This window comes from Prionailurus bengalensis, chromosome B3 (assembly GCF_016509475.1).
Source record: "Prionailurus bengalensis isolate Pbe53 chromosome B3, Fcat_Pben_1.1_paternal_pri, whole genome shotgun sequence".
NCBI classification, from domain to species: domain Eukaryota; kingdom Metazoa; phylum Chordata; class Mammalia; order Carnivora; family Felidae; genus Prionailurus; species Prionailurus bengalensis.
The window spans coordinates 36934835-37220489 of record NC_057355.1 but is presented as its reverse complement, the minus strand read 5'-3'; the positions used below and the strand labels follow the sequence as shown (position 1 = coordinate 37220489).

General features: G+C 50.1%; 1 protein-coding gene and 2 long non-coding RNA genes across 7 annotated transcripts; 1 reads left to right on the top strand and 2 right to left on the bottom strand.

Moving 5' to 3' along the window:
* Positions 1-111755: 111755 nt before the first annotated feature.
* On the bottom strand, positions 111756-124989 carry LOC122467616. Of its 2 annotated transcripts, XR_006293027.1 has the most exons (5): positions 124340-124989; positions 116011-116100; positions 115404-115551; positions 114853-115109; positions 111756-112252 (listed from the first exon to the last, which is right to left on the bottom strand). It is a non-coding gene; the product is annotated as an uncharacterized LOC122467616 (long non-coding RNA). The 2 variants fall into 2 exon arrangements; XR_006293026.1 differs by lacking the exon at positions 111756-112252 and having other exon boundaries at positions 114853-115551.
* Positions 124990-125268: 279 nt separating this feature from the next.
* CORO2B (coronin 2B) lies at positions 125269-258037 on the top strand. 4 transcript variants are annotated; one of them, XR_006293025.1, is made up of 13 exons: positions 125290-125404; positions 194447-194647; positions 234514-234630; positions 244162-244311; positions 244914-245078; positions 247068-247184; positions 247310-247414; positions 247940-248036; positions 251676-251788; positions 252128-252218; positions 252421-252560; positions 253443-253596; positions 256070-256180. XR_006293025.1 is itself a non-coding variant. In XM_043554055.1 (13 exons), exons 3-13 carry the CDS (start codon positions 194447-194449, stop codon positions 256199-256201), a joined length of 1428 nt encoding a protein of 475 aa, XP_043409990.1. In that variant the 5' UTR covers positions 125331-125404; positions 126885-126978; the 3' UTR covers positions 256202-258037. The 4 variants fall into 4 exon arrangements, 3 of the variants coding, with proteins under 3 accessions (XP_043409989.1, XP_043409990.1, XP_043409991.1); XM_043554055.1 differs by lacking the exon at positions 253443-253596 and adding an exon at positions 126885-126978 and having other exon boundaries at positions 125331-125404; positions 256070-258037; XM_043554054.1 differs by lacking the exon at positions 253443-253596 and having other exon boundaries at positions 125269-125404; positions 256070-258037.
* Positions 233046-237593, bottom strand: LOC122467617. Its single transcript, XR_006293028.1, has 3 exons — positions 237492-237593; positions 235907-236062; positions 233046-233537 (listed from the first exon to the last, which is right to left on the bottom strand). It is a non-coding gene; the product is annotated as an uncharacterized LOC122467617 (long non-coding RNA).
* Positions 258038-285655: the final 27618 nt, after the last annotated feature.

The following is a 285655-nucleotide window of genomic DNA, read 5'->3' as shown; positions in this document are numbered from 1 at the left end:
CGCCCCTCCTACCTGAGGCACCCCAACGCAGCCAGGAGGATCCTGTGCCCACTTTCACAGCAGTGAAGCTGTTCTTTGGAACGCAGCCACCTTCCTTCCCAGCAGTTCAAAACCCCTGACAATTAAATTCAACGCACATTTGTTGCACAAACTTTAAATCAGGCCCTGGACCAGAACCAGGGAGTGTAGAGGCTGGCCTGCCCAGCAGGGGAGAATTGAGGCAGAGGGTGAGATGGCACAGGTGGTGAAAGTGAGAGCAGGGACCCCACATCGCTTTCTCAGGAAAGCCTTCCTTCACCCCCACCCCAATCCCCGTCCTCACCAGGTAGGCTCCTCAGGTACATGGTCTCTCTCCCTCTCTTTTCTTCATTATACTTAGGTAAGTTAGTGTAATCATTTGATTAACTTTTCTGCCCTTGTCCAGACTGAAAACCCCATTCAGGTAGAAATCTCTGGTTCACAACTGAGCACTCAGCCCTCAGCACCCAGTACCAGTAACACAGTAAGTGGGTGGGTGGACGGATGAGTAGTTGAATGAGCACAGGTGATGTGTGGGTGCCCAGAGGAATTTTCTCTCTGGGAGGGATTGGAAGGGCTTCCCATTGGAGCTGGCATTCAGGCTGGATCCTGGAGGATTGAAGTGGGTTTTGAGAAGGCCCAGGTTCACGTGAGTTTAGTAATAGGTGTTGTGCCTGCCTCCCCAACACTGCTCTCTTCTTGCTAGATACCCTGGTTTTATTTCAGTAACCTCACCTCCCTCACTTAGCCACAGACATTGGGGAAAGCTCATTCCATCCCCACAGGGTGTATGTGTGTGTGTGTGTGGGGGGGGAGGTATGTGGTTTAGGCTGAAATGAATCAGTGTATTGCCACCCCCTGACCATAGTTTAAGAAAGGGAAACATGACCAAGGAAGGCTTTCTGGGAAACAAGCTTTCTTACTCTTCTAAAATGGCCCGTAGAAGGGAGGAAGGAAGGAAGGAACTCTTTTCTCCCTCTCCTACTCCTACATCCCCTCCCAGGCTGAAACAAAGAATCATGTAGGCCCAGAAGTGGAAGGGGTTGGGGTGGAGAAAGGAGATCTGTCTTGGGATGGCAGAATGGAGAACGCAAGTCCACGAGGGTCTTATTGAGCTTCTAGATCAAACCACCTCCTCAGCCTGTTCCCCTGAGGACTTTCCAGTTATATGACCAATGAGTCCGCTTTATTGTTCAAGTGGGTTTGAGTGAGGCTGCTTTGAACCTAGAGCACCCTAACCGGTAACAGTTATCCAATGAGCTGCAAACCACCTCTTCTTGCCTCACCCAATTTCAGGCTTTCTCTGGTGGTTCTCAAACTCCAGGTATTTGGGGGTTGCTTGAAGCACTTGTGAAGACCAGACACTCTTTGCTGAAGGAGATCCCTTTGGTGGGCGTGCTGCTGAGGGTCTTCGTGTAACAATTCTTCTATTTTTCCCCTTCATTAGCTCCCATTGTCCTCATCAGGGGCATTGGAGTCCTGAATACGATATGTGTGCCTTTTCAGAATCTGGCAGCGTGAGGAGGGGAAGAGATGTGCCCTCCCTCTTCAACATGCAGAACACAGAAGAGAAGCCCACGCTGGAGGCCCCAGGGGTGGAGCTGACAAGACACGATTGGGGCGCCTGGGTGGCGCAGTCGGTTGAGCGTCCGACTTCAGCCAGGTCACGATCTCGCGGTCCGTGAGTTCGAGCCCCGCGTCCGGCTCTGGGCTGATGGCTCGGAGCCTGGAGGCTGCTTCCGATTCTGTGTCTCCCTCTCTCTCTGCCCCTCCCCCGTGCATGCTCTGTCTCTCTCTGTCCCAAAAATAAATAAACATTGAAAAAAAATTAAAAAAAAAAAAGACACGACCTGGTATTTATTGATGTAATCATAGTTTATTATTTAATCATTTATTTAAATAATTTATTATTTGATGAGTATTAAACATTTTATCTAAACCTTACAAGGGAGCAGCGTATGGGTGACAAATGCACAATGCAGATTCAATCTGGAAAAACTCAGAGACTCGGATAAAGGGCTTCATGGAAGCTGGGATTTGAGTTGAGCAATGGTAATGATACTACTAACCCTTTACATGTATGTAGCATATTTATTTTTCTTGAGATAATTCACATGCCATAAAGTTCACCAGCAACTTTTAGTTTCTCCACAAGGTTGTCATGACCTCCCAAAGAAACTCTGTAATCATTAGCAGCTACTACTACCCATTCCCTCACCCAAGTCCCCTGGAAACCACGGATCTACTTTCGGTCTGTACGGATTTGTCTATTCTGAACATTGGAATCAGACAAGAGGTGGCCTTTTGAGTCTGGCTTCTATCACCTTGTATCCAAGGTTCATCCATATTGTAGCAAGGATCAGTATTTCATTCCTTTTTATTGCTAAATAACATTTCGCTGCATGGATATACCGCGTTTTGTTTATCTACTCATCAGGTGAGATATATTTGCTTGTTTCTACTTTTTGACTATTATGAATGATGCTGCTATGAACATTTGCATACAACTTTTTGTGTGAACGTATGTTTTCAATTCTCCTGCGTATATACCTAGGAGTGGAATTCTGAGTTGTATGATAACTCTGTGGTTAATCATTTGAGAAACTAATAAACTGTTTCCACTATGGCGTTTATATTCCCACGAGCGACGTCTGAGGGGTGTCCATGGTGTTTTACCAATTTTCAAATCCCTTTCACAACTTCGATCTAATTTAATGTTCACAAGACTCCTGCAAGGACCTATAGTCATTTTTTTATAGATAAAAAGACTGTCCTGGTGAGGATTCTTTCACAAGTAACAGAAACTACACAAAGCGACTCACGCAGAAAAGGCAGTGTATGAGCTTATGTAGACAGGAAGTGCACAGATGATTGCTGCAGGTATGGCTGGATCAAGCGTCTCAAGTGAAACTCTTGTCTGTTTTCTGTCTTCTCTTAGTTTTACTTCACTCTGCAGTCCTTTCCTGAAGCAGACAAGATTTCTCTGCCTGCTAGGAAGATGTAGCCAGCAGACCCAAACTTACACTTTATGGATTCTAAACAGAAAGAGACAGCCTTCCCTACTCAATCTAGCAGAAAAGCCTAGGGCTTTGGTTCATGCCCACTCCAGAACCAATCAGCACCTGGAGAATATGGTACTACAATTGGCCCAGTCTGTGGCACACGCCCAGTCCTGAGGAGTTGGGAAGAGAAGGGTGTTACGACTGACAGCCGCAGCAAGATGGCATATCATAGGAGAAGAGTTCCCTAAAGGAAACAGATAAAGGGGGATGACAAAGTATGCCAGGCAGAAAAATCCACAGTTGCCAAGTCCACTTGAGAAATCTAAACTCAAAGTAGCAAAGGATGCACCCGAGATCCCACAGCACCTGCGTGGCAGAACTGGGATTCGAATCCCAATGGACTCACAACTCATCACCACATCACAGCTGGATGGGGGAAGCAGGTGTTTTAGGTCAGGACTGCATGAACATGGTTAGCCCAGAGACGTCCTGTGGGTGGGATCTGCTGAGCCTTGATCTTGGTCCCAATGCCGAGGGTCATTGACTGGGATTCCTACCGGGATCAAGCCCTGTACACAGCCTATACCAAATCCAGGAAGTTATCTTCTGATTTCCATTTCTCAAGCCACAAGTATGTACAGTATTTCGCAGTAAAGATATCAAAGGGAAGGAGTATGGCCATAATACAAACAGACACGCAGGATGGATGAGGAAACATCCTCTTGAAGAAAAACATCTCATTTGGAGACTACAAGTTGCCTTAAAAGTCTGGAGGTAGCAGTCAACATCCTAGCTGAAAGGCCATTTCTGATGAGTGAAAACCTTGACCATGGACCAGACAGGAAGAGTGACATCAGGAACAAACGTCACAGTGACAACAGTATGAAGAACAACTTGCCTTCAACTGAGTACTCAGTATGGACGAACTATAACTCCTGCATCATTTCCTTTAGCCTCCTGCGTGGCCCAGGGCATCGTCCAGGAACTTCTCCCCGGCCCTGGCTGGGCTGGGACGTCAGAGAGAAGTCATGAAGGTTAGGGTCTGCATGGAATGCACCAGGGTAAAGATGGGCTTACGGAGGGCTCTCTGGAGAGTCTCAAACAAAGACAAGGAGCAGAGAAAGGGATTCCCAACAGTGCACAGGGACCAGATGCGAGGGTGCCTTTGGGCCAAGGGACAGGAACTGAGCCATTTGATAAGCATATTCCTGTGAGTGTGTTTGGGCCGAACACAGGTACACACGCCCATGCAAACAGTCACATGTGTGCATGCTTGTCCGTGCCAACAATAAACATACTCTTCCCCTCCAGCACAATCCAAACCCATGTTGAGGAAGAGAAACATTTCTCCAAGCATGCTTCAAATGTACCGATTACCCTATGCCTTTTGGGGATAGCATTTCCCATGATTTTTTAGAATACTGTTGGTTCCTCATCGTTCTTTCTCCCACTTTCAGATGAAACCTAAGCATCCATGTCTCAGATGCCAGGGACAGAGCTCCCAAAGGACACCCTTTGGTTCGGAAAAAAAGCCATAAAAAGCTTTGTTATTTGTATCGTTTTCTTTACTTTGGGGGCAGATCGAATTCCAGCAGGTAAATCCTAGGGATTTTGCAGGGGGGTGAGGTTGGTTAAAAAAAGATAAGGGTGGAAATAATTTTGGCCCCATTGTGAGATATTTTTAATCAGCCTTCATTTGATAGGTAATGAGCTGTTTTTGAGTGAGATGGGGGAAGGACAGGGAGGGCTGTATCCATATAAGTCAGGAGGACAGAAACCTGTGGCCTTTGACCAATTCAGGAAGGTTCTATGGAGGAGGGGTCAACACCTCCCAGATCATCTTTCAGACACCTCCACCTGCTCCCCCCAAGATATTGTGTGCTTTCATGTGCGTTGCTTGAGTTTCCGTAAAGATGCTTCCTTTTGCCAGCCTTAGCCTTGGTGGATTCTGTTCACTGTGCTCACCGCGGAACCTTCTGCTCCCCCCAGCCCCGCCTACTGGGTCAAACCTGTGCTGTGCCTGTCCTTCAAAGCCTGTGCAATGGGATTTACTCCTGCCTTCCTAATTGTGTTTCCTACCTCTCTCCAAAACAATCCATGTGGCCAAGACTAGAACACAACTAACAGGACCAACAACCATCACTGAACGTCACTGACCATGGGCGAGGTACTTTGCTGAGTGCCCTACACCATCTCATCTGATCCCTTGGCCTTTGGTGGGTCTTCTGTTCCCTTGGAATGGCTAGCATTGCAGTCACTGTCAATACTCTAATAGATTCCCTTGGCCCTGGCCATTGCTGTGAACGCCATATTCTGAGGCTTCCAACTATGAGCTGGAAGGTGTTCTCTGGACCCTGGAGCTCTGTCAGCAGGCTGGGAGTGTTGGGGAATTAGTGGGCGCAGTCCCCAACCAATGACTGATGGGAGCTGGTGGACGAGTACAGCTCAGCTCCCATAGTCCTTACTATGGACTGAATCTTTGGTCCCCCTCCCCAAACTCACATGTTGAATCCTAATCCCTGAGGTGATAGTGTTAGGATGGGAGTGGGGGGGCTTTGGAAGATGATTAGGTCATGAGCGTGGAGCCCTCATGAATGGAGTTACTGTGCTACAGCTAGGAGGTGCTGTCTATGGACCAGAAAGCAAGGCTCGTGAGACACCGAGTCTGTTGGCATCTTGATCTTGGAGTTCTCAGCCTCCAGAACTCTCAGAAATACATTTTTCTTGTTTATTGGCCACCCAGTCTATGCTATTTTTGTTACAGCAGGCCAAACAGACTAAGATATCCCTCCTGAGGGACCACTCTGAGGCTTATTCTATAGTGTCCCAGGGAGCCCTATTTGCCCACAATGGCCACCTGCTCGCTACTGTGTCCTATATTGGCTTCCTTCCCTTCTCTGTCTTATTCCCTTGACAGTGCTTCCTGGGATCACCTCCCCACTGCCCTCAATCCTGAATACTTGCACTTAAATTCTTGTATCAGGGTCTACATCCAGGGGAGCCCAACACAAAGCAGATGGTTTAGAGGAGTCAAGCACCTGGACCCAAGTTTTGTAGCTAGAAAGTGGCATAGTCAGCACTTGAACCCAGGGGATACAGGTGGGACACTGAAAGAGGCTCCAAATTCTCCTGCCTCCAGACTTTCTCACATCTGTCCAAGCACCTGGGATGTCTGGGACTGCCAGAAACTCTGCTGTTTGAGTTTCTGGCTCCAGGTACATGCTTTGAAAAAAGAAAATCCATATGGGAAGTAGATCAACCTATTAAACGATTATCGGCCATTCACTCACAGCACGAACGTATTTACCATGTCATGTTCTTCGCAAGATCCCTGAACAGAGTAGGAGCTTTAACAGGGATGAGAAAGGGATATGATTTTGCAGGGAACGTGGGTCAGGGGCACCAAGCCCTCAGGCAGCTGGAGGCCCTGGAAGGAGAAAGCAGACCCTCAGAAAGGCAGCTGAGAGGGTGGTAAAAAGCAGCGTGTCCTGTTTTCCCACATAGCTGAGAGCCAGTCCTAGCCCTTGGCTGATATCCTCAGCCTGAAAGGGCATGCAGAGATTTCTGAACATAAGTTGCATAACTGATCTTGAAAGCCCAAGAGAAGAGAGGAGAGCATGGCCCAAGACAAACCCTAAGAAAAATATTCATGACAACATGACCAGTGATGAAAGCCACTATCTAATCTCTGCCTCCAGCCAGCCTTGACGAACCCAGGGACTAGAATTTTAAAAGGATGCCACTTTGCTCTACCTCCCCTTCTGCCGCAGGCTCGAGGGCCTGGCCTCGTCCCTGTGATCACACACCAGCCAGGCTGGGGGAGCCACCCGTGGGTGCCTGCTTCGAGACTGCTTGTCTACGTGCATTTCTGGAAAGAGGACCAACCTCCTCTTCTGATGGGGGAGCTTGTCCCCCCACTGCCCCAGCTGCTGCTGCTCATCCTAAAGTATGCGCCAGAAATAAACATCTCCCAAGCAATTTGCAGCTGGGGGCAGAGGCCAAGTGGTGGTGGTTGCGGATGGGGGGAGAGGTATGATGAGTGTAGATGTTTTAGTTGATATTTGGGTAGCAAATGCTTCTGTGAGGCTTTTTTTTTTCTCTGCTGAGCATTCGTGAGAAAAATGTGGGTTCAAAAGCTGGGCTTAAGGCCTCTCAAAAACTCCTCCGCAGTGCAGGCCAAAAGTTAAGCATGGTGTGGAGGATTATTGCAAGGGAAAGGGGCTGGCAGCTACCTTTTGTGTTTGCAGGGCTTCAAACAGACTCCGTGAATGGCTGGGGACTCTAACCTTGCTCATGCGACTGTCGGAGGTAGGGAGCATAGTGGTTATACACGTGGGCTCTGGGTCCAGAAGAGAGCTGGGTGAGAATCCCAGCCTGGCCCTGCATCAGCTGGGTGACCTACCACTTGACAACCATTTCACTGCTTATAAAGTGGAAACGATAAAACGAGTTTCGATGGGCCACTTACCAAGTGCCAGACCCACAGGTCCCAGCACGTGACGTACATTAACTCGTGAAATAATCACAACGGCTCTGTGAAGTTAGTGCTATCGTTATTCCCATTTTACAGATGAGAAAACTGAGGCACGAAAGGGGCCATAACCTCAGCTGGTAAGTGGTGCGAGCCTGCAAATGGCCTTAGGCAATCCGGCTGCAGCGCCCTGGACCACTCTGCCTCTCGGGTTGCTGGGATGCATTGATGAAATGCGGCCTGTAAAGGGCTTGGCATAGCACCCACCACACGGCAAGCTCTCAATAAATGTTAGCTTTTATTACTAACAACACATGAAACAGCATAAAGCAGATTCGTCAAGCGATCCGCACCGTTTGAGATTCTTAACAATGCCTGACATTTGTTTAGCCCCATACGCAATTCAGAGGACTTTCCCAATTAGATCTCTGAGATCCCTCCTTGAAGTCCTATGAGGGCAGTGAGGCAGTTTAGAGTGGGTGTGATTATTGGATGAACGAGGACACGGAGGCCCAGGGTCAGTGACTTGCATAAGGTCCCAGGCCAGCTCTTCAGTCATACCGTCCTCCAGCAAGCCTGGGTTGGTATCCCAGAGCCTGACTTACACACCAGTGGACTGAAAAAACAGACAAACAAAAAAACGAGAACTCACCAAAGAATCATCAGCATGTGGTCTTATAGTATGTTTCACTCAGATTCTATGCACACATTTTCATACCCAACTGTATGTTGTGTGTTACAACAGTAACAATTTATCAGTTGGTTATACTCTACAATTAGGATCTGAAGGGATTGCATTTAAAGCAGATATTGCAAATCCACAAAATCTGCCCCCCAAACTCCCCCGAACAACAGAAGACCAAGAGTCAAACAATGGAACCGATATTTGTATAGCGTTTTCCATGTTATAAACATGTGTGATCTCATGTCAGCCTCCTGACAATCCACTGTTGGACATGATTGTGCCATAGAACTTGGACTGAATGGAGCTGCTGTAACAGAGAGTTCCATGGCCGCCGTCAAACCTTCTACTCTGTGGAGTTTTTGCCTGCATGTTTGGTCAGTTACCAAGAGGGTAGTTAGTGTCAACATCCCCCACTATGTTTCAGTAAGACTCTGGAGCTAGAACGCTTGGTTTTAAATCTCAGCCCCAACACTTCTTAATTCTGTGACATTGGGCGAGTTCCTTAATATCTTGATTTTTCAGAATTCTAACCTAGGAAGTAAGAACACCTGCCTCATGTGATTCTGACCTGTCACATAGGAAGTGCTGTTTGCTTACACAAATTAAAACCAAAACTTACGTCCCACAAAGACTGTAGAAACACGTGTCTCTCCTTTATAGGTCTGTCAATTTTTACCTTACAGATTTTGAGGCTAAGTCATCAGGTGCATGCAAAGGCAGAATTGTCGTAACTTCTCAGTGACTTGAACCTTCCGTTTTTACAAAACGTCTGTCTTTAGCCATACGTTTCGGCACCATCTACTTTCTGGTATTAAAACAGTCACACTGGCTTTCTTTTGATGAGTGTTTGCATGGAAGATCATTTTCCATGTCTTTGCTTTCAACTTTCATCTTTGTACTTTAGACCTGTCTCGTGTAAGGAGCATTCAATTGTTTAAAAATTTAATCTTTAATCAAATTTTCAACTTTAATTGGAGCACATAGTCCCATTTACATATAATTGTCTCTATATTTGAGTTTAAATCTACAACCTTTGTACTTTCTATTTGTCCTGCCTGGGATGTGCATCTTTCTCTCTCTCTCTCTCTCTCTCTCTCTCTCTCGCTCTCTCTCTCTTTTGCTTTCTTTTGGGTAGATTATTTGTCATTATTCTTTTCCCCACTCTGTTAGGTGGGAAGTAATAAAGACATTTGCTGTGCGTTCATGACTCCCTAGAGATTCCAGCGTGCATCTTTAATTTATGAAAGTCCAATATGAATAAGTGGATTTATCTTCTCCCAGACAATGCAAGAACCTCAGAACATTTGCACTGTAGTTGCTGCTCTCCTGGTTTATAGACTGTTGCTTTTGTTTATTTTAATTCTCCCCTGTATTTCAAAAACTGTGAGGCTCTTATTATTTTCGTCCAGCCAGTCAGTATTTGGATTTGTCCACGTATTTACCATTTTTGTGGCTTTCCCTCCATCTTTGACTTTCCACATGTGATCATTTTCCTTCTGCCAGAAGAATACCATTTAGCATTTCCTTTAGGAATGGACTTTTTGGTGTCAAATTCTCTCTGTACTTGCTTGTATGAAGATGATATTATTTCCTTTTTATTCCTGAAGGATGTTTTCTCTGGGTATTATATATTTTTTTCTTTCATCCCATTGAAATGAGCATCCCATTGTCCTCTGATTCTTATTATTTCTTTTCTTAAATTTCTTTTTATTTTTTGATGTTTATTTATTTGTTTTGTGTGTAAGAGAGAGAAAGAGAGAGAGAGAATCCCAAGCAGGCTACACACTGTCAGTGCTAGTCCGATGCGGGGCTTGAAATCATGACCTGAGCCGAAATCAAGAGTCGAATGCTTAACCAGCTGAGCCACCCAGACGCTCTTGATTCTTGTTATTACTGATGAGAAGGGTCAACTGTCAGTTTAATCCTGTTCCTTTTAAGGCAAAATGTCTAATTTTCCTGTAGCTGCCTCAAAGATCTTTCTTTTTTCTTTTGGTTTTAAGAAATTTTGCTATGATGTAGATTTCTTTTTCTATATCCTACTGAGATTAATTTGATGTCATTTACCTCTGAATTTAAACCTTTCATCAGTTTGGGGGAAACATTAGCTCTTACCTCTTCAAATATTGGACCTGTCCCATTTTATCTCTCCTCCACCATTGGGACTCCACTAAACATTTATCAGAATTTATCACTGTATCTGTTATAGACTGAAAGTTTGAATCCCCTCAAAATTCATATGCTGAGATCCTAACCCCCAATATGTTGGTAGTAGGAGGTGGGGACTTTGGGAGGTGACTGGGTAGATCGTGACCATGGTGACCTCATGAATAGGATTTGTTTCCTGGTAAAAGAGACTTCAGAAACCTCTCTCCCTGTTTCTGCTACGTGATGCCATGGTGAGAGATGGCCAGGAAGCAGGCCCTCACCAGACTCCAATCTGGTGACACCTTAATCTTGGACTTCCCAGCTGTGAGAAATAAATGTTGTTTAAGCCACCCAGTCTATGGTATTGTTGTAGTGGTCTGAATGGACTAAGACAATATCTTTTATGCCTCTTATCTTTGCATTTTTCAATTATTTTTTCTTCCTAATGTTCATCCTAGATATTTTTTCTGTTTTGCCTTCCAGTTTATTAGGTCTTTCCCCAGCTGACTCAAACCTATTCTTGAAATTATTAATTTTGATTATTTAATTTTTTATTTTAAGAATTTCTATTTGGTTCTTTAGAAGATTTAAATTTTAAATCTTATCTTTTATCTCCCCAAACACAGAAAACATCATTATTTTAAAGTCTGGGTCTGATCAACTGGATTCATTATGGTCTGTTTCTATTGTATGTTATTTCTCCTGATCCTCAAATATGATGCATTATCTTCTCATGGGACTATCTTTGATTGTACATAGGTCATTGTACTTGAAAATTATAAAAATAAATTGAGAGCTTGAATTTGATCTTCCAGAAAGGATTTTTTGCTTCTGCTAGGCTCCCAAGCCAGCTCAGATCACGCAAATACTGTTAATCATTTCATAATATTTTGGGATTGAGACTTTCTTGGGTACTCAAATGTCTACAAGCTGGATTTCAGTCTATGTGAGTGCTGGATTACTAACAGTTCACCTTTACTTTTAGGGTATGCCCTTCAGGATTAAAAAAATTTAGAGGTTTACCATGATCCCCACTTTCACAGATCCTGAACTACAATTATTTTCCCTACCCACAAATGTTGTCAAAAATATTTCCCAGTGTCTCAGCTGCATCTTCTGGATTTGCAAATGCCTCCAGGACAAGGCAGCCCAAATGCCAAGCTCCTCTCTGGGCTTCCTTCCTCTTACAGATCTCAGTCCAGTAATTTTTTACTACCTCAATAGCTTTCCCATACTTTCAAGCTGATTTTTGGAAAATATTTTGTCCAGTTTGGGAGTTTTCCTCAGAGGGAAACTTGTCTACACTACTCAATCTGCCAAAATTGCAAGTGTAATCCAAAATATGCCAATGTCATTTCCTCAAGATGACCTTTAATATCTCATAAAACCCAGCAAGAATTTTCTAGTAAGTCTTCTAGAATTTTCTATTCAGAATCAAGTACTGGGACAGTGATTTTATCTAGCCTTATCTAATAACAATTCAAGGACTAAGAAATGCATTCACTTATTCAACAAATATTTATTAAGCGTCTGCTACGTTCCAGGCCCTGATCTAGGCTCTAGAGATATAATGGCAAGCAGAGCAGACACCTTCCCTCCTGTCCCTAAGTTTAAAGTCTAGGGAGAGAGTGTGTGTGCAGGAGGAACATATAAAACAATTAGTTGCCCTGCAATGTGATGAGAGATTGAGAGAAAAATTGATTGAAAACAATCGATTGCAATAGGAGGAGGATGAGGGTGCCAAGTTCAAGAAGAATTACATCAGTTGTGATGCTGTGTCTGCAAGCATCAGAAAATTGGACCCAAATGGGCTTCAATAATGACTGAAGGTATTATCCCTCACAAAATAATAAGCCTAGTGGTAGAGGAACCTCAGACAGAGGTCATCAGAACTCTAGCTGCTCCTCTGCCTCTTCCTTATCATTGTCCTCAGGCTGGCACAAGATGGCAGCTCAGGTTCCATTGGTCCCATCCAGCCATGGAAACATCCAGGGGAAAAACAGGAAAACCCTAGCACATCATCCCTCATCTCTCCTCATCTTTCATTGCCCTCTCCTATACCAATCACAGGCAAAGGAAATAAAATTATCACAATGGAATAGACTAGCCCTGATCTGTTTCTAGCTGGGAATGGGGCCATCTTCCCTCAAGTCATGAGTGGGAAAGGCCAATTCCTCAATTGGGGTTCTATTAGGAAGGAAGAAGCAGAATGGTTGCTGGGTAGTGTTCACCACAGGGGATTGGGACATCACCAAAGACAAACCACCCATTCCACAGTTCTCCTTGAGTCTTTACATGCACATCCTAACATGTCCTTCATAATATCCCCATAAATTAATAGTAATAGCTAACATTATTGAGTGCTCACATACGCAAACTCATTTAGACCTTATGAGAACTCAGTGAGGTAGGTTCTGTTATTATCCTCATCTGATAACAGCAAAACTGAATCGCAGAGTGTTTAGAAGCTCGTCCAAGGTTACATGATTGGGGGAACCTGGATTTAAACCCAAGTCATATGATTACAGACCTATAGATTTTACCCTCTATGACAAACTCTCTCTAGCGAGGTAAATGGAGATGATTATTCTAATATTTTAGATGAGGAAACTGACATTCAGAAGGGTGAGGTTTGTTCATCCACTTATTCATTTATAAAACTTTATTGAACTATCCCTTAATACTCCTGGTGCCATGCTAGACGCTGGGGATGCAGTTCTGAACAGACACTGCCCTTGACCTTATGATGCTTACAGACTAATGAGATAGCAATTATTGAATGCTTACTGTGAGCAATTTAGCACAAAGGTAAAGGTTGTCGGCTCTGGAATCAGATGCTAAGGTTCAAGTCCCAACTTCATAGCACACTAGCTGTGTGACATTGGGCAAGTGTCTGTTTTGATGACCTCTTCGCCCCATTGGTGATGGGGAGATTACCACCCTAGGGTTATGGGGATGGCTGAACACACGCTAGACAGATGAGACCAACAGTAGCTTATTTGTTATCTATCCTCACAGCCTAGGGAAGAGGACACCACCACCATGCAGGACCACACAGAGTCTCACTTAGTAACAGAGTGAACAACTGGGGGTTGAGGGAGTCAGGCTTTGTAACATCAAGAGGGAATGGCACCTCCTGGTTCCTGCAGGAGGTTGTGACTGGCTTGTTTATATAATTCTGTGGTCTGGCGAGGAGCTAAAACATGCTATTCAGGGATAAGCAAGAATTGCACCTGGCCCATCGAATAAGAGGAGTTGGCTAGAGAAGTTTATCTATAAGAGCAGAGGGAAGAGGGGAGCTGACCATTAGGCCACTGGTACCCCCCTTGATTTCACCGCACATCAAGCAGCACACAACATTGGACCTTAATTTCAAGCTTTATAAAGGTCCCTGTTTCTTAACCTGATTGCACCTTTGTTTCTTCGTCTGTAAAATAGGAATAACAATGCTTAATTCATTGGTTATTTGTGAGTTTTGTAGGAGGCAATGTGAGGTGAGCATTTAAAACAGGGACTGGCACTTGGTGAGTCCAGTTGTTGCCAAGCGCCAAGCATGGGTTGAGCGACTCACAGGAGGTCATATGGCTGGTAAGCAGCGAACACAGACTTAACCACCCACCTCTTGTTTCTAGATGCTGGGAACTTTCTACAACGCTGAACTGAAATCTTGTTCATTGGGAAAATACCAGTTGGTGTATTCCCTTATCTATCTAAATACGCATGCATCCATCCACTTATTTGTTCATTCATTCAACAAACATTTATGGAGCGCCTGCCGTGTGTGTGGTCCCGGCACTATGAAGATGGCTTTTATAAGCTCGCAGGAGGCAGACATGAGATAGGGGCTTTACAATGTGATAGATGCTGTGCCACAAGTGGTCAGTGCCAAGGACAAACGAAGGGAAGGACCGCTGGAGGTGGGCTGTGGGTTGTAAAGGCTCTGCAGCCCATCTAAGTATCTCCTGCTCCCTCCCCGATGACAGTTGCGGCTGATGACCCCTGAGTTCCACACTGGAGAGGAGTTCTCCACTGGGGTTCCTGGCTCACAAGTGACGAACTTCAAAGAAACCACGATTTTCCCTTTCTGGCTCCTAAACTGTGGCTGCCACTCACTGGTGGTAGATTCCCAGGCTCGTCCCTTTCCCACAGTGAGCCCCGGTTTCTTCATTTGTAGAACAAAGGTGTTGGGCTAAGTGGTCTGGGGAGGGTACCTCCAGCTCTACCCAAAAATATTGTTTTAAGCACTGTGTCTCATGAGACCCCCTACCCCACGGAATCACCACTGTACCCGCTGGCCCCCCCTTGCCCTCCCCCACCCCCTATACACACTACACCCATCATTCTCATCTACACCACACACCCCTCTAGGTGGGGACTGGCTTCTTCAGATATTTTCTTCCACAAAGGAAGTAGTATGAAACAACAGCAATACTAACAACAAAGCCCTAGCCCCTTTGTCTGTCTTTGGAGGTTGGCATACTTTGTGCATTTGGGCAGCTTGACTTTTCCTCCACCGGGGCTCTCATTTTCAATGAGACTGTGCCATAGCTTGGCGGCTCTGTTTTTTATTCCAGGCTCGGTGTTCCACAGGATGTCAGAAAGGAGAGCCAACTTTTCAGTTTTCCCCAAATCTGCAAAGATCTGGGAGGGGGGTTTCCAAGGCTGGACGGGAAGATGGAAATCTAGCAGCATCCAATACGTCCCAGGCTGCCCTGACCACAGCCCTGTGGGTAGGCGGCAGGCAGGCAGCGGAGGGAGTACCCAGAGAAGGAGGCAGGGAATTTGCCTCCTCCTCCAACTTGGTGCGTAGGAGATGTGAAGGAGGGATCCCAGTGCCAGGCTCTCTTGCTTCCACGTCTGGAGTCTGGCTGGGGTCAGAGTTTCACAGGGGGCAATGCTGTGGGACTCTCCCCTGGCCCGTGTGCTCCCTTTGCCCTAGAGGAACATGAAATTCTTTTTACCAGTGAAAAGCACCCATGTTCTGCTTTCACTTATTGGAGGAATACCTCATCCAGAGGAAAATCTGCATGCGCTTAGGCCAATTGCTTTCCTTCCGGGAGTCTCAGTTTCCTCTTCTGCAAAATGGAAGGGTTGCATCAGATTATCCAAAAGGTCGCTTCAGGTTATAAATTGTGGGGGGTCGGGATCATGATGTCTGGAATCAGACAGTTTGACCCGGTTTGCATCCCAGCACCATTTACCAAGAGGGGACCTTGGGCAAGAGGGTTGACCTCCTTTAACTCCAGGGTTGCTTGAAAATTAGATGAGTTAGTGCAGGCAAGAGTGTATGGGCCTAATGTAAAGGGAGCATTCAGTAAATAAGTTATGAGCTCTCAAGAAGATGAAGGTAATGAGCCCACATGCCCGCCTTTCTTCTGCTTGCTCTTTCTGGAGCAGAGACCAGAACGCAGATGCAGTGGAGTGTTCAGCAGCCAAAGGTGGCACTTCACTCCCCAAGGCTGGTATTTCCTTCCTGGGCACCCAGGCCAGTATCTGGCTGGCTATCAGAGGACCACAGGCTAGACATTAGGTGGTTGCTGCTGAATGTGAGGCAGGGAGGCAAGAGAGACCAGCTGAAACCTGGCAAGTGCCAGTGGTTGGTGGTAGATAGAAGGCACAAAGAGCATTTTCTAGAGGGGACCATGATTGGGAAAAAGCGTATTATTCTACCTCCAGCTAGACTGGCCTTAGCCTGCTGTCATGTTCCACATCATCCTCTTATGAAGTGGATGGTGATGGTGTGCACGGTGGGACACAAGTACGGTAGGGGAAGGTGGAGGATAGAAGAGAAGGCTAGGAGGGCGCTGGGGACACTTGATCGCCTTAACCATAAATCAGAGACTTCTCTCAGCCACACCTCCCACAGTGGCCCTGGCAGAGCAATCCGCCAGGTCAGCCCTGGCCCCAGGGATCCTTCTATGAGCACTACTCTCAGCGGACTCGTTTACCTGCCCTGACAATGCCAGCATCTGCGTGGCAGGGAGCTGACTTCTTCTCTCGAGGCATTAGGCTCCTTTTTGTGAAGTGACAGAGACTTCTTTTTCCTCCATGATGGCGGACCATGAACAACTCTACCAAATGAAAGGATGCACAGTGCTGTGAAAGGAGAAAATATTTTCAACTGCACACTGCCAAGCTGGCATAAAGGTAAGGAATCACAAATGAGGCGAAACCCAAAATCGTTGAGTGTAAATTGGGAGAGCCAAAGCTCTCTTTGGAATTGGGGATATCTGTCAAAATTGGGAGCTCTTGGGGGCACCTGGATGGCTCAGTCAGTTAAGCATCCAACTTCGGCTCAGGTCATTCTCTCGAGGTTTGTGAGTTCAAGCCCCGCATCATGTTTTCTGCTGTCAGCACAGAGCCCACTTCAGATCCTCTGTACCCTTCTCTCTCTGCCCCGCATCCACCCTCTCTGCCCCTCCCTCCACTCTCTCTCTCTCTTGCTCTCGCTCTCCCTCTCTCAAAAATAAATGAACGTTTTTTAAAAATTGGGGTATCTTGAGCTTCTATTTTATGGTTTTACAGAAGCAGGGAACAGGACAGGAGGCTTAGGGGTCCCCCAAGGTAGAAAATCTAATAGAAGAGCTCTTTGCAGAAAGCTAAGACATCCCTAAAAAGCTTGGTCTTCAGTGGAAATGAATAAGAAATGGACTCTTCAAAGAGGGTAAAGCATTGAAACTAGTCTTTATAAAATCTAAAAATAACTCTGAAAATTCAAAACTATAAGGTGACCTTTGTGTGAGTTTCCAGTTCAGGTTCATACTCAGTGTGGCCCAAAAACCTCGAACGGAGATTGTAATTTTAAGTGGTCCTACGTTGAAAGAAACAAATATAAATAATTTCTGAAGGGACTAAACTTAAATCCAACCCTCAAAGAATTCCACAAATAAATCTCCAAGGAAAAGGAGAAACTTGCAGTAAAAGCAAAATGAAATAAAATACACAAGGAAATAAGATATCAAAAGGAAGGATCACTGGAAACCACAAACAAAAGAGCCACAAGGACTTCATATTCTGGAGTTAGGAGATGGAAAAGCTAGATTTCACACATGGAAAGAAATAAAAAATGTTATTATAAATATGAACAAGGAATGAGCAGGTTTGAAATAGAACCAAGTAGACTGAGAATTGAAAAAAATACAAGAGCTAAAACTTAAAACCCAAATGAACTGGTTAATGAACAGATTGGACACTGGGTGGAAAATTTGTAAATTGGAAAATATTTTCAAAAGACAGCCAAATGTGGACACAAAGAGCTAGAAAATATGAAAGAGAGGGAGGTGTTAGGAGACATGGAAGATATTGTGAAATTTTAAAATATATTTTGAATTCATTTCCAGGAATAGGTAAAGAGAAAATGGAGAAGAGATGTTTTGAGAAATAAATGCTAATAATTTCCAGGGGGCTCACGGGTGGCTCAGTTGGTTGAGGGTCCAATTCTCAATTTCAACTCAGGTCATGATCCCAGGGTCATGGGATTGAGCCCAACATTGGGCTCTGGGCTGAACATGGAGCCTGTTTGAGATTCTCTCTCTCTGTTTACCCCTCTCCCCGCTTTGTGCTCACTCTCCTTCTCTAAAATAAAAATTAGAAAAATAATAATTTCCCCAAATTATTGAAAGCTTGTAATCCATATATCCAGAAAACCTAATAAATTCCAAGAGTAAACACACACACACACACACACACACACCTAGACATGAAGTAAATATTTTCAAAGCAGCTAGAGACAAAAGACAATTCGACTGGTAACTGATCTTTTAACAGAAAAGTAATGAGTTGAGAGAAAATAACCACCAGTATAGAATTCTATACCTAGCGAAATCATCCTTCAAGAATTAGGATAAAATAAAACATTTTCTGATAAACAAACGCTGAGTTTATCCCCAAAATCTTCACTCAAGGAAATTATTAAGTATGTGCTTCACGCAGGAAGGAAAATAGTCCCAGGCAGAAGATTTAAGATGCAAGAGGTCACGATGGCAAAGGTATTTGTAAAGATGCAGACAAATAGAAAATAATTGCATAAAATACCAATACTATTGACTAACTTACGTAGTGGAAGAAACAAGGTAAAACTAGAATACTGGACAATGATAGCAAATGAATCACAAGAGATTGTTGGAATTATAGGAATCTAAGATCTTCATATTACCCAGTAGAAAGGTAGATAATATCTTCAGCATGTGTTAAAATCTCAATCCGCATTTCAAGATAAATAGGACAGTCACTACACAAACAGACAAAGAACATATAACTTCCAGGTTGCCTGGGTGGCTCAGTTGGTTAAGCGTCCGACTTAGGCTCAGGTCATGATCTCATAGTTCATGAGTTCGAGCCCCACATTGGGCTCTGTGCTGACAGCTTGGAGCCTGGAGCCTGCTTCAGATTCTGTGTCTCCCTCTCTCTCTGCCCCTCCCCCACTCATGTTCTGTCTCTCTCTCTCTCTCAAAAATAAATAAACGTTAAAAAAATTTTTTAAACATACAACTTCTAATAAAGTAAAGGGAAAGAGGAAAAACCCAATACATGAGAAAGAAGGCCAAAAGAAATTGGTGGAAAAGGAGACAAAAAAAGCCAGAAAAGGAAATAGTGCATAATGAGATATTAGGAGTAAACTCAAATACATCACACAATAAGGGTAAATAGACAAAACTCAAGTTAAAAGAGAAAAGTTGTCAGATTGGGTTAAAAAGGAAAATGCCAATGATAATCTGTTTGCTACAGCCGTGTTTAAAACAAAGAACAACAGGGGCATCTGGGTGGCTCAGTGGTTAAGCAACCAACCTTGCCTCAGGTCATGACCTTGCGGTTCATGAGTTCGAGCCCCGTGTCGGGCTCTGTGCTGACCGCTCAGAGCCTGGAGGCTGCTTGAGATTCTGTGTCTCCCTCTCTCTCTGCCCCTCCCCTGCTTATGCTCTGTCTCTCTCTTTCTCAAAAGTAAAATAAACGTTAAAAAAAATTTTAAACAAAGAACAACAGAAGATCGAAAGTCTCATCATGGAAAAAGATGTGCTGGGCAAATACTAACAAAATAAATCTGGACTTTTATATCAATAAAAAACAAAAAAGAACTTTATGACCCAAAGTATTTTACAATTAAAGAGGGACAGTATATAACGGTAAATAGAAAAATTTACCAATATGAACTTCTAAATTTGTATGCATGTAATAACATATCCTCACAAGATGAAAGCAAAAATTCATATCTACAGTGAAAAAATAGACAAATAGACCTTATAGTGAAAGATTTTTAACACACTTTTTCTAGTATCTGTGGAGTAATAAAATGTTTAAAAAATCTGTAATAGCACAATATGCAAATTTTGATCCAATGGGCATGTATAGAATATTATACCCAACAATTAAAGAATATAGGAACTGTCAGACACACATAGGAAACATTCATGATAACTTATTTTTAATATTTATTTTTGGGGGGGAGGGACAAAGAGAGAGGGAGAGAGAGAATCCCAAGCAGGCTCTGCACACAGCAGAGAGCCCCATAAGGAGCTCAAACTCAACAAATTGTGAGATCATGACCTGAGCCGAAATCAAGAGTCAGACACTTAACCGACTGAATCACCCAGGCGCCCCTGTGATGACTTTATAGCAAGTTGCAAAATTCATCTCAAAAAATTCCAAAGAATTGGTATCACACAGGTCATATTCTCTAAATATAATGCAATGGAGTTGAAAACAAATAACCAAAAGATCATTAGAAAAAAACCTCACACATTGAGTTTAAAAAAATTTTTTTTAATGTTTATTCATTTTTAAGAGACAGAGTGTGAACGGGGGAGAGGCAGAAGGAGAGGGGCACACAGAATCCAAAGCAAGCGCTAGGCTCTGAGCCATCAGCACAGAGACCAATGTAGGGCTCAAACCCATCAACCGTAAGATCATGACCTGAGCCGAAGTTGGACGCTCAACCGACTGAACCACCCAGGTGCCTCCTTTTTTTTTTTTTAAGTTTTTTTTTTTTTTTTTTAGAATTTTAATTTAAGGATACCATTCTATTCAATAATTCATAGGTCAATGAAGCACTCACAGCAGAAATGAAAATACTTATAACTGAACAATAATGAAACTATTATACGTACAAAAGCTTGTAGGACGTTTTACCTACACTGTTGATTTATAATTTCTAGCTCTGTTTCCTTAGAAAAGGAAAAAAAAGGCTCAAATATACTGTGTCTAACAGACACAAAGAAGTTCAGAAGGATAATCTTAAATAAAGCAGATGGAAAGAACAAAGGTAGAGGCAGAGGTTAATAAAATAGAAAGTAACTGGGCAATGGGAAAAAACAACAAACCCCCAATTTTGGTTTTTTTTAAAGATTAATACATTGATAACTGCTTAGCAAGTCTGATCAAGAAAAAAAGAGAGAATATATAATTTCCAATATCAGAAATGAAAATATAGACACCTTCATGAATCTTATAGATGTCAAAAAATAATATATTATGAACAATTTTATTTGAATAAATTAGAAAATTTAGAAGACAAAATTTTAGAAGACAAAAAAGACAATTTATCAACATTGGCAGAAGAAATGGAAACTTTGAATAGTCTATTATCTATTAAAGGAATTTGATTTTTTAAACATCTCCCTAGAACGAAGACTTTAGGAATAAATGGATTTACAAATGAATTCTTCTAAGCACTTAAGGAAAAAAGAATACTAATTTCACAAATCTTCCAGAAAACATCAAAATAAGGAACACTTCCTAACACTTTTTGTAAGGCCAGCATTACTTTGATATTGCACCCTAGCAAAAATCACAAAAAATGAAAAGTCAAAATCATCATTTCCCATGAATATAGCTGCAAAAATCCTTGTCAAAGTGCTAGTCAAAAAAATCTGGCAACATATTAAAAAGGATAACATGTTATGATATTTGGGATTTATTCTAGGAATGCAAGTTTGGGTTAACATTAGGAAATCAATTAATATAATTCACAATATTAACAAAAGAAAGAAAAAAATAATATGATCATCTTGATAGATTCAGAAAACATATTTGACCAAAGTTAACATATTTATGATAAAAACTCATATCAAACTATAAATATAAGGGAACATTATTAAACTTTAAGAGGTATCTAGAAAAAAACTACAAGAAACATCATGCCTAATATTGCTATTGTATAATTGCTTAATACAATTTTAAAAAATTTTTTTAATGTTTTTATTTATTTTTGAGACAAGAAGAGACAGAGCATGAGCAGGGGAGGGGCAGAGAGAGAGGGAGACACAGAATCCAAAGCAGGCTCCAGGCTCTGAGCTGTCAGCACAGCGCTCGAGGTGGGGCTCGAACCCATGAACCGTGAGATCATGACCAGAGCTGAGGTTGGATGCTCAACCGACTGAGCCACCCAGGTGCCCCAATACAATTTCTATTATTGCTATTATAATATCAACATAAAATAATGAAAACTTTCTGTCTGAGATTAGGAACAGATTAGATGCCTTCCACGTTGTACTAGAGGTCCTGCCAAGTGCAATGAGGCAGGAAAAGAAATAAAAGACATACAGATTGGAAAGGAAGAAACAAAACATTTTTTATTCACAAATAACATTAATTTGTGCCTAGAAAATCCAAAAACAATCTACAGTCAAACTACTAGAATTAATAAGTGAATTTCACTAGGTCATTGCATACAAAGTTAATACTAAAAATTTATGTTATTTTTGTATACCAGAAATAAGTAGGATTTAAAAGACAACTTATAATAGTACCAAGAAACATTGAGTACCTAGGAATAAACCTCACAAAATATGTGCAAGTTTCCTATGGTGAAAACTACAAAATATTACTGAGGAAAGATGTTTAAAGAGGACACATTCCTGGGGTGTCTGGCTGGCTCAGTTGCAGAGTGCGTGTCTCTTGACATCAGGGTTGTAAGTTCGAGCCCCACGATGGGTGTAGAGATTACTTAAAGCATCTTTTGAAAAATGGATATATTCCTCCTTAAAAGGGGGAGGAATATACCATGTTTACGGATTGAAAGATTTAATATTGTGAAAATGTCGGTTTTCTCAAATTAGTCTATAAGTACAATCTAATTCCAATCAAAACCTCTGTGTGTGTGTATTCAGTGAGCATAGACAAGTTAATTCTAAAATCCACATAAAAAGGCTAAAAGATGTAAAATATTTTTAAAAATCTTCAGGAAAACCAAGCTGGAAGATTTTCACCACCAGGTAACAAAACCTGTCATAACGCTGTCGTGGTTAAAACAACATGTTTCATATACAAACAGAATAATGAAACAGATAGGAATCTATTAAGTGATCCACACATATTGTCACCTGATTTATGATAAAGGAGACCATCTAATGTAGTATTAAGAATGGATTGTTTTCTCATAAATGGTAGTAGGTTGATTGGCTATTCACATGTAAAAAAAAAAAATCTATTTGGCCTACTAGCTGAAATACAAAAAACAAAAAAAAACAAAAAAAACCCAAAACAAATCCAGAATTAGATGGCAGACCTAAATGTGAAGAGCAAAAAAGTTTAAAAATAATGACAAAATAATAGAAGAAAACACTAGAGAATATTTTCATGACCTCAAAACAGGCAATAGTTTCTTTTTTTTTTTAATTTTCTTTTTTCTTTTTAAAAATTTATATCCAAATTAGTTAGCATATAGTGCAACAATGATTTCAGGAGTAGATTCCTTAGTGCCCTTACGCATTTAGCCCATCCCCCCCTCCCACAACCCCTCCAGCAACCCTCAGTTTGTTCTCCATATTTATGAGTCTCTTTTGTTTTGTTCCCCTCCTTGTTATTTTTGTTTCCCTTCCCTTATGTTCATCTGTTTTGTCTCTTAAAGTCCTCATATGAGTGAAGTCATATGATATTTATCTTTCTCTGACTAATTTTACTTAGCATAATACCCTCCAGTTCCATCCATGTAGTTGCAATTGGCAAGATTTCATTCTTTTTGATTGCCAAGTAATACTCCATTATATGTATGTGTGTATATATATATATATGTATATATATATATGTATATATATATATATATATATATATACCACATCTTCTTTATCCGTTCGTCCATCGATGGACATTTGGGCTCTTTCCATACTTTGGCTATTGTTGATAGTGCTGCTATAAACATGGGGGTGCATGTGCCCCTTCAAAACAGCACACCTGTATCCCGTGGATAAATGCCTAGTAGTGCAATTGCTGGGTCGTAGGGTAGTTCTATTTTTAGTTTTTTGAGGAACCTCCATACTGTTTTCCAGAGTGGCTGCACCAGCTTGCGTTCCCAGAAACAGGCAACGGTTTCTTAAACAGGACACAAACAGCATTTGCTACAAAAGAAACAGTAATAAATCATGATTTCATGGTGTCAGGTCTTTAAAGTTGGTATGTAAATTCAATATAATTCCAATTCAAATCCCAAAAGTATTTCTTTTTTTTTTAGAATTTAACAAGCCGAGTCTCAAATTTATGGAAAGAGCAAAAGAGTCAAGACTAGCCAAGACACTCTGATTTTGAAATCCCCAACAAACCAGATGGTGGACTCACCTTGCCAGATATCAGGATTTATCATAACAATACGATGATTAAGACAATGTGATATTAGCATAGGGACGAAACAGAATAGGGTGCCCAAAAACAAGCCCTCCCATATGCAAGAACTTGATTTACGACAGACCAGACATTGCAGATCTGTGGTATTAGGACGATTGGTTATCCATATGGAAAAAAGTGAAATTAGATCTCCCAACTTACACAATACACAAAAATCAACTCCAGATGGAATAAAGGCTTAAACGTAAAATGAAAAGCCATAAAAGTATTGGAAGATAATATAAGAGACTATCTTTACGACCTCCAAGTAGGGCAAGATTTCTTAAGACACAATGAGTACAAGCCATAAAGACAAAGTCTGATAAATCTAACTACATTAAAATTAAGAATTTTTGTTCATGGAAAGATACCGTAAAGGGAGTAAAAAGACAAACCACAAACTAGCAGAAGGTAATGGCAACAAATAAAACTAACAAGGTATTGAATCGCTTCCAGAATTTATAAACATGAATCAAGAAGAAAATGACAAATGATTGAAAAATGGGCAAAAAAAAAAAAAAAAAAGAACAGGGATGTCATAGACAGAGAAACATAGATAGTATACAACTGTATTAACTATAGGAAAAGAGGCTCAACCCCAACAGTCATCAGGAAACTGCAAGTTAAAATGAGATACAATTATACATTCATGAGATAGGCAAAACCTAAAATGTCTGACAACACCAAGTGTTGGTAAGGTTATAAAGCCATGAAACCCTCTCCCACTGCTGGTGGGCTTTTAGGTTGATGAAACTATTTGGAAAATGTTTACCCTTATCTAGGGTTGAACATGTGGAAATCCTGTAATTCGAATTCCACTGTGAAATAAAGACATTTCTGCACCTGTTCACCAGGAAACACTTTGAAGAATGTTCTAGGCAGTGGGGGCGCCTGGGTGGCTCAGTCAGTTGAATATCGGACTCTTCATTTCAGCTCACGTAACAATCCCAGAATGGGACCAAGTGTGGGTGTGAAGCCTGCTTAAGATTCTCTGTCTCTCCCTCTGCCCCGTCACCCTCTTGTGCTCTCTCTCTTGACAGTGGCTTTGGAAGCACAAAAAGTTTTAATCTTGATGATGTTCAGTTTCTCGATTCTTCCTTTTGTTGCCTTTACTTTTAGTGTCATGTCTAGGAAATCATTTTCTAAGGTCATTGCCGAAGTCAGAAAGATCTACACAGGTTTCCCTCCAAGAGTTTTGTTGTTTTAGCTCTTATTTTAGGTGTTTGATCCATTTTGAGTTCATTGCTATAGATGGTCTTGGACAGGAGCACAAGTTCATTCTTTTGTAGGTGGAAATTCATTCTTTAAAAACACATATCACCCGATTAAAAAATGAGCACGCGATTCAAGTAGACATCTCTCCAAAGAAGAGACACACATGGCCAACAAGTCCGTGAGAAGGTGCTCAACGTCATTAGTTACTAAGGGCATGCACATCAAAGTCATAATGAGATACTGTTTCATACCCACCAGGATGGCTGTAATGAAAAAGACAGACAATACCAAGTGCGAGGAGATGTAGAGAGAACGACGCACAGCCATTGTTGGTGGTACAATGCCGCAGACCCTTTGGAAGGCAGATTGGCAGTTCCTCAAATGCTTAAACATAGGGTTACCATGTGACCCAGAAATCCCACTCCTATCAAAGAGAATTGAAAACATACGTTCACATGAAAACGTGTGCACACGTGTTCGCAAGAGCGTTACTCGCAAGAGCCATAAAGAAGAAACGACACACATATTCATCACCACCTGATGGACGGATAAACAAAATGTGATATATCCGTACAATGGAATAGTATTTGCCCACAAAAGAAGTGAACTGATACATGCCACAACGTGGATAAGCCTTGAAAACATTATGCGGAGTGAGAAAAGCCAGGCATAAGACGTCACTTAATTGTACGATTCCATTTATGTAAGATACCCAGAATAGAAAAATCTATAGAGACAGGAAGTGGATTAGTGGTTTCTAGGGGATATGGGGAGGGAGGAATGGGGGGGGGGGGTGACTGCTAACTGGCACATTGTTAACTTTCAAGTAGAACTAAGTACTCATGTCACTGGCACAGGGTTTCTTTGGGGGGTGATAAAAATGTTCTGCCATTAGACAGTGGTGACCTTTGCACAGCCATGCAAATATACTAAATTGGCTGTATTGGTAACTCTAAATGGGGAAGCTTTATGGTATGTGAATTGTAACTCAATCATGAAAATATGTATTAGGTGGTAAAACCATTTTCCAAAGTAAAGACTGGTTAACCCCAAATCGAGATGTGATTGCCTCTAGTGTGTATGCCGAGGGGGGGCAGTTATTGCAGGAAATGGGGGTGGGCAGTTCTGAAGCATCGGTAATGTTTCCTTTCTTAATTTGGATGATGTGCACACGGTGTTCATTTTTCTGATTGTATAAACTAAACACATATCTCTTGTGCACTCCTATATGTATGGAATATGCCATAATAAATAAAAATAAACTGAGGGAGTTGGATTAGGGAATCCCCCAGAGACCTCCTTGCCCACGTGGTCTCCAGCTCTGTGGAAGTGGACAGAGGATGGGAAGGAGCCCTTAGGCACCGATTCAATGATGCTCCAGAACTGGGGCACCTTGATAGGGACTTTCAAGTGGAAAGGAGGTCTCCCAGGCTGACCCTGAGGGTGGCCTCTGGGGATCCCAGGCTGACCATCTCCTCAAGGCCTCAAGGGGGCGCTCATCTCATTCACTCTTGGCCAGGCACACCAGACACCAGCCGTTATTGGCTCCATCTGGCCTCCCACCCAGAGACCTCACCTTAGTGGGGAGGGACAGGTTCCCATGAATAAAACATACACATTTCATGGATACACCTAAATACCGCATTGTTAACTTTCAAGCGGAACTAAGTACTCATGTCAGTGTGCCCACATTCTCTTCCCGAAGGGGGACTCTCATCTCTGCAGGAAGTGGCTCAAGGGCACTCCCGAGTGAGGACAGGGGGACCATCCCTCTCACACCTAGATGGCCTTGCCAGTGAGGCTGGAGTCCTCACTGGGTGTTGACACCATTTCCTGCGTGTCTCGTCTCCTCGGGGATAACGTGTCTCGCATTCAACCAACACACATTTATCAAGTGCCATGGGGATCACCGGGGTGACAGCATCGAACAGAACAGCTTACAGTCTAACTGTGGAGGTGGGACATAAAGAGCCAAACACAGTTAAAAATAAAGTTATACATTTTGATAAATGGAACTCATGTTCCATTGGCCAATGAATCCCAGACCCTAGGGGAATATCTGGCACAGGTGTATCTGATGAAAGTATGAATGACTGGAGCCTGAATGAATGAATTTGTCCTGCACGTGAAAGTGCCACTGGTCCAAAGACCAGGGTATCTCCAGGCAGTCCCTGTATTTCCAGGCACTGCCAGGATTGGTCTGGACATATCACCTTTCTCCACTCTTCTGTCATTGGCCAGCCCCTCCTCCATCTGACCTACACAGTCTTTGTTTAGACTTTGCCATCAGGATGTGGCTCAGTCTTGCTGACATGGGAGCCATTCTGTCTCTGAGGGTAACTGTGCTTATTGCCTCCCTGATCTAAGCTCTCCGGGAGCACTTCTTTGAGGCCTCCAGCACCCTCAACACTTACGTGGCTGGCTCAGAGCAGCCCGGGGTGGTCAGTAGGGAAGTATGATGGTGAGGCGCTGATCTCATCCCATCCGAGGAAATGCTCAGGGATCTGGGAGAGGCCCCTTCCTTGATGTAGCAGACATGAGCCTGTTCCAGACTTACAGACAGAAGTGGGGAACCTGGGCCACAGGCATGAGCCGGCGAGGTTCTTGGAAATGCTCGGAGGTGACCAGAGAGCGGGAAGGTAAGAAGGGAGGAAAAGCAGGGAGGAGATTCTGCAGGCAACTGACCACAGACACTTTTACCACGATGGATGGAAAGAGCCCACTCACTTTGCTGCTACAAAAAGAGATCCTGTGTTCCAGGAATGCAGGAAACCATCTAGTGGGGAGTGGGGAGGACTGGCTGACTTAAGTCTGCCTGTTTCACAGCAGCACAGAGTCCTTCTCTGGAAGGTGAGGCAGGTAAGGATGGTCTTTTCTGAGAGCCAACTCTGCCTGTTTCTCTCAGAACCAGGGAGAGTGAAATGAGCAGGCATTTCCCTGTTCTTCCCTTGAGAGTAGCCCAATGGCGAGAGTGGGGCCCTGGGCTTGTGGCCCGGCTCTATCACTGACAAGCCGTGCAACCTTGAACAAGTTCTTCAGCTCTCCAGATGCCTATGTCCTCTTTCCCTTCAAAATGGGGATAAAAATGAGCCACAATGCACCGAGGGCTTATCTGAAGCGATCTCTTAACCTAGCACTCAGCATGTACTAAACCTCATAATCGTTGCGTATTATAGTACTGATTATTATCCTGGTTCAGAGAAGGGAGGGAGGGCTGGAGAACCTGAGGTACACTTCATGGAGCAGGCAGAGTGAGTCTCTTAAGAGTGAAAATTGGATACATGGAAAAGGTGGCAGCAGTGGGGGAGACTGAGGTAGGATATCGAGAGGGGTGGATGGATGTGGCCACTGGTGGTGAGGAGACCTCCAGGCTAGAGCACAAAGGTGGAGCCCTAGAGATGAAGTATCATCAAAGAGGAGCTTGAGGGATAAGGATGGCTAGTTGATGGACCCCCTAGAGGTAAGCCTGGGCCTTGAACCTCCACCTATGCAGCCCTTAGCGCCTCAGCAGGGGCGAGGTCCCCTGCGACTTGGTGAAGGGCTCTTTGAAACTGTCACCTGTCACTTCCTGAGATCTCCCGGTCACTTGCGATGAATACACAGGCAGCTGCTGTTTTGGAAAGATCATCGTGTGGAGAGTAAGTAAGGGAGACTCAAGTTCTCGTCCTATCTCTTCTTCTAACCAGACGAGTGAGACACCGTAGTGGTCCCTCCCTTCTCGAGACCCACAATCCTTATCTGTGAGATGAGGGAAGGGGAAATACCTCATCTTTAAAGTTCCTGCTACTTGGTGAGCTCTGAAAGAAAAAAAAAACCCACCCAGCTCTAACTTTGCTGCTGCCGTTTCAAGGATTTGGGGGGACAAACCTCCAGATACTTTGAGTTCGCGGAGAGGTTTCTGTGAGCTGATCCTTGCAATCCTGCTTATTTCTAAATTTGAAAATTACCAAAGCCACTGTTGTCTCTGGTTCTGAATTTCAAGGCTAATATTTAAAAAACATTTTTTTAATGTTTATATTTGAGAGAGAGAGAGAGAGAGCCAGAGTGCGAGTGGGGAGGGGCAGAGAGAGACGGAGACACAGAATCTGAAGCAGGCTCCAGGCTCTGAGACGTCAGCACAGAGCCCGATGCGGGGCTCGAACACACAAGCGTTGAGATCATGACGTGAGTCGCTCAACTGACTGAGCCACCCAGGCGCCCCTTAAGGTTGGTTTTCTTGTTTTTTGTTTAAAAAAAAAAACTCTTTAAATGTAAATGCTATGAGGAACCCACAGGCAACTGTGGTAGGTGGACTGAAGGCAACTGAAGGTAGGTGGACACAGCCAGAATGCTAATTCAGCCACCCACCATCCAACCTGATCTCAGTTGGATGCTTAGCCTCCCTACGCCTCCACTTCCTCATCTCTGAAATGGGTTGCAGTTCCTTTTCTCACGAGGGGAAGGCGGACGGGATGTCATCACCATCATGAAATTCATTCTCATCTCATTTTTCTTCCAAGTGTTGAACTTCGGCCATCGCCACAGTCTCATCAGCCAGGGCAGGTGCCATTGTCTCTATGTCCAGGTTGGGAAACCGAGGCTCAGAAAGGGGGCGTGAATTTTCCCAAGCCACACCGCAACAGCAAAGCTAGGATACGGAAGCCACTGGTGGTCTTTGTACTAGGTTGGCGCCTGCACAAACCTGCCTCCTCACGGCCAGAGTAAATGGAGACGGAATTCACCGTCCTCATCTGGAAGGCCCAGTGGCCTTCAGTGGCCTTCACAGTGGGCTCTTCTCTGACATCTGTGCTTCGGGTGACCCTGGCAGGGCCCTGCTGGTGGCAGCTCTCCAGCCTGGGCCAGGAGCAAGAGCCCCTCCCTCAGTCAATGACCATGGCCCAGGAAGGCGAGGCAAGGCCCTGCGGCTGTCGACCACAGTCACCAGCAGGCCCCTGATTCCAGTAGCTGTCCCGGAAGCTGCAAGCCACAGCTGTAATTTCCAGGCTGGGCCTGGACCAAGAGCAACCCCACTGCTGAATCAGTCACTCAATCGGTCCTATCCTATTTCTTGGCTTTCTGGCCAAAGCAGCTTGGCCTCCCGGAAGTGGTGCACGGGAGCCTGCCTTCTACCTGGGACATTGGCTGGCTTCGATCTGAAGTCCTCACTGTCTTTGTCCTCTTTGAATCCATGCCCCTCAGTCCTCCCCCCCACTCACCCCCAGACTCCCTCATCAATTGCAAACCTTTCTGGCTCCACCCCACGGGCTGAATCATGCATTTCTTCTCCCCAAAGGGCCCCAGCTGGGGTTTCTGCCAGACAATCTGACAATCTGTGCAGATAAGTGCAGGGGACTTTTCCCACAAAAAAAAAAAAAAAAAAAAAAAAAAAAAAAAAAAATGGGAAAATGGCCCAGAAATTAAAGAACTTGCCTCCCTTCCTCACTCTCCTCCACCCCCTCCCCATTCTGAAAAATGCCTAAGTGAAGCCAAAGAGGAGATGGCTTTTAGGAGGACAGAGCAGGGACGTCTTGCAACGTCCAGTGCCTGTTTTGTTCTCAGCTGGGCCAACAGCTCAGTGTCCTTTCCTGAACCCCCATGCCCTGCAGCACAGCCCGAGGACTCTGGGTGAAGGTATTCATTCATTCATTCATTCATAAAAAACCTTAGCGTTTGTCACCATTATCTCTGATGGCGAAGGCTCTGGACCATGCAGTCACCTCCCAGCAGGACTATCTGTATCCCTGCTAGTCTCCTTAGGTCTCTTTCCCACAGGAAGCCAGGGTCCCCTTTCTGAAATGTGAATGGGTTACAACTCCTCTGTGTCCCCCTCTTTAAAACCATTCAACAGCTCCTTATTGCTTTTAAGGGAATTGTCACTTTCACACCTCCAAAGCCCTGCCTGGTCTTCCCACTTACCCTCCAGTTTCTCATGGGCCTCCTTCCACCTCTATCACTGCCCAGGCCACACCAGCCTGCCTATAGTTCCCCGTGGCCACACATACCCCCCCCCCCCACCACAGGACATTTGTATATGCTGTTCCTTCTTCCTGGAGTGTTATTCTTTGTTACCTAACAATGCTTGCTTATCCTTAGACTTCAGTCCCTGTGCCATTAAGCCCAGCTTAATCCCAATCATTCAGGGTACTCCCTCATGGCACTATGGACCTCCCCATCACAACAGACTCATGGTGCATCGTACATTTGTTTTTGTGGTTATTTGGTTGATCATGTCTGTCTCCTCCATGAGATCAGGCAGCGTGTCTGATTCACTCACTCCTGTATCTTCCAGTGCCTAGTAGTTTTCTTGGCACAGGCAAGTGCCCCCCCATCAATATTTGTAGAGTGGGGAGAAGCAAATGCTGAATCCACCTCGTGCCAAACTCCTATGACCCAGGAGCTCTGGTTGGAGGTCTCACAAGATTCAGAGAAAAAGACAACCCAATCTGAGGGCTATGGATGGTTCAGTCCATTTGTAAACATGGGAAAGACACGTAGGTGCATCCTCAGAAAGTGTGTGTGTGTGTGTGTGTGTGTGTGTGTGTGTGTGTTCAAACCCAGTGTAGTTATGTGCAGCTATAATCCCATGGCCCAAACTGTTGCCAGTGCAGAAGTCCCTCTACCTCTGAAGCCCATACCCTCCTTCCCAGGACAAGTCTTCAAATACTGACATCAATTTCCTTTAAAAATCATTCCTTAGTTTATTCTGGTCTTCGGCCTTGACAAGAATCCCGTATCATTCCTTCGCATGTGTTCCTGGCTGTGTGCCTGTCTGTCCTTTCGGATTGTATATACGTCCTTTCCCAGATGTGGCTCGCAGGCTGCCTGATGCTGCTGTGTTGGGTTTATCAACCAACTCCACTTAGCGTCCTGTGTGTCAGGCCCTATCTGACTGCACTCAGCTGAGCTGTCATTTGCTACAATAAACTCTATGCTATAGTCTCTCACAAGGACTTGTGAGAGCCACTTGCCTCTGAGTTGTCCCAGGAGATTATTAAAAATGCAGATTCTGGGCTTCATCCCAGACCTGCTAAAACCAAGCCTCTGAGAAAAAGGTCCAGGAATAACATTTTAAGCCAACTTCTCAGGAATTATCATGCACAGTTGGAATTACAAACCACAGCTCTGAGGAAACTGGAGATAAACCTAGTAAGAGTGGGGACCCCTTGCACATTTTATTGCTTTTACCACCCCCCCCCAGGTGCACTTGTCTAAAAAAGGATGGAATTCTCGACAGGGTTGGCGGGGGGGAGGACAGATGTGGTGTGTTTCTTTTCTTTGATGAGAAGAAGCTGTTTACTAGGTAATAGAATGTTCCTTCCCTGGGGCTTCAGTAATATCATTTCTAGAGCTACTAAGGTTTCTGAAAATGCCTCAGAAGCTGATGAACTGGGCGGGCTCCAAATTCACTGGCCCGTTGCTCACACATACTGTGCATTTATTTGTGTTCAATACTATCTATTGAGTGTCTGCCTTGTGCCTGACACTGGGGATACTTTGCTGAAGAAAACAGACAAACATCCTGTCCTCATAGAGCTTACTTTCTAGTGGAAAAGGAATAAGCCCACATGGATACAGAAGAAGAGAGGAGATTACAGCAGCAGGTGAGTGATGTTAGCTCTCCTTTGGAGGGATAACATGCAGTGAGATGTGGGGTTGAGACATAACAGATAAAGGTGACCCATGAGGAGGTCATAAGGAATGTCCAAGGGTAGAGGCAGGGTGGGGGGTAGGAAGGATTTGGAAGATGATTAGGGACCATGTCAAGATGAGATCAGATCTTATGTCAAACTAGAGGGGGCCAAGACTTATGCAGTAGACTGACAGCTTATTGACAGATAGTAGCTGTACATCGGGTATGTGGGAAGGAGAGGGAAGAAAAATGTCAAGGTGAGGAAGTGTGAGCCTGACATTTTGGAAAGAGCTATAAAGCTGGTTATACAGAGAGATGAGGTTTCAATGTGGGTCCAGGCAACCTGGACAGGGCTGAGAAGGCACCAAGCCGAAAATTTGCCAGTGTGGCTCATCCTTATGTAATTCCACTTCCGCTGAATGTAGGGCACTGGTCCTTCTCCTGATAAATGGGGCATGACAGAGTGGAGGGCGTGGCTCCAGGGCTCCCCAGAGACACAAGCGAAACATGTGTTCTGAGCACCTGACAGGAGAGAGGGATGTCACATCCAGACTCACATACATACATGCACACACAGATATTCACTTCCACACTCACACACGCGTACACACAGTCACCCTCCTTCCTTTGTTATACCAAGACTGTCGCGAATGGGGTGGGGATGAGGTCGGTGCTACCACGGCTGCTGGGGGCGTTGGTCAGGACACCCCAAGTATAGAGGTTAAAAGAGAGAAGAGTATGTGGCTGCTTGCTGACATCTGAGCAGAAGACCCGCGACAATCTCGTTCCGGTTCAGCTCTCCTCTTCTCCCAGTCTGCAACTGAACTTTTCACAGCGACTTAGTAATAATAGTAACGACGAAGGCGAGAGCTCTTCAAATAGCACCCAGCTGGCGTTCATCCTCCCGGAGACTGGAAAACACATTTTTGAGGTCAGATTTTTTTATGGTTGGGAAGTCATTTTGACCAAAGCAACTAGCCTCGTGCTGTGTCATTTTGACAATATGATTTTATGCTCGTTATATTTTTAGTGTACTCTTTCCCCCCATCCTTCGATGGATATTTTCTCTCGTACCACTGTGTGCCGGGGAACTGTCCGAGATGCTCAGTGGGAATGAGGGGACCAGCCCTGGCTCTCTGGGAGCTTACACCCTAATGCAAGATCAGGCCTGGGGAGCCAAGAGGTTTTGTGGTGACCAAAAGGGCTGGGAGTCCTCACTGAGCCCACTGTGGACCTGCTGGGATGTGCAGCCTTCCCTCCACTCACCCAGAAGACGCACTGGCACCGGCACCACCATCATTCACAGAATGCAGTCACGAGTGTGCAGCGCTCAGGGAGGCCCTGGGGCTGCTGAGAGAGGAGCCATGTAGCAGAGATCGGAGTCCAACGCTGCCTGCTCCCAAAGACCAGACCATGCTGCTTCCTTCTCCCGCTCCCTCTCCTCGGGAGACTTCTCCCTGCTTCCCGCACGGAACTCCCTATAGTCCTGGGGGTGGTGGGGAGGGAGATTCACTTTGGGTGTGGCCAACTTCCTGGGGAGACAGCGACGAAACCCCACAGGTCTGGGCGTGAGTCTAAGGCAATGCTAATGTTCCGGTTCTGCTCCTTCGGAACGTGCCCTCCAGTCTGCCCACCGTGGGAGCCCTGGCCACCCAGCTCCATTCAGCGCTCTGTGCTGAACAGCGCGTTGGGCCCTGGGGACGCACAAACAGAGGAACCAACGTGCCCGTTGTGCCTGGAACAGACACATGGTAGTTTGATGAAGTAAGAGCAGGGGCCCGAGAAGGTCAAAGTTGGGGACACTTAACCCTGAGGGAGATGTGTCCAGACTTAAACAGATGCCGTCTTCTCTGTAGGGGAGCTCCCCAGCACAGATCCACCATGGCACCCCAGAGCCTAGCACAAAGCCTGGCATGTAGTAGCTGCTCACTAAATTTTCGCTGAGTAAATGACTACAGCCAGGTAGTGAACATGGGTGAGGCTACTGGTCTTGCCTCTCACGTGTCCTGGGTTGTGTGGCCAAGCCGTGGTTTCTCTTCCAGAGGAGCTCTGGAGGAACAGCAACCACCAGTGCCTCAGGGCTGGAGGATCACATTATTAGTGAGCCCCGAGGAGCAGAGTGGATTACTCACAAGCCTTGGTTCCAGACAGGGTGGACCATGGAGCTAATGAGAGAGAAGCTTCAGGGCCCCCTCTTGCCTGGGCCCATCCAAGGCTAAGCATTCTTTACTCAGTGCAGGATATCTGTGAGCCTGCGCCCTGGTGATGTCAGCACCACTCCCCCATCCATACAGCTTCCCTGAGGACTGTCACTGAGTGTGCAGGTCCTGTTTTGAAAGCCCACGGAGAAGAATCTGAAGGAGACAGCACTAAGATGCAGGCCTTACCATCACCCTGCTCCATGGGTACCTGTCTGGCAGGTGGGGGTACAGTGATGACTGGGCAGAGCTGGGCCAGGTGCCCAGGCACGACTCCCTAGGCATAAAGCACCAGATAAGCAAGAAACTTGACAGAAAGTTTTATGTGACATTACCAGCAACAAGCTATGAAGCTGACTTTTCCAAACTATCAATAGCACAAAATACATTCCGATAACCCATGCCAGAGGGAAGACTGAATTATCTTTCTTTCTTCTCTTTAGAAAAGGATTTTATAAAATCCTTATTGCATAAGGAGGTAATCAAAGAGGATGCAGTCAGCAATGTTAAAATATAGGAGGGGGAGGGGCGCCTGGGTGGCTCAGTCAGTTGAGCGTCCAACTTTGGCTCAGGTCATGATCTTGGGGTTCGTGAGTTCGAGCCCCGCATCAGACTGGCTGCTGTCAGCCTGTCAGCACAAAGCCCGCTTCAGATCTTCTGTCCCCCTCTCTCTGTGCTCTCCCAAAACTAAATAAATATTTTTAAAAATATATTATGGTATTCTTCTGGATTTTGTGATGTTTGTGTTATTTGCCATATTTTTAAACTTTTCATTTACGATTTCTAATTCTTTAAAAAATTCACTTTTATACCTGATTCTATATATGTATTCTGTGTATTTTTTCTTCCCTTGGAAGGTCTCCCCTCCCCCAAACTGTGGAAGCTTCAGGATCCATATAAAGTGGATACATCTGTATAGTTCATGACATATGCTCATCCTTGCTGTGGTCATTGCCTATTTTTTTAATGTACGTATTTAATAAACACCCTTGAACCTACTACCCAATACCAAAACATAGACGACTGGTGACTTATTTCTCCCAACCGATTTTCCTGCCTCCTTCTGCTGAGATAATCAGAATTCTGAAACTCGTATTCATGGTTCCCTTGCTTTATTATATTTTTTAATGTTTATTTTGAGAGAGAGAGAGACTGCATGAGCAGGGGAGGGGCAGAGAGACAGAGGGAGAGAGAGAATCACAAGGAGGCTCCACACGGTCAGCACAGAGCCAGATGCAGGGCTGGAACCCAGGAACTGTGGGATCATGACCTGAGCCAAAATCAAGAATCGGGCACTTAACCGACTGAACCACCCACCCAAGCACACCAAGGTTCCCTGACTTTAAAACTATACAGTAAAACCTTGGATTGCAAGTAACTTTTTCTGAGAGTGTTCTGCAAGACAAGCAAACGTTTTGAATAAAGTTTAACTTGGTAAAAGAGCAGTGTCTTATAATACGAGTAGAACGTGAGGCAGGACGTCACATGATCATAGCTGAGCCAATGGTTCTTGGAATTCGCTTTGCTATACAAGTGCTTTGGATTGCAAGCACGTTGCTGGAACAAGTTATGGTCACAGACCAAGGCTTTACTGTATTTACCAAATACGTGTGTTTAGCTTTAGTGTGGCTTCGTTTTTAATCTTTACAAAGGCGCTGTTGATGTGTTTGTGTTTGTGTTCGTGGCTGGAAGACTCAATATAGTAAAGATGTCAATTCTCCCCAAATTAACATATAGGTTCAATGCAATTCCTACCGAAATCTTGGGCGGGTACTTTGCAGTTATAGACAAGATTATTCCAAAATTTGTATAGAAAAACAAAAGAACCAGAAAAGCAAAAATCATTTAAAAAAAAAAAGCAGGGGCGCCTGGGTGGCGCAGTCGGTTAAGCGTCCGACTTCAGCCAGGTCACGATCTCGCGGTCCGGGAGTTCGAGCCCCGCGTCAGGCTCTGGGCTGATGGCTCAGAGCCTGGAGCCTGTTTCCGATTCTGTGTGTCCCTCTCTCTCTGCCCCTCCCCCGTTCATGCTCTGTCTCTCTCTGTCCCAAAAATAAAAAAAAATAAAAAAAAGCAAAAGAAATTGGGAGAAATCAGTCTACACAATTTAAAGACTTAGTAAACAGCAACAGCAATCAAGATTGTGTGGTATTGGTGGAGGGACAGACACATGGGTCAATAGAACAGAACAGAAAAGTCAGAATTAGACCCACACAAATATATCTAACTTAGTTTTGACAAAAATGCAAAAGAAATTCAACAGAGAAATGGTGGCTTTTCCAACAAACGGTGTTGGTGTAAAACCACTGGCAGAAAAATGAACCTTGATCCAAACCTCAACCCTTGTACAAAAATTAATCCAAAATGAATTATGGACTTAAATGTAAAGCATGAAACTCTAAAACTTTCAGAAGAAAAAAAACAGGAAAATCTTTGCGCTCTAGGGCTAGACAGAATTCTTAGACTTGACAGCAAAAACATGATCCATAAAAGGAAAAACTTGTAAGTTCGACCTCATCAAAATTAAAAAATTTGATTCTGAAAAACACCTCGTTACACCCTGTGGATAAAAAACAAGCTACAGACTGAGGGAAAATATTTGAGCAAACCACATAACTGACAAAGGACTAGTATTTAGAATATCTGAAAAGGTCCCAAAACTCAACAGTAGAAAACCCAAACAATCCAATTAGGAAAAGAGCAAAAGACACGCCTAGACATTTCACCCGGGAGGATACGCAGATGATACATAAACACACAAAGAGATGTTCACCATTAGCCATGAAGGTAATGCAAATTTGACATTTACCATGGGATGTCGCTATGCTCAGGATGGCTAAATTAAAAAAGATAGTGACAGTGCGGAGAGACTGGGTCACTCAGTCATCGCTGGTGGGAATGTAAAAGGGCACAGCTACCCTGGAAAACAGTTGGACAGTTTCTTAAAAAAACTACACATACAACTACCATATGACCCAGCAATTGCACTCCTGGGCATTTACCCCAGAAAAATGAAGACTTTTATGTTCACCTAAAAACCTGCCCCCATGGGGCGCCTGGGTGGCGCAGCCGGTTAAGCGTCCGACTTCAGCCAGGTCACGATCTCGCGGTCCGGGAGTTCGAGCCCCGAGTCAGGCTCTGGGCTGATGGCTCAGAGCCTGGAGCCTGTTTCCGATTCTGTATCTCCCTCTCTCTCTGCCCCTCCCCCGTTCATGCTCTGTCTCTCTCTGTCCCAAAAAATAAATAAATGTTGAAAAAAAAATTAAAAAAAAAAACAACCTGCCCCCGAGTGTTAAGAAGAGTTTTATTTGTGATAGCCAAAACCTGGGACGAACTCGGACATCCTTTGACATGGGTTGCTAAATGGATGTGGTATGTCCACACCATGGAATGTTACTCAGCTATAAAAGAAAATAAGTACTGATACTGAATCACCTGTGCCGAATCTCCAGAAATCATGCTGAGTGAAAGTTATACACTGTGTGACTGCATTGATATGATATTCTTTAAATGACAAACTTATAGGAAGAACGTGCAGCTCAGCGGTTGCCAGGGTTAAGGATGGACGCAGGAAAGAAGTGTATGTGGCTGTAAAGGTCCTTGTGGAAATGATCTGTCTTTTCAAACGTGTCAATGCCAATATCTTGGTTGTGATACTGTGCTATGGTTTTACAAGACATTACATGGGGAAAACTGGATGTAGTGGTTCTCACAGCTGCATATGAATCTGCAGTGAATCTACATGTCTTGCAGTTTTCTGGGGATGGGGGGAAAAGAGTATCGGTCAAAGTAATTTGAAAACTTAAAGGTGCCCTATGGATTGAACAGCGGCCATGGCTGCTGATGTTGGCCATGACAGTGCCTCTGGTACTGGCTAAGTACTATGGATCACAAATGCTGTGGTGTAAAGGAACCAAACCTTGTCTTGAACCCAAGACAAAAGACCTGGGTTGAAATCTCAGCTTTACCCCTTCCTAAGCCCTTGACCTTTGGCAGGTCATTTGGGGCTCAGTCTGCCCTGATCTTCCCCTCACTCCCTGTGGTTCAGACAGGGCCAGCCTGTCCTTACTGGCCAGGGGTGGGCACAGGGCTGAGGTCCAGCCATTCAAAGACTCATCAACTGAGCCAAAATTATTGGTTCTGGTGTTAGGCTGTGACCAAGGCAGGACCAATTAGAGTCTTCCTTAAGCCTTCTTTTTCTTTCTTTCTTTTTTTTTTTTTTCACCAAAGCTATCATTAAAGTCACTTTCTCTTCCTCTGGGACCATAACTCTAAGAATGACATGGTAACGGGTTGGGATCTTCTTCCCTAGACACATGGGAGAAGCAGTGACTTGATATTGTTAGAGTTCCTAGATGGAGCCAGACCTGAAGCTATTACTGCAATAAATATCTTTTTTAACTTATGCTCCTTTCAGTGAGGTCTCTATCACTGGCACCTAAAAAATGTACCATGATTGGGGCACCTGAGTGGCTCAGTCGGTTGGAGCGTCTGACTTGACTTTGGCTCAGGTCAAGATCTCACAGTTCATGAGACCGGGTCCCGTGTCGGGCTCTGCGCTGACGGTGTGGAGCCTGCTTGGGATTCTCTCTCTCCCTCACTCTCTGCCCCTCCCCTGCTCGAGTGCACGCGCGCTCTCTCTCTCTCAAAATAAATAAATAAACTTAAAAAAAAAAGTACAATGAATATCATTTCATTTAACTACTTTGAGCCTGTTTTATTATCTATTTATAGATAAATATATTTATCCATTGTACAAGTCGATGTAATAATAATAGTAATAATCTCATGGATGTACTTAAAGAGATCATGTGCATAAATCTTTTTCCCCTCCTCCATCCTTGACCTGTTGATTAACTTCTTGGTTGGACTCACAGACAAATTTAAAACAGATGAGACTGTAGTTAGAGGGGACTTACAGGCATCCAGAGCAACCATTCAATACTTAAATCTTTTCTCTCCTTCCCATTTAATTTCCTGAGTCTATTTATTTATTTATTTATTTATTTATTTATTTTACAATGGGAATGACATAACCACTTTTTAAAAAAAAATTTTTTTAATGTTTATTATTTTTGAGACAGAGAGAGACAGAGCATGAATGGGGAAGGGGCAGAGAGGGAGGGAGACACAGAATCAGAAGCAGGCTCCAGGCTCTGGGCCATCAGCCCAGAGCCTGACACGGGGCTCGAACTCACGGACCGCGAGATCATGACCTGAGTTGAAGTCGGATGCTTAACCAACTGAGCCACCCAGGCGCCCCACCACTTTTTTTTTTAAAGCATATGTTGTTGGGGGTATAAAATGGCTTGATGCACATCAACGCATTTTGCGTAAAATGGAAGACAATAGTTATTATCTTACAAGGAGCTTGTGGTCCGGCTACAGAGATAGGGAATCCTCCCAGAATCTTCTTGGCAGAGGTTCTGAAGGTGCACCTGTTCCAGGTCCCGGGAAGGGGGGTTCTGAAATGTGAATTACACCTCCGTACCCCCACATGGCCAGTCATCAGCCATGGGGCAGGTGGGTGGGGATTGACTCCTACCTCGTCCAGCTGTCCCTGTGGGGACAATGTCCCAGCATCCAAGCACAAGGCTCTGAGGGTCAAGGGTGCCAGCCAATAGCAGCGAAAAGCTGGAGAATGGGAGCTGGGAGAATGTGGATGGGGCATTGGCATCATCCATTCCCCGGGCCTGGGACAGCACCTTAAGCCTGGATCCAGGAAGGAGGAGGAGGAGGGTGTTTCAGAATCCTGGACTGAAAGCACCACAGGATGGATTCAACGTGGCCAGAGTTGCCACTTTGCTCTTATTTCTTGTATTCCCAGCAAAGCGCAGATAAGAATCCAGAGCATTTGAGAATGTGATCCACCCACCCCCGACCCCTCCTTCTTAGCCCCCCACCACACACTTCGAAATGAAATATTTTTAGCTGGGCTCACTTGCTGTCTGTCTCTCCAGACAGGGTTGCATAAGAAGGAGCTGTTTTCCTCCCTGTGGGAAGCTGTGCACGGATGGGAAAGCCATTGACATGTGGAGAAGCAGCCAGTGTGGCTTAGGGGGTTGGCAGGTCCCAAGCCTCTCGGCACATAAAGGGAAACCTGACGAATGCCAGGGAGGCGCGATGACTTCACACAGACGTTGATTTACTGCAAAGAATAATGCACAAGCCCTCCCCCTGCCCCTGCCTTTTGGACTTTGGGAATCAGAAAATGTTACAACTGGGAGCCTTTGCAAGCAGATCATCTGGCCTGAACTGGTCATCATAAAGACGAGAAAACTGAGGCCCCGAAGTGGGGAAGGGAAGGGGGCTAATACCTGTAAAACAGAACCACTACTAGGCCCGGGCCCGGTGTTGGACACTTTTCCAGACTGTTCCATTTTAGCTCCACAATGGCATTGTGGGGTAAGATTATGAACACCATTCTTATAAACAGGGATACAAGCTCAGGGAGGTGACACAGCTTTCCCCAAGTCTCACAGCCAAGCAGGAGCTGAGATTCAAACCCAGGTGCCCTGGATGTCCAGACAGAGAGCCCTTGTTTGTTTGTCTTAATCTTCAGGGTAATTTGGGGAATGATTTTCCAGCCAGCCCCAAAAGAGTCTGTGCCTATAGCTTCTCACTCAAGCGTCAGTGCCACAGGGCAGGGCACTGTCCCTTTTGTTTCCTTCTACATCCCACTGCCTAGAACAGGGCCCATAGGTGCTCCGGAAACATCCATTGGATGAGTTACGTGAGGTGAGCAAGCATTTATTGCACACACCCTTCATGCAGCTACCTGTTCCCCTAAAGGAAATAGCACTGTCCCTTGGGGTGCTCATGCTAGAGTTGATAGGATAAGATGTATACATGGAAAATGCCAGAAAAGGGTCCTAGGTGATGTAGACACATACGAGCTACGGTTGTCCACATGGGTCTGGGTTCAGGGCAGCTTTGGGGGTGCGTGTATGTCACCACTGCTCTACCCACTTCTGCCCCACCTACGCTCCGGCCGAAAGGAACTAGTCCTCACGTTTTCCCAGCCAGAGCCTTGGTCTGAAATAGGCTCCTTCGGATTCCCCATGACCCACCAGCTTTCAGGGATCAGTTTAGATACCATCTCCTAGAGGAGGCCTTTTCTGATCCCTTCAGCTGGAGGGGATTTCTCCCATCCCTGAGTTCCTGTAACACTTGCTCAGCACCTCTCTGGTAGCATGTGACTCATCTCCTTTGCTGACCCCCCAAGACAGGTATCAGCCGCACCCCTGGAGCTCCAAACACTTGATAAAGAAACTGCGCCCGCTGGTGTTCCCTAAGTGTATAAGGATGAAATGGAGGAATAGTTGGGGACAAGGGTACTGGGCAGACAGGAGTGCCTGGTGGTTTTTGGAGTTGGTGGCTATCTCCATGCTATGATTCAAGGAGCACAAGATTCAGCTCCTTTGAATTGAACTTTCCTCAGCATGGTGCTGCCCCTCACATCTACTGGTTCACCACACACTGCCGTGAATTAAGGTAGGGGTAGGAAGTCCTCTGTCCCCTTGGCTAAATGAAGCCCTTGGCTTAATTTCAACTCCCGTATGGAGAAAGCAGCAACAAGTGATGTATGTCCCCATTTGGCACGTATAGTTGCAAAAAGGCATACGGCTCTAAATGCCGTTGGTATAATAGCCTAGAGAGAGGTGGTTTTCAAACTGCTCTGAGCCACTCTCAGGGTTCCATAAACAACTTGCTTCTATCTCTCATTGCTTTTATGTTTCTCTCATTCCATTTATTTGAATGAATCTTACACGAGGAAGTTTGTGGGGTGCCTGGGACGCTGCTCAGTTGGTTGAGTGTCTGACTTCGGTTTCGGCTCAGGTCATGATCCCGGGGCCATGGGATCCAGCCCCATGCTGGGCTCCGTGCTAAGTGTGGAGCCTACTTCGGATTCTCTCTCCCTTTTTCTCCCTCTCCCCCTCTCCCCTGTTCATGCATGATCTCTCTCAAAATAAAAAAAAATTTTAAAAAAGCAAGAAAACAAAAACAAAAACACACCAAAACACCAAAACAACAACAAACAGAAGCTTACGGACCTGGGAGATGGAAACATCACATCCTGGGTCCCACTTGCCTGTCTTTCTCTGGTGATCTGGGTCCTTCCAGTCAGCACGGGTGCCTGGACATGCACAGCATTCAGAAATCTGCCTCAAAGCCCATATTTCCTCCTCGTAGATCACAAGCTCTTGGAGAACACTGAAACTTGCTCATCCCCGGGACCCAGGACGTATCCTGCACCCAGTAGGTGATGAGTGCTTCTTCTTTAGTTTCTTCACTCAAGAGGGGGAAAATAGAGTGGGTGGATTAGATGATTGGAAGTATTAGGGTATTTGGTAAAATTATTGATGAACATTTGAAGGTAATTTTGGAACACTAGGACGAAATGACTATGGGAATATAGAAAAACCAAGTAAATAGAGGTGGGGGAGGGACAGGAAGAAGGCCATTATTAAATCTAATCCTGCCCCAGGCTGAAGTCTGGGCCCACATCCTGCCACATGAGGGCTCTGTGCATGTGTGGGTGGACATTCATGCTTCGTGTCCATGTTCCATCTGCAACCCTCCAGAAAAGCATCCACCTCTTGGCCACCCCCAGGACCTAGGGGTGTGCGCCCAGCAATGTGGACCCTCTTTGGGAGAGAGATTTCTTGAGAAGACCCCCCACAAGGGGGCTATAAGGGGGCTTGGGGCCATTTAACCAGGAAATTCTGCACGCGTCCCAGGTAAAAGTGTTAAATCCCCTAACTACCGCCCCAGGAAGCGAAGAGATTCTGCTGAAAACAAACAATTCAAGAAATTTCAGGATAAACGCGCATCCTTTCCTTTTTAAAAATCTGATGAAAAGCCGGGGCCATTAGGAAGAGTAACCAAGGGTGGGGGGCAGAGGGCTACAGGTTTTTGTTTTGTTGTGGGTTTTTGGGGGGGTTTTTTGGTTTGTTTTTTTGTGTGTGTGTTTTAGCAGTATCTTCTAAAAGAATGTGTGTGTGGTACCTGAAATACACAAATATTAAAAAATTAAAGAGGTCTTTGGTAGTCCTGTGGAGGGTGGACACAGATGATGAGACTAGAGGCAGGGAGGCCAGGGGAGGCCGGGACGAGGGGCAGCAGGACAAGGCCTGTGGAGGAAGTTTTCTGGGGGAGGGGTGCCGAGGCAGGGCCCGGTGAGGAGCTGCAGGTCTGGGTCCCGAGAAGACTCAGTGTTGGGGACCGAGGGGTCAGTTGAGGACAGGAACACCATGGGGCAGGCGAGGCCGGCGTCCCAGGCTAGCCTGGGAGTGAGGCGTGGGGTGTGGAAGCCCCGTGTTGCCCTGACTGCGGCAGCCCTGGCGGCCTGCGAGCCCCTCCATCGTCTCCCTGACCGTCCAGCAGGCATCTTCATGACAGCTTGGGAGGGGGCCCGGGCTTCCTCTGGCTGGGGGGGGGGGGGGGGGGGGGGGCAAAGAATCCCAGGAAAAGAGAGAGAAAATGATGAAATTGAATCCGGCCCTGAAATAAATATAGCCAATAGTTGAGATTTTTAAGAAAAAGGGAAAACAAAAACAGCATTTGGTACGTGAGTCACCCCAACTTCTCCCAATTACCAGCTTTTAGGTTCCAAAGAAAGCTTCCGACAGAGGAGCCTTGGAATGTCGGTGGTGGTGAGGCCGCCAGGCTCCGACCCCTCCTGCCAACCTCACGTTTGGCTCTTTCCAGTGGAAATCGTCAGCCTGCCTGCCCAGAGCTGCATGCCTCCTCCGGCAGCTGGATGCCAGAGAGAGGCCAGTGGACTGGGAGCCAGGAGAACTGGTGCAAGTCATGTCCCTTTCAAGGCCTCAGTTTCCCCCTGCAGGTGAGGAGGCTGGACTGAAGGGTGTGAAGGCCCGTCTGGCCGCCATGTGGTCTGCTGTGCTTCGGGTGTGGCAGGAGCAGCAGATGTCGGGGCGCCCCTCCGGCCCCCGGGGCGCTTAGACCATTTTGGTATGTTTCAGGGGCATGTTGACTTGTCAGGGGCTCCCATTCAGAAGACTGGGTGGAACTTTGGGGGGGAAATCTCTCCACCTTCTGCGTCTGGACGAGGAAGGGGGTCTATCTGTGGGCTCACCTTGTCTGGCCGGGGAGGCTTCTTGAGGTGTTTTCAAGCTTGGAGAGTCAGATGGATGACCGCCCTCTTTGGCCGGTTCAGGAGAGGGTGCCGGTTGCAGGGGGATGGACCAGATGACGTCTACAGAGCTCTCTGCCCCATTCCCGACTTCGAGGCAAGCTTAGTAGTAACTTTTCCTCTCCCCTCCGTCTGCACCACCCTGCTGTATCCGCACATTCCGCTTCCTTATGAAGCAGGGGCTTCACCATTTCCAAGGATTGAAGTGTGCATGGTCAGGCGGTGAGAGAGAAGTTAAGCGGTGTGGGGCGGGGATGGCTGTCATTTCGGTCAGTCAGGACTGAGCGCTGGAGGCGTGGCAGTCATGTTCTGGACCCTCAGCCAGTCCCGCGGCCACGAGCCACACTTGGTGAGAGCTTCCCGCTGAGCCTAGTGCACCCGACGTGCCACGTTCTCCTAGTCAAGGACCACAGGGCCCGGGCCTGCAGGATTCCATGCAACAGACCCTTATGCGCTGCTGGCCTTGGTTGACAAGAGGCTCCTGGTAGCCCGCAGCCCCTGCTTCTTGCTAGATGAGTGATCTTTTTTTTAAATATTATTTATTTTCGAGAAAGAGAGTAAGTGCGAGCAGGGGAGGGGCAGATAGAGAGAGGGACAGGGGGTCTGAAACGGCCTCTGCTGACAGCGGAGAGACTGATGCAGGGCTTGAGATCATGACCTGAGCCAAAGTTTGATGCTCAACCGACTGAGCCACCCAGGCGCCCCCTAGATGAGTGATCTTGAGCCACAGGAAGCAGACAGCACCTCACAGGGTCTGACTGAGCAGATCTTCTGGAAGGGGCAATTTACAGAGGTGTGCACAGGGGTCAGGGAACCCACAGAGGATGGGGCGGCCCCAGGGGCTCCCGCACAGGATGTGTTCCACTGTAGATGAACCTCTCAGGGCCCAGAGCAGCGGAGAGAACGTGGAGGGTGGCTCTGGAGGGCAAAGGCCAGCACACGGGAGCTTTCTGGGCCTCAGTTCCCTCATTTGTAAAATGGTGGTGATAACCATCCCTGCGCCATGGGGCTATTGTCCGAATTAAATGAATCAATCTGTGTCTATTGCTTAGAACAGTGCCTGGCACAGCATACTGGAGGTGAAGTGCTTGCTAACAGCCATATTATTACCACGCTCCCACACAAATGTGTTCCCATCCTCTAGACCCCCAAACTTCCTTCTTCCCTCTTATCCAGATCTCTCCCCTGCCAGCTAGCTCTTGAGAAGGGCCTACTCACCTGTTCATACTAAGTTGTACAGAACTAATAGGCTTCAGGAGTTACGTCTGCCTGGGGGCAGTTGCATTTGCTGGGAAGCACAGCATCCTCCTGAATCTAAGGCTGTAACTCAGCTGATGTGATTCCAGGTGAGCGGCCTCCTCTCCAGCCGGGAGGTTTTGGGGTGAATGCAAGCTTCCTGCGGCCCCTGCCCAGGGACTGAGCTGTGAGCATCTGACAGGAGGAGGTGGTCGAGCTCCACCAGTTGGACGCTTGCCAGCTCCCGAGAAGCCAGCCTTGACCCTGAGCTGGAGGGGCCCTCCCTTGCCTTCAAGGCTGGGGACAGCACAGCCAGCGCCCAGACAGCGAGGCGCCTACAGAGGGGTGGAAGTTGAGGCTGATGGTGAGCCCGGGATTTGAACCAAGAGTCTTGATCCCCAGGCCGAGGTCCTTCCTTCACCCCGCCCGCCCCCCACCACTGCCCACTGTCAAGTGCACACCCTTGAGCGGTCAGAGACATCCCTGGGCAGCCGTCTGAACTCATTAGTTGGCCCTGGAGCTTGGATTTCCAGCCAGGGGGGAATGTGTGACCCAGGAGAGGCTCCAAATGTGACTCAGGCTGATAGTGCGGACGCTTCAGGGTGCCGAAGCCTCTCCTGGCCCCAGTGCCATCGGTGAGTGGGACCCTCTGTCCAGGGCATGTGGCCACAGAAACGACTCCCCGCTCCCACCTGTGGAGGTGCCCCCCAAATGAGGCTTCCATGGACCTCAGAGTGCCCCCCTCCCCCCACCTCCCGGCCATTGGTCACATGCTCTGGGACAGTGTGAGCTGATTGTTTATGCAATGTTTGCTCACAATAGCAACAAGCGCCCCTTTTTCCTTCCACAGACCTTTGATCATAACATGCCGTCACACTAGGAGGGGCTGTAAAGTAGCTGGCAGCAGGAAGCATCCAAACAGCAAGTTGGGGCTCCAGAGAGCCTTGGAAAACAAGCTCCAACTCAAGAAAGCATCCAAACAGCACGCTTGGGCTCAGGCACTCTCCCCAGCTCCTGACTCATGCGCACGGCCCCAGGCCTTGCTCCTTGGTGACAGTCCTTCCTCTTCTGCCACACTGCAGTCCCCAACCCAGCATGACCCACACCCAGGTGGCCCCACTTCCAAGGCTGAGAAGAGGAAGCCGTGGGGCAGCGAGGATCTTCGAGATACAGTGAAATCTTATGACATTAAAATCGGAAGTTTCTTGACTTTGCATGAATGGGCAGTGTTATTTTTTTGTGGTCCCAGCTTTCATCGGATTCCCAAAGGGACCCTGTGTTGGTCGGGATAGACGAGGTGATGCTGAAGTAACTGATGGCAACAGTGAATTTTCCGAGATCCTTGTTAGGGTCTGTCTCCTGTCCGTATTCTCCTTCCCTGACATCCAGCTGCCCACCGACGTAAGGACAAACTGTTTCATTAAGTTACCCTTCGTGTAGCAGGCTCACAAGGAACCGGGTGTTTTATGAAGTGCTGTGTTGTTTGATCTTGTGGGGCAAAGGAGGAAACTGAGGGCTCACAGAGGGGAGGTGGCTTGTCCAACGTCACCCAGGTAGTTGTGTAGCCAGAAGCTGGGCTGGCGTTTAAAGCCGAGCTGAGCCGACCCCAGTAACTATAGCGACTCAACCGCATGCAACCCTCCCAACCACAGTGCGGCTGGTCCCGGGGTCTGTGTTGGGCCCACAAGTTTCCATAGCATTTTCACTTATTTGGGAATATTTGTCAGCACCTCCCACGTGCTGGGAACTGTTCTAGGTGCAACGGTTCAAGTGGTGAATAAAATGGACCCAGGGCGCAGGCAAGGGGAGGGAATGGGCTGGGAGTAGTAAAGAGAGAATAACTGGGTCTGAGGCTGGTTTGGAGATTAAACTTGATCTGGAAGGAACGGTACCTGGTGGGAGATTCGGGATCCGTACAGATTAGCCAGAGTTAATCACGAGCTTTCCATGGTAAACCAAGTCACCGTGTCTCCAGGATGGGCAACACAGCCGCCTAGAAGGAATTCTAGGAACTACCCCTGTACCACTGAGCCTCGGATGACTTTTTTTTTTTTTCAACAGTGGAATCGCATTCATCATTTTGTCTCCAACAGCGTAGGGTCTGGTTTAGGGAAAATGTTCCCCAAATGCTTATTGAATGCATGAATGAACAAGTGGATGAATGAATGAATGAATGAATGCTGGCCAACAGGGGGCAAGCCCTTTCCATTCTCTGGGCCTCAGTTTCCTCATCTGTCCACTGAGATGTTGTCTCAGGGTCCCGTGACTGCTGGCATCTGATGACTGATGTGGCAGCAGTGTGGCTAGGTGGTGGGAAACCCCACTGGCCCAAATGGGACCTGTGTGTCAGAGCAGGCCACTGGGGGATTTTGCCCCAGAGACAATTGCTCGCACAGCTAGCAGGGAAATCAGCCCCTGCCGCATTATTGTGGAGTCAGTGAGGAAGGCTAGGGTGGCTGGACTCGAGGGCTCCGTGGCCAGGATTCACAGTCAGACGGGTGTGACTCCAGAAGTACAGACAGGAAATGTCTTTCCCCAAATACTTCTTCTGCCGGTGCCTGAAATTTCACCGTTTGTGATTTATTCCACTGGGTTCAGCATCGGTTTTGTTTTCTCTTGTTTTGTTTTGGCGAGTGCTGTTTATAAATGCTAAAAACTTTGGCAGAGCGATAGGGCTTTGGCATAAAATTCCATTCTCCATTTCCTTTTATGTACCAGCTTCTGTAGTGGGGGAGGGGGGCAGTGGAGGTAGATGCAAAGGTAATAATAAAGACGTTAACATAATTACCATTTACTGAGCATTTACTATGTGATGTGTTCTGTGTATATTGCTTACGTAAGGCCTTACCACTATCCTGTGAGTACAAATTCTGGGCTTCATTTTAAAGATAAGGGAATTGTGTCACAGACAAGCTAAGATACTTGTCTGATGTAACATAGCTGGGTCAGTCCTTTGCTGTTTAACCGCTACACTACAAACCCCCTGGTTGTGGGGGATTATATATAACCGGAGAAAGATACCAAAGTTGAACAGAATCAATGCTAAGTAGAGGCATACACAGTGAGTCATGGGGAGGAGCCATGCGTGGTCAGAAAGGTGAGGAGATTTTATTCCAGCCTGTTCCTGAAGGAGAAGAAGGGTTTTCATAGACGGAAGTCCTGAAGAGTGGTCAAGCCACTCTGCCGTACTGTTGTGCTAGGATTGTCCGTAGTCTCCTGCCCTCGGGCTGGGATTTACACCATGGGCTCTCCTGGTCCTCAGGCCTTGGGATTCTGACTGCTAAGCCACATCCAGATCTGTCTGCTGGTTGGCATTGGGATGGTTAGAGAATACAACCAATGGATGGAAGAAGAGGAGGAGTAGGATGGGCCAGGCCTTGAGAGGCCATGGAGTTTGGCAATGGGGAGCCATTGAAGGTTTTTGCACAGTGAGATCTTAGATAAAAAGGCCTATTTAAATAAATTGAAAACAACGCCCTCTGCAGGCAGCACGAAGGATGGACGGAGTTGAGTGGGTAGGGCCACGGTATCCTCATGGTAGTGAAGGCCTGTGGGCAGCAGAGGGTGGGAGGGAAGAGACTCAGGCAGCAGGCGAGGGGGGTGGTACAGGGCTTACCAGCTGGCTGGAGGAGGTGAGAGCTTGAATTGGAGGCACAGGTCAGAGGTGATGAGCCAGCCAGAGCCCAGTGCCGGGCCTGAGAAAAGAGGGTAGGTTGCACTTGACCAACCCGGGCAGCTGGGGGGCAGAGGAAGTCCCCCCAAGGCCAGTAGACTCTGAGTATCGCCCTGCTCTGATCATAATGGTGTGCCCTGGGCGGCCAGATTCTTCGCAACAGTGCTTCCCAAACTACGGGTGGTAAAGGACCAGGTTTTTGTTTTTTGTTCTAAAACCGTGTGTCCAGCCCAGCGAAGATCAATATTTTGATCTACACCCTTCAGTGAGGCAAGTCCACTGATCATGTGCTTGGAGGTCAGGCAATTTCAAGGCTCTATACACATTTCTGAATGCTTCCCCTCCACCGTTATTTTGACCTCGCTGCAGACTAGTAAAAACACAGTTTATGGACCCTACTGTCCACTTCCACCCTCACAACCACCCAAGAGTTAGGAACTACGGTTCTCATTGTACAGATGAGAAAACTGGGACCCGGACAGGTTTCTAACCGATCCAAGGTCACACAAAACTAGAAAGTTGCAGCGAGCAGCGATTTACTCTGTCCCCACTCGAGTCATATGACCCCGTCAGGCAGCCCTGTCACTTGACCTCTTTTCCTGGGGTTCTTCAGGTTGTTTTCAGTGCTCTTCACTCCTTTTCTCTGGAGGCCGAATCATGCAGTGGCTTTGAGTCAAGAAAAGGAGGCCGTAGAGGGGAGAGCCTTTGCCAGAGGTGACCTCACAGCCCATGTCCCCAGGGCACAGTGGCTGGAGCATGCGGAGAGCTCAGAGCCGGTGGGGACCTTGCCAGAGTGGCCGGGAGCACCGACCCTGAGCCGGGCATCATTCCTAGGGCTCTGCTACCAACGTGGGCTGAGAAGGGGAGGAGGAAGTGTCCCATGGCGTCCTGCCCAAGGACAGTCCCTTTAGTGACCCCAGGGGGTATTTAGCAGCGGCTACGAGCAACAACAGAACATCGGAGCACCCATCACCTGCCAGGCACGGGGCGAAGTGCGGAGACATTCTGTGTTTGCTCTTGCTCTGTGGAAGGATCTAGAGGATGAAATCTTGGGTTTTTTTCTTTTCTGCATCGAGTTCTTTCCCGCTCTGAGACTGAGGCCAGGCTTTCGGGTTCCCTCGCCTCAGGGATATTTGCAAAGACACAAGAGAATGGATTTGGAACAGTCTCCTTTTCAGGCTTCCGGGAAAGCCTACGCTCAGGAGGAGATTGTGTCAGAAAAGGGGACAGACAGGCAGTGCCTCTGGGGCAAGCGAGGTGGCAACCAACAGTGAGAGATCCCAAGTTCTCAGGGGAGGAGCTGGAAGCCACTGGGTTTGTGGGTAGGGGAGGCTGAGGTCCATTTCCTGGGGCCATGGGTGAACTGTGGGCCTAGAGAGATTCATTCATTCATTCATTCATTCATCAAATGTTCACCAAAAATCCATCTGTGGATGCATCCGTCTAGGTCCTCAGACTTAAAACAAGTTGGACTTTAGGAAAACAACACACTCATTTCATAGAGTAGGAGTCTCTCCTCCAGCCCCAGGCTGTGATCATCCCTCCAGCCTCTGCTTGCTCGTCCTGCCCTCCCCCCCCCCCCCCCCCCGCCAGCAGGACACTCTTGCTCCGAACTTTGATATTCAGTGGCTCCATCTCAACAAAGGATAGGGTGCATATTCCTTGCTGGAACACGCCAAGCCATTAGAACGGAATCAACTAGGCCTGCGCATCATCACCGCTGCACACACTCCTTGACACCCACGTGTGCACACTTGCCCCTCACCCTCCACCTCCAGGCTGGCTCTTCCCCTTCCTGCCTCATCCCCAGCACATCCTTTCCACATGTTTCGTGCTCTGGCAAGGCACGGCCGCTCCGTACAATACGCTCTCAGCTCTCTGCTCCCATCCTTACGCTGTTTCCTCTGCCCCAGATGATGTTTGGATTTTCCATTCCTCATCACACCGAAATCTTACGAACTGCCCGAGGCCCAGCTCCCGTCACCTCCACCGGGAAGCCTTCTCTGATTTCCATGGTCAGAATGCATGCTTACCACTCCCTGCCTCCAGCCAGCCTGGCTCACAGGACTCACTATACCCTCCTCGCTTTCCAGCCGTCACCTTCCGGTTCCTCTGCACAGCACGCTGCTGCTGGCTACCCTCCAGGTGGCCCACACGCTCCCTTTCCACCAGGCTAGAGTCTCCTGCCCCACTTGTTCCTGTTATTGCCCGGATGACAGATGCACACAGGCTCAGCGAGCGCCCAGCTTGGACAGGAACAGGTACACACAGGCTCCCGAAAGGGACAGCCCAGGAAGAGCCTCGGCATATGAGGTGGGTTGAACCTGCTGGAAGAATGTTCTCCTTTTGAAGGTTGGGGGCTGCATTAACCCGGGGTTTATTGAGAAGCAAACCAATAAATAGAGGAAAAACGATGATGAACTCCTGAAAACGATCAAAGCTGTTCAAAAGAAAATGTAATCGTGGCACACCATGTGTATTATACTTTTTAAGTTTATTTCTTTCTTTATTGAGAGAGAGCCAGAGAGAGAGAGAAAGAGAGAACAAGCGGGGATGGGGCAGAGAGAGAGGGAGGGAGAGAGTCCCAAGAAGGCTCTGCGCTGAGAGCCACCCAGGTGCCCCACAACATGTGTTCTTATTTTCATATAATCCTAGTCATGTCAATACTGAGCAGAGATTTAAGTGAAAACTGTGATACACTCTGGGAAGTGCTAAGATGGTTGCCTCACTTCCGAAATCGGGATGCTGCATGTTTTCTGTTTTGTCATTTGACGGTACTCATCAACTTCTTAAAACCGAGCACGTATGCGGGGCGCCTGGGTGGCCCCGTAGGTGGAGCACACAACTCTTGGTTTCAGCTCAGGTTCACGGGATCGAGCCCCGCGTCAGGCTCTGGGCTGACTGCAAGGAGCCTGCTTGGGATTTTCTCTCTCTCCCTCTCTTCTCTGCCCCTCCTTTGCTCACGTGCTCTCTCTCTCTCTCTCTCTCTCTCAAAACAAATAAATAGATATTAAAAAAAAAAAAAAAAAACCTGAGCACAGACATTGCTTCGAAGACAGGTTGACTGCGACTACTCCCCTGTAGCAGACCCTGACATCCATGCCTCCCTCCGTGGTGGAGCCGGGCTGCAGAAAGGGAGCCCCGGCCCTTCAGCTCTCAGGGCAGCTCCCTCGGGAGGGGTGTGGGGAGTCTGCTGGGACACAGCTGATGCATCTGGTTGGGTTTTATTGTCATGCCTCGGAATTGTGGGGCAAACTACTCCTCCTTAACTGGCACGTCCCCTGGTAGGTGGAGGCGAGGCGGAAGACGTTAGGGAGAAGGGTGTTTGGGAACGATGGGCAGGCCAGGGATGGGTGTTTGTTTTCCCTCGGAGGCCCAGACACTTCTGGTAACCATTGTTCCCCAGCGTGGTTTTCTGAAAACTCATTCTTTGCGAATTCCACGGGCCGCCCAGACGGATTCGTCCGTCTAGGAATTTGAGGAGCCAAGAGCAGAAATAACATTTTATGAGAGAAGGGGGGGATCAAAGCCAGCAGGCTTTCTGCAGAACCCGCTCAGGTCTTGCACTTTGGGGATCGCACCTCGTTACTGGCCCCCCAGCCTCACCAGGTTGGTTTTTAACAAGCTGCCCTCCTGCGTGCTCTGGCTTTTTGTCAGCATTTTCCAGGCAAACTGCTGTTTCTCCTGGTGCTGGGACAAGTCCCCCGTGACCCCAAAGCAGGACCCAGACCCCGCCATCCAAGGGGTCTTGTGCTTTGTCTGCCAACATACCCGGGTCTTCTTTTATGATGTTCTTTTCACCCATAAAGCAATGGCTTCGATTTCTCTACATGCTTTATGGTTCATAAAAAACACCTCGTTGATCTATGTTATATCAACATGGGATGGGCAAGGATTATCGTTTCCATTTTACAGGCGGGGAAACTGAGGCTCAGAGAGGTAAAGGGACTTGCCCTGACCACACAGCTAGAAAAGGCAGAGTTGGGAATTGAACCCAGGTCTCCTGAGGCCTCCTCCCGAGCTCTGCCCAACATCAGGCACTCTGAAGGTGTGCCAACTCCAAGCAGTTGCCTGTGCACCCTCACCACGGCATGGCACCTGGGCTAGCTTGCCTGCCCACCCGCCTGCCTTACGAGGAACCGGGTCTCCAGGCCTCTCAAGTTCCTGTCCCCTCCCCAACCACAGCCTCCTTTCTAGGTTTCACCTATGAATGCCAGTTGGACAGATAAGGCTCACTCACTCTAAAGGGTGAATGAATGCCACTCAACCCCTCCCAGGTCAGAGTAGCCAGAGCCAGGATTTGATGATAGTTGGAAAGCCAGCTCTGTCACTAGACAGCTGTGGCATTGGGCAAACCTTAAGGCATTCTGGGCCTCAGTGTCCTCTCCTTTAAAATGGAGGCAGTAACGCCTATCACAATAAGGTTTTACAGATGCGACAATCAAAATAACTTATCAACCATACAAAGGAAAAGGATTACTAACATCAGCTATAATTACAGCTGCCACGGGCCCCACCCCTTTTCTATGAAGGATCCATCATTCTCCCCATTTCACAGATGGGACTACTCACACTCACAGCTAAAATTCGACTTGTCCTGGGTCACACAGTGAGTCGGTAGACGTTTCGGGTCTAGACCTTAGCTCTGCTCCCTCCGAGTTCTATGTTCTTCCACTTTCCGGAAGTCAAACATTGTCCTCCCCCATGTAAGTACCCACCTTGTGCCTGGGTCAGTCCACGTGGTTCAGCTTTCAGAGAGTAGCTAGCTCATCAATTCTTTCTCTAGGAACTCGTATGTGTGTTAGGATTCCTTGGGCTGCAAGTAACAGTCCATACCTAAAACACGAGGAAAATATATGACGTCATACAACCAGCAATCTAGTGACCCCAGAGCTGGTGAGTTTGGGCTCAGTGACATTGCCAGAGAGTGGCAGTGTCGATGCAGCATTTCTAGGAATTCACATAGGCAGGATGGAGCTCATGGAAGAAGGGAGGCTGTTTCCTGCCTAGTATCTTTGCTTGTTAGTGAGGAAGATTTTCCAGAAGCTACCCCTCCTTCCCAAGCAGAATTTCCCTTATATCTCACTGGCCAAGGCTGCATCACAGGCCCGGACTAAACCCATCACTGGCGAGGAATAGAGAATTGCCAAGATCAGCTCAGGCTAATCAACGCCCACCCCTGGGTGTCGCCTCCCGGAACACATGGGAAGGTGAGTGCCTAAGAAAATCAGGGTTCTGGCAAGAACCTAGAGCAGTGCTGTGCAGTAGAACTTTCTGCCGTGATGGAAACGCTCTGTGTCTGTGTTGTGCAATATGGAATAGTATATCTACCATTTCAGGCTTGGCGGGTCTAGAGGGGCTACGTGCGTGTGCATGCGTGCACGTGTGTGTGTGTGTCTGTCTGTCAGATAGGTAGCCAAGGGTCTGCTGCACAGTTAATGAGCTTTCCTGGGGATACTTATATTCTCTTTCCCCAAAAATGGAAAGAGAGGCTAATTGCAGGTCATAAACTGGTGGGTACAGATGGAAGATGAAAAGCCCCCAGTGGTCCCAGGTTAAATAGAAGGTGAGGACCCCAGAACCTTGGAGGAGAGGCCCCCACTGAGCAGCCCTGGCCGAAGCAGACACCAGGACCTCCTGGACAGAGCGAGGGCAGAGACCCTGAGACCTGCCCTCCCCATGTGCTTTTTGTCTCCCCTCCCTTGCCTGCCTGTTCCCTCCATCCTTCTCCCTACTCTCCTCCCTTTCTCCCCTCTCTGTCTCTTCTTTCCTCCCCCTCCTTTCCTGTTCCCTCTCTTACCTCCCCCTTCTTTTGTGTCTCATCATCCCACCAGATTTTAAACTGTTGTCAAAGACTTTCTCCAAACCCCTTCTCTTTCCTGGGTTTGCCAAATCCTGCTTCCCCCTGTCTCCTTTGCCCAGCTCCCTGCCTCTAATTTATCACTGTCTTTTCTAGCATGTGACCCTCACTTGGAAGAGGAACCTTCTGGAGACACAGTCCCTGGACCCCAAGTGATGAGTCTGACCTTGGAAACGCCTGGCCCCCAGAGCAGGACCATGGCAGGAGCTGGGAGAACGGTTTGGGAAAGGAAAGGGGCTTCTCGGAGCCCCTCAACTCACATAGCGCAGTAGGAGGTGGGGACAGCTTGGGCAGCTGTGGTGAGGACTCAGGTGCTTAGAGATCATCCCTCTCTCTGCATGGCCTGGGATTCTTGGGCAGACCGTGGGGGTGTGAGATGAGGCAGGGTCTTAAATCTAGGCAAGGGAGTCAAAGGGCCAGCCACAACTCTTCATAAGGAGGGTAGAAGCAGCTTGAAACTCTCCTCCGGGCTCCCCACCCCTCGCTGACTGAAGTGGTTTCAGCAGATGCGGGCACAATACCAGCACAGGGCCTTGGAGCTGAGCTGGCCCATCGGTCCCCTCTCCTTCCGCAGCTGGAGGACCCGGGCCAGACGAGAGAGACGGGAGGTCCTGCCTATGTGGGCCGGGACCCAGAGACCCTCTCCCTGTTCCCAGCAGGCTGTGCCACGGGTCCCCCTTGTCCCGGAAAGCTGCTGTACCTGACTGAAAGTGCCACTCTCTGAGGGCTCCCCAAATTTCTAAAACCTGGGAGTCCTGTCTGGGCCTTTGCAGCTCTCTGGAAGGAGGGATGACTTCATCAGGATGCTTTCCAGGTTTCTGGTCTTTGCCGTATGTTTAAGGGCAAGACGCCATCACCCAGACCCTTTCAAAGAGCCCAAATGGCTTTCAAATGGGACAGAAAGGGGCTTCTGCTCTCCAGGAAAATCCCCCACCCCAAGTCATAAACAGCCTGGGTAACCCTACCTCAGAGCGTCCACGCCATAAATGCTGGCTCTGTTCGGGGAAGGGGCCTGGGAGAGGGATCAAGTCTGAGCGTCGTGATTGCTTTCCCTCCTGGGGTCTGTGTGGGTGGGAGATGTCCGCGTCCCCGTGCCGAGAAACACGGCCCACCCAGGTGGTGATGGACAGAGCTGGGACCGGCCTGGACCCTGAACACAGAGATGGGGGTTGGGCGATATGGCCCGGCTGGAGGGCTTTCTCATAAACACGCCTGTTCTGCTACCAGGCAGACCGCCTCTCTAAGCAAACAAGTCCCTGGGTCCGGCCTCACTCCTAACATCCTCCCTCCATCCATCCCTCCTGCCCTCCTGTTGCGCCGGCACTGACCCTCTAGCGGGGTGCCAGGGCCCCTCGCCCTCTTTATCTCCTTGCCTCTGTTTAACATGTCTCTTCCTCATCTGCTTATCCCGTCCTGGGCTTCTGTCAAGGTCTAAGTCAAAAGCTGCCACTTCCTTGAAGCCCTTCCAGATTTCCAGCCAGAGTTGAACAATTTCCCCTCTAAGTTTGTCGATGACCAACTCTTTTTCAAGACTGCATCCTTGTAATACTAATAGCTAGTATTTACTGAGCACTTACTATGCACCTGTCCAAAGTCCAAGTCTTCTATGATCACTAACTCATGTACCCTTATAACAGTCCTATGAAGTAGGTACTGAAATGATTTCCTTTTACAAATGAGGAAGCTGAGGCACAGAGACATTGAGCAGACTGCTCAGAGCCACACAGCCAGTAAGTGGCACAGCCTGGATTTAGTTCTGGACAGTCTGGGTCCAGAACCTGGGCTCTTTGACCTCCTGCCTCCTCTCTCAAAGTGGTTTGTGAACACGGGGCTGACTTGTGGCTTTTTTTTTTTTTTTAATTTTTTTAACGTTTATTTATTATTGAGAGACAGAGAGAGACAGAGCATAAGCAAGGGAGGGGAAGAGAGAGAGAGGGAGACACAGAATCTGAAGCAGGCTCCAGGCTCTGAACTGTCAGCACAGAGCCTGAGGTGGGGCTGGAACTCACAAACTGCGAGGTCATGACCTGAGCCGAAGTTGGACACTTAACCGACTGAGCCACCCAGGCGCCCCTGACTGGTGGCTTTGAATCAGGGCTGCACCTTCCCTAACAGGGTGACCTTGGTGAGGTCACTCGTGTAACCTCATGTGGGAAATAGGGACAACAATAGTTCCTATGTTGCAGTATTGTTACCAGAGTTCAGTGAAATAACATGTGCAAAAAAGCTTTGCACAGAACTCGGCATATAGAGAGCATGCTCAGAAAAGTGCACTGTGCTTACTGTCCCTACCGTGACCCCTCAGCTTAAAGAACGATCCTGCCCAGGGCGCCCGGGGTGGCTCAGTCGGTCGAGCGCCCGACTTCGGCTCAGGTTGTGATCTCGTGGTTGGTGAGTTCAAGCCCCGCATCGGCCTTGCTGCTGTCGGTGTGGAACCCTCTTCCTCTCTCTTCCCCTCCCTCCCTTGCTTATGCGTGCACTCTCTCTCTTTCAAAAATAAATAAACATTAAAAAAAAAATTTAAAAAGAACAATCCTGGCTTGTAGGCCCAAGCATGGAGGGCCTTCCCAGGGAGGCACTTGGCAAAGGACTCACACGGGATGAGCCCAAGTGTAAGGACCACCCCTGCCCAGGACCCTGGCGAGGCCTGCCCATGTGGCACGGGGAGGGGGGTGGTCCAGGCCAGTGCTGCCACCTGGCACTTCCCCGTCTTACCCCCCCCAGAAACATGGCACCCTCATTTTCACAGAGCCATTAAGGGCAAAATTCCAACATCAGAAAACTAGCCAGCCAACCAAGAAACCAACCAAAGACACTCTGGAAATAATAGGATTGAGGTCAGAGGCCCAGAGTGATAAGATTCCTTTGTGTCTTTTGTGAGAGGAATCAGTCACATTGTCTCCAGGCTCAGGTCTTGACCTCGCGGTTTGTGAGTTTGTGAGTTCCAGCCCCCTGTCGGGCTCTGTGCTGACAGCTCCGAGCCTGGAGCCTGTTTCGGATGCTGTGCCTCCCCCTCTCTCTGCCCCTCCCCTACTCATGCTCTGTCTCTCTCTGTCTGTCAATAATAAATAAAAGTTAGAAACAAACTAACTATTGTCTTCCTTGCAGACAGGGGAATCGTTCTATCTCAAAAGATGTATGTGTGTGGACAATAAGCCCTGGAGGTAATGAGCAAGAGTAAAAGGAGTTGTGATGTTAAGTGTGGCATGGAGGGGGATGTGTTTCCAGAACATTCTTTAAGGGTGTTGTTATAGCCCCTCACCCTATTAAAAAACATTGCAAGCAAACAATGTTGTTTCAGACACATTTGTTGTGCTGTACCTGTTCCCCCTGTCTTCTGGGCAAATGTCCTCTCCCCCCAACTCCCAGGTCACGGGGTCCTGGGGTTCTGATTCCACACCTGGCTCCCAGGTTGGACTTGTGACCCAATTCTGGCTTTTTAGAGCCTCAGATGGCTTGGGCCATGGAGGGTGGCTCAGAAGTGAACGTATGAGACTCATTTCAAGGACTTTGGTTAGAACAGTTGGGGGAGTGTGGGCCTTGGCTGCTGGTGGCCACATGAAGAGGCCTCACCTCCACACAGGACCATCCCTGGCTCACCGCCTCCGTTCCCCCTTCCTCCCCATTTCCCCCCACCGAATTTTAGGTTCCTGTAGCTTGCCAGCGGGGCTCTTACTGATCTTTTCCCTACATGTTAATGTCTGCTCTGAGAACCCTGGAGCCCATCCACAGCTCAGAGGGTTCGCCCCAGCACCATCTAGCCCACTGACCTTGAACTACCCTCTCACTGCCCACAGGCTCATCTCCAGCTGTCCACATCTGGCCCAGTTCTGCTAGCAATTCTGTCCCCATGGGAGAAGGGGGACTGCTCTGGGCTGCTCCAGAGTCAGCTAGCAAATTCCCGAAGCCTTAACAGGTTGGTTTTCATTAAAGGCTTGAAAATTCTGGACAGCCAAACACGTCTCTTTGGGGTAATGATATTTGCAGGCCCCGAGGCCTGACTTCCAGCTCCTGGGAATGGCTGCTGTCTGCCTCCCAACAGCCATCACTTTGGGTCCTGGACTACCTGAAGCCTCTTCCACCCTCCTGGAACACTCCAGAGGCTGGGATCTTACTGGATGGAACAGAACCCAACTATTACAAACTAGACATCCAGACAGGAGGGACCAGAGGGCCATAGGCACAGGCCCCAGAAAGCACAGCCCAGCCTCAAGCCTGAGTCTCCAGCACAGCCAGCATCTCCCTCTTCCTTCTGCCCTTGGGGACCCCCCGGGGTACAGTTCCTGCCCTCCCGTCTCACAGGCTGCCAAGCAAACAAAATAATGCGATTATGTAACTGTAAAGTGTCAGACGCTGTTTCCCCAGTTCTTTGCAGGAATTTGTGCCTCTTTGGTTTGAGGGGTTTTTTTGTTTTTTGTTTTCCTTTGTACAGAATTCAGTTCAGGCCACCCCCTCAGCACCTCCCACCAAGTAATTTAAAGGGAGTGATGCTCCTAGAGCTGGAGGAATAATCATGATTATCTGCACGGACATTTGTGGTGCCAGGGAAGAGACCCGGATCCCCTCATGTGAACCCATGTAGCAAGTGAACAGTTAACGTGGGGCGCACGCCGGCTTCTCCCTGTTCTGAATGCCCCGTTCATGCCCCATAGGTGCTATCGACGGGAGTGACTCACATTTCTAAAGGAGAACCAGGTCAAAGGGATTTGCTTTTGTCCCACCAGCTCGTGCCCATCCCACCTCTGACGTTGGTGAGGAAGCTCTCAGATAAGGAATCGGAGGACTGTTTCGGGAAAGGTGATGTGGCTTTTCCCCTCCCCTCTGAACCGTGAGTCTGTGCAGTGGGGACATTGGAGCTGGCCCGCAGCACCGGCTGCAGCCTACTTGGGGACGAGCGTGCGACCTTCATCTTTGTATCCTCTGCTCCGGGCTTGTGGCCGGGGCAGGACTGAAGTCACAGGAATGGCTCTGTGAACGCTACTGGCCACTCCTTTCAGACGAAGACTCCTCCGTGGTGCTAACTGTGTGTGGTCTGGCAGCTACAATCAAATCCAGACAGGCCACTAGGGCAGGAAGGAGCCAGCAGATTCAGTGGGCGCAGGAATCCATTCACTCATTGGATCAGCATTCATTCATTCAAAAATTATTTGATGCGCTATGTGCCAGGCCTTGGGGATGGAATGGTGAGGCTGACAGTTGGGGGCCCCTCTCCCACTCTGGTCAGGGAGTAGGCAGTGGTATTGCAGTGTGACAATCACCGCTGTGCCACGGGAGCCCACGACAGGGGCACTGCTATGGGTCCACTTGTGCCCCCCCACGCCCCCCAAAAAAGCTATGTCGAAGTCTTAACACCTGGGACCTATGCAGGTGCCTTTATTTGGGAACAGGGTCTTTGCAGTTGTGATCAAGTGGAAGTCATTAGGGTGAGCCCTAGTCCGCCATGACCAGTGCCCTTCTCAGAAGGGGAGAAGAGACAGACACAGAGATACTCAGAGAAGACGCCATAAGGGAGGCAGACACCAGAGCGATGTTTCTACACACTAAGAATTCCTGGCAACACCAGAAGCTTAGAGAAAGGCATGGGACACAGTCTCTCCAGAGCCTTCAGAGACAGCATGACTCTGTTGACACCTTGATTTGGGACTTCAAGCCTCCAAATCAGTGAGAGGATATGTTGCTGTTCTTTAAAGTTACTTGGTTTGTGGTATTTGGTTACAACAGCTCTAGGAGACTATACAGGCACGTCACCTGTCTGGAGGTACCAACTTGGAAGCCTTGGAGGAGGAGAAGGAAGACATGGAGGAGGAGGAGGGGGAGGAGAGGAAGGAAGGGGAGGAGGGGGAGGAAGGGGAGGAGGAGGAGGGGGAAGAGGAGGAGGAGGGGGAGGAAGAGGTGGGGGAGGAGGAGAAGAAGGAGGAGGGGGAGGAGGAGGGGAATGAGGAAGGGGAGGAGGAGGGGGACTAAGGGGAGGAGGATGAGGGGGAGGAGGAGAGGGAGGAGGAGGGGTAGGAGGAGGAAGAGGTGGGGGAGGAGGGGGAGGAGGAGGGGGAGGAGGGGGAGGAGGGGGAGGAGGAGGAGGAGGAGGGGGAGGAAGAGGTGGAGGAGGGGGAGGAGGAGGAGGAAGAAGTGGGGGAGGAGGGGGAGGAGGAGGGGAATGAGGAGGAAGAGGTGGAGGAGGAGGGGGAGGAAGCGCACGCCCCGTGGCATAGCAGTGACTGTGACACTGTAACACTATTGCTGGTCCACCTGCCTACTCCCTGACCAGAATGGAAGAGGGGCCCCCAACTGTCAGCCTCACCATTCCATCCCCAAGGCCATGCAAAGTCCCTTTGGCAGGCAGAATAATGGTCCCCCAGAGATGTCCATGCCCTAGTCCCTGGAACGTGTGAACATGTCACCTGTCATGGTGGAGCAGTCTTTGCAGATGTGACTAAGATAAGAAACTTGAGGTGGAGAGATTGTCCTTGACCATCTGAGCAGACTCAGTGTAATCCCCAGGGTCCATGTTAGAAGGAGGCAGGAGGGTCAGAGTCAGAGAAGCTGCGTGACAATGGAAGCAGAGTAAGGGAGGGAAATAGAAAGATGTCACATTGCTGGCCTCTAAGAGGACACAGCCATGAGCCGGGAAATGCAGGCAGCCTCTAGAAGGAAAGGCAGAGGCAAGGGAACAGGTTCTTCCCCTAGAGCTTCCATAAGGAACCTGCCCTGCTGACACCTGGACTTCTGCCCTGCGAGACCGATTTTGGACTTCTGACCTCCAGAACTGAAAAATAATAGATGCGTGTTGCTTTAAGCCACTAGGTTTGTAGAATGTGTTACCAGCAGTAGGTGATGAATACAACCCCTATCTGTTTTGTTTCAGTGTTAGTTTTCACCCCCCAAAATGAGTCCAGTTCTCTGCGCTGACATTGGCCTCTGCTCTAGCGTAGGTGTTAAATGTCATGTGTGTGTGTCTTGGGGAAATGTACAGTGCTCCTTCATGTGTATATGGTTTTTTTAAGTTTGTTTACTTTGAGACAAAGAGAGAGGGAGAGAGAGAGAGAGAGAGAGAGAGAGAGAGAGAGAATCCCAAGCAGGCTTCATACTGTCAGCACAGAGCCTGACGCAGGGCTTAAACTCACGAACCTTGAGATCACGACCTGAGCCGGAATCAAGAGTCAGACGCTTAACAGGCTGAGCCACCCAGGCGCCCCGATATTCTCTTCCTTTCTAATTTTTGCCAGGATTATTGGTGTCATAGTTGTCTGAGGGCCATGAGCTCGCATATGCCTTCATATAGTTTGCAGCCACTTGGCATTTTCCTTCTGTGGACTGCTAATTTGTTGGTTCGTGGGAGTTTCTTTTGTGCCTTTCCATATCCATATACCATTTTAGTCGGTGAAAATATTTCCTCCCAGGTTATCATTGTTCAACTTGTACATTAGGTTCTTTATTGAACAAAAATTGTTAATTTTGATGTAGACAAATCATCACTTCTCTTTGTAAGGTTTTGTATATTTGGTGCTTTCTGTAAGAAATCATTCCCCACCCCCAGTGAAAGCCCTCTAGCATGTCTAAAAAAATTTAAGTTTTGGGGCGCCTGGGTGGCGCAGTCGGTTAAGCGTCCGACTTCAGCCAGGTCACGATCTCGCGGTCTGTGAGTTCGAGCCCTGCGTCAGGCTCTGGGCTGATGGCTCGGAGCCTGGAGCCTGTTTCCGATTCTGTGTCTCCCTCTCTCTCTGCCCCTCCCCTGTTCATGCTCTGTCTCTCTCTGTCCCAAAAAAATAAATAAACGTTGAAAAAAAAATTTAAAAAAAAATTTAAGTTTTTATTTTATTTTATTTTATTTTATTTTATTTTATTTTATTTTATTTATTTAAGACGTTTATTTTTAAGTAATCTCCACACACAACTTGGGGCTCAAACTCACGATTCCAAGATCAAGAGTGGCTCACTCTACTGACTGAGTGAGCCAGGAACCCCTAGAAGTTTTTAGCTTTACCTTTTGCATCCAGATGGTATTTACCTTTCTTATAAAGCTTTACAATTTGATCTTGCTGAGTTTTCACTCGGTTCATCCCTAGAGGATTTACAAATGTGTTGCTCTTGTAAGGAGGTATTTATTTTCTACTTATTTCTGATTGATTATTGGTATTTTAAAGCAAGGCTAATGAATTTTGTGCGTTGATCTTGTATCCAGCCATCTTGAAGAACTATTTTAGTTCTATTAGCTTGCCTGCTGACAAGCTAATAGTTTTTATAGTTAATATAGTTTTTATTTGAAGAATCATAGTTATTTCCATTACAATGGTTATATTACAATTTTTATTTTGAGAAAGAGAGAGAGAGAGCCAGAGCAAGTGGGGCAGGGGGGCAGAGAGAGTGAGAAGCAGGCTCCAAGCAGGCTCCAAGCAGGCTCTGTGCTCAGTGGGAGCCCCACTCAGGGCTCAATCCCACAACTCTGGGATCACAACCCTAGCCACTCAACTGACTGCGGCCACCTAAGCGCCCCATACAAGTTTTTATTTCTTTTTCTCTTTGATTGCATTGGCCAGGCCCTCCAGCCTTACACTGAATCATAGGATCGTGGTGGGCATCCTCGTCTCGTACCTTAATGTATCCGAGCTCAAATGTACTTGAACTCAAAAAAAAAAAAAAAATCTTATTGAGTATATTTGCTATAGGACTTAAGTTAAGAAACTTTCTAAAGTTAGATAAGTTCCTTTCAGGGGTGCCTGGGTAGCTCAGTCGGTTAAGCGTCCAACTTTGTCTCAGGTCATGATCTTATGGTTCGCGGGTTCGAGCCCTGTGTCGGGCTCTGTGTTGACAGCTCAGAGCCTGCTTCAGATCTTCTGTCTCCCTCTCCCTCTTCCCCTCCCTCACTAGTGCTCACTCTCTCTCTCTCCTCTCTCTCTCTCAAAAATAAATACTTTTAAAAAGTTCCCTTTTACTTTTGGCCTCTAAGAATTTTTATCATAAAGAGACGATGAACTTTTCAAATACTTTGTATGCATCTGTTGAGACATCATGTGATTTTTCTCCCTTAGTTTATTAATGTGGTCAAATACATGCATAGATTTCCTGGTCCCGGAGCTTCCTTACATTCCTGAGATAAAACATTCTCAGTCATGATGTGCTGTTTTTAAAATAATTTGCCAATGTTTTATGAAGCATTACAACTATGGCAGGAAGTGAAATTGCCTACAATTTTCTTTTCTTCCTGTCCTTATAGCTTTGAGAGCAATGTGAATAGGGACCCCTTTCTTCCTGTTAGGACTCCTTTGGGGCTAGGCTCTCGTGCTGCAGGGGCCCGGAGAGGTGGCTGAGTCAATCTCGCCATGTGTTTTCCTCAAATCAAGGTTTTCCTCGGAGAATACAGGTTACTTATGTGTTTATAGAGAGTGACCCTGACCTCCTTTCCCCCAGCCTACTGGGGGTCTAAGTATTCTACGGTGAAGATGTGCTGCGTGGACCCACCTGTCCCTCTTACTTGTGTGGCCGATGACATGGGCTCTGCGTCAGGCTGTGCTAAGGTCAGGCTTGCCAGGCCACGAGAGGTCAGTCTGGAATTGCGGTTTGAGGCCAGTCTGTGGTCAATGAGTATTCGCTCTCTGCAGTTAGGGGCAGCCCTCGACGATTGGGGCCAACGCGCAAGGATGGTTCGTGTTCACGGTCAGTCTCTAGGTGGGGTGACTGTGACGGGGCTCATGGTCAGCCTGTGCCTGAGTTTAGAGCCAGTTTGTGCCTGGTTTTAAGGGTATTTGTGTGGCCAGAGTTGAGGTCAGTCCTGCTAGGGCTAGGAGTCAGTGTATAGCTGGAGTCATGGACCAGAGAGTGGCCACCACGGGGCCTGAGGCTGGCCTTGGCTCCATGGGCAGTTCTCACTCCCCTAGGCACTGCAGGGAGCCCCTGGCTTTACCACTTTGGCCGAACAGCCTCTGCGCTGGGCATCCGGAGAGCGTGTGGTCTGGCCAGATCCTCCTTAGCACCCTGGGCCATGGCAAACCTTGGCCTTGCCCTCTCACAGGGGCTCCACTCAGCCCTGGAGATGGCCTGTCACTCTGCTTCCAACACAGCCAGGTGGGACAGCTGTGAGACGGCATCGTCCTGGTCCCCCAGGGTCAGCAACCCCCGGGCCACCCTTCCCCAGAGAAGCTAGAAGCTAACCTAGAAAGAGAGGAACAGGCCAAGGAGAAAAATGTGGCTGGTTAAGGCAGGCCTGAAGGTGCCCTCGTGTACTACCCAGTGACACTGCTGTGTGGAGGAAGGGCTCCTGGGTTCAAATCCTACCTTGCCCACTCTAAAGTGAGCCATTGTGGGTAAGTTATCACTCTCTCCAAACTTCAGGGGGTTTTGGTTTTGCAAAGGGGGAATCAGAATTTCTGATGTCACCAGACGGAATGTAGAAATTGATAGTTAAAACTGTAAAGTGCTATTCCAAAGTAGGGGGTGATGGCAGTGATGGTGACCATGATACCAGAGGCTGGTAACGGTTTCTTCTCCTGGAGCCTCCTGGTGGGGCACAGAGTTTCTGCCGCAGGTACAGGGAGGTGAGGGCCAGCTGTGGAGTCACACAGCCTTCACTTCCAGGCTCAGCCTCTTCCTAGATGTATGTCCACGGACAAAGCATGTTACCTCTCTGAACCGCCTCATCTGTAAAGGGAAACACTCAGGAGAGCCAACATTTTGGAGGTACTTATTACACGTAAGCGCTTTTTGTGAAGTATCTCATTTAAATCCTCATGACATTGTGCAGGTGAGGCTACCGAGGCACAGAGAGGTTAAGTAAACTGTCCAAAGTCACACAGTAAGGGCACAGTCAGGAGTCGCACCGCGGTCAGCTGGCCCAGGTCGTCGCTCATGGCTGCCACACTCCGCTGATGCTCTTGGTACACACTACTCCCTCCATCCCCGAGTTACCCTGTGGATACTGAAGGAGCACGAGGCAGGTGCAGCAGGGACCGCGCCTGGCCCAGGAGATGAGGAGGAGGGGGGCCCTCCCGGCGTTCTCTGATCTGGCTGCCGGGATGCCGGAACCCAGGAAGAAGAAACAGTATGCTGAACACATAGCACCGTCTCAGCCACCCAGCGTGTTATTATCCCCCGTTTTACAGATGCGGATATTGAGACTTGAAGATCATGTGGTTATCCCAAGGTCACATGCCGCAGAGGACCTTTGACTCCTATTCTAGGACTCGTGCCGTGACAGAGGCAGCCTCAAGTGTGGAATGTTCCTGATGGCTGCTTTGTTCTTGCCTCTCCAGCAACATGGTCCCGGTGTCCCTGTCACAGCACAGTGATAAAGATGAGAGCAGGGGTTCACTGAGTGGCCCCTATTTTCCAGGCCCTGTGCTAGGATTTTAGACACCTCCTTTCTTTTCATTCTCATGAGGACATTTAAAAGTGAGGTCTACCGTCCAGATGGCCAACCGACACATGAAAAAATGCCCAACATCACTCATCATCCAGGAAATACAAATCAAAACCACAATGAGATACCACTTCACAACTGTCAGAATGGCTAACATTAACAACCCAGGTAACAACAGATGTTGGCGAGGATGCGGAGAAAGAGGATCTCTTTTGCACTGTTGGTGGGAATGCAAGCTGGTGCAGCCACTCTGGAAGACAGGATGGAGGTTCCTCAAAAAACTAAAAATAGAACTACCCTACGACCCAGCAATTGCACTACTAGACATTTATCCACGGGGTACAGGTGTGCTGTTTCGAAGGGACACATGCACCCCCATGTTTATAGCAGCACTATCAACAATAGCCAAAGTATGGAAAGAGCCCAAATGTCCATCGATGGATGAATGGAGAAAGAAGATGTGGTATATATAAACGATGGAGTATTACTCGGCAATCAAAAAGAATGAAATCTTGCCATTTGCAACTACGTGGATGGAACTGGAGGGTATTATGCTAAGTGAAATTAGAGAAAGACAAATATCATATGACTTCACTCCTATGAAGATTTTAAGAAACAAAACAGATGAACATAAGGGAAGGGAAACAAAAATAGTATAAAAACAGGGAGGGGGACAAAACAGAAGAGACTCGTAAATATGGAGAACAAACTGAGGGTTGCTGGAGGGGTTGAGGGAGGGGAGATGGGCTAAATGGGTAAGGGGTACTAAGGAATCTACTCCTGAAATTATTGTTTCACTGTATGCTAACTAATTTGGATGTACATTTTAAAAAGTAAAAAATAAAATCAAAAATAATAAGGGGTGCCTGGGTGGCTCAGTCAGTTGAGCGTCCGACTTCGGCTCAGGTCATGATCTCACAGTTCGTGAGTTCAAGCCCCACGTCGGGCTCTGTGCTGACCGCTCAGAGCCTGGAGCCTGTGTCAGATTCTGTGTCTCCCTCTCTCTCTGACCCTCCCCCATTCACGATCTCTCTGTCTCAGAAATAAATAAATGTTAAAAAAAATAACAATAATAATAATAATAATAATAATAAAAGTGAAGTCTATGGAAACCAATTTGACAATGGTGCCTAAGTGGCTGTCAGTTAAGCGTCCTACTTCGGCTCAGGTCATGATCCCCTGGTCTGTGAGTTCGAGACCTGTGTCAGGCTCTGTGCTGACAGCTCAGAGCCTGGAGCCTGCTTTCAGATTGTGTCTCGCCCTTTCTCTGCCCCTCCCCCATTCATCCTCACTCTCTCTCTGGCTCTCAAAAATAAGTGAGGTCTGCTTAGGCCTGAAGACCCCGGGAGGAAATGTTGTAGATGGGTAAACCGAGGCTCAGAGTGGACTCCCATTGTCCCACGTGCCAGCAAGTGGCTGAGCTGAGACTTCTCCTGGGCCTCTCTGGCTCCAAAGCCTGCTCTCATCCCCTCTGTGTTGTCTGAAACCAGGCTGAGACTCTGACCTCTGACCTCTGGGCCTTCTCTGGTCCGCCAGGCACACCTTCATGTTACTTCGAACTTGTCCCGCATTCTGATTTGGAGAAAATGAAAACTCCCACCAGGCCTACGTCCCAGGGGGTAGCTGAGGATAGATTCAAAAGGTCAACATGTTGCAGGAGTGGAAAGAGCTTTTTAATACCCTCCAAACTCTGCCTCCGCTCTTCCTTCCTGACTTTTCCTTTCTCCTCCGCAGTAACAGAGTTAGGACAAAAGTCATGATTATTTGAGGGGGATAATCGGGGTCTGTCCCTTGGAAATGCCTCTCCTCCCAGCCTCCTGGGGGTTTTCCAGTTTGGGGGCTGTTCCCAGGGACCCCAAGAAGACTGCCACCATTTCCCTCCACTGCGATGGAAATAATCAGCCCCTTTCTTGCTATTTGGATGGCCATGCTTGGTTGGGCTCTTAAATATGATCTTTGTTTGCAGTGCATTTTCAACCCCTGACAGGTTCTATTTTTACTTCTCCAGCCAGAGGAGCTCTGGGAAGGCGATTCCAGCACAAAGGGCCCTAATTAATTTCCCCTGCCTTTAAATATTTTTTCAAAGTATGTGTTTGAAAAGGACATTAGGAAAAAAAAAAAATTTCCATGATTTTGGAGGCGGATTCCAACATACTTCTCACCACTTTCCACTTGGAAAGCAGCCTCCCCCTGCCAGCAGTGACTGGCTCATGCCCTCTGTTTTGCAGCCGTTATTTCTTGTCCCTCCTCCCCACCGACAAGAGGGACCGCCTTCTCCATCCACCGCTCAGGCCACAGGCCGCCTTCGGTTCCAGAGTCTGGGGGCCCAGGGAGCAGATGGTCCTGTCTAAGTGCGGGGCAGAGGTAAAGGGGGGCCTCCGAGGGCCAGAATCATGGAAGCACAGGACTGCGCCTTTGGAAAAACCATCAGGGAGATTCCTTTGCCCTGAATCCCCTCTCCCAGAAGGGCCACTGAGCCAAACCATACATGTGGGACGGTGATTTATGATCGATCTGGCCACCCCAGCTTTGAAATGACATTCCTCACACCGGCCGTGTGCTCGTGAGGCCACAGAAAGCGTGAGCGCGCCATCCCAGGGTGACAGAGAAGCTTCTGTGGTCTAGAACATGGGCTTGGAGGGAGGCCCTGTTCTGCTTCGGGAGTGATTCTGGGTTTCAAGCCTCTCGCTGAAAAGTTGTTTTGAAAGAGCAGAGGCTTTTGAAAACACTCAAGAAAGGCCTTCTCTCTTTTCCAGCTCTGGATTGCCAGGGTTCGGTTCCAGATTCCCGGGGTGAATCCTAAATCCAGGCAGGGAAGTCAAGAGCCTCGCAGCCCGAGGGGCATCTCAGGCACTTGAGAGCGCTGTGCCTGAAATCCCACGTGAGCGCTTCTCGCTCTAAGAGTTGAGGCACCATCTCTGGCAAAATGCGAGTCCTCTTTCAACCAGCATGTGAAAAGTGCAGGTGGCCATGACCTAGGGACAAGATCCTCTCCTCCGCTGTCCCTCTGCTTTCGGTCCCCTTCTGTTACCCCTCTGCTTCTCCCCTCCCCCATGTCCCCCCACCCTCTCCTGCTCCCTCCCAATTTCCTCCTCTCTTCTCTCCTGCCTCAGGGCTCTCCTCCCCTGGCATCTAGATGCTTTCTTCCAGGCAGTCTTTGCTGCTACAGTTGCACTTGAGCTGCAGCTGAAGAAACACGCTGGGACTGGTCTCCACCCTAGGGCTTCCCAGGGGCTCCCTGGTAACCCCATGATGACGTCTCTTGCTCCTTTCAGATGGAGCCAGGGGAGGCGGGAGTTGAAGGCTGGCGGCAGGAAAAAACAGGTCTTCTCTTTATAACTGTAAACATGGAGAGGTCAAGGGGCCTTAAAAGACATGCAGCAAGCCAGATGGGCTTGGTCCCTCAGACCCTGGGCCTCCAGACCCTTAATTCAGTGCCCTGGAATGACCTCCAGTCCAGGAAGAGAAGCTCAGGCTGGGCTTTCTGGTCACTTATTCTAGACGGCACGCCCTAGCTGTCCAGCTCCAGGCCCAAACCTGCCTATACAGGGGCAAAGGCAGAGCATGCAGGGTCTTGGGGAGCCCCTCACACTTGGGGAGCCCCTGATCCAGCTGGGCATCACGCATGTGTGGTTGGTCGTGCCCCCACGGCCCCCACCCCAGGACAGAAGTACTCTCCAGATGACTCCTCGGGAGAAACAGGGTCCGAGTAGCCTGCGGAGCATGTGGCCAGGGCAGACAAGGGCCGAGGAGATCTGACTTCAGAAAGTTGTGCAAACACAGGAGCAACATCCATAAGCTTGTGTGACTGGAGTCTTAGAAGGAGAACAATGAAGAAATGGGGGAAAAGCCGTACTTGAAAAGACCGTGGCCGAGAAGTTTCCAAAACTGTCGGGCAGGTTAATTCTACACCGTTAACTCTACATTGATATTTCTGTTCTATTTCACTTTTGTCCAGATTCATTGAGATATAATTGACATATAACATTGCTCAAGTTTAAGGTGTACCTGTTGGTTTGATACACTTAACGCATTGAAAAATGGCTACCGCAGCGGCCTTAGCTAACGCCAACATTATGTCACATAATTATCATTTCTTTTCTGTCATGAGAACATTTAAGATCTACTCTCTCAGCAACTTCCAAGTATATAATACAGCATTATTACCTATAATCACCATGCTCTATGTCAGATCCCCAGAACGTATTCATCTTATAACTGGAAGTCTGTACCAACTTCTCCCCTTTGTCCCCACCCCCAACCCCTGGCATCCGCCATTCTACTCTGTTCCTATGAGTTTGGCTTTTTTACTTTCCACAAATAAGTGATATCACACAGTATTTGTCTTTCTCTGTCCTACTTATCGAACCTAGCGTAATGCCCTCAAGTTTCATCCATGTTGTTGCAAACACTAAGATGTCCTTTCTCATGGCTGGAGACTATTCCAATGTGTGAGTGTGTGTGTGTGTGCGTGTGTGTGTGTGTGTGTGTGTTGTGTGTGTGTGTGTGTGTGTGTGAGTGTATACCATGTCTTTATCCATCCATCCATTGATGGACACTTAGGTCATTTCCTTATCTTGGCTGTCATGAATAATATTAATTCTATTTTAAACCCTAAAGACCTAGGCATGCTGGCTTTAGAAACTCTGCTCTTAACTACGCTGCTATGGCCTGTATAAATTCATAGTGAATATTTCTTTTTTCATCACTGATATTGGGAATCTGTACCCTCTCCCTTTGTTCTTAATTAGTCTTTCTAGAGGCCTATCAATTTCATTAATCTTTCAAACAACCAACTTTTGGTTTTGTTGATTTTCTTTTATTATTTATGTCCTATTTCATTAATATCTGCCCTTATATCTACTATTTCCTCCCTACTATCTTCTTTGGATGTAATTGGCTATTCTTTTTCTAATTTCTTGAGATGGAGATTTACACAACCGATTTTCAGCCTTCTTTTCACACAGGAATTTAAGGCTATACCTCTCTCTCTCAGCATAGCTTCTGCTGTATCTTTTTTAAATGTTTATTTATTTATTTTGAAAGGGGAGAAGGGCAGAGAGAGAGGGAGAGAGAGAATTGTAAGCAGGTTCCACACTATCAGCGTGGAGAAATCTCACGAACTGTGAGACCATGAACTGAGCTGAAATCAGGAGTTGGACTTTTTTTAAAAAAATTTTAAGTTTAGGGGCGCCTGGGTGGCTCAGTCAGTTAAGCGGCCGACTTCGGCCCAGCTCATGATCTCACGGTCAGTGAGTTCGAGCCCCGCGTCGGGCTCTGTGCTGACAGCTCAGAGCCTGGAGTCTGTTTCAGATTCTGTGTCTCCCTCTCTCTGACCCTCCCCCATTCATGGTTTGTCTCTCTCTGTCTCAAAAATAAATAAACATTAAACAAAAAAATTAAAAAAAATTTTTTTTAAGTTTATTTATTTATTTTTTGAGAGAGAGAGAGAGGGAGGGAGAGAGAGAGAGAGAGAGAGAGAGACAAGAGGAGGGACAGAGACAGAGGGAGAGAGAGAGAATCCCAAGCAGGTTCCACATTGTCAGCACAAAGCCAGATCTGGGGCTCAAACTCACAAACCGTCAGATCATGACCTGTGCCAAAATCAAGAGTCAGATGCTTAACTGACTGAGCCACCCCTGGTTGCCCCAAGGGTCTGACTTTTAATCGACTAAGCCACCTAGGTATCCCCTACTGTATAGTTAGGTGAATATTAGATATATTGATTTGAGCCTTTCTTCTTTTCTAATGGAATCATTTAAGGTTATAAATTTTCCTCTAAGCACAGCTTTAGCTGCACAAGTTTTGCTATGTCATATTTGTCATATCATTCAGTTCTAATTCTATTGTGCTTTTTTTGATCCAGGTGAAGCATGATTAATTTTCCAACATCTGGGAGTTTTTTCATTATCTTTGTCCTACTGATTTTTAGACTTAGTACACTAGAGTCAAAGAACATACTTTGAATCATCCTATTATTTGAAATTTGTTAAGATTTGCTTTATGGGTTAGCATGTGGTCAATGCTGATAAATGTTTCATGTGCACTTAAAATGAATCTGTTTTCCACTGATGTTAGGTGCAGCTTTTGTGTGTGCCAGCTACGTGAATTTTGTCAAGCCTGTCACCCTGATTTCTAACCTTATAGATTTTTGTTGCTTGTTTCATCAGTTTCTAAAAAAGATGTATTAGAGTCTCCCCCTTGTATTTGTAATTTTGCCTGTTTCTCCTGTTAGCCCTGTTTGCTTTTCCTTTATACAGGTTTAAACCTATAAACAAGGTTTATACAGTAAAACCTTGGATTGCGAGTAGCTTGTTCTACGAGTGCTCTGCAGGATGAGCAGACATTTTTAATAAATTTGAACCTGATAAATGAGTGATATCTTGCAATACGAGTAGTATGTGTCACCGAATGTCACATGATCACAACTGAGCCAGTGGTTCTTGAAATTCGCTTTGATATACAAGTGCTTTGCATTACAAGCATGTCTCTGGAACAAATTAAGCTCATAAACCAAGGTTTTGCTGTATGTGTTTTTATGAACATTGTTCAGTTATTTCAAAGTTAGTGACTGACAGCCCTAACGTCTAGGTACTCGTGGGTTTGTTTTCCCTGTCTGTTCTTCTTGTCTGATTTTTCCTCTTGGCCTGAACTTGGTACATCTAGTTTTTTTGATTGGATACTGGAGGGCTTATACAAAAATGTGTGGAGGCTTTGGATGTTCTCATCGTCTTCTGTAGGGGATTCACCCTATCCTCCGGCAAGCAGCTGGAGTAGGGGCCGTCTGCCTGCCTCAGTTCAGTCAAGGACTTAACTGACTGAGGCCTAATTTCGGGCTTTGTAAGACTTGGTCTTCCTCTGGTTGATCTTTCACCCCCACCCATAGCCCTCCAGCAGTCCCAGCTTTGAACCTAGTGCCCTTCCTGTGTCCTTTATCCTTGGCAAATCATGAATTTAAATTTCACTTGATGTCTTACCCTGCATAACTAAGAATTGGCAGATTGTCTCTTGAATCTTGACTCTTCGAGTCCTGGCTGGTTTGGCAGTCAGGAACTGTGCTTTTGCTTCCTTGCTCTGTGAGACGGCCTAAAGTTCTGCTGGCTTCTCTGCCTCCTTGTGGGTAACCTTGGCCAGGCCCTCCACCTCTCCCCCTACACCAAGTGTCCCAATGGGAAGAAAGATGAGCAAACATTGAAATCTTTCGAAGAGATTTCTTTATTTCTCCAAAATCCTGGCCCCTTGAACAGTGACTACCTTGGGAGTCCTACAACTCTACCAAGAAATTTAAATAAATATTTTATCCAGCTTTTTTAGTCAGCCTCAATGAAAACTTGCCTTTGACACAAGCTTCTCCATCATAGTCCAAAGTGGAATTATACCTTGTTATCCTTTAAAATATTGCTTTAATGGGGTGCCTCAGTCAGTTGAGCCTGAGACTCTTGATTTAGGCCCAGGTCATGATCTCACAGTTTGTGGGTTTGAGCCCTACAATGGGCTCTGTGCTGACAGCGTGGAGCCTGCTTGAGATTCTCTCTTTCTCTCTTCGCCCACTCACTCACATGCGTACACACTCTCTCTCCCTCAAAATAAATAAGCATTTTTAAAAATAAAATAATAATGTAAAAAATAAAATCAAATAAAATCTTGATGTAATGATTTTCAAGTCAATCAGAAGTATTCTCCCCCCCCCATCCATTTTTGCTGTTCTATGAAGGCACACACAAATAAAGCATATATATTTTCATACACTTTTCAACCCGTTGTCTTAGGCTTATCTCCCTCAATCATATTCTAATAAATGAACTTTACAACTGTATTGCATGTATATTTTATAAACTGACATCCTAAGCATTATCCTCTTTGACCTTTGCCTTAATCCGGTAGAGTACATAGGGATAAAATTTTCTAATTTGAAAATCATGGCACTGCAGTTCATAAAATTCATTTAGCAAAGAAGTTAAGAAGTATTCTCTTTTTTTTTTAATGTTTATTTATTTTTGAGAGTGAAACATAGAGCTTGAGCAGGGGAGAAGCAGAGAGAGAGGGAGACACAGAATCTGAAGCAGGCTCCAGGCTCCGAACTGTCAGCACAGAGCCTTATGCGGGGCTCCAACTCATGAACCGTGAGATCATGACCTGAGCCGAAGTTGGTTGCTTAACCAACTGAGCCACCCAGGCACCCCCAAGTTAAGTAGCATTCTTGAATGAATGCTTCTAATTACATGGAGGAATTCTAACTAAAATTTAGTTGTTTTAGCTCCAAGTCCAGCCACTTTTTTTTTTTTTTTTTTTTACTGTGGGCTCCTTGAAGCCAGAACCTTCTTCTGAAGGTTCACCAAGGGCTCACCAAGGGTCTGAGTACAAAACAAATGCTCTCGGGATGCTTGCTGAATTGATTTATATTGTGTTGCAGCAGCTGATTAGAAGGGGAGGTTCCCAGCCTGACACTGGCCCTAACTATTGCATCAGATTTTTATTTGAAAGGAATGGAGAATAATAAATTAAATTCTGGTGCCAAAAGAAACCCACAGGAATTTATGAGAAATACAACAAAATTCCTACTCAGTATTTGCTCTTCTCTGTCTTATATTTAGGCACATCTTGGTATAACTAAATCAGATAAATCTGCCCCTCTCAGTCAGGCAGCTTAACCCAGCAAAAACCCCCCACTAAAACCCCAAAATAAAGCAAACTAACATCATTTAACCATTAATGGGGCCTATTATGGCCTAAAATGACAGGCATATAAATTGAAGCCTTTTCTGAAATAAGTCATTCAGAATTCCAGGGGTGGAGAGAATACCTTTATTTTCCAAGTACATTGTCAAAAAGGTCAGGAAAGACTACAGATGCCTTGAAGTGAATTACTGGTTAGCTTGTCATAATTTAGAAGAAGAGAGTGTCCCTCAGTCTGGGTCATGAGATTCAACCAGGCTTTATGAGTTACTGAGTTGAGGCTAACCCAACTCTTGACAGAGGCTTTTACAGGGTTTGGGGAAAATATTCTTCATTCATTAAAAAGTAGAAATGCAATTTCTGCTATTTGCTTACTCAGTGAAAATCCCTAGACTCGTGTCTCAAATTCAACCTAATTCACATCTGTCCCCAGCACAGAAACCACAATCCACGGAGGAGGTCAAAATTGTCAGCATTGTTTATGGAACAGGCTGCTGGGCAGAGAGTGAAGCTTGGCTTGCTGAGTGTTTCTAATTGTTTTAATCAGCTTTATTGAGTTATGATTTTTACGTATGTGATACATGCACACATATGCGTATATGCTTATACACAGTAAAATGAATCTATTTAATTTCTTTTTGAATGGTTATTAATTTTTGAGAGAGAGAGAGAGAGAGGGAGCATGAGCAGGGGAGGGGCAAAGAGAGAGGGAGACACAGAATCTGAAGCAGGCTCCAGGCTCCGAGCCGTCAGCACAGAGCCCAATGTGGGGCCCGAACTCACGAACTGTGAGATCATGACCTGAGCTGAAGTCGGACACTCAACCGACTGAGCCACCCAGGCGCCCCTGAAATGAATCTATTTAAAGGGTACAGTATGAAGAGTTCTAACACATGGATGCATTCGTATAAATAACATCAAAAGCAAGGTAAAGAAGTCTCCTCACCCCCCACAAATGTGCTTGTGCCCTGTCCCAGTCCATCAGAGTGGTCCTCAACCAGCCCGAGGCAACCACTAATCAGCTTTTTGTCACTCTAGCAAAGATTTGTTGTCTCTAGGGTTTCCAGCATTTCAAATGCACGGAATTCTAAGTATGTGTTCTTTTACAACTGGCTTCTTTCACACAGCACAATTATTTTGAGATCCATCCACATGGCCGTATGTATCAATAGTCATTCCTTTTTATTGCTGATTAATAGTCCATTATATGCATGAACCACAATTTATTTATCCACTCACTAGTTTTTGGACACTTTGGTTATTTTTAGTTTGGGGCTTTTATGAAGCTGCTAATAAACATTTATGTGTGAGCCTTTCATGGACGCATGTTTTCATACCTCCTGGGAAATGCCCAGAGGTACGATTACTGGATCGTAGGCTGAATGCATGCTTCACTTTATAAAAACCACCCAAACCTTCTGAAAAGGCAATACCGTTTTACAATATCACCACTATTCCCCGTCTCCACATCCTTCCAATTCCTGAAATGTTCCAGGTTTTAGTACCAACCGCTCTCATGGCTGTGTAGTTACAGGTCATGGCGGTGTTTAATTTTCCTTTCCCTGATGACAATAACGTCAGGCACCTTTTCACCTGCTTCTGGCCACTCCTACATTTTCTTTTGTGACCTGTCTCTTCCAATCCATTGGACATTTTCAGGGCTGTTATTGATTTCAGGATATAAGTCCTTTGTCAGATATATGACACGTACAGTGAATATTTTCCCCTGGCCTATGGCTTGTCTTGTCATTTCTTAAAGGTGTTTTCCAAAGAGCAACAATTTTTAGTTTCGATAAAGACTGTTATGAATTGAGTTGTGTTTCCCCTAAAATTCATAGGCTGAAGCCCTGACCCGCAAGTGAAGCCCATGCTCCTGAATTTGGAGGGAGACAAAGAATCCTAAGCAGGCTCCATGTTGTCAGCACAGAGCCCAACTCGGTGTTTGAACTCACCAACCATGAGATCATAACCTGAGCCGAAGTCAGATGCTTAACCAACCAAGCCACCTGGGTGCCCCTATGTTGAGTTTTCGTAATCACCTAGTTAAGGTATCTTTGTAAATATCTTTTGTGATTTCCTTTTTTTAGAGAGAGAGAGAGCATGAGAGAGAGTGGTAGAGGAAGAGAGAGAGAGAGAGAGAGAGAGAGAGAGAATCTTAAGCAGGCTCTACGCCCAGCACAGTGCCCAACATGGGACTCGATCTCACAACCCTGAGATCATGACCTGAGTCAAAATCAAGAGTCAGATGCTTAACTGACTGACCCACCCAGATGCCCCTGTGATTTACTTTTTGAATCAAGAAATGTGTTGTTTAATTTCTACATATTTGGAAGTTCTGTTTAATTCCATTTTGTTGGAATTAAACGGACTTTTTTTTTCAGTCCTTCAATATGCTGAGATTTGTGTTCATGGCATCTTGATACATGTTCCACGTGCACTTTTAAAAATATGTATGCTGTTGGTAAGTGGATGCTCAATAAATGTCAGGTCCAATTTGCTCAAAGTGTTCAGGTGTTTTTTACCTTTACTGATTTTTTTTGTAATTTTTGCTCTATCAGTAATTGAGAAAAAGTGTTGAAATCTTCAACAATAATTGTGAATCTGTCTATTTATCTTTGCAGTTCTATAAATTTTGCTTCATGCACTTCAAAATTATCTTAGTAAAACTATACACGTTTAGGATTTGGGATCTCCTGACGAACTGTATTTTATTATAACTAAATATTCATTTTTTTTGTCTCTGATCATATTTTTTCCCCAATACCACTTTTTCTTTTCTTTCTAAGTTTCAGATGTTATTTTTTTAAATTTTTTTAATGTTTACTTTTTATATTTGAGACAGAGACACACAGCGCGAGCAGGAGAGTGGCAGAGAGAGACGGAGACAGAATCGGAAGCAGACTCCAGACTCTGAGCTGTCAGCACAGAGCCCAATGCAGAGCTCAAACCCACAAGACACTGATAGGCAACTTCACGGGCAGATTCTGGCGGCTACACCTTAGAACAGAAGTTAACAAACGGTAGCCTCCAGGCGAAGCTAGCACATTGTATGTTTTTTGTAAATAAAGTTTTATTGGAACAGCTGTGTTTACTTTTGTCCACGGTTGCTTTCATGCTACAACAGCATAGCTGAGTCTTTGCTGCAGGGACCATGGATGGCCTAGAAAGCCTTAAATACTTACTATCTGGCCCAGCACAGGAGAAGTTTGCCAGTTCCTCCTGCAGAGTAAATGGTCAGGGTGCTGTAACTTCAATTTAATAAGTATGTATCGAGTATCAGATGGCTGGCATGGGGGAAGGGGAGAGTCTTGTTCATAACATGGGTACCATTTAGAGGGGCAAGATAAAGTATATCCAGGTAGCAGGTCTCCCACTTACTTGTGTCTCCTTCAGACGTTCAAAGAAATATACGCTTTTACTTGTCTTTCCCAGTAATTGATCTGAGCTCCATCAAGTCACTATCCGTTGGGTAACACAGGCAAGAAACACTATATTTTAATCTACCCCAATAATTCTAAACTGCATAAAATAATTTGTTGGGTGTTTTTTTAAGCAATGCTTGGTTTCATTAGGTAAAAACGTACAGGGTGTGGCAGCTGGGGGAGAGATGGGTCTTTGGATTTTTACGGTGTCCCCCTAAATTGCCGACTCCAGATGCAGAGGGTTAGTTTTCAGTGCTCTTTGGGCTGGTAACTGTGAGGGGGTCCTGGGTGTGACCCTGACCCTGGAGTCTGTGGTTGCTCTAACTCATGGATTGCACTCCCTTCTCCTCTGCACGGTCAGAGCCTCCATCGCCCCAACTGATTTGGCCCCACTTTGGCTCTGACTGTTATTTTGATTAAAGCCTGGTCTTCAAGTTCACTCTAAGTCAATAGGTATTTCCCTGGAAACTCACAAGTTTGCGAAAACACCAAAAGTCAACTTTATTGTCATTTTCTAACCTCCTTAGACCCAGTAGGAGAAAAAAGAGAATTTCTGGATCCATTAGCCCTTCTTGCACTCTAGGCAGGGCACTGGGACCCCTAAGGAGGGGACCGGGTGTCATTATAACAGCCTTCAGGTTCTCACAGACCTGGGTCTCACTTTGGCTCATCAGAGAAGGACAGATAGCTGGGGGTCCTCATTTCTGTTACACGAGTTATTACAGTTCTGAGGGGTTGATGGTTTGGAAAACTATTCGTTTTTTAAATTATTATATCACAGAATGGCAATCACACGCTTCTGTTTCAGTTTTTGTGCCTAAATTCAAGCATTTGCATTACAGTAGAATTTCAAGAACTGAGAGTCAATAAATTGATAACTGGCACAGATGGGCAGTGCCTATCCATAATTCCCTTCTAGAAAAAGGGAGACATTTTTGCAATATTAATTTATTTTTTTAATTTTTTTAATGTTTATTTATTTTTGAGAGAGAGAGAGAGAGACAGAGCATGAGTGGGGGAAGGCAGAGAGAGAGAGAGAGAGAGAGAGAGAGGGAGACACAGAATCCGAAGCAGGCTCCAGGCTCCGAGCTGTCATCACAGAGCCCAACGCGGGGCTCGAACTCACAGACCGTGAGATCATGACCTGAGCCGAAGTTGGACGCTCCACCGACTGAGCCACCCAGGCGCCCCAATATTAATTTATTTTAAAATAACAACAATAATGGGACACCTGGGTGGCTCAGTTCGGCGTCCGACTCTTGATTTTGGCTCAGGGTTCATGAGTTTGAGCTCCGCGTTGGGCACGGGCTCTGTGCTGACAGCGTGGAGCCTGTTTGGGATTCTCCCTCTCCCTCTCTCCCTGCCTCTACCCTGCTTGCTGGTGCTTGCTCTCTCTCTCTCTCAAAATAAATAAAATAAAATAAAGTAAAATAAAATAAAATAAAATAATAATCAATATGATGCATGTTATGAAAATAACTGTATTTTCAAAAATAAATAAAATCAGTGAAAAGAGTGGCATTATTTTACATTTTTAGAAATCCCACTGATGTTTGACTTAATGAAAAACAGCTGGATTCTTGTATCTGCCTTTGCAGTCAATTTGCTTTGATATGTTGTTTTGGTTAAAGTATCTGAAGAAATTCTGCTTCTCAACACACACACACACACACTATGGTAACTATGTGAAGTGATGGATATGTTAGATTGTGGTGATCTTTTCATGATGAATATGTAGATCAAAACATCAAATTGTGTACCCTAAGTATATACAATTTTTTTTTATTTGAGAGAGAAAGAGAGAGCACGAGTGGGAGAGGGACCGTGGGAGAGGGAGAGAGAATCCCAAGCTGGTTCACCCTGTCAGCCAGGGTTCAATCCCAGGACCGTGAGATTATGACTTGAGGCGAAATCAAGAGTCCAACACTTAACTGACTGAGCCACCCAGGCACCCCAAGTATTTCAATTTTTATATGTCAATGATATCTCAATAAAGCTGTTTTTAAAAGCTTTTTTTAAAAAAAAAAAAAAAGAAAATCTGGCTCCACACAAATATGTAGTTAGAAAAAGGAGGAGTATTTTAAGATTATAAGATGATGGTGAATATTCTGCTTTAATGGTGCACCAAAGTTCAGAAGGTGGTCGTTTCTTAAAGGGTAGTTACAGTGAGGGGTGCCTAGTTGGCTCAGTTGGTAGAACATGCAACTCTCAAACTCAGGGTCGTGAGTTCAAGTCCCACATTGGACCCAGAGCTTACTTAAAAAACAAACAAAAAAACCCCAGCTTAGTTGTAATGAGGAACCTGAAATCCTATCAGCGAACTTTTCATACTCTGTTATATTAAAATCCATTTGTCAGTGCGCCTGGGTGGCTCAGTCTGTTGAGTGTCAGACTTGATTTTGGCTCAGGTCATGATCTCACGGTTGTGAGATCGAACCCCGAGTTGGGCTCCATGCTGGGCATGTAGCCTCTTTAAGATTCTCTCTCTCTCTCTTTCCCTCTCTCTCTCTCTTTCTCTTTCCTCTGCCTCCCTTACTCATGCACTCACTCTTTCTCTCTCTTAAGAAAAATAAATAAATAAAATCCATAGTCAACTTTGCACTTCAAGTGCATCTTCTTCCTATGCACAGTCTTCAAACATCACACACTGAGCATGTGGAAAGTATTGGTTCACTGAGTTATTTAGATCTTCCAAATGTTGATACATCTCAATATACAATATAAAAAACAACATTCCTTAATGTCATGACCAACCACAATGTATTGGAAAGCTGGGCAAATACAAATTTTCCAAAATTCTGATTTGCACTTGAAAGCTTGAATTTTATATTTGGCGACAATTATTGTCAATTCTTTTCCTTTAAGTGGCAGGCTTAGTTCATTCATTCTCAAGATTGTGTCTGCCAACTACCCGAGTCTGGGTAACTATACTTTATCTGTCTTTCAAGTAAAAATGGTGTTCCATGAAAAAGTGTCTAAGTTTAGCTCACGATTCAATCAATCACACAAGTCCTTGTCCTCTAAATAACCCTCATACTTTTGTAGGCAGCTGAAGGGCTTTGTGCGTTTTTCCCATTTTGTCACACAGAATCAGAATATTAAAAAGGCATGTACTCAAGGTTCAATATTTAGTAAAATGAATAGTTTTTACTGCTTCATCAAGTATATGCTTAAACCGAACATGACTTTTTTTTTTTTCCCCACTGCAAGTATGTAGTGGTGAAAAACAAAATCAACGAGGAGCATCTGGGTAGCTCAGTCGGTTAAGCGTCTGACTTCGGCTCAGGTCATGATCTTGTAGTTTGTGGGTTCGAGCCCCACGTCGGGCTCTGTGCTGACAGCTCCGAGCCTGGATCCTGCTTCAGATTCTGTCTCCTTCTCTCTCTGCCTCTCTCTCTCTCTCTCTCTGTCTCTCTCTTTCAAATATAAATAAACATTGAAAAATAAAAATAAATAAACATTTGATAACTAAATATATTATCATGTGATTTTAGGGCCCAAATGGTCATTTGAGTTGAGGGTCCTGTTGGCACCAAGGAATACTATTTTATTTTACTTTTATTTTTAAAAATTTTTAATGTTTATTTATTATTGAGAGACAGAGCATGAGCAGGGGAGGGGCAGAGAAAGGAGGAGACGCAGAATCCGAAGCAGGCTCCAGGCTCCGAGCTGTCAGCACAGAGCAGGATGCGGGGCTTGAACCCACAAACTGAGAGATCATGACCTGAGCCGAAGTCGGACGCTCAACCGACGGAACCACCCAGGCGCCCCTACTATTTTATCTTCAAGGGCTCATGGAAGAGTTGGGTCATGACACAAGATCATAACAGGCCAAACCCAAAGGAATCCATATCTCTGCAGTCGGTACCATAGTAAAGGTGCCAGTGGTGACTTCGTTTCATCAAAACAACACCTTTGAGAGCTAACTATCCCCGACTACTGAAGCAAGAGCCTTCTGAGTGCTTTGCCCAATGCCCTATGAATTACGAGGCTGTTCCATCTGGCTGGAGGACAAGCGTTCTTCCCGGCCCCGGAGTGGGCTGTGCTACTGATCCCTCTCACTCTTCCAGGTGGTTCCTCCCCTGGTCGCCATGTCATTCCCTCCATGCACGGGCTTCTCGGTGCTCTGTGAGGACTTGAGGGGAGCCCTCTGGGGATCTCTCAAGTTCCTTCTCTCTGTGGCTTTATCTCTCCTCTGTGCCCTATGAATTCTACCTGCCTTGGTCTCCCTAAGTTTAGTCCTATCTTCTCTACTGAGAGGGTCCCCTGGGATCTGTCCGTGTTTCCTTCTGCCCGTTCTGTGGCCTGGAAATTCTCTCAGGACAGCGGGATGGGGCAATCCCAGGACTCACCTCCTTTGTTTCTTGGCTCTTAGGGATCATTGTTCTTTATTGCTTGAGGTCCGGCGTCTTGAAGCCATTATTTCCTTTTTTTTTTTTTTTTTTTTAGTTATTTCAGGTAGGCCAGTAAGTCCAGCCCCTTCCTTCTTCTCGCCTGGAATTGGAAGACCCAAAATGTTCCAGATCTCATCCTACCACGGGCACCCATGTACTAGGCTGACCCTGCCTGCCACTGAACCTCTAAAAGAATGCCACACCTTCTGGTTTTTTGTTTGTTTCAGCAACCCTTCACTTCCAAATACAAACGTCTGTGGCAGTAGGAATGGGCGAAGCTAAACTATGCTAGCAACAACCCCCAAACGAACCGGTTTATTTCTGGCTCACCCTGCACGTCCAGTGTGGGCCCGAAGGAGGCGGCCTTACTCGCGGTAAGTCACTCAGCAACCAGGCCATCTGAGGCTCTGTCTCCACACCTGCCTTCATACCTGCTGAGCCGGGAGAAGACGTGGCCGAAATTGTGTACTGGCTCCCAAAGCCCCGCATAAGGGTCACCTATCACTCTGTTCACATCTCAGAGGACGGGGTAACTTATATGGTTTCACTTAACTTCCAACGAAAGCGGAGACGTGCAGTCCTACCTGCCATATGCCAACAAGCGGGGAACTAGGAACACTTTTGACCAATCCTAATGCCTACTTATACGTTGCATATGCTCCTTTGATAATCAGTGGATCCATATGGGATTTATTAAGTAACGCTTCACCACCTGGCATGTTTAACAAGAAATACCTTGCTGCAGACTTCTGGGTTGTCAGAATTTATCGTAGAACAAAGGACTTCCAAGGCAGTGCGAATCCAGGAAGCATCTGGTTGGACGAGTGGAGATAACTCACGAAGGTGTCCGTCCAGCAGGGGGAAGCGTTGCGAGCCGGAAGTGGCCACAACGACAGTGTCCCAGGCTCAGGTCCTGTGGAGGCTTCTCCAACACTGGCTCTGCTGCTTATTGGCTGGGTGACCTTGGACAAGTCGTGTCCCTTCTGCAGCCCTCAGCTTTCTCTCCTCTTAAAGGGGAATAATGTGAGTGGAAATTTCCAGAACAGTGGCTGGCTTGTTCCCTTCCTGCTGGCTGGGAAATGTCTCTCTCCTGGACGGGAGCCCAGGGCTGATTCACAGTCACTATCAGCATCATTTTTAGGCCTGGGCCAGGTCACTAAGCTGTTTATCTTGGTGTCTGAGTCCATTCCTGACATGCAGAAACACAGAGACTGAAATCATCTGAGGGCCAGGGGGGATCGCCACCCCCACCTTTCTACCCTCTTCCCCCCACCAACACCCATCACCCCAGGGGCTTGTGGGAGTGACTAAAAATGCAACTCTGAGTCCAGTGAGGCCAATTTCCCAGGGGTGGAGTCAATGGTTCCCATGGAGACTTTCCCCTCTGCTTCCAAGGAACCTTCCCTTGTGGTGACTCTTGAACTTATGCCTTCTTTCCAGCCCCCGTGCCTGTGTCTGAGCTCAGGACTTCCACTCCTCCTCCCTGGGACAACTGTAGAAATCTCCCCTCAATCCTGCCCTGGTCTCTCCCCAACCCTCCTCATCCAACCTGCCGGTGATTCCCAACCCAGGCTTCCCAGCTTCGCCTTTGCCCCAACAGCCTTCAGTGGCTGTCCAGGTGAGGGGACAGAGCCCTACTCCAGCTCTGGACTCTTTCCCTTACCTCTCCCCAACCCTCTATCTGAACAGTCAGTCTGCTGGACAAGTCACATGCTTGCCTCCGGAATATCCCCTCACCGTCCTTCTCTCTGACTGTCTGCGGACTATTCAGACCCCACCCTGGTGACCACACCAGCCAAGTCCAAGCACTTAACGGCCCCCACTGTAGACAACCAACGGTGTAGGGTAGTGGTTAAGAGCAAAAACAAGGTCCACACCCTGGCTCTACCCCTCCTGAGCAAGTGGCTGTATCTCTTGGTGGCTCGGTTTCCCCATCTGTGGAAGGTAGATAATGATGGTGTCTTCCTCAGAGGATTTTTGCAAAGAGCAATTGAGAGATAACATGTAATAATGTTCAGTGTGTGTGTGTGTGTGTGTGTGTATGTGTGTCGCTGGTGAGCTGTGGCATTAGTCATCATTTAATCCATTGATTGACCCACCCACTGGCACAAATGCACTGTACCCCTCATTTTTGCCAGGCTCTGAACTAGCTGCTGGGGACACAGAGATGCCCAGGACTCAGGCCATGCCCCTCTTACAACCAGACAAGAGAACCAGGTCAAGAAATAACTGGACACTGTGTGACATGCGTGTGCAGATCTGTGTCCAGGCAGTGGGGACAGAGAACAGGCGTGGTCCTTCCCCCTGGGGGGAGAGCACCTGCTCCGGGCTCCCCAGGTGGACAAGGCTGACGGCACCACACCCTAACTTGACCCCGGACACTTAAAGGATGGGGGCGACAGCACAGACCTCCCCGTGCTCCCTCTGGTGCCTGGCACAGGGCCCCAGCCCTGCAGAAATCCAGCAGTATTCATTAAGGTGATGAAGCACAGACAGGTTGAATCATCTGTTGGTTCTGTAACTTTTCTGTGCCACGTTTCCTGCCTCTGTGAAATGCTGGCAACAAAACGGTCCTGCCTTCGTGGGGTTGTGTGGCTTGAAGGGGTAATGATAAATCAGAGTTATGATGCCTGGCACATATGGGGTGTTTCATCAATGAGAAAGGCACAAATAAAAGAAAACCTTGCCTCTGAGCTTTCCTGGGTTTCCCCCTAACTTTTCAATCGGAGGGGGGGGGTCAATTCATTTATTTCCATTTTCTCGTTGTTTTGATATGGAAAAGCGATTGCTCCTATAAATGTTAGGTCTCAGGTTTAAGTGACTCCCAAGTGTGTGGCCTTCCTACCAGACCTACGTGTGCCCCTGGCATGCATCAGGTGGTAAGTTCAACCCTTTGAATTGAATTGTGAATATAATTAGAATAGAAGAGAATTGCATGCTGTGTAGGAATGGATGCTCCGTGCATTTTAAAGTTCTTGACATAAAGAATGGGGGTTCCACACTGGCGTTTCCCACCATCCCTGAAGCTCCCAGAGGTGAAGGCTTTATGCCCTCCTCCCGCTGGAACTGGGGGCAAGGAGGTGGTGAAGGGGGGAGGAGAGGGGAACAGAGAGGCAGCCAGGGCTGCATCTGAAGGAGCCAGAGAGGCTTCCCCTTCCTTACGTCCTGGCCACTGAAATGTTCCTTTCTCAGAAGAGAAAACTCCCTTTCTCTGGTTCAGTAGAGTAAAAATCCAGGGTAACTGAGGCCGGCATGCACCCCATGGGGGCGGCAGGAGCCAAGGTCACCTCCTGAGCTCAGGCCCAGACATCCCCAGCCTCCAGCCCCAAGGTTGTGTTTTGGAAAATGGCACAAGGTTGTGCCAGGGCCCAGAAAGGCTGCCAGGGTCGGTGGCCACCCAGAGACTTGACATTTCCCCAAAAAAAGGTCTCCTAAACCCCCGACTTCACCCGACTCACTCTCCCTTTTTTGCCAACTCTTGTCACTTATTTTCCAGTGCGAAATACCAACAGTGAACTGTCCTCTCTGCTCTCCATTTCCTGGGCAGAAAAAGGACTTGAGGCTTTTTTCTGAACACAGAGCCATTCTCTCGTTAATTGTCCATTATTTTCCAGTCCTCTCCCCCTTCGCATTTCCTGCCAGGAGGCTTGCCAGACAAGGGACGGTAGTGTTCATCTTGCAGATGAAGAAACCCATCTCAGAGACATGGAGTCATTTGCTCCCAAGACCTTCCAGGACTTGGCTTAGAGATTCTGCCGTCCGGTTGCGGGCTTTCCCCCTTTCCTCACTTTTCCAATACTGTGCACCGATTCGGGTTGTATGTGGAACAAGTTTCTGTAGATCGAATCCCGGCTCAGCTCCCCCAAAGACTTCCCAGGTTTCCAGGGACCTGGGGGAGTCTTGTCAAGATGGGAACAATGGGCCATCCCCAGCGCAGATCCTCTGGCTTCTCCATGCTCGTTTCCCAAGCTGGGTTTTTTGGTAATTCTAGAGCCTGGGATATCCAGATGAGGCACCAGGAGTTGACCTGTCTTCACTGCCCTGTGGAGCACTTTTTCTTCCTCCCCTGCAGACTGCCTGCTTCTGATACACCGTCTGGTGCTTAATAGTTATCGGACGAAAGAACAAATGAATGTTGCCTTGTTATGTCCTTGATCGACCCTTATTCCTGTCCCTCTCTGATATTACACTCACCTTTTCCTCCACTGACCTTGCCCTTGACCTTAGCTGGTGTTTGCCTTCTGTCCACTCTATCACCTGGTCCTTGGAGCCAGGACAAAAAAAAAACCCAAAACCTACAAATACGAACTAATATTTTTGGCAACCACTCAGGATATTTTCTTCTTCTCTTGTTAGATCACATTTGTTTCTATTTGATGGATCGGAAAAATAAATTAACTTATAACCTGTCTCATTCCAAAAAAGATCCCGTTTTGGTCTATAAGGTTTTTTTTTTTTTTAAGTTTATTTATTTTGAGAGAGACAGAGACAGCACGAGTGGGAGAGGAGCCGAGAGAGGGGGAGACAGAAAATCCCAAGCAGGCTCCACGCTGCCAGTGCAGAACCCGACGCAGGGCTCAACCTCACCAAACTGTGAGATCGTGACGTGAGCCAAAACCAAGAGCCAGATGCTCAACCAACTGAGCCATGCAGGCACCCTTGGTTTATAAGTTTAAATACAATACAAAATGAAGCAAATTATAAAACAAATGCCAGAAGTACAGCCAAGTGAAATGATGGTAAAAAAAAAAAATGTAAAATAAAAAATGAGATATGGTTGAACTGGGTTTTTTGTTTCTCTCTCTTTCTTTTAGATTAAGTAAATTGAATTTTAAAAAATATCAAATTGTTTCCAGGTAATTTAATTCCCTATAACAAAGTTTAAAAACACACATTTACAGTACTACAAAAATATCCATCACCCAACTAGGTAAAATGCACAACACCTTGGCATCCAATAAGAAACTAACAGGCATGCAAAGAAGCAGGAAAATATGACCCACTAATGATAAGAAAAATTAGTTAATAAAAACAGATCCAGAAATGATATGGGTGATACATGTAGCAGACAAGGACAATAAAACAGTTATAACTGTATGTTCAAGGCGGTAAAGAAAAAATCGAGTATGTTGAGTAGAGACATGGAAGGGACAAACCAAACTTCTAGAGATGAACAACAGAATATCTAAGATGAAAAATACACTTGATGGGACAAACAGCAGACTAGAAACTGCAGAAGAAAAGGATCTGTGAATTTAAAGGCATGATCATAGAAACTGAATGAAACATGGAGAATAAAAGGGAAAAAAAATGAACAGACCCTCAGTGAGCTGTGGGGAGGCTCCCAGTAGCCTTCTGTACATCTAACAGGAGTCCCTGAAGGACTTCTCCCGGCCTATTTAAGATAGACACGTTCCGGGCACCTGGGTGGCTCCGTCGGTTAAGCGTTTGACTTTGACTCAGGTCACGATCTCACGGTTCATGGGTTCCAGTCCCGTGCCAGGGTTTGTGCCTGGAGCCCGCTTTGGAGTCTGTGTCTCCCTCTCTCTCTGCCCCTCCCCAGCTGACACTCTGTTTCTCTCTTTCTCAAAAATAAATAAACATTAAGAAAAATAAAAATAAAATAAACATATGCATGCATAATGTTGACTATTGTTTTTAATCTGCACAGTCGTATCCTACTGAACATTTCATTCAGCCACTTGTTTTTTTAGCTTAACTGCATGCTTTTTAGATCAGTCCATGTTGATATATGAATCTGATTCTTTTAACTTCTGCGCCCTATTCCATCAGATAAGTATACCACATTTTATTTCCCTAGTCTTCTGTTAATGGGCATATAAATTAGCCAGCGTTCTTCCTATCGAACTCAAAGCTGCAAAGAACATCTTTGTGATGGTGTGCTGGTAAATGTTCAACCATCAGCTCTCCAAAAAAAAAAAAAAAAAAGAATAGAAGAAGAAGAAAGAAAAAAGAAAGAAAGAAGAAAGAAAAGAGCCTTGCTTTGTAGTGTTTGTTAATTTCCACATTGTAAATATTCCCATCACAACTGATGCCACCAAATGCAGAGTTGGGGAGAATCGGACATGATAAGGTCCTGCGGGTTGGAGCCACCAGGTCCACACCTCCCTGTGCGTGTACGTGACCGTTTCTCTAGCAATAGATCTCCAAATGAAGCTGCTTGGGCATTCTCGGATTTACCTAAGCTTACTGCCAAATTGCCCTCCAAAGTGGCCTTACTCATTCACACTCCTTCTAGTAGCCAATGAGAGTATGCCCGTCTCCCCGTCTTTACCAGTACTCAGTACCTTCAGACTTCCATTTCTGTCACTGTGATGGATGAGAAACGGGCCAGCCGGTGAGGCCGAACCCCTTCTCATGTGTTTATTGATGACCCAACTGCCCTTCACATCCTTAGCTCACTTTTGTCTTGGATTACTTACCTTTTTCTCAGTGATCGCTAGAAGTTCTTCCTCCATCATAGCCTGATCCCTTGCTTGGTATACAAATGGCAGATATTTTTAGTCTGACTTCCTAATCTTTCCTTTGTTGGTTTATGCTTTTTGTAGTTTAAGAAATTCTTCCTCTCCTTCCTCAACTCATAAAGATATTCTCCTCCATGCTTCCTTTTTACAAATCACTTTTTTGTCTTATTACATGAGCAATACCAAGACTTTGCAGAAAAAATTGGAAAACATATATAATCAAGGAGAAGAAAAATCACTTACAATCCTCCTACCCATAACCATGTTTGGTATGTTGGTCTGATGTGTGTGTGTGTGTGTGTGTGTGTACCTGTGCCTTGAAGTGGGCTTGTGATGTCTTCCTGCTGAGGGCACCTAGCTGTACAGTGTGTAGTTCCCTAGAGTTTGGTTGCACTTTTTAACCTGTCAATCTTCCTTTCTAGCATTTTTTATCTGGACCTCCCAAGCTTGGTTTTTGGTCTATTTAATTGGCTTGTTGATAGTTTCATGTGTCTGCTCTTGTGGCACCAAAATCTCCTGCTGTCTTGGGTAAGGACTTCCGGCTCCTTCCCTCCTGTTCCCATTCTGGCCCTTGGCTAGCCTCCAGCTGAACTGGCTTATGGGGGTCAGGGGGAAGGGGCCACGGGGAAGACAGAACGGGAAAAGCTCTGAGCTGGCAAATTGAATCACTACCATCGAACTTCTGGTGACAGTCGCGGGCAAGTCACTTGGTCTCCCAATCTTGGTAAACTCCTTGCTTCCTGCTTCCTGGAGGGTGCAAACTAGACATGGGGGGGTTTCCACGCCCAGGAGCAAGTGACGTCAGCCAGGAGGCCAAGAGAAGGATGCCAGACCCCAGGTGTGCTTGAAGCTGGGTGTTCGCCATGAGGGATGCTGCTTGCCTGAAGCAGATTTGAAGCTCCTTCTTTCCTGCCAACAGGAAGATACAGCGCTCCCCAGACAAGCCCCAAACAAGCTTGGAGGAGCCCCCTGGGATGGATTGTTTCTTCTAGCTGATTGAGGTTCCGGCAGCATTGAATTTCACCCCTGCCCCTGATCAACTTAGGCAACTTATTTAACCTCTCTGAAGCTCGGTTTCATAAGCTATAAAATTGGAACATGATAGCACCTATCTTGAATAATTTATTGATCCGGGCAAAATGAGGCTCAACAGGCACACTTTAGTATAATGGCTGAGTTCGGGGGATTCTGGGGTCCCCTGAGAAGGGACGGGCGTCATACCCAGAAGGGCCAGCAGGTGGTGCTGTCTCAGAGCAAATCTCCCAGCCGCTCCTGGGAAGGTTTTCTCCAGCAGGCGGGGAGGTCCCTTTGGGGCCCTAGAACACTGAGATTGGAAGGGCTCTGGAGTCCACCTCCCTCACTTTCCAGAGGCGGGCTCTGAGACTAAACGGGGCATGCTGCTGTAGTCATGACAACCCGAGCTCAACCCCAGGCCACTTGCATCCCAGAGGGAGCTGCTGAGCCCCCCTTGCTCATACTCATCCCACACCTCCAGCCTCCCCACCGCCCACAGGCCACCCCTTCCCCCGTGGGCGTGGGCTGTTTGGTGGGCAGAGCCTGATCGAGAGGTTGAGATGATAGGCTCCCTGAAGCTTTGCTGGATGTGTGTCTGGGTGGGGAAATGGTGCCTGGCCCTCCAGGGGAAGAGGACCCAGACTGCCCACCCCTTGGATGACCCTGGACAGGGTTCCCCTACTCAGCCTTTCCTAAGGGTCACTGGCCCAGCTGGCTGGAAAGGGGTGCGGTTAGGAGAAACTAAGGCATGACCCAAAAGAGGCAGATTAGAGGGCACACAGCCGGGATGCTCTGTGCTCTCCAGGGACTCATTCTGTGTGAGTGACTGGCCCCCAGCCCAAGCACCCAGGTATCTCACTCTCTGGGTCTGGGAATTGGGACACCCAACAAGTGACCCCCAGGGGCTCTCCCTGTGGGCCTAAGACACAGCCTGGCGTTAGAGGTGGCTCATCTCCCCCTGGAGATCCTTAGCCCCAGGTCCCTACACAGGCTATGCACAAGGCTGTGCTGTCTCTTGCTCTTGTTTCCATCTCCAGGAGCAGAGAGAATAGAGACGGACCGTCCGCCAGCTCTGCCTCTGCACCCTCTTCTTCTTCTCAACATCAGCCCCCTCCTGCATCCCCAACAGACCTGGGCCTTGACCAGACACCTCACTCCCTCTGAAGGTCCTGCATTGTCTCCAGGCAGCTCAGACCCCCAGAGCCCCTGGGAGGGACACTGAGCGGCTGAGACCCTGGGGCCAGGGAGCCACAGGGCCCTGACAGGTAAGTGGGGGCCTGGGCTGCTTCCATTTCTTCAGGCCACGGCCTGTTTGAAAGATGAAAAGGGACGACTAGAGTTACAAAGACTGCAGCTTCTTTTAAATACTTCTGGTTCCAGATTAAAAGTTGCCACATCCAAAACACGACAGTGACAATAAGTCCCTGAGTATGACTTCTAAAGTTGAGATTTGGGGCCCTTCGTGAATGTAAGGCCCTCCTTACATTCTCCTTCCCTCTCCGTCCTATAGACCAAGATTAGCTACTGCGAGCGTGGGTGGGTTAGGGGAGGGGATAGCGGTACAGAGACTTGGCCCGAAGCGCGGAGCCTGGAGTCTGCTCCGTCTCTGCCCCCCGAGGTCCTGGAATCACAGAATGTCAGGCCCAGAAAGGGCCTTGGTGATCCGCTGGCTTAGATCCTCCCATTACAGGTGGAGAAACTAAGAACCAAGGAGGCGAAGTCCCTTGCTCAAAACACCCAGCAAGTGAGAGTCAGACCCAGGCCAGGATACCAGGTCTCCTGACTCCCAGGCTTTGCTGCAGTAAAAATGGGAAAGGAAAAATACCCAGGAAAGATTGAGGCTGAAACACCCCCTTGTTCCTCTGTCTTCACTTAGGCCAACTCAGCCCGCCTCTCTCCTGATGCCAAATCCATGACCCTGGCCACAGCGGTCACAAAAGCCGTCCCTTTCATCTGCTATCCTTGGTATTTGGACACAGAGGGAATCCGGTTCCATCTAAACACGAGAGCAATCTAGAAAGGGCACAAAGCTCCCAAGGGGCAGAAACGGCCATGAGAGGGATGGAGGGGGTGGGCCTCGTTGCTGGGCAACCAGCTTCATCTGTTGCCTCGGTGACAGTCCCATCAGAGGGAGGCTGTGTGCGAGTGTGTGCCTGCGAGTCTCCAGTCTTCTCAACACCAGCTGGCTGCAACCATCTTCTCCCCGATTGCAAACTGCCTCCTGGACACGATGGAGGTCCCCCCAAGCATGATCAGGACCCTCTCCTGCCTCATTCCCTGCCTTCTCCCCCATTCTCATCACAGAATCTCCTGTGATGAGCATCTCAGCCTCCCCAGGTCGTCAGCCTTTCCAATGACAACAGCATCCTTGATCTTGCCTCCAGACCTTCGATCTAGCGGTTTTCCCAACCTAGTGGCTTGCTGGGTTGGTGCCTCCTAGGAGCAGAGGGGGTGGGGAAGAGGGAGGCTCACTGCTTGATCAGGATGCTTGCTTGGCTGGGGCAGAGGCTGCCTATGAGCGAGGCCCCCTGCCGTCGGCCTTCGGGTGCCTGAAGAAGCCAGACAGGTAGCCATTCATACACTTCAGTGAGCACCGCTGGCATGCCAGGCAACGTGCCAGGCCCTGGGAACATGGGAGCTCATAGGACGGTCCAGTCCCTGCGGCGTGGCCAAATGGGGGAGTCAGACAAGGAAACTGAGGGTAATACAGGTGGGTGTGGTCCGATAAAGAGGAAATCTCGGGAAGTTGCGGAGAGGTAGCTCATCCTTAGCTGAGGAAGAGAGGGGTGTGCTAGGCTGAATAATGGCCCCCCCCAAAGATGTCCATGCCCTAAATCCCAGAACCTGCGAGGGTTACCTTATGTGGCAAACGTTTGCAGGTGTGATTCAGTTAAGATTCATGAGATGGGAAGATGACCCTGGATGATCTGGGCGGGCCCAATGCAATCTCAAGAGTCATAAAAAGGAGGCAGGGGCACCAGGTTGGGCATCTGACTTTGGCTCAGGTCATGATCCCGTGGTTCGTGAGTTTGAGCCCCGAGTCAGGCTCTGTGCTGACAGCTCAGGGCCTGGAGCCTGCTTTGGATTCTGGATTCTCTCAAAAATAAATAAACATTTAAAAAATTAAGACAAAAAAAGGAGGAGGAGGAGGCAGGAGCATCAGAGAGGACCCAGGATGATGTAAGCCAGAGGCTGGAGTGACTTGAGGAAGGGGTCATGAAGCAAGGAATACGGATGGCCTCAAAAGCCAAAAAAGGCAAAGATTGGATTTACCGCCTGAGCCCTCTGGGAGGAACAGAGCCCTGCCGACAGCTTGATTTCAGTCCTGTAAGACTCATTTTCGACTTCTGGCCTCCAGAACTATAAAAGAGTGAATTTTTTGTTGCTTTGAAGTTTATTTATTTGGAGAGAGAGAGAACATGCACAAGCAGGAGAGGGGTGGAAACAGAGGGAGACGGAGAATCCCAAGCAGGCTCCACACTGTCAGCACAGAGCCCGATGCAGGGCTCGAACTCACAAACGATGAGATCGTGACCTGAGCCAAAATCAAGAGTTGAACACTTCACCAACTGAGCCACCCAGGTGCCTAAATGTTTGTTGTTTTAAACCACGGAGTTTGCGGTGGTTTGTTACAGAAGCCACAGGAAACTGACGTGAGGGGGAAGGCTTCTTGGAGGAGGTGATGTCCAGCAGAGTTTTGAAGAGTTAATAGGAGAGAATCCAGCAAAGGGGCAGAGGAATCAGCTTGGGGAAAGGCCCGAAAGCAGAAAGGCTCTTGGCACTCTCATGCCCCATGTGTGATACAGTGAGGATTTGGGGATGGGGTGCAGGGGGTGGGGAAGTGCTATCGGCGATGAGAAGGGAAACAAAGGCAGGGGCCAGACCACGCAGGGCCTTACCAGCCATGAAAAGGAAGTGTGGATGTCTCCCTGAGAGAAATGGGGAGCCATTGAGGGTTATAAGCAGGGGTGGCTGGATCCCATTGGAATCCTAGAAAGGTCATTCTGGCTTCCGAATGGAGAAAGGATTGCAAGGGACAAGAAGGACATGGGGAGGCCAAGGTGAAGGCTGAGTAGCATTCCAGCAGGAAATAAGCTTGAAAGTGGCAGCCGGGAGAGCCAGTGACAGGGTGGAAGGAGATCAGCAGACTGGTTGATCTGCTACTATGGAGAAGAGTCAAATAACATGGAGGGCTCGGCTTTGCCAGTAGGTGGTGCCATCGGTCACATTTGGGGCACTGTGGGGAGTGGCTGGAGGAGGTCAGGGAGACTGGGCTTGGACACAGCAGTGGATGGACCACCAGTGGTGGCCCCCAGGACCACAGGACGGGGGCAAGTGGGTGGACTCCTGAGCTGAATCTCATCTGGGCTCCACCGAGGGCTTCAAGCAGAGCCAAGCCCTCAGGAGGCCTGGAGACGCCTACCTGGAGGCCTGGGGGTCCCACCTGGAGAACTTGCGCTGCCAGGGCCTGAACGGATCTTACCTCCTCCCTCAGGCAGCCCTCCAGCCCAGACCCTCTCCTCTTCGCAGACCTAGTGAAAGAAGCATATCGGTTCTAAGACCCTACGACTGCCGTTGCTTGGGCTGGAGCATTTGGCCAGGTTCCTGGTCTTTGAATCCCTTCATTCCCCTGATAAACCACAGACAGAGTCAGTCTGGGTTTGAGGGAGGGCTTCCCTCACTGTCAGGGAGAGTGGGGGGCTACCATTAGCCCCCTTCACACCCTGCATGACGCCCATCTTGAGTTAGGGGGGCTCCATCAGCAAATGACTAGGAAACAAATGGAAAAAGACACTCACCTTTATGAGAAATCAAAGAAATGGCTATTTCACTGCGGAACGTCCTCAGGGTCAAAGGTGGCTGGGCTGGCGGAGACCCTGGGAGCCTGAAGCGTGTGTCTGGAGGGCAGCTTCAGAATCTGTAGCTCGGAAAAGGCTCATTTGTTTTTGCTCAGTCATTTCCCTGCTGGGAATGGGTCCTAAGGAAACCAGCAGGAATGTGGAAGAAAAGACTTATGTACAGAGCTGTATCTCATGGCCGTGTTATAATTGGGGAAATGGAAACAGTCTAACGAATAACAGGGCAATGGTTATGGAATTCAGGGTCCCTCGTAGGAAGATTATGAGGCCTTAAAAAAAGATGTTAGGAAAAAAAAAAAAACCTTAATGATGTAGGAAAATATGTGTAATGTAAAATACTTACATCATGTACAGTTGTCTTAATGGTATAAACAACTCCAGCAAGGAAAGTTGCAAAGAAAGAAACTTAAAAGCAATATGCCAAGGGGGCGTCCGACTTCAGCTCACGTCTTGATCTCACAGCTCATGAGTTCAAGCCCCGCGTCAGGCTCTGTGCTGACAGCTAAGAGGCTGCAGCCTGCTTCAGATTCTGTGCCTCCCTCTCTCTCTGCCCCAACCCACTCGCATTCTGTCTCTGTCTCTCTTAAAAATAAATAAACATTAAAAAAAAAAAAAAAAGGCAAAATGCCAAAGTGAAACCTTGCTGGGCTATAAATCTGGTACTTTGGGTTTTTTTTGTTTTGTTTTTGTTATTTTGTTTCCTCTGTTGTTGCCTCCTGTGATTTTCTGAATTTTCTACATTTTCTACAATATGTAGATATTACTTTCACAAAAAGAAAAAAATAATAATAAACCAAAAAATCTACTGGAAATCAAGAGCGGATCTACTTCCAAAGCCCGGGGGTTTCCTAGAACAGATCAGGGTCTAGACCTCACTCCACCACATCCCGTGAGACTCAAAGGGCAGGGAGCCCCCTGGGTGCTCCTGGCTCTGACTCGAAGTCACCCGGTGCCCTGAAGGAAGAGAAGGAGAGGCCTCATTCCCCCCTGCCCACGCCCCACATGCCCGATGCAGCCCCAACACTTTGCCCGCACCCTTTGACTTAACTTTCTTATCTGCCCTGTGGAAAGGGTATTGTTCTCACGTGGTAGGTGAGGAAACGGGGGCTCAGAGAGCCTGAGGAAGCGGACAGGTAAGTTGCTCAAAGTCCCACAGCCAGGAAGGGTGGAGCCAGGGTTCAACCCCAACTACCCCAGTGTTTGGGCCTAAAGTCAGACGAGGCCGCCCTGACAACCGGTAAATGGCAGAGCTGGGATCTGAACCCAGGCCTGTCTGATGCCCAGGGGTTGCCTTTAACTGGAAGGAGTGGATTTAACTGGAACAACACGGTGCTTGCTGGCCCCAGGTGCACATTAGAGTCAAACCCGTGCAGCTTAGTAAGAATACAGATGCTGGGGCACCTGGCTGGCTCAGTCGGTTAAGTGTTGAACTTCGGCTCAGGTCATGATCCCCTGTCTGTGAGTTTGAGTCCCTTGTCGGGCTCTGTGCTGGCAGCTCAGAGCCTGGAGGCTGCTTCGAATTCTGTGTCTCTGTCTCTCTCAAAAATAAACACAAAAAAAAAAAAAAAAATTTTTTTTTAATACAGATGCTGATGGGGCACCTGGCTGGCTTAGTTGCTAAAGCAAGCGATCCTTGACCTCAGGATTGTGAGTTTGAGCCCCATGGTGTGGGTAGAGTTTAATTTAAAAAATTAATTAAAAAAAGATTTTTTTTGTAAGGTTATTTATTTTGAGAGCCAGAGAGAGCAGAGGAGGGGCAGAGAGAGAGGGAGAAGGAGCGAGAGCATCCCCAGCAGGCTCCGTGCCGTCAGCACGGAGCCCAATGGGCGCTCAAACTCACGAACTGCGTGATCACGTCCTGAGCGGAAACCAAGAGTTGGATGCTTAACCGACTGAACCATCCAGGCGGCCCCCCCCCCTGAATTTTTTTAATAATAAAGATACAGATGCAGAGGCCTTGCCCCCAAGCCAATTAAACCAGACTCTGGGTTGGGGCCTGGGCATCTGCATTTTTAACGTACCCAGGTATTTTCAGTGTCCACAGCGGATTCTCTCTAAAGTCCCTTCCTACTTGAACTTTCTGGAGGCTGTCTTGTTCAAGGTCACACAACTAATTAGAGATGAAGTGAGAGGGTGGGCCCAGACCTCTGGACCCCTGAGCAGGGCTCTCTGTCTGCTCTCTGCCCACTCTGGAAGGTCTGAAGAACAAGAACTCCTGTGCTATTTTTGGAAACGGAGGGATGGCTGTTTCAGCTGGTCCCCTGCCAGTCCCAGCCCTATGTACCAGACAGTTGTCTGACTTCTGCTTCTCTCTCTGGGGCCTGGGCCCAGCCCGCCGCACACCCCACCCTGCTGCACAGCGGGCACTGGGGTGGGAGGCCCTTTCCCACACCGCCCAGCCTCAGGCAGGCCAAGTGGTCCTGCTTCGTGCATACCTGTCCTCACCGTCACTGAAAACGTTGTGTCGAGAAGGCCCTGTGGCACTGCCTGCATCCCGGGGAGCAGCCCGTGTCCTCTCCACGAGGTCACGGAACAGATTTGTTGGCCAATGAATGGGTAGGACTCGGAGGCTGAGAGCCTTGGCTGCCTCCTCCCCACCCACCCCCTGGGTCATGGTCTTCCCAGCCTGTCCCCCACTGATGTCCCAGCAAGACCCTCCTCCTCAGTCTCTGCTCCCCACCCCCAGGCCAGCCAGCCACTTGACCCCTAAACCCCTGAGTCCCCTGCATGTGCAACTGGGTCCTCCGGCCGGCCCTGCTTCCTCCTGGGTTGTTGGGAGGGTCAGAGAGGGTGACAGGCCTGAACCCCAGTGACATGGCCTCCACGCTGGGCGACTTCAGACACCCAGGAGTCCTGACTCCCCCCACTCAGGTGGCCAGGAAGTCAGGGCTGGTGGAGGCTGGGCTCTCCCATCTTGAACCACACCAGGTGGCTCTCCACAAACGGCTAGTTCCCTTCCCCCACTTTCCCCCTCCCTGCAAAAACTGGAGAAGGTTCCAGCCCAGGCCCAGTTCTTTTTGCAAGTGAGCCAACAGAGGGAGTGGGGGAACAAACAAGCCCCCTACTCAAGGTGACCCAATCTGTTTATATCAGAACTCACGGCTCTGCATCCCAAATCAGTGGTCTCCCCACCACGGACTGGGGGGCTGGCCATTATGGATGGCAGGCGACGGCCCCCCAGGGCGCTGGGACTCACCTGCCTCTCACCTGGGTTGCCATCCTGTGTCTGGGCTCAGGAGTCTGTGTGCAAGATGTTGGGAGAGGGGCCCAGATTCTCAGGGTCACGGTGGGGATCAGGGAGCCAAAATGGACCCCCCCCCGACTCCCGCCATGGGATATGTGTGCCATTCTTCAGGCTCTCCTGGTTGCCCAAGAACAAAGGAAAGGGAAAAAGTAATGGTTAACTGATAGAGGTCACCGCCACGCAGGATGTGAGTCTCCATCAATTTATGAACGTCTTAATCATTTACAAGAAAAAGAGAAACCTCCAGGAGCCTATAGACTCAGTTTCCTGGAGCCCTACCATCACCCTCCACAGTGACGTGGGGAACAAAGGCAAGAAGAAAATGTAGATCAAATTAAATTTCTTTATAACCTGCAGCCCTCTGACAAATACTTGAGACAGGCAGCGTAAAACGGTCCTCCCAGAAAGTCCCAAGACTGTCTGGTCTTAATGTTACTGCCTTACTAGGGGGAGAAACAATTTTAGCTCAACAATAGCAAGGCCTCCAGTATCCTAGGAATCCTCTTTAGCATATGAAAGTCCTTTTAGAAATCTCCCTTTCTCCTTCCCTTCCCCCAACCCCCAAGTAGATAATCAGTCACTCCTCACAACCCCAGGGCAGCTCTTTCTACCCAGGGTCCATCCCACGTGCTTTAATAAAATCACCTTTTTTGCACCAAAGATGTCTGGAGAATTCTTTCCTGGCCGTTGGCTCTGGACCCCCACCCCTACTGCCAAACCGCATCAGTGGTAGGGGTTCTTGTTTTCCATCTTGATGAAATTTATGCGACGCTGCATTGTCACCGACGAGAAGAGAAGGACTTTGTTCCCGGCCGATGGTTTCCCCAACTCTACAAAGACAAGAAGAGGTACACGGCCATCTCCTCTTTCCAATGCTCTTCTGATTATGCAAGGCAGAGTCTGGATGGAGGGAAGCAGGGGCTGGGTTCCCTCGGGAGTCAGAGGTCAAGGCCCGTCAGGTCAGTCTCAAGGCCACAGACGACCACCTGGTCCTCCCTCCACGACCTGAGTGCTGGGGAAGACGGTGTGGGCGCATTAGAACTGGAAAGAGTAAAGGTTGGTGCGGAAGGGGGGCAAGCTCAGAAAAGGAAAGGAGAGAAGGCCCACCTATCCCTGTACCCCTGGGAGTTCCTGGCTGGGACCCCAAAGGATGACAGGAGGTTCAGGGGCCGAGAAAGGAGACAAGTGCAGACGAAGGGAAACACTCTCATTTTTACCGTCTTTCCACAATGCCTACTGATAATAAGGATGCATGGTGGGAAGAAAGATGAGGTCACGAGAGCCAGGCCGCCAGGAAAGAGCAGAGCTCTCACCTCCCGAGCTCCACAGGGAGCCAGCGGGGCAGGGCTCACCCAGGCTTCCAGTTGGGTGGGTCACCGCTGGGAGGCATGTCCCCCCTTTCCCAAGCTAAGCCCTGGTGCAACACACACAGGGTGCCCTTCCACGCACAGTCAGTTGTTACCTTTAGTAATCCAAGTGTAAGCGTACAGGGGCGTGGGCCTTCCCAGCTAGAAATCCACCATGCTCAAAAAGTCCACACATGTAAGGTTTATAAAGCCCAGACCCACATGGCTCAGGCCAGAGGTGCTGAGGTCAAATGGACCCCCAAGAGCAACCCCGGAAGAGCCAAAGCGCTTTGTGTGCGGAACAAGGTGAACCCCAGCCCATACCCCCAGGGGTGTCTGAATGGCTCTTTATTTCCATGAAATCACCTTCATTTTGCAGAGAGCTCAGCCCACCAGGTTGGAAAGAAGCCTGTTTGGTTATTATTGGGGGTCTTCTCCCCCTCCCAGAATTGCACCAGAATGGGAAGCATTCGTTCTGTGGCCCCGGCTGCCGACATCCTCACTCTCTAAGCCCACGTGATCCTTGGCTGGAGCCACCTCACAGACACCTGAGTACTTCCTGGGGCCCTCTTGAGGGACCAGTGGGCCTCTTGTCCCTGCCTCTCAGAACCAGTCCCCTGCAGACCTCTCTCAAGGTCTTGGCATCCAAGCTGAGTCAGGCTTCCAGCTTTTGGAAGCTCTCGGAAACAAACAAACGGCTCTTGTTGGCCATGAATGTCCCCGGGGTAGGAATATGCAAAGCCTAGCTGCCTCAATGAGAGGAAGGGGACACAGAGCTCAACACAAGATCTGTCCCACTTATGTTCTTGCCAGGGCTCTGAAGAGGACGCGTAGAGAATTGCTCTATGGAGTTTAATTCTCAACAGAAGCCTGGGAGGGCTGCAAATGAGGAAGCCGAGGTTCAGGGCTAATCCACCTAAGGTCCCACGTCTGGAAAATGGTGGTCTGACCTGCGCTTTGCATGCCCAGGTTTTCAAAATTAAGGCCACATTGGAACCATAACAGCACCTTCTCTGAGGGCTTACTAGAAACCAGTCACTGGTCTAAGTGCTTTACGTGTAATCCAGGGAGGTAGACACCATTATTTTCATTATCACTTTGAAACACAGAGAGGTTAAGTGAATGTCCAAGGCCACAGAGCTGATGGGTGGCAAAGCCGGGACTTGACCTTGGGCAGTCTGCCCTCAGAGTCTGCACTGCTAACCAGGCCTCCATAGGCAAGGACAAGGGTGTGGTGGATGATGGGTGAGAAAGTTGCTTGGCATCGCCCCCCTCCCAGGAATGTCATTCCTCTGTTCCCGTTAGACTGAGCAGGCCCCTGGGAGGCCCCAAAGACATACCTCAAATGGTGGGCATTTGGGGACGTGATAGGCCTTTGGAGGGAGGAGGGCGGTCCTGGCAGTTGAGGGATGTCTTAACCCAATGGCAGGCAGGGCAACCCAACAGGTACTTGTGGGCACCTCCTAGAACGGGACGGCAGGGAGGGTAAAGGGGGCACAGGGGCTTCTTCAGGGACCAGTGAGCGAGCTGGGGCTGGCAATGGCCTGGGGGAAGGGCAGGCAAGGGGAAGCTGACAGGTGAGGCTGGGTCCCAAACCACTTTGGGGATACACTGAGGGGGGGTTCGGTGGGGACCCCCCCCCATACATAATGCATCTCTCAGCTAAACCCATACTCTCTGGAAGCTGTCTCCTGCTGCCACTGCTTAGCAGGCCCGGGGGTTCTGCTGGAGCTCCAGATGGCTGGGAGGGTGGGGGTAAGAAGGAGAAAGCAACCGCCTTCCCCTGGATGCCAGACAGGATGTGGTCTGCAAGAAAAGAGGAGGAGGAGGATACGGGGCCACCGGCCTCCCTGCTAACTCCCTGTGGGCAGCTGTAGGAAAGGTAGGTGCAAAGAGCTGGACACATCTTGGAGCAAATCCCAGCTCTGCCCCGACTTGCTGTGTGACGTTGGGCCAGTTAATCCCCCTCTCTGAGCTTCGGTTCCCTCATCTCCAGGTCCTGCTACCCACCCCACTGAGGGGTTGTGGGGAATAAAAAGAAGCAATGGGTGGGGAAGTGACCCATACAGGCCACGGAGGGCGTGTGTTTCCCTTTCACCACAGTACTGTCCTCATCTCGGCAAACATTTAGGAAGCACGTTTCACGCTGGACGTTATTGCGTGCACTAAGAGAGGGGCGGGTAAGCAGATAAGTGTGAGACACAGAGGTGCTTTACCAGAAGAGCCATACATCTGAGGGGCAAGGAACAATCATAATCCAGTCACACCCCTGCTAGTTCAAAGCGGCAGGGTGTTTTACTAATGCTTTAATGCAGGAATTGTCCTGTGCTTTGTTTTGCCGGGAGCAGTTGCAGAAGAAAAAATAAGAAACGGGCACATTTTCCCTGCCCCCTGGCAAGAGGAGTGATAGCCTCTGGGGGAGTTTAGGGCTCCCTGGCCCCGGGGCAGGAGGTGGGACTTAAAAGCCTTTAATGAACTTACACACGGGCATTTGTCTTAGAAGCCCAGCCCATCTTTCTCAAAGTGTGATCAGAGGACTGAATCAGAAAGACCCGGAGCACTTACTTAAGCGCATTCCTGGGCCCCCCTCCTACGCTGCTTTTGTAGCATCTCTGCGGATGGGGCATTTCAGCAAGCGGCCCACGAGATCCGGGGCACGCAGAGGTCTGGGAAATCCTGCCAGGCCACTGGCAGGACAGGCTGGGGGGCACAAAATGCAGGATCGCATCGTGGGCATTGAAAGCTGGAGTTGGAAGGCTGGGGAGGTCAGAGGCCAGGCCACATGGAGCCCCTGAGGAGCCAGGGCCTGGGAGGGACGGCCTCAGTGAGCCCTGGAGGACCAGCCATGAGCTGGGAGACCTTGCAGCCTGCGGTGGGGGGTCTACCCCCCGCAGCGGAACCAGGCCTGGGAGGATGTCTCTGCTCCCTGCAGCCCCTCTCGGGGAGTGTCAGTGCCAGCAGGGACTCCATGCAGCTGACGTGGTTCTCCAAGTGTGAAATGAAACAAACGAGTAATAAAATAGATAAGTAAATAAAAATTTTAAAAATAAAATGAGGGCTGCCAGGGTGGCTCAGTCAGTGAAGCGTCCGACTCTTGATTTCGGCTCAGGTCACGATCTCACGGTTCGGGGGTTCAAGCCCCACATTGGGCTCTGGCTGTGAGCACAGAGCCCTCTTCTGATCCTCTGTCTCCACCTCTCTCTGCCCACCCGCTGCCCCCGCTCGCACTCTCTCTCTCTCTCTAAAATAAATAAACTTAAAAAAAAACAATACAATAAAATAAAACGAAACAGACAACTCCTGTTCCATGTTAAATGCTCAGAGACCAAGAAAACCTGACACAGTGACTTGCGGGAATGTGAAAACTGTGAACTAACTGAATAGTCTGCTAACAACCAGATCAGGACTCACTTCAAGGCCCTCCGGTCCCCGTGTGCCTCCAGTTTAAACTCTGAACACTTTCCTCAGTCCCAACCAGCTCGCTGCCTGCCTTAAAAATCCTGTCAGTACTCTTCCCAGAGTTCCTCATTTTGGCCCCTGCTGACAGCCTGTGCGGGTGGACTCTCCCTTTCTGCAAGAGGTCTAAGAAACTGAGATTGACTTCGTCAGCGGATCTCTGGTGTCTTTGGGGAAGTCTATGGTCAATTGCTTGCCAACAACCTTGGCTGGCGCCTGTGACGTAAAAAGAAATACAGATGGTCTTTGTCCCCCTGAGTCTTAAAACCCTTGGAATTTCCCAAATATTAGGAGTGTCCTTCATTAGGAGTCCCTTTAGAGCACACCTGAATGTAGGCTAATGGGCTGACTTAGGGTGGGGGCCCTGGAGAGCCTCGGGATGGGGCTGGCCACCAGAAAGACCAAGTGATCAGAGGGTTAGAACATTCAGACCCAGACACCGACCTCCTGGAAAGGAGAAGGAGGTGGTGGCCACAGATTAGGCTCTGTATGACCAGCAGGAGTGGATGAGCTTCTGGACTCCTGGAGATTTGGGGAGGGGGCGTGCTCGGAGAGCATGGAAGTTCCGCACCTTTTCCCACATCCCTTGCCCTGGGCATCTCTTCCACTCGGCTCTTCCTGAGTTATATCCCTTGTATTGCACTGGTAAATGTACATAAATGCTTCTCTGAGTTCTAGGAACCGCTTTAGCAAACTGATCGAACTCAAGGAGGGGGTCGTGGGAACCTCCAATCCACAGCCAGTGACGGGGCACCTTGGGGGTTCAGTCACTTGGGAGACTGGCTCTTGATTTCAGCTCAGGTCATGATCTCACGGTTCCTGGGTTCGGGCCTCCTATCCGGCTCTGCACTGACAGCGGGTGAGGAGCCTGTTTGGGGTCCTCTCTCCCCCTCTCTCTGCCCCTTCCCCACTCGTGTGCACATGCTCTCTCTCTCTCTCTCTCTCTGTCAAAATAAATAAATAAACTTAAAAAAAAAAGCACAGGTGACAATGTGGGACTTGGGATTGGCATCTGAAAGGGCTGGGGGGTAATCTCTTAGGACTGTGCCCTTACCCTGCGGGATCTGATACGATCCCAGGTAGATAGTGTCAGAATTGAGTTAAATGTGTGGGACACCCGGTCAGTGTCCATGGAGAATTGCAGAATCGCTCGGTGGTATGAGAAAAAAAAAAAAAAAAAAAAAAAAAAAAACACTGGAGTGCCTCAATAAAGGTCAGTTTGGTTTAGGAAAATAAAGACTTGCCCCCCTTCCTACACTCTGAAAGCCTGGGTTGAACCTTGCCTACTGAGTAGTGGCCCGAATAGGTAGGCTGGATAATGAGCCTCCCAAAGGAACCACCCTTGCTGATGCCTTGACTTTAGCCCAATGAGACTGAGATTGGACTTTGGGCTTTCTGTAAGAGAATAAACTTGTGTTGTTGTTAAGCCACTAGGCTCGTGGTAATTCGTCAGAGCAGGAGTAAGGAGCTGTTACGCCCGCCATGTGAGATAAAGGCTCTGAGATGGGCCGTGGGTACAGCGCGCTCAGTCCGTGTGAAAGAAACAACTCGCCTGGGCCAGGGGGACATGAGACTTCTGCGGTTGTTAGTTGCTTGGTGACAATTGGATGAGGGAAGGGAATGGCCAGGTGGGAGGAGGGACCACAGTGCGGAGGGCCTTCTAGGCGGGAGTACCACAGTATAGGTTTCAGGCCAGAAAGGAATGGGTTCTGAAGGTCAGGCTTCTGGAAGGTCACCTTGGCTGCGGAGAGGTGGAAGGACCAAAGGGGCTTGTGGGGGGCCAGCCACAGTTCGGGGAGCGCGGGTGAAGGCCAGTGTTAAGAAAGGGAGGAGGAGGGCAACTTTGACGGTACCCAAGCTGGCGCCCACAATTCGAGCTGACGGGACAAGATGGAGGGCAGAGGACAAGATACTGTCACCCCCAGGGTCTATCTGTCTTTAATCCTTCCCCTCTCTGGGCCTCAGTCTCCCCGTTGGTAAAGTGATCCCTGACGGTCTCACGGTGAACCGTGAGCAAGGACTGGCGGGAGCAAGACTGGCCCATGCTTCCCACCTGCCTCCCCTCCTGGGGGTGTAGTTCCAGAGGGTGTCCACCAGAGGGCGGGGCGGCCCACAGCCTCCTTCACGCCGGGACTCAGAGACCTCCCAGGGTTTCCATCCAGGCGCGCGTGCGACTGCCTGCGACTCTTGGCATCTGTGTCACTTTGACTTCTGTCGTAGGAGTTACGGGTGCCGTGCCGGAGGTTTGTCGGGGCTTAAACTTGTGGCAGCTGGGGAGGGAGGAAGCGGGACTGGCAGGGAGAGCGGCAGCCCCTGACCCGAGCCTCACTAAGTCTGGCCACTCAGCAGGGACCCCTGGGGCCCAGTCTGCAAGCTCCTTCCTGAAGAGGCCCAGGAGCCGCAGCGGCCTCCCCTCCCTCGAAGCACAAACAACCCACTTCCTGGGTCATCCCTTGCCGGCTGGTCCCCCCCTAGCTGCCCTCGGTAGGCCCTCCCCTTCAGGCACAGCTTCGGGGCCTGGGGGCCAGGTGGCCAGGCCTTCTGACTGATGGATTCAGTGTTGAGGGCAGAGCGAAGGACCACCTGAGGCGTCCAGAGGAACCAGGGCCCAGCCCTCCTCGCCCTGTGGTGGGGTTTGCACAAATTAGCACCCAGTCTTTGGGTTTCCTATGGCACAATCAGGGTACTCTTCTGGGCCAGCTCCCCCCACCCCAGGGGGGCGGGTGAGGATCCAAAATAGGAGTGTGGGAGGGGCCACGTGTCCCCCAAAGGAATGGCACAGGAAGGGCAAGGGCCCTGGAGCCCTGTGGTTTTAAGGGGCTTGTGTGCTCCCCACACATGCTCCCAACACGACTCCACCTCCCCGTGTTGCGGGGGTCCCAGGAAAGGGAGCTTTGAAAGGGTTTTTTTTTTTTTTTCCAGAATCAGGGAGGTCCGAGTGCTTGTAGAGGAGTGCTGGGCTGCAGACTCTAGGCTGGGCTGGGTCCCTCCGCCCAGTGCCTCTCTGGCACCGTGATGCCCATCTGCCGTTGTGGAGCACTTGGGCAAGGGCCTGCTGCTCCACTCTCCTGGGTCCAGATGGCCGTCCTGTGCCCTCCTCTCCCATGCGCTCCCCACTGCCCTCGCCCCCAGCCCCACTCAGAGCCAGGGCCTGGGTAAAAGCCAAGGTTGCCTCCCAGCACCTTCTCCTTCCCGACTGGAGGGTCCTTGGTTGTCATGGAGACCAGGCCTGCCCACGTCCCTCAGCCTTCCGGCAGGGAGGGGGAGATGGCTGGGGTGCCTGAGTGGAAGAGGGACAGAGATCCAGATAGAGATAGCAGGAGAAAATCCACCCCCCTCCACACATGCACACACACACGCACGCACACACACACACACTCACACGAGAGCCTGAGAAAGGACAGGCACGGTGTATGAGGTTTGTCGTGACTGATCTGTTGTTGGGTTAAGAGAGTATAACCAGGTATGCAGATGTGTGCGGGGCCAGGTGTCCGTGTGAACGGAACATGCCTCAGGGAGCCTGAGCGGACGAGAACATGTTTATCCGATGGTGTGTTAGGAGGTCCTGTTTGTACAGCACGCATGGGAAGGTGTGTCTAGTAAAGGTGTGCCCGTGAACGTGTACCCGAGCTGTGGTGACTGTGTGCACGTGGGCAGGAGTGTGCATGCACTGTGGGGGGGTGTGAGGGCCCGACTCCCTAGCTCCTACGCACTGGGTGAAAAGGTAGACTTTGGGTGCCGGTCATTGGGTAGACGATGAAGTATGGGTGGGAGAACCTTGGGAGAACCAGGAAGGAGCAAGGACCACGATGTAAAGACCTGACTAGCCCCCTTGCCTTCATGGTAAGATCGTGCTGCCTCTCCCCTTCCTCCTTTTCCCCAAACTGTAGGCCCCCTGTACCAGGATTGTATTCCCCCCTTGAAGTGGGAGACCGTCCAAGCCAGGTCCTGGTTTGTCCCCTTAGATCAGAAGTTTCCAGAGTGTATGGCTTGACATTCTTATTGGAATAGGGTTCTCACTTAAATTTGAATTTCAAATAAAAAGGGAATAATTTTTTTAGTATAAACGCATCCCAAAGAGTACATGGAATTTACTTATACTAAAAAATTACTCATTGTGTCTTGAAATTCAAATTTAACTGGGTGTCCTATATTTTTATTTGCTAAATCTGGCAACCCTATCCTGGAAGCCCCCCAAAGACACAAATAGGTTGGAATGAAGGATAGGAAAAGATATTCTATGCAAATAGAGACCAAAATAGAGCTGAGAGGGTATACATACTAATATCAGACGAAATAAGATTTTAACTCAAAACTTGTTACCAGGGGCGCCTGGGTGGCTCAGTCGGTTCGGCGTCCGACTCTTGATTTCGGCTCAGGTCATGATCTTGTGTTTCATGGGTTTGAGTCCTGCATCAGGCTCTGTACTGACAGTGTGGAGCCTGCTTGGAATTCTCTCTCTGTCTCTCTGTCTCTGTACCCATGCTGTCTGTCCCTCTCTCTCAAAATAAATAAACTTTTTAAAAAAGTTGTTACCAGAGACAAGGACATTGTATATTCATAAAAGGGTCAATCCAACAAGAAGTTATAACAACATAAACTAATGTGCATTTAGCAACAGAGTCCCAAAATAGCTGAAGCAAACGTTGACAGAATTAAAGGGAGAAATATACAGTTCTACAATAATAATAGAAGACTTTAATACCCCACTTTCAATAATGCATAGAACAACTAGAAAGAAGATCAATAAAGAAATAAAGGACTTGAACAGAGCTATACACGAAATGGATCTGAAGGCACATACAGAACACTCTAGCCCACAACAGCAGAATCTGCATTCTCCAATGCTCATGGAACGTTCTCCAGGATAGACCATATGTTAGGTCACAAAACAAGCCTCCATGGATCTTAGAAATTTAAATCATCCAGGCCATCTTCTCTGACCACAATGGAACGAAAGTAGAAACCAACAAATAGGGAAAACTGGAAAATTCACAGCTATGTGGAAATTAAACAATACACTCCTAAGTAACCAATGGGTCCAAGAAGAAATCACAAGGCAAATGAGAACATTAGAAAATACTTTGATACAATAAAAAAAAAACACACACACACAACATACCAGAAATTCTAGGATTCAGGGAAAGCAGTGCTTGGAGGGAAATTTGTAGCTGTAAATGCCTACATTATGAAAGGAGAAACTTCTCAAATCAGGAATGTAACTTTATACTTCAGGAAACTAGGAAAAAAGGGGCAGCTAGTGGCTCAGTTGGTGCAGCATGAGACTCTTGATCTCAGGGTTGTTGAGTTCGAACCCCGAATACTTAAAAACACAATCTTAGGGGCACCTGGGTGGCTCAGTTGATTGGGCGTCCAACTCTGGCTCAGGTCATGATCTCACGGTTCGTGAGTTCGAGCCCCGCGTTGGGCTCTGTGCTGACAGCTCAGAGCCTGGAACCTGCTTCAGATTCTGTGTCTCCCTCTCTCTCTGCTCCTCCCCTGCTCATGCTCTGTCCCTCTCTATCTCTCTCTCAAAAGTAAATACACATAAAAATAAAAATTTTAGATGAAGTATCTGACTCCTGATTTTGGCTCAGGACATGATCTCACAGTTCTTGGGATCAAGCCCTGTGTCAGGCTCTGCACTGACAGCATGGAGCCTGCTTGGGATTCTCTCTATCCCTCTGTCTCTCTGCCCCTCCCCTGCTCAGGCGCTCTCTTCTCTCTCTCAAAAATAAACATTTTTTTAAAGATTATGAGAATATGAACAATTAACTGTATGCCAAAAAACTGGATGACCTAGATGAAATGAACAAATTCCTAGAAAGACACTAACTACCAAACCTGGCTCAAGAAGAAAATGAAAATCTGAACAGAATTATGAGAAGTAAAGAGATTGAGTCAATAAGGAAAAAGCTCCCAACAAAGCAAAGCCCAGAACCGAATGGCCTCACTGCTGAATTCTACCAATCATTTAAGGAAGAATCAACATCAATCTTTCTTCAATTTATAAACAATAGAAGAGGTAGGAACACTTCTAACTCCATCTGTGAGGGCAGTGTTACCCTTATACCAAATCCAGACAAACATGTTACAAGAAAGCTACAGGCCAATATTCCTTAAGAACATTAGATGGTCTAAGTTCCAAATAATTGCAGTATTTATTGTTAAATATGTGTGTGGATGGGGGTGTATTGTAAGTCAGCATTTTTTGCTTACTTACCCTTTAATAAACAGTGTTTTCAACATGTGAGTCAATGTGGAGAATTTCCAATTATACAGCAGATCCTGTATATGTGAGTTTCCATATGGGATTGTTTGGAGAACAACTTAATTACAGCGAGATCTTTCAAACTTCCTAGCATAGTTTGTGTCTCAGTAGATTCAAAATCATCAGTGACTACAGGGTCATTGTCAAAATAAAGAATAGCACATGAGTTCTTCAATTCTGTCATCTTTCTAATGGGTCCAATCATGTCAATATTCTCTACCTTTCAGTCATTTTCTCTGATTTTTGGAGAAGAAAAACTTCAGGTTTTGCCAAATAGAGTGAAATTTTTCTGGTGAAGGTATTTTACTGGAAAATTTTGACTATTGAAACATTTGTAAGCCACTGTAAGCCACTTAGTTTCAACTAAAGAAACAAAGACAGAAGCACATTGCAATTTCTACATTTTGTAGTGAAATAATCTCTACCAAATCGATCCTTATATTTAAGACTTTTCCTATTTATCTGTTGCTTCGTGTGGAAGGGAATCTTCAAGGGTAAGATTAATAATTGTTCTTTCATGAATTATGAGCAAAGATGAATGGACAAGTATGGCTTTAGTGTCATGAATTGAATATGATTTCGGAAGATTGATTTAGACATATTTACACATTTGCAGAGGCTATAATGTGATTATTTGCTACTATAACAGACTAATACAGAGATACAAGTTTTTCGCTATTTTCAAAAATATATTAATGTAACTAAAAAGTATTAATCATTGGGGCGCCTGGGTGGCGCAGTCGGTTAAGCGTCCGACTTCAACCAGGTCACGATCTCGCGGTCCGTGAGTTCGAGCCCCGTGTCAGGCTCTGGGCTGATGGCTCAGAGCCTGGAGCCTGTTTCTGATTCTGTGTCTCCCTCTCTCTGCCCCTCCCCCATTCATGCTCTGTCTCTCTCTGTCCCAAAAAAATAAATAAACGTTGAAAAAAAATTTTTTTAAAAAAAGTATTAATCATTGCTATTTTCCTTTTTTCATACTTTTATTTTTAAAAATTTTATTGGCATGAATAAATGTATATATATACATGTATATGTGTATATACGTATATATGTGTGTATGTATGTGTGTGTGTATATATATGTATATATATATACACATATATATACACATATATATATACATATATATATATATATGTATATATATATATACCTTTAAAACCCACTTTTAGGAGTACCTGGGTGGCTCAGTCGGTTAAGCATCCAACTTCAGCTCAGGTCATGATCTCGCAGTTTGTGGGTTCGAGCCCCACATCAGACTCTCTGCTGTCAGCATGGAGCCCGCTTCAGATCCTCTGTCCCTCTCTATTTCTGCCCTTCTCCTGCTCACACTCTCTCTCAAAAATAAATAAACATTTTTAAAAAACCATTTTTACCATCTGTGTTTCTTTTCCAGCCATTTTTATTATTTCTTTCATCGCAAGAGCACAGCTACAAGTAAGTTTGCTGTGTCGGGGAAGGGATGACCCCCACTCCGCATGTCAGATGCACTAGAAAGGGTCACTGCCTGGAAGAGGCATTTGTCTATGCCCCCAAGACCAGGCCTGCCTGATGCTCTGTGTCTGCCTCACTGCTTTCTGGAACCTTCCTGCCCAGCTAGGAATAATACCTGCTGGGGGGCCCCCAGTCTTAGCCGATGGTTCCACAACATCCCCCTCATCCCCTGGGCCTGGCTGCTTCCTCTGCCATGTGGTTCTCGGCCCCAAGCCAGCAGGGAGGCAGACCAGGGTGAGAGCAGAAGGGAGCCTCACGGTGTTAATTGGTGCTAACGAATTCCTGCAGCCCCGTCTTTCCGTCTTTCCTCCACCGCTGCGGGGAGGCAGCTTTGCACTTTGCATCCTGAAGTCAAGCGGCCCCTTCCCCATGCCCTAGGTGTCCTGCACACATGAGAAGGGTGGGAGCAAAGAGGGTGTTAGTGTTAAAAATAGCACCTTCTCTGTGCCGGGGTCCTTCCTAAGCGCTTTTCGTGGATGCTACTCGTTTAAGCTCCGCAACAAGGCAGGCATTATTCGGAATCCCAATGTACAGCAGATAAGCAGCCAGTATATCCTGAGTCCTTACTCTCTCCAGTCTCCATCCCAGGCCAGGGACAGACTTTGCCCCAGCAGGTGGTTGCTGTCAATCATTTTCTCTGTTTGATAGAAGAGGAAACAGGCCCGGAGAGGTTAGGTAATTCCACGAAGGTCACACAGCCAGCGAGTGGCAGAGACAGGATTTGGACTCAGATGGGGCTGATTCTAAAGTCTGACGCTCTTTACCACCACCCCAAACATCCTCTCTGAGGGGCCCCCACTTACAATCCTGTCTCAATCTTGTGGATACAGGAGGTGCCTGTAGAGACCCCGGGCCGTCCCCTCCCCTCCAGCCTCGGGTCACACCTGCAGGGAGTCACATGCTGCAAAGACTTGCTTCTGGCCCTGGATGCCTCGCTGCTCCAGGCTCCTGCCTGCCCCCTCCCTACGCTGTGACCCATCCATTCTCCACAGGCCTCCTCCGTGGCGTGGCGAAAGAGCAACTTAGGCTCCCCGGCTCCTGGCTTTCCTTTCCTGGCCTGGAATGTGGCAGCAGAAGTCACAAGGGGGGAGGAGCCCAGTAGTGCTGCCCGGTGCTCCTGGGGTGAATGTGGCAGGAGCCAGGGCGCTGGGGGCCCAGGTTTGGCCTCTCTTGACTATCGATTTGCTGGGGTCCAAAAGGAAGGATTTTGCAGCAACAGCTCGGCACAGTGTGCATTTCTCTCTCTCTCTCTTGCTCACTCATGCCTGACTCTACTGACCTTGTAGCAGCTCGAGGACCTGGGGGGCGGGGTACAGTGATGCAAAAGTATTCAATAAAAAACTCCGACCCGCTGATCCCCACCCTCGTTCTTGAGTCTGACGCTTCCTGTTCTTTGACTTCCACGCTTCAATTTTCTCATCTGAAAGTGGGCATAAAAACAGAACCTGTTTCACAGAGTTCTTGTAAGGAATAAGTGAGATGACGTATCTCACATGCTTTAAAGGATAGTCCTGGCTCACGGTGAGTCCTAGAGGGATGTTGGTTATGGTCCTCATTTGTTATTATGAAGCTAATCCCCAGGGATCAGGCAACGTGGGCCAACCCCTGAAGGCATGGGGTAAACCTGGAGATTGAATACAAGCATTGGGGCTTCCAGAACCTTCTTTGCCACTGACTAGCTGGGTGACCCAGGGCGAGCTGCCTGCTCCCCACCCCACCTGCTGCTCCCCCCCTTACCCCAATCCCATGCTTCAGTTTCTCATCTGCAAAATCCAGATGGTTGTAAGGATTAAATGAAATAATAAGTATAGAGTGCTTAACACAGTGCCTAGACATAAATGGTGGCTATTATCATCATTATCACTACTTACTCTCTGAGAGGTTGTCATGGGGACGGGAACAAAGAGCAAGTTTTTTTTTTCTTGGTTTGTAACTAAGGACACAGGGACCCAAAAAGTCAAAATGACTGACCTGAACTCCACCGCCAATTTCTGGCATAGCTGGGATTTAAGAACATAGTAGCACCAGTCCCTCATACTAATAAACTGACTTGCTGTCTACAAACTGTCTCCAGGGGCACAGGCTTGTTTATCCTAGCCTGAGACCTGGTCATTTTGCCTCCGTTTTTTTTTTTTTTCTTTTTTTAATGTTTATTCATTTTTGAGAGAGAGAGAGAGCAGGGGAGGGACAGAGAGAGACGGAGGCACAGAATCCGAAGCAGGCTCCAGGCTCTGAGCTGTCAGCACAGAGGCTGTCATGGGGCTCAAACCCACAAACCATGAGATCATGACCTGAGCCGAAGTCAGACGCTCAACCGACTGAGCCACCCAGGCGCCTGTTGCCTCCGTTTTATAAAATGGGTTTTTATTGGGGCACCTGGGGGCTCAGTCGGTTAAGGGTCCAACCTCAGCTCAGGTCATGGTCTCACGGTGTGTGAGTTCGAGCCCCGCATCAGGCTCTCTGCTGTCAGCGCAGAGCCTGCTTGGGATCCTCTGTCTCCCACCTAAGCCCCTCCCTTCCTTGTACTCTCTCTCTCTCTCTCTCAAAAGTACATAAACAGACATTTAAAATAGATTTTTATTTTTTAGGGCAGTTTTAGGCTGACGGCAAAATAGAGCAGAAAATACAGACTGCCCACCCACCCCTGCCCCCAAACACAGACATCGCGTTTCTATCAACGTCCTGCACGTGGCAGAGAGGGACATTTGCTACGATCCATAAACCTACACTGACACGTCATTGTCACCCAAAGTCCATAGCTTGCATCAGGGTTCCTGCCTGGTGTCGTTCAGTCTGTGGGTTTCGACAAATGTGTGATGTCCTGTGCCTACCGTTAAGGAGCGTACAGAATAGTTTCACTGCTCCAAAATCCTCTGTGCCCCGCCTATTCCTCCCGTCTCCCCCTTCGCCCCTGGCAGCCTCTGATCTGTTTGCTGTCTCCATAGCTTGCCTTTTCCAGAAGGTCATGTAGCTGGAATCATACCGTATGTGGCCTTTTCAGACGGACTTCCTTCACTTCATGACATGCGCGTCAGCTTCCTCCGTGTCTTTTCCTGGCTTGAGAGCTCATTTCTTCTTAGTGCTGAATGATATTCCGTTGTCTGGATGTACTGTTGAGGTTACCCACTCCCCTGCTGAAGGACATCTCGGTTGCTTCCAAGTTTGGGCAATTACGAACGAGGCTGTTTACCGCTATAAACACCTAGTGTGGGTGTTGGTGTCGACGTAGGTTTTCAACTCCTTTGGGTAAATGCCAAGGAGCATAATCAATGGATAGTATGGTAAGACTATGTTTAGTCTGGTAAGACACTGTCACCCTGTCTTCCAAAGTGGCTGTGCCACCTTGTGTTTGCACCAGCAATGAAGGACAGTCCCTGTGTCTCCACACCCTCACCCGTGTTTGGTGCTGTCACCCTGGGGAGCTTTGCTCCCATTTTGCAGGTGGGGAGACTGAGGTGCAGAGAGGGGAAGGCTTGGCCCCGGCAGTGACAGATCGTCCTCCCCCTCTCCCTTCTCCCTGTGCCAAAAACTCACAGTGTGGGGACCGATGTGTGTTCTTTGGCTCAGGAGTCATTTTTCCAGTGGGTTCTGTGCCCTTCCCAGCAGGCTTGGGGCAGAGTGTCACCTGCAGGGAGAGGCTCCTCTGGTGGTCACCTCAGCAAGCATCTTCGCAGAGGTGATCCTGGAACACAGGGCAAAGCTGCAGGCCGGGCTGTTTCTCTCTCCTTCCGTGGATGGTGGGGTGGTTATGGTAGGTGCTATCTGGCTTACACTTCCCCCGGGGAACCCCAAGTAGGAAACTCGGGGCCCTTCCATGCTCTCCTTTCTTTGTCCCCTGGGGGACACAGAGACTGTGGAAGACAGGCCTGTCCCAGCGAAGCAGCAGGGCAGCACAGGGAAGGATCTGTGTCCAAAAAGACAAGAGACCAATGCGGTGCGGCAGAAAGAGCCCAGGTTGGAGCCACACTGTCCCAGAGGCGAATCTTGCCTCCATCACTGCCTCTTGGGTTGACCTTGGGCTCCAACTCTCCGAGCCTCCATTACTTCATCTGTAAAATGGTCATAAACCCCCTCTAGGACTGTGGGTAAAGACAGATGGAGACAATGGACCTAAAGCGACCCAGCCCCTGAAACGGCTCACCTTGAAATCCTTGACCTTGGGTCCCCATGTCTGATGATGGCAGAAAACACTCATCTTCCCACCTCCAGGGGGCCCCGGCAGGATTTTGTCCTTTGGGAAAGAAATCTGGAGGAAGACGATTAGGAATTTGGATTAGCACACGCGGCTGCGGGCGGCTAAAGACCACGTTCCGGGCTGAGGAAGAGTTTGGGGATGGAGATCATCTGCGAACTTTTAGAGATGCAGAGTGTTCGTCCAGCCCCAGACCTACTGCACCAGAATCTACATGTTAACAAGATGCCCCGGGGGTTCATTCATGTTTGAGGACCCCTGCCTTAACAGCGAGTTAAGGAGAAGACACCCCCAGCTAGCCTTTACCTACCCCAGCCAATCCACGGGGAACTGTTGAGCACAGAAGGCCAAGGCAGAGAGGGAGAGAAAGAGGCAGAAAACAAAACCCTTCCCAGGACGGCAAAGATCTACCTAGGACAGTATTGCCCGCACCTCATGGAGTACCTTCTTCAAAACTTTTAAAATCCCCTGCTAGTTAGTACCTGAGACCGGTCAGGGCCTACAGTGCCCCCAGTGCAAGATGCCTGGGAGCCTGGCCTGGACCCCGCCTGAGCCTCAGCCCCCCATTCGTCTCCTTCGGGTACCCTTTCACCTTTCCCCCCAGGGCATGGGGTTGGCTAGATAACCCTCCACCAGGAGCACCGGGACTCACACTTGGGGAGCTGTCCCAGAGCCCTGTAACCAGCTCTCAACTCCAAGAGGGCGGACGGGTGGGTGGCTGGTTCCCACAATCGGGCTGGTGCTATCGTTTCTGCAGGGTGGAGGTCACGGGAGATGGCGCCACTGAAATGGGGCTGCCACACTGATGAGGAGCGATTCCCGTGCAGACTCAGGACAAGTTCAGGCCTCTGGGCTGCCATCAGTCCGCTGCTGACCCTCGGGCTCGAGCCCTGTGCGTGAGTCTGTGTGGTGGCTCTCGCCCATCCATGATTTGCCCATAGTGTCACCTCTGGCCTACAGCACAGAGTGACAGGGGTGTTAGCGAACGACCTTTGCCCTGGTGCCAGCCTCCGTGACCAGCCAGGGCACGTCTCCACCCCAGTGCAGTCTTCTGCGGCCTAAAGCACTTGTCATTCCCACCCTGGCATTCTGAATGGTCAACTTATGACCACAAAACGAATGATGCTTCTCGGTCTCCCACATATTGGGTAAGACTCACATTTATGGGCATCATCAATAAAGCAGATGAAGACCCTTTGAGAAAGTCAGGGGAAGCTGCTGTTTCTGGACAACCCAACGGATGATGCAGCGTCACGACTGATGCGACTGGCCTGAAAGAAACAGGAGCAGGGGGCTGCAGAGGTGAGCAGATCCATACCGTTCTGATAACGAGCAGGTTCCTAAGAACCACGGCGTTGTGAACAATAACCGCGTTCTCGTCTTTTTCTCATGGTGGAAGACAAAGGATTAATCAGGAATGACATGTTGGACAATAAAGAACAGGAAAAGAAGATGGCTCTTGGATTCTGTTAGGAATCTTCATCCGCACGGACTGGGCAATAAACAAGTTAGTTTCTTTCCTGTACGCGTGATTATAAATCTTCATTGATAAATCACCGTGCCCCACATGGGCCAAGAATCGTGCGGTGCATTTTTTTTAATGTTTATTTATTTCTGAGACAGAGAGAGACAGAGCATGAGTGGGGGAGGGGCAGAGAGAGAGAGGAAGACACAGAACCCGAAGCGGGCTCCAGGCTCCGAGCTGTCAGCACAGAGCCCGACGCCGGGCTCGAACTCACAAACTGTGAGATCATGACCTGAGCTGAAGTCGGACGCTCAATCGACTGAGCCACCCAGGCGCCCCTGTGTAGTGCATTTTAAAATCAAATTGTTTGGGGCGCCTGGGTGGCGCAGTCGGTTAAGCGTCCGACTTCAGCCACGCGGTCCGTGAGTTCGAGCCCTGCGTCAGGCTCTGGGCTGATAGCTCAGAGCCTGGAGCCTGTTTCTGATTCTGTGTCTCCCTCTCTCTCTGCCCCTCCCCCGTTCATGCTCTGTCTCTCTCTGTCCCAAAAATAAATAAATGTTGAAAAAAAAAATTAAAAAAAAAATAAATAAAATAAATAAATAAAATAAAATTGTATATATAAACATGGATCCTCCCCCAACACACAAATTTCCACAAGGCCCCCACGCACTAAGGGAAGCTCCTTCCGGGGGTGGAGATAAGCCTTGTTCTTGTGAACCAGAATCAGCACATCTTGCAGTGGGCAGAGACCTTGGCCACCATCTGGTCCAAAGCCTGCTCTTTACAAATGATAAGGGGCTGAAATGCAACAATGACACCTCGGGGTATTTAACATGGATGAGCTGGTGAGTGCTGGGAGCTCAGAAAAGGGAGAGGACAGAGTGTCCAGGCGACGGGAGTATCCTCGGAATGAAAGGGCTTTTTCTGCTGAGCCAACCTAGAGGAGACTGGTGCGGAACATTCCTTAGGCAGCGGTAGGGGAATCAGGCACTGAGGGGGAGAGTGAGCAGGACCTGGGGGAGGGGGGGCGGGCACTGTCGGGGACTCGTCTGGCTGGAGTGCATCCGGGAAGGGCGGCTGGGCTGTAAGCGGATCTCTGAGACCTGTCTCTGAGTCTCTGGAGGCCCCACCCTTGCCCTCCAAATTGAAGAGCTTCTCTCCCATGAGGCCATCTGGATACATGCCATTCTCATTCCTGGGGGCATCTTCGGGAAAGCCAAGGGCGGCTAACCCTGGGTGGTACCTGGAGCCACTGAGTTTGCACACTGTTTCAAGCCAAAGCACGGAAATCCAAAGCCACGGCCCCTCTCTGAAGCTGTTTCAGGCCGACTCCCCTCGCCTCCTCCTGTCCCTGACGTGCCTGTAATCTTGTCTTCAGTGGAAAGATTTTAAAAGCCTCTGGCTAAGATGTTGAAGCCCAGGTTAACATTCAAGTACGTTGCCTGAGAGATGGAAATGAAACAGCCCCTTCCTCTCGGTTCTGCGGGGTTTGTGAAGCACCTTCTTACCCGTCCGCCAACGGGCGCCCACCATACTCTATGGTGAAAATCAGTGTTTCCCAGAATCCCAGGAAGACTTATTTAAACACACTGCTGGACCCCACCTCCAGAGTTTCTGCATCAGTGAGCCTGGTGTGGGACCCAAGAATCTGCGTTTATAACCAGCTCCCAGGCGAAGCTGCTGCTGGTCTGGGACCCACACTTTGAGAACCACTGATGTAGGTGTGATCAAAGTTGAGGTTCAAAAGGAACTCAAGGCTGGATATGTGGTTCCCAGGTCCCAGGTGGCTCTTTACAAGGAACCACTCACACCCTCTGTTGGTAGTTGGGGGCATGGCAGGGTGGTTTTCCCCCTTTCTTCTTTTTTTCCCAAACATTTTTCATCTTTATCTATTTATTTCAACTAAGTTCATTTATTTATTCTAAGAGAAAGAAGGAGAGAGAGAGAGTAAGTGGGGAGGTGGCAGAGAGAGAGAGAGAGAGAGAGAGAACCCCAGGCAGGCTCCGCACTGTCAGCACAGAGCCAGAGGCGGGGTCCGAACCCACGAACCGTGAGACGGTGACCTGAGCCCAAGTGAGACGCTTCACCAACAGAGCTACCCAGGTGCCCCAAACATTTTCCAACTTTAATAAATGTTTGCCAGTCGGTATTTCTAGAGTAGATGGGTTTCTGTAATCTCATTCTGTAAATGAGTAAACCGAGGCTTGGCGAGGCCATGGGGCTTTGGTAAGCCACATGCTCACGCGTGGCAAAGCTTGAGCTGGAACTCAGACTTCCTGATTCCTTTCCCTGCACCCCGGAGGAGTCCTAACCCACAAGCTCCTCAGGCAGATACCCTGTCCCCAGTGCTCTGTCACTGAGATCCCATAACAGTTCTTCGCGACCAGTGTTGTTATTCTTCTCCGTGTTGGAGAGGAGGAGACCGAGGTACAAGGAGGTCAAACAACTGTTCTGATCACGCAGATAGCGTGGGGAAACCAGAATTTGAACCCAGGCATCGTGGCCCCAGAGCGCAGCCCTTAACCGCCGCACGCTATGCAAGTAGGCGGTGTTTCTGGAACACGTCTGTCTCTGGGCTGCGCATGCAGTGTCTGCCTGTGCAAACCATCTTCCCTCCCTGCGACTAAACGTGCCTGTTTACCATCGTGGCCCCAGAGAGAGCTGGAAGAACAGACTGGGGGCGGGGGCGGGGAGGCGCTGACCTCCGGCTTCCCTCACTGAACCCCGTTCTGTGGCTCTTCCTCCTTCATCCACTTCCGTGCCTCCCACAAGTGTGCAGCACGCCTATGGACACACACACCCACATGCGCTCACACAGGCTCACAGAGTGGGGCACGGGTGAAGAGCCTGTGGCCCAGGTGAGGGTGTCCCCAGCCAAGGACACACAGATGTGCCTACTTTCAGGAGGCTCCCCGATCACCACCCCTCAGATACAGGGTGAAGGATGACACCCCACGTCGGGGGCCCCCTTGCCAAAGTCGGTATTATGTGCATTGTCTAGGGGCCAGGGAGAAAGGGAGTGAGGGACAAGGAGAGAGAGAGTGGGCGAGAGATGGACTGAGGCAGGGACAGGAACATAGAGACAAAAGCACACACAGACATGAGAGGACAGGGGGGCAGAGCTGGAGGACAGACAGGAGGAAGAGAGAGCATGAATGTCCAGCGGAGGGAAGGCAAGAGGAAGGAGAGCCCCCAGCCAGGCATGAGGAGCAGTGGGGGGGGTGGGGGGTGAAGGGCAGAGTGGGAAAGGCAGGCACGAGTGGGGTCTGTTGGTGCAGAAGTGTGGCGAGGTCACAGACACGCAGATTCGAGGCATGGAAAGGCGGGGACAGTGGCGACACGAGGTGGAGAGAACTCGGGAACTGAGGCAGGTAGCGGGGGAGAGAGACTGGGAAGACAATGGAAAAGAGATAGGAAGGGAGAACTGGGGACCAGGAGAATTGTATAGAGGGAAAGGGCCGAAGCGATGCGCTGGAACCACCGAGAAAAAGAGCAGTCCCTGCCCTCAAGCAGCTCCTCCTCCTCCAGGAAGCCCAACACACAAACAGGAAATGACAAAACAATGCGCAAGTGCAGAAGGAAGCTCCGGGAATATGGAATGTGGCACAGAGGCTGGCATCTGAACCATCACAGTCCTGGTCATAGTCCAGGGAGGCTCCCTGGAGGAGGCAACATCGGAGGAAAGAAAGAGGAAGACTCCGATGGGCGCTGAGGGGGGAGCGATGGGCAAGAGTGTCACGGAGACAGGAAGCCTAGGGATTAAAGGGGCTGGGGTGTGCCTCGGAGGGCCCTGTTGGGGCTTCATCCTGAAGGCATCAGGGAGCCCCCTGATGGATTTCAAGGAGGCAGGTCTGTGTGTGTTTCCTCAGGGAAGCCTGAGCTGCTGGGTAGAGAATGATTGGTGGGCACAAGATAGGAGGCAGGAGGATCAGTCAGGGAGGCCCAAGCAAAATAAATGGCTGCACTGGGCAGTGGTAATGGAGATGGAGAGGAGGGGAAGGATTTGAGGGGCAGTGAGGTCTGCGGGGCCTGTCGACCGAGCACCCAAGGGCAGGCGGGATGTGCCTGTAGGTCAGGGGATGGCATGAACGAGGCGGCCAGTGAGCACAGGAGGAACACCCCCTTCCTCTGGGGCTCCATGGCTTTGGAAATTCCCCTCCGTTCCCTGCTACGGTGCAGCAGGTCTGGGATGTGTCCCCACGTCCGTGGGCAAGGACCAAGCCCTTCTCACTCCCAACATGGCACCCGGGCAAATGAACACACTAGTCAGGGCGGAGCCTGACTTTGAGAGACCCAGCGCCTCACTCTGGGGTGCCGGGACCGGAGCCAAGGGGTTACTAAGGCAGAAGCTAAAGGTGATGTCTTATTGGATTGATTGAGCCGTTACCCAGCATGCCCCATGTGTCAGCCATGCCTTGTGATTGGAAAGAGAGAACACATGGTCAGAGCCCATCCAAAGAGGACAAATCTACTTAGTTCTGGCCATTACGACACAGTTTGGATCAGGCCACTGTGGAGGTCGTGTCAGGAGAGCCACCTAGAGGAGGTGCCATTTGAGCTGGGCTTTGAAAGATGAATAGGAGTCTGCCAGGCAGAGAAAGCTGGGTGGAGGCATCCGAGGCCAAGGAGAGAGCATAGTCTAAAGCATCGAGGCGCCAAAGTGTCTAGGGGAGACAAGCCCACTCTCATTTACTCCCCAATTTGCAGGGCATTCCCTCAGTTTCCCTCGGCTTCCATTGCAGCTCCGTGCCTGGTCCCAGAGATCACCTTCCCATTAGACCACCAGCATCCAACTCCTTCCTCAGGCTCTGCTTTCGGGAGACTCCAAACTAAGATGGGCTGCGGGGTGGGAGACCTGGGGCAGGAGGTATCGTGGTATAGACAACTGCACTACAGAAAACGCATTTCTGAGTATCTTCTCTGGGCCAAACCCTTGATTTGGCAAGCGGATGCAGAGTTCTTTGACAGGGTCCTCACGCTCCCAGACCTCCGTCCTGACTGGGGACATGAGACAAGAGGGGTGAGCCACCAGCACGTGAGGGATCAGGAACGTTTTCTGTCTGCCTTTGGAGCGTGTCACATGGGTTGTGGGCAGCAGATTGATGTTCCTAATTACATTTGGCTCAAGCTGATATTAAGTATTTGTCTCATTCCCAGAGCCCACAATGCCGGCGGATGGTGGGGAAGGTGCCAAGAGGCATGCTGGGTAGCTGAGGCTAACAATCTGGGATTTTAAATATCCACGAGAGATAAAAGTGGACAAGTCACAGCCATGGGGGAAGGGTGACTGGTGTTCTTGAGTACCTTTAATGGCTTCCAAGAAGGACTGGAGGGGTCCTAGAAAAGGTCCTGAGGTCCATCTTCCTGTCTTGAAGGCTGACCTACCCAAGACCGTGGAGACAGGGAATGCAACCCATTTCTGATGCTGGATAGCTAGATGATGGAGATGTTTTTGTGGATCTAATTTAAATTTCTTCTAATGCAGGTCAAAGGTTTATTTTGCTTGATTCGTTGTTAATGGCATTACAGATTCACCAAGCACCAACTGTTTGCAGGGGTGGGGGGTACTCAGTAACAGGGCATGCCTTCGTGCTCAGGACACTTGTCAGCTCACCGTCTCGACTGACGGCAAGCTCATGAAAACAAGACTAGGCACTCAGGGGCAACAGGGGGAGTATGGGGGCTGGAGTTGCCAAGGGTATAGCTTCAAGCAATGTGGCCAAAGGCACAAAGTCCCACATGGAAATAGGAAGGGTGTGCACAGAGGAGCATCTGCTCCCCAAGAGAACTGGTAAGTCATTCCAACTCCTCACCTGTGGAACCAGGACTAAGAGCTGTCCTTCCACATCCTAGGACAAGTGTGAAGCTCAAATAAGGAAGCAGGTATGACTGCACCCTGGAAGCCACCGAGCCAAGGCACAAGGCTGTGCCTGATCTAAAAAGACTTCTGGGGGCGTCTGGGTGGCTCAGGTGGTTAAGCAGAGGCTCTTCATTTCAGCTTAGATCGTGATCTCAGGGTTTGTGAGAGCTGCGTTGTCAGCGCGGAGCCTGCTTGGGATTCTCTCTCTCTCTCTCTCTCTCACTCTCTCTCTGTCTTTCTCTCTCTCTCTCCCTCTGCCCCTTTCCTGCTCAGGAGCTCGCTCTCTGTCTCTCTCAAAAATAAATAACCATTTAAAAAATTTAAAAAAAAAAAGACTTCTGTTCAAGTCCTATCTCTGTCACTGTGTAATCTTGGGCAGGTCCTCTCCCCTCTCTTGAGTCTGTTCACTCAACCAAATGAAGATGATAATTCCTTCCTCATACTCTTGCATGTAGGATTACAGGAGGAAATGAAAATAAAAATAGCAGGGCGATCCACAAAGCACTCTACAGGTGCTGATTACTCTATTATTGTAGTCTACTCGGTGGGCTCCTTGAAGGCAGGCAGCCAATCTCCCCTGTTCTGCCAGCACCTGCCACGGAGCAGGTGCCCCTACGCCACTTGGTCCACTGGGTCCTAGTTCATTACTTGGTACAACCGCGGTGGAGCTGGAAGCCAGCACTTCCGGGCTTGCAGAGGGAGAGGGGTGCGCGAAGATTCCTCCCGCCTCCGCCTCCCTGTCCACTAACCCCTCCTCTCCGGAGTCTCAGCGGTTCAGTATCTGCCAAACCTGTTCTGCTCAGGTGCTCGGGAGGGGGGCCTCCCTTCCAGTGGTTGTCCCTCAAGTCCATCAGCAGCTCCAGGGCATGGTGTGACCCAGGTCAGGATGAGTGCACTACACAGGTCGCGCCTATGTTCCCCCAGAGCAGCGCTGCACCCAAATGTGGACTCACCTAGGGCAGGGTTCGTCCAACCTCGAGAAGACAGCTTTTACAACATGGGGTTCCGTGGAGACCTCGTGGCGACGTGGAAAGAGCGGGCGCCAGGAGAAGCGCCTGGAGTCAAGTATGGCCGTGTGCCCTTGTCTAAGTCACTTCCCAGTCTGGTCCTGAGTTTCCTCCTCTGTGAAACTGGCTGCAATTCCCTCTGGGCTGGCCAATCGCTGCGGGACTTAGGTTCAAAAGACTGCTAGCGCGGCCCCCCTCCCGCGACCCTGTGCGGGTCCGGCGAGGCCTGCAGCCGCCACGCCCCTCTCCGCTGCCGCGCGGCACTCTCGGCCGGGGCGGACGTCGCCAACCTCCAGGGGGCGAGCCCGCGGGCTTCTCGGCCCACGCGGCGCCTCGGTCGTCTGGCGTGTGACTTCAGCAGCGTCCCCGGGCCAACGGGGCCCTCGAGCGCCGGGGTGGCCGCGCGCGCCCGCAGCCAGCAGGTGCCAGGGCCCGGCCTCTCCCGGACGCGTGGCGTCCGCGGGCGCGAAGGGGTTAAGGCCGCGGGGCCGGGGCGCCAGGCCCGGGCTCCGGCAGCGGCGGTGCCCGGCGGCGGGCTAGCGAGCCCCAGGCGCAGGGCAGGGCAGCGGGCGTGCGTGCGCTTCCTCCTCCTCCTCCTCTTCCTCCTCCTCCTCCCTCCGCCTCCTCCTTTGTAGCGAGTTCCCGGCCCCTCTTCCTCCCCCCGCCCCCCAGCCTGGGCCCTCTCCCCCTCTCCCTTTCTTCCTGCCTCGCCTTCCTGCGGCGAAGGAGGCTCATTTATTATAAATGCACATTCGGGGCTGACATCAGCGGCGAGCGGCGGGCGAGCGCCGACGAGCGGTCCCTGCGCGCTGCCCGCCCGGAGCGCGGCCCCAGGCTCAGCGGAGCCGCCCGCGGGGCGCGGGGAGCGGGGAGCGCGCCCAGAGCTGCCCGCGCCGCGCCGGACCGCTTCCCGCCGCCGCCTCGGGCCCGCGGTGGACCCCGGCCGCCGCCCCCGCACGCCGCGCCCGCGCCCCCGCACCGCCCCGGAGTTTCTGCATGACTGTCACAAAGGTAAGCGCCGCTCGCCCGCCCTGCGCCCGGGACCCGCCGGCGCCTGCAGCCCCCGGCCTCGGCTGCTGGGGGCGCGGGGGTGTGGGCGTGGGGAGGGGGGCACTGGTGCCGGGAAGGTGCGGCGCGCGCCTCCTCTGCTTCCCCGGTCCCTCCAGTCGTTCCGGGCCCCAGGGACTGCGGAGGGAAGGGGGTTGGATGCCGCTTTAGCAGCCGCGGTGGTTGGGACGACATCTCTCCGCACCGGCCCACCCCGCGACTGCATTTTTAACCCTGTTTAGGATGCTGCATTTTTAACCCCTGGAGAGCAGTGTTAGGCAGCTGCGTGGTGTCCCCCATTGGAGCGCGCCACGGGGAGCGTCGCTGGCAGGACAGTGGGTGTGGGAACGGGTTTGTCGTCCTGGGGAAGGCCATCCGAGGGGAAAGCCCACCCCACCTGCTGGCCTCTGCCGCCCATCCCGCGAACTCTGGCCCCACTCCAGAGTTACTCAGTGGAGAAGGCGCTCCCCAGCCCCGGGAGTTGCTACCAGGGATAGGACAGGTTCTGTGGCGACTGGCTTAAAGAGGGAACGTGACAGGGAAGGCAGAGATGCGCATTCTGGCAGTTCCCATATTGGAAGAGAGTTCTTGGACTGTTGGCACTGGGGCCCAGGTTCATTGGAGAGACTTCGGGGCCTCCCTGGTATGGAAAGCTGACCAGGGTGGTAGAAAGTGCCCAGGATTAGGAGACCTGAGGAGACCTGAGTTCACTCCCCGGATCACCCCCAAACCCCGTGGATGACCTTGGCTGGGCCCTTCTGCTTTGGGCCTCAGTTTCCTCTTGTGGAATATGAGGACGATAATGTGGATCCTGGGGCTGGTGACAGACAGTGGAAGAACCAAGAAGAAGATCCAGGGTGTGAACCCACACTTCTCAGAGCGCTCCTTCAGGGTAAGGCGCTCACAGCCTGGCCTTGGCATTCGGTCCGGCAATCCACACACCCAAGGCCAGATTCCAGTAGCTGCCCACCTGGCTGTCAGAATCGGAGAGTCGGAGGCCAACATGGAGAGGGCAGCTTACTCGTGGTCAGAGTAGTGGACCAGATGGAGGGTCAGCTGTGGAGGTGATGGGAGGGGTGGTCCTGGCTCCTTCTGATAAGCCAGGGGCTACCAGTGCCCCCATGAAATCTGTCTGCCATAAGACAGCATGTCTGTTCAGGGTCTTTGAGCTCAGTGCCCAAATTGCCTCTTAGAAACACTGCGGGAAGATGTGCCTGGGGGCTGAGGGTCTGCTTTGGCTAGTACCGGCAGGGCTGGCTGGGAAGGATTATTATCATTAAGGTTATTAATGTCGAAGACACAAGCAGGCCGAGGCAGAAGAGTAATGGATGGGCCTGGATGAGAGATAAAGGATATGAGATTTGTAATAATAGCACTCACATCTGACTCAATGCCTCCCCTGCGCCTCTTTATGTGCATGAGCTCAGGTAGTCTTCCTTCCCAGGAGGCCTGCAAGGAAGGAATGTTCAGCCCCCTTTAAGAGAGGAAGAAGCAGAGGCTCAGAGAGGTCAAGTGACTTGCCTAAGGTCACACAGCGAGTAAGTAGCAGAACTGGGGTTTGCCTTCAGATGCGTCTCAATCTATGGCCTGGGATCTTTCCATTGCTCTACACTGTTGAGTACCCTGGGGATTGGGTTATTCCCAGGGAAGGGGGTCAGTAGTTGGAGGCTCAGGCCCTGGGGTGGAGACGCCATGAAGGAGGGTAGTTGTCTGCTAAATTCATTGGCAGGCCAAGCCTCTCGGTATCTAGTGATTATTCACTAATGCCCTCCCCTTTCCCCCACCCCCCGCCAAACCCTTCTGTATGTTTCTCCTGTTCTAACCAATGTGGCATCGGTTTAAGCCAGCTCAGAGGATTAAATAAAATCTCCACTTTAACCCTATCTTCTCTCCCCTTGGCCAGCCCTTCACAGACCGGAAGTGTTCACGTGGGGAGGGCTACAAGAACAGGAGAAATGCAGGAGAGGGGTCTGGGGGCAGTCCGGCTGCCTGAGAGCCTGCTGGAAGAGCCTGCGCCATGATTTCCAGAAGAACCACAGTGCTCTGGGAGTCTGAAGCCTGACCTCTAGTCCTCAGTCACCCACACACAGGCTGTGTGATCTTGGGCCAGTCACTCCCATCTCTAAGCCTGTGTTTTCCCATCTGTGAGATGCAGCAGTGAGTTTCATTGATGTCTTGGGTCCCTTCTGCTGGGCCTTGGTACAGCTTCGGTGAGGAAGTCAGCTCTGATGGAGACTGGGGGACTCTCTGTTCTGGGGAGGGGAGGGGAGGGGTTGGTCTAGTTATAAGCCAGATATGAAGAAGAATCCTGAAGGGGGTCTGGAAGGTGAAATCACTGCTTACCAACTGGAGTGACAGGCAGGGGAGGAATGGATTAGAGGGCGAGACCCCAGCCCTTGCTGAACCTCCTCGAGGCAAAGGTCCTCCCTCTCTGGTGAGCCTCGGCTGCCTGCCCCTTGGAGTCCTCAGGGCCAGGGTTAGGTGTGGATTGCAGCAGGTCTTATTACCTCAGAGGGCCTGGAAAGTGCACAAGAGGAAACCAGATGACGAGCTGCTAGACCTTCAGTAGGACTTCCTGAGAGCAGGTGGTCCTCCATTTTCCATTTACCATCCCCATTCCCACACGTAGCCCAGCCGCCTTCGCGGTGAGGTCCAGCCGCTAAAGTGGCACATAGATCCTGGGCGGTTCTGGAGGGACCCCTGCCCTAAATGGCACTAGAGCTAAAGAGCCCTGCGGATCTCTGGAGGGTGGCCTTCTCGCCCGATGGCATGATTCCTGGTTATGACGTTTTTTCAGCTCTATCTTCTTGTGTGTAGTTTCGTAAGCTGTCTTAGCTTCTTTATGTAACGAGGAGGAAAAGGAAGAAGAAAAGAAGGGATGCGGCTTCCCAGACCAGAACCATCCATGGGAGTAAGGTCCTTCCTGCCCCCAGTCTCAGTCCAGTATCTGTCCAGAGGGCAAGTCAGTGTTGAGGGAACGAAGGCCGCTTTCCCAGGAGCAGGATGATTTTGTTCTTTGGGTTCTCACGCCTGCTCTTTATACTTTTTCTGTCTCTGTGCCACTTCAGTCATATGTCAGTGCTTCTCTGGTTCTAAATAGGTTTCTAAACTGCCATCAACTAGAAAAACAGAACAAAATACATTAGAATTGTGTGTAGAGCACAAGTCAATAGGCTATAAGAAAAGTCTGCACGGGCGCCCGGGTGGCTCCGTCGGTTAAAGCGTCCGACTTCGGCTCGGGTCGTGATCTCGCGGTTCGTGAGTTTGAGCCCCACGTCGGGCTCTGTGCTGACAGCTCAGAGCCCGGAAGCTGCTTCAGATTCTGTGTCTCCCTCTCTCTCTGCCCCTCCCCCACCCGTGCCGTGTGTGCGTGTGTGTGTGTGTGTGTGTGTGTGTGTGTGTGTCTGTCTCACAAAAACAAATAAACATTAAATTTTTTTTTTTTTAAAGAAGTCCGCCAGCTGTCATGCAGGACTTTGCAAACCCCTTTTGTTGCTTCTAGGGCCTTTGGAGTGATTTCTTGGCTTTTGTCTGGATGTGACCAGACTGGACCGTGGGGCTTGGAGGTAAGGAAGGTGATGACTTATAGTGACTGGGCTGCCTTGTTCCCAGGTGCGACTTGTTGGGTTAGACGCCAGTGAGCTCGGTGCTTTCTGCGTTCCCACGGTCAGCTCAGGGGGTCAGCGGTCCAAGAACAAAGAGCCCTGAGGAGCAGGAGTGCCTGACGCACCTCAGAAGGTCTTAGGAGAAGGAGTGAGTGCAAGGAGAAGACTCCAGATGCCAGCATCCCCCTCTAAGCAGCCAATTCCAGGTTCACAAGTGTTATCAGCAGTCACACTGTGGCCCCTCGTTCTGTAGGTCACCCCTTCTCTCTTCTGTGCCTGTCCCAGCAGAGCACGGCTCGGGGAGGGGAGCCCATGGCTCCTCCTGAACGCATTGGGGCTGAGGACAGGGTTGCCTTGCCCAGGTAGTTACTAACAGGCCTTCATTTGGCAAGGTCATGTGTCTCTCGGGCCCCGAAGAGTGGCCCCAAGTCATCCAAATCTCTCCCTTGACAAATAGGGGAACTGAGACCCAGGGAGCAAATTATAACTTGCCTAAAGCAAGTGCTTTTCCCACCCGGCTGCCCTGCAAGGGGCCCCCCAGGCAGCCTGAGTGGGGACAGGGCCCCACTCCAGTCACCCCATTGCATCGGCCTGGCCTGGATGCTGGTGTCTGAGATTCTCTCTGCTGGGCAGCCACCCCCCTTGTTGAAAACTCCTCAGGGGTCCAGGTGTATGGGAGCCCTTGCTACACCCAGGGTCAGGATGGGGAGGAAGAGATACAAAGCCCTTCTGCCTCCGACTCCTGGACCCAGGATCTAGCTTACCCAGGAGATGCCTGGACTCCCAGACATTCCACTTCCCAGCACTTCTTTCCTGTCTGGCCCTTACTGGGAGAAGAAATGAGAGAGCAAGCCTGTCACAGAGCCAGCTCAAAGGCGGAGACATTACCCGCACAGACCCAGCTCCCAGAAACCCGGGGGTGGCGTGGGGCTTCTGCTTCTCTGTTCCGTGTACCCATTATACCTCCTCCCTCCACTCAGTTCTTCTTCCAGAGCCCTGGCATTCTCATGCTGAAGGTCTGTGGCTAACATTCACCCATTCGTATCTGAGCTCCTATTCTGGGCCAGGCCCCGTGTGAGGCATTAAGGTCACAGAATGCCTAAGCCACAGGCCCTGCTGTCTGGAACCTTGGAGAAGATGGGTGGGGAAGGAGATGTGCCAAAGTCCTGAGTTAGGAGTCTCAGCGTCCAGCGGGCACAAGCCAGGAGAGGTCTTTGGTCTGCATACTTTAAGTGTTCATAACTTCAGGATCTTTCCTTCCTTACTGTCTTTCCCTCCAGGCAATGCAGCTCACTCTCAGAAGAGCTCCGATGAGTTACTTTCTTCCCATATGTGCCCAGATGCCCCGTGTTCTCTTGCCTGGGGCATTGCCACCTTAGCACCTGTGGCAGCCCGCAGAGGCATCTGGGATGCATCGTGGGGCTCCCCAGGGCCCCAGAAGCCCCCTGGCTAGCTGGCCGTGTGGAGTCAGACTAGACTTGAGCTTGGCCGGCCTGGGAGTGTGGACACTGGCTAGACCAACGGCCTGGCAGCATCGGTCCCTGGCAGCTCGGAGATGGAGTGAGTTTTTCCATTTCTCTCCCAGGTTGGCTAGCCTGGAGCAGACATGGCCTCAGCCACCGCCGGCTCCTGGCACCGGGGCGGCCCAGATTCTGATTTGGATATGCTAGCCACAGAATTTGTCTGGTGTCCAGGAGATGAGAGAATGTGCACATTCCCTCTGTGCCCAGCCCCCTCTCCTTCCGGCTTCTCCTGATCAGCTTGTTCTGTTCCCCTTCCTTTCCCTGCCTGGGGACCCTGCAGGCTCAGGCCCAGCCCCCGGAGTAGCCTGGAGCCTGGGAAGCTTAGAGCAGCTGGCACGGAGCAGGCCCTGCCAGGCAAGGACAGATGCAAATCCGTGGCTTCCACATGAAAAGAAGCTGTTTAGAATGAGCCTCTCCTTTGTGGGCCTGGAGTGTGGAACCAGCTGCAGAGAAGGCACAAGTCGGTGGGGTGGGGACAATGGAGGAGGAGCCGTCACCCGCCTTTCTTTGCCCTCTCCCTCCCCCTCCCCCAGGAGGCCCCTGGAGGGGCCTTCCTAATTGGTTTCTGGCTGGCACCCTCCTTCCAATTAATTAACACAGCAACGGGAGGCACCCGGGTCTGCTCAGGACAGTCCCACTTACAGAAAACAAACATGGGCTACTGCACTGAATCCCTCCGAGGATCCCAGGGTGAGGAGGGTTCCCCCTATTTACAGATGAATAAATAGAGTCTCCGAGTGAAAACATGGCCACACCCAAATCACAGAGCTAATGTGGGTCAGAGCTGGGATGCACACCCAGGTCTTCTGACTTTGAGCCAGAACCTTCACAATCCAATCACTCATGGTCCACATCCTATGAAGATTAATCACCGTCCTCACAAGAATAACAGTTATTAAGCAAGCATTGGGCACACTTGATCGCGTTGACTCTGTGCAACCATGAGGTTGATTCGAGTATCAGACGATCCCATTCTCCAGAAGAGGAAATTGAGGCTCAGTGAGCATAAGTGAATTGCTCAAGGTTGCAGGTTTCGTGGGTAGGGGAGTGGGTGGGGATCCGTACCCGGCCACCTAAGTTCCAGGATTGTATTCTGTCCAGAGCAAAGGGCTCTTGTCTGGGCATCTGGGGCCCTGGCACCAAGGTGTGCTTGACAAGTGCTGCTTGCCTTGGGGGTGACATCTGTGGATGTGGGCTGCTTAGGCTTTCCTGTGGCCTTTGCTGGAGCTGGGAGCCACGTAAATAATTTGGGGGAAAAAATGTAAGCTGAGCGAGTGAGGAGGAAGGTATCCTGCACATACGGCATCCGACATCAGACGGGGCCTCTTAGGCAAGGTGGCCAGCCCAGGGGGAGAACAAGTGTGATAGAGGCAGGGCCACCTTCTCCATTTCCACGAAGCTAGCTTTGTGTAGGGAACACACAGGTCTGTGGTCCAGACCTGCAGCCCTTACCCTCTTGAATATGCAAATTCCCTCTGTGCCCAGGGTGGGTGGCCCTCTGGAGATGGCCCCTGGTTACCAGGGGGCGCTGGTGGCTGAGAATGCCAGCTTTAGAGTCAGACAGATGGCCCTGTATCATTTCCTTGCTGTTTGTTCTTGGGCAAGTTGCCTAACCTCTCTGAACATCTGTTTCCCCATCCATTAATTGGGATTGATAATAGTAGCACTTAAAAGGATTATTATAAAGATTAAATGAGCTGATCCGTGTGAAGCACTTACCACATGCCTGGCAGTTAGTGTTAGCTATTAACGTCGGGTAGACAGAAAATTAAACACGCTTACAATGAGTGTCCTGGGGCTTATGAGATGAGAAGTACAGGGAACTCTGGGAATAACAGCAGAGGGCCCGACCTAGTCAGAGGGGCGGGAAGGTGACTTTTAAGCTGATTCATGAAGGATGAGTAGGAGGTAGCCGGTGAGAGGGAGGAGCTGAGGAGTGGGTAACGGAGGTAAAGGCACAGGCAGATGCCGGGAGTCAGATCACTGGCCAGGAATGCTCCCCACATGCCAGCGTTGTTGGTGAGAGCTCAGCACATGGATTGGCTCCTTTTACGCTCAGAGGGACTTTATGGTGTAGGTTACGGTCATCCCCACGTCAGGAATGAGGAAACAGGCACAGAGAGGCCAAGTAAGCTGCAGAAAGTTGCCCAGCCAGGCAGATTAGAGGCTGGTCCAGACGTGGGCCTCTGGACTCCCGCATTCTTTTTCTCCTCCTCTCTGTGGCTTCCTGATCTCGGGAGGATGGCTTTTCCGTGGGCCACTTCTTAAAGTCGACCTGGGCAAGGGGGGTACGGAAGTGCCACATTCAGTGGTCCAGCCTCTGCCGCCCCTCAGAGAGCCTCCCCGGTTAGAAGAGCTTTGTTTGGAAGGGCAGGGCCTCTCCTGGCTGGCAGGCAGCTCCAGGGAGGGGTCATTTGTTTTTCCAGAAGGAAACTTTGCTCTGGCAGGAAAATTTCCACCTTATATTTTTACTGGGCCCGATTCTAACCGTTTTTATTCTCGAAATCTTTATGATTATCTGGGCTGGCTCTTGGTCTTTAAAATAAAACTGTAGGGACATATACACACACGTATGTATGTATGTATGTGTGTGATGTTTCACAGGGCATGGCGCTCGGGCCACAAGGTATGAACTTACTGGCCCCTGTGTGAGACAGATGATAACACCCTTGAAGGCTCCAGCTGCCCAGCAGGGGGATATGGGGACGCTCCCTCTGGATGGGTGCTCACACTGATCCCTAGAAACAAGCCCCCCGTGCTCGGTGTTCAACTCCAGAGCTGTCTGAGGTCGTCTGGTCCAGCCCTCTGCCTCCATGGCACTCCACGCTTTCTAGGAACATGAGGCTGACTCCTAATCTTAATTTAGACCCGTTTAACAAATACTAGTCTCTTGTAGGCAGTTCCCGGGCTCTCGCCGGGTGTTAGGTCCCTGCTTTCAAGAAGCTGACAGTGAAATAAGGAGTGACAACAGCAGAAGGCGCTGACCTTTCTAGGGTCCTTTGTTTATCCCGGGCACACAAAAAGTGTTTCGCGTGTATTTACTCATTTAATCTTCCGGTGTTCTTACTGTTCCCCTTCCTGTAGGTGCAGGCACAGAGGCCCAGAGAGGGAAGGGAGGTAACTTACTAAGGTCGCCAAGCCGGTGGGGGGGGGGGGGGGGTGAGGCGCGTAGCGTGCCTTCCAGGCCTTTCTTACCACTCAGTCTGGCAGGTAGCGATGACCCTGAGGCCTGTGGCCAGGTCAGGGGATCTGGAGGCAAAAGACTCGGGCTCTGCTCTTGTCTCTGCTCCTCCCTGCGTGACCTTGGGCTAGGCCCTCAACGTCTCTGAGCCTCTGTTTTTCTCATCTGTGAAAAGGAACTTCATTTCTCCACCTCACTAGGGCACGGTAATATGTAAGTAAGGCACTCTCTGTAGATGTCATGAGGGGGGTAGTTTAGTGTCTCTGTAATTGGCACCTGTCCTGCTCCCTTCCCCCACCAGTGTCCCACCGCTTTGGGAGTTAGGCAGTCCATCCAACAGCTAACCCCCTTCTCCCCTGCTGTTGCCCTGACTGAAAAACTGTTTCACACTGTGTCGGCAGAAAGGACCAGTTCATCTCCCCCGAACAGCCTCTGTCTGTTTTAACTGTCAGGCTACTTTGGGGCAGATGAAAAGTTGCTTTTCCCTCTTCCTGTCCTATTTTGGCTGTTTTAATATGCTTGGGACAAATAATCTGGCTATAAAAATTGGATGTCCTGCTTTCGTTTGAAAAGTGAGGCGAATAAAGCCTCTAAACCTGGATCTGGATCCCTGCGGGCCCGAGCTCCCTGCGGAAGGTGGGGGAAGGTTTGTCCCAAAGCACAGTCTTGCCCAGGTCTCTGGGAAGAGAGACCCAGCCCCCACTGGCAAATGGCCTTGACCTTTGCTCCAGATACATCCTGGCACCCCTGAGGCTCAGACCCATTTTTCCTTTGAGTTTATGGAAAGAAAGACCCTCTGCTAGCTTTGCAGTAAACCATTTAAACATCTTGAATATGACTTCAGAACTAACAGCATTACGATCTGGGATCTGGGGGGAATTTCCAGGACGTAGAACAGCTGATGGAAAGAAAGGTGTTGGAGGAAGGGGACAAGAGGATTTAATTCCTGAGGTTTTGGTTTAGCTTCATGAAGAAAATGTTGTTCACACTTGCCCTGCTGACCTCCAGGTGAAAGATCACGTTGCAGGAATGCATGGGGAAATTTGGGATTCCGAGAAATTTGGAATTCTGGGAAAGGGGATTTCTGTGTACCTGAGGGTCCATCTGATAACTTTTTATTATCACAACTGTGTCCTCTAAAGACCCTGGGTCTGCCTTCCTGCCATAGTCATTATAATGAGTGAGAACAAACTCAAGTTGTTATGGACTGAGGCTATTCTGTCAAATTGGCCTTTTCAGGGTCCAGATCTGCATTAATTCCCGTTTTCTGGGAGTTCCTGTGGTGCCCTGTCTCTACTACATCAGCTGTAGGTAAAAAGGCCCAATGTGTTCTGTTGTATGAGAATTGTTTTCGAGCATGAACCTTGACTCCTTGACTTGACTGTGAGCTCTCAGGCCAGAGATGATGTCTGATTTTTTTGGTATCTTTCACAGCACTTGTCAAAGATGTGGTGTAGACTTTGGGGTAGCCGGTGCAAAATACAAGGTTGGGTGGGATTTTGAGGAAGCCCAAACTATTCCCTGTATGTGGCTGCCTGGGCTAAATCCTTACTCCTGTACATCCGTGGACTGTGAGAGCTGGAAGGAACTCTAAAGCGGTGTAATGGGGTCCCCCATTTTGCAGAGGAGAAAAGTGAGGCCCTGAAAGGTTTACCTAAGGGGGCACAAGTGGCCAAGTAGGGAGTGGGGCTCCCTCTGGTTGATGGCAGGCTCAGGTTGGGTGAGTTTCAGTTCAGTCAGTTTTTCTAAGCCAAGGGCTGATTCAGAAGTAGGGGAAAGTTCTAGAAAGGAGACCCTGAGAACTTCACCTCGATGGCAGGGGGCACCCGAATGGAGAGGCTCAGCTCCCCAGGTAACCAGCCAGGACCACCCTGCCTGGCCGTGGCCATGGCAGAGGCAGTAGGAGTGAGCTCTGAGGCTCCTTCTGCTTGGCCAGGGGCTGTGATTCCCGAGATCTGGCAGCCAGGGGACCCACGTTCCAGGCTGCCACCGTGGCCGCCACAGAGGCCCGTGAACCCCACTCTCCCTCCTGGAAGCCAGCCCTCCTGGCACGCTGGGCTGCAGGCAATCTTTCCCTCCTTTGTTTCTCTGAAACCATTAGAAGGGCCTCTGGGTTGGGAGCCTGGGTTGCTAAGAGCTTTCTTCTGGCCAGACCTTATCACTGGCTTGAGAAGTCTCCGGGCAAAGTTTTCCCTGGAACTCTGGCTTGGAGGGAGGGAGCCAGGGAGGGAGAGTGGGCGGAGGAAACAGAGGGGGCTCAGGAGCAGCAAACAAAGCCACCCCTCTGGGGGGCCCCTGGAGACCCAGAGTGCTGGACAGCAAGCTCTGTGGGCCTTTGCTTTAGAAAAGAGCAGGAATGATGTCGAGCCTGCCCCCCATGCTGAGCGTGTCGCATCCGTTATCTCACGTACCCCACAATTCTGGTGTTACCCCCGCTTTACAGAGCAGGAGAACAAGCCTCAGAGAGGGCAGCAGTCGTCCCGGCTTGCACAGTGGGAAAGGGTGGACTGAGACCTGACCCTGACCTCTCTGACTGCACAGCCCCACGGACATGCAGAAACCTCGGGGCCCCCTGGCCAGATAGTGGGAGCTGACTGTGCTGTGTGATTGCTTTTTTAAGATCACCCTCCCAGCACCGTGTCCAGAACCACTACAGTCTTCAGTTCCTTTGGGCATTTCAGATGTTATTAAAATATAAGTTCCCCCAGGAGGGGTAATACCTTACTTGAGTGGTTATCATTGACTGGGCCCGGCCTGCAGATAGCAAGACCCGAGAATAATGAGACTGGCCACTCGGGAGAGGTTCCCAAGGAGGAGAGTGAGGCGGGAAGGGAGGATCAGTGAGCCAGATTTGCCAGGGGGACTGAGTGGCAAGGGTGGCCATCAGTCCAAGTTCCTCTCCACCCTGACTGCCCCGCTGTCCTGACTGCTGACTACCCTCCCCTTCCCCTAGGCAAATAAAATGAGGTCCTAGATTCGTTCAAAAAATATTTGCTGATGGGGCGCCTAGGTGGCTCAGTCGGTTAAGCGTCCGACTCTTGGTTTTGGCTCAGGCCATGATCTCACGGTTCATGAGATCAAGCCCCACATCAGGCTCTGTGCTGATGGCGTGGAGCCTGCTTGGTATTCTCTCTCTCTCTCTGTCTCTCTGTCTCTCTCTCTCTCTCTCTCTCTCCCTCCCTCTCCTTTCCTGGCGCTCTCTCGATTTCTCTTTCTCTCAAATAATTAATTAAAAAAAACAAAGGGAAAAAAAAAAAGTTTCCTGAGCACCTGTGTGCTAGGCCCAAAGTACGCGGCACCCAGCATGAGGGTTACACTCAAGCAGTCCCCTCTGGGGGGAATCCCTGTCTAATGGGGGAGACAGGCCGCCCAGAGGGACACACAGCTGCGGGGATGTGGCAAAGGGAGGCCGGTGAGCTGCGGTGTGGGATGGCAGGGGTGTGTGCACAGAGTTCTGCAGCCAAGGGGACAGGCCGAGGAGGCCCGGGAAAGTTTCTGGAGAAAGGGAAGGTTTCTTCGCTCAGTCTCCGAGGATGAGTAGGCAGAAGCACATGAAGAGGAAGGAAGGGCATTCCAGGGAGAGGGGATGGCATGAACAAAAACATGGACATGCACACGGGTCTGGTTTATTCCACGAGAGGCAAGAACTGGGTGCGGCTGGGTGGAGAGGGCAGCTTAGCGAGCGGCGGAACAAGGCCCGAGGGGCAGAGGCAGGAGCCAGAGGGAGCTTTGGCTTGAACCCTGTGGTGGCTCGAGGTGCCCCGGAGAGGTTTTCACGGAGGAGTGAAGTGATCAGACTCGCATTTTGGGTGGTCTGCCCCAGCCTGACCTTAGAGGACATTCCCAAAGCCTGGGCACAGCGAGGTGGGTGTTGGGGTTTCAGGCCCCCAGCCCGGATTCCCTGCATGTATCTCCCTGTGTCTGGGAGAGAGCACCTGTGCCCCTTCTCCCCCAAGGAGATACCCCTGGCGGGACCACTCCACGCTACTGGCCTCTCCCGTCTGCCTGGGGCTGCCTGAAAAGTTGGGTCTGGGGTTTGAGAAAACAGAAGGAGGGGACAGAGGGCCAGAAGTCTCCTGCTGGGAAGACGGCCTAGAGGGAAGACCTCTCCAGAGGGCTTCCAGCGGCTCCTCCTAAACCCCAGCTAACCCCCATTGGGTCAGTCCTGCCCCCCTCTGGTTGGGACTCAGTTTCCCTGTCTATCTTAGGATAACATCACCTGGTCCAAGGCTGGGTGCAGAAGGGAGCTTACGGATGTACTTACTCCCTGTTCTGCCCGGTCTCAGGCCCTGCCCCATCCTCCTCCCTCTGAGCCTAGCGCGCACGCGCGCGCGCGCACACACACACACACACACACACACACACACACCCCGCAGACTGCCAAGGTTGTGAAAAGCTAATAAAACTTGGGGACTGAGGATCAGGGTTAGAGTCCTGGTTCTGCCATCAGCTTGCCCTGTGACTTTGAGCAAGACCCTGAGCCCCTCTGAAACTTTGTGCTTGTTCCCTCTCATCTGGTGTGAATATCAGCCCTTGGCACATGAGGGGGTTTTATCGGTCGGCCCTTTCCATGTCTCTTCCAGACCCCCCCACCTGTGCTGATTCTCCCTCCTTCAGCCAGAGAGCCCTTCTTCAACGAAAATTCTGTCCACTTCTTATTGGTGACCTGGCGTAGGACAGGGTGGGGTGTGGTGTTAACTGGGATAGGGCACGAGAGAACCTTCTGGAGTGACGGTCGTCGGGCGAATACAGGCACGAGTAACAATTTTTCAAGCTGAACACTTAAGATCTGTGCACTGTGGGCACGTTGGGAATATTTTCATATGTTAATATTAAAATATGAATCTCTTATTTTCTTCTGTAAAATAATCATTGGCATAATACATTTACCTATTAATAATACAATGTTAATATTTCATATATTTATATTTGATTTTAAAAGCAAGCGGAAAAAAGATCCTTCCCAGCGTTCTGGTTCAAGCTTCATTGTCCTCCGTCTGTTCATTCCCTCTGCAAATGTTTGTGCTTCAGGCAGCCCAGGCATAGAGGTGTGTGCATTGTCGTGGGAGCTCAGAGGTGCAGGACCTGTAGTGGCCCCCATTGTCCTCAGAGGTGGTTCTCAACGCTGGTCGCACATCACCTGGGGAGGTCTGAACGCTTGCCCCCACGGCCGGCTTCGCGGGAGTGTGACCTGTGTGACACTGGGTCTAATGTTCTGCTGACACTGTCTTGAAATGTTTATTCACTTTTGGTCAAGGGTCCCTACAAATTAAGGGGTTTGTCCTTTCTGCCCGCCTTCCCCCCAGAACAATAGAATCCGAATCTCCGGTGGGGGGCGGTCCCAGGCATCAAGATTTCTTCAAAGCTGAATTCCCTTCTGGAGTCATGTCCAGGGGCAGCCCTCATCCCCAGACACCTGGCTGAAACAGAAGCTGGCACCTGGCTCTCTAGAGGCTTGTAACTGAGTTGGAACAATAAGACCTCACACGCGAGGGTGTCACAGGAGCAGTTCCCTCGTGGCAGCGGTGGCAGGGACCCACGAGGGAGCTCAGGGAGGTGAGGGGGGATCCTTGTGGGGGTGGGATGGTCTTGGAAGGCTTCCAGGAGAAGGTGGTACATTCGCCCTCCTGAAAATGACGAGAGCAAAGAAGGGGAAAGGAGAAAAGGCAAAGGCAGATAGCATTTAGGGAGGCGAAGGACGGACCGGTCTAGGGGAGGGAGGGAGGAAGCAGGCTGACTGGAGTGTGCACTGTGACTTGCGTGGAGGGAGGTGTGGCTGGGAAGCCAGGGCAGGGCGGGGTTGGGAAGTGCAGGAAATGACCGTCTGAGAAGTCGGAATCCAGTTGGCAATGGGGAGCCGCTGAGTGTTCCGGCCCAAGAATGATGGGCTCCATGAACGTCCGAATGAATAAACAAAAGGAGGGTTTGGGGGAGCCTTCGGGGGACTGGCCTGCTCAATTGCCGAGGTTTCCAGCCTGAGCTCTGGTCCACCTGTTCTTGGACGCTCTGCCCCCTCTTCCTCGTGGGCGGTGCCTGTCTGTGCAGGAACCTCGTGTCCCCTGCCGCGTGGTCTTGGGCAGCAGCGATTGAAGCGTCCCCAAAAACAACAGACACTGAGCAGACTATGTTCTCCCATTTCTAGGAACAGCAAGCAGTAGATGGGTAGGCGGGTGGGGTGCTTCTGGTAAAAAACAGGGCCGTTCTCTCCCGCTCCCACCAGGTTCCCAGGTTCCCCAACCCAGGTGGGCATCCCTGGCAGGAAGGGGGCTGTCCCTGCCATCGTGTACTTCCCGTGGCCTGGAGGGCAACGCTTTGCCTGGGAAGGGGGTGAGGGTCCTGCCTGCAGCTGGGGAGCCCCCATTTCTGAGTAGCCAGCAGCAGAGCAAATGCAGATCTGTTTGTTTCTCAGCCTCCTGAAATATTTATGCAGGAAGATGAGAAAGGGGTTCTGTTTATTGAACGCATCCTCCAGGGAAGAAGCCACAGGGAACGGGCTGCTTCCCGTGTCTGAGAGCCAATGAGCAGAGAAGGAATTTCTTTGGATTTAAAGCCAGACAGAGCCTGTGTGCTTGCAGAAGGAAGGGAGGGATTTCTGGAGGGGACAGAAGGCCCTCTAAACCCCCTACCTCCGGTCCCAGGAAAGCCTTTCAGCACATGCTTTCCTGGTGACTCCAAATAATAACAACTGAAATCTCTGCCTAGTTTCTATTCTGGGCTCTGCCTCTAACCTGCTGTGTGCCCCTGGGCAAGTTGCTTAACCTCTCTGGGTCTTCGTTTCCAACTCTGAAAAGAGAGAAGTATCTATGCAGTTCTGTCTCTCTGGTTAGTGTTTTTGGAGACTCAGATGGGCTGTGGAACGGGAAGCAGTGAAGGGGTAGGAAGGGGTGCAGGGAGCATTATACCATGCAAAAGTCCCAGTTCTGGTGTTCAAGGCTAGAGAACGGACTAGAAGCAGGATTGAATGGCCAGCCCAGCCAGCAGCCTCAGCTGTGACCTGCGGGCACCGGCCAGAAGGAATGCTCCCAGGACCAAAGCCCACCCCCCCAGGACCCCTTCCCTCCTTCCTTTTCCAGCTGAGCCCCGCTGTTGATGTCCCTGAGAACTCTGGCAGGATTTCCTCCCAGGAAGGGGACGTGGGTGTCCAGTCTGTATCCCCTGGGAGTTGTGGGCACCAAGGAGCAAGGCTGAACTTTCCCCTGACAGTGGGACCGGCCTTGTCTTCTGAGAAGAAAGTCTGTGGCTCTGTGCCTCGAGCTTCATGGCAGGCCTCGGGTCACCTGCTGTCCATACTCAGGGCACCGGGACTCCCTGTCCTCAGTTTGGCCCCTGGGGCAGGGCTTCAGAGGCTTCTCCTGGGTCTGGGGTTCTGTTCCCAGCTTCATCCCTGGCTTTTGCTATTCCTATGTCCCGCGGTGGGCCTTGCAAGAGGTAATAGTCAATCACAGCTTTCACAGTAGAACAACCTGAATCTTAATACACAGTATCATCCACTAAACCCCTGCCCGGTGCCAGGCACTGCGCGGGCTCAGAGAACGCAGAGGGGACAGATTTCTCTGACCTTTGAGGAAGCTGGATTCTGCCTGGGAGGCCGACACAGATACCAGTGACGTGTTTGGGGCAGCGCTGGACGCGGTTCCTAAAGGCCGTGGGGCACTGGGGAGACTGGACAAGGCCTCTGAGAGGAGGTGATGTTTAAGTGTGATGTGCAGGACTTGGGAAAGGGGTGGAGCGGGGGCGTGCAGCGTGCGTAAAGGCAAGGATAGCCGCGCTCCTCGGGTATTCCAGAGTTTTGACGTTGCCCAGGGAGACTCCAGGGTGGAGGGTCAGGGGCTGGGAAGCTGGGGAGGGGGCTAAAGGAGTAGCCAGAGGGGAGGTGAAAATGGAGGCTGGGGCCTGTAGGGGATGAGTGGGTAAAGAGCTTTTCATAGAAAAGAGACATGATGGTGTCAGTAGATTCCATGACAATAAATATTCATTAAGCACATACTAAGTGACAGGGCACAGCAACATCAGTGAACAGAAGAGAAAAAGGCCCTGCCCTCAGGGCATTGGCGCTGGAGGTGGAGGAGACAGGACAGAACAGAAATATAGAAATATTAGGATGTCAGGGGGCGGTAAACATTACTAAGAAAAATACATTAGGGTCGGGGCAGAGCAATGGAAGGGGCTATTTTAAACGCGGTGGCTCTGAAAAGGGGGGCGCGGAGGCCCCGAGTGGAATGAGGGGAGGGATGGAACCACATGAAATCTGGGAAGACCTTTGTGGCTGAGAGCAGCAAGCTCAAGGCTGGGAGGAGGAGGCCGCCGGTCACTGAGGGCACAACCAGAGTCCCTCTTCCGGGGCAGTGTGACGGGGAGAGGCTCAGAAAGGAGGCTGAGGCTGGGTCTGGGTCACACTGAGTCCTCCTCCCTCCGGCAGGCTGCTGGCCCATGCTTTCTGCTCACTGATGTTTGTTGACTGACTGCTTGAGAGTGACTGCTCATTGGAAGAAGGAGAGGAGGTGGGAAAGGTTGGGGGCTGGGAGCCCGGCAGCCACATTGAGCTGATGACCCCGGGCAGAGGCAGTGGCACCAGGGACGAGGACTGTCCAGGCTTGGTGATCAGGTGGGAGGAGAGGCAGATTCCCGGAGCTGTCCAGAGAAGAGCCGGGTCCACAAATGCACAGGGCATTACCACTGGGGGCTCCCACATCCTCTCCCACGGCTGCTCGCCTGAGCCAGCCCGCGAAGCAAAGCCAGAGCCTCACATCCCACTTGCCCTCTTGAGGATTCTCCAAACGGGGCTGCGTCCTCCGGCAGGACTGGCTGGGCTCCCCGCCCCCGCCAGCTTCACCGGGCGTCCAACCTCATTAGTATTTTGAGCAGAAGCATATTTATTATTTCCTGCGGGGAATTGGTGCCCCGCTCGTTTCAAATTGAGTAAAACCAAAGAGCAATTAAGGGGCACAGCCTTCCCAGGTCAAGGAGGTGGGAGGGGAGAAGTGACGCTTTGCCGCTTTGCAGGCTGCTGGGCGGCGAAGAGGGAGGTGCTGTAGGATTTGAATTCACCGGTAACAACATACTAATGATCAGTGTTTACTTGGTGCCGAGCAAAGTGTTATACATGCATCTTATGACATTCATTCAACAGCCTGTAGGGCAGCGGGGGATGGCTTGGGGTGCTGTTACGTCCACTTTATGGGTGAGAAAACTGAGGCTCGGAGGATTAAATAGCATGGCCAAGGTCACACAACTGGTAAACTGATGGAGCCAGGGTTCCAGCCCATCCCCGCTGCCCTACAGAGTCCGTGTTAGCTGCCTGGCCGTCTTGTCCCTCAAAAATACTGCATGTAACCCAGAGCTTGTCTTGCTAATTTCTGTTTCCCTCCCATCAACTAGGGAAAAAAGGAGCAAACAAACAAAAAGCTCTCGTTGGGATGGAATGCAGAGGCTTCACCAGAGTAACTAAGGTGAACCAGGGCAGGGAAGGGACACAGCTTACGTCCCGTCTGGACCACGGTACCAATCCCAGGGGCCTGCAGCTACACCCATTACGCTTGGTGGGCCTGGGAGCAGCGGACCTGATAGGGGGCCATCATGGGGGTCCGGGCAGGAGGCCCAAGCTGGCCAGATGGAAACCACAAGAGCTGGAGAGGAAACAGGACACGGGGTGATGTTTCAGAGGTGAGGAGTTGGTGGACGTGCGTAAGAGGGAGAAGTCAGCGGAACACTGGGGTTCCTGGGGCACAAACGAGGAGGCAACCCGGATCCGTGTTCCAGATCCAGCCCCCTCAACCAGACCATCTACCTGTTCCATAGTCTTGGCTCCGAGAGCACTTCCAGTTTCAGAAAATCAGATTCCCCCAGAGGCTGAAGCTCAGGAGGAAAGGGATGACAGCCATCTGGACCTGGGGGTGTCCTGGCTCCCAGGGAACAGAGCTGGGTTCTTGGCCAGAGAGAGAGAGATGGGGGAGGATGCTGGGAGGGAGAGATTGAGAACAAACAGGAAGTTTTGGCATCTCCGCTTCTCTCTCTTGCAGGGTCAGTGATTTTTGCTAATAGCAACCTCCTGGAAAAAAAAAAAGTGGATCCCATTTTCTCAGTAGAGTAGGGCTGCTTTCTAAAAAAAAAAACCCTGGACCTTAAAGAAGTCTGGGGTGGGGGGCAAGTCCCTGGCAAACGTCCCTCCCCGGAGCCCACCAGGCCCTGGGGTCTCTCTGCCTTCTCTCCCCAGCTCCTTACTTCCCATTTGTAGCTCTGGAGCAAATTCCAACCCTCCTCACTCCCTTCCGCTCTCTGTGCCAGGCTTCTTGCTGGACACCAAGAGGCTAATCTGCCACCTGGTCTCTGTCTAGAATGCTGGGGGTTTTGTGCAGGAGCCTTGCCAGGAGAAAGCTCCTATTCTGCCTGAAACTTCTGGAAGCCGGGGACGTTGACACTGTTTGAGGGAAGCTGGGGGTCGAGAGCTAGGGGGAGATGGGCTGGGGCAGCCCTGCTCTGAGCCTGTCCTGGGTTTAGGCCTCAGCTGGTCTGGGCTGTCCTGGCTTGGGGGTGGGCTGGGGGAAGGAGGCCCTACCAGCCTGGTCCACCTGGGTGGCAGTGTTCCCAACTGTCCCGGACGCTTAGCTAGGTGTTCAAAGCCTTCCCTCTCTGACTGCGTTTACCTCCTTGGCTCCAGCCCAGACCCATCTGGCCGCATTGGTATGCTTGCTCTCCCCAAATTCAACTTGTGCTTTTCGGTTCCCTGTGCTCAAAAGGGCCCCCAATCCCTGCTTTCAAGGCCCAGCCAAAAGGCCACCTCCTTCACGGAGCTTTCTCTGCTCTGTCCTCATTCCAGACCCCGTCCCTTGTCCCGTCACTGCGGTGTTGAGATGGTTATAGCTGAAGATGCCCTGCCTCCCCTACCGGAGAGCAACCCCCTTGTCCTGAGTGGGAGGGAGCGTGGGATGCCACGGATCCCATGACGTTTTTCTCGTGCCTGGCCCATGTATGTTCGGGCAGAGATTTTTGAATGACATGTTTGTGTTTTGCGCGGATAGAAGAATCTATTCTGCGCACGCAGCATAGTCTCAGCCATGTGAGATGCATTTGTTGGCAAATCTATCAAAGGGTGCAGAATAAAGCCTCCCAAACCTGACCCCGGAAGGGCCTGGGACAGATATAGGGAGTTTATTCTTCTCCCTCCTATCCCCCGCAGCTAGCGCCTCACTGCCCTTGAAGAATTCTAAAGGAGGGAAGTACTCCCCAGGGCCTCACAGACCCCCCGCCCACCCCTCCAAGAGAGGCAGTGGCCTGGTGACCTCGTAACAGCGGTATGCTCCCCCCGGGGGCCCTGCCATCCCCTGGGAGGCTGCCATATGCTTTCCGGACGTCCGGGTCTCATTATGCTCCAACTCAAAAATTCATCTTGTCTAATTGTGCTCAAGGCCTGAGTAAATTCAGGAACTATTCCCCAGGTTCTGGGGGCCTGGAGTTTCCATGGCAACGGAGGATGCGTCCTAATGAACTGCATCCTTGGAGACTGGCTAGGGGGTCCTGCCTGTCCCTCCATGTAGACTATTGCTGCTTGGCGGAGGCCCCCTCCAGAGGGGGCCTGGGGCTGGGGAAAGGGGGTGGAGGCAGCCTCTGCAGAAGCCACCAGACCCCTAAAATCCCCCCAGTGCTGCAGGAATAAAAGACGCTCACAGATGATCTCATCACCTCATTGCAGGTCAGGGAGTTTCCCTTTCCTCCACAACCAAATAAGCAAACACCCCTTCATCTAAAACACACACACACACACACACACACACACACACACACCCCAAATTCCATTGGTTTGAGTGCCCTTTGGTTGGCAAGCTTTTGAAAATCTGGAAGTTGCTCTCCTCCTTGAAGGCCTGGCTCAAATGCCACCTCCTCCAGGAAGCCTTCCTGGAATCTGTCTCTCCCAGCCACCTGTGCTTGGTCTGTGCCTCACGACTGTTTTTCAGCACCGTTGCCGAGGAGTGGACTTTGCCAAGTATACACCGGGTTTGCTTCATACCAGGTGGCAGGCTCCTCTCTGGAGCATCAGATGTGGGGGGCCCCCTGGGGCTCAGAAGGAGAAAGGGGTCTTTGCTAGCAGCCTCTCTCCACCCTCAGGCCCACCCTAAAGCCCAGGCCTGGGAGCTTCTCTGTTGATGTGGCCCCCAGGGCCTCCGGAGACCCTCCCGCCTCCCATGACTGGGGGTGATGGCCAGGGGACCACACTCTGCCTTCCTTATCTGGGGAAGAAGGGATGCCCTAAAACCAGGCCTTTGGGCAGAGTGGGAACAAAAAGGAGACTAGAAGAAATTAAGACAACAAGCAGGGGACAGCTCTGGCCCAGCCCCCAGCCTCTGGGCTGCTGGGCCCTTTGGCCTTAAGCCTGGCCCCCTGCAGAGGAAGATTAGCGTGGGAGAAAGGCTGGGGGGGGGGGGTAGAGATGCAGACCCAGCAATTTTCTGAACATCCGCCACACTTCCTTCTCATCTGTCCTGCTGGCTCTCAGTTTCCAGAAGTGACCTGGAGACAGAGGAATGAGAGAGGGAGGAGGGTGCCTATCTGATTTTTAATTAAAAGGGAGAGGATACCTCCCAGCTGGCCTTTAGGGCAATGGCACTCTATGACGTGGGTGTGTCCCTCAAGGGATGGGAGCAGTGGGCAAGTTTCTGGGTGTGTGAATGGCTGACAGACAGTAGAGATTTGAAATCTGTTCTCTGTATCCACTCCCCTTAAGGCAGCAGACTGTCCTTGAGCACCTGCAGTGTGCCAAGCCTTGGGCCAGGCCCTCTAGGGATGGAGCGGTGGATGAAGTGCGTCCCTGGCCTCTGTGGCTCCAAGGAGGGTGGTGGGGCCCGTGTGTCACTGGGCCTCCCTTCAGCCAACACCCCCTGAGCACCGCCCGTGTGCTGTGCCTTCTGATAAACACTGGGGGTACAGTGGTGAAGGTGGCAGCTTACCGTCAAGGGCAGCATGCCGGCGGGGAGCGCAGGGTCTGACCCTCACAGCACTGGATGAGGAATGTAGGAATGAAGGAAGCACCAGGGGCCCAGAGGAGGAGCGGCTAACACAGTCTAGGGGGAATCAGGAGGCTTGCCTGCGAAGGTAGCTCTGAAGCAGAGGCCCAAAGGAAGAGGAGGGTTTGGCCAAGAAAACAGTTGGGAAGAGGAAACCGGCATGTGCAAAGGCCCGGAAAAGAGAAACAGAGGCTCTGCAGAACAGGAAGGAGTTGAGTGCATCCAGGGCACATCGGGGCCCAGATGTGCCGGGGTGGGGCCCAGGCCAGCGAGGGCCACCGTAACCCAGCTTGCAAGGACTATGGACCTAATCCCAAGAACAGAGGAGGGAACTGCTTACTGGCTTTACCCAGAGGAATGACACCATATTTAGGTTTAAAGGGGCCACTCTCGCTTGTGTTGACTTTTGATTAAAAAATTAAAAATATTCCCAGTGTTTCATGGAAGGTCACCCTCTCGGTGCCGTGAAAGGAAACAAGTGAGGGGCAGGGAGCTACCACAGCGTCTGGCCCAGGACACACGCACGTTACCTAGATGTTTTAATTCACCTTGACAACAGAAATATCAGGCCACTAAGGAGAGAGATGAGCACGTCACTGCCCTTTATGATGTATCTTTAACTCCCGTCTGTCCCTGTTGTGTCCCAGGGTAAGCAGGGGCCAGCCATCATGTCCATGGTTCCCAGCGCTCTTGTTGCCCTGCTTGGTGGGGGTCCCCTAGCTAGGCGGTTTCTCCTTTTATTGCCCCTCGTGGGGAAAGGATGATAGGTGTGAGGGCCATAGTTCTCCACTCCAGTGATGGAGGTTCAGCGAGAGAAGTAACTCCCACCCCCTTCCTCTCCAAGAACACAGAGAGGCAATTCCTTTCTGTTTTCTAACACATGGTTCATGGAAGCAAACCTGTTTCTGGGGCAAAGAGGGACCACTTGTACGAATCTTGTGCGCGCGTGCGCGCGCACACACACACACACACACACTATTATTTCTCTTGGTGGGACACGTAATTTTATTTTCTGGGAGGCGCACAGAGTTTTGCAATCCCTTGCTTAGAAACAGCTACCCATTGGAGTAACACCTGTTTCCCTTGAGTGGGAAGGCCTTAGAGAGCCCCCTGCCCCAGTTTGGGTTTGGGAGGGAGGTGACAGATGTCAGGTGGGGCCTTTAAGGAGGTATTAAGGTTGATCCAAGTAAAAAGGGTGGCCCTAATCCTGTAGGACTGATGTCCTTATAAGAAAAGGAGGAAGGGCATCTCGGTGGCTCAGTTGGCTAAGCATCTGACTTAGGCTCGGGTCGATTTGTGAGTTCGAGCCCCACATCAGGCTCTGTGCTGACGGCTTGTGCTGACGGCTCAGAGCCCGGAGACTGCTTCGAGTTCTGTGTCTCCTCTTTCTGCCCCTCCCCAGCTTGCACTCTGTCTGTCTCTCACTCAAAAATAAATAAACATTAAAAATTAAAAAAAAACAAAACAAGGAAGAGACACAGGAGGGTGTGGAACACAGAGGAAAAGCCGTGTGAACACATACGCCAGGAGGAGAGGTCTCCCGGGAAACCAGCCTTGGCACATTGACCTTGGACTTCCAGCTTCCAGAGCCATGAGGTGGATTAAGCCAGCCAGCCTGGGGCATTCGGTTACGACAGCCCTAGCAGATGAACACATGTGGGGATGCTGGGGCTCCGTTGGGAGGTCAAGGTGGACAGAACATGGTGGGAGGAATTCAGAAGGGCAGCTGGTCTCCTTCGGAGGCTCATACTAGAACACATGCACCCTGGAGATTCAGAATAAAAGCGGGAGCTATGGGGTCAGACTGCCGGCATCCAAATCCTGGCTCCTTCCGCCCTCTAGCTGTGTGGTCAAGGACAGGAAACCCTCAGTTTCATCATCTGTAAATGGGGCTAATAACCATAGTTGCTGTCCTTAACCCCCTGCTTTACAAGCAGCATTGTGAGCATTAAGTTTTTGCTTTTTTTTTTTTTTTAATTTTTACGTCCTAAAACAGTGCAGAGTCTGTCCTAAGAAAGTCCTGCATAAACAGAACGCCCCTCTCCATCCTTATTGTGTTGGCTTGTCAGTGACATCACTTAGGGTGTCCTCTCATGTCACCCGAACTCCAGGGGCACCAGCCGTTGTCCAGAATACGTTAGGACTTACTTGAGAGCAGCGTTCGTTACCAGTTTCTAAGGTCAGACAATCATTTGGAGCCTCAGGGCCAGTCTCCCCTCACTCCCCCAAACCATCTTCCCTACCTTGAAGGGACCAAGCTTGTGTCTAAGTGACTCCCCTTGTGGTTAAGGAGAGGAACCCTATTGATGAAAAAGATATGCCCTCACTGAAGCTATCCCGAGCCAGTCCTATGCAGGATTTCATACCAGGAATATTTAAAAAGTGATTTTTTTGTTTAAAAAAAAAGAGTGATTTGATCTCAATGGTGTGATTAGAATATGCACATGTCCTTTCCAGGGGGCTAGTCTGTGTGTGTCTAAATAAGCCAGGACTCTCTGTGTGTATAAGCCCTGACTTAAAGCAACCATTCCTCTTCTGTATAAATTCCGCGAGTTCCTTGTGCTAGGATTCCGACAATCGGAAGTCCTGAGAAAAGGAGGCACTTCTGATATATTTGGTTCGACATCTCTGTCTGCCTTTCTATGCTGTATATTTATTATTTTGATAGTTACGAGACAACTAAGCAAACGTTTAAGAAGTCTTTTTAAAAAAGAGAGACAGAAACTCCAAACTTCCAGCTGCCCTGGACTGTCCTGGGTCCTGCGACTGTGTACTCCAGCGTTGTAGAAGTCATTATCAAAGACGCATAAAAGCAAAGGAGTGTCAGCCTTTTGAAAAGCAATTTGGCAACACGCATCACAAGCCATAAAAATGTCCATATCCTGTGACCTAGTAATCCCACTTCTGGGAATCTGTCCAAAAGAAATAATCCAAAGGCGGGGAAAGGCTCTGTGCATCAAAATGCTCATCATGGCATTATTTATAACAACAAAAGATTGGAAGCGAAATAAAGGCCTAACAATATGAGACTGGCTAAGTAAATGAGGCAGCATTTATTCAGTAGAGCAGTCTGCAGCCGTTAAAAATTATAACACCAAAATGATATGGCAATGTGGAAAGACGTTCATGTTAAGTGGAAAGGGAAGGATGCAGAGTTTTTTGCACACCGCGATGATCGCTGTGTAAAAGTTCTACGGAAAATATGGATGCTCTGAGGCTGAAAAATGGAGGGAGAGTGGACAGGACCTAGAAGTGGGCCTGGGGAGAAGGGCGGGGGATTTGCAGGTGCTCTGAGGTTTGTGAGATCATCCTCTGGGTGGATGGAAGTCCTGTTTACTGGGAGTCCCAGTGGCAGAAGAGGGGTGGATAGAGGTGGGGAGGAGATCAGTAGTCCATTCCCACATGTCTGGGGAGCATCCGAACGGTTGGGTCTATGGCTCAGAAAAGAGGCCCAGGCCCTGGGGTAGAAAGCCCAGAGCCGGCAGCTTGTAGATGGTGTGAAATCCGAGTGTGGGTGACCTCAGGCAGGAGTTTGGGGCAGTGGTTCTCACCCATGGCACTGTTATGTCGGGGTTGGGGGGGGCGGTCCTTCCTGGCAGGCAAGTTCAGAGTCTCTGGGTGGGGTCACATCAGCATTTGTTCAGAGCTCCCTGGTAATCCAGTGGTGGGGGCCGCAGGATCAAAGTGGAAGAGGAAAGGCGGGGTTTGAACCTGGCTGACACAGAGGACAGGAAAAATGCTCAGAGGTGACAGAGAAGGTGTGGCCAAGGGAGGTCAAGGAGAGGGAATGGTGATCTGCATCAACTGCCGTCCAAAGGGCAGCATGAGGAGGCCTTGGCCTCTGCCTTTAGCTGTGTGGATGAGGCCCTGCCAGCCCTGGGATTCCGGCTTCTAGAACCCCATCCATGGTCCTGCAGCGCCCAGCACAGGGCCTAACACGCAGGTGGCAGGCTTTAAGCATCCACTCTGCTGAACTGAACAGAACAGTTGTTGGTCGGTCACTTCTCTTAAAGTAAACGTTTTCCATACCCCAAATTCTGGCACATGGTCTGCGAGATTTTTGAGCCGCTTCTGGGTGGAAGAGGCCATGGAGAAAATGCAGTGTGGATATAGAAGCATTGAAATGATGGGGATGTTTTGCTAGCTCATGGGTACAGCAGGGCAGAATATTTGGAACTGGGACAGACAGAAAATCTGGAGCATAACTTAACACAGAGTTACACATCCCCCAGTCTCTCTGGTTAGCCTCTGATGGCTCCAGGTAGAGAGTGGTTTCTTGAGCACAGAGGGGTGGGCACGGAAGACGTTTCTGGCGTCCCTTAGAGCTGCTGGCACAGGGCAGGCACTTGGTAGGTGTTGGGTACGTCCCTCATTAACTGTGGATGATTCAGAGCCATGGAAAGTGTGTCCCAAATCGGAGAGCACTACAAAAAGGATCCTTGTCCCAAAATTCTGAGTGTCTCCCTGCTTTCCCTCTGGCTCACCAGGATAAAGACAGATACTGGGTTTGTTTGTTTGTTTGTTTTTTGTTTGTGTTGTTGTTTTTGGAGTTGGTGGAGGGGTTAGCAAGGAGTCTCGTGGATTCTGTCGGTCAGGCATTCAGACATGGCACAGGGAGACTAGCTTGTCTTCCGTTCCACAACGTCTGGAGTTTCAGCTAGGATAATGCACATGACAAGGGGGGACATGAACCTCTAAGGGGCTGGAGTCACCTGGAAGTTTCTGCACTCTGACGTCTGGTGCCTGAACTAGGGTGACTTAAAGGCAAGCTCATCTGGGGACTGGGGACTGGAGCATCTACACATGACAGCTCTGTGTGGCTTGGGCTTCCTCATGACATGGTGGCCTCAGAGCGCTCAGATTTTTTACGTGATGTTTCAGAAGCAAGTGTTCCGGCAAACAAGGCAGAGATGCATGGTCTCTTATGACCGAGCCTCAGAATCACACAGTCCCTTCCACACCTAGATTCAAGGGGAGTGGGACATGGAGCCCACCTCAAAGTCCTTTTCAAAAACTGCTTCTCCGGCTCTCTCCAAGGTGGATCAGACTAGATCTCCAGGAGCAGACATTGTCCTGTGTTCATGTCTCTGGCTTTCCCGAGACCCTCCGGTCTTTATCGTCTTCCAATCACAACTCGGGCATGTACTTCATGAAGTGGGGGCTGGGGAGTGGGGGGTCCCAGGGCTCAGCCGCAGCTGCTAGACAACCTCATACGGGGCTTTCTGGACTGAAATGCTGGCCTCCTGAGTGGATTTACCACTCACCCTGTGCCTTGCCTCTGGGCCAGCCTTTCCTGTCCTTTGGACCTTCAAATCCCAAACCAGACCTGGAGGCCTTCCCAGGGCCCCTGCAGGCCTGGAGGAGGGAGTCACAGGCTGTCCTGTGACCTGGGCTGCGCAGTGCCCAGGGGGAAGTGATCCAGGTTTGGCCTCCTATGGCTGCCAGGCCAGATCCCAGCAGTGGTGGTTACGGTTTCCAGGTCTCCTGGGGAAAGGGCCAGCAGGGCACGTTCTCCGTCCCCTATGCTCTGCTCCCCGGGCTGGGCCAATCTGCGCAGTCTGACCTGATGGCTGGCCCGCTAGCTGGCCGGGAACCCTGCTCTCTCCACCTTCCTGTGCGGGGGGGGGGGGGGGGGGGGGGAGCATTTCTGTTTTTCAAGAATTTGACTCTTTATGCAGTGAAGTGATGTTTTGGGAAGATGATGTGAGGACCAAGGTCAGGGAACATACCCTCCTCTTCTTCCCCATTCCTTCTCTCCTAGAGAGGGATGACCCTCCGGAACCAGAACCCAGAGCCCCTGAGTGGTTGGAGCCTCCAGGCTTCATTCTCCACCCCTCCCCTTCCAGACTCCCGATCCCCCTTTCTCAGGGCTGATGGGGCTGCAGGAGGAGACGTGGAATTCTTCCTCTTGTCACCATCGCCATCATTTTTCACCTCCCCTTGTGGGCATGATTCCAGCCCTTTACCCATCCAAGTAATGACTAAAGCTCAGGGAGAGAGAACCCCGACTCAGACCTGGTCCTCAAGGGGCAGCAGCGGGAGGCGCCCAGCGGGCTGGGGGAGTAGGGCAGGGGTCATGGTCAAGCAGTGTTGACTTGCGCCTCTGGGTGGCTGGGGCTTGGCCCCAGCAGGTGGGGCAGGGAGAGGGGGAGGTGACAGGAGTGGCCTGAGGGTGGGGCCTTGTCGGGACCAGGGTGCAGGCCACCCCGGTGGGGGCGTATTTGCTGCGGCAGGAGAATTGGTCTTCATCCGCCACGGTCCCGCTCTTGAGCCTTTTCTGGCGGAGGGGGAGAGGATATGGTGACCTGAATCACACACGCCAGGCCGGTAGGAATGGGCCTGCATCTCTCTCTTGGCAGGGTCCGTGTTTAAGGGGCCCTGGCTGCGTGAGCGCTGGGAAAGGGGATCCATCGGTGGTGCACACCAAGCAGCTAGGAGGTGGTCACAAGGGTCTGACCCAGGGTGGGGTCAACGGAGAGGAAAAACAGAGGTGGAGTCGGGGAGCGTCGAGGTCTCCAGCTTCCCTTGGCTGCTGGCCTCCAGCTCCTTCCCATGCTTGGCTCTAGGGCTTCTCGCTCCCATTCTTTACCCAGAGCATCCTGTGTGACTCAAACAAGACATAAGAGCTACTGATGGAAGGCCGCTGCTCGGGCTGCCCGGGGGGTGAGCTGGGGTCAGTCGGCGAGGACATGGGACTGAGAGCTGCTTTTCACTGCACACGGTGTGGACGGGCCTTCTGGGCCTCATCACGAGCTGTGATGGCAGACAGGATGGAATGGGGTGGGGGCGTGCCAGGAGGTCCCGTTCAGTACACTGGCTTGACCTGGAGTCCGCATGAATCATCCAGATTGGCCCCCTAGCCCAACCCCAAGGGGCTCCATAATTGTGCAACCAGCTTCTCCCCGCCACCCTCCCAGTTTTCTTAGTGGAAACCTGGCCAGAGACTCAGGCACAGAGAGAAAATGGTTGCGGTGGTGAGTCCATTTGTTATTCAGAATGAACCAGGTGAATATCTGTGGGGTGAGCGTTGGAGATCTGTCCGAGGTGGACCCTGTCTTCAGGGAGCCACGAGCCCTCAGTAAATGCAAATGGGTGCAGCCCAGAAGTGCAGCTAGGGCCCCCAGGAAAGCACGGGGTCTCCGGTGTCTGGTTTACGAAGCAAGCAGTGAGCCACTCCCTGACCCCATGGGGGATGGGCTGGGGGCTGGCTTAGGTCCCAGGTGCACCCCTTCCCTGCCTACCCTTGATTTGACACCCAAGACCCCTTGCTGCCTGGCCCCACCCATCTTCCCAGGCTGATCTCCTGCCCTGCTCTCCAGATCCTCTGTTCTGCAGCAACAAGCTCCCCGCTCTTTCCCAAATGGCCCATGATCTTTCCCCTCTTTCCATGCCTTTGTGCCGTTTCCTCTACCCAAAATGCCAAGGCTGCCGCTCCCCTCCCTTGCCCCTGGTTCTGCGCTCCGATTCTGGAATCTGAGTTAAGCTTCGGGCAGACTCCCATGCCAGCTTTTCCTCGACGCCTTCCCCATCTTTCTGTTGGAATCAATCAGGCATTGTCCTGCCTCCTGTGCAGCACTGCGGTTAGTTGTTTAACTCAGACACTTACTGGATTGTGAGTTCTTTGAAGGCAAAAGTGGTGCTTTTTTTCTTAGAGGGAGGTTGAGACCTAGTGGGGGAACTTGGGTTAGGCTCTCAACTCAGCCACTTACCATTTTACGATCGTGGGCAGATGCGAGCCTCAGTTTTGTTGTCTGTAGAATGGAGACAATAATACTTCCTAGGATTGTCACTAATGCTCAGGGTGGCTCGGTGCCCGACAAGTATCGCATGTTCTGGAAGTGTGGTTCCCTTCTCCTATTCTGCTGGTCCTGCTGTTGTGCCTTGCACAGATAATGTGTTCAGTGATTGATGAATAAAACAAGTGGCTTGAGCCCAGAAATAAACCCAAAGCATATAGAGTCAGCAAATGTTTGATAAGGACGCCAAGAATATACACAGTGTATATTCCCAAAACACAGTGGGAAAAACAGTGTTTTCAGTGGTGCCGAGAAAACTGGATATCCACCTGCCAAACAATGAAGTTGGACCCTTATCTTAAAGCACACATAAAAAATCAACTCAAAATGGATTAAAGACTTAAATGTAAGACATGAAACTGTGAAAATTCGGGGGGGAAAACATAGGGAAAAGGCGCCTTTGCATTGGCCTTGGCCGCGATTTTTTGGATATGACACCAAAGCTCAGGCAACAAGAGCAAAAATAATAATTGGGACAACATCAAACCGAAAAGGTCTGCACAGCAAAGGAAACCATCTACAAAATGAAAAGGCAGCCCACAGATTGGGAGAAGACCTTTTCAAACTGTGTATCTGATCAGAGGTTAATATCCAAAATATATAAGGAACTCCTACAACTCAATAGGGAAAAGAACAAAACTCATTTTTAAAAGTGGGCAAAATTTTTATTTTATTTTATTTTATTTTATTTTATTTTATTGAGAGCGCAAGTGGGGGAAAGGGGCAGAGGGGGAGAGAGAGAGAGAGAAAGAGAATCCCAAGCAGTGCAGAGCCCTACACAGGACTCGATCCCATGACCCTGGGATCATGACCTGAGCGGAAATCAAGAGTCAGCCAGCCGCTGAACTGACTGAGCCACCCAGGCTCAGCACGCCTGGCAAAGAATTTGAATAGACATTTTTTTCCCAGGAGAGACATACAAAGGGCCAACAGATACATGAAAAGATGCTTACCATCCTTCATTATCAGAGAAATGCAAATCAGAACCATAATAAGATATCACCTCACACCTGTTCAAATGGCTGTTATCAGAAAAATAAAAGGTGACAGGTGTTGATGAGGATGTAGAGAAGAGGAAGCCCTCAGGCACTGTTGGTGGAAATGTAAACTGGTGCAGCCACTATGGAAAAAAGCGTGGAAATTCCTCAAAAACACCAAAAGTAGAAATCCCATATGTTCCAGCAATTCCACTTCTGGATATATAGCCAAAGGAAATGAAATCATTACCTTGAATAGATATCCGCATCCCATGTTCATTGCAGCATTATATACAATAGCCAAGATATGGAAGCAGCCTAAATGACCATTGGGGCTGAATGGATAAGGAAATTGTGATATGTTCGTGACATTTGTGTGTGTGTGTGTGTGTGTGTGTGTGTGTGTGTGTGTGTGTATGGATTGCAGCATGGCTCAGCCTTAAAGGAAGGAAGTCCTACCATTTGTGACAACGTGGATGAACCTGGAGGATGTTATGCTAAGTAAAATAAGCCACAGAAAGAAAGAAAAAACTGTATGATCTCACTTATATGTAGAGTCTAAAAGAGCCAAATTCATGAAAGCAGAGAGCAGAATCGTGGTTACCAGGAGTGAGGAGGCAGGGAATAAGGGTTGGTCAAAGGGTACAAAGGGTACGAAGTGGCAGTTATATAGGATAAATAAATCTAGAGATCAAATGTACAGCATGGTGACTATAGTCGATCATACTGTATTGAATATTGGAAATTTGCTAAGAGAGTAGATTTCAGGTGCCTTGACTACACACACACACACACACACACACACACACACGGCAACTGTGGGAACATGGATATGTTAGTTAGCTTGGCTATAGTGATCATTTCACTGCATATATGTATATCAAAGCATTATGTTGTAGACCTTAAATATATACAATTATTATTTAAAAATAAAATAGTTTTTTAAATGAGCTATTTAGATGCAAGCTATGAGACTTGCATCTATTTTGGAACCAGAAGATGTACAGATCAGAAGGGACCTTAAATACCATTTGGTTTATGCTCTCCGTTTCATATTTCCTGAAACTGAGGACTGGAGAGCACATGATGTACGGACGGGCACTTGAAAGAGTCTCATGGCAAACCTTAGTCTCCTGGTCCTAGTCCAAGGCTCTGACCATTCCTGACACGTCGGCTGTCCCTTGGGGCCACTGGGCATGGGCACGGCCAGGAGACATTCTCACAGGGATGTGGATCCTTTGTGACAATCCTGCATCTTCAAACACCTCTGCTCTCCCCACCGCACCCTTTCCCCTACTCATCCAAGTACTTCTAGGGAGTTCGGCATGGTACCCAAAGATGATAGAGCCCTGGCATTTCCCTGGCTGTGCAGGGATGCAGCCATTAGCTCTAGCTTGCTGATTTCCCTGGAGAAGGTTGTCTCCCATCCCTCTCTTGTGCCCTTTGTTTTGGTGTCACGTCCCTTCTGCACTTTCCTTCATGCCCCCTCCTCTTCTGCGTCCTCCCTACTTCCCCAACCTCCCCCTGCCCTCTTTCTCCCTCCCTCCCCACAAGCACGCTGTGCCTTTAAGTTCTGTTGGTGGAAACGTAGTCTCAGGCTAGATCCCAGGTCCATCTTCTATACCTGAGGGTACACCGCTCCCCGGGTCCCATCTCTCAAGGAACTGATGTTTTCGTTTCACTTATTCAGATGGCTTCTCACCTTGCAGAGTACCATACTCTACTCCCCAGTAGAAGAATTCTGGCTTCTGTGAGACAGGTTTGGGGGAGATCAGCATGGCATCAGGCTAGTCCAGAATGTTCACATCCAGAAAGAGAGCATCAGAGTGCAAATGGGCCTTAGATCATCCTGTCCCTTGACTGCAACACCCACATCAGGTAGCACCTTTCATTCGACACCCTGAAAGGGGCCAAGGAAATAGCCCAAGAGGAAGAACAAAAGAGCATTTTGCACAAAGCTTTATTTGTGTTAGCAAAAAATTGGGAAAAATTCCATGTTACATTCCACGAACATTTCATGAACAGCAACCAAGCTAAGCCAACCATGGTTCTTCAGCGTGAGGACAGGATACGCCCCCCAGCCACTGAGTATGACAGGTGTATGTGCTCACCATGATTTTGCCCCTTCCATTGTATTCATTTTATATTTATTTTTCAAATGACGTTATCTTTTTTGTAGGGGCTCCTGGGTGGCTCAGTCGGTTAAGCGTCCGACTCTTGATCTCGGCTCAGGTCATGATCTCACGGTTTGTGGGGTTGAACCCCGAGCCCAGCTCTGCACTGATGACGCGGACCCTGCTTGGCAGTCTGTCTCTCCTTCTCTCTGCTGCTCCTCTTCTCACTCCCTCTCTATCTCTGTCTCGCAAAATAAATACACTTAAAAAAAAAACACCTTTTTTATATTATAAAAATGATATATGCTCATTTCAGAAATTTAGAAACTCAGAACAGTATAAAATGGAAATAAAATATCACCCTTTATTCTAGCCTCTCAAGATACTACCCTTGGCATTTTAGTGTCTCTCCTTTCACTTACTGTTGTATTCTTCTTTTTCTTTTTCTTTTTAATGTTTGTTTATTTTTGAGAGAGAGAGAGAGAGAGAGAGAGAGCAAGGGAAGAGCAGAGAGAGAAGGAGAGAGAGAATCTCAAGCAGACTTTGCACTGTCAGCACAGAGGCCAATGTGGGGCTCACACCCACGAACTGTGGGATCGTGTCCTGAGCTGAGTGATCACTGACTGAACTACCCAGGCATCCCACTATTGTGTTTTTCCTGTGAGTGTATATATAAGTATATCCTCCCCTGTGGTTTTTTTTTAATTTTTTAAATGTTTTATTTATTTTTGAGACAGAGAGACAGGGTGTGAGCGAGGGAGCGGCAGAGAAAGAGAGAGACACGGAATCTGAGGCAGGCTCCAGGCACTGAGCTGTCAGCACAGAGCCAGGTGCGGGGCTTGAACTCAAGAACCGCGAGATCATGACCTGAGCCGAAGTCGGACGCTTAACCGACTGAGCCACCGAGGCAACCCTGCACTTATTATTATAACATTGTGTCAGTGGCATTCCCCCATTGGCCATAATATTTTACATTTTATGAAATGAAATTGCGATGTATTTTTTAATTGATAACATTTTATAGTTAATTACTTCATTTTTTTTTCTCCAAAGAACATAAAATAATAATTGTGTAAGTGGTTGAATTGGATTTGATGAAATCTTATATAAAAGTCTATCATATAAATAGGAACGTACTTGATTTTATCACCTTCTTATTCTTGGACATTCAAGTAGGTCCAGCTTCTTAATTTTTTTAATGTTTATTTTGAGAGAGATAGAGACAGCACAAGCAGGGGAGCGGCAGAGAGAGAGAGAGAGAGAGAGAGAGGGAGGGAGGGAGAATCCCAAGCAGGCTCTGCACTGTCAGCACAGAGCCTGATATGGGGCTCTATCTCAGGAACCTCAAGATCATAACCTGAGCCAAAACCAAGAGTCAGATGCTTGACCAACTGAGCCACCTAGGCGCCCCTCTACTTTTGAGAAACATCCAATTTGTGAAATGTGTCCACATTACTGGTTGTTTATTGGAGTGGATTCTCAAGAATAGATACAATGAGACAAAATGAATGAAGGTTTTAAAGGCTCTGGATGCCTTTACCATGTATGTGTTGACAAGGATCAAAAGTGAATATAGAGGAATAGATGGGCATTGCCTTTGCCAAGTTCTTATTCTGTATGCAGTTCTTTGTGTGTAGTTATCAAAATGATGATCATAAGGACAAATTAGGAGTAACTCCATTTATTTATAGGGAAGGGGGTGCAGGATGGAGGGAGAGAGAGTGGGAGAGAGTAGGAGACTGAGAACACCCAGCCCTACAGGGGAGCCCTCAAATACTGGAATGGATGATGCAGGAGTGAGTTCTCTGAGGTCTGGGGTGGGCAGGAGAGCTGTCGGGATGAGGGAAGACTGTTCGGTAAGATTTTGCACACCCCTAAGTTCCTGGGAGCTGGGATCTTCTACCGATTGGAGCACAACATCTAGAAAGAGCACTGAACAGGGTGGGGCCAGGAGACCTGGGTTCAAGCCTTGGTCTGCTGATACCTTGCTGTCTAGCCGACCTTGAACACATGACTTGCCCTCCTCACACCTCAGTTTCCCTCTCTGTAAATGAGGGAGCGGGATTGGATGATCTTGGGATCCCTCCCGTCTGCAGATGTATAGCTTAGGACTGCCCAGCATGTGGAGGGAGACAGGTGGCAGTGGCTGGTTCATAACTCACCTCAGCCCTTCCCACCCCTGGTGACCCACTTGTTCCTTGGGGCCTGGAACGCCTTTTTTGGCATCCCTTACCCAGGCAGAACGTTAGAGCCATTAACCACCCCTGGGACCGCACAGGGAATTAGTATGGCCAGGCTGAGCATAAGGTTGGACTCCCTCCCTAACCTCACCAAAACTGAGGACTCCTCAGAAACCCACTGTCTTCTCCTCTCCCTGGAAAGTTTCAGGAGAGATAGTGGGAGTGATGGAAGATGGAAAGCTTTTAGTCCTCGCTTGTGTGGCTTATCCTCACTGGCCTCTCTAAATCATAAGTCAGAACTCCCCTCCCCCAGGCTCACGAAAGAGGGAGAAATGGGAATCAGAAACAGGATTTGGGGCGGAGATGCTCTAATAAAGACCCAGAGTGGCATAAACAAAATGGCAGTTTATTTTTCTCTCACGTCCCATCCAGATGTAGGTATCTGGCTGTCAAGGTGGCTCTCCTTTTCAAAATGGTTAGGGGCCCAGGTTCCTTCTCTCTTTTAGCTCTGTCACCTAAGATGGCTCACCCCATGCCCATGTTTCTACCTGCAGAAGGGGGAAGAGAAAAGGAGGGTTCCCCTTTTCTTTAGAGGACAGGACCTGGAGTTGCCACATGGTACAAGTGCTCGCATCCTATTGGCCGGAACCTCATCACATGACCACACACTTGGCTGCAAAGGTGGCTGGGAAATGTAGTCTTCCCACACCCCACCCCCCCACACCCCCCGCTAAAAATTGAGACTGTATTACTATAAGAATAGAACAGAAATGGGGCGCCTGGGTGGCGCAGTCAGTTAAGCGACCGACTTCAGCCAGGTCACGATCTCACGGTCCGTGAGTTTGAACCCCGCATCGGGCTCTGGGCTGATGGCTCAGAGCCTGGAGCCTGTTTCCAATTCTGTGTCTCCCTCTCTCTCTGCCCCTCCCCCGTTCATGCTCTGTCTCTCTCTGTCCCCAAAATAAATAAACGTTGGAAAAAAAAAAAAAAGAATAGGACAGAATTGAGGATGGGGGGTGGGTGGGTGGTGAGCAATTCCTGCAAAAAAAAAAAAAAAAAAAAAAATCTTAAACCCCAGAGCTTCAGGGCTCCAAATAGCTGCATGATGGCGGCAGCAGCTTATTAAAATGATTTAACCAAACTCACATTTATCAAAATAGATTCAACCAATCAAAATGGAATGAACATGGCTCTTCCCCTACTCACCCCTCGCATGCCTTCCCTCCTTTCTTTCTACGCAGCAAATCTTGGAGGACTAATCTTCAGTCTGCGGGCGACTGAAGGCAAGGCTCTCCCCAAGGGTTAAGAACAGATTCGGAATTGCAAGTTTTTCCTTGAATTCTTGAGAGCCAGTGAAGTCCAGTTCCACAGAGTTTTGTTTTCACACACAACCAAAGGCTGCTTGCAAATATCCCCCTGTATTAAACAGGGATGATCAAACGATTTGTAAACCCAAATTATTACATTTGCAGAGTTTATCGGGGCGGGAAGGAGGGCTTGAAATCAGTATTCTACCAAGACTGGTGCCTTTGCAAGACCTTGGCAGGGCTCCTACTGTGTGCACCTTTATGGCTAGCTAGAACTCCCAGAATTCTCAGTAAGGTCATTTAGCTTCTGTATCATCTTGAGCTGGCTTTGGTGTCCAATCGCTGTTTTCCCTGCTTTTATATTATAAGTTGCTATGAGTTTGGCTCGATCACTATTGATTTAATTTGTGGTGGGTTGGTTCGTGTAGCACCAGTGAGTTTATTTGCATATTTGAAACCTATAATTTTTCATTGTCCGTTGTGTCTTAAAGTATCATCTGTGGACCACCTGCATGCAAATCTCTTAGGCACTAGTTAAAATGCAGATTCCTGGGCTCTCACCCAAACCTCCTGACCCAGAATCTCTGGGAGCAGGCTCCAGAATAAACGTGTCCACACCAGTGAGAACCTCTGAACACATTTTTAATGTGTTTGCATGGTGGTTCAACAACCAGTCTCCCGGGCCCTTCTCGCTAAAGCATTCCCCAATTCCATGTGTATGAGCTGGGTTGCATGAGGATTTATTCTCCTTAAATTTCCTGCAAGAGAAGGGGTGCTGTTTTATCACATAAAATTGTGCAAGGCTTCTTTTAATTATGCCGTAGGTGATTCGTAATGCCCCTGTTTTATTCTCGGCTATCCTCACGTTGCTTTTCCACTGATATGTGGTCATGGGGAGGTGAGGGGCCTCTGTGCCAGCCAAAATCAGAAACCAGTGCCCAAGACCTGAAGGAGTACATGAGACCCTGATGGGTAGTAACACCTGATGGAGATGCTCTTTTTTTTTTTTTTAACGTTTATTTATTTTTGAGACAGAGAGAGACAGAGCATGAACGGGGCAGGGGCAGAGAGAGAGAGAGGGAGACACAGAATCGGAAGCAGGCTCCAGGCTCCGAGCCATCAGCCCAGAGCCCGACGCGGGGCTCGAACTCACGGACCGTGAGATTGTGACCTGAGCTGAAGTCAGGACGCTTAACCGACTGAGCCACCCAGGTGCCCCGGAGATGCTCTTTTAAAGAAGGAATACGAGGGGGCGCCTGGGTGGCGTAGTCAGTTAAGCATCTCGCTCTCGATTTCGGCTCAGGTCATGATCTCACAGATCTCACAGGTCGTGATCTCACTGATGGTGCAGAGCTTGCTTGGGATTGTCTCTCTTTCTCTCTCTCTCTCTCTCTCTCTCTCTGTCTCCCTCTCTGTCTCTTCCTCTCTCTGACTTTCTGTCTCTCTGTCTCTCTAAAAATGAATAAGATAAACTTAAAAAAAAATAAAGAGGGAACATGAGGACGAAGACAAGGCCACGTCACAAGGGAGAAGCAGCTAAGCCTGAGAGTCAAGGATGTGGCTGGGGGCTGCACTTGGAGGGTGTTTGGGAGGATTGCAGGACTCCCCGGGCTGTCTGGGGACTGCCTGGGTCTCCACCCTTGCACTGTGTGTTGGGGGAAGGGCCGGTTCCAGGGCCCCAGCAGGCCCTTTATCCGCTGCCCTCAGCTCTGACTGGAGCATTGTGTCCTGGCCGTGTCCTTCACAGCCTCTTAGTGACGGGCCTGTTGTCCAAAATGGGCCCGCGGCTGGTCCGGGCCTGCGCCCATGTATTATGCATCACCAGCTCAGACAAAGCTTCTGTGTGTGGGAGCCGGGTGGGGTGGGGGCTTGGCCCCCCACAGAGTTCTGTTTACCAGGCACTGGATGCCCAGAGGGTGGGATGCCGGCGGGCTCTGTGTACAGGAGGTGGGGTTTGCAGTGCGGCCTCTGGGACATCACGGATGGCACAGCAGACCTTCCTGGCTGAAACGGGACAGCCAGGGAAACAGTGCTTCCACCTCCCAGGGCTCCCAGGCCTGCTCCAAATGCACCGTTGGGTCATTAGCAGAGGCTCTCTGGCTAACCCGGGCCCCCGCTAGCCCATAATTTCCTGGGGCACCTGTGGTGTACTCTGAGGTCCTCAGGCATCCAGGAGACGGGACAAATGCCAACCTTCCTAATCAGAACAGATAGAGAATCAGTCCATTAACCTGGATGGGGAGCCTCTTGAGGGGTGCAGGTGGGGCTTGCTCCTCTCTGTATCCTCTAACTTGGGGGCCCAGGGCATGGCAACCATGCAGTAGATGCTTGTGGAATGAGGAAGGGTTCTTTGAGCCTTCGTGGTAGGCCCATAGGCTCAGGCTCGGGCTCAGAGGAGAAGCGGAAAGAAGATGCACAGCCCCCACTTCTGTGCTCACTCGCAGCCTGACAGAAGACATAAACTTGAGGGGGATGAGACTGGCACGTTAGGACCCCCACTGAGGGCCAGACCTGCTGGGAGGTTAACACGCAGGGCATACTCCCTCCTCTCAGCAGCCCTGTCCCAGGAGAGCTTTTCTGTATTCTGTGCTGGAGGAACCCTCCGTCCACTGCCCGCAGCCGACCGGAGCGCAGCGCGTTGTGCCTGAGACTGGTTGACCTTCAGCTCGGTTAAGCATGGCACCCTGGCTGAGATGGCCCAAGGGTGGCTCTACGCCTTGTGCTTTGGTAGTGAACGGTACAACGATGGGCGTACCTGGGTTGCCGTGGGGGACATGACCGACCAGAATGATCTCAGAAGCCTTTTCCAAATAATACCCATGCCTCTTCTCTACCACCCGGATGGTGATGTACATTTATAAGGGGTGGGGGGTTACGGATCTTGGGCAGGATGTATGTCGCTTGAGAAAGCTGCCCGGTTGTCCCACTTCCTTCTCAGACAGGTATTTAGCCTTATTTTTAGTGTTATTTATAGAGTTTAGAATTTTACTGTGACTCCGGCAAAAAGACAAGGCTTTGCTCAAGGACACCCAGCCTCCAAGGAGTCTTGCTGCCTGGCCCGCTGGCCTCTCTACCATGCCTCGCTCCCTGAAAGGCAGGCGGCTGCCCTGGATCTGAGTTCAGACCGCCGGCTGGATGCTGTGGGCCATTGGGCAAATCTCCCAAGCCATGGCTGGGACGATTCTGACACGCCGTGAGCGTGGCTGGGGCAGCACATGGGCCGCGACACGTGCGGGGAATCCCATGCCGCAGTCGTCTGTGAGATTCCCATGTGCCAGGGCCCGGTACTGCCCAGGGCCCCAGATCTGGGTCCTCTCTCCTGGGCACCGGCAGTGTCATGGCAGACAGGCAAGGAGCGATCACCTTGTGCTGACGTGCATTTGGTTCTGGAACAAAACACACAGGCAGGCTGATTCCAATTGCGTGGATCGGAGAAGGCTTTCAGAATGGGGGTTTTGAAAGGAGGCAGTGTGTGTGTGTGTGTGTGTGTGTGTGCGCGCGCGCGCGCATGTGAGTGTGCATATGCATATGTGTAGAAGTGTGTGCTTGTGTGTGCACATGTTCGTTCACAGCAAATTCTGTGATCCCAGGTGACAGGTGACTGGCCCATCTTTTTGATGGACAAAGGACCAAAGAGATAAAGAAATAGTATCCAGGGGCCCCTGGGTGGTTAAGAGTCCGACCCTTGATTTTGGCTCAGGTCATGATCTCCCCTATTTATGAGTTCAAGCCCCGCATCGGCTTCTGTGCTGACAGAAGACTGCTTGGGATTCCCTCTCCCCCCCACCCCTCTGCCTCTCCCTTGAAGGATTTGAGTGTTGGACTAGGGACCGTGGACCTTGTTCTCTTCGTGGAGGGACATTGAAAGTGTTAGAGTGGAAGAAGATAGGGTCAGAAGGTTCTGTTTTTACTTGGAGGAAATCTCCAAGGGTTTCCGGGGAGGTGGGAAGGGAAGGAACTAACATATACTTACCATCTCATTGACTCCTCCGAAGAACCGTGGACGTGGAGAGCAGTGTCCAGGGTCACCAGATAAGGCTCCAGGGATGTGAGGGGTTAAGAAAATGGCCCGGGAGTTGTTGGGGCTGAGTCACAGCCGACATGCCTGCCTCCGAGCCCATGCTTTCCCACGACACCAGCTCCCTCCTGCTCTGCAAAGCAGGACAGGTCTCTACCCCAACACAGGTGGCCACGGGGCGGGGGGTGGGATCGGGGGAAGAGGCATGTGGGCCACTGTGGCCTCTGGTCTCTCCAGGCCCTGGAGTTGGGCCTGACAGCACCTCTCAGTCTGGAAAGGGACCTTTGTACTTGTCTGTGTGCTCTTCTGTCTAAACCACTATTTGTCCTCCTCTCTTCTCTCTTGGTCTGGGGACCGAGGGACTTGTTTCTAGCCCCATCTCTGCCACTACCTTGCTGTGTGACCTTGAGCAAGTCGCTTGCCCTCACTGGGCCTCCACGTTCCCCACTGTGAATGAAGAGCGGTGTGTGTGCCTGTCTGTGAGTACATGTGCGTGTGTGTGAGTGTGTGCCTGTGTGTGCACGGGGGCCAGTGTGTGCTTGCGTGTGTTCTTTCTCAGCCAGACCAGAGGGACTCTAGGCCTTTCCTCGCCGTGTTCTCTCCCCGTGGGGTGAGTGATGCTGGAGGGGGTCCTCAGTAGGTGGGCACTAAGCCACACTGTTCTTTTCCACCCACACCCAACCACCTCAGTTCTGAAATGCATACTGGTTTGGCCACCATCCTGCTGGGTGGGTCCTGTGGCATGGGGGTTTATAGTTTATAGTTGAATTTTGGGCACCCAGGATGCCCTGGTAAACATGCTATTCTGAATTACTGGATTTTCACATCACTTCAATAGCATTTACTGAAAAACAAAGGCAAACAAAGTAATGTTTATTGAGTATCTACTATGTGCCAGGCTCTGTACTAAGTACTGGGGACAAAGAAGTGAACCTGACTTGGTCCCTGCCCTCCAGGAACCCACAATTAGTGCCGTTGCTTTTAGACGTTTCTTGGCTATGGCTCCTAATTGGAAAAGCACTTTATATTGTCACCAACTATGCACACGCGCACACACACACACACACACACACGTATATATTGTATCTACAAAACCAAATCAAAAGTCAGGCCATGCACTCTGATATTTCTCAGTCTTTTCTACTCTGTCTCATTTTTTTTTTCAGTGCTGGTAGCATCCTACCACTTTGATTTCACAACCTGCTGGTAGGAGGTCAGCCTCCAGCGTGAGAAACGCTGGTTGAGTGTAGCATATAGCTCCTATATGGTATTGCGTATAAATTATGTGCTGTGGGGAAAGAGGGCAAGGAATGGGCTCTTTTGACTGGGAAAATCCGGGAAGACCCCCAGTTCAAGTGGCACTTGAGCTGGGTCTGGATGAATGATAGGGTTTCCTCAGAGAAATCTGCCTGTCAACAGAGAATGGGGAAAGCCAGCTGGACAGAAGTAACAGCAGGAGCACAGGCCAGGAGGGAGGAGTGCATTGGGGAGGAGCTCACGTTGATGCACCTGGCAAGCGCTTTGCCTGGGTTACCACATTCCGTTCTCATTATAAATACCAGGAGACAAGAACTCTTTATACCTTCATATTGTGGATGAGGAAATTGAGACTCAGAGAGGTTGTGTAACTTGCCTAGGGATCAGGTGGCTACTGAGGTAGAGGCAGAGCCCAGATTTGAACTCAGGCAGTTCTACTGACATTGAAATATGAAGCTCCTAGAGATGTGACCTTAAAGGTATTTGGGGGTTAATTCTGGGGGATGCTTGAGTATAAGCCTGAAAATGTTTAATTTCACTCTGGAGCTAAGAGAAAAACAGTATACCTTTTTCGGAAAGGGAAGGGACATGATCAAAGCTTTATTTGGGGGAAGATCCTCAGCACAGGACATGGGCTCAAAGACAGACAGGGACACCTGTCAGGAGACGGGAGCAGCATTTTTCAGCCCACTTTTCAGTCCCAGGGACCATTATATCATATTTATCTCAGTGCACTTGAGGACATTGCTTATATATCATATGAAAGGAAAATAATTCGTGTTTCCCTTTTTACTTTGGCTGCTAGGAAGCTCAGAGTTCCAATCTGTGGTATTCTCCATGGAGCATTCAAGAGCTCCAATAAGCCTTTTATGTGTTTATTTTGCCTTGCCTTTTTTCTCCTACCCTCACTTTCCTTTAATCTGAATTTCATCACTGCTTGATTTTTCATCTCACTGTAATGTATGCATTCTGGTATGCCTTAGAGCAGGCTTTAGATGAAATACAAGGGAAACCCACTGAAGCAACCGGAGAGCTTTTTTTGTTGTTGTTGTTGTTGTTCAGACAAGATTGGAAGCTCCCGGAGAGTAGGGATTGACTTACCGTCTCCCACATCTTCTGTCCCAGGGCTGGGTGCCAGATGAGTATATCACGTTGATGTAAACCTTAGGCCATCGGAGCTGCGAAGGGCCTAAAGCCTCCTTTCTCCCTCTGTTTCTCCAAGAACAGACAGGAACCACCACGGATATACAAGATGGTTTCACTGGGGCCCGGGTGAGTGTGGTTGGGTTTAATTGTCACACATTTATTTAATGTGTACTAGAAAAAAATGCAGCTGGCCCATCGAACCGGTTACATCCTGGATAATATCGCTGAGAAGGGGGCTTGCGCGGATATTGAAATTTTGGGAAGGATCAACTTAAACAATATTCTTAAATAAATATGGCTCAGGGGATTTATAGAGATGGCAAGACGGTGTTGGCAATGGTGCACAAATTGTGAAGTCTGGCAAACGCTGGTTCATTTTAACCCCTCTTCTGACACAGGACGAGGCAGAAGCCCAGAACATCCTCGCATGTGGGTCCTGTAGGTCATTTGAAGCCACGGGAGTAAAGAGAGCCTGCCTTCCAGCCTCATCTGGCCCTACATCATGCTTTTGAACCATTTTTATGTCTCCAAAATGCCTTCTGTCTTCTACTCACTTAATACCTTTTACCCCAGCCCTCCAAGGCAGACATAGCCGGAGTTGTTTCTCCCATTCTGTGGATGAACAAACTGAGGCCCAGAGCGGGGATCGCCCAGCCAGCTATGGAGGGACCGGGGTTAGCACAGTTCCGGGCCTTCCCACTGTGTGTCAGGCAGGGTCAGGCGGGGAGCCAGGGTCCGTGTTGAAATCCCCCAACCAATTGTAGAAAGTCGGCTGGGTGAAAACAGGCCATCTGCTGGCCGGTGTCCGCTTGGGAGCAGCTTGAGCCGTGCTCGCTGCTGACTCCATGCTGCCCCGCTTCCCCAACGTTACTGCTTTCCAGAAGAGCCCAGATGTCCTCGCCTGCTTACGAGGGCGTTTGTTTCTCTTTTCCGTGTGGACGGACGATCTCAGCAGTGAACGTACTCCACTCCGACCACCGCCAATCTGCGAGCGCCCTGCGGGGGACCCTCCTGGCCATGAGTAATGAAACCACAGCACTTAGTGAGCGTCTTGGCCATGCCAGGCCCTGCGCTCACAGATGGACGCTCATGTTGAATGAGCCGCTGCTCTGCGGCCGCCAGGGACTCACGGTCTGGTGAGGGAGGCAGACGCATGAACAACTAGCCAGAAAGCAAAGTGCTAGAACGGAGGGATGGACCAAGTGTTACGGAGGGAGGGACCAGCTCCGCCTGCCGGGGCTCAGAGAGGCTCCCCAGAGCAGGAGACATCCGGATTGAACTGTGCCCTTGCATAGGGCTTGCATAGGGAGAGAGGAGAAGGCATTCCCGGCAAGGGGCCAGGCTGAGCAAAGGCCCAGCGGTGACCGGGAAGGGTACTGTCGGGCTGGGGTACTGAGCTGAGGGAGGCAGGAGCGGAGACAAGCAGGACCCCGCTGCTGCCCAGGGTTCCACGCTGGCACGGACCTGGAGACCAGCACAGGTGTGGCCGGGGTGAGAACATGCCAAGGTTGGGATGACGGCTGGGCTGGAAGCAGCCTTTTGAGAACAAGTTGGGTCCCTTTTGGTTTGGCTGTTGGTTTGTGTTAGGGACGCAACGTGGCTCAAGACAACAGGCTTTGGAGCCACAAAGAACTAGATTCAAAGCCCAGCTTCGCTCCTACCAACCATGGGGCCTTGAACGAGTTGTTTCACCTTCCGAGCCTTGGTTTTCCATCTTTAAAATGGGAATAATGTGCCCTTCGTCTCAGGAGGGAGAACTCAGTGAGACCAAGTCAGAGGAGGGCTTAGCCCAAACAAAGCCTGGTTTGTAGTGAGTGACCAGTATGTTGCCAATGGTGTCCGTGGTGATGGTGGCGACCGCCCAGGGAGTGGCTGTGTGTGTAAAGTGCACTAGAGAGTGTGCAAGTCTGGACTTCGGTGTGATTTTGAGACCGTCTGGGTGGAGTGTGTCACCACAGCGTGAGGATGCAAGGGCTGGTTTCACACAGCCTGGAGTAGAAGTCCCCTAGACGCCATTTGACTGAGGGCTGCCGGTGGCTGGAAAGGATGGGATGCTGTGGGAGTCCCACCTCTGACACCTGTGCCAAATGACCTTCCAATTTCATTAATTGCCTCCGGAGATGGGGAACTCACCACTTGAAAATAATCCATTCTCTCATTGGACATCACTGGCTACTCATTAGAAACAAAAGCAACTCACCCCTGTGGAGTGCCTTCCGAGTCACAAAACACATCTCTGTCCTTCCTTCCTTCATTCCTCCTTTTCTTCCCTCCTTCCTTCCTTCCTTCCTTCCTTCCTTCCTTTCTTCCTTCCTTCCTCCCTCCCTTTCTTCTTTTCTTCCTTTCTTTCTTCCTCCCTCCCTCCCTCCCTTCCTTTCTTCCTTCCTTCCTTTCTCCATAGATATTTGCTGAGCACCTGCTACTACTAGGCACTATTCAAAATCCTGGGAGTGCCACAGGGAAACGAGGCAGACACGAGCTCTGTCTTCAGGGAGTTTACAGCTTCATTGACCTTGCCTCACAACACCCCTGTGAGGCAGCCGTGGTAGGATTGCAATTGTTTCCGTCAAGGGGACGCCTGGGTGGCTCAGTCGGTTAAGCGTCCGACTCTCGATCTCGGCCCAGGTCATGATCTCACAGTTCGTGGGTTCGAGCCCCACATCGGGCTCTGCGCTGACAACGTGGGGCCTGCTTGGAATTCTCTCTCCCTGTCTCTCTGTCCCTACCCCACCTGGGCTCTCTTTCTCTCAAAATAAATAAATAAACTTAAAAAAAAAGAAAGAATTGTTCCCATTTAACAGACTGGGAGACTGAGGATGGTGGTAGTGATGAAGACAGCAAAAACTTACAGAGGTCTGGAATGTGTCAGGTGCTTTATATACTTTACGGGAATCTAACCTTCACATCCACCTTATGAGGTAAGCACTATTAACATCATCCCCTTTTATACATGAGGAAACTGAGGCTCAAAGAAACTGAGGCTAGACGTCGCCTGCCCAGGGGTCACACGGCAAGGAAGTGGCCCAGCGTGCCCTGCCCGAGGGATTAAGGCTCCGAGATTTGCCAGAGTAGCAGAGCTGAGGCCAGAGCTGAAGCAGCTGGACTGAGACCCCGGCCCTTTGCACCGTCGGGAGGTCCTTGGGGAACCCTGGCAGTGTCCCAGCGTGTGCAGGCTGACACGGGTGACCTCCAGCCCTCCCCACCCAGGGCCACGTGTGCCCTGGCCTCCTCAGCCCCGCCTCGCTTCATCCCGAGGGGACAGAAGTGGGCGAGGTCAGCCTCTCCCGGCAGCGAGGTGCATGAGGCCGTCCCGGACGACGGCCAGGAGTCATCGCGGGCGGTGGAGCGGACTCTGGTGGGAGACGCCAAGGGCAGCCTGCAGACTCCTTTGCTCTGGAAATCTCGTCGGGCTTCCCCGTCGCGGGCCAGATTTCAGCACCCTCGCTGCGACTGGGCACGGGGAGCGCAAATGGGCTTCTTGGTGTGGGGATGGAGAGGAGACCCTTGCTGACTCCTCCCTCACTGCCCACCCCTCCTCAGTTGAGCCTCCTGCCGGAAGGAGGATTCCAAGCCCTGTAGCAGCAGGATGATGGAAGGCAGGAGGGATGGACCCCATCCTGGCAGATGGCCTCTCCTCACTCTCTGACTCTGTTATCTCATCCGATCAGTGGGGATTAAAGACGCCGGCTGCCCGGTGTAGATGAGGTAATCCGTGTCGGAGATGCTCTGTAAGCCTGAAGCACCCTACAAGGTTAGACGGAATGGACGATGAACGCGATCAGCAGCACAAAGAGTAATGGGGATGTAGGATCATCAGGACCTTCGGAAGGTGCCACCCACCGTGTTTTCTCCGCCCAAGCTCATATCAGGAAGCACTGCCTCCAGGACCCAAAGCCGATATACCACGTATCTCGAGTATTAGTGTTGCATTGAATCACCCGAGGGGCTTTTTAAACATCAGACTGGCAGGTTCTGGGTCAGCCCCAGAAGATTCTAAATCCAGCGGCTCTGGGGGTAGGGCCGGGGTCTCTGTTTCCCCTCCAATGCTAGTGGCTGAAGGCCACACCTGTGCAGAGTGGGGACACTACGGGACGAGTGGCAGCGTGCCCAGGGAGGCTTCCTCTGTGCCACACTAACCGGTGGGTGTCCAGAGCGCTGTCACTGCATGGGCAAAGGGACCGGGTCTCCTCAGGGCACCTCACAGGGCCCTCGGAGTCTCTAAACTTGAAGTTTTCCCATAGTTTCTGGTATGCAACTTTCTGTACTGGGGACCAGGACAAAAATGTCTCTGAGTAATTTTTTTAAAAGCCGGGTTTATTGAGCTATGATTTCCATGCAATAAAAATCATCCTTTTTAGGGTGCAGTTCCGCGGGTTTCAGCAGTGACCTAGAGTTGCGTAGCCACCGTCGATTATGACATAGAACATTTCTGTCACACCCTCCCCCAGTATCTGTCCCGCAGCTTTGGAGTCAACCCTCCCCCTTCCCACCTCTGGACCTTGCCACTGATCTGTTTTCTGTCTTTATTGTCTTGTCTTTTCCAGAATATCAGATAAGTGCAGTGTTTGTGCCTGGCTTGCTTGGGTCAACGTAACATATTTGAGATTTGCCCGCGGCCCACTATATCAATAGTTTCTCCCTTCTTATCCCTGCGTAGTATCCCATTGAATGGACGTGCCACAGTTCATCTTCCTGGGGTGATTTAATCGTCCCTGGCTTTCATCCACAAATGCTGTCTAGCAAGAAATGCGATTTGTTTGGTTCACATGCAGACCTTTCTGCTCTGGCTGCTTCAAAAGTCAAAGTAGTTTCATTGCTCAGCAATACTTTTTAAATTAGCTACTACATGCTTCTCTCTGGGGGCATAGTTCAAGTGTGTACAAGAGTTACAAGAGCCGTAACGCGGAGAGGTGGCTTAGGCATAAGTGGAACACCCCACTTCCCTTCTGAAGGAGAAGCAGTGGGGAACGTGGACTCAGAAAGGAGTCTGGATTTTTATATGAAGTATCCTGATTCGGGGGGTGCCTGGCTGGCTCAGTCAGTTGAGCGTCCGACTTCGGCTCAGGTCATGATCTCACGGTTTGTGGGTTCCAGCCCCGCGTCGGGTCTGTGCCGATAGCTCAGAGCCTGGAGCCTGAGTCGGATTCTGTGTCTCCCTCTCTCTCTGCCCCCTCCCACTTGCGCGCTCTCTCTCTCTCTCTCAAAAATAAAATAAAAACATTAAAAAAAATTTAATATATCCTGATTTTTTTAATGTTGGCAAGTAATGTTTTTAATCACCGTGCTGGCCCTTTAGCCCCACATCTGCGGGCCAGATTGAGTCCGTGGATCTCTGTCTCATGGCCTGTGGCTTTTGCTGTGCTGAGTCCCAGGGATGCAGAGAGGAAGGATTCTTGCCTCTGAGTTGATCATATACCAGTAGGAGAAACCAGACTGGGAGACCAGTAATTACACACTGGGGTAAGGGTTCCATGAGCCACGTAAAAAGGTATTTTGAGAAGACAGCCCTGTACCTCGTACCCAGGACTGTCAGGAAAGGCTCCCCAGATGAGGTGACCTTGAGGTCGACCTTGACGCATGAGTAGGAGTTTGCCCACAGGAGGGACATGCCATTCACGAGGATTAGCCTGGGCAAGAAATGTGGGCACAGAAGAGGCTGGACCCTGCAGAGACTGGTGGGTCGTCAGGTGTGAGGGAGCACTTTGGGCACAGTGATTGATTTAGTATGAGTTTCTTTCATGGACTTGACCCTGAAATACTGTATTTTCAAGTCAGGAGGTCAGCACCGCCCTGGGTTGTTTTGCTCTCATAACCGTATTCTACCAAAGGCCTAACTGTCCATTGTCCTGGAAATCCTGCCACGACCTTCGGTGGACGAGCTGTGGCGCTATGGCCAGCATCTCACCCCTTTCCCTTGGAGGCCCGGGGCCCTGGGGCTCTCTGCCTCTTTCTACCAGATGTGCTTGGAGGGCCAAACCCAGCTCCTGGAAAGGACTGAAGACCAAATTGTCCAAACGTGTAAATAACTGAAAAGCAGCACCAACGGCTCGGGGAGTTGGAAGGAGGTCATTAAGCCTTGAGGTCGGAAACACCGAGGGGGCAAGGGTCAGCGTCCTGGAGGAGGTGACGAGAACCTGAGACGCGTCCCGACTCACGTTCATGTTCTGAGGCTGCTCTGGCTGCAGCACGTGGGGCCTGGTGCCACGTGCAAGGCAGCCTGACCCGGGTGAGCTTCGCTCTTTTCACCTCCCCTGTGCCCCCTGGGGAGGAGTGATGTCGGCAGAGAGGGGATGATGACACAGGTACAGGGTTCCTGGCCTTGAAGTGAGGTGAGGAGGGGACAGGATAGAGGATAGAGGCAGGGACCTCACGGCAGTCGCTGCCTTTACAGCGGTGGCTCTTTCTTCTCGCCGAGGGGGGAACTCTTAAAAATGCGGATGCCCTGGCCCCATCATTGGTGATTCCATCCCATTGGCCGGGATGGTCCAGGTATCAGCACGTGCTAAAAAGGAGCTCCCCAGGTGGATTTAGGGTGCTGTGAGGGCTGAGAACCACTGCTTTGGAGAACAGCCGGGAGGCCCTGGAGGGGTGACTTACAGATTTGAAGAATGGGTAGGAGGCCGTGTAGCATCCAGAGTGCAGGGCACAGCTCTGAGCCCAGGGCCCGGAGCCAGACTCCTGGTTTAACTCCCAGTCCAACCACGGGACCCTAGCAAGGCACTCACCTTCTCTCTGCCTCCATTCCCGCATCTGCAAAATGGGCACAGCGATGTTGGCCTAATAAAGGTACCGGGGAGTAAAGGTCATTCAACTGCACCGCTTCTAATGGTGCCCGACACGTAGTAGGCTCTGAGTAAATGTTATTTGTGAAATCACTTCTTACTTACGAAATTTCACTTTTACTTGTTTATGTATTTGGTTGGCTTTATTTTGTGGCTCCCCGACTGTTTGTACCCCGTGTGGGTTTCGTAGGGGGAGCCATCGACGACCAAGACCTCATCCTAACCCTCGGGAAATTTAGAGGGAAGACCTGAGCACGTGAAAAGCGGCGTGCCAGGGCAGGGCAACTTATTCTTAGTGCCCACGGGCCCTGTGAAGCGACCTTCAGTGTGGCGGGTCCCCAAGAAGGAGGAACGTGTTGGCGGGGGGGCACTGGGGCTGTGTGGGGGAGACGCATCGGATTCCAGGACACAGAGAGAAAAGTGCAGGTGTCCCCCTGGGCCATTTTGGGTCGGGGAAGGGCAGTAACCACGCGCCAGAGACTCTAATGGGGACACTAAGAATCTGGCTGCAGCATAAGTGGTTAGTGGAGAGGAGACTGGAGCAATGGTTTGCTGAGCGGCATCGTGACAGGCCTGGTCTTTCCCCAGGGTGCAGGATGCAGTGTGGGATGGGGGGATGTGGGCAGGAGGTGAGCAGGGAGAAAAGGGGCCTGGACAGACCCCGGCTGAGCCCCGCCTGAGGGGATGACCGGGTGCTGGCCAAGCCGGGCCCGCGGAAGGAAGGAAGGGTGGCCCGGGGTGTGCCTCAGCCCTCCCCCCTGGTGAGGCAGAGCCCCTGTCCTGGTGGGAGGGAGCTGCAGTCTCCCCATCGCCCTCCACATCCAGCTGGGCCCTCCTGTTTTCACCTCCCTGCCCACTCTGGCGTCTCATCAGTGGTTCTTCAATGATCAGGTCACACAAGAGGTGGGAGGGAGCTGTGTCTCATTTATTCACTTATTCACTCAACAAACAAGCGTTCGTTAAGCCTCTGCTGTACGGAAGGCCCCACGGGGAATGCAGACATTACAGACCTGGTCCTTGCTGTCCGGAAGCCTACAGTCGAAGAGTCCTTGGCCTCATTGTGCTGTGACTGTAACACAAAGTAGGCATAATGGGGTGGGGCGGGGCTAGAAATACAAAGTGTTCTTTTTTTTTTTTTTTTTAATTTTTTTTTCAACGTTTATTTATTTTTGGGACAGAGAGAGACAGAGCATGAACGGGGGAAGGGCAGAGAGAGAGGGAGACACAGAATCGGAAACAGGCTCCAGGCTCTGAGCCATCAGCCCAGAGCCTGACGCGGGGCTCGAACTCACGGACCGCGAGATCGTGACCTGGCTGAAGTCGGACGCTTAACCGACTGCGCCACCCAGGCGCCCCCAAAGTGTTCTTTTTTTATTATTCTTTTTGTAAAGGTTCATTTATTTTTTTAATAAATTTTTTAAGTGTTTATTTATTTTTGAGAGAGAGAGCAGGGGAAAGGGAGAGAGAGGGGGCAGAGGATCTGAAGCGGGCTCCAGGCTGACGGCAGAGAGCCAGGCTTGGGGCTCAAACCCACACACCAAGAGATTGTGACCTGAGCCGAAGTCAGACGCTTAACCAACTGAGCCACCCAGGTGCCTCAAAGTTTATTTATTTTTGAGACAGAGAAAGAGAGAGTGCACATGTGCATGCGTGCACACAAATGGGAGAGGGGTAGAGAGAGGAGGGATGAGAGAATCCCAAGCAGGCTCCACACTGTCAGCACAGAGCCCGATTAGGGGCTCAAACATGCAAACCATGAGATCGTGACCTGAGCCAAAGTCGGATGCTCAATGGACTAAACCATCCAGGCTCGCTTAGAAATATAAAGCATTCTGGTGGCTCAGTCGGTCAAGCGGCCGACTTCGGCTCAGGTCGTGATCTCGCGGTCTGCGAGTTCGAGCCCCTCGTCGGGCTCTGTGCTGACCACTCGGAGCCTGGAGCCTGTTTCAGATTCTGTGTCTCCTTCTCTCTCTGCCCCTCCCCTGCTCACTCTCTGTCTCTCTCTCTCTCTCTCTCTCAACGATAAAAATAAGCATGAAAAAAAGTAACAATGATAAATGTTCAACAATAATGACGCATTGACATAACGACAGGTATGGAACGCCTTCTGTTTGCCCAGCACAGTGCATGCATTATCTCATTTAATGCCCACAAGAGCCACCAAGAAGCTGTATGGCCTGTTTGTTGAGCATACACCCGGTGCAGCTGGAAGGCTTGGGTTCAAGTCTCCCCTCCACCTCTTCCCTATGTGACTTCTGGCAAGTTACTTAACCTCGTGCCTCAGTTTCCTCCCTGGTAATTGGGGGAGATAATGGCACTTACTGTAGCTCTTAATTGCTGTAAAGAGTTAAGTTAGTATTTGCAAAATGCTTAGAATAGCGTCTGACAGATAGCAAGCACAACGCTGTGTCAGATACATTAGACATGCATTATATTGCTTCATCCAAGTTAGGAACAAGGAAACAAGAACAGCTTAGTCAAGGGACCTCACAGTAGCTAAGTGTGCTCGGCACATAATGTGTGCCAGGTAACGTCTGGAGCATTCTACAGGCATTTCCGCACTTAATTCCCACATCAAACCACCACTGTGGTTTTAGGAAGTACGACCTATTGCCTTATTTGTCTGGCAACTTGTGACCGTAGTCGGTCGTTGGTAGAGAAAGACCTCTAACCGGGGCAGGATGAGAACATGAGACCGTAGTGCCCACAGGCCCCTCCCATGTCTCCCGGGATAGGTGTGTGATTCACCTCCAGGCGGAACAGGGAGTTAGAATTGGGTGATGGAAGCACTATGACGTTACCGTTGGCAGAGAAGAGTCAAGGGTGTGAGACCTGCCAGGAGGCGCTGGCTGAGCCATGGGATTGTACTGGGGAGTACTAAGTAGGTCTTGGTGTTTTGTGAGCTGGTCTGCCCCACATTGGAAGTTCTGGAGTAGTCAGAGTCCGAGAATAACATTTAGGTCAGAAACACAGAAAAGTAATTGGAAAGGCCCTATGCGTGGCCACCATGTACAGTTGTGCGAGTTGTGCCCTGCACAAAGGAATCTGGCAGAGGAGCGAGTCTAGCGCATGCCTCGCCCCCCACGTTACGGGCTCTGGTCTGGATCTGCATCTGCCCGGAGAGGGGGCACCATTTTCTATTTTCACAAAGTGCCCCACAGACTGGGGTGGTCCTGATTCCTCGGGAGGGATGGATAGACTATGTGCAGGGATGAGTCTGCGGAGGTCAGTGGTTGCCAGTGGGCTGTCACCTGACGACTTGCCGCTTTGGCTTCTATCGTGACCGGGAGGACCCGAAGCAAAGAACATACCCTGGGCCCGGGACAGGGCCGAGACGATGTAGATGGAAGGCTGGGCACCGAGAAACTTCTGGGGCTTCCTGGCGTGCTCACGACGTGGCTGGGGACCAGCAGAAGTGTCAGTGACAGAGCAGCCCCTGTGGGGATCCGATCAGGAAGGTTTGGATGGGGCTGAAGAAGAAGCTGAGCCTGTGACCCTGACCCCAGCTCACCGTAGAGTCAGGGAGGTGGCGCTCTTGAGCCGTGTGTGTGTGTGTGTGTGTGTGTGTGTGTGCACTCACATCCAAGTGTGTCAATACCACGAGGGAAAGGAGAAAGAGGACTTCCGAAAGCAAGAATCCCAGTGGACCGTGGGAGGGTGTCCTGCCAGAGGTACCGCCACCTTTCGGAGCCGCCCGACAGCCATGTTTTGTCACCCACTTTGCCGTTACGTTGGAAGGGAAGAGGCAGGGTGCTGGTGCTTGCTCCTCGCCCCCCAGGCTCCTGCCAGATGTTTTATACACATGACCTCATTTTCCCCTCCACCCCTCTTCCTCGTGGTTTCTGTAGCAATGACAGCTTTCAGGGGAATAAAACAGGGGGGAGGGGATCTCCTTTCAAGTCTCCACAGCGTCGCAGACCCGCAGCGTGGCATGTGGGGTGTCTGGGTAGCAGCAGGCAATGGGAATCTGATTCTTGCTCCCCACCCCCGCCGTGATCATCACTGTTACCCTCCCCCGATCCTTGGGACATTTCCAGCATGTTCTGCCACACAGGAGGCAGAGGCAGCTGCCTCAGCCCACCCGAGGAGCTGTAGGAGAGGAACGAAAACCTGGAAGGGGAATGTAGGGGTCCTCGCTTTTCTTCCCCGCTCTGGCAGAGGCCCCGGGCCGGGTGTGGGCTGGGCGTTGTGGTGTCTGGGCCTCCTCACGGTCTCCAGAATCACTGGGGTTTTGACTGTGGGGGCAGAGCCTCTGAGACCTAGAGACCTCATGGAGACATGTCGTAGGCTGTGTCCACAGACTCAGCCATCTGCTGCCTCCTGCTCTTGCTTCTTCTATCAGCTGGGATGCTTTGGGCTGCAAGTAGCAAAACAAAACGAAACAAAGACAAATAGAAACAAACCAACAAACGAGAACAGAAACAAAAACAGAACAAAAGGGCAACCGGGAACGCCTCAAGCTGTAGGCATATGTCTGTTTTATTGAACGAGAGGCGCGGAGCGGGGAGGACCAGGTGGGGGCTGCCGCCAGGCGATGCCCCAGGTGCTCAGGCAGGGTGAGTCCACAGGGTCAGGGTGCTCAGTGCAGGAACCTCTCGAAGCCAGCGCCCACGCTGGAGGAAGTCCCGACGCATATGCACCTTCTCTTGAGCTCCCAGAGACGGTTGTTGACCCTCTGCATTGCTGGAGGGGCTTCTCTGTTGGTTGGTAGAAACAAACTCTATTACCCGTTAGTAATGGAAGGCAAGAGAGTGACTGGCGGGCAGGCCTCACAGGCTCCCAGGGGCAGCCACACGACCGGGCATCAGAAGCCTGGAATGACGTTGCAGATCTGCGCGTGCACGGGATCCCTCGGGCCATCCTGTCGGCTCAAGCCTGGCCTCTGGGACAGCGATGAGAGCCCTCTTCCTGTGCCTCTGGCCTCTGGCCTCTGGCCTCCTCTTCCTTGGGAAGGGACTGGCAGCACCCTCCCCCATGCCAGCCCACGCTCTGTAACCCCAGGGGGCGCTCTTCACACGGTCAAGTGTGCAGTGCACGGCCTTCGCGGCCTTCCATGGCCGCCCTGACAGCTCGGATGTGCAGAGAGGATACGGAGTCTTTATTTTCTCCAAAGCTGATGTGATCTCATTCAGAAGCCCCGCCTCGCAGAGTCACGGTGATAAAACACATTCAGGCCAGTCCGGGGCGGGGAGGGGGTAGGCGGTCACTGGCATAGCCTTGTGAGGCAAAGCCTCAGCCTCTTTGGGTAATTTAGCTTCTGCTTGAGTGATTCCAGAGGACTCGTCTTTCAGAGCTCCTCCTCGTCTGGCTCTTTTTCAAAATGACATCTGTGGCTATAGGTGGTCGGGGCTTATGGGACCTCAGGTGTTGGGAAGGGGGACCTCTGGGTCTGTGCTGCTCCTTAGACAGGTCCTGGCTAACAACCACTGAGGTGTGGCTGGTCTGTCCTGTCCTGGAGCATTCTTTGAGCACCTGCCACTGAAGTCTGCAACTGACAGACTCAGGGTCCATTTTTTTCTCGGCCCCGACGGTCCCAAAAGATGAGCTTTTGTCTCACATCCATCTTGCCCCCAGCCTCTGATGCAGTTAGCTTGCCCCTCACAATGGCAACTTCTTGGTGGCCCATGGCTTTTACACCTTCCATGTCCTCCTTCAGGGACGTGCAGGGGCGGACTGCTGGGTTCTCTCCACCAGCCAAGAGCTGAAGGGGGCTCAGGCTTGCACACCCAGCCCCCTGCGGCCCTTCCCCTGGGCCATCTGCTCTCCTTCCAGAATCCTTTTTTTTAAGGTTATTTATTTATTTTGATGGGGCACCTGGGTGGCTCGGTCGGTTGAGCATCTGACTTCATTCAGCTCGGGTCACGATCTCGTGGTTCGTGAATTCACATCCCACATCCGGCTCCCTGCTGCCAGTGCAGAGCCTACTTGAGATCCTCTGTCCCTCACTCTCTGCCCCTCCCCTGCTGGTGCTGTCTCAAAACTAAATAAAACATCTTAATAAAAAAGGTTTATTGGCGTGCCTGGGTGGCTCAGTCGGTTAAGCGTCCGACTTTGGCTCAGTCTGTGAGTTCGAGCCCCGCGTCGGGCTCTGTGCTGACCGCTCAGAGCCTGGAGCCTGCTTGGGATTCTGTGTCTCCCTCTCTCTCTGAGCGCCACCCCCCTCCCCCCGCTTGTGCTCACGCTCTCTCTCTCTCTCAAAAATAAACACTGAAATATTTATTATATACTAGAGAGAGAGAGAAAAAACGCAAGTGGGGTAGGGCAGAGAGAGAAGAGAGAGCAAGAATCCCAAGCAGGCTCCGCACCACCACTCCAGCATGGAGCCTGAACCCACGAACCGAGAGATCGTGACCTGAGCTGAGGTTAGACACTTAACCGACTGAGGCACCCAGGCTCCCCTTCTTCCAGAATCCTAACCAAGAAGTTGGAGCGAAACCCCTCACCCCTCTGCCCTGAGTGCGACCTCCAACCTAGCGAGTGCATCGCCCCTGAGATTTTGGCGCAAAGTGTGGCAAATCAGGCCGCCCACCTGAACATGAACTTCGCTTCTGATTGCCCTTCACACTCTCAGCCTCTGTCTGTGAGAAGTGGGCTTCCCAGCCTTCCTCTGCTGTCTCACCAGAGTTAGCCAAGGGAGACTCTTCAAGTTGCTAAGGGCAGGGAGACCGGAATGGAGAAAAGCCTCTTAACTCTGGTTCTTAAGATTGTTGTGTAGCTGCAAAATCCTATTTTGGATGTCAGAACCTGCGTGTTTTTTATTCCTGCTTTGACCGCCCTAAGCCTCTCTGGATGAATGGATGCTGCCAAGAGGAAGAGGGGCAAGGTCACAATTAGCAAATGTCAAGGAGCGAAGCTTGCTTACATATCTAAAAAGGAAGAGTGACCCTCTTTATGCCTCTCTGTGCCCTCTTCTCCTTACCCCTTCCTTCTGCTTGTGACTTCTGCCTCGGCCACCAACTGCTGGCTCCACGTAGCTCACATTTAAACCCTCCAAGGGAGGGGGCGGCTGGGTGGCTCAGACGGTTGAGCGTTTGACTTCGGCTCATGGTTCATGAGTTCGAGCCCCACATCGGGCTCTGTGCTGACAGCTCGGAGCCTGGAGTCTGCTTCGGATTCTGTGTCTCCCTCTCTCTCTGTCCCTCCCCTCCCTAAAAAACAAACAAACAAATGTCCTCCAAGGAAGGAGCTGAGTGGCTGAGCCAATCACCACTGAGTGTGGGTCTCCCTTGCTGTACAGAGCTCTGGAGCTTAGCTAGAGGTCCTTGTGGGACACAGCATGGCCCCCTAGATGAGGCTGTGTTCCTCGTGAGTCTGGCCGGCAGTGGCTATCCTAGGGGATTCGTTGGCCAAAGATCCAAGAAGGTTCCCCTTAGTAGATGCTTTTTATAAGGCAATGAGTGAAAGGTAGAGAACATCATGAGACCTTCATCAGTCAGTTGGTTTTTTAAACAAACACCTTTTTATTTTCTCCGTGACATTAAGTTTAATCAAAAAGTTTCCACTCTCTTTTCTAGACCATCAGCTGATGAAGTTTCTCCAGTGTCTTGGAGAAAATGGTAATTCCTATGCACACACACACACACACACACCCCACAAACTTGCACACGCACATCCCTAGGGGGCTGGTGAGCCGCACAAAGAATTTATCTCCAAATGAGCTGTGTGCAGGGGCGCCTGGGTGGCTCAGTCAGTTAAGCGTCCGACTTCTGCTCAGGTCACGATCTCACGGCTCGTAAGTTCGAGCCCCGCATCGGGCTCGGCTCTGTGCTGACGGCTCAGAGCCTGGAGCCTGCTTCGGATTCTGTCTCCATCTCTCGGGCCCTGCCCCCTCTCCCCAAACAACTAAATATTAAAATAAATAAATAAGCCGTGTGCAGGTGGCCCGGTGTCTGCTTCTCTGCGGGCAGGCTGATGCTCTGCCCTGTCTATACCCAAGATAATTAACGGTAGTGTAACGGTCCTCGGCTTTCCCTTTCTAATTTGGGGCACTGAGACATGGGTCGCCTCCCTCTGTTCTCTAGCAGAGACACTAGTCCATAGCAAGAAGGCCATCCCGCTCTTCCGTGCCCTCCCTGCATTGCATTCCGGATAAATTATCTCTCGGGAAGGGGAAGGCCCAAGCCAAGTGACCACATTCCTCCTGCAACAGTTTATCAGCCCGTCTTTGCCTGCGCTGACGGGTGACAGGGAGCCAAGGTCTCGTTCCGGGAGGTAGGCCGTCCCAGGGAGCCCTGGCTACAAGACCGACAAGCGGAAACCTTGGACCCTGGGAAAGCTCATGGAACTCCGCCCACAGGCAGCACTGAATGCCCCCTTCCCAGGAAGCGTGCTTGGCACATTGTTTTTGGAGGTTTCCTTGACTGTGCTGGGTCCGACCTCACACACATATGAGCCCTGAGGTGCGCTGGCTTGGGGACGCCCGAATGAGCAGATCCCTCCACGGGGAAGGACCCCTGCAATGCAGGTGTTCCGGGGGCTGGGCCGGGAGTCCTGCACATGAGATCCCAAATCATCCTAAGCATCAGGCAGGACATTTCACGGGTGAGGTGCCTTTGGGGAGGGGTCTCCCCAGCTCAGCCTATAGCCTCAACTACCGAACAATATTTAAAAAAAAAAAAAAAAGTTGCTTAGCCTCACCTACCAAGAAACCAGAGGGCCGTGGAGCAGGGTGGGAGGAAAACCTCAGTGAAAACCTCAGTGGAAAGAGAATTGGGCTGAGAACCAGAAGGCTCAGGTGGAATCCCACCAGCCTTATTAAGCACTTACCTTGTGCTCCGAAGTCTAGGAATGCAGAATAAATCCCTCAAGGAACACATTAGGCCAACTCTTGGACTGACCCGCCCTACCGCAGGGTGGCTGTTAAGGGCAAATGATATCCCTTCAAGTACTTTTTAGGGTACAAATGGCTTTATATAGTAACTTTGGCTCACAAAGTGCTTCCACACTTGTCATTATATTTCACTGGGGCCTCACAGCTATCCTAGGGAAAATGGACGAATTCTATCCATTTCACAGATGGGGAAACTGAGACTCAGAAAAGCAAAGGTCACAGAACCGGGGCTTCCGAGGGCACAGTGCCCCTCGCACCGAAGCTTAGGGGCTTCCTTCGCTCCGGGATCACCTGGCAACTTTCTAGAAGGCAGAGTCTCAGGCAGCACCCACCCTGGACTTCCTGAATCACACACTCTGGAATTGGGGCCCAGGGGGTTAGGCTTTAACAAGCCCTCACTCCAGGTTGAACCAGAACACTGCCTATCTGCAGACCACCTGGGATCTCACTAAACTGGAATTCTGCTTTAGTCCCAAGTGGGGCCCAGGATTCTGCATTTCTTTTTTTTTTTTTTCAATTGTTTTTAATTTATTTTTGAGACAGAGAGAGAGAGCACAAGTTGGGGAGGTGCAGAGAGAGAGGCAGACAGAGGATCCAAAGCAGTCTCCACACTGACAGCAGAAAGCCTGATGTGGGGCTCGAACCCACAGACCGTGAGACCATGATCTGAGCCAAAGTCGGATGCCCCCAGGTAATACCCGTGCTGTCAGTCCACAGACAGCACGATGAATAGTGGGGATCACCTGCGGAGCTTCGTTCAAATACAGATTCCCTGGCCCCCCTCGCAGGGAGTGCGATCTGGAAGTGGAGCCCAGGAAGCTGAATTTCCACAGATACCCCAGGAGACTCTGAGATCGCTGGCCTGGGACTCACACTCTCAGGATCCCTTCTCTGGCGTTCAGGCTTGAGGACATCCACCCCAGCCTCGTTTTTCAAAGGTTTTCCTCCTCCGCTCCCCGTCTCCACCAGCCCTGAACCACCCACTGATCCCCTGCCAAACTGTGGGTTAAGGGGTGTGAGTGGGAGGCCATCCCTGAGCCAGTGGGGCCCTCCGTTCCTCAAAATAGGTCAGAAGTCTGGCACAGACCGGGCTCAGTGGCTGCAAATAGAAACCATCTGTTGGGCCTGGGCTTTGAGCTCCACTGCCCCTCCCTCACTGGGCAGAGGAATATAGAACCCCGGTGGTGGGTGGGTGCTTCTCTGGGCAAGGCCTGCCCACTCGGGACACTCCCACCGGGTCCGCATGCGGAGGAAATTGGCAGCCCCATGGAATACACACCGTACCCCTTCACCCTTCCTCACCCTTCACCCCCAGTAGGCGCCTTGCAGTGTGGACCGGTCATCATCGTATCACCTTGCTGTGTGATCTTGGACAAATCCCTTTCCCATTCTGGGCCTTAGTCTCTGAAACGAGAGGCTGGGTTTTAGGGGACCCAAGGGTGCTTTTCTGCTCCGACAGGCTGTGTGGTTGGTTCCATGAAAGCCTTTGCGTGTCAGGACCCGCATGCAGGATAAAGCTGGGCCCATAGAGGGGCAGACATCTCCCCAGCTTGCTGCCCAGGTCGGATCTTACGAGTTGGGATCTTGTCCTGCAGATCCCCATGGGGGGATGGGCAAGGTTTGTGGTCTGGGAGCATCAGGGGAGCTTTTGGAGGCTATGAGGGGCAGTGACAGAGTCGCTTTTCCTTATTCCTTATCCCTTCATTCGTTCACGTGTTTACTAAACCTTTATCCATACCGTATTGAGCCTGATGGTGAGCCTTGGAAAAATGAGGAAGGACGAGACAGAATCCCTGCCCTCGGTAACATCCAGCGAGATTGGGGAGCAAACACGGGTGTGAGATCGGAGTTCCGATCCCACGTCGGCCCTCGCTGTCAGTGCGAGGAGGCCAGGGAAAGGGGAGCACAGGACAGAATCTGGGAGCTTCAGGAAAGACTTCCCAGCTCGGGAGCCATCCTGAGGGCGGTGGGAGGCTGTCCTGAAGAGCCAGGAGCAGCGCAGGCCGGCAGCCTCCTCCTCACGTGTCCGGTCCCGCTCAGCGGAACAGGAAAGACGGGAGGGATTCGGGGCAGAAGCCTGCTCCAGGAATAGACTGCACGTCTGGCCAGACTTGCGTTGGGTGATAGGCAGCGTGCAGCATCTATGGGATGCTATCTGTATCCTCCCATCTGCAGGCTGTTGAGAAGGTGCCGTCCCAACCAAGTTCATTCCCACTTTGACCTGCTCTCTGAGGGAGGGAGACAGGACAGAGCGGGGAGGGATCCCATTGCACGGCAGAGGAGGGCTTGCGCGAGAGGCTCTGGGAGCCGGTGGGAGCGCCGGCCCGGCACTCAGGCCTTCCACATCTGCTGGGGGTGGAGAGAAGGTCATTGGGGTGACCCCAGACCATGGCCTTCCCGGTCCCTCTACATTCTTTCTGGTCAGAACTATTGAGTCAGTAACTATTGGGTCAGTAACTATTGGGAGATTCAGTTTGATTATTAGCCTCTACTAAGATGTGACTTCTGGGGGCCAAGAAAGATTCTACCGCCGCTGTCCGATCGAGTTTTTTGCGATGATGAAAATGCTCCGTAATCTGTCCTGCTCAGTGTGTTGGCCGCTAGCCACACATGGCTACTGAGCACTCGAAATGTGGTTAGTCCGACTAAGAAACTGAATTTTTAATTTGATTTTATTTAAAGTTTTTTCGATGTTTATTTATTTTTGAGAGAGAGAGACAGAGCATGAGCAGGGGAGGGGCAGAGAGAGAGGGAGACAACAGAATCCGAAGCAGGCTCCAGGCTCCGAGCTGTGAGCACAGAGCCCGACGCGGGGCTCGAACCCACAGACCGTGAGATCATGACCTGAGCCGAAGTCAGACGCTCAACCGACTGAGCCACCCAGAGGGCCCAGAGCTGTTTGTATTCAAGCCGAGAAGGAAGCTGGGAGCACCTTCATGCTATGGGTTGGGACTGCACTTTGGAACCCTGGGGCTACGTAGAAGTCAATTTGAGAACCTCTGGTGTGAGGAACATGCCAGAAACCTGCATTCCAGCTCAGGTCATGATCCCAGGGTTGTGGGTTAAAGCCCACATGCTGAGCATTGGAGCTTACTTAAGATTCTCCCTCTCTCTCTCTCTCTCTCTCTCTCTCCCTCTCCCCCACTTGTGCACTCTCTCTCTCAATACATACACACATACATACATACATAAGCAAATAGTTCCAACTTTGCCTGTTTATTACCCTGTGTGTCCAGTCCCGGGTTCGGGAAAGCAGAGCCAGCTCAGAAATGGAGGAGGGCCAGGTGACCAGCATGCAGGCTCAGGGCCCCCACACGTTGTGAGCACCTCTCCCCTGTGTCCTCACGTCCCGTCCTCACAGAGATTTGGGATGGAGGTGTGGCTGATGCCCACGTTGCACAAAGAGGCCACTGATCCGGGAGAAGGAAGGCGGCTTGTCCCACGTCACACAGCCCGTGATTCCAACAAGACTGAATGTGTCAGCCTTTCTCTGGCAGCACGTGGCCAGAAAGTGGCTCTCCCATAGATCCCGATGGGCCAGCGCAGATCCCCGTGGCCTCCTGGGCTCTCTGGCTGACCGCTCTCCCCCAAGGACGCAGCCGCGAGCTCCCCCCTCACCTGAGTCGGAGACGTTTTTGTGTTCCAGTTAAAGGACTACATTTCAGTCACCATCATCTAGAAAATGTACCCGCTGGCCACAATAAATCATTTCTAGGATCGGAGGACAGGATACAATTTGCTTCCATGTGGAGTGTACATAGTGATTATCTCAGAGGAGAAAAAAGCCAGCCTCCATTTCTTAAGAGGCTACAAGGGCCATTCAGCTGCGAAATGAATGCTCCTTCCTTCCGGGCCCTCCTCCTCTCGGAGGGAGACTGGGATGGCACTGGGCCCAGGGAGAGGCCGCCAGGGAGCAGGCCCAGCAGCTGTGCACATCTGGAGGCCAGAACCTCTCCCTCCCTCCTCCTGACCCTCAGCCCAGCCCTCTCCTCCTCCTCCTCCTGGCGGATCCTGGCCTCCCCAAGTAAACACTTAATTGAGGTCAGAGCCTCTCCCTTACAGGAGAAGGGGAGAGGCTGGGCCTGGTGTTTGGCAAGCATCTGCCCTGTGCCAGTCACCTTGTATTTGGTGACTTCATCGCATCCGGTGAGCTGGGAGACATTATTTGCATTTTACGGATAGACAAACTGATGCTCAGAGAGGTTGAGCGACTGGCGTAAAGTCACACAGCTGACAAATAGTAACTTTTGGATTCTTTCTGACTCCCGAGCTCTGCCTACTCTGTAGTTTCTTTATACTTTTGTGTAGTGCCCTGTGTTATACGGAGCGAGGGCGAGGGGATGTGAGTTTAGAGAGAAGCCAAAGGGAAAGAAGATGAGTCCTAGATTGGAAAGAACGGTAGACTGAGAGTCAAAAGTTCTTGGCTGGTCTTGGCCCTGCCACGTTCATAGCTTGTGACTTCGGGCTAGTCTCTTAACCCCCCTGAGCCTCAAATTAGTCACATACGTACTGTATATTTTCAGTGAGGTTATGGTATCTGCCCATTGGTCAGCTGGGGCAGAGGGAGGAGAACGAGGTGGTGTCTAGATTGGGCCATGGCTATGACGTGGGGGGGGGCTTCTTGGGGTGGTGCTGCGGGCACTGGTCGCCTTGCTGATACTGTGCCGTCAGCAGCAAGGGACTCGCGGAGCCCTAGACGGAGAGCTGTACTGAATTCAGAGGCTTTGGCCTCCTGGTGACAAGGAGCCCAGAGGAGATGGGGCTGTGTGATCGGCAGGACAGACACGCTGCAAGGAAGGCCGTGGACCTAGAGGCACTAGTGGGGAGGGGGGCTTAAGGACCGACCTTCATCCTGTGGGCAGGAGTGGGGCATCCGTTTGAAAAGGAAACTCAAGACCTCAGTAAGCTGAAGTCAGCTCTGGCATGAGGTTCCTGAGGGAGGCTCCACCGTGTCGCATCCAGGGAACCGGGCAGTTGTGCCTGACCTTGGCTCCTGCCCTCCCCCCATCCTATGAGCTTATTCAACCAGGGTCACTGTGAGGCTCCTGCTGGACAGGATGGTCCAGGGCCGGGCCGGGGCTGGGGTGTGGTGGTGCGGGGGACAGAAGGAGTTGGCTGACCAGGGAGCTCACAAGCTAGCAACAGGAGAGAGAAAAATCCTGGCCAGGGTGACAGAACCATGACCCTTGCTGGCCACTCTGACCCCAACGCCCGTTTCTGTTACAACACAATGTCTTTCACAGAGGAGCTCTGTGATCTCATCTTGGGGCCAGAAGACCATTTTTCCACATCACCCGGATCACAGGTCATCCACCGGAATCTCGAACCCTTCCAGGGTTGGGAAGCTCACTACTCATCAAGGCAGCTTCCTTTTCCACTGCAGGCAGCCTTAACCATGAAGAAAGGCGTCCTTTTTAAGGAGCTCCAATGTGTCTCAGTCTGTGCTGATTGCGCTTGAAAGGTTCAGAGAGGGAGTGTGCGTCCCACCCTCACTAGAATTAGCTGGGGGGATCCACCAGGATCAAGGCTGTGCTTGATCAGGGGGTGAAGGGAAGAGGGCCAGATTGTAGCTCATCTCTTGGCCGCCGTACTGATTTCCCTTTGAAGTCTGGGCAGCTCCTCCACCCCAGCCTGGGCATGGCCCCCTCCTCAGGCAGTAGAGGGAGGAGTGTTTTCTGTTCCCTTGCCTGCACACGCATGCAGCTGACCTCAGAGTGAAGTCAGCCCCTTAGTAACTGCGGGTGGAAAGGTCAGCCCCCCGGGGCCCGCGGTCCACCACCCTTCAGAACAAACCCTCAGCGGACCCAGCCGGTCCCTCACCGCTCTCTGTCGGACCGGGTGCTTGGCACCCGTTGCCTCTGCCTTCTCCTCTCCATCCTCGCCCCCACCAAAGCCAAGCGACGAGTAACAGGGCCATCTTTAACCTGAATCAAATCAAAGCTTTCCTCCTGACTCCTAAAGCTTGCAGAGAATACAGGAATGACTTTGAAGCTGTCACAAAGCAACATGTGACAGATCTCTGGAACGTTTTATAACACAACTAACTTGGTGTCTTCAAAAACTCAGTGCCGTTAAAAAAAAAAAAGAAAGAAAGAAAACAAAAAAAAAGATGACGGGGATGTTCTAGATGGAGAGGAGGCAAAAGATCACCACCAAATGAAACACGTGGGAGCCACGTGGCTCCCCGTCCTGGTTGTTCACAATATGGGAGAGCTGTAAAAGGCATTTGGGAGCACTTTGAGTATAGGCTGGGTCTTAGATGGTATTGAGAAACTGTTAATTTTCCTAGATGTGATCGTGGTAAAATGTGCTTGTGTAGGAAATTGTCCTCCTTTGTAGGAAATGCATGCTGACGTAATAAGGGGACAAGAGTCATGTTGTTTGCAACCTCCTTTCAAGTGATTCCGCAAAAGAAAAAAAAAAAAAAGACAGATGTGCATGTGTGCATGCACACACACACACGGGGAGAGAAAAAGAAATGTGGCAAAATGTTAATGATAATTAACCTAGGTGATGGGTGATTATTTTACCATTCTCCCAACTATTTTTTTTAATATTCATTTGTTTTTGAGAGAGAGAGAGAGACAGAGCATGAGCAGGGGGAGGGGCAGAGAGAGAGGGAGACACAGAATCCGAAGCAGGCTCCAGGCCCCGAGCCGTCAGCACAGAGCCCGACGCGGGGCTCGAACTCACGAACCGCGAGATCGTGACCTGAGCCGAAGTCGGACACTTAGCCGACTGAGCCACCCAGGAGCCCCCCAACTATTTTTACGTATTGAAATCTTTCATCATAAATGGTTTGAGCAAACCTGATCTGGGCTGTAGAGTCAGGAAGGCAAGAACAGGTTCGAGTCGCCTCGTGGGCTTGCCAACTGTCTGAAGCTGGGCTGGGTTGTTTCCCAGCCTCTACAAGGACAGCCGTAGTTCCTGCCCATGGGGATTGTGCACGGCCCCCGTGCTGCCTCCGTGCCTGGTACAGGTGGATGGCCTCTGCCCCCGTGAGGCCCACAGTGACACCCCCCTTCCCTGATGTCCAATTCCCATGGCACTTACGTTCCACAGTCTGTTTGCCACCACACGACGGTTAGATTACCGTGAACTTGTCAGGCACCGGTTTCATTTCCTCCATACTTGAAAGCAGAATATGAGTTGCTGCTCTCCTGGACGCCCCTCAATAGCCTGGGCCCACAGGAGCAGCAGTGGTGTCTTGAATGGGACTTACACCTATGTTATCTCCTTTTGATCCTTATTAAACAACCACATAAAATCACAAACTACGGATCTTGTTTTAGAGCTGGAGCACCTGACGCTCAGAGAGGCACAGTGTTTTTCCCAAGGCTTAGCGGGAGTCAGACCGGGGAATGGAAACCCAGGACCGCAGACGCCCGGTCCAGCCCCCTGCCGTGCACGCTTGCTGTGGGTTTTGAGTGAGGTGAGGCCGCAGGCGCAGTGATGAGGACCACGCGGGCCCCCGGCCCTTCTGAAGGCCTAGCTGAGAGGAGAGAATGTCTTTGGAGATCTGGCCCCAGCCTACCAGCCAGTGGGAAGAGGCCAGTGCCGGGCTTGTGGAGAACAAAGCCCTTGGAAAGACACTCTCCACTCTTCCCAGGAAGCAGGCTTACATCATTCTAGGGCCTGCTGGGGCCCAGCCCCGGGAGACAAGCTCGTGGGAAGAACAGGCCTTCCGAGTGCAGGCCCCAAGCCCCGAGGGTTGGGCTCTGGACCCTCAGGCTGCAGCATCCAGCTCAGAAACACTAGCTGGGCTATGAGGGACACCAGTGGGATGTGTTTAAGAACACAGGTATGCCCACCAGGGGCCTTGACCACAAAGGCCTCTTTGTATACACCCCTAGGGATGCAGCACCGGGGAGATGGGGGGAGGGAAGAAAGGGCAGAGAGTGGGACAGCACAGAAAGGGGAGGAGGCAGGAGAAGAGGAGAAGGGAGTGGAGATGAAGTCACATGGGAAGATAGACCTAGGTACAGCCAGCACCCGTGGGCTCCACCGGGGGTAACGTGAGTGTTGTGGGAAAGGCTCCAGAGAGCCCGTCAGGTCAGCTTGCCTGTCGCCGGAGCTTGAATGTCGCCGGAGCTCTGGGACTCGGCGTTTCTCAGGAGGCCCGTGTGGATCTGCCCGGCCATGGCAGACACAGGCTGGGGGGCCTGAGGACCTGGGCGCAGGCCCCACGCCTGAGCATGTTGGGGTCTGGGGGAGAAGCGGGGAGTGCAGGGTGGGGAACTGCACAGAGCCCAGCCCTTCCTCTCTCCTGCCTCACTTTCTGCTCTATCAAGTGAGCATCCAGAGGGATGCTGGGGCTGTGCTGTGCACGTCACGGCAGTTTGGCATTGACTCCTCCGCACACGTGGAGGTAGCGGGGATTATTACCCTCCTTTATATAAGAGCCGACAGAGGTATAGCACAGAGAGGTTAAGTGGCTTGCCCAAGTCACACAGCTAGGCAGCAGCAAAGGTGGCAGTGTATCTGGGGCTGTGTGGCTCCTGGTCTGGTCCTTGTTACCCTTCATCCTCACAGCGACCCGTGAGGCCCTGCAGTGAAGTCTGAACTGGGGAAGAGTTTAGTGCTGGGCTGTCATAGACGGGCCTGGCTCAGCCCATCCCAGGTGCTAGGCCGTGGGCTGTGCTTGGAGCGGAAAGAGAAATTGTCGTCTTGCTCGCCAGACGTGGGCTAGGAAGTGGCTCCCAGGACCTTGCGGTCTGGGGGAGACTGAACTGCACGCTAACTGTCTACCCCGCACCCAGGGAGGGGCTGGGCCTGTCACCGGGCCGGGTGCCCAGCAGGTCTCCCCATGGCATCCAGGACTCACGTGGACTACCCAGGAAGAGCAGAAACCAGTCTCCAGTCTGGCTCAGAGGCCTTGGGGGAAGAGAGAGCTCATGACACGTGGAGACTAGTTGCTCAGGGAGAGGTGCTGGCCGTCCAGGGGCTCTGAGGAGTCTGGGGCTGTTGAGTCGGTCCCCAAAGGCTAAGTCGGTCCCCGTAGGCTGGGCAGGGAAGAGGGGTGAAGGCCGGGAATGCACCAGCATGGAACAGGAGTTGGAATTTCTCTTTCTTTCTCTTTCATGGGAACTGTGGAATCTAGAATGTTCCAGTGGAAGGGACAGAGCAATTCCTAGCACTCCCATATCAGACTGGATTTTTGCCAGGTCTATGCTATGGTTTTCATACTGTATTTTTTTTTTTAATTGATTCATTATTTTTTAACTTAGCCTTATTAGCAGTAATATCTGTGAAATCGTAGATTTGGCATGCAAGTTATATTATTTCTAACGCAAATTAAAATAAACACGTAACTACTAAAATTTAAAACTTCATCTCTGTACCATGTAAGGGGATCGTGAGTGACCACCTGGGACCCCACTCTGGGCATCGCTGACGTAATCCTGACACGGAATTGATGCCTTGAGAGTGGAGGGGGCTTCCCCAAGATCATGCAGCCAGGAGTGCTGACCAGGCTCCCATCTGGGCTCAGTGCCCTTGCCCTCCAGCGGGACTTTGTCGTGACCAGTCCTGGCAAACTTGGGCAGGGACCAGAGAAGGCAGATGGAGTGGGTGGCAGTGTGGGCAGAGGCTGGGAGGGAGGGAGGGAGAGAGGGAGGGAAGAGTGGCAAGCGGGGAGAAGGCCCCTTGGAGTGTGGAGTGATCTGGGCAGTGGAGAAGGTAGGGGTGAGGTGGTTCAGGGAGCGGGTGGGAAGAGGATTTGTTGGCAGGTGAGGAACCTTCCCTGAGATTCCCTGAGATTCTCAGAGATTCTCTTCCCCGAGATTCTCCTTATTGGATCTGAACTCCTTCCTTCAGTGAAGAGACCTTTACGGCTGAGCTCCTGGCGTTATTTAAATCAAATGCAAAGTTTTGTTTTCCAGTTTCCAGAGCTGGTATCCTGATTCTGCGGTCGTGCTTCCTTTTGTGTTGACTTCCCTTGGAAATTTCCTGTAAGGATACTACCCTTGCCTCTTTCTGTCCTGAGATGGGGTAGGAGACATCAGGAGATTTGGCAACAAGGGGAAGGCATTGATGATGGCAAAGTTGGGCCAGAAGCATGTTCATTTACACAGCACTGTTGAGCTCCAGCTGCGTGCCAGGCCCCAGCTGGGGACTTGCGTGTGGCCCGTCGCACGTAGAGACATGTCCACCAAGAGCACTCCTATGTGGGCTCCATCTGTCATGATGCCCATTTATAGGGCTTTCCCCTAGGAGGCGCCATCTTGTAGCGAAGCTGGAGTCCGCTGTGGGCTGCCCACTCAGTCTTCTACGCACCTATGTGTGTGCCTCTGCATTCTTGGCTGCATGGCACGGGACACGCATGCAGTAGGGGCCAGCTGGTTGGTCGGTTGGAGCGTGTGTCATCAATGGTGGGTAGCGAGGGGCTGGGAGGGGCACCACTCCCTTGTCTAGAACAGAGGGGCTCTCAAACTTCAATGTGCCTCTGTCTCACGGTGTGTTTCCTGCAGGTGGGAGGAAAGCTGAATTAAAATGCCAATTTCTGGCCCCAGCCCCCAAATACTGGATTCAGTAGGTCTGGACTGGGACCCAGGGGTCAGCATTTCTCATAAATGTTGTACGAGGCTCAGATGATTTTGATACAGGTGATCCTTGGACCACGCGTCGAGAAACCTTGCTCCGAAGGGTAGGCTGGGATAGGAAAGAGTCTCAGATTGCCAATCGGGAGACCTGTGTTCAGGGCTCTGCTTATTAGCCGTGTGGCCTGGGACAAGTCACTTAACTTCTCTGTGCCTGGTGATGATGGTGAGATATAGGACTAAGAGATTTCTGAGGGTGCATTTGTGGATTAGAAGCTCTAGAGAGAACCAGAGTGGGGGATGGTAATGGATGGTTGTGTCTTTGCACCTAAAGGGGGACATCTCCCCCACCCTCCACTTTTGTTGACACCCAGCCTCCTCTGTCTGTACCTCCCATACTGAATTGAGCACCGTCTTTGACATACAAAAGGCAGCCCATACGTGTTGTTGGGTGAATGGTCTGCTCTGTCACATGCCATGTCCCTCGAAAGTGAAAGGACCTTACATCTTGTCTGGAGGGTGGGATGGGAGTGTGTAAAAAGATAAGAAATGTGTGAGTACCCTCATGCCAGTCTTTGCTCTTGCAAGAGTTTGCTATGACAGTAAGTCCTCCAGCATGGGGCAGGGCACACAGGGGGCCCTGCATTCTCAGAGGCCCCTTCCCTTGTCTCCACGTCCCTCCACCCAGTGCCCAGGCCAGGCCCTTCCAGAAGCAGTGACCTGCCTGACCCTTGTCTCTCCTGGTCCCTCACAGATGTCCTGGCGTCCACAATACCGCAGCTCCAAGTTCCGGAACGTCTATGGGAAGGTGGCCAACCGGGAGCACTGCTTCGACGGTATCCCCATCACCAAGAATGTGCACGACAACCACTTCTGTGCTGTCAATGCCCGCTTCCTGGCCATTGTCACCGAGAGCGCGGGAGGTGGCTCCTTCCTGGTCATCCCGCTGGAGCAGGTAGGACCCGCACCTCCCTAGCGCCGGCTGTGGCCCAGAGCAGGGAGAAGCCCTTCTTGGTCACTGTTGAGCCTGTTGCCTCCATTTCCCTCTGCACCATCACCCTCCGCCCCGCCATTTTGCTTCCTCGTCATGTGTCGGGTGGCTGTGCCCTCCCCAGGGTTTTCCTGAGGTTCGCCAGAACAGGTGCAGGCCAGGATCCCGGAGACCTGAGATCTGTTCCCAACACTTCCCCAAAGATTGTTCCCAGAAGCGCTCGGACAAGTCACTTCCCTTCGGATACATGGGGTTCCCGTTAACTGGGGACTGGGACATCGGATCTCTGGGTGACCCCCAAGACCAGGTCCGGCGCTGCCATTGTGTATCCCGGACGCCCTTTTGGTTTGGAGGTGGGCAGGGTGAAGACGCAGCCATAGGCACGCGGGGCGGCTGCAAAAATGACACACTCATTAAAAAAACATTTCGAGCTCTCTGCTGAGAGGCTGGAAATAATTTATCTTCTCCCTCGTCCCCACTTCCCATCTAAAGGTTTTCCTCCTTCTGTGGCCGCCTTTGTGAATATAGCCAATTAAATCTGCAAAACCTAGATCATGAAATTTTGAAGCTCTGCGTTCAGGCAGAGTCCCTGGAGGCCCGTGGGAGGTCACGCGCCTCAGGGAAAGTGCTCGCTGTCAGTCTCGCTTGTTTATGGCTGAGCTCTCCCTCGCCGGCCTGACTCATCTCTACTCCCACCCTCCGCCAAACCACTCAGGGGAGGAGCGGAAGGAAGCGTCAGTTCTCAAAATCCGCCGTCAGTTGGCGGTGGAGGATGGATTTTTCCAGTCTCTCCTACCCATGGTAGGAGAACACAGATTTGGGAAAGCCGTAGGCCACGTCCTCCCCCCACTAAAAGGGGCAGCTGCAGTGACACTGAGGACATGGCCCTGGTGGCGGGAAGCCTGGATTCTGGTGGGCTTTGCCGCTTGCCAGCCACGCGATCTCAGGCACGTCACCTAACCTCTCGGCACCTTAGCTTCCCCTAATGGCAAAACAGGGATGCTGAATCCTCCCCCGTCTACGTGCGTGATGTTGGCATGGACTGGGATAGTAGGTATGGAAGCTCTTTGTGGACCACATAGCATAGGAAAGGCGTTTGGGGACTTTCCTGGCAAAATCGTTAGCTCTGCTCACGGACTTTGCCCACAGATGCCCACAACAACCCTTAACACGTTCGAAAGGATTCTGAAATGGAGCTCGTCTCCCCTCTCGAACCAGATGGGCTCAGATCTCCGTCTACTTACGGGACCAGCTAAACTCCAGCCACGTTTGGGTTGGTCCCAACTGGGGCTCAAGCCCATTGCTGGCACCCCTGCGATACTCCACAGTATGTGTGGCTTGCAAAGGACAATAGTCAGTGGCTCACACTGTAACAGAAATTAATTCCAGATGTGTTAAAGATCTAAACATTAAAAGAAAAGAGAAAGGAGACAAGAGAGAAAAGAAAACGCTGCAAATATATTACAGGAAATGGAGAGTATCTTTTTATTATTTTTTTTAATGTTTATTTTTTTGAGAGAGAGAGAGAGAGACAGAGTGCAAGCAGGGGAGGGGCAGAGAGAGAGAGAGGGAGACAGAATCTGAAGCAGGCTCCAGGCTCTGAGTTGTCAGCCACAGAGCCTGACGTGGGGCTCGAACCCACAAGTGAGATCATGACCTGAGCCGAAGTCTGATGCTTAACCGGCTGAGCCACCCAGGTGCCCCGGCGAGTATTTTTTTTAATCATGCAATAATAAGGAAAGGATTTCTAAGCAAGACAAGAATCCCCAAACCATAAAGGAAATGATGAATAGATTGGAACAAAAAAAAATTTTTTTAAGGTAAAGTTTCTATACTGCAATGAGACAGGGAAAATTTAAGGCAAGCCACATCACTGATACAGGATTGGTGCTATATAACAGACAACAGATCCATGTTCAGAATAGAGAAGGGGTCCAGAAAAACCAATGAGAAAAAGAACCCAGTAGAAAACAGGCAAACAATATGAAAAAGTAGTTCACAGAAGATGAAAATCAGTCTTTTAACCTACTAAAATAGGAAAAGATATAAAAGTATAATCATCTTTGGTATTTCAAGGCTGTGACCGAACACATTCTTAGTGTACTTGATGTATTTACGTCAAACTTACAGGTAGCTTGGCAATAACCATTAGCATGTAAACACGCATATCCACTGGCCCAGCAATCCCACTTCAGGGAATCCGTCCAACAGAAACAGTCTCAAGTATACAAAAAAAAAAAATGTTTGCAACATTCTTCAGTGCTCGATCTTTTTTACGATTATTTTATTTCCTACAGACAGAAAATTTCTCTCTCAAATTGCTTAAAAGTTTCTGAACTCTTCCTCTCAGTTTCTACAGTGGTACCAACGAGTTTGCTATTGTCAGTAGAAGCACTGGTCTAGAATATGATAGAATTTGTAAACATTTCAAGAACAGCAGGAAAAACAGGTACTCTGTATGGAGTGTGAGACTCTGGATGGAGATGATGTATCTGGACACATACGTATGTATTCCACGTACACAGAGCTTTTCAACTTTATTCGTTCGCGTTCTGTGATACGTTGTGTTTAAGGTGACTGATAACGGGCTGGCGGTGACTCACTCTGCCAATTGGTTTCTGTTGTTTTCTCTGATTTCAGTAAGTTTTCACTCGACAGAAGTGCATGATGGTTCATGTAGCACTTTTATAATAGTGAAGATTGGAAGCAATCTGCAGGTCTATCAATAAGGAAATGTGTGAATGAATTTAGGGGACATCCACATGAAGGGAAGCTCTGCAGCCATCGCAACTGATGACGTAGGGGTGCCTGGCTGGCTCAGTCAGTTACGCATCCGACTCTTGATTTGGGCTCAGGTCATGACCTTGCTGTTCTCGAGTTGGAGCCTTGCATTGGGCTCTGTGCTGACAGTGCAGAGCCTGCCTGGGATTCGGTCTCCTGTTTCCCTCTCTCTCTGCCCCTCCCCTGCTTGCTCTCTCTCCCAAAAACAAACATTTAAAAAAAATTTTTTTTTCAACGTTTATTTATTTTTGGGACAGAGAGAGACAGAGCATGAACGGGGGAGGGGCAGAGAGAGAGGGAGACACAGAATCGGAAACAGGCTCCAGGCTCTGAGCCATCAGCCCAGAGCCTGACGCGGGGCTCGAACTCACGGACCGCGAGATCGTGACCTGGCTGAAGTCGGACGCTTAACCGACTGCGCCACCCAGGCGCCCCCCAAAAACAAACATTAAAAAAAAAAACCTGATGATGTAAAGCAGTTGTGGCCAAGTGCTCAGCTCAGAATCACTTTATACTTTTTTAAAGTATTGAGGACACCAAAGAACTTTTACTTAGATGGGCTCTGTCAGTATTTGGCATATTCAAAATAAGAACAAAGGAATTTCAAAAATAGCTATTTGTTCATTCATTTATTTATTTTTATTTTTTTAAATGTTTACTTATTTTTGAGAGAGAGACATAGCTCAAGCAGAGGAGGGACAGAGAAAGAGGGAGACACAGACTTGAAAGCAGGTTCTAGGCTCTGAGCTGTCAGCACAAAGCCCAATATGGGGCTCGAACCCACGGACCATGAGATCATGACCTGAGCCAAAGTCAGACACTTAACTGACTGAGCCACTCAGGAGCCCCTAATTCATTTAAAATAACATTAATGAACCCGTTTCACGTTCTCCCAAGAAACATATTTTTATGAAAAATAGCTATTTTCCAAAACACAAAAAATTAATGAGAAGAAAAGCATTGTCTTACCCTTTTGCAAATCTCTTTAAGTTCATCCGGCTTAATAGAAAATTTGCATGTTATATATGTATTTATATTAGATCTGTATATCTGCTCCTGCATTCAGCCTGTTTTAATACCGTGCACGCAGCCTCTGGAAAACTGCTGTATACTTGTGAGAGAATAGCAGTGAATAAGACGCATCTTGTCCTCGTATTATTATAAAAATAGTTTCGACCCAACAGAATCCCTGAAAGTCTTGGGAATCTCCCCAGAACACCCTTTGAGAACGGCTGATGCAGGAGAGTGTTTGATGCGAGAAAATTTCATGACCAACTGTCAAGTGAAACAAAAAGGTCAAACATCATTAATCTCATTAGAAAATTTCTATTCCATCCATCTACCGAGCCGGAAAAGACTGGGAGAAGATACACCTGATGTTAATAGGGGTTATCTCTGAGTATTGGGATCTCGAATTCTTTCATTTCCTTCTTTTTCCTTAGCCATAGCTTCTAAATTTGTTTTTAGGGGAACACTTAATGTTTTGTATTTTTTTTTCAACGTTTATTTATTTTTGGGACAGAGAGAGACAGAGCATGAACGGGGGAGGGGCAGAGAGAGAGGGAGACACAGAATCGGAAACAGGCTCCAGGCTCCGAGCCATCAGCCCAGAGCCCGACGCGGGGCTCGAACTCGCGGACCGCGAGATCGCGACCTGGCTGAAGTCGGACGCTCAACCGACTGGGCCACCCAGGTGCCCCTTAATGTTTTGTATTTTAGAGAAAAAAAAATAAATAAATAAATAAAAGCAGTTTGTTGGCGGAAAGAGGGAGCCCTTGAGTTCTCAGAGGCGGTAGAGAGGGGCTCCGTTCGGCCCTCCATTATGTTTGTTGCAAATGTTTCCTCCCAGAGTTACGCGTGCATGTAGCTTGCTGGAGAAAATGCTAGCAAGATGGAAGTATCTGCAGTGAGGGCAAGGGGTGTCGGTGGGGTGGGTGCCTGAAGCAACTCTTTGATCTAGGAGGTCCCCTTAGCTTGAGGCAGGACCGAGTGAGACCATGGGGAGCAAGGTCCACGCCCAGAGAGGAGGTCCTCGGGCATCAGGGCAAATGCCTCCCCTCCTCCGCTTCGTGGGCCAAGCCTGCCAGTCTCCTGCCCACTGTGGTCACGCCGAGCCTGCAGGCCTGGCCCAGCTGGGCTGGGGAGAGGCTTACAAACAATAACAATAATGCCAAGTTCAGAACCCTCTCATTATCTGTCAGCAGTAGAGAGGAGCTGTTCCACGTCGGTCGATTTTCGGAAGAAGGTTCTATTACTTTAGCGCCGGGTTTTCTTTCCCCTCAGTTTGACAGAAATCGCGCTAAAAACAGTTTCCTGAGTTTTTCAGTAGAAACGCCGAAAACATTTGGGCCCTTTCTTGGTGGATCCTCATCATGGCTTTGAGCATCAATTATGCGCTGTGGACCCATGAAGGCACACTTTTGTCCCTACTCGGACTGGCTCCAGGCTATTTCCTCCCCTCCCTCCCCCCAGCAACCAGCAGGCCACAGAACATTGTCTGCTTTTGTTGTTCTTTTCTTATCCCCCCCCCCCCCCACTTCAGTTATCAGGTGGCCTTCCATTCCTTTCTTGTCTCTCTGAGAGGCTCAGGCCCAGTGAGAACAGCACTAGCCCGGGAACCCCAAATCCCCGTCCTGAGTGAAACCTCTGAGAGAGAGACCCCAGCCTCTTGGCCTAAGATTTCAGTATTTGTGACTGAAAACTTCTGCTGGGTAGGAAGCGTGGCCACAGCGACTCCAAACAGCGGCAGGAATGATGCCTTGCCTTGGTACAGCACTCTAGCCCAACAGAACCTGAAAATCAGTCCTCTTGGGCGGTAGAGAGCCATCTGCGTTTTACAGGTGGGGAAACCGAGGCTGCAGAAACGGGCCTACAATTGGTCAGCGCGGGAGCTGGACCCGAAACCAGCTTACCAACTTCTGAATCCACACCCCTTTCCACTGCTCAGGACGCCGGTGAGCAGATAAGTTCTGGCTGGCAGATCTTGAAGAAGTGCGTTTGTCTTCCCTGGGGCTCTCGCTCGGGCTGCTGTTGTGAAGGCCGAAGGCTGTTTTTTCCCTAGTTAACATTCTGCCGCCAGCTCTGTCCTCTCTGGAGTGGAATGTTAAGCCGCAGATGGGGGAGCAATCAGCACCCTGATTGCCTGGCACAGCTGGAGGGGCCTTATGAATATTCCAGAGACCAGGCACTGTGCCCAGCGGCCTGATTAACCACTTGGGCCTCCCCAGGTGCACCGCCCCTTTCCTGCTGCAAGCCACCGCCTCCAGATCCCCGGCTGCAGGAAGGCCAAGCTGGAAGCAGAGTTTTTGCTTAGCCGGCTACCTGGTATCCCGAATGACAGCTGGTAGAAAGGAATGAAACCTGGCCTGGACATCAGGAGTCTGCGTCTCCCCGTAACCCAGTGGTTCTCAGTCCCGGCTGCATGCTAGAATCACCTGGGCGGATTTGCAGAGTCTCACGTAACTGCTGCTTTTGAATCTCACCTCAAGTCCCATGATGAACGTAGGGCTATTCTCCCCATTTTAAAGATGAAGAAACAGAGGCTCGGAGAAGTCAAGTGACTCCTTCAAGATCGCACAGCACACAAGTGGCTGTCCCAGCAGCGGGCCTGCCCACCTTCCAGAGGGTCAGGCAGAGGCGCGTCTGGACATGTGCCTTGTATTGTTGCTACCGTTGTTTGAATGTCTCCCAGGATGTCCTTGGACATTAATTCAACGGGTATTTTATGAGCTCCTCTGATTTGCCAATACCATTTGTCCATTCCCGCTGGAGGCCAGGAGAGCCAGGTATTTCCTAGATTCTGTGGGAAGCTTCCTGTCTGAAGGACCAAAGCAACAGTTTCGGTCAGCAGGAAGAGGTGGAGACAAGTGTCCTGGACCCAGAAACCAGACAAGATACTGTCGTTCCTTCAGTCACTGGGCTTGGACTGATCACCCAGCCCCATGCTGGGCACTGGGGCACTTGAGTTACATCCATCCTGGTCTCTGAGAGGCTCAGGGGGCATCCATTGGGGATCCAGGCAGGTGGGAGTTTCCTGAGAGGGTCCTACCCATGTATGTCTTGCTCAAGGAACCAACTCTGTGGTGCGTGGAGGAAGCTATCGAACGTGCCCGTCTTAACTCCTCCCTGCCAGCCGTTCACAATGATTGGGCATTATTCTCCAGAAACTGGGGCCCTGGTTTAAATTATGTTCAGATTTAGCTGCATATAATGAAAATAACCTGATTCTGGGACTGGGATGCTAGCCTTGGTCTCTAGGTGGGGGTCACTTCTACCCCCTTGTGCAAGTTCTATGCACCTGCCCCCCACTCCATGCCTGCTGAGGGTCAGTGACCTGGTGGCAAAACATTTCCCCCTTGAACTTGGGTCTGGGGTGTTGCATTCTTCACCCCCAGTCCAATCAGTGTGGCCTCTCTTGCTTTTTGTCCCGTCTTTGGTGTTCAAGGGTAGGGGGTCTTAACCAGAGCTACTGCTCCCCATCTTCCCAGCCCCACAAGAGTAAGTGGTAGAGGTGGGCTTGAGCAGGAATGGTAGCAAAACTCTACAAGGTGTCTCAGGGAAGAGAGCAGAGCCCGGAGCAGGAGAGCAACACAGGATGGGCAGCTAAGAGATCAGGCTCTAGAAGCAGGCAGTCCTGGCTTGAATCTCTGCCTTGCCACTTAGTTGCTGTGTGACCTTAGGTGAGTCAGTTGACCTTCCCGTGCCTTAGTTTTCCCTTCTGCAAAATGATTAGGTTAGGCCACATGCTTTCTCTCGTTCAGTTTAGCTGTCACGCTCTCTTCCCTTCTAACACCGTTTTGTTTGAATATGTCCTCACCAGTGTGCTGCTGGTAGGCTCTGTGCAAAATACAAGAATAGCTCCTTCTCATTCCACAAGACTCAACTCAAATGAGGCCAGTTCCATAAAGCTTTCCCCATCCCAGTACCCACCCAGAGGCATTCTGTGATCATGGGTATTAGGGTACTTCCTAAATGCTTCATTATTTTCTAAATAATTAGTGTATCCATCTATTTTTTAATCTCCTCACCCATCCATCCATCCACCCATCCACCCATCCATCCACTTACCCACCCATCCATCAGTCCATCCACCCATCCATCCATCCATCCATCCATTCATCTATCCATCCACCCACCCATCTATCCACCCACCCATCCACCCATCCATCCATCCACCCATCCATCCATCCATCCATCCACCCATCCATCCATCCATCCACCCATCCATCAATCCATCCATCCATTCATCTATCCATCCACCCACCCATCTATCCACCCACCCATCCACCCATCCATTCAACAAATGTTTATTGAGCACCTACTACATTTCAGTCACAATTCCAAGACCAGGGATACAGCAGTAAACAAGACCAAGTGTTTGTCAGCATAAAGTTTGCAGTTCAGTTAGTTGCCTAGATTGGACTGAGAGCCCTGAGGGTGAGGAACATGTCTGACTTGTACAGGGCTGCACACAGCTGGTGCTCAGCTAGGGGGCATCGGGCTGACCTGAGGCCAGGTCCCGAGACTCCCGTGCCCCATCTTCCCAGCTGGGGTTTTCTCTTTGCTGGTCCTGGGGAACCCCTCTCCTGCAGGCCCTAGGGACGAGGTGGTGCCCTGCAGGGGCTTCCCAGCCTGAAGGGGACTGCCCTTCTGTTAAAGACCTTAGAACAGTATTACTGACCCAGCTGCTCTTACTCTGGAACTGACCAGTTAGCTCCATGACTCACAGTACATTCAACGCCTAATAATAAAAGAAAGGTGAAAAATGAGTGTCCAGCCTGGTGCTGAAGACTAATAAAATCAGACTTTTTGCTCACCCAAAGCCTTTGCTTCCATTCCAGATTTCTGGAACACTCCCTCCCTATCACTCCCCACATCGGCACTGAGCTCCTCAACCCTGCTGGCTCCCGTGGAAAAGCCTCAAATCTCCATCGCTGCTCCCTTCTGCAGACAGGTCTCCCCCTCTCCGGGGGGGGGGGGGGGGGGGAATTCAGAGAGCCTTTTCCAAATCCATTTTTCAGATCTTTCCTCAATCGGTCTTTGTTCTTCAAGCTGCCTTCCGCTTGGTGCAATTTGCATCTCAAAGCCTGTGACAGCCTGAATGTACAGTAAGTGACTTTGGGGAAAGGGGGGGGGGGGAGAATTGTGCTCTGAGAGAGAAGTCACAACTTCATTCCATTTGTCTGAGGGCCGAGATTGACAGCCTCGCTTTATGTTTTTCCCTTTTTTGGAAGAATGACTGCCTTTTTTTGAGGGAAGTGAAGGCAAGCTCTTAGGCAGACAGGGAAGTGTTGGTCCCTTATTTTAGTTCGCGGTTGTGGGCTGGGACCCCGGGATTTGAGGTACAGGGGACCAGGGAGGCAGTCTGACTGGTGGATATCCTGAGAGGTCAAAGAATCTCACCCCTCTGCCTTGGGTCAGGGCCTCTGCTGAACTGTCTCCCTGGCTTCAGTCCTAGCAGAGCCACTGAGGTTGGAAATAATAGGGCCTGGTTCATGAGGACTTTGTGAACTTGGGCCATGGGCCTAACTCCCCCAGAGGCACCAGCCTAGACACCAGACCCCTTTGCCAGCTAGCTGGATCTCCTCCCCACTTTCCTTCTCAGGCCTGGAGCCTCCCACACCTTTAGAAATCAGAGCTCCATCCCTCAGCTGTGAAACCCCGGGCATGTACCCTCTCTGTGCCTCACTTTCTCTATTTGTGATAATACTGATACTTATTTCTCACGGCGCCAGGATGATTAATCAAAATGCTATATAAAGCACTCAGCACATAGCCTGGCACAGTGTGTGCTCAGTAAGTAGGAGCTTGGTGATGACAAGGGCTTTTGCCCACTCCCTCCCCTTCCTCGGTCCACCCAGGCCCAGAAATAGCCCGTGGGCTTCCCAGCCTGCAACCAGCGAGGGGGAGGCTTGTCTCTGGTTGATACAGTCACTGAGCATTATAGAGAGGAAGGTACTCGCAGCCCAGTCATTTGTGCCCAAAAGGGAACGGGGCTGGGGGTGTGGGGGCACACTGGCGGGACTGCTGGGAATGCCCAGAGGAAGGGGAACTTGGGGAGGGGCCTGGGGGCATTTTGGCACCTGATCATGCCCTTCTGTAGTCAGCTTGCCTGCTTATCGGAGCCCCCCCCTGTCTGCCAGGGTTAAATGAGATAAGGCATGTGGAGGTTTACCATGACGGCTGGTATACAGCAAGGGCTCAATAAACTGAGCTATACCGCGTGTATTGTTAACAACTATAACACGCTTCATTTCACATCATGGGGAGAAGAGGTGCTGGGGATCGGGACAGGGGGCTCTCTGGAGTCTGGCTGGCTCAGATCCAAGGCACAGGACCTCTGGGTGGGTGTGAGTTTGAGATTCTGTGCTCTGAGCCGGCCTGAGGCCTCACAGCCCTCCCAGCCGCCCCTCCTCACCCCCCTCCCCAGTGCCCCAATTCCAGCCTCACGTTGACACATTATCAGGGTCGGAGGAGCCTCCAGTGATCACATGTTCTCACACCTCCCTGTACCCATGAGAAATCCTGGCCCCAAAGAGAAGTGTCTTCCCAGGGTTGCAGGGCGTGCCCAGATGCCCTCGGGGCTCTTTCCCAGGGGTTCTTGCCCTCAGCCCCTGGCCAGAGTCCCAAATCAGACCTACCGAGGTGTTGGTGGTGACAGTGTCTCCCCTCCAACCCACGGGATTCGCATTTGGTTAAGGTTAGGGTAAGATTTAAGGAGCCCAAATCCTTGAGACCCAGAGGAATGTGCAGCTAGTTGTACAATTTCAGCCCATGAGATCTGTTCACCGGAAGGGCCTTCCCCAAGCCCTCGAGAGACACTTTGCCTGCTCTGTGAGGCGTGCGGCCACGAGGCCTCAGCGTCTGCAGCTCCCGCCTCCTGTGTCCACGGACCCCGGACGCTTCAGGGAGCAGAAGTGATATAGGGGACGGGAGGGGCATGGTAGGGATGGCCGTGCTTAGAACCCTGCATTTTATAGATGGAGACACAGTGGCCCAGAGAGCGCGAGGGACTTGGTCAAGGCGGCACAGCTCGTGGGTGCCCCCACGTGTCAGACGATCAGCTGGGGCCCCAAATCCTTCAGAATCTCATCTCCTCACTGCTCCCTGCCCCCCACCAAGAGAAGCACCCAGGCAACAGCAACACCCCAGGGACTTTCTGTGAGAAGCTTCCGTCTGCCCGGACAGGGAGGCAGAACGCCCAGTGATGAGGCATGAAGGTTCTGACGTCCGTGGGCCTGGACTCCCGTCCCGACTCCACCATTTACTAGCCATGTGCTTTGGGCAAGTCACCTCCTATTCTGTGCCTCTGTTTCCCCAGCTGTAAAATGGAAGACACGCTGAGTCTCAACCCAGAGGCCCTCCTGAGGATTCAGTGAGATGTCACAGAAAGCCTCAGAGGGTGCCCGGTATAGGGCGTGCCCGCGGGCTCCCCACGTAGGGTGCCAGCCCCCTTCCCTTTGGTTTACTCCTTGATCTCGAGTGACTCCGGCCCCTATCTTAGTCTCCTGAGGTAATAGATATGCACGAGAGTTTTCAAACTTTAGTTCTTAACGCTGGAACATGCTGTGCAAATAAAACAGGTTCTTAACGGTAAGGGCGGGGGGCGGGGGGGGCAACCTGGATAAGCCCATGGACCCCTTCAGAGAATAACATTTTTTTTAACGTTTATTTATTTTTGAGACAGAGAGAGACAGAGCATGAACGGGGGAGGGTCAGGGAGAGGGAGACACAGAATCTGAAACAGGCTCCAGGCTCTGAGCAGTCAGCCCAGAGCCCGACGCGGGGCTCGAACTCACGGACCACGAGATCATGACCTGAGCCGAAGTCGGCCGCTTCACCGACTGAGCCACCCAGGCGCCCCGAGAATAACATTTTTAATTACACAAACTAGGATTAGAAAAGAAACCAACAGTACTGACATATAGTTACCAAAATTATACCAGAACTATGACATAGTAGGATATGTGCTTTTATATTAAGTGTAACACATTAATTAATGTATATTAAATAACACATTAAATAATGTAGATTAAATATAACACATTAAATAACATGGCCAAGGGGAGCACCTCATAAGTGCTGTGATTTCACAGTAGTGCTGAATGTAAACGTTATGTGGGGACAACAGTAGCAGAATATGATGTGATCTGAAAACATCCGTGATTAGTGATGAAAAAGTTACAGGTTCGGCTATTCTTGCTGGGCTTTGTTGCCTACATTTATAAACAAAGGAAATAACAAATTGCAGTCCGAAGCCGGTGACATTTCTCTCCTGTCCAAGCTCACAGACCTACGGGGTCTGTGGACCCAGATGAAGACCCCCGAGATAAAGTCAGAGGTGGAAGGTCATTGTGTAAAATCAGGACAAGTAGAATTTTTCTGGTGAAAGCTTGGTGGGGGAATGGAATGGAACCTGCCTGAGCCCCCCTGACCCCTAAATCCTAAGCTTTGCTGGCAGTGAGGAAGCCTGACTTCTCTGCCTGGCTCCTTGTGAGCTTGGACAGGTCTCTTTGTGTTGCTGGGCCTCAGTTTCCCCATCTGTAAAATGAGCCGTTGCACCCATTGTTCCCTAAGATCTTGTCCAGCCCTGTGGTTCGGAGAGTCACGCTTCTCCCCGCTACTCCGGCCGCCACCACCCCCGGAGACAAAGGCCTCAGAAGTGTGGGTCTGCAGGAGCCCTGGACCAGAGAGAGGGAACAGCTGGGGCCAGGCTGGCCAGCTCCCAATTGTTCAAGGCAGGAGGAGGAGGAGATGCGTGGTGCTCTCCAAAGCGACAGCTGGGTGAGCCTGGCTGGGGGCCTCGTCCTCGCCTGCCATCTGTGCCTCCTTCCTGCAGTCCGCCAGCGGGGGGCGGGTGGGGGTGCGGATGGGGCCCGAGGCCAGGCAGCAACCTGGCTGGGAGGGGGAGGGGCCGCCTGAGAAAGAGCCAGGGTAGAACACCGTTGCCTATTCTCTTTCCACCCTCCTTTTTCCCACCCTGGTGGCAGAGAGTCCCAGACGGGGGAAGATGCACAGCCCTGGTCCAGTTAGGTTACGTAATGGCTGTGTGACCTCTGACAAGTTACTTAACCTCTCTGAGCTTCACTTTCCTCCTTTGTCCAACAGACATCGTTCCTAAAAATCATTCCTGGGTATCTGAATGAGATTTAAATGATACGGGGTAGATGAGGTACCCCCCCCCCCCCCCCCCCCGCAGTGCTGACAGAGATACCGCTGTGGGCTCAGGGCTGTAAGCCATCCAGAGAGCGCTTGCACCTGAAACAGTGAGAGCACCTGCTGGCCGGAATGCAGCTTTGAGGCCAGGATGACGCTCTGGGAAAAGGTCTGTAAAACACTCTCATGGCCCCCAGGCACTCGGGACTTCATTCCAGCTCTTCCCCACTCGGGACTGCCCTTACCAATACCTGCAAACAGAAAGTCTTACCCATTTAGAATAACATCAGTTTCTAAATAAGTATTTCTTTTCGGGGAGTAAAACCTTCACGGAGCTTAAACTTCAAGAGTAACCAGAAGACGGAGAGTGAAAAGTCTGCCCGACAGTCTCGTAAACAGAAGTGGTTTAACAGGGCACAGAAAGCAGACATTTATAAAAACAACGGACAAACTGGACTTCATCAAAATGAAAAACTTTTGCTCATCGAAAGATACCATTAAGGACAAAATGATGAAAAATAAGTGAATGTTTAACAACAACAAAAAACATACCATTAAGAAAGTGAAAAGGCAAGGGCACCTGGGTGGCTCAGTTGGTTAAGTGTCAGACTTTGGCTCAGGTCATGATCTCACGGTTTGTGGGTTCGAGCCCCGCGTCGGGCTCTGGGCTGACAGTGTGAAGCCTGCTTTGAATTCTCCGTCTCCCTCTCTCTCTACCCCTCTGCCACTCTCTCTAATAAATAAGTAAACATTTAAATAAATAAAAACTAGGGGTGCCTGGGTGGCTCATTCGGTTGAGCATCCGACTTCAGCTCAGTGCTGGCAGCTCAGAGCCTGGAGCCTGCTTCGGGTTCTGTGTCTCCCTCTCTCTCTACCCCCCCACACCCCCCAAAAAAACAAATAAACATTAAAAAATTATTTTAAAAAATTTAAATAAAAAATAAAATTCTTAAAACAAAAAAAAAGGTGAAAAGGCAAACCACACACATGGGAGCAATACGTACAGTGAGTATTCCTCACAAAGGACTGGTATCCATAATCTACGACTGCGTTCCAAATGGGCGAAGTCATGTAAAAGTGAACATCCAAAAAGGCCGATAAGCCTATGAAGAGGTGTCCATCAGCAGGATAAACAAATCGCGGCCGATTCAGAAAATGGAATAATACACAGCAGTAAGAGGGAGTATCTACTGATACCCACAGCAGCATGATCGATCTTTAAAATACATTGATCAGAAAAAGCCATACACAGAACAGTCCACATCATATGATTCTACTTACTGGAAGTTCAGGACGAGGCGAAAATGATTTACGCTGACAGACGTGAGAAGAGAGGTTGCATTTGGGGTTGGCATGAAAAGACTTTTTGGGTGATGGAAATGTTCTGTGTCTTGATTGTAGTGGCGGTTACACGAGTGTAGACATATATAGAAATGCAATGAGCTGTACAGAGATCTCTGCCTTTTATTGCATGTAAATATTTTTTAGTTAAGAATTTCACATTAGCGGGAAAGGGCAGGTGCTTTTGAAATTTCGATAGATATTGGCACGATTGTCTTCCACTGAGGTTGTAACGGTTTACGTTCTCACCAGCAAAGTGTAAGTGTGCCTGTTTCCTTGCCCCCTTAAAACTGGAGTGTTGGCATACTTTTAAAGTTTTTTGCTAAGGTGATGTGTGGGAAACTTTTCTCAGAGTGGTTTCCAGTAGCATTCTATTAAAAATGAAGTTGAAATATCTTTACATGTTTAAAATCTATCTGCAGTTTCTTTTGGTGGGAATCGTCTATGCATTTCCTTCATCTGTTTTTCTAAAAGGTCATGGATTCTTTTAAGTTATTTGTATATTAGGGAAATTAGCCCTTTCGGGGGATAGGAGTTGCAGCTATATCTCTCAAATGGTGTGGCTGTAATGCAGGTTTCTTGTTTTAAATCTCAAGAGGTCTAATTTACCAGTCTCTTCTTTTATGGCTTCTGGATCTTGGGCCATGGTTGGAAAAGCCTTCCCTTCTCCAAGGTTACACAGTAGTTTCCCTCCATGCCTCCCAGTACCTTTACAACTTCATCTTTATATTTAAATCTATATTTAAATTTACCTTGGTGGAGGGGCACCTGGGTGGCTCAGTCCCTTGATTTCGGCTCGGGTTGTGATCTCACCGTCATGGGATTGAGCCCCGTGTTGGGCTCTGCACTAACAGCCCGGAGCCTTCTTGGGATGCTTTCTCTCCCTCCCTCTCTCTCTGCCCCTCCCCTGCCCATGCTCTTTCTCTCCCTCTCAAAATAAATAAACTTAAAAAAAATAATAATAATAAATTTGCCTTGTTTGTGAAGTATGAGGTGTAGACTCATCTTAATTTTTTTTTTCCCATCTGGTTGTGTTCATACCACTTAGTGAGTCATCCATATTTCAGATCATCTGATTGGACCTGCAATCTTTGCTACATTCTACATTTCTGTATGTGTTTGGGCTTATTTACGGACCATCCAGTCTCTTCCACTGCATAGGATAAATTAGAGAGAGTGGACAACCTTACGATGTTGGGTCTGTGTTTGTAGTTTGCTTGTTCTAGTCCTTTGTGCCCTTTTGTAGTAAGTTAAAATTTTCCTTCAGATAGATCTCTGCATTTCTTGCCATCTGTATTTACTGTTTTGCTGTTGGTATTGTACATGGGGCCCTTTTTTCCATTATATGGTGCAAACTGGTGACTGCATATTAGAAAGCCATTGGTTGCTATATGTTCATTTTTTATCTCGCCATGTTACTAAATTTACTAATTGTTTCTGGTACTTTCTCAGGATTTTCTCTCAGGTATCCTAAAGATGTTATCTTCTCATTTGCGAGTAGTAATAGTTTCACCTCTTTACTTATAATTTTCTAGTAACTTTTTCTTTTCTAATTGCATTGGCTAGCACCTCTAGGAAAGTGTTAAGCAAATAGTAGTACTTTATTCCTAACTTTGATGAACCTACATCACATGTTTACCCATTAAATACTTTGAGTTGTGATGGGTGTCTGGGTGGCTCTGTCAATTAAGCGTCCCACTTTGGCTCAGGTCATGATCTCACAGTTTGGGAGTTTGAGCCCCGCATCATGCTCTCTGCTGTCAGGGCAGAGCTCACTTTGGATCCTCTGCCTCCCTCTCTCTTCTCCTCCCCTGTTCTCTCTCTCTCCCTCTCTCTCTCAAAATTAAATAAATTAAATAAATAAATAAATACTTTGAATTGAGGAAGATAGCTTTTTTCCACCAACATTTTATTATGAAGCTTTACAAACATAGCTTAAAGTTTAAATAGTTTTGCAGTGAACACCACCCATATTCTACTATCAACAGCATACTGTATTGGCCAATGCTGGGTGCTCTATTTGTTTGAGGCAGAGAAGGGTCTTCAGACAAAAAATTCCTTGGAGACATGTTGTGTGGTTGGCAGAGGACCTGGCTCACGTTGTGCCATCAGATGATGCTTAAATGTACAAATACCGAGAGTCAGGCCCCAGGCCACTTAGTGCCCTGCCCGAGGTGTCACATAGGCGTCAGAAGTCGAGGGGACCCCAGATTTCAAGACATGAAGTGGGTGAGGTGATGCTCAGCTCCCCCAGCCCCTTGCCCCTGTGTTCTGAGCTTCCACAGGACCCAGGGATCATGGAGTGCATTTCCAAGAGACACCCTCTTTCCTGACAGCTAGGGGGGATTTCCTTTCTTCCTTCCTTTCTCCGTCTCCGCCTCCTGCCTAGCGGACCCCTCCTAGCAGAGCCCCAGACAAAGAAAGGGAAGCGGCCTGAGAAGGTATTTCCCTCCTTCTCCGGGTGACCTCTTCCTGGACATCTGGACTGGGCAACAGGCAAGGGTGTGGGGGCTGGGGGTCGGGGCACGGGGAAGGAAAGGGCCAAGGGAACTTTGTGCCTCTCTCACCCCTGTGGTGGACAGGAGGCCTCTGCACTGTCATTTTTGTTTATATATTGCAGTCACCTCCTTCAGTTAAAAGCAATTAATTAATTAATTGTCTATATATGTTTATGCATTATACACACACACACACAGCTGCATAGTCAGATAGACTTGAGTTCAAATCTTGGCATTGCCAGGAATAAGCTGTGTGACCTTGGGCAAGTTATGGTTCTCACCCCTCCTCGGGGCAGTGGAAGGACCAGTCTGCTTCTGTCAGAGGAAGGCCCATGGCAGACAGGCACTGGGTGTCCCTGTCCCCAACCTCATCTCTTCCGACTCTCCCTCACTTGCAGGGGCCCTCTCCCACTCTGAAAGTTCCCAGGGTCTCCCCTCTCTTTCCGGGCTAAGCTCACACCTGCCCTGGCTCCACGGGATCTCCCCCGCCCCCCACATGCACCTCTCCATCCCACCCCTGAGCTGGTCCTGGTCTTACCCACCCTTGTGCCCTTTTTCCTGCTCGCGGTCCTCCCCACACGGCTTTGGGGCACCACCTAGGGGAAGCCCCCCGGGGTTACCATGTTTCTCCCTCTGGTCTGCCACCAGATTCTGCTCACACCGTCCCTACCATGTGGCTGGCCTCACTCTATTTTCACACCTGTTCCTGCTACACCCACTGGGCTCCTCGAGACCATGGACAATGCCCTCCCATCCTTCGGTTCCAACACCCAGGATTCCACCAGGATACCGGGCCAGGATCTTTTAGGACCAAGAAACGTTTTGAGGTACAGGGTGGTGACAAGTGTTGGCCACGGCCCGAAGTCTTCTGGACCACAAGCTTTGAATTTAAGGCCCTGGGGGGGGGGTAGTGAGACCCTGTGGATAAGACTGAGGCTTCTGACAGACCCCAGCTCAGCCACCTGCAGCCATTCTCCCACATGAAAGAGCAGCCTGGTTGGGCATCTGGGAGCAGTATCCTGTGAACTTAGCATCACGCAACAGGGTTTTCCCTGGGCATCTCGGCTCACCCACAAGCCCCTTCTTGGCCTCAGTTTGCCCCATCCATGAGATGGGAGGGTGCACTAGAGACCGCGGTAATGTGGGCACCGCCTCATGCTGGAGGAATACAGAAAGAGCCAGTTCTGTATGTGCTAGGAGGCAGTTGCTGGGAAGGGGGAGCGAATTCAGACCAGTTAGCTCCATTTCTGTAGGAAGAATTGGAATATGTGACCATGAAGTCAGGAGCTTTGGGACTTAGAATTCAGCTCGGATTCAGCTACTTCCTAGCTAAGCTACTTGACCCTAAAGCCTTGGTTTCTTACTTATAAACTAGAGGCAATAAATCCTACCTGACAGGGGTGTTGTAAGAACAACAATTGCTCACACCCGTTGAGGACATACAATGGGCCAGGGACTGTTCCTTGTCTTATTGGAGTGCTCCCAGCAGCCCCATGAAACAGGGGCTGCTCCGTGTTACAGATGAGGAAACTGAGGCACAGGATAGCTGGGTAACGCCCCCGAAGTCACACAGCTGGAAAGTGATAGAGCCAGAAGAAACCAGAATGACACAGACCAAGAGGCCAGCAGTCCTTGGCGTATAGCAAGCCTCGGTCAGCATCACGACCTGGGGTTTCTGCTCCCCTGAGTACACACACTTGGGAATCTGCAGGACGCGGGGGGGGGGGGGGGGTGCATGGAGGGAGAGCAGGAAAGGGAGCTCCAAGAGATCAGAGAAGCTTCTGGATCATGCAAACAGTACGGACAGGTATACAGACAAGGTTTCTGTTCTCAGGAGCTGTGTGGGCCAGTCAAGGAGACATACAATAAACAAGGAAACAAACCAGTCATTGAGGTTATTTCATACACAGTAGGTGCTGTGAAAAAAGCCCAACTCAGTGACGTGATAGAGACTTGGGAGGGACATATTAGATAAGATAGTCAAGAAAGACCTCTCTGAAAACTTGGATGGAAAGGAGTCAGTTATGTAAAGTCCACATGGAAGAGTGTCTTAGCAGGAGGGAACAGCATGCGCTAAGGCTCAAGGCAGCAAATAAGGCCAATATAGGGGAGGCATCGTGGGTGATCAGGAGCGCAGAGATGCAGAAGAGATGGACAGTTAGGCAGGGGCTAGATTATCCAGGACCTGGAGATCATACTAAGGAGTTTGAGTTTTTACCTCGGTGCCATGGAAGCCATTCAAGCTCAAGGTTACTCTGCTTGAGCTAAACAAAGAAATACACATAAATACACATCCCTTAGAAAACCTGAGACAGGATTTGACCTTGAGAAGCAGGGGCATCTTGTTCACATTTGGACCATGGCTTATTTGCTGGCACGTTTGTCTATCTGCACACGGGGAGGCTTCCTGATGAGAATGGTTACAGGGCCTCTCTCTGGCCAGGGCAGAGTGGGGGTGGCTGTGAAGAGCTTGGTAGACTTTTCTCACCCAGTAGGTGGGATGTGTTCTCTGAAAGAAATGGCAGGGCTTTGCATAAAGGCGGGAGCGGGCCAGAGCCAGGAGAGCTAGCAAGAAACCCAGTCCCGCGGTTGCCCCTGACTTTTGGTGCATCACTGGGTGGCCCCATTTTCTTGGAGAGCAGTGTGCAAGGCTGTCTCTCAGCTTGCTCTGATTTGATGCCCCTGGGCCAGAAATAAACATGAACTTACTGGAGAGATCATTCCAGGGTGATTTGAGGGCTCCATAAAGAAATCCCTGACAGTGTCCTGCTAATAAAAAGGTTGTTTTTATTATAGATAACCAACCATGTCGGGAACTGGATAGGGACCAAGAAGGCAAAGTAGAAACGTTTAGAATCATTAGTTTTGTATTCATTTTCTAGTGTTGCATAACGAATGACTGCCAAACTTAGCTGGGTAGATCTGGCCCAGGATCTCTCATGAGGCTGCAGTTCGTTTGTCTGCTGGGCTGCACTCAACTGAAGGCTCGACTGGGGCACGTAGGCTTCCGGGCTCACTCACAGAGCTGTTGGCAGGAGGCCCTAATTCCTTGCCACCTGGGTCTCTATGGAGGCTAAATGTCCTCACCCATGGCCGCTGGCTTCCCCTGAGAGGAGATCCAAGAGAGGAGGGCCCGAGGCAGAAACCACAGGCTTTTATAGTTCTCACCACATTCCATTAGCGTCAGAGACCAACCCTGGTAAAATGTGGGAGGGGGCTACGGGAGTTGTGTCTACCAGGAACTAGAGACTGCAGGGAACCACCTTGGAGGCTGCCTCCCACCACATCCCACGGTTAAAATGCTTTACGGGGCGCGCCTGGGTGGCTCGGTCAGTCAAGCTTTGGCTACTTTGGCTCAGATCATGATCTCACGGTCCGTGAGTTCAAGCCCTGCGTCAGGCTCTGTGCTGTCAGCACAGAGCCTGGAGCCTGTTTCGGATTCTGTGTCTCTGTCTCTCTCTGACCCTCCCCCATTCATGCTCTGTCTCTCTCTGTCTCAAAAATAAATAAACGTTAAAAAAAATTAAAAATAAAAATAAAATGCTTTACAGGATCAGGTAGTGTTCTGAGGGGGGACAGGGATGGGGCATAGGCTGATGCGTCAGCTCACAGGATTCTGACCATGCCAGACTTTTTCAGCAGCCCAGGAAAGCGTGATGGGTGATTCACAGAAACAGTGAATAGGGAGGGATGAAAGCACTCTACTCCACTTATTCACTGAGTGCAGCTTGGAGAAGACTTACACCCCAAATAATAGGATTTTCCCCGGGGATAACAGAACGACTTGATCATTTGGAGTGTGTGTGTGAGAGAGAGAGAGAGAGAGAGAACTTGTTGAATGTCTTCAAGTTGACCTCTTTGAGTATGTGTAACCACATAGTCCTGACTCAGGAGAAACCACAAATGATGCGGTGGCTGAGCTCTGGAAGTGAGAGGAAGCAGCATCACCATAACCAGGAAGAAGGCTGGTCCGGGACAAAGGGGTCTGGGGGGAGGGAGAAAGAGAGTCAGATCAATCAAGGCAAGAAGCCAGGCCCTCTGGGTTCTGAGGTGGGGACCTGCCACCCACAAACCCATCCTTCCCGCTCCCCACCAAGTGGCCAGGCATTCTGGGGCCACAGGTGGAATGTGAGCTCAGTGACCTGCGGCTTGGGTCAGATGGATTAGTGGAAGGTGTCGGGGTGGCCTGGGGTGACAGTGAGCTCAGGTGGAGGTGGCTGAGAATACACAGCAGCCAGGGGAAACCAAACCCCGAGGGAAAGGGGCTAAGAACAGGCTGTGGCTTGGAGGGTGGTGAAGGAGTGTGGGGAGCCACTGTGAGTGCAGAAAACCCCAGCCAAGAGGCAGGGGGGGGGGGTGCAGGGTCCCCTCTTCTGCCGTTCAGCAGGAACTCTGAAAGGGGTGTCATTGGAAATGTCAGAATTGGAAAGAAGAGCTTCAGGATTTATCAGGATCCATTCTATTTTCTTATAGGTAAGAAATAAAGACCCAGAGAAGGAAAGTGTCTTGCCCAATGTCACACAGCACTGTGGATGACCAACTAGGAAAGAGACTTCAGCTCCCAAGGGCTGGCAAATAAAAACAGTTGACTTTTTCTGTGTGGCTCCAGAAGCAGAGTTAGGGCGCTTATGGCAAGACGTACAAGGAGGTAGATTTTCATGGCAGTATAAAGAAGAGTTTTCTGGTGAACTGAGCATAATAGTGAGCTACTATGACTGTGAGCATTTAGGTCAAGGCTGAAGCGTGTCTCAAGAACCCCAGCAGGGAAGAGCCCGTCTGCTAAATCTCCTCCCACACAGTCTAAATACAGAGTTCAGGATGAGGCTGAGAGCAGCGCCGCCACCGCCCTCTGCTGGTGGAAACACAGTAGCACAACTTCCCCGGCTTGGCCACTGCACTGTCCTCTCTGACCAGTCGAGGCTTTCCAGATGAGAAGCGACCCTTTGGGATCTGAGAGCTCCCTGCTGGCGCTTCAGGAGAGGGGGTGGGGAGTATCCCCTGCACAGATGTTCCAGAAGGCAGGAGGGGGAAGCAGAATGCCCCACCAGTGTCCGTAACGTGGGAACAAAGCCCGTGAACCACCCTTGGGTGATCTCTGTGCTCCCTTCCGGTGCGCAGGGCCTCCAGAACTGACAGGGTGGGGACTGGGCACCGACCTGAGTGTCTGCAGACCTGGGTGTGGCCCTGGACATAGCCATTGTTCACTTCCCCCCTGGGTGACTTGAGCAAGTGCCCTCGCTTCTCGGGCTTTCACACTGATGGTGGGGTGTGCAGGGGGCAGGGGCTCTGACCACTGGAGAGGCTCATGGGTAGGAGCTCTCCTGTGGGACACAGCATGAAGAACACCATACTTGGTGATGGCCAGTGACCTCATCAGCCAGAGTCTGAGGTTAAGAGTTTGCACCGACCCCAGCCACCGCATCGGTTCTCATTTCCCCTCTCCCCCTTTTAGCCAGTAGCCTTAGCTCTTTCTCCTCAGACCTGCCTCAAGGAAAGTCCCCAAAGCATACTCAGAATGAGTATGATCAACAACATCTCCCACCACCGCACTTCTCCGGAGTATCGACGTGTAAAAAGCAGCAAGGTGTAGCACCAAAGGAATTAATCCCTAATGGTGGAGTTTCAGGTATGAGTCAGCCGAGGAGTCAGCGATCCTTTCACAAACCAGTAAGATCTTAGAGTCAAGAAAGGAGGAAATCTTCCCCTTCCCTTTTGTGCTGGCCAGACCATGGGCTGGAAGTACAGTATTGTTCTCAGGTCTATGAGCCATCCTTTAATTGGGAAATAGAGCAGAAGGTAATCTGAAGAAGGCAGCCATGATGGTGAAAATACTTCGGATCCAGCATGAATTGGAGTGTTTGTACCGCACCCCCCTTCCGTGTGCTCCAATTTCCCCTTCCAGTGTCTGCCTTCTGCTTTGCTGCTATTCCTTTATAAGGATTTCACAGTAACAGAGGGGAAACAAGCTTGTGTTACTTCTCCTTCCCCAGTCAGTTCAGCCTCTGCTTGGGCCTGCAAATCTGTCCCCTCCTCTAGCTTGTCTTCCTAGAGAAAGCATACGTTTCCGAGGGCAGGAACAGCATTTTCCAGGAGCTGCCTTAGTGTCTGAAAAGAACCGGGGCTCAGGGGGAGAGTGTGAAGTCCTAGGTGCTGCTTTCAGCTCTGCTGCTTTTTTGCTGTGGGACCTTGTGCAAGTCAATTAACCTTTCTGAGCCCCAGTTCGCTCATCTCTAAAATTAGGGAAATAGTACCTCCCCCAGGGGAACAGTCAGAATTCCAGTAAGATGTTTATAAATGTGTTTGCAGACCATAAAACCAATATCTCTCATAGAATAATACACATAGATACACCCAGCCCCTGCGAGACGGCTTTGAATTCTGCCTCTCCCCATGTAACCTTAGGCAAGCCATTTATGAAATGGAGATAATAAGCGAACACACATTTAAAGTACCTAGAAAAACACCAACAGTAGGTGCTCAGTAAATGTGAATTATTATTATGTCTCCGGGAAAGAGAATTCATTCAGCCGACTGATTTTTGCTGAGCAACTACTATGTGCCAGGCACTGTTAGAAGCACTTCGGGACGCGGCAGGGAACAGAACAGACAAAAACCCTGGCCTTCTTGGGGCCTACATTCCAGTGGGGGAGACTGACAATAGGGTAAGTTGTATAATGGAAGATAAGGCTAGGAAGAGAAATCAGGGAAGGGGACAGGGATGTGGGAGGGTGAAGGGGCAGTTACAACCTTAAATAATGGTCGTCGGGTGCTCTGATTGGCTCGGCTTGCCTTAAATGTTCCTCCTGGTCCAATCAGCTGTCTATGAGGGAGGGGATGTGAATCAGGCTCAGCTTTAATGTTCATTCTGATCCAATCGGCTTAGTGTGTGTGTGTGTGTGTGTGTGTGTGTGTGTGTATGTATGTGTGTGGGGGGGTGGGGGGGTGGGTGTGTTTGGGGAGGAGCTAACATGGCTGCAAGGTTCCCCATCTATGAATAAGGGCCGTAGTTAGGGAGTCACTGTCAGCCTCACAGACACTCCAAGGGAAGACCCCTGAATTCAAGCAGAACCTTCTTCTCTTCCTGGCCCACCTTGGCTTTTGACTTCCTAGAACCTATCTAACTGAAGGTCTTCTCTTCAGCTATCGGGATTGAGGTGACAGAAGTTAAGGGAGCCACTCGAATAGCAAGGATAACGGCCCCCTTGTACCCCAGGTGTCACTGCCCCTTCCTAAGGCCTAATGTGCACGTGACATCCCCAGGAGAGTTGCTTAGCACCCATGTTGCTGGCCGCTAGCTCACCCTGCAGCCCCACGTAGGGTACAGCCCCTTCCCACCCAGTCTGTGGCCTGGGGCTCCACAGCACAGGGTGTGCGCTCTGGCAGACGAGGGAGCCCCAGTCTCTGTGCTTATGCGAGCCCTCTCTTCCCACTCTCACCCAGAGTCCCCAGGAGGTGGCTTGGGGGCAGGGGGCAACCACAGATGGTGTCCCAGGGATTGGCTGGTGGGGAGCCAGGGCCAAGCTCAGAAGAGCTGCCCACACGGTCTCCTGTGGGGGGCCCCAGACACACAGGCACTGCACCCTCAACCCCCAGCCTTCACGGCTGCATCCGCTCCTGTCCCACACAGACCAGGCCTCGCGGATTTATTGTTTGAGAATCAGAGTAGCCCCGGGTCCCTGGAAAGATAATAGGTCTGGCTTGAGGCCAGGTGGCTGGCCTACGGGGGGCTGTGTTCCCCTCCCCACCCCGTCCCGCAGCCCAGCGCCGCTTGACAGTGGGAGCCATCCCCTGCCCTGGCCCTGCGGGTGGGTGAGGGAGGGTAGGGACCCTCTGGAAAATGTCACCTGCTTCTCACTCATACATCCATTCCATAAATACTTCTTGAGAGTCTAGTCCGTCCCGTCCCCAGCACTGTGCTAAGTGTTGGGGATACAACAGTGACCAAAACAGACAGCGTCACGGAGCTTGCATTCAAAGGAGGGATTTCGTTGCTAAGTGGCCAGTGCCAAGCCCAGGGAGGGTCCTTGTCTGTGTCTGATGAGCAAATGGGTGGAGGTTCAATTTGTAACCATGGGCTGTCAGAGCGGGAAGGGCCCCGGTGTTTCAGTTCTGTCCCGCAGACACTCCTGAGCTCATGTGCGGGGGGCCGTGCTAGGTCCGGGGTTGCGAGGATGGGTTAGGCACCTGCCCCACCCTCGAGATGCAGCCTCAGTGAAGCACTGAACCCAGTACGGGGAGCGAGGGGGGAGGGCGGGGAGGGGGCTGGGGAGGGGCAGAGCACAGGGGCGGGGATTTTGCGGACGATAATGATAACTGAGATTGGTTGAGTGCTTATTTGGTGCCAGGCTGGGCCGAGGGGGGTTACGGTTATTGATTGTCTCCTGACGACACTGAAACGCTGGGAGGAAGGAACTTGCGCGGTCACGCAGCAGTGTGAGCAGAGCCAGAGTTAGAGGCCGGCCCCGGGAGCTCAGACTGTGTGCAGTCCGTGCCTTCACACATCACCTGGTCCCCCAGGATCACCCGACCTCAGCAGATGCAGCATAAAAGGGGCTTGGGATGGGGCAGGGCATCTAAGAAGGGAGCCTGGGGGGGGCTCAGTGGGTTAAGCGTCTGACTTATTTTTTTAATTTTTTTAATGTTTATTTTTGAGTGAGAGAGACAGACAGAGCATGAGTGGGGGAAGGGCAGAGAGAGAGGGAGACACCGAATCCGAAACAGGCTCCAGGCTCTGAGCTGTTGGCACAGAGCCCGATGTGGGACTCGAACTCCAGAACCGCGAGATCACAACCTGAGCCGAAGTCGGACGCTTAACCGACTGAACCACCCAGACGCCCCTGACTCTTGATTTAGGCTCAGGTCATGATCTCACGGTTTGTGAGTTGGAGCCCCGCATCGGGCTCTGTGCCAACAGCCCAGAGCCTGGAGCCTGCTTCGGATTCTGTGTGTCCCCCTCTCTCTGTCCTTCCCCCACTTGTGCTCTCTCACTCTCTCTCAAAAGTAAAGGGATAAACATTAAAAATTTTTTCAAGATAAATAAACTTTTAAAAAGAATAAAACATAAAGGGGGTTTCAAGGCCATTGATGTCCCAGGGCCATTGCCTTGGAGGTGGGGCAGCCCCTGTGGCCTGGTGGACCAAGGCTGAGGGTCTGAGCCAGGGGTCCCCTGCCCTGCCCTTGGGTTCCGCAGCTTCCGTGTGGGCAGTGCCGGCCCAGGACTGAGTCTTTGCAAGGAAGATGTCAGGCATTGGACCTTGCAGAGTCTGCATGCTCTTGATGGATGGTGGGCTCTCCCAGTGGACAATTCCAAACAGACAAAGCAGAGGAGGGCCCAGCTCTGGGAAGTATGAATAGTGCCCAAATATCCACTCCCACTACTGACAAAAGCAGCATCTGGGCAACTGGCAACGTGTGGTTGGGGGGTTATTTGATCCTGAATACAGACTGGCATTGTATTTAGGGCCAGAGGGCATAAGAAGCATGCCTTATACTTCTTAGGTTTTATTTGTATCCCACACTCTGCTGAGAACCGTCCATGGTTTTCTCATTTAAGACAGAGGTGCTGATAAGCTCTTGGAGAAACAACCAGCATCCGTGAAACAATACAAGGCGGGGCTAAGTTGAAAAGCAGGGCAGCATCATGGTTAGGCCCAGAGAACCACAGAAGACCATACACCATGTGAATGGTACCCCTTTGATTTGTGCAGTGCACGACCCATGCAACTATACAGGGGATCTGGTTAGGTGCAGAGTTTGTAGCATTATTCTCATCCATACAGTTTATGGCATTCAACAAAAATTTCCTGAAATCCTACCCTCAGTCAGGCACAATTCCAAGCATCCGGGTTACAGCAGAGAACTAGGCCAAGCACCACCCCTTGTGTAGCTTATATTCTGATTCAGAAGTCACCCAGCCTGAGGCTTGGGTTCTGGCCTTGCCGCTGTATTAATTGATCCCCCTGAGCTTTGGTTTCCTTATCTGCAAAATGGACACAGTGATACGTACTTCATAAGGCTATTGTGACAAATAATTTTAAGTGACACTTGATTTCAGGTCTGACACGTGGAAGGCCCTCAGTAAATGACAGCCAGCATTATCCCCAAGAGTGGGTTACGGGGAGAAGGGCTACTGAAGCTGATGGAAGACGGGGAATCACGAGATGTGGAGGAGTCAGACAAGATGTCTTAGCAGGAGCAGGAGGCAGGGTCGCTCCTGAAGGATGGCCAGGGCACACAGAGGTCCTTTTAAAGATGGGTGTCCTGAGGAATATGGGGGCGGGAAGTGAGGCAGTTGTGGGCCAGTGGGAACCCTCCCCCCCGATTTGGGGACCATATTGTCCCAAACCAAGGGTCAGGACACACATGATCTGGCAAAGAAGCTCTGTGTTTCTTCCCGATGCGAGAAGCAGTCTGAGAATTCTGGGAATTAGGGAGATTTCTTGTATTTTATGAGGATCTGAGACATAACATTTAACACCGGGTCTGTCTCTTGACAGTCTGAAAAGTGGAACCCCAATAGAGCTGAACAAACTGGGGGGTGAGATTGGGGGAGCGCAGGTGGGACCAGGGTGCGGGCCCCTCCAAGGCCAAACAGATAACCTGGATCTGATGACGTAGGGACAAGGCACATGATGCAGTAAGGATTCCTGTTGCTAGCGACAGAGGTCACGCTGGCCCTCTTAAGCAGACAGGGACTGGGGGGCCTTCCCAGGTTCAAGGGGCTGGGGGCGATGAAGAACCAGACTTGGAACGCTGGGAGGCACCAAGTCAGCCCTTGAGGGTCCCGAGCAGGAAGTGGAGTCAGTCATCTGCCATCCCAGGTGGGAGGTCTGATTGGCCACACCAGGTCACATGCCCCTCCTTGGCCAGCAGAGGACCCTGGGTAGGAAGGGCCACTCTTCACCTCTCATCACAGAAGGTGAGGTGCTACATCCCATCAGTGGAGTATCAGCGGGAGCCCCCCCCCCCCAAATCAGGAAAGGAACTTGGATATCCAACAGCCCAAATTCCTACAAATGGTTACAACCATGGAAGCTTCTGGAGGGGCTTTAGGATGAAAGCTATAATTATGGAATGCCGACCTCACCCTGGGGTTCGAGAAGAGCCAGGCACCAAGCAGACGAATTGGAAGGCTGCTGGAATACCTCAGGGGGGTGTGGGCGCCATGGGTCTGGAGAGGAAAAGGCAGATGTGGAGGCATCTGTGGGGCTTAACTTACCAGAGGCCTCGGGAATCCTCTCTGAATGCTGAGAGGTACCCTGACTCTCAGGGGCTTAGCGCACAGCTGTCAGAGCTCTAGAGGGTCACATGGTCCCAGGCAGACATTCAGACGTCCCCATGCTGATCACCACGAAGGATCACGGGGCTCAAGCGGGACGTGGTGAGCCATTAGCCATGCCGGCTGTAGAGACAGAAGTCCTGGGGGTGGCAAGTGGACCACGTGTTTGTTATGTGGGGCCCTCCAGAATGCCTCCACTCTTCAGAGGGAGAGACTGAGGCCCAGAGAGGCAGGAACTTGTCCCAGGCCACAAGCCAGTGAGCAGCAGGGCTGAGATAAAGCCCAAGTCAGGAGACTCCCAGGCTACTGGCCTTTCCAGTAGCAGCCCTCGAACCTCGAGTGGACTGGACAGAAATAATAACCCCGACTGAGTTTCATTTCACACCGCAGGAGACATATGCAGGGATGTCGCAGCAAGGGCCTCAGGCCAGCGCGTTCCCCTTTCTCTCCTCCTTCTGTGGCCCAGACAGCAAATGGAAGGGATTTTTATATTCTTGACAACATCCCCTTGGAACATACCAGAAGGCCAGGGGTAGGGAGTCTCTGTTGAGACGACCCCTGGTCTATCAGACGTTCAGGCCTCTGGGCCAAGAAGCAGAGGGCTGGGGCGCCTGGGTGGCTCAGTTGGTTAAGCGTCTGAATCTTGGTTTCCACTCAGGTCATGATCTGGTGGTTCTCAAGTTCGAGCCCCGCATGGGGCTCCGTGCTGACAGTGTGGAGCCTGCTTGCGATTCTCATTCTCTCTCTCTTTCCCTCTCCTTCTTCCTCTCTCTCTCTGCCCCTCCCCTGCACGCTCTCTCTGCCTCTCTCGAAATAAATACATAAATTAAAAAAAAAAAAGCAGAGCTCCTGACCTTGCCTGGGCTTCACCTCAGGGTCGTCCATGCCCCCATCCCTCCCCGGGCTGCACCCATTTGGGGCGGGTCTCCACCAGGGCCCTCTCTGTGGCAGGGCCTCTGGGGAGCGGCACCAGGCTCACAGAAGGAGGCCTGCTTGGGGCCAAGAAACGGGGAGCCCCTGCAGAGCCTGTGTGGTCGACCCCATGGAGCTCCCCCACCTTCTGGGAGAGCGGGGCTCTGTGGCAGGGAGGAGAAGGCCAGGCCCCCGTGCTCCTGCTGACGGCCTCGAGAGGGGGTGAGCACCCTTTTTTGGTTTTCTGCCTGAACGAGAAATGTGTTTTTCTATTCATTCAAAGCTACGTCTTTCCCCGCAATTTGCACAGATGCCGTCTTCTGTTTTGTACTTTTTTGTATTTTTCGTGCATTTTTGCCATTTCTGTTACATTTCCAGCGGTTCACGGGTTTCTGCCCACATCCTCCTTCCCTACAGTGGGACACTGGGGCGTGATGGGGGACTGGGATGCTGGAGACCTCTTTCCTCTGCGGCCTCTCCCCCACGCCCTCCCCCATCACACTTAAGTCCTGGGAGACCAGGAAGGTTGCTCCTTGGGCTGGGGGGCCCTCCCCGAGCTCCCTCCGGCTCCTGGGCTCCCTGAGTATGACATAGCTCTTACTCGGCTGTGACTGCCTGGCCCATCTGGGTCCCGCTGCAGCCCATTCTCCTGTGTTAAACCATCAATGGCTCCCCTTGCCATGGGGTAGAGTCCAGACTCTTTCGCAAGGCCAGCAGCTTCCTAAACCATCTGGTCTGGGCCTTCCTCTGAGGCCTTGTCTCTCTCCGCTTACTTGGCTTTCCCAAATATACCCGGGCCTTTCAGGCGCGTGTCCTTCTGTGTCTTCAGCAGTCCCCAGGCTGTCCCTGGCTGTGTGCTGTCAGTCCTTTGGATCTTCAGCACCTCCTCTGGGAAGGCCTTCCTGATTGCAGGGTCTCTAGTTCTGGTCTCTCCTCTGTGCTCCCATAGCTTCCCCTCCCCACCCCCCACGTTCCCCCCACCAAAGCACAGGGCACCAATTGTCTGGTTCTTTGTCTTGTCTCCCCCAGTAGGTTAACAACAGGTAAGGGCAGAAACCCACCCCCAGGACATCCCATCAGAGTTCTCAGGCACAGTAGGTTTGGAGTTTTCTTACCTTCTGTATGTGTTTTAGCACAGGGGGTTTTAAAAGGGGCCAGTAATCAGGAAACTGCAGAGACAAGCATTAGGCCCCTCCCCAGTACACACACACACACACACACACACACATACTCACTCACTGGTCACTCAACATCTTCTATCCCAGACTCAGGGAGCCTCTTGTCTCTTCTCATGGAGTCTGTAAATGGATACCGCCTAGGATCGTGGACAAGGGAGGCCCCATCACCTGTCTTCCTGGAGCCTGGGAGAACTGTGTCTCCCAGAACTGAAATACCAGAAGCGACAGGATTCCTTGCTGCCCTTCCCCACACAAACCCCCTGCCCCCCAGAGCCTCTCCCCCCTCCTCTGCGGGCACACACGCATACACACGTGCAAAGCGCCGAGGATCTTAACTGGAAAAGTCAGCCAACCCTTCTCATCTTGAGAAACACAAAGATAAAAGAAGAGAAGGAAAAAAGTCAAAACAGGAAGTCATGAAGTTAGGAGGCTTCCTGAGGTCCTGCCATGAACTTGTCTGTGTCTGGATGAACTTTAGAGCGTTCACAACCCTTATCCCGCACTCTGCCCTTTGACTCTGGGTCTACCCCTGACGCTCAGCCCCAGATGTGGTCTCTCAAGGTCATAAGAGCAGAAGTATCCAGAATTATCTCCCAGCCTAGGGACAGGAGGGAGCATTTGTCTATTCCCTGGGTGATATTTCTAGGTGCTGAGGATGGGAAGGGGAGTCGGGGTGAGGGAACAGCATGAGCAAAGGCCCAGTGGTGGGAAATAAGGGGACAGTCATTCACCCAGCTTGAATTCTTGCTATGAGCTGGGCACTGAATGAGGCCCCAGACAGGCCTTTATCCAGGTCACTGACCTCGTGGTGCTCATAGCCTGGTGGCAAGGATGAACCAGGAACAAAGGCCATCTAGGCAGCGGGAGCATTGGAGGCGGGGACGTGGAGGTGTGTGTATCAGCATAGTGTGGCACCAGCAGCGGGGTGAGGGAATCTGTCAGAGCAGGACCAAGCTGGGACTACAGCAATGGCTTTTATGTCTGAATGAGTTGTGCTTTTTGAGTCTAGGCAATAGGGAGCCATTGAAACTTATGGAGCGGGGGAGTCGTGGCAGAAGAGCCGGACTCTAGGCGAGATTTTGTAAGATGAATTGGCAAGAGAACTGAAGAGGGTAGACACTAGAGGCAAGCAGACAAATCGAGGTCCCACCTCAGGAATCTCACGGAACCGTCCTGGAAGCTCTAATGTGAATTAAAGCCCTCCGCCCAAAATAGATCTCCTAGCAGACTGCCTGAGAATCTGAAAAGCTGGAGAGTGCCCCTGTGGGCCAGACGGCTTTCTCTAAAAGGTTCCTGTCAGTGTGCACATAGGTGACCGGCAAGATAATGGGACTGACCCATTATCTCCCAGTGTCGTCCTTAGAAGCCTTTCGCTTATTGGATTAACTGGCCGAGGAGATCAGGGCCCTGAAGTATGGGACGTGAGACCAGTGCGTTCTGATTGGGATGGAGACAGGGAAGGAGGAGAGTCAGAGGCCTGGACGGAAACGGCCACGTGGGTTGTGTGTGCATGCGTGTGTAAACGTGTGTGTGCACGCAAGCGTGTTGGGGACTGTCACTAGCAAATTAGGGGAGCACCCACACTTTGGATGAAGGGCACACAGTGTTCGGAGCAAGAGACACCCCGTTTGCCCCCACCGGAAGGGCCATGGTGGCAGTCAGAGCTCTGAACCTGCGCAGACTTGTCCTGGCTGTCACTTCCGGGTGCGGTGACCAGGGACAACTTTCCTTCTTTGTCCAGCCGCACTTCCCCAGGCAATATTCATTAAGTACCTGTATGTGTAACTGCTTTGTGAGGTGTGAAGGGCTGGGAGTTGGGAGCAAGGCTTCCTTCGGGCCCAGGGCCAGGACACAGGGGGCCTGACATATGCCCAAGGCCTTGAGGAGAAGGACTACGCTTCCCATTTTCCGATGACCCTCTCTTATTTAATACCAACCTACATCTGGAGGAGAGAGAGCAGAGAAGACTGCAAGCAGCCGAATTGGGGGGTCTGGGAGGCATGGGACAGCACATGGCAGAGGGAGTGTGATGACTGACCGGGTGCCCTGCCCAAAGATGGCTCCCCCACCAAAGCTTGGGATTCCTCTGTTAGACCACCCATCCCCTGGCTCAGCATGCTCCATGCCCTGGGCCCCTCTTTATTTATTTATTTTTTAATGTTCATTTATTTTTGAGAGAGAGAGAGAGAGAGAGCACATAGGGGAGGGGCAGAGAGAGGGAGACAGCGGATCCCAAGCGGGCTCCACACTGACCGAGAGCCCTATGTGGGGCTCGAACTCACGAACGGTGAGATCGTGACCTGAGCCGAAGTCGGACGCTTAACCGACTGAGCCACCCAGGCGCCCCAGGGCCCTCCTTTAAATCACCCATCGCCTGATGTGACTGTTACCTTCCTATTTGCTTCATCTGTGCTTTCTGCAGATGAGCCTATAGTAAGTGTGCGGTGATGTTCTTTGATTCCGTGGTGTCCTTACCACAGCCCCTGCATCCCAAGGGTAACTCTGGGAAACTCTCAGGTAACTCTGACAGCCCAGCGGCCTCTGACCCGGTCTCAGAATGCATGCCTGTTACCAGTTGTTCCCTGAAGCCCCGGCAGAATATGGAACCCCTATGGTCGTAGTTCCCAAACTTGTTGCCCATTGGAACGCTTGGGGATCTTTAAAAAATACTGATGCCTGGCTCCCCCATCCCAGTCATTGTGATGAAATCGATAGGGGTGCAACCTGGACATTAGGATATTTTTTTAACTTCCCAGGAGATTCTAAAATATAACCATGTTTGAGCATCACTAGGGAGAGGGGAGAGACTTGAGTGACGGAAGGGGGGAGGGGTCTTCGAGAGCAGATTCAAGGGGATTCACAACAGAGTTGCCAGCCGGCCCCTCCTGAGAAGGTCACGAGAAACTCTAAGGTCCTGCTTCCGATCTGTGACCACTTTTCTCCCTGATTAGCAAATGTCTCACCTACAGTCTGAAACAGGAGGCAGCAGAACGGAGGTGGCCTCAAGGCAGATAACGCTAAGTGCACACTCTTATCCCCGTGCCTCCCAGCTCCTCACCTCCAGCAAGTCAGTTCAAGAGCTCAGTTTTCTTATCCCTAAAGTGGATTGTTAGGGGAGGGTTAGAAGCATTTGATAAAACTCGGCAGGGTTGTTACGAGATTTAAATAAAACGGTGTACGTAAATTGCTCAGCACAAGGCTTAGGGCTTAGCAAGCCCTTGTCGAATGATCTGTTGTTACCGTCCTTGTCATCATTAGTGTTGCCGTCCCACGTCTTTCTGACAGCAGACTGTGTGACTCTCTATGTTTTGTCCGGGTACCGGAGGCAAGGCGCTCTGGTTACAGGCCAGCCTTGCTTCATACAGTAAAAAGTGCAGCCACGAAGAATCATCATGAGCGATAGCCCAGTGGGGTAGGACTCTGGGAAGCCCAGAGAGGCCAGGGGCCACGTTCAGGGTCACTCAGCAGGTGAAGTGAGTGCCCGAACTGGGCCTGGAAACCCTACCTCCTGCTCCAAGTCTGTCCTTGAAGCCGCGCTGAGCTGATCCCCCAGGTAAGAAATGTTTTGCTTCTGTGTACAGAATTCAGCTTTGCAGCGATGGGAAATTCTAAGAGGCTAAAGCTGCAATGCAGGTTGTTTTGAAAGTATCTTGTGGTCCAGTCAGTTCACTAGGTTCAGATAAGAGCCTGGACGGAGGCCCAGAGCCCCTGCAGCTCCCCCTGGGCAGCCCTTCCAAGGGAGCGCCTGGCCTTCCACGGCCTACATGCACGCTGTGCCCTCTGCAACCTGCTTTCAGTTAAATAGGCAGTGTTATTCCATTTCGGGGAGTTTGTTTCCCCCAAAAACATTTGCGGGGTAACAAAGGAGTAGAGAAGGCCGTGTGAGCAAACATATTTATGTTCCACAAGCCGTGTAAATCTGGGAGACACGAGTCTGTGTCTCACTTCTGGAAGACCTATGTGGTCACAACCAGAGGGAAATACTTCTCAGTCAAAGTTACGGAGCATGTCGGTGTGTGCTTTTAATAACGTCTATCTTTTTGATAAAAATTGTAAATGTCCTGGGGAAGAATTGGAAACCACGAATGTGCAACTAGCCAGACATTGCCACTATTAACATCTTGATGGATTTTCTTACAGACTACGTGGGGTCTTTTGTTTGTCTTTAATTTTTTACATTTATGTATTTATTTTGAGAGAGAGAGAGAGAGAGAGAGCGAGCACGTGCAGGGAAGGGGCAGAGAGAGAGGGAGAGAGAGAATCCCAAGCAGGCTCCCCACCATTAGCACAGAGCCTGCTGTGGGACTCAAACCCACAAACTGCGAGATTGTGACCTGAGCCGAAACCAACTGTTGGGAACTTAACTGACTGAGCCATCCAGGTGCCCCAGACTGGGTGTTTTTTTGTTTGTTTGTTTGTTTGTTTGTTTTTAGTTTTTTTAATGTTTATTTATTTTTGAGAGAGACAGAGATAGAATGCGAGTGGGTTAGGGGCAGAGAGAGAGGGAGACACAGAATCCGAAGCCGGCTCTAGGCTCCAAGCTGTCAGCACGGAGCCCGACGCGGGGCTCGAACTCACGAGCTGTGAGATCGTGACCTGAGCTAAAGTCAGATGCTCAACTGACTGAGCCACCCAGGCGCCCCACTACGTGTTTTTTAATAGATGGGGAACGCTGTATGGGTATAACTTGCTTCTGACTGTTTCACTAACCATTAGTTCTTGAGAAATTCCCAAGTCATTAAATATTCTTTGAAAATACGATTTTCAGTGACCTCATAATATTCTGTAATGTTGGTGTCCTATAACTCCTTTGGGCAGTGCCCCACCGTTGGGGACTGATTATACTGTTTGCTATGATGAATAACCATGCGGTGAACGTCTTGGCGTGCTTGGCTGCTGATTTTCCTGGGATGAGTTCCCAAAGTGGAGTTATTGGCCAAAGGCTATGAACCTTTCAAAAGTCTTTGCGAGACTAGGTCAGATGCACCTGCAGGAAGGTTGCCCTAGAGAGGCCTGTGTGCCAGCCCCTACTAACTCTGTCTTTTGGTCAATGAGGTATATTTGAGACACGACCCGCCGCCCCCCCAGAACCTGGCTCCTCCTTGAAAAGACTCAGGGTGTATGGCAGCCGCCACCCCACATTTGATGTTGAAGGTCTGTCTCCGTGCAGGGGCTGGATTTGTTCTTTGAGGCTTCCGGGATAAGGTCCGCACCAACGGCATGAAGATTTCCCTAGTGATTATAGGATTAGAGACTCCAAGGAACGGACTTCCCCTCCTCACCCCAGGGAGCAAGGTCTGTGCCTCAGTTCTGTTGAGGCTGAAGCGCTCTTTGAGGTTCAAAGACCAGACGGCAGGTTAGACCCCTACCACGGGGGCAGTTCTGTGAACTGACCATCTCCACAGTGATGCTGACATTATGAAACACTGAAAAGCCTTGACTCTGCTCCTTAGACGCTTTCTGAACCTCCGCTCCCTCAGCTGTAAAAGGTGTTATGTGAGGATAAAATTTGATCTCAGGAGGGGTCACCGTTAGCATCAGTGTGTCAGGATGAGAGTGTAGAAGGCAGTGTGGTGTGGCAGTTACTAACCAGACCTGCGTTGGGTCTCAAGTCGTCCCCGCCCCGCATACAGAAATGGGAACAGGGGGTGCCTTGGGGGCTCGATCGGTTACGTGACTTCGGCTCAGGTCACGATTTCACAGTCTGTGACTTCACAGACATCGGAACAGAAAACAGCGGCGTTTGGGGGGGGGGGGTCTGGGGTGGGGATTGTTCCCATGTAAGAAAAAACCCAACAGAACCAGCTTCCTTTAGAACGCCTAGTGTGTGCATTTTATTTATTTGGGCTTTAATTTTTATGTCCATCAGAGTGATAACTGTCCAGAGTTCATAAAGCCCAGGGCTACTTTGAGGTCTAGGGTACAAGTGGCTTGTATCGGCTTGTGAGAGCCCGTTGCCACGCCGATTGGTCAACATGGCCGTTATTAAAAACCAAGTTATGCAAACTTGCAATTAAATAAATTATATCAGAAACAGGGGTACTGAATGTTAATAACTCATTACTCCCTGGTTACTTTACCACTCTCTGTGCTCTTGAGGAGACTTGTGTCTATTATACGCACATGGTAGAAAGCTTACGTAATGGGTCTGTTGTGAGGCTTTTCCGACTCTACTTTTGGTGACGTCACCCTGGTAGATTACAATTAGCGTAGTGGGAATATTTTTGCCACTGGGATTGGCAAATGCTCCAAACCAGGGCCTTTTTCCCTCGGAGAACCAGTTAAACAGTTACCAGCACACGACTGCCTGTAACCACTCCCTCTCCCCCTTTGCTACACACCCCGAGGGGAACTCTGTTCCTTGCTTTTAGCTGTTTCTTTTTGCACTTACCCCCCTATTTCTTAATTATATGCTTTCACTGCCTTGTCTGGATTTTTTTAAATCTTAGACATTGTGTGTTGACTTCCTATTATGGAATTTGAGGATCTGGCTCTCTTCCAGCTCAGTCTCCCCTCTTCACACACACACACACACACACACGCACACCCCCTTTCCCTACCTCTGTGCCCCCAGTATGTTATAGTGTAACTCTTGTTTAAATAAATATTCAGGATTTATATTATTACAACTATGTAAATGTTGTACATAAATCATTATCACTATGATTTACATTCGCTTTCTTATACAGCCTTCTTCCTGGGGTTAATAATTGTGTTTTTTAATTTACTTGATTTCTCCATAGAACAATGGTTTTCAGACATTTTTTCTTAGCAGTGGAACTCGTGTTGCAGGCAAAATGTTATGTAGAACCCTACGATATAAACAGGAAAAGCAGGGTTGCCAGGTCGAAAGTGGGGGGGATCTTCCCTTGAGGGCTGCTATTATGTGCAGCCAACCAGGTCACACACTGCACAACCCTAGGGGGTCACCGTTCACATAAGCAACAATGTGATTTAGTCCTGACAGTCGTAATTCCCCACCCCACTGGGGAATGTGTCCATTGTGTAAGGCGAGGTCCACCTGGGGTGTACATTACATCAGGATCATTCTCAGCTTTAAAAAGACGAATTCCTTTCCCAGTGCAGGGCTCTGACCTCGCCCCATCCTCAGTGGACTCCAGTGATGCCGCTTAACCTGTCCGTCCGGTGCATCCCCCGCACAGGCTGCTGGCCAGGAGCTGCTTTTAGCCGATGGCCACCTATCGACTGATTCGGTGCCCCTCAGATTTGCCTGGGCTGGGCTGGGCTGGGTTCCAAAAGCTTAATGCAGAAGATTTGCTCGGGGACCGCTCAGATGCAGCCTTTGGGATCAGATGCAAGGGACGGCTCTGTCAGAGGGGGGTGTGAGCTGTGGGAGCAGCGAGCGCCGTGCCTGTCTGCCCTTAGAGGTCAGACTACACGAGGGGAGTTGGCCAAAATGAGCAGAGTGGGCTTCGAAAAGCTTAGCCTTGAGGGTTACCCCTCGGCAGGAACCCCTGATTGGCCTTCAGCCGGGTAAACTCGTGTGAGTTGCTTAAGCTCTCTGGGCCTGAAGGTCCTCATACCTGAATCACAGGGTGTGTGAGAGCCAAAAGAAGATCATGTGTAACCCTGACCGAAGCCATGGTCACATGTGGCTCAGTCTCTGCTTAGAGTCTCGTTTTTTTTTTTTTAATTTTTTTTTTTCAACGTTTATTTATTTTTGGGACAGAGAGAGACAGAGTATGAACGGGGGAGGGGCAGAGAGAGAGGGAGACACAGAATCGGAAACAGGCTCCAGGCTCTGAGCCATCAGCCCAGAGCCCGACGCGGGGCTCGAACTCACGGGCCGCGAGATCGTGACCTGGCTGAAGTCGGACGCTTAACCGACTGCGCCACCCAGGCGCCCCTAGAGTCTCGTTTTAAAGAAATAGTCCGACAGCCCAAAAGTCATTGAAATAGGCTTTCCAGCTCTAACTGCATCCCCCCATAAAATGGCAAAGGGGACCATTTGTAGCTGGTGTTGGCACACCCCAGACCCTTTTCGTCCATTCTGTAATTTTCCCACAATGCACAATGTCAGTGGAGCTCTCCTGAGTACCCCTCGGGTGCTGTTTTCCTCTCTCTCTTTCTCCACCATTGCCACTTTCTCTTGGGTCTGTTTTTTTCTCTACCCATCTCACCGTTGCCGTGTCACAAAAAACCCAGCTGATCTGGAAATGAGCCGATGGAGATTCGGACAGGAAGTGGGTGGGGAGAGGTCATAGCAGGACACATGTTCTGAAATAACCCCACCGTACTGGTGAGGCAGAGGGCACGCGAGCAGAGGCTTTACAAAAATGGACTGTCTTCTTCGTTATGCAGTGGAGGAACCTAAAGCAGGAAGGTATGACCTGCCTAAGGTGCCTCTGAGGACCTAACCACTCTTAGCCAATGGGCGGTGACTGGGAAGATCCTTCCTATTTCCTCCGATGCCCCAAAAATCTAGCATTAAAAAGCCTGGGGATGGAAACACAGCTTCTGCCTGTCATTTTCCTGCCCTTCATTAAACGGACTGCCCTTCCCTTCCCTCCCCCCGACCCTCCATCTTTTGTCGAATCAATTCCCTTTGAAGGATGTCTTTCAGGTTATATACCTAGCACATAGTGCGTGCCAGGCTTGTAAGGAGCTGGACAATCAGAGACAAGAGACAGGTACTGTCCTCAGTTGCTCACGGACAAATAGAAGCAGGCTGCAACGGCGCATGACGGTGCCTGTAATAGAAGGAAGCACAGAATGCAATGAGCACATAGAGGAGGAGCTCTTAACCCATTCAGGGATCAGGGCGGACTTCCTGGAGGAGGTGTCATTATCTAATCTGCATGAGAATACTACTACCATCATATATTGAGCATTCACTATGATGATAATCTACACACCAAGCACTTTGCTAGGCGTTACCTCATTCGCTCTTCACAAAAGGCTAAGAGGCAGGTGTTACTGCCCTCGTTTCAGAAATGAGGAGACTGAACCTCAGAGAACTTCACTGACTCTCCCAAGGCCACGTACCTAAAAAGTAGCAGAGCTGTAATTCAAACACAGGCCTGTGTGACTCCATAGAGTATGCTTTGAACCACAGGCCACTGGGTACAGGTGTTTAAGATACGCACTGAACAAGCATCCACATCCGGGAGCGGCACTGGTCACATCGTAGGCAGAGTAACTTATACGATAGTGTTTAGGTGGACCCAGAGACTCAGGCCTCTTTGCTGACTCCTGGAGCAGCAGGAAGGAGCCTCCTGCTGACCCTGGCCCCTCCCTAGAGGGCAGGGGGGGAGTATGGGCACTGGGGGCAGTATGAGAGCACATGCCCCGTGGCTGGATGTGTGGACTGCCACGCCTGCTGCCCTCTAGGCTCTGGTTGTTCAGGTGAACAGGAGCATCTTAACTTGAAACTTTCACTTGGGGAAGGGGTACCTTTTCCTAAGTTGCACAGGGGTGTGGCATGGACCAAGGGTGTATCACTCTTCTGTGTCCCCTGCCCCATTACCTTCAGGGTTGGGGAGGACACAGCCACAGAACAATTTGAACCAACCTGGTGCAGAAATGCAGAGGTGAATAAGATAGTGGGTAGGTCCTCGAGGACCTTCCAGTCCAGTTTAGAAGCCCAGAATAAAGGCTCTCCTCTCAGGACCACCCTAGGCCCATCAAACTAATCCCCTGCTCTCTCTCTCTCTTCCTCCTCGGCAGACGGGCAGGATTGAACCCAACTACCCCAAGGTCTGTGGTCACCAAGGCAACGTGCTGGACATCAAGTGGAACCCATTCATTGACAACATCATTGCCTCGTGCTCAGAGGACACGTCGGTGAGCAGGAAGGGGCCTCCCCCCTGCTTCCTCCTGGAGGCCTCCCTTCCTAAACTCCTCTCTTTCTCCGTCTTTGCCCTTCTTCTGTCTTCTTTGTCACCCTTCCAGCCAGCCCCGGGGTGGGGAGGGAGCTAGGGAAAGGACAAAGAGAGCGAACCCACGGACCGTTTGGCAGATCTTGTGCTTTGAGTGTGATTTCCTTTGGAGGTGTCAATTTTGTAGGTGAGAATTAAAACAAGGAGTTTAGGTACGTGATTCGGCGCTCGTCGGTGGCCTCAAAAGGAGACCTTGCTCCCTGTGTGTGGTCTCCCTCCTGCCCACCCTGGGCTGGGAAGGACGCAGCTGGAGCTGGTGGGGCGGGAGGGCTCAGCGGTCGGTGCGCCAGGCACTGGGCTGGGCGGGAGAGGGGGGCCAGTGGGGGAGCCGTCCAGCCTTCTCGTCCGGGTGCAGAGAGCCCACAGAGGGGTGCGGCGACCCCAGCCAGCTCCGTCCCTGCCTGCTGAGGTGTTGGCGACAGTCATCAGCCGTGGGGGGAGCAAACACGCTGAAAGTGGGGGCTGCCTCCTACGGAGCTCCTCCTCTCAGTCTGAGCTGGAGTGTGTGTGGTGAGTCCTCCTGTGTGACAGGGGCACTGCCGCCCCCAAAGTGAGGGCCGGGAAGGTCACACAACTAGGAAGCCGAGGAGCAGTCCTCTAAGAGCTGGCTGGACAGCCCGTGCTCTCCCCGCTCAACCAAGTGACGTCATGACGCGAGTCCACACCGTCCAGGCTGGAAGCCTCTGCCCGCCCCCCCCCCGCCCCCGCCCCGGTGTCCCGGGTCTCACCAGGGCAGCCAGCTGGGAAAGAGAGGAGCAGTGACCAGCTTGACCCGGGGAGGGACAGACAAACCAGGGCTCTCAGAGCCCTGGCTCCACCTCTGGTCCAAGCTTCTGCCTGACTCAGCGGGAGGGAGGAAGGGTCGCTCGCCCTGACGGCCCTGCCCGGTTCTAGCTCAGCACCTTCTTGCTCTGTGAGTCAGGTGCCTTTTGCTCCAGGAGCCCGGCCAATAAACCAGCTCTCCACGCCCCGTGTCAGGAAAAGCATCAGGCCCCGGCCCCGACCACACCAGCCGAGCGGCCCTCTTCAGTGTCGCACGCACTGACCGAAGGACCGCGGTGTGCTCGCCGTGCTCCCGGGTGCTGCCCTTCAAAGGGAGCTCGGCTGTGGAATCCCACGGGCCGGGATTGAATCTTGGCATCACCGCTTGCCAGCTGGGTGACCAAGGGCGTGTGACTTACCCTCTCTGAGCCTCAGCTTTGCTCCTCTGGGTAACGGCAAGAGTGATCCGTGCCTCTGGCAGCCGCTGTGAGGGAGAAAGGAGGTCTGTGCCCAGCACTATGCCTGCTGGTCTCTGTGCCGTTCCGGAAACATCACCAGCAGAAGGGCGCCACTCGCTGAAGTGCAAGGCAGAATGAAGTCAGAGCGCTAGGCACACGGGGAGGCGGGATTCGTTTTGCCGGAAGGGCAGGCAGGGGACAGGGAGTTAGGGAAAGCTAACTGCAGGCAGAGAAGGGGCTGAAGGAGGCCCGGGGAGAAGGCACAGGCCTGCGGGCAGGGGCGGGGGGTGGGGGTGGGGGATAGTCCCCGGGCCACTGTAACAAAACACCAGACTGAGTGGCTTGTAAAGTGAGTCACTTGCTCACAGTTCTGGAGCTCAAGTCCGAGATCAGGTGCCAGCGTGGTCAGGGAAGGGCCCTCTTTTCCTTGTAGGCCCACATGGCAGAGGGGGCTGGGGTCCCTCTGGAGGCTCTGAAAAGGGCACTAATCCCACTTTTGAGGGCTCCACCCTCATGAGTTAGTCACATCCCAGAGGCCCTGAGTCCGCATACTGTCAGCTGAGGGGGTAGGATTTCAACATGAGTAGGGGACGCTGTGCACCCCAGGGATCAGGGAAGGGGAGCTGGCGGGCCGGAGGGCTCACGGCTGGCTCTGTAGAGGAGGCCCCCCCTCCCGGAGCCAAACAAGCCCTGGAATGTGGCTTGGCCACCCCAATGCTGGAGTAGCCCCTCCCGCAGAAGGTCCCTGAAGCCCGGGGGAAGCACCGAGTCCAAGGTCACGCAGGGAGGCGGGGCACAGGCGGGGCCAGAGCCCAGGTCTCCGGACTCCCAGGCAGCACTCCTCAGCACCTCACCAACAGTCTTAGGTTTACAGATGAGGAAACTGAGGCTCAGCGCCGCGAAGGCTGGCAGTTCAGATCCGTCAAACACTCAGCATTGACATCTCGGTGTCTTGTCTGAGCAGGCCCCGTACCGGGAACCCACGGAGGGCACACGGAGGGGAGGCATCCTCCGCAGGTCCTGGGATGTGCGGGGGAGGAGCCCGCACCTCCCAAGGTCAGGTGAGGAGGCCAGTCAGACCTGCCTCCATCAAAGCACCTCGAGGGGCAAGACACCCTTCCTCAACCCACTCCAGCCCAAATGACCAACTTCCTGCACACCAGCCGTGACATCCAGAACCAGGGTTAGGAGGTCAGTCAGCAGACCTACTAAGTGCCAGGTGCTGTGCTACTCACGGGGGGCTAGGGAGGGTACCCGCCGGCAAGGGCTAGAGAGGAGCTGTTTGAAGCAGATCCAGACCATGTCTCCAGGCGGTGCCTGCCCACCTCTTCTCACCCCTCCACTGCCCTCTGCTTGTCTCTCAGAACGTCCAGAGGACACTGAAGGGAGCCAGCCAGCCCTCCCAGCTCCGTAGCTCCTTTCCCATATGCCCCATCCCTGAAAATCCTCCAGTGAAATCCATCCCCTACGCCCCGACCCTCCCCCAGGGAGAGAGGAGGGCCTCGGGAGTCTGACCCCGTCCCGCCAGAGGTCCAGTGGAACATACCCAGGCCCTTTCCCGAGGGGCTCCCGTCCTGAGGGAGAGATAAGGGGCCATAACTCTCCCTGGCATCTGGCAGAATCCAGTTCTTTCCGCCGCTGGGTGATGTCACCTATTGTTGAACGGCTGTGCTTTTTATAGCTTCTGCTGCAGCTCGGGAGGGTGGCTGGCAGGCGGCGGGGAAGGGCTCTATGGGTTTCCAGCCTCGTGCTCCTAGCCTTCCCAGAGGGCCAGCAGCTGCAGAGAGAGGGAGAGGTTTCTGACATCTCAAGGAGAGGGAAAGGGTGGTCCCAGGGAGGGGCAGGGTGGGGGGAGAGGGAGGCAGGCCCCTCTCCCGGGCAGGCTGAGCTCAGCAGCTTTCCTCTGCCTTCTCTTCCTCTGCTCCTTTATCCGAAGGCTGCCCTCCCTCCCCACCCCCACCCTCAGAGAGGATGCCCCTCTCCCGAGGCACTGTGAGTGGGATGGGGCAGGATATCGGCCCTGCAGGGAAGCAGCCAGAAGCCACCCACCACCCTGCCCTTCCACACACACACACACACACACACACACCACCCTCTAGAGAACCAACACTTCTTGGAGCTAGAAGGGAGCAACGTACCCCTTTCAGAGATGGAAGGACAGGCACCCTGAGAGAGGTCGATGGCCTGGCTGGGGCCTCACCGACAGACCTGCCACTCAGGCTCAGGAGTCCATAGGCCTGGTTTCAAATCCTGGTTCTGCCCCTTCCCAGACCTGTGACTTTGGACCAGTTTCTTTTAACTCTCTGCACACAAGTTGCCCCCTGTAAAATGGAGATCATACTGGGTTCAGCATCAGAACGAAATACACCATGGTTCGTGTTTCTTGTCTACTGAGAACTCTCTCTAGAGCCCCTGGGGCAACCAGAGAGCTGGAGTCAGAGACCCAGTGCTCTTTCCATGTCATTCTTTGCTCGCTGGGCCCCCAAATAGGCCTTCTGTCACTGGTTTCCGGGTAAAGATGAAGCTGAATGGTGAACCTCAAAATCCAAGAGAGAAATCCCCCCACCCCTTCCAAACCAGGATTTCAGGGGTGATTTCGCATCTACCCAGCTCACCACCAGCTGGGGTAAGGGCTCCGCCAGGTCAGGGGATGACTCATGACTCATTGCTGAACCTGCTGATGATGTGATAGCAAGGCTTCTGGGCTTCTAGGATTCTTCCATTGCCTCATTCATTCAACAGGTATGTGCCAGGCACCATTCCTTGCGCTGAAGGCAAGAAGGGTGACAGGGGATCCTACCCCTGCATGGAGGAGTCGACCATCCAGGGGGATGGCCTGGCAGGTTGTCTGTGCCCTGGCACTGAGGAGCTGCTCTCTTTTTTGGAATCGATAGGCAGAAGGACAAACCGTGTCCTCTCTAAGGTGTCAGATTCAGTCCAGGCGAGAAGGAAGGAATGGGGGAAGCCGCTGAGGTCAGAGCGTGAATTTGAACAGAGCTTGTTAGACTGCAGAGCTCTCCCTTTGTTCGCCAGCTGCCCCCTCCCCAGGCACAGGGACACTTGGTTTTGTAACTTTATTAACCATCCTTATCAGCCGTCTCCCGTTAGCCTTGTCTGCCCAGCCTGCTGTCTCCCCCACAAAACTGTGAGCTGCTGAGATGAAGGACACCCTCTCCTGCCCCGTATCTGGTGTGTGTGACATAGGGAGCCATGGAACATATTTGGTTGCATTGAATGTAGCTGAGTTAAACAGGGCTCTGAGCCAGGGACCTGAAAAGGGGCGCAGCTGGCTTGCTAGAGAGAGTGTTTTGCCACCTTTCTCCACCCCTTCCTTCCAGAAATCCGGTTTGTCTGCCCTTACCAGGTTTCCTGTTGAATGGAAGTAACTTTCCAGAGCAACCTCTGAGCCGATTCACAGTGCTCCTCCCCCACGCGTTGGCTCTTTGCTTCAAACAAACCCTTGAAGACCAAGGGGTTGGAATTCCTTTTCCAGCGGCTTAGGCCCACTGTGAACTCTGGCTCCTCCTCTGAGCTCCCATGGCACAGGGTGCCAGCTATGTGCTATAGCAGGAGACCCAGCGTCTCGCCCCCTCGCCAGTGATACATTCGATGATGTCAAACGCAGGGGACTTCAGGAGATTAACTAGTATGGCCTCAGCGTGCAGATGAGAAAACTGGGGCCCGGGGAGGGAAGTGGCTGGTATCAGATGGGGGTGAGGCAAGGTGCCTCTCTCCCTCTCTGTAGGACATTTTCCATCGGGTCCCCCAAGCCCTGCCAGGGACCCTACACCTAACAGTCATTGGTGAAAACAGCTCTTTGGGCCTTCCCCTGCAGGCCTCGGCTCCATGGATGGGACTTGGATCCAGTTCAGAGGCACAGACACAACCTGCCGTCCCCATCCCCTTGGCTCAGCCCCTGGGTCCCTAGGCCGAGCTGTCATCCCAGCAAATCCGCTGCTGTGGCTAGAAAGCCTCAGACTCCCACGGACATGAAGCCCAGTGTAGTCTGACCCTACATGGTGCACATGTCTCTCTTCATCATCTAGACAAGGAGCCTGAGCCTCAGAGAGGTCAGCTGGCTTTCCAAGGTCATCCAGCAGCGAGTGGGATTAGAACCTGGGCGGAACCCCGCTTCACAGCTTCCCTCGCGCCTCTACCTTAGCCTGGCGTGGGACACGCCTCAGTTAGCTGACGCTCAGGAATTGGACTGTTCTGGAAATGGGCTCTTCCTGAGACCCGGCCCAAGCGAAGCTGCTTCCTGAGGCCTCCGTGACTAGTTGTGACACACATGGCTTCTGGCCTCCTCCGCTCCCTGCCGGCCTGCTCTACCCCGGTCAGGCTGCGGTTCCCCCAGCCACCGTGCCGGAGCCCCCCATGCACGCTGGTCCTGTGTCTGTCTCCTCCCCCCTCCCCACATCCCCAACCTCTCTTCTCAAACTTGGGCCAACATCCTGTCTTCTAGCCCTGCTCTGCCAAAACCCTCCCCACCCACCCTTAGCCCCCCTTCAGCTCTGTTTCCATGGGTTCTCTGCCCTTAATTGCCCCACTGTGTGCTGCTCAGGAGCAGGGCACCGGGCGAGCTCAGCACAATCCCCTGGCTAGCAGGACTCTGGCTCATAGAGGTGCGTGTGTGGAATGAATGAGTCTATAATCTCTGCTTCAGAGATCTCTCTCAGAGCCCAGAGGCCACTCTCCTGCCTCAGTCAACACTTAGGCACTGACTGCCTTGGTGTCCACGTGTATATACTCATCTGTTGTCCTCAGGACACGGTATAAGGTGCCCATAGACAGCATCCTCTGCCTCCAGACGTGTCCACACTGGCCTTTCATTACGACCCTCAAAGGCTCATCCCTTTGAGTCCAAAAGCTTCCAGAGCTTCCTCCTCCAGCGCAAACAATAAACACAGAAGACGATGCCGAGTATTTCTAGGAACCAAAGAAATGCAAACCCAAAGAGTGAGATGTCATTGTCAACCTACTGGGTGGACAGAAGTCTATTTTTGAAGGTAGAGTTGGAGACCTAGGTAAAGAAGTGCTCTCAGACTCTGTTGGTGAAAACTGGGACAGCTTTTCGGGGACAGTTTTACAGTGACTATTAAAAAATGAAACGCTTGTAGGCACGTGCCCTACAGAAATATCCACTCTCAAGCTTGTATTACAGGACTGTTCGGCACAGAGTGAATTGTAACAGGGACAAAAGTGGGCAGAACCCTGGTGTCCGTTAATAGAGGCTGATTAAACCCATCCTGGCACAGTCACGCATCAGATGCCCCCCCCCCCCCGCCCCGGCCACTTAATAAGATAAGGTAAATCCATGTGTCCTGGTGTGGAAAGATGTCCACTACCTGTTACGGGAGAAAAGCAAGTTGCAGAAGAACATGCGTAACGGCCTCCCTCTGCGTAAAAGACAAAAAAGTGTGGGGTGTGTGGTTTGTTGGGTCCTGCTGGGTCCCCTATCACCTCGCTCGCCCAACCCCCACCACCATGCAGGGCTGTGTGCGAGCTCTGGGCTTTGTTTTGTTGGTTTTAAGTAATCTCTACCCCCAACATGGGGTTCAGACTCATGACCCCCAAGATCAAGAATCACACGCTCTACCAACTGAACCAGCCAGGCGCCTCCTGAGCGCTGGGCTTTCGCAGAGAGCTGGAGCAACCAAAGGCGATTACCATGTCAGAAAAATATCGCGAACTGTCCCCTAATTATAACTGTTTCTTGAGTGTGTTGTTTAAACATTTTTTTTTTTGAGATTTATTTTTTAAGTAAATTCTACATCCGGTGTGGGGCTCAAACTCACAACCCTGAGATCAGGAGTCACATGTTCTACCGACTGAGCCAGCCAGGTGCCCTGAGTGGTTTGTTGTTGTTGTTTTAATGTGTATTTATTTTTGAGAGAGACAGAGACAGCGCGTGAGTAGGAGAGAGAGAGAAGCAGACACAGAATCCGAAGCAGGCTCCAGGCTCTGAGCTGTCAGCACAGAGCCCGATATGGGGCTCGAAACCACGTACTATGAGATCATGACCTGAGTGGAAGTCAAATGCTTAACCAGCTGAGCCACCCAGGCGCCCCACTGAGTGGTTTTTTTTTTTAAGTTTATTTATTTATTTATTTTGAGAAAAAAAGAGAGATGTGGGAGGGGCAGAGAGAGAGAGAGAGGAGAGAGAGAATCCCAAACAGGCTCCATACCATCAGCACAGAGCCTGGCTCAGGGCTCAAACTCACGGACCGTGAGATCATGACCTGAGTGGAAGTCAAGAGTTGGACGCTTAACCAAGTGAGCCACCCAGCAACCGGCCCCCACCCCGAGTGTATTTTTTTAACAGAATGATACACCTAAGGGTGACCCCAAACCTTTGATTGAACCTGCCTTTCTCACACCATGCCTCCCACATCTGCGTGTGCAGAGCTGGGTCTTCCGGGGAAACACACATGATGTGGGAAATACTCATTGCTCGAATCTGCAGGGGGAAACATCAAGAAGGGAAACCGCCAAGGGAATTCCCTCAGGGGTGCCCCCAGTTCCCAGCCTTCTCCCCTGTCCCTAGGACTGTCTTTGGCTTTCCCTGTTTACTCATGGGCTTCGGAATTATCATTGAACAGCTAACATCGCATAATGACATAACATATTAATTTGTTGCCCTAGTGTTGGCCACTTTGAGTGTTTCTAAATTTTCTGTGTTGCAATGAACACCTTCATGCATGGAGATTTTTGCTTATATTGGATTTTCAGAGTGAAATTACTAGGTCAAAGGATACAACATAAATGTCTTTATGGTTCCTACTAAAGATTGCTAAATTGCTTCCAAAAGAGTTACTCTGATTTATAATACTACCAACACCGATGGAATCTACAAGTTCCAGGAGATAATCTTGCCAACCCCTGGCCCTTGTCCCCTCCCGGGGTGGCTATTTTGGAAGGTTATAAATGGTATCTCAAAGCTGTTTTTCCCATTTGTCTCCTTACTGGCCAAGGTGGAGTTCAGATTTTCAAAAGATTTGCTTTAAAGGTGTCCTAAATGGCAGTCACGTGTGTTCTTTCCTCTCCAGGGAGCACGCAACCGATGGCATTGCTGACGACAACAATTGTAATGAGGACTAGAACTCCTTAGGTCTTTAGAGCACTTTACAGTTTACAGACTTTGCCAACCAGCATCTCGTTTGATTCTACCGGTAGGCAAAGCAAGGCAAAGGGTTTCCTCTCCCGTTTGTAGAGGAGACAGTTGCAACCGCTCAGGGTATGTTTGGCCAGAGACACGGAAGTCCCCCACGGCTAACGTCAGTAATGAGGGGGACACAGAGATGGCAGAGAAACTGCGCACGTCCTCTCTCTGGGGCCACACGGCCTCTGCTCTCTGCTTCTCCGTGTGTCCCCCCTTCGCTTGGCCCATCATCTTTCTGCTGCTTCTTCTTCTTTTTTTTTAGTTTATTTATTTATTTGAGAGAGACAGAGACGGCGTGAGTGGGGGAGGGGCAGAGAGAGAGAGGGAGAGCGAGAATCCCGAGGAGGCTTCTCGCTGTCAGCACAGAGCCCGACGCGGGGCTCGAACTCACGAAACCGTGAGATCATGACCTGAGCCTAACCCGAGAGTCAGATGCTTAACCGACTGAGCCACCCAGGCCTCCGGAAGACTGCGAATAGTGGCAGCATCCAGGCTCTGCCCATCCTCCCGGGGGGCTCCAGCGTCCCATCCACCTCTGCCCCTTAGTTCTTCATCTCTCAGGAGAGACTCCGGGCCTCCCAGCCTCCCAGATGGCTTTTCCTCTGCTCACGTGTCCACCCTTGGTGGGGGGCACAGTAAGGGACGGCTCCATGGGGTATCAGCAGAGTTGCTGGGACAGAGGTCAGAGCTCTTAGAAGGGTGTGGGAAGGGAAGTGGAGGCAGGCTTTTAATACAACACTGGCCAAAAGCTGATTACTGTGTGGCCCTCTGGGACAAACTAGACTGTAGCAATATCCCGGCAGTATGAGTTGTCTAGGGCTGCAGAGGCCTGCCAGAGAAACCCCCCCAAAGCCACAAGAGATGGTCACCTTCCTCTTGAAGTGCACCCCGGAGCCTCCCCCGGGCCTCAGTCAGGCGCTACCCGCCTCACTGGCCAGCAGATGCCTCCCTGGGCAGATCTGGGAAGCCTGGTGTCCGAAGGAGGGGGCCGTCAGGGGCTTCTCCTGACCCTGCCCACCCAGCCCTCCGTTCCCCCCCCCCCCCCCCCCGTCTGCAGGTGCGGATCTGGGAGATCCCCGAGGGTGGGTTGAAGCGGAACATGACAGAGGCTCTCCTCGAGCTGCACGGGCACAGCCGGCGCGTGGGGCTGGTCGAGTGGCACCCCACGACCAACAACATCCTCTTCAGTGCCGGCTATGACTACAAGGTGAGCTGCTAGGCCGCGGCTGCGGGGAGGGGGTGGGGGTGGGGGGAGCAATGTGGGTCTTGAGGAGCTGCCTGTAGGGGCCACTGTTACCTTCCAGAGCACGTTCATCAGCGTTGTCCCACCCGCCTGTCCATTCATTCGTTCAGTCGCTGCACACCGCCGGGCATCTTCTGTGCGCCCTGTCTTTCCCGGGGTCCACGGAGGCTGCCTGTCTGGCTTCTCTGGCTCCTACGGGTTGGAAGAGAATGCCCACTCCGTGCCCACACCCTCTGCCGGGCCCCTTCTTAAATCTAGAAAAAGGAGCAAAGTTGGTGGAGGGAAGAGAACAGCACGGGGCCCTGGCCAGGAACATGAATCCTTCTTGCTGGTAGCAGAAACCGATCCCGGCTCGGGCTGGGATCTGCCGAGGGACAGTAGTGGATTTGCGCAGCAGGGAGCATCAGCCTCTGACATAGAGTTTAACGCCACCCCCCCGCCTCCCAGCGCACCCCGACCCGGCACGGGGCGTCTCTCCCGGGGCCGCCGGGTGCAGACCGGGACAGGCGCCTCACGGCGCAGCCGCAGGGCTGACCCTGCCTCCGGCATGCCCACCCCCCTGGCAGGTCCTCATCTGGAACCTGGACGTGGGTGAGCCGGTGAAGATGATAGACTGTCACTCAGATGTGATCCTCTGCATGTCCTTCAACACCGACGGCAGCCTGCTCACCACCACGTGCAAGGACAAGAAGCTTCGCGTGATTGAGCCACGCTCTGGCCGCGTCCTGCAGGTGAAGCCCCACCGTCTTTGAGGGGAAGGGAAGGTGTCGGGATGTGGGGCTTGGCTTTCAGGCAGGCCTAGAGGAAAAGGCTGTGCCAGCTCCCCTTCTCCCACGCACCTGGCCTGCACCCCTGCTGACCTTGTGGATTCTGGGTGCTTCTCGGGGCCCTGCTTAGACTGGGTGGGGAGAGACCTCAGCACCCTTTCTCATCCCCACTGCACCCCTCTCCCCAGATGGGCTTCTTCTGGCCTGCTCCGGGGGCAGAACTGGTGGCACCCTTCGGGGCACAAATCCTTGGGTATCGCCCAAGCCCCATCGTGGGCACAGGAGAGGGGATTTGGGACTCGCTACCCAGGCACCTGCGTGGGGACCGGCCTGAGGGAGATGGCTCAGGGCACCAGCCCCAGAGACGGCGCCAAGCGGGGAGGTTGATGGAGAATTTAGCTCCACCTTGATCTTTGAGTGTTCCGGGTCTTGACCGCGAGGAAGGGATTAGATGCCGTTGGGGAGTAAGAAATGAACTTCTCAAGCACCCACTGTGTGCCGGCCGTGGGGCATACATGGATGGAATGGGAGGGAAACTTTGGGAGAAATGTGAGGTTTACCTCCTACCCAAGAAAGGACCGATGCTTGACCCGGCTGTGTTTCTCTCAGAAGAGTCTGAAGTGGCAAGACCAAAAAGCCACCTACTACCACCATCGCAGGGAATAACACTCATAGTTATTAGCATCATTAGCATTAACCGCCATTTACTCAGAGCTCCCCGTGTGGCGTGCACTGTACCAAGGGCTCCAGGACATTACTCCTTTAATCCTCACGACAGCCTTTAAGGGGGGGGGGGGGGGGGGGGGGGGTGGCTCGGCTGCTCTTCCCCCTTTCACGCCGGGGAACTGAGCCTTGGAGGGGGGTAGAGACGGACACTCAGTTACGGGCAGAGTTATATGTGGATCCTGAGAAACTTAACAGAAGACCATGGAGGAGGGGAAGGGGGCAAACCATAAGAGACCCTATATACTGAGAAGAAACTGAGGGGGAATCGGGGGTGGGGGAGAGGGGAAAGCGGGTGACGGGCATGGAGGAGGGCACCTGTTGGGATGAGCACTGGGTGTTGCGTGGAACCCAGTTTGACAATAAATTATATAGAAATAATATAATAATAATAATAAATTTAAAAAAATTTTTTTTAAAGAATTCAGACCAAGCTGGGGTGGGAGGGGGGTGGGTCCAGAACCCATGCTGAGCGGAGAAGAAGTTAAGGAGCTGAGAACCCAAGCTCCACCCCACAGACGCGACGCGGGCCAGAGGGGTGGGACTCCTCGGGGCCACCCTTCTTTGACAGACGTGGAACTGAAATCCAGAGCAGGTGACGCCAGCCTGAGTCTTTGCACCACCCCGCCAGCCTCTGGTACCCGACCTGATGCTGACTCATGCAGGCAAAGGGCTGTTGCATGTTAGGAGGAGAAGGAAGGGACGAGAGCCGAGAGGCAGGGGGAGTGGAGGTGAGGATGGCCCTGTTAGAAGGAGCCCTGAGTGAAGCAAGTTATCGAGAAGTGACCCCGTGAGTCCCCTGTGCTCCCTGGGCTCCTGGTCCCAGGGCTCTCTTGCTCCACAGCACCTCACCTGGCTTCCTCTGGCGGCTGTGACAAATCACCACAAACAGTGGCTTACAGCTCTCTCTCTCAGCTCTGGAGGCTCTGGGAGAGAACCCTTCCTCGCCTCTTCCAGCTTCTGATGGCGGCTGGCCTCCTCGGCTGGGAGCCACATCCTCCAGTCTCTGCCTCTGGAGTCACATCACCTTCTCCTCTGAGTGTCTGTATCCCTCACCTCTTACAAGGATGCTCGCCGTGACCTTTAGGTGATCCAGGGGAGTTAAGGACCCCATATCACAGATTCCAGGGACTAAGGCATGGACATATCTTTTGGGGGCCCCCATTGAGCCTACTACGGTTTCCTAGTATCCAGCGGCCGTGGCTTAGCAGCTTTCTCTGTCCCTGCCAGGAGGCAAACTGCAAAAACCACAGAGTGAACCGAGTGGTGTTCCTGGGAAACATGAAGCGACTGCTCACGACAGGGGTCTCCAGGTGGAACACGAGACAAATCGCCCTCTGGGACCAGGTCAGCCACGGGGAGGCCAGGCGGTGACACGAAAGAGTTGTAGTCCTGGGGGCTGTGCTGGGGTTGGGGAAGGTAAGGGGTCGTCCTGCCTGGACGTAAGCTGATATGGGCCTTCTTCCCTGCAGGAGGACCTATCCATGCCCCTGATCGAGGAGGAAATTGATGGGCTGTCGGGCCTCCTGTTCCCCTTCTACGATGCTGACACCCACATGCTCTACCTGGCTGGAAAGGTAGTCAAAGATTGGGGGGTGGGGAGCGCTGGGGCAGCCTGTTGGCCCACCATTGTGCCCCTGCTCCTGCCCTACCCCCTGAGGAGAGCCAAGCTAACCTCTCTGGTCGTCTCTCTCACTCTCTTCGATCGAAACCCGCCCTCAGGTCTGATACTCATTCTTACTGAAGTGTCAGTGACTGACAGTTCCCTCCGAGGTGCACTGGGGTGGGGTGGACACCGGGATAAGGCTCAGAGCCTGAAGTGTAGAGCGCAGTGACTAATGACGGCATTCGAAGCACCTGCCGTGAGCTTTTTGGCAAACATGGCCTCGTCTATCACAAACACTGTCTACACGCACACACCACCTCCACCCCATCACCCCATAAGTCCCCTGTGACGACCGGCCACGGGTCTAGAGGCCAGGTCTCCCTGGTCTTTGGACCACCGCTGAGGCTTTCTGCAGCAGACCCCCAGGACCGGGGCCTGCTCAGCCCAGCCCACCCCCGCCCCCACTTTCCTCACCTCCCTCTCTCCCTGCCCCCAGGGAGATGGAAACATCCGGTACTACGAGATCAGCACTGAGAAGCCCTTCTTGAGTTACCTCATGGAGTTCCGCTCCCCAGCCCCGCAGAAAGGCCTAGGTAAGGGGGTCCAGAGGCTTCCATGGCTGTTATGCTATAGAACAAGAGACTGGATGTTTGGTTCATGGGTCACCCCTGCCTTTAAATGAAAATCAGAGCCAGAAGCCCACAGCTCATGGGCAGTCAGAACCTGCAGATGCTGCCCCTGGGAAGGTCCGCCTGCCCTTCTTTGCCAGCCTGTCACCACCCACCTGACTGACTGTCATTCCATGGTGCCTGACATCCTCCATCACCTCTGGTCATCAGCGGCCCACACGGGCTTCATTCCCATTTGCAGATGGGGATGCTGGCGCTCCAGGTGGCTCTGAACTCTTGTAAGGTGGTTGAAAAACTAAAGGTCAGAGAAAAGTCTGGGTCCAGACACTTTCCTGAAGGCTTTAGGAAGCCAGGACCCCAGTCTCCAGGAGCAGCTCTGTCCCTGCCTGAGAGGACAGGAGGAAGTCCCAGGGTGTCCCCATCCCTGCACCCCCAGGCTCCCCAGCCTCTAAGCAAATCCTTCAGAGGGTCCAGAATTGATGGAGCGTAGTGAGTTCTTCACACCCCCCGTTCTACCACCGCTAAAGTCTTACAGCAAAAGTTTCATTCCTCTCAACTGGCATTGCATATGATTCAGCAATTTCCTGTTTGGGGTCAGAATCGGCCCGTTGGAAGAAGTTTCTTCGGGGGCCCCGTTCCCTCCTTACCTCGGAGCCCGAGTCTGGCTTGTTCCCTCTGGGGATCCGGTGCTACGGATACGGCCTGAGAGCCAGCTTCCAGACCATCAGTGCCGGAAGGGCCCGAGAGCCCACCTCAGTGACTGGCAACAAGATGGCGGCCCTGAGACAGGCCCAGTGACCATTCCATTGACTTCACCCCTCCCCGACTCTGTCGTCTCCTCCTCCTCCTCCTCACTGTCACCTCTTGGTCAAGTAGAATACAAAGCATCCTGGACAGTAGAGTCAGACCTAGGTCGACGTTCTGGCTCAAATGTGTAGCTCACCCTTCTGAGGCTCAGTTTCCCCGTCTGTAAAATAGGGAAAAATCAAGCCTACCTTTCAGGGCTATTGTAAAGCTTAGATGGAGAGCACCTGGCCGAACACCTGGCTCCTCCTGCCCTTTCACACCGTCGTTCAACAAACACTTACTGGGTATCAGCCGTGTGGCAGCCTCTAGACTCAGTGGGAAACAGTGCAGAACCCAGCCTTCCTCTTGGGATCTCACATTCCACTGAAGGGAGACAGACAGTGCAGAACCCAGCCTTCCTCTTGGGATCTCACATTCCACTGAAGGGAGACAGACAGTCAACACCTAAGGAAGGAAAATACTGGATGGTAATAAGGTCTAGGCAGAGAATCAAATGAGGCAATAGAACAGGGAGCGACTGGGGGCTATTTTAGACCAGGTAGTCAAGGAAGGCCTCGCCGTGGAGGTGACCTTTTCGGCCAAGATCCGAAAAGCAGGAAAGAGGAAGAGTAGGACCAGCAGGAAGGATCATCGATGCAAAGTCCCTGGGGCAGGAATGAGCCTGGCATATTCTAGAAACAGAACGGAGGTCCGGGTGACTAAGCGTGGACTCTCTGACATGGCAGAAAATGGGGAGAGGCTTGGGACATGAATCTGGAGCTTAGGGCAGAGGCCGGATGCCATGAGATGGGTTAGAAAGGTATAATCACGAGGGGTCTTCGGAGAAACAGAGCTGCTGGCTTCCCGGAGACCCAGGAAAGCTGGAGGTGACGTTCGGTCCACGTCCGAAGATCTGAGAACCAGGAGAGCTGATGGTGTGAATCCCAGCCTAAGGACAGGAGAAGGTGACAGGAGCTGTCCCAGCTCAAACAATGAGGCAGGAGCAAAAGGGGTGACTTCCTCCCTCCTCTGCCTTTTGTTGTATTGTCAGACCCTCAACGGATTGGAAGAGGAGGGCAGTCTTCTTTCCTGAGCCCACTGATACATACAGCCATCCGTCACACAGGGGAAGGAGTTTGGGTTTTACTGGGAACCCACTGGAGGCCTTTCTTTGTCTTAAGCAGGCGGGTGGGAGATGGGACAGCATGACGCAATCTGAAATGTTAGTCCAAGATTGCTCTGGCTTCTGTAGGGAGAACGGATTTTGAAAGGACAGGAGGGAGGCAGAGAGACTGGTTTGGAGGCCACTGTGGACTTCTAGCCAAGAAACGATGGTAACTAAGGAGGCTGCAGGAAAAGGATGGTAACTAAGGAGGAGGCGGGAAGATGGGGAGAAGATGAATCCAGGTGTTTCGGAAGTCGAGTCAGCAGGACTTGAGGAGGAGAGAGGAACCAAGGAGAACTGTCTCTCCTCGCCCCCGTCACCTGCGGCCACTGCAAAGCCTCTGCCGTGAGCCAGGCACCTTTCACAGGTTCAGAGTGGCTGGGTAACTCACCCCGGGCAGGTCACCTAGATCCTGCATGGCAGAGCCAGAATTCAAAACCAGCCCTACTGGCTCTAAATCCCACCTGGGTACCATGATAGTACTTCCCTGCGGCTCCTAGAATTCCTGTATCTGGAAGAGCAGACCTCCATTCCAGTCAAGGAGAGCTGCAACCTTAACTCCTATTCACATCACAGAAGAAGAAACTAACATCCCCTGCGCTCATGAGGGTGGCAGGCAGTCAATGAGCATCTTCTGGCCCAATCCCCTGACCGTCTCGTGAAGGGTCATACTGTTCTCCTCTAACCCGCCAAGGAACCTGAAGCCTTCAGAGAGGCAGTGATCTACCCAAGACCTTCCCAACCAGAAAGAGGGGCAGAGTCAGGACTCAGAACCAGGTGTGTCCGACCCCAAAGCTTGTGTTCCTAACCCCACACCGCACTGCTTCCTCGGTGGGCGTCGAGTAGAGGCAGCCGTTAGGAACGCTGTGGCCAGTGGGGACACACAGATAATACATGCACCAGGCATGCGCACCCTGTCAGTCCTAGATACACAACTCGACAGCAGTCTCGGGCTCTAGGGTGCGTGGAGAAAGGGTTCTCTCTCCTTTGTTCTCTCTGAGGACCAGAAACACAGAGGCTTAGGGGAGCTAGTTTATTTCAGGTGACAGGCTCAGGGTGCCTGGGTGGCTCAGGGGGTTGAGCATCCGACTTCGGCCCAGGTCATGACCTCACGGTTCGTGGGTTCAAACCCCACGTCGGGCTTTGTGCTGACAATACAGAGCCCACTTCGCATTCTCTGTCTTCCTGTCTCTGCCCCTCCCCAGCTCTCCCTCTCTCTCTCTCTCTCTCTCTCATAAATAAATAAACATTTTTTAAAAACCTTAAAAAAAGAAACAAAAAAGGTGACAGGCTCTGTGGCTCTGCCCCAGCCATACTCTGTGACCTGGGGCAAGCCCCTTCCCCTAGACCCTTAGGAGTTTCATCTATAAAAAGAATGGAATAGACTAAACTATCCCAACAGCCCCTTCCAGCTATAAAAGGCCCCATTTCTAAAGCATGCACCCTGGTGAGGTAGGACTGGCTTATTTGAGACGTTACTACTTAGAGACAGGGTCTGACTCAAGAAGTCCCCGGTCCACCTGCTGCCTTCAGCATAGAGCATTGCCTCCAGACCTAAGTGCTCAAGGACACTCTTGATCAAGGACATCGGGGAGGAGGGGTGCTGACGGGGATCCCTGGGACCCCATGGAGCCACGTGTGCCTGTCCACAGGGGTCATGCCCAAGCACGGGCTGGATGTGTCGGCTTGCGAGGTGTTCCGCTTCTACAAGCTGGTGACTCTCAAGGGCCTGATTGAGCCCATCTCCATGATCGTACCCCGGAGGGTGAGTGGGGCCATGCTGGGCTCCAAAGGGACCCCCCGCATTGAATCCTAGCTGGCTCGCCACGGACTGCAAGCCTGAGGAGCCCAGAAGAAGGTCCTGTGGACTGGGGTCTTCAGGCCCAATCTGGGGTGGGAGTTGGGGGCCGTTCTAGGGTGGGGTCAGTCTGGCTTGCTAACGAATGCAGGGTGGGGATTCCACATGGGAGACACCTGAGTGCAAAGGCTTGGAGGCGGGACGGCGGGAGCTGGGCGGGAGGTCAGCGAGGAGAACCGGCTGCTGAACAGCAGGGGTTCTCTCAGCGGCCCCTATGTGTCCACTCTTCTGCTACCCTCACTGCAGTCGGATTCCTACCAGGAAGACATTTACCCCATGACGCCAGGCACGGAGCCAGCTCTGACCCCTGATGAATGGCTGGGGGGCATCAACCGAGGTACCGTGCGGGTGGGCTTCCCGGAAGAGGCTCCGAGAACTGCAGCTTTTGCCTTCACTCGAGTTCACCCATTTCCCCTTTGCATGGCCTCTGCTCGACTCCCCCACGCTCGGCCAGCTGCCAAGGATGGTGTGAATGAAAAACACCATCACTCGACACTCGACCAACCTGCCAGTGTGAACGTTTCCCTTGCCTTTCGTAGATCCCGTGCTCATGTCTTTGAAGGAAGGCTATAAGAAGTCCTCAAAAATGGTATTTAAGGCTCCCATCAAAGAAAAGAAGAGCGTTGTGGTCAATGGAATAGATTTATTAGAGAATGTCCCACCCAGGACAGAGAACGAGGTAAGGAATATAAGTTATTACCTCCACAGGTCCTAGAAGAGCGAGACCTTTACATTTCAATTATGGGCTGCAGGCCTTTAAGCCGACTGCATCTGGGGCATTTTTCTTTCTGTGACAAATGCCATAAGTAGCCTGCTATTGGCTTCCGTTGCCTCTGACCCCAGTAAATAGAGGCTGGGATGTGGTAGCGATATTGATGCCCCACCCCCAGCCCTCGCATTCACTAGCCCACGCAGTTCCGTGGCTCATGAATCCGTTTCGGAACGTCGCTGTCATTTGCTGTTCCGGGAGTTATAAATTCCTGGCTAACAGAGGAAAGCCTGGCCTCAGGCATTACAGCGCGGCCTTCCTCCCTGGCACCGCGGCAGCGACGGGGTCTGACAATTTCCTGTTTGGTGGGGAAGAGGCTGTGTTTATGAAAGTACTCTCTGTACCATTTAGAAGGAGGGCATGTCATCCAGGGACAGCCATAGCTGGGTCTTACCCATGCCCCCCGAAGGCTTCTCCTTTCAATGGTACCCCCAGTCCCGGGTGTCAATACCAGGGACTGAGTTCAGCCCAGCCAGGGTTCACAGATGGCTGCCCTGTGCCAGGCACGTGGCTCGATGCCACTGGAGTAGAGATGACTACTTGGACTCCACTGCATTTGATTCCGGGCTCGGCCGTTTCCTGGCCGTGCCCGAGCAAGTTTTCTGACCTTTCTCGTGGTAAAATGGGGATATGAAATGCGGTGAGCATTAAAGAGATATTTTCTAAGAGACTAGCACTCTTCCTGGCCCATATTCAGTGCTCAATGAGGCTAACTGTACAGGTATCTATTGCTGTGTCAAACATCACCCCAAAACTTAATTCTTAAACCCACAAACCTTTATTATCTCATAGTATCTCATAATGGATGCCCATGGCTCAAGGTCTGTCATGAGGCCGTGTGGTTAAACTGTCAGCTGGGCTGCTGTCACATCTGAAGGCTCAGCTGTGAAAGGAGCTGCTTCTGAGTTCATTCGCATGGTTGCTGAAAGGACGCATTCGCTCACAGGTTGTTGGACAGAGGGTTTCGGTTCCTCGTGGGCTATCAGCCAGAGGCCTCCCTCAGGTCCTTACCGTATGGACCTCTCCATAGGACAGCTCACAGCGTGGCAGCTGGTATCCCGCGGAGTGAGCAAGAGAAGGTGTCCAAGATGGAAGTCATAGTTTTTTTGAAAATGACAGACCATCACTTCTACCATTTTCTATTCATTTGAAGCAAGTTACTAGGCCCAGTCCACCCTCGAGGGGAGGGGATAACACAGTGGCCATCTTGGAGGTTTCTTGTCACACCAACTTAACGATCATCACTATTATTTGTCAAACGAAGACTATTCCTGACCTCTGGGACCTCACAGTCTTGAAGGGAAATTTGAAAGACAGACTGACAATTGCTATAAGATACGTTTCGTACCACTGTAGGGGGATGTTCCGATTCCTAGGGTTGGGTGGAATCATGGGATAAATGAGATTTGCTTCAAAATAATCCCTGGAGGCAGCGGGACAGGTGAATTGGGTAGGAGTAGAGATGAGGCAAAAATGGTCACGTGTTATTTCTTGAAGCCAGTTGATGAGTTCTTGGAGGCTCATAGGGTGGTTCTTTCCACCCTAGTATATATTTGGCATTTTCCACTTAAAAAAAAACCACTTTTTAAGCACACTGAGAAGGTAGAGGTAGGAGAGTTAGCTGCGATAGTCCAGGTGGGCCATAACAAGTGCCTGAGGTCGGTTCTAGTACCCAGCGTGGAAGAGGCAGGGGTGAGCAGCGGTGAAATCAAGTAACATTGAGCTATGACTGCTTTGTATGAACCAAAACCGACCTGAAGGAAAGTTTTCAAGGGTCTCTGAGCAGGCGACACAGATACCACAACCTGCACTAAAGCTCGTGCACCTTCCTTATTGTGAAGAAACTCGCTCAGAGCCTGCTGACTCTGGGTTTACCCACAGTTTCAACCACCGCCGCCGATTGGGATCAACCGGCTAGGCATTTAGGCTGTAAATGGTGGGCACAGTGGTCTAAGTGTGAAGAGAAACTGGAAGTGTGGCACAGAAGAGAAGACTTACGGTTATACGCCTCTGAATGTTACTAAAATTCATTTTACCCAATCTTACTAAAATTCGCTGTTGCTAATTGTACACTTAGAATGAGTGGCATTTATGGTATGCGAATTACACCTCAGTACGGCTGTTTTTTCTTCTAAACGAAACCTGACCAAAAGGTTAGGCAAAGAATATTCGAGAACTTGGAAGCCACAGGAGTGTGTGGAATCATTTAGCACAGGGGCAAATAGCACATCATCCCTCTGAACAGATGTAACCGGTACCGATTTGATTTAAAAAAAAAAAAAAAAGTCACTTAAAGAAAGAATCATAGGGGCGCCTGGGTGGCTCAGTCGATTAAGCATCCGACTTCGGCTTAGGTCCAGATCCCACGGTTCGCGAGTTCGAGCCCCTCATCGGGCTCTGTGCTGACAGCTCGGAGCCCGGAGCCTGCTTCGGATTCTCTGTCTCCCTCTCCTTGTCCCTCCCCCACTTCACACTCTGTCTCTCTGTCTCTCAAAAATAAATAAAGATTGGGGGCGCCTGGGTGGCTCAGTCGGTTGAGCGTCCGACTTTGGCTCAGGTCATGATCTCACAGCTTGTGAGTTCGAGCCCCGCGTCGGGCTCTGAGCCTGGGGCCTGCTTCTGCTTACGTGTCTCCCTCCCTCTCTGCCCCTAACCCACTCGCATTCTGTCTCTGTCTCTCTCAAAAATAAATATTAAAAATTGAAAGAAAGAAGGAAAAAGAAAGAAAGATTAAAAAAAAAAATAAGACTTTTAGAAAGGTTCCCTTTCAGTGGAATCTGAAAGCCAGTGCCTGGATGGCTTAGTGGATAGAACATATGATTCTTAATCTCAGCGTCGTGAGTTCAAGCCCCACGTTGTGCTTGAAACCTACTTAAATAATAATAATAATATGGGCACCTGGGTGCCTCAGTCAGTTAAGCGTCTGACTTCAGCTCAGGTCACGACGCCACAGTTCACGAGTTCAAGTCCCGCATCGGGCTCTGTGCTGTCAGTGCAGAGCCCGATTCAGATCCTCTGTCTCTCTCTCTCTCTCTCTGCCCCTCCCTGCTGGCTTTCTCTCTCTGTCTCAAAACTGAATAAACATTTAAAAATTAATAATAATAAAGGTCCCCATTCCAAATGGCAAGTAAGAGTATTATGTCTGCCCCCCTAAAAGGGTGAGCTTGAGATATTTGGGAAAGGGGCCCATGTGGACTCTCTCATACCTTCCCAGGGAAGTAGGAGCCATGAGCTGGGTCCAGAGAAGGGCATGCTGCAGGGACAAGAGCCTCCGGGGACTAAAGCGGGGGCAGGGGGAGGCCTGGGAGAGAAGGGCAGAGGCTGATGGGGAACAGGGGCGGGCACGATACCCACTCAGGAAATTGCCTTCTCACCTGCTCTCTCCCGGCCGCCCTGGCCCCTCTCTTCCTCCACCCCAGCTCCTCCGAATGTTCTTCCGGCAGCAGGATGAGATCCGGCGGTTGAAAGAAGAGCTGGCCCAGAAGGACATCCGCATTCGGCAGCTGCAGCTGGAACTGAAAAACTTGCGCAACAGCCCCAAGAACTGTTAGCTCGCCGGCTGGGCTGCCTTCTAAGCTGACCTCCGATCTCTCCGTGGTTTCTACTCGTCCCTTAACTTCCCCTCCTCCGGTGACCCCAGGGACATAGCCGGGACTGGAGCTGGGGACAGCCTGAGGACCCCACCTGCCGCCTCCAGGACTGGAAGCTGACCTTTGATCTCTTGACCTCATGCTAATAAAGTCCCCAGCCTCTCCTGGAGACCCACCCTTTGGCGGCCACCCCAGGAGCCAGCTTCTCCCCTGCGGGGCAAAGAGCACGGGCTCCCTGAGGGGTGTCCTCAATGGACCAGGGAGCAGACGGGGAGGCCAGGACCCCCAGTACTCACAGAACTTGAACTTTTGTCGCCGGGACATCTCGGCACTCCCCGCTGGGGCTCCCAACATCCCCGCTGGACTGCACAGAAAGGGCTGGATTACAGGCATCAGCTGTTTTGCCTCCCCTCCCCGCACCTCCCTTTCTTCCCCGGCAGCCAGCCCCACAAGGCTCACTCACCTGACAAGGGTTGCAAGCAGCCCGGCTCCTTTCTGTCTCTCGCCCCCCTCTCTCTTGTCTTCAGGGAATTAAGAGGATTGCTCGCCAAGGCCATAATGACCCCTTGCCTTCCCATGATTCTCTTCAAAGCTCTTGGAAACACCCTTCTCCCATGTAACTTGTGAGGTAGGCAGGGTAGGGAATAGTGTCCCCGTTTCACAAAGGACAGAACTGAGGGTTGCAATGGGGAAGTGACTTACTAAGTCACCCGGAAGGTCAACAGTTGGCCCAGGACCAGGACCCAGTGTATCCAGACTCCGGACCAGAGCCCTTCCCAGTGGCTCCCACACGGGCTTCGCCAGTGCCCAGGTCTCTGTGGAGAATGAGAACCGGCAGCCACTGCTCCCGTCTGCCCAACACTAGTAATGCCAATGTGTCACACTGCCTAGTTGAGGCCCTCCACACTCAGTGCCCCTCTACCCTCCTGGCCCCCACCTTCTGCTCTTACTCCCCAGGTGACTCCCTCAGATGAGGCCTCTTCCTCCTGGAAGCTGAGGCTGAGAAGGGTGGAGCTCGGCCCTGGGGAAGGCAGAGCAGGGGTCTGACCACTTGAGGGCTGCTCCACGTGTGCCCCTCACCGCTTGTGTCTCAGCCACTTTCAGCCTTACACTTGTACAATGACCACAGCCCCTCGCGTCCGTATAGCACTTTAAAGTTTACGCGGTTCTTTGACACGTAGGGTCTCGGTTGAGCCTCACATCCGCTCCAAGAAGTAGGGAGCATCCTCCCTCCATTTTGCAGCTGAGGAAACAGGAGTGGCCCAAGGTCACGCAACTCTTTGCGATGCCAGATTTCATTTGGTCTTCTACACATTTTCTTTTTTCTTCCCTTGTTTTCTCCCTTCATTGCCCACTACCCACCGAGTCTATAAACACTGCTCTCAGAAAAGTCACAGTCTGGGGGTGAGATCTGGCCTGCGGGGGGGGGGGGGGGGGTCAAGAAACGGGTGTCTACTCCTCTCTCGTTAGCATTATGCCCCCACACCTGCTTGTCCCTTGGCTGCCCTGCAGCACATCCATCCACAGAGGCCAGGGCTCCCTAAGCGCCACCCCCCCACGTGACCTGGGCGGGGAAAGCCCCACCCCTTGGGCTTTTCCTCCAAGAACCCTCCACCCTCTCCGCCAGCTAAAGCAGGGTCTCCTCGCCCTCCACCCCCTGCAGCTAGACAGTGTCCCCTCTCATCTCCTCACACTTCTTGACCGTTTTTTTCTTCCCCGGTGACCTTTGTGGTCTTTTGTGATTATTTATGCTGCCTCCCAAGGATAGAATTGAAATAAAAGGTTTTCAACTTCTCACACCCGGGCACGACCATCTCATTTAACCCCAGTGGCTCCTGCCCTTGGTCACCATGGTATCTTGATGGTCCGCTTCCCAGCCACAGCTCCTTGCCTTTCTGGAACAACGAGCCACGTCTGTATCTACAGATATAATGTGACACTTTTGTTCGTCTACAGCAAGGCTTCTGAAGCAGCACTAACTGACATTTGGGGCCAGATAATTCTTTTCTGTGAGGGCCGTCCTATTCACTGTAAGATATTTAGCAGGACCCGTCAGATGCCATAGCAACCCCTCCCCAGTGGTGATGAACAAAAATGTCTCCAGATATGACCCAGTGTCCCCTAGGATGTGAGCATCACCCCCAGTTGAGAACCACTGTTCTCCAGATACTCGGTAAGCATCCGCTCTGGATGAAGCCCTGTGTTGAGGCCGGGGGACACCGATGTCTTACACTGGAAGGATGCCTTCCAGTTTACAAAGCAGCCCTAGCTGCTATGGTCTAATATCATTTCCATTTTCAAGAAGAGCTGTCAAATCCAGAGCAATGACACGTTCAAGGTCATTGAGCTGGTATAGTAGGGAAGACACAGATCTTCTGACCCCGGAGCCAGAAGACGCACATGCTTCCGGTCTGCCAGCCAGGCTCAGCGTCGAGCAGAATCTGTTCTGAGAGGAGGGCCGGGGACCCATCATGAGACAAGGGGAGAAGGGCGGGAGCCGCCAGGCCTCTGGGAGACACTGTCTCACCAAGCCAGGATTGTCACGGAGCAGAGTAGTCAGGCAGCTAAGTGGAGAGACGTGTAGCAGTGTGGATGCCATAGGGAACTCAGAAGAGCCACAGGAAAGCAAGGAAAGTCTTAGAAAAGAGGGCTGGAGAGGAAATGGCAAAGGGCTGCAGAGAAGCATTGGGCAGGATGCCGGGGACTGGCGGGGTGGTCCAAGCCCAGATCTGCCTCTGACGGGCTGTGCGACATTGAGTAATTTGCTACCCCTCTCTGGACCTCACTCTCTCTTTCTATAAAATGAGGGAATAGGACAATTTTAGGGTTCCTTCCCGGTCTAACACTTAAGTGTCCATTATGCCAGCAGTCGAGAGAATGGGACAAATCTCCAAGAGCCCCCGGCATCCAGCATAAGTAGTGCAAACAAATATGTCAGGAGAAGAGAAACAGCAGAACAGTATCATGTGCAGATTTGGGTGCAGGAAAGCACTTTTGCTAAACATGAGTTTGAAGAAAGACACCCCTAGAGTTTCTGCTGTAGATCAATTCACGAAGTCCTGGGCTTGGAAAAAATATCAAGGTCGCCGTGAGTTACTGAGAGTTCCGTCTCCTGGCTGGGATATGCTGAGGAGGATACATTCTACCTTGACCAAGACATCACCCTCCCCGGGTCCAAGGGAGCAGGAGAACGGACAAGGAGATCTGTCTCATGTGTGCCTCTATCCCACCGAATCCCCAATTCTGAGCCTAACTGGACGGCTCTTTAATCACTACTTATCATGGGAAATTGTCCAAGGTCAGGGTCAGATGTGATTTCCCCCACCCCTCCCCAAGTAGCCCATTTTCCCAATTGCATTGTTGAACAGCCCATCACTTTCTCATTGGTTGTCTTTATATCCTTCAGGTCTTCATATACTAGAAAATACTCCGTGCCTGGTCTGTTATGCTGATCCCTCTTGCCAGTTACGGCCTTGCCCACCACATTGCTTTGATAACCATAACAATGTAGGACAGGGTCTTTGAACAGGTTTCTACTGCCGTGTTCCCCACCATGTGCCTGCTCCCTTCTTTTCTCCAGGTGAGGACATCTTAGGCTGGCCTCCCTTCTCTTCTACGGAGAGGTCCCTCCTGGACATGCCTAGAAGCCCTTGTCCTGCCCCTCCCTCCCCCCCCCCGCCAACACCTGCTTGAATTTTCAAGCATCTAACACACGCCGAGTAGCTGAATTTACTCAGTCCTGGGCTCTGGAAACCCATCAACAGGAAAGAACCAGGCCTGCCCTGAAAGGCTCAACCAGCGGTCAATCTGTGGGCATCATGTCACCCAGTGGGACACAGAGCCCCTGGAGGCTGGAATGAGCTTCACCTTCTGCTGGCTTCCGTGTGGGGTAGGCGGTTGTTTGGGGATTTGTTGTCTCCTGGGTTCTCTTCCAGCCAGATTCCTGAGATCCCAAGATGGGCTTGGGGCATTTTTAGACTCTCTTCTGGCACAGAGCAAACTTCCCAGGTTGCCAGTGGACCGTGTGGGATGTGGGAGCTTCTTCACTGTGGGAAATGACTTCATATTGAAAACATTCCCGCCACAAGGCTCCTGCTTCTCAGCCTTACTGCTGGGAAGGGCTGCGCGCACAGACAGGGGCTGCCCGGAGCAGGAGCAGACACTTAACCTCCACCACAGGAAGCATTACCAGATCCTTTTCCTCCAAAAGGCGTGTGGAGCAGGGAGGGGAAGTGGGCCCTGTCTGGGATGTTGGCAGAAGCTCTCTGTTCTCTGTGCATGTGTGTTTCTATTTGGAAACAACCTGCAGCCCATCTTTCTTTGGAATTTTAATTCGGTAACAAACACAAATGGGTCAGCCTTACTTGACAAAGGGGAGGTCAGGTCTGAGCGGTTCTACAAAGCTCCTGGCTCAGAGCCCCTCCCTTAGACGTGGCTGCCGCATTGCCTGCTGTCCCCCATTAGCACATAGTCCCTTCGGGTTAAGCATTGCCCCTTGCCAGAGCCCTCTGCATATACATATGCATCCTGGGGCTGGGATGTTAGTATGAGTAGGGTTAACGGGCCCAGTGAGGAAAACGGGGCAGTGAAAAGGGTCAGGCCTCAAGTGGGAGGAGGGCGGTGGGGACCCTGTGGACAGAGATTTGGGATTTCAAGGTCACAGCGATTAAGGCAAGATTCCAAGACCAGAAAGAGTCTGCTGGGAGCTTGAATCCAGCCAGCAGGTGGCAGTTGATGGCCTTCCTATCAGGCCCATTTTTCCTGAGCTGGGTCCCTTCTGCCACCTCCCACGCCACCCCGGAATTAATGACCCAACCATGGGCACCAGGACTTCATGGCAAAGCAGGCGCACGAAAGAGCCAGGATCTGAAACGCCCCAAGTATAGGAGAAGGGAGGCTGGGAAGAGCAGCCTGGCCGCCGCCCTGCCCCAGCTCAGCTGCCGCCAAGAAGCATCCAGAGGAGGGCGCTCACCACACCTCCTTCCTCTGAGGTGGCCTGCCCAGAGTAGCTGGGAAGAAGCTGGATCCAGGTCCCCGTCCCAGCCCAGCCCAGCCCTTGACCTAGTCTGCGACCTTGAGCCGCTTTTTCCTCACCACCCCCTTCCCTTAGGGACAAAGACAGGGAGGGCCTGGAGAGTCTTCAATTCAATGAGGCTTGGGGCTGAGGAGGCGGCTGAAGAGCTGGGGAGGAGGCACAGGGTAGGGAAGAAAAGGCGGGGAGGGAGGAGCAGGGGTTCAGGCCAGACCTCTGCTGCCTGGTAGTTCCAGCCCAGCCCAGCCCTGGGGCCCAGCAGCGCCAGCCCCGTGTGGTCTCCAGGAAGTGACCGATGAGAGTGACAGGAGTGGCCTGGGGCACAGGAAGAAGGGTCGCAGCCAGACCACGGAAACCCTAAACCCTTGCTCTGGGCGTCTGGACTCCACTGGCTGCAACCAGGAGCCAAGGAAGGAATGGAAGCAGGAATGGACGCGTCCCTCTGGCTGCTGGGCTGCCCCGAGGGGAAAGAATCAGAGGGCAGCCCTGAAGCAGGGAGTGGGGGCCTGGTGGGCCAGTGGTCCAGGGGCGCTGTGGTGGGGGTGCTGGGGCAACAGTCAGGGCAGGCTTCACATCTTTGGTCAGGGGGGCAGGGCGGGAGGAGGGGGAGAAGGGGATGGGGGGAAAGGGGAGAGTGAGGTGTTAGAACACCACCCAGGAATGGAACCAGAGCTGGGGGTGGGGGGAGAGGAGCCACCCTCTGACAGACCACAGATGGGGCCCTCCACAGAGGGTGGCACCTCCCTTAAACCAGCACCACCCAATGGGGGACCTAGGACAGCATGGCTGCACCCAGCTTAACAGGTGTCCTTTGCATTAATTCAGTTCTTTTTTTTTTTTTTTTAATTTTTTTTTTTTTAACGTTTATTTATTTTTGGGACAGAGAGAGACAGAGCATGAATGGGGGAGGGGCAGAGAGAGAGGGAGACACAGAATTGGAAACAGGCTCCAGGCTCTGAGCCATCAGCCCAGAGCCCGACGCGGGGCTCGAACTCACGGACCGCGAGATCGTGACCTGGCTGAAGTCGGACGCTTAACCGACTGCGCCACCCAGGCGCCCCAATTCAGTTCTTTTTTAATATCTGCCTTTTTTCTTTTTTTTTTTTTTTCAATAAGAGAGGAAGTGTTTTTTAGCTTCAAGGTATTTTAAACAAATGTAAGAGCCTAGGATTTGCCACCAACTGTTTTTCCTTGGGATGAAACCTCAGGCTTGTAATGTTCGGTCCCCCAGGTAAGGTCTCTGGGGCTTTTCCTACCGCATCACCACTGTTCCTCTGGACCGGAAGAGGTTGCTCACGTGAGGAGCTGGATGGGGTGAGGAGACTTAGGTCGGGCCGGGTGTTATTTCTGTTGGACGCTTGAGAGGTAGGGTCCTCACAGGAGGCTCCCAACTGCCTGCCACGGAGAGGCACGGCTCACACGGATGCCTGCGGAAAGTAAAGGAGGCAGCAGATTTTCACCAAGCCTTGGCTCAGCCTTCCCTGTATCCCCTTGATGCTGACTTGGCCTTTCTTGATCCCTCTAGGTCTGGTGCCACCCACTGACCTCCTCCCACTCGACCCCAGGTGTCCCCAATCCCTAATCTAGCCTATGGAAGAGCGGGCTACGCCGGCTGTCTTCACCTAACTTCCCTGTGCGGGGCATAAACCTTATGACCCGGCATCGAGCCCTTTCTCTTCCAATCAAAACTCTCAGCTTTCAAGAGTCTTGACTCTATCGTGAATTTTCGAAAATTGGCTTGGAAACTCAAACGCTGAGTATTGACCATTTCTTTGTTTGTTTATGCATTCCTGCTATCAGAATCCTGACCTTCCCTTGGAGAATGTATACCTCAAGCTGGAGGGGAGGGGAGGGGAGGTATATCAAGCAGAGGCTGCTTTTAGGCAATAGGTTTGAGCAAGGCTGAAAGGCCCACAGTGATCACCGAGCTGAATGTGGAAAGGATCAGGAAGTGACCCACCTCGAAACGCCCTGACCAACTACCACCAGGCACAGTTCCTAAGATTACCAATAAAGGGAGTATGTCCCAGTCCCATGCTCCCTCATTCTGCCCTGTAACAATAGCCCCTCACCACTGCTTCCTCTCAGACAGTCTCCTTCGTTGTCCTGCCCCCTCCCTTGCAGTGTATTCAAGAAACTTCTAGCTCTTTTGTTCTGCCTTGGGTGAATCCTTCCACCGGCACAACCAGTCCCCTTCCAGTTGGGACACCCCATATTCGGTGCCCGCCCCCCCCCATCTGATCAAAGCACCGCACTCCTCGGGGACTTCAAAATCACCAACTGATTTCCAAGATCTACCCTCTCCGCCCCCTACAGCGTGCACAGGGTGTGTGAACGCACACGTATATAATAACTGGATTGTTAAGATGGCCAGAAAGATTAAGATCATACAGAATTGGGAGAAATGTAATTAACGATATGAAACTGGAGAACAGTGTCTTTTTGCTAATTTCCAGTGACCACCCGCTGGACAGTGACATTACCTTAGGTGCCAGTGATATAAAACCGACTGAGACACACAAGTCCCTGGCCTTGGGTTTACTGAGGGATGCGGACGTGTCCATGAGTAATTATAATTCAGTGTCATAACTACTATCCCAGAGCTGTATAGAGGAGCGATCGAAACACAGAAGACAGACCTCATGGTGATAGGTAACCTGAGCTCTATTTTTTATTTACGGAGATACGATTTACATATAACATTGTGCAAATTTAAGGGATACACACCGCAGTTAGCTGATACCTCCATCACGCCACAGAATTGTCATTCTTTTTGGTGCTGAGAGCATTTAAGATCTAGTCTGGGAGTCCCTGGGTGGCTCGGTCGGTTAAGCATCCGACTCTTGGTCACGATCAGGTCACGATCTCAGGGTTTGTGAGTGTGAGCCCCGCATCGGGCTCCAAGCTGATCCTGTAGATCCTGCTTGGGAGTTTCTCTCCCTATTTGCCCCTCCCCGGTGTGCATGCGCGCACATCCTTGTTCTCTCTCTCTCTGAAAAATAAACATTTTTTAAAAAGACCTAGTCGGTTAGCAGTTTCGGAGTATATAATACAGTATTGTATTACAACATATTGTAGGACCACATTGTATGCAGTTTCACGGTATAATACAGTGATTATAATCATTATTCTACACATTAGATCCCCAAACTTATTTATCTCCTAGTTGCAAGTTTGTACCCTTTGGCCGACATCTCTGCAGTCCCCTACCTGCCAGCCTCCAGGAACCACCACTCTACCCTCTGTTTCTAGTAAGTTCAGCATTTTTAGATTCCACCCAGGAGTGATAATCATACAGTATTTGTCTTCCCTGTCTGGGCTATCTCACTTAGCATAAGGCCCTCGAGGTCCATCTATGCTGTTGCAAATGGCAGGATTTACCTCCTTCTAGGAACCTGAGCTGTTAAAGTGAAGGCAGTTTCCACTAGAGAAGAGAGAGAGGCATTCCAGCCAGGGAACAGCATGTGCAAAGTCACAGAGGGGAAACGACTGGCATCTGGCAGGGGAATTACAAAGGACCTGGAGTTGCTGAAGCCACGGAGAAGGCTGGTGAGCAGCAGATCGTCTGCACAGGGCCTTATACTCAGGCTATTTATTTGAAATGCACTTTGAAGCAATGGAAAACCTTGGGAGGTTTTTAAGCATCAGGACGGTCAGTCGGATGAAATCTGCATTCAAGAAAAAGCGGGGGTGTGGGGGGCGGTGAAAGAGAGAGAAAGTCTAAAGGCAAGGAGGCTGGTGAGAAGCTTCTGGGAGTTCCAAGTATGCTTGAGAATCAGGAGCAGTCGAGAGGGAGCTGGGCTCAGCGTACAACCAAATTCCACACTGTGTGGTGGAGATTAGATTAAAGGGATTATTCTTAGTGGGCCATGATATCAATTTGGTGGGTTGCAACCAGCATTTTTTTTAATGTTTATTTATTCTTGAGAGAGAAAGAGAGAGGAGAGAGAGAGAGACAAAGTGTGAGCAGAGGAGGGGAAAAGAGAGAAGGAGACACAGAATCTGAAGCAGGCTCCAGGCTCTGAGCGGTCAGCACAGAGCCTGAGGCGGGTCTTGAACTCATGAGCTGTGAGATCATGAGCTGAGCCGAAGTTGGATGCTTAACCGACTGAGCACCCAGGTAAGGGTAAGTATCTGTGTGCAGAACTTTTGGAAGTAGTGTACCTGTGTGTCCTGCTTTATGTGTGGGAGGCAGAGAAGGAGAGAGTGGGGTGGTGGGTGGACCAAGATGCAAGGCAAAATGCGTGTTTGTCTCTGAGGGACGAAACCAACCACGTTTGCAAGCCACTGATCTAGAACACGCTAATGGCGCAAAGCAGAGAGTAATTGCCAGCGGGATTCCTGGGAGAGAGAGACTCAATCCATGTGTTTGGCTGTCAGGGATGGCTCCCCAGAGGGTGTTCGGGAGCGGGGATGGGCATCCAAGGAGACTAGGGGAAGGATGGGGGAGAAGTGGGAGCGGCATCCATGGTGGAGAAAAAGCCTTGAGAGGTGGGCTGGAGAAGTCCTTAGGCCACTTCTAACGCCTCAAGATGGCTATCTTAAGGGGTTAACCTTTCGGTCTCAACAAAGAAAAGCATCTGCTGACAGCTTATCTTTTCGTCCGGCACTTACGTAAAACCTATCTGCCGAATAATAATCCTTGTCTCTTTTGACCTCCCACAGGGGTATCAAGTTCACTCTCGAAACAGCTCCCCTGACTAACAAGCAAGCAACATTTTCCATTTTCAGGGAAACTCTCAAGGGAAAGAGAATGGAAGGAGCTGGAATCTGGGTTCAAGTTCTAGCTCAAAAACGCATTCGTCTGGTCAACGGCCATTTCTAAAGCCCATTTTTGCCCGTCATAAAATGAATTCATAAGAACCACCCAGCCCTTCTCCCAAACCTGTGAGCACCAAGCCAAATCACATAATGGGGGGGACCTAAATTACCGGTGCAGACCAATTACTTTTCCGGTTGGCCAGAAGGCCCAACTAAGGTCAGATCGCCCAAAGAATAAACACAATTTGGCAACCTTGCCGTTGTTATAACAGATAAGAGAAGCTATTATTTTATCAGCTGGCACCAGAGTTCCTTTTAGGGAAGGAAGTGTCTTTGTTTAGGAAAATACCTTCATAGGCCCCTTGGGGGTAGAAGGTGAGGCCCTAAGGACATGGGTGGAGAGGAATAAAACAAAGAAAGCTTAAAAAACTCTGCCTAAGGGGGCGCCTGGGTGGCTCAGTCAGTCAAGTGTCCAACTCTTGATTTTTGATTTGGGTCGTGATCTCAGTGTTTGTGAGATCGAGTCCCACATCAGGCTCTGAGCTGGCAGTGGGGATCCTGCTTGGGATTCTCTCTTTTCTTCTCTCTCTGGCTCTCTCTCTCTCTCAAAATAAATAAATAAGCATTAAAAAAAAAAAAAACACCAAAAAACCAAAAATCGTAAAAAACTCTGCCTAAGAAATGAACAAGAATTTGGGGATGAGGAAGAACAAAGAAGAGAAAAAGAAAGAAAGAAAGAAAGAAAGAAAGAAAGAAAGAAAGACTAAGCAAAATAGCCAAAGATTAAAAGTGGAAAGTTGGAGAAGCTTTTTATGGTTTCTTTTTTTGACGTTTATTTATTTTTAAGAGACAGAGAGACAGAGCACAAGCGGGTGAGGGGCAGAGAGAGAGGGAGACACAGAATCTGAAGCAGGCTCCAGGTTCTAAGCTGTCAGCACAGAGCCCAGTGGGGGGGCTCGAACCCATGGAATCAGAATCATGAGATCATGACCTGAGCCACCCAGGCGCCCCAGGAAAGCTTTTTAAAAGGAGAGATGTCTGGGAGCGCCTGGGTGGCTCAGTCAGTTAAGCATCCGACTCGGTTTCGGCTCAGATCATGATCTGACAGTTTCATGAGATTGAGCCCTGCATGGCTCTGTGCTGACAGCACAAAGCCTGCTTGCGATTTTTTTGTCTCTCTCTCTCTCTCTCTCTCTCTCTCTCTGCCCCTCCTCCACTCATGCTGTCTCTGCCTCTCTCAAAAATAAATAAATAAATAAACTTTTAAAAAACCACAAAAGAGATGTGTGGCTGCAATTCTGTAATCCAGCCCTCCATTGTAATCCATTCCCCAAATCGCCAATGAATGTCTACGATACAAAGCTACCCCGTGGGAGGAGGGCTAGAGGGTGTCAAAGAGAAGGGGTTGTATTCAACTCTCAGGGGCAATTCTGGGATAGAGATAAAGGTGTGGCCACAATTCAGCAAAGAAAGAAATTGAGAGTCAGAGGCGACACTGAGAAATGGAAATCCAAGGAATTAACAGACATCTTGGAGAAGGCCTGAATTTTCCCCACCTTGTGAGATGGGCTTCAAACCAATCACATGGAGAGTTGGTTGAGGTGTTAGGATTACACGAGCAGACATTGGAAATCATCAACTATCCGATTCTTATCTATTATCACAATAAACATTTTTCCAGGCTTCTGTCTGGCTGAAGTCAGTATTATCTGGCTAGTATTGATTGAACTTCAGTCATAATTTAAGCATCAACCACAGAAGAGAGTATGGGTAGCTTTTATCCTCTCTTTTCTGACTGCATCCTGACCAATATATGCTCTGGGCAGTACCAATCTAATGCAGAAAAGTAATTCCTTTAGGATAATAATCTGCTGCACCTGCATGCTATGTAAAACTCTTTACCATTTTAGCTCATTGAATACCAGGTTTTCAAAATAAACTTATGAAGCAGGAAAGATATGAATTATCAAATTCATATTAACAGTGAGGAAACTGAGGCCCAAAGAATCAAAAAATTAAAATTGGATTAGGTATAGGGATAATTTCAGATCTTTTTCTTTTTTGAGAGAGAGAGAGAGAGAAAGAGAATACGCATGAGCATGCTAACGGGGGAGGGGCAGAGGGAGGGAGAGACAGAGACAGAGACAGAGAGAGAATCTCAAGCAGGCTCTACACTCAACGTGGAGCCAGACACAGGGCTCAGTCTCACAACCATGAGATAGTGACCTGAGCTTAATTCAAGAGTCAGACGCTTAACCGACTGAGCCACTCAGGTGCCCTGATAATTTCAGATCTTAAGGACTATTGGATTGAAAAGATATAAATGCATGAAAAGCCAAATAACATCATAAAAGAAGTAGGAATAAATATAAAAATAAATGTTGTAGGGGTTCCCGGCTGGCTCAGTTGGTAGAGCATGCAATTCTTGATCTTGGGGTTGTGAATTCAAGCCCCACATTGGGTGTAGAGAGCACTTAAAAAATAAAATCTTTTAAAAAATTAAAATACAAAAAATAAATAGTATAAGGAAGAACATAATTGCTGGAAGAATGACAGAGGTCACCATGCATCCAAAATCAAAGTAGGGCCAGCTCAACCAGACCCCACCCGCTTCTTCCCATCTTCTTGACCTCCCAAGACCATCACTGTCTCCACCAGCATTACCATAATAGCTTCCTCACTAGCCTCTCTGACTCCAGGCTTGTTTTTCTAATCAGTTCTCCAAACAGAGTGACCTTTATAACTTTCAAATCTCCCCCTTTCACTACCTCTCACCCTTAAGCCCTTAGTGGCTCCCCACTGCCCTAATCTGAAGGAGAATTCTCCAAGGTCATCTACAGATCTGTCTTGATCTGGTCCTCTCATCTCCCAGGCTACATCTTTTGCCATTTGTTACTTGAAACCCTTTGCTCCTTAGAGACTGCTATATAATAAAAACATATCTGGCCTTTGTCTATCTTCCTGACACAGAGCTCCTGAAGCATTTGGGATTTCCTGAGTGATAGTATCTTTGGTTATTCATAATAAGTCCCTTCCATCACACTTGAGTTTATGCTAATGAGGTGACTTAAGGTGGGGCCCCTAGATAGCCTCAGGATGGGGCTGGTCGCCAGAAAGACCAATGATTCCAGGATCAGAACCTCCGCCCCACCCACAACCTGCTGGGATTTGGGGAAGGGGATGCTGGAGGATGAGGTCTATAAAAACTTGGGCAAGACCCTGAGAGTTTTGATATTGGTGAACATAGTCAGGTGTTGGGAGGGTGGTACACCTCAACTTCATGGAGACAGAAGTTCCTGTGCTTGGGACTCTTTCTGATGTCTCCCTATGTACCTCCTCATCTGACTGTCAATTTATATCCTTTCTAATAAACTATTAAATGTAAATAAAGTGCCTTCCTGAGTTCTGTGGACTGATCTAGCAAATTATCAAACCCAAGGTCATGGGAACCCCAATTTATAGCCAGTCAGAAGTATGGGTGATCTGAGGGACAGCTGAGTGGCTCGGTCGGTTAAGCATCCAACTCCCGATTTCAGCTCAGGTCATGATCGAGGCCCTCATCGGGCTCCATGCTGAGTGTGGAGCCTGCTTACGATTCTCCCTTCCTCTCCCTTTCTCTCTCTAGAAAACTAAATAAAATTAAACAAAGAAGTATGGGTGGTCTGAGACTGGGCAACTGGCATCTGAATTGGGGTCATTCTTATGGGAATGGGCCCTTAAGATGTGAGGTTTGTGCTGAGTAGTTAGTTTCAGAATTGAACTGAACACTCAGCTGGTGTTGGAGGATTAGTTGGTGTCAGAAAACATCCAGATAGATTTTTGTTTTGTTTTCCCAATTTCCTGAACTGTGTTTCCAGGCACTCTGCCTCTCGGCCTTTGTACACATCATCCCCTCTGCTTGCACCACTCCTGCCCACCCTCGTGGTCTGGTTAATTTCATTTCATCCTTCATGTCTTGGCTTCTTTTTTCAATTTATTTTTTTAATTTAATGTAATTTATTTATTTATTTTTATTTGAGAGATAGCAAGTGGGATAGAGGGGCAGAGGGAGAGAGAAAATCTTAAGCAGTCTCCACGCTCATCATGGAGCCCGACTCTAGTCTTGATCCCACAACCCTGGGATCATGACCTGAGCTGAAATCTGACTGAACCACCCACATGTCCCATGTCTTGGTTTCTATACCACCTGCCAAGAGAGGTCCTTCCCATCACTGTCACACATTAGCACCTACACCCTGCTCCTTCATAGCATCTTTGACTTCCCCTTCTTGACACTCATCAATCACTTCACAGCTGTTACTTATATAATTGTCTTCTCCAAAAACGAAGGTTGCTCCGTAACTCACTGATGGGTGAACCATGTCTGTCTTGCTCCCCATCAAATCCAGAACCTGCTGTAGTCCCTAGAGTGTCATAGATACATAATAAGTATATGGAGTTCAGAATGAATGAATGGAATTCATTCAAATTGTAGGAATTTAGAAGGGGAAAAAAAAGAGATCGGTATAGCTTGAGGTGGTCCAGAAAGAGGTAGGCTAGGACTTGAACAAGTGGAAAAGGTTTCACAACCATCCAATACATCAGTGATAAACCATGGCTCCTTCCTCTATCCCAGAAGGCAACTACCATGTGGAGGACAGAGCACTGAACTATAAGACAGTAAAAAAATTTTTTTTTCAAGTAATAAGAAAGCACTGATAGAATATAGGGATTATTTATTTGGCGCATTGAGTACTTATGCAGACACACACATACAATATTCAAAAGAGAGAGGTTGGTTGAAAAGTGCCAAAAAAAAAAAAAAAACTAGAAAGAATGGTATCTTGGCAAATAAATAAAGTCACTTATATTTGTCCCTCTAGGGCAGAGACTGGGCAGGTCTGCTTGCAGAATATTAGAAAACACGGGGTTTATTTATTTTAAAACAGTTCTACTGAGGCGTAATTGATGTCAAAGAATTACACATATTTAATATGTACAATTTTATGAGTTTAGACACGTGCACTCATGCTAGCTACATTTACCACAAACAAGATAGCAGACATTATCTATCACCCCTCAAAGTTTCTTCACATCCTTTTGTTTGTTTCTTTGTTTATGATATGAACACTTAACACCCTAATCATGACTCGAAGTCATGAGGTGACTTCCAGGCAACCTGTAGGTGACGAGGACAGAATCAAATACGGAAGTTGTTGGTCCCAGGGCCCAGTGAGATGCTGGACTCCAGGAAGTGATGCAATCCCGGAAGTTACATATTCCACATAAAGTGGCAATTCCGGAAGTGGTGTTTTAGTTCCAGCTGACAGTGTGGGAGGCAGACATCCCTGCTGAGACTCTGTGTAGGGATCTTCCAAAGCAAAGGGCTCAGGGTGAGAGGCCAAAATTTTGCAGGAGATGCAGAGGCTATGGAGGAAGGAGAAGACAGTGCAGGATGTGCCCGCCCCCTGCCCCCCCCCCTCCCCGGAAGGGATGCTCCATCGACAAGTACATTCAAGAGATGACGCAGGACCAGGAAGCAGGCTTCTCGTCGGCTGCGTATTTGCTCTATGTCATCGTGAGGGAAGAACGGCCAAAGAGAATAGACATTTTAAGTACTTCTGTGAAACAACGTTTGAGTTAAGTAAGGAAATAAAGAAAAGGAGAGGAAAAAGGAAAAGAAGTACAAACACCACGTACCCACCAGTGAGGATAAGCAGTGAAGGGAAGGAGCTCAAAGATGGAAAATTCTGTCCATTTTTGCTATAAAGCCCTGGGTGTGACTTCCAGTGTAGGGACCCGGACCGTGGCCAGAGACTGTAGATTCCTCCAGTTTCTGGATGCAGAGGGAGTTTATATGTTCAGGGACCATATCAATTCAAGAAACCCCTTCCAGTCACCTGCAGGATAGCAGGGCAGAATAATAAACAGGAAAGTGAGTTACGGGGCAGTCAAACAGGGTCCCCAAGAGACAGCAAACGTCACCTTTTAAGATCAACAGGAAAGGAGGAAGCAGAAACTTTTTCTCCTGAAAAACAAATTTCCAAATACTCCAGAAAACTCAGAAGAGGAATGAGAGAGAGAAAAAAAAGAGCTAAAGTAAAGGAAGAAGGCAAGCTGAATGCCCCCAAGAAGTATAAAAAACGTGATAGAAAGGAGAAGAGGCCTGCACAATTAGGATCCCCTACAGGGTGCTTCCTCCGAAGCCTGAGGCTCCAGAACAAGGTTGGAAGGTCAGGTGTACCGAAACATGCTTCCCGCTGAGACCTCAGAGCACACTTCTTTATGAGAAGATGAAACTATAGTTCTTCCTTCTCAACGTTGCTGGCAGAGAAGAGATTCCTTAAAAATTCCCTTTACACCGTCTCAAATCATCTTTCTCTAAAGAGCAAACCATCATTTTTTTTGGTGACTCTCCTTCCTGGAAAACACGAGAGCCCAGCTCTCTTCCCCGAAGCCTGGGTTGACCATGCACGAACCTCAGGGAGGTGCTGAGGGGCAAGGCGGGGCCCCTTCACGGGCTGGGCTGCCTAGGAGTCAGACTACCTCCCTCCTAGGCAGATGCACCTTGCTCTCTTGACATCAGCAATGACTCCTCGTCACCAAGTGAGCTCCCAGGCCGACTCCACCATTCAGCCTGGACTGCACCCTTCGAATAAGGGATTCCCTTCAAAAGGATCATTCATAGGGATGCCTGGATGGCTCCAGTTGGTTGAACATCCAACTCTTGATGTTGGCTCAGGTCATGATCTCAGGGTCATGGGATGGGGCCCCAGTGTCAGGCTCCATGATGAGTGTGGAGCCTGTTTGGGGGGATTCTCTCTTTCTTTCTCTCTCTCTCTATTCTTCCCTCTGCCCCTCTCCCCAGCACAAGTGCTCTCTCTCAAAAATAAAAAAAATAGTAATAATGAAATTAAAATAAAAGGATTGTTCATAGACACCTTGCACATCCTTGTGAAAAATATCTTAAATTTCACTTTAATCAGTAGGTAGAGATTCAAATCAGCTTAGGAAGATTCTAGGGAGCAAAAGCTTTGAAATGGAGGAAATAATTCTAATAGCGTTTAAAAAAACATTTTTTTTTTACAGATGGATACATACTTTTTAAATTTTTTAATTAAAAAATTGTTTTAGAGAGAGAGAGAGTGAGCAGGGGAGAGGGAGAGAGAGAAACAAAGACAGAGAGAGAGAGAAAATCTTAAGCAGGCTCCATGCTCAATGCAGAGCCTGATGCAGGGCTTGATCCCATGACACTGGGATCATGACCTGAGCCAAAATCAAGAGTCGGATTCTCAACTGATCGAGCCAGCCAGGCACCCTGAGGCATACTTTTTAAAAATTAAAGTGGGGTTTTTTGAGAGTGCGAGTGAGGGAGGGGCAGAGAGAGAGGGGGAGGGAGAATCCCACGTCTCAGCGCAGAGCCCAACATGGGGGCTGGACCTCATGAACTGAGATCATGACCTGAGCTGAGATCAAGAGTGGGAAGCTTAACCAACTGAACCACCCAGGCACCCCTAAACTGTATTTTAATCACTTAAAGAACATTAGTATTTAGGGGCGCCTGGGTGGCTCAGTTGGTTGAGCATCTGACTTCGGCTCAGGTCATGATCTCACAGCTTGTGAGTTCGAGCCCCGCGTCGAGCCCTGCTCTGTGCTGACAGCTCGGAGCCTGGAGCCTGCTTCGGATTCTGTGTCTTCTTCTCTCTCTGCCCCTCCCCCACTCATGCTGTCTCTCTCTGTCTCTCAAAAATAAACATTAAAAAAATTTTTTTAGAAAGAACGTTACTATTTAATAAGTGACTTTAGCAGGCAGTCATGCTGAATTATTGTCAACGACTATGGTAGTACAGACCAGCGCTGTTTATCTCTTAATCTGAGTTGGTTCTTTTTTTCACTCATAGGGGCCATAATGCCCTTTCACATCCAGTCGCTTTGGGTGTTTCTGATGATGTTGGTGCAGGTATGAAATAAAATGTCAGGTATCTGGAATTAAATGCCTTCCTAAAATCGTACAAGAACACACACATCATGAAAAAGACTCAAATAATTTGGAAGTATACAAAGTGAAGTCCCCTTCCCTACCACTCTTTCACACCTAGGGGCATTTGGGGTAAATATCCTTAATTGTTTAATTACCCTTCCAGACCTCTTAATATCTATCCATCTATCTGTCATTGATTGATAAGTCACATACTCACACATATCAAAATGTACTCATGCTATGACAACTGCCCAGAAGCTTCCCCTTTCATTCTTTTTGACAAGACAACACATTATGGACATATGTTGAGGTTGTTATATAAAGGTTTGCTTCATTCATTATCATGGTCACATTGTCTCCTACAGTGTGGGTTTATCATGATATTAACTAATTCACTATGGGAATGCCAGGCTTCTCAAATATTTTTCCATGACTTCAAAAAGTGTTTTAATGGTTATTTTTGAGAGAGAGAGAGAGAGAGAGAGTCGGGAGAGTCAGAGAGAGAGGGAGACACACAACCTGAAGCAGGCTCCAGGCTCCGAGCCGTCAGCACAGAGCCCGACGCGGGGCTCGAACTCACGAACCGTGAGATCATGACCTGAGCCGAAGTTGGACGCTTAACCGACTGAGCCACCCAGGTGCCCCCAAGCAGCCTGGGAATCTAAACCTGAGCTTAGAACACCTGCCAAAATTTCAAATCCTGGTACTCTAATCCAGCAAGTGCCAATTCTAGGAACTGATCCTACAGATACACTAACGGGCTTGCCAAAGGACGCGTAGACAAGGTTATTCTTTGCGGTATTGTTTGTAACAGCAATAGACTGGAAGCTAATAGGAGACTGGTTAAATAATTTATGGCTCATCCACACAATGGATTACTATATAGCCATTTTTTTTTTCAAAAAAGAGAGAAGCTGTCTTTGTACCAATACAGAACAATATCCAAGATGTATTTTTAAGCGAATACAAGAGTGTAATAGCTAACGCTTGCACCCTGTATTTCATCAATTCTAGGATGTGCATTTTTTTCACTTTGTTACAGTTTTGAAATAAGGATGTGTTACAGTCAAAGGCACGTCATAATTTAATTGGAATGGTTTTTCTTTCCTAGCCCATGAAATAATGATGTCTTACAATCCATGGCATCTTGGATTTGATGAAATACAATAGGGCTTACCAAGCGCAAGGCACTGTTCGTTTCAATCTCACGACAACCCTGGGAGAAGTGCCATTCTTTTCTACATTTTACAGGTGAGGAAATGAGATTTGACCTTGGACGGTCTCACTCCAGGGCCCATGCCCATAGATTCCCGACACCACACCTGCCTTGGATGACAACACCACATATCCCATATAGAGGGCTCACTGCATGCCAGGCCCCTACCCTAAATGCTTCCTACCTGTATTTGCTCACTTAATCCTCGATTACCATATGAGTCAGATGCTATTCTTGTCCTCATTATACAGAAGAGGAAACTGAGGCACAAAGAGGTTATGAAATTTGCTTAAAGCCACCCAGCTAAATAGTGGGAGAACGGGGTCTGGCTTCAGAGGTTATTCTCTTCATACCCTTTATGTTGCCTTTTATATAAAAAGAGGGAGGGTGGGGTTCCTGGGCGGCTCAGTTGGTTGGGCGTCCGACTCTTGACTTTGGCTCAGGTCATGATCTCTCAGTCGTGGGATCGAGTTCCACATCGGGCTCCACGCTGCGTGTGGAGCCTACTTAAGATTCTCTCTCCCTCTGTCCCTCTCCCTCGCTAGTGCTGTCTCTCTCTCTCTCTAAAATAAAACAAAAAATTTAAAAACATGGTGGAGTTATAATGATACAATCATATTTGAAAAATGGCATCTTAGAAGGAATAAAAGAAACAATTACAAGTGTATCAGTAAGGTAGTGGGTAGGAACTAAGTAACTAACTGGGGAGGGGATGAGAAACTAACATTTTATTGTACACCTTTGCATTATTTGATTTTTGACTCATGTGAGCGTCTTCCATATTTAAGACAAACACAATGCCAATTTAATGATGCTGTGTATTAATACACCAGTGGTGTGAGAGCAATAGTCCTAAGTATCCAGTTAATAAGACTTCTGTATCCATTTACTCCTTTAATATCTATCTTTTAAGGCTCAGAAGGATTTTGTTCTATTGTTTTTATTTTATTTATTTGTTTGTTTGTTTAGTTTTAAGTAGACTCTATGCCCAGTGTGGGGCTTGAACTCACAACCCTGAGATCAAGAGTCACATGCTCTACCTACTGAGTCAACCAGGTGCCCCTGGATTTATTTTTCTTTCTTTCTTTCTTTCTTTCTTTCTTTCTTTCTTTCAACTTTAGAAAGAGACAGCAAGTAGGAGGAAGGGGCAGAAGGAAAGAGAGAGAATCTTAAGCAAGCCCCATGCCTAGCACGGAGCCTGACTCAGGGCTTGATCCCATGACCCTGGGATCATGACCTGAGCCGGAATCAAGAGTCAGGCACTCAACTGACTGGGCCACTCAGGTGCCCCATTTTATTGTTTTAAAGTAGCAATGGATGACAGATGAAAACCTCCATCCATCCTGATCACAATACCATGATGTCAAGGCTTGAGTCCCATCATAACACCACACATATGGCTCTGCCAGACCGTGCCAATACAAGGACAGTGGCACATCGCCCATGCACAGTTCTGCCGCTCTCTTCGACTGCTGCTGCTTCCAGGGAGTGAGCAGTGGAATAGCACAAGCATCAGTTGTGTAGTGCATTGATTTTTCGAAGCCTTTTAACTCACTGTAATGTTCAATTTATAGAGCCAGTGGCTCTCCCGACATTTTTCTCCATCATCATTCAGAGAATCTGAATCTCTTGAATATCTGGGTTCCCCCCCCCAAATCCTGCCCTGAAAGGCTGGGACTTGGGTCGCCTGTATTTAGATGACACCGTGGTAGCATCAGCTTTAAAGTGAATTCTTAAAAAGCTTTGGCTTCCTAGAAAAGATAATACAATGTCTGCTTTTGATTTGTGTTTAGCTTTGGAAGCTCCCCTGCGAGGACTTACACAAAGGACATGATGAGATCCATTTTGGCTTTGTTAAGTGGTTTACTTGAGTTGGTACTCCGCACTGCAGTCTGATGCTTCAAGGGGGCGGGGGAGAAAGCAGCCATTCTTTGAGTGTTGACCTTTCCACGTGTTGTTCCAGCACAAGGGGAAAATACCTGGGTTCTGTTTCTTTCTAGATAAAGTCCTAAATAATTAGCTAACAGGATCCCAATACTGCTCGATCAATTCCTAGGTCAATTCCTAGTACTCAAAGGACTCAGGGTTCACTGTAGATTGCCCAAGTCATCAGAAGAGACCTCAGCTAATGCCATTTTTTTAGGATTCCCAGTGAAGTTATAAAATGAAGAAGCATCCAAACGGGGCCACAAAATTATGGCATATTTTAAATATACACATGTTGTACGTCAGTCTCTTTAGTATTAAAAAAAAAAAAAAAAGAGGGGCGCCTGGGTGGCTCAGTCGGTTAAGCGTCTGACTTCAGCTCAGGTCATGATCTCGCGGTCCGTGAGTTCGAGCCCCGCATCAAGCTCTGTGCTGACAGCTCAGAGCCTGGAGCCTGTTTCAAATTCTGTGTCTCCGTCTCTCTGACCCTCCCCCGTTCATGCTCTGTCTCTCTCTGTCTCAAAAATAAATAAACGTTAAAAAAATTTTTTTTAATAAAAAAAAGAAAAAACAAAATCTACTATATTTGTGCTACTTGAAAGATGTTCACAGAATTCATAAAAATATTAATTCACAGCACGTGATTGGCAGTGTGCTCCAGTGATGGGCCACAGTTTAAAGGCTCTGGGTTAACATCTGCTTTCAGTTTTGTGGCTGTGTTTCTGTGGTTATATGTATAATCTCATTTGGAAATAAGATTAAAATTCTATATTTAAGATGGTCTGTTACCTTGAGGCCTGGGGAATTCAGCAAAATTCTCGAGGCGGGGAGAATTAATTCCCACAAAACAGAAATTAGAGGGATTTTGATTTCAGTTCTGCTCTTTGGCATAAGTTCTGGAAGGATTGGTATAAACCAGCTTCAAATCAGCCGCATCAAAATTACTAGGATTCGAGTTTATTTTTTTATTAGTTCGTTTGCCCACAGAAAGGCATCGAGAGAGTAAATAAGTGAATTCAGCAATGCTTCTTGGCCGTTGCACTTTTCGATTCTTTTCATGGCGGGTAACTAAGGGTTCACTATAGTTTTTATAGTGTGTACAATATTTAATTAGAATTCTCATCAGCCATTTTCCATTTTAAAGAAGCTCTTTAGAAAATATAGCTCCCATGTAATGGCAACCTGCAGAAGAACGAAACTGGACCACTTTCTTACAACACACACGAAAATAAATTCAAAATGGATGAATGACCTAAATGTGAGACCTGAAGCCCTAAAAATACCAGAAAAGAGCATGGCGGTGATTTCGCTGACATTGGACATAGTGACTTTTTTTAAAGGTATGTCTCTCGGGGCAAGGAAAACAAAAGCAAAAATAAACTGTTGGGACTGCATGGGGTGCCTGAGTGGCTCGGTCGGTTAAGTGTCTGACTCTTGATTTCAGCTCAGGTCACGACCTTGCGGTTTGTGGGTTTGAGCTCCGAGTCGGGCTCTGTGCTGACAGTGTGGAGCCTGCTTGGGATTCTGACTCTCCCTCTCTCTCTTTGCCCCTCCTCTGCTCATGCTCTCTCTCTCTCTCTCTCTCTCTCAAAATAAATAAATTAACTCAAAAAAAAATTCTTGGGATTACATCAAAATAAAAAGCTTCTGCACAGCTAACGAAACAATCAACAAAACAAAAAGCCAACTGACTGAAAGGGAGATGCTATTTGCAAAGGATACATCTGATAAAGGGTTAGTATCTAAAATATATGAAGAACTTATAAACTCAAGACCCCAAAAAAATCCAATTTACAAAATGGACGGAATACACAGACATTTCTCCAAAGGGGGGGAAAAATACAGATGGCCCGCTCAACATCATTCATCATTAGGGAAATGCAAATCAAAATTACAAATGAGATATCACCTCACACCTGTCAGAATGGCTGAAATCAAAACCACAAGAAACAAGTGTTGGAGAGGATGTTGGGAAGTAGGAAACCTCATACACCGTTGGTGGGAATGCAAGCTGGCACAGCCACTGTGGAAAACGGTATGAAATTCCTCAGAAAGTTAAAAATGGAACTATCCTACCATCCACCAATTACACCACTGGGTATTTACCCTCCCTCCCCCCAATACAAAAACACTAATTAAAAGGGATACATGCTTATATCAGCATTATTTACACTAGCTAAATTATGGAAGCAGCCCATGTCCATCTACTGATGAATGGATAAAGATGTGACACATATCCATACTATGGAATATTATTCAGCATAAAAAAATATAAAATCTTACCATTTGCTACAACATGAAGGGAGCCAGAGAGTATAATGCTAAGTGAAATAAGCCAGGTAGAGAAAGACATACGCCGTATGATTTCACTCATGTCTGGAATTTAGAAAACAATCAAATGAGCAAAGGGGAGAGAAAGAAGAGAGATAAACCAAGAAACAGACCCTTAACTACAGAGAACACACTGATGGTTACCAGAGGGGAGATGGGGGTGGAGGGATGGGTTAAGTAGGTGATGGAGATTAAGGAGTGCACTTGTCATGATGAGCAGCGAGGGTTGTATGGAATGTTGAATCACTGTATTGTACACTTGGAACTAATATAACAGTGTATGTTAGCTACACTGGAATTAAAATGAAAAACTTAATTAAAAAAGAAAATATAGCTCTCATGCAAATATCAATCCAAAAAAAAAAAAAAAGGCAAAGCAAGAGGGGTTATGTTATCATCAGATAAAGTAGACTTGAGAGCTAAGAATTTTACCCAGGACAAATCATAATGATAATGGGACCTATCTACCAAGAAAGCATGGCAAACCCTAAACGCGTGTGCACCCGCAGGAACGCTGCAAAATATACGAAGTAGAAACTGATACAATTAGTGGAGAAATAGGCATGCTCACACTGGGTGTTGAAGACGTCAATACCCCTTTCTCAACGATTGATGGAATGACACAGAAAATCCACAAGGATAGAGAAAAACACAACAACCAGTGGGACCTCACTGACATTTTTAGGACATTCCACCCAACAACGGCAGATCAGACATTCTTTTCAAGCATTCATGGAACACATACCAAGATCTCCCAGGATAGATCTCCTACTGGGCCATAAAACAAGCCTCAACAAATTTAAGAATTAAAGGCATTCTGAGTTTGTTCTTTGAACACAGTGGAATCGAACGAGATAACAAAAAGTTACCAGTGAAATTTTCAAACAATTGGAAACTAAATAACACACTACTATAAAAACCCATGGGTCCAAGAAGAGAGGGCAAAAGAAATTTAAAACATACACTGAACTGAATTCAAATCAAAATAAAATATATCAGACACCAGGGTGGCTCAGGTGGTTAAGCACCCGACTCTTGATCTTAGCTCAGGTCTGGTCTCAGAGTCTTGAGTTCAAGCCCCGCCTTGGGCTCCATGCTGGGTGTGGAGCCTGCATTTTAAAAAAGAGAGAGAGAGAGAGAGAGAGAGAGAAAATAAAACAGCAATTTGTGGAATGCAGGTAAAGCAGCACTGAAGGGGAATTTTAGAACTAAATGCGTACATTTGAGAAGAGGTAAAGTTCCAAGTGAGAGATCTACACCCTTACCTCAAGAACCTATTAAAAGAGCAAAATAAACGCAAAGCAAGAAGAGAAGACCATGATAAAGACAAGTAGAGAAATCAACGAAATTGAAAACAGAAAAACACTGGAATTAAAAAAAATCAATGGGAAATCAATGAAACAAAGAGCTGGGTCTTTGAAAAGATCAATGAAGCTGCCCAAACTAGGAAGATGGGAAAAGAAAAGAAGAAAAAAATGGGAGAACGCATGAATTCCCAATATCAGGAACGAAAGTGAGGATCGTACCTACAGACCCTGCGGAGATGAAAAAGAAACTGTTGGCACCCGGCTGGCACAGTGGGTAGAGCATGCAAGCCTTGATCTCAGGGTTGTGAGTCCAAACCCCACATTGGGCGTGGAGCCTACTTAAAAAAAAAAAAAAAAAATTAAAAAAAAGAAACTACGGTGATACTATGAACAACTCTACATACATGAATTTGACAACATAGATGAAAAAAGCCAATTTCTCAAAACACACAAGCTGCTACAATTCACCTAATGTGGGATAGATAAATCGAGTAGCTCTGTAACTACAAAGAAATTGAATTCATAATTTAAGAATTCCAAAAAAGAGAACTTCAGGCCCAGGTGGTTTCACTGGAAAATTCCACCTTAAACGCTTAAAGAGTTAACACCAATTCTACATACTGTTATTTAGAAAATAGGAGAGAATACTTACAAATTTATCTTATGAAATATTACCCTGATACCAAAATCAAATAAAAATAGTACAGAAAACCAGAACCCAATATCCATCATAAATATAGATGCAAAAATCCTAAACAAAATATTAGCAAATAGAATTCAGCACTATATACAAAGAATTATACACTATGACAGGGTGGGTTTCTTCCTAGGCTGCAATTTTGGTTCAACATTTTATTTTTATTTTTATTTTTTTTAATTTTTTTTTTTTAATTTTTTTTTTTCAACGTTTATTTTTGGGACAGAGAGAGACAGAGCATGAACGGGGGAGGGGCAGAGAGAGAGGGAGACACAGAATCGGAAACAGGCTCCAGGCTCTGAGCCATCAGCCCAGAGCCCGACGCGGGGCTCGAACTCACGGACCTCGAGATCGTAACCTGGCTGAAGTCGGAGGCTTAACCAACTGCGCCACCCAGGCGCCCCTTAACTTTTTTGAAATTTATTTTTGGGACAGAGAGAGACAGAGCATGAACGGGGGAGGGGCAGAGAGAGAGGGAGACACAGAATCGGAAACAGGCTCCAGGCTCCGAACCATCAGCCCAGTGCCTGATGTGGGGCTCGAACTCACGGACCGCGAGATCGTGACCTGGCTGAAGTCGGACGCTTAACCGACTGCGCCACCCAGGAGCCCCTTGGTTCAACATTTTAAATCAATTAACGTAACCCACATGAGCAGTCTAAAGGGAAAAAAAGTCACATGATCCTATCAATCATTGTAGGAAAAGCATTTGGCAGAATTTAGCATCTATTCCTGATAAAGGCACTCAGAAAAAAGGGAATAGAGAGAAACTTCCTCAATTTGATACTAAAAACCTCCAGTAGCATTATTACTGGAGAAAGACTGGATGCATTTTCCCAAAATTCAGGAACAAAGTAAGAATGTTCACTGTCATCACTCTTATCCACATAGTGCAGGAAGTTCTTTCCAGTCAGAGCATTAAGTCAAGAAAAGAAATTAAAGGCATAAATATCAGAAGGAAGAAATGAAACTTCCTATTTGCAGATGATATGATTACCCACATAGAAAACTTTCTTTCTAGACAGAAAACTCCAACGAATCTTAAACAAAAACAAAAACAAAAGGTTGCAAGATACAAAACCAACGTAAGAAATTTCAATTGCGTTCTTATATCCTAATAATGAACATGGAGACAGTGAAATTAAAACTAAAATACCATTTAAAATTGCTTTAAAAAAAAAACCTCCAAAATACTTAAGTATAAATCTAACAAATGTACAGGACTTGTGCGCTAAAAACCACAAAACACTAAGAAAGAAATCAAAGAATATCTAAATGGAAAGACAGATTGTGTTAACAGATTAGGATACTGAAAACATAGTAAGGATGTCACTTATCTCTAAATTGATATATGTTTAATGTAATTTCTATCAAAATTCCACAAAGAATTTTTTGTAGACACAGACAAGATTTTTCTAAAATTTATATGGAAAGGCAAAGGGACTAGAATAGCTAAAACAATTTTGAATAAGGAGAATATGGTGGGAAGAATCTGTCTACCTAATTCAAGATTTATTAAATAGCTATATAGTAATCAAGACTGATGGAGGGATAAACACATAGATCATTAGAATGGAGTACCCAGAAATAAATGAATGGATGAATGAGTCAATCAGTCAATCCACATATATCCCCAATTGATTTTTTTTTAATGTTTATTTATTTTGAAAGAGAGAGAGAGCACGGCGGGGGGAGTGGCAGAGAGGGAGGGAGAGAGAGAGAATGCCCAGCAGGCTCTGTGATGTCAGCATAGAGCCCAATATGGAGCTCAATCTCACAAACTGAGCCAAAAGCAAGAGTCGATCGCTTAGCCAACTGAACCACCCAGGCATCCCTCCCCAACTGTTTTTTGACAAGCGTGCAAAAGCAATTTGATTACTCAATTCCAATGGAGTAAAGATAGCCTTTTCAAAATATGGTGCTGGAATGATTGGATACACAAAGGATTAGACTTAAACGTAAAATGTTCAGGGGCAGCTGGGTGGCTCAGTCGGTTGAGCCTCGGACTCTTGATTTTGACTCAGGTCATGATCTCGCAATTCATGGGATCAAGCCCTGCGTTGGGCTTAGTGCTGACAGCATGGTTAGCCTTCTTAGGATTTTCCCTCTCTCCCTCTCCTTCCGCCTCTCCCCTGCTCACGTTCTCAATCTCTTTCTTGCAAAATAAATAAATAAAACTTTAAAAAATAATAATAAAATGTAAAACCATGAAACTCTTGGAAAAAACACAGGAGAAAATCTTCCAGATTTAAGACTAAACAAAGAGCTGTTTGTCTTGATACCAAAAGCATTATCCATAAAAGCATGAACTGCACTTCATCAAATTTAAAATTTTGCTCTGCAAAAGACCATGTTAAGAGGATGGAAAGACAAGATAGAGACTGGAAGAAAATATTTGTAAACTACGTATTCAACAAAAGACTAGTAACTAGTACATATAAAGAACTCTCAAAATTCAATAGTAACAAAAGAAAGAAGCAATCTAATTGGAAAGGATATTTCACCAAATAGGATACAGTGATGGCAAATAAGCACATGAGAAGATGATTGACTCATTAATTATTAGGGGGATGTAAATTAAATCCTCTAGGAGTTATTGCTTCACACCCATCAAAATTTCTAAAATAAAAAATTGTGACAAAACCGGGGGTGCCTGGCTGGCTCAGTTGGTGAAGCATTCATTCAACTCTTGATCTCAGGGTTGTGAATTCGAGCCCCACGTTGGGTGTAGGAATTACTTGTTAAAAAAGTGACAAAACCAAATGCTGGCAAGGATAAAGAGACACCAGATTATTTATACATTCCTGGTGGTATTGTAAAATGGTATGGCCTCTGTGAAAGAGTTTGACAGTTTCTCTGAAAACTAAACATGTGACTACCATACAATCTAGTCATGCACTCCAAGGCATTTACTCCAAAGAAATTAAGACTTCCATTCGTTAGAAACCTATACAAGAATGCTTACAGCAGCTTTATTCATGACCAGAAACTGGAAAGAAAGCAGATGTCTTAGAAAGAATGGAAGGCTGAAACGAACATGGAACACTACTCAGTGATAAAAAGGAACAAGCTATGGATCCAGGCATCAACTGACATGGATCACCGGAGAATTATGTTGAGTGAAAAGAGACAATCCCAAAAGGTTACATATTGTATAATTTCATTCATATAACATTCCTCAAATGACAAAATCAGAAAAATGTAGAACAGAATAGTGGTTGCCAGGGGTTAAGGAGGGATTAGGGGCAGGAGGGAAGTAGGTGTCACTATAAAAAAGGTAATATGATAGAGGTTCCATAAAAAATACAAAATAGAACTACCCTATGACCCAGCAATTGCACTACTAGGAATTTATCCAACGGATACAAAAATCCTGATTCAAAGGGGCACATGCACCCCAATGTTTACAGCAGTACTATCAACAACAGTCAAGTTATGGAAAGAGCCCAAATGTCCATCCACTGATGAATGGATAAAGAAGATGTCCATCCACTGATGAATGGATAAAGAAGATATGAAGATATATATATATCTATATATATAGATAGATAGATAGATAGATAATGGAATACTACTTGGCCACGAAAAAGAACGAAATCTTGCCATTTGCAACAGTGTGGAGAGAACTAGAGTGTATTGTACTAAGCGAAGTAAGTCAGTCAGAGAAAGACAGATGTTACATGATTTCGCTCTTATGGAGAATTTGAGAAACTCAACAGATGAACATAGGGAAAGGGAAGGAAAATTAAGACAAAAACAGAGAGGGAGGCAAACCATAAGAGATGCTTAAAAACAGAGAACAAACTGAGGGTTGCTGGAGGGGGTGGGTTGGGGGCAGATGGGCTAAATGGGTGATGGGCTTAAAGTTAAGGAGGGCACTTGTTGGGATAAGCACTAGGTGTCATATGTAAGAGATGAATCACTGGGTTCTATTCCTGAAACTAAGACTACACAGTATGTTATCTAACTTGAATTTAAATAATAATAATTTTAAAAAGGTAACAAGAGGGATCTTTGTGATAATGGAAATGCTCTGTAGATTGACTGTCAATGCTAAGATACTGTGCTACAATTCTGCAAGATCTTACCATTAGGGGAAGCTGGGTAAGGGGTGTGCAGAATTTCTCTGCATTATTTTTTTACAGTTACATGTGAATCTACAATTATCTCAAAATAAGTTCAATT

Excerpts from the sequence above, each read along its gene's own strand:
- CORO2B (XM_043554054.1), top strand. Across the intron at positions 247,185-247,309 it reads AAATCGCCCTCTGGGACCAG|GAGGACCTATCCATGCCCCT; the intron begins GTCAGCCACGGG and ends TCTTCCCTGCAG. Across the intron at positions 248,037-251,675 it reads AGCCCCGCAGAAAGGCCTAG|GGGTCATGCCCAAGCACGGG; the intron begins GTAAGGGGGTCC and ends GCCTGTCCACAG.